This window comes from Pagrus pagrus, assembly GCF_965226575.1.
Source record: "Pagrus pagrus genome assembly, chromosome: 5".
In the NCBI taxonomy this organism is placed as follows: Eukaryota; Metazoa; Chordata; class Actinopteri; order Spariformes; family Sparidae; genus Pagrus; species Pagrus pagrus.
This window is the reverse complement of record NC_140189.1, coordinates 27,986,994-28,262,813: the sequence shown is the minus strand read 5'-3', so window position 1 is coordinate 28,262,813 and position 275,820 is coordinate 27,986,994. Positions and strand designations below refer to the sequence as shown.

The 275,820-nt window shown below is 42.3% G+C and overlaps 4 protein-coding genes across 15 annotated transcripts; 1 reads left to right on the top strand and 3 right to left on the bottom strand.

The window, feature by feature from the left end:
- Positions 1-56,767: 56,767 nt before the first annotated feature.
- Positions 56,768-161,641, bottom strand: fgf13a (fibroblast growth factor 13a). Of its 4 annotated transcripts, none has more exons than XM_084353557.1 (7): positions 161,406-161,641; positions 159,094-159,256; positions 112,408-112,575; positions 81,769-81,879; positions 75,832-75,935; positions 63,012-63,210; positions 56,768-58,750 (listed from the first exon to the last, which is right to left on the bottom strand). In XM_084353557.1, the coding sequence occupies exons 2-7, from the start codon at positions 159,140-159,142 to the stop codon at positions 58,614-58,616; spliced, it is 768 nt and encodes a 255-aa protein (XP_084209683.1). In that variant the 5' UTR covers positions 159,143-159,256; positions 161,406-161,641; the 3' UTR covers positions 56,768-58,613. The 4 variants fall into 4 exon arrangements, with proteins under 4 accessions (XP_084209683.1, XP_084209682.1, XP_084209685.1 ...); XM_084353556.1 differs by lacking the exon at positions 161,406-161,641 and adding an exon at positions 159,489-159,910; XM_084353559.1 differs by lacking the exons at positions 112,408-112,575; positions 161,406-161,641 and adding an exon at positions 159,489-159,906.
- A 13,948-nt stretch (positions 161,642-175,589) lies between these two features.
- f9a (coagulation factor IXa) lies at positions 175,590-179,389 on the top strand. The gene is made up of 7 exons (XM_084352970.1): positions 175,590-175,667; positions 175,752-175,776; positions 175,958-176,071; positions 176,910-177,044; positions 177,138-177,427; positions 177,570-177,693; positions 178,539-179,389. Exons 2-7 carry the CDS (start codon positions 175,752-175,754, stop codon positions 179,132-179,134), a joined length of 1,284 nt encoding a protein of 427 aa, XP_084209096.1. The 5' UTR covers positions 175,590-175,667; the 3' UTR covers positions 179,135-179,389.
- A 1,278-nt stretch (positions 179,390-180,667) lies between these two features.
- mcf2a (MCF.2 cell line derived transforming sequence a) lies at positions 180,668-206,198 on the bottom strand. 3 transcript variants are annotated; one of them, XM_084353666.1, is made up of 30 exons: positions 205,648-206,194; positions 198,866-198,934; positions 198,579-198,693; positions 198,096-198,186; positions 196,245-196,364; positions 195,670-195,786; positions 195,373-195,522; positions 195,141-195,256; positions 194,884-194,998; positions 194,648-194,767; positions 194,338-194,529; positions 193,753-193,944; positions 193,458-193,629; positions 192,220-192,296; positions 191,971-192,056; positions 191,768-191,834; positions 191,535-191,650; positions 190,355-190,424; positions 190,155-190,247; positions 189,869-189,961; positions 188,948-189,073; positions 188,620-188,841; positions 187,970-188,062; positions 187,695-187,773; positions 186,770-186,833; positions 185,527-185,627; positions 185,019-185,131; positions 184,315-184,427; positions 183,950-184,053; positions 180,668-183,858 (listed from the first exon to the last, which is right to left on the bottom strand). In XM_084353666.1, exons 1-30 carry the CDS (start codon positions 205,763-205,765, stop codon positions 183,818-183,820), a joined length of 3,345 nt encoding a protein of 1,114 aa, XP_084209792.1. In that variant the 5' UTR covers positions 205,766-206,194; the 3' UTR covers positions 180,668-183,817. The 3 variants fall into 3 exon arrangements, with proteins under 3 accessions (XP_084209792.1, XP_084209793.1, XP_084209794.1); XM_084353667.1 differs by lacking the exons at positions 180,668-183,858; positions 183,950-184,053 and adding an exon at positions 185,259-185,367 and having other exon boundaries at positions 184,322-184,427; positions 205,648-206,197; XM_084353668.1 differs by lacking the exons at positions 180,668-183,858; positions 183,950-184,053; positions 184,315-184,427; positions 185,019-185,131 and adding an exon at positions 186,333-186,517 and having other exon boundaries at positions 185,540-185,627; positions 205,648-206,198.
- An 835-nt stretch (positions 206,199-207,033) lies between these two features.
- atp11c (ATPase phospholipid transporting 11C (ATP11C blood group)) lies at positions 207,034-254,841 on the bottom strand. Of its 7 annotated transcripts, none has more exons than XM_084353281.1 (31): positions 254,250-254,841; positions 236,989-237,108; positions 235,439-235,528; positions 229,248-229,328; positions 228,008-228,115; positions 226,853-226,981; positions 224,973-225,061; positions 224,297-224,347; positions 223,805-223,869; positions 223,619-223,700; positions 223,383-223,533; positions 222,285-222,482; positions 221,257-221,427; positions 220,613-220,824; positions 220,017-220,088; positions 219,838-219,911; positions 219,642-219,745; positions 219,315-219,496; positions 218,101-218,367; positions 217,831-218,008; positions 217,633-217,735; positions 217,376-217,521; positions 217,018-217,077; positions 216,201-216,328; positions 215,740-215,875; positions 215,577-215,642; positions 215,344-215,447; positions 215,071-215,227; positions 213,375-213,465; positions 210,284-210,315; positions 209,957-210,014 (listed from the first exon to the last, which is right to left on the bottom strand). In XM_084353281.1, exons 1-29 carry the CDS (start codon positions 254,274-254,276, stop codon positions 213,376-213,378), a joined length of 3,441 nt encoding a protein of 1,146 aa, XP_084209407.1. In that variant the 5' UTR covers positions 254,277-254,841; the 3' UTR covers positions 209,957-210,014; positions 210,284-210,315; position 213,375. The 7 variants fall into 7 exon arrangements, with proteins under 7 accessions (XP_084209405.1, XP_084209408.1, XP_084209409.1 ...); XM_084353278.1 differs by lacking the exon at positions 213,375-213,465 and adding an exon at positions 212,388-212,496 and having other exon boundaries at positions 209,959-210,014; XM_084353280.1 differs by lacking the exon at positions 213,375-213,465 and adding an exon at positions 212,388-212,493 and having other exon boundaries at positions 209,959-210,014.
- Positions 254,842-275,820: the final 20,979 nt, after the last annotated feature.

Sequence of the window (275,820 nt, the reverse complement as noted above, 5' to 3'; positions counted from 1 at the left end):
ATATTTGACTGTGTGACAATTGTTTTTCAATTAATCCAACAGGGGTTTTAAAAAGTGTATTTATCTTAAGAAGAAGTAAAATGTTCTCAACCTGTAAAGTAACACTTAATCCTTCAGTTTATCAGAAAAATGTTTTTTCACATGACAGAAAGGGTATGACAAATTGTAATCTTAAAAACAACTAGTAACCAAAGATGTGAAATAAATGTAGTCAAGTAAAATGTACAATATCTGCCTATGAGATGTAGTGGAATAGACGTATTAGGTTGCATAAAATGGATTTACTATTTGTATTTGTATTTTTACCTGAGTACTGTAGTTGAGTAAATGTACTTGAGAGTGTCCTCTTCTCTTGCATCACAGAAATTAAGAAACAGGCAGCCCCCTGTTGGTCTGGTTGATTCATCCAGGGATGGGATGGGATTCTGGAGGTGGGGGCTGGTGGTTGATGGCGATGGGGGGATGGGTTGGGGTACCAGAGTAGCTGATCGATCCCCAGCTGCAGGTGGCAAAGCTGGAGAACAGCGGCGAAACCTGTCCTGACTACCAAGCAAACTGCCTACGCAGGAACACAGACACAAACAAAACAGCACATAGGAGGGACTTTCTGCTCCAGCAATCATCGGATCAGACCGACGTGCCGACTTGAGAAAATAGTTTAGAGAATGTGAGATTGTTGGATTCAATCGTTCATTATGATTCATATACAGAATGGTTTATCATGTGATGACTTCATACATGATAATGGAGGAATAGTCAATAAAACAATGGGATTTATGACATTTCGTGGCCAGTAATTGCTCAGAAATTCCTTAAGAATTCATTAAATGATGGTCTTTGGCTTAGCCTGTGATTCATGATGTATAATAAAGCCCTATTCTATTTATTAATGTGTAATTGAATGCTCAGAAAATGCCCCTTTTCTCATGATGGATGAACACTGTGTTTGGAGATGAACTTCCCCTCTCACAAGCCACACTACAGCACTCTCACACATAAAGAACATTGTGGCTGATCATACACATGAAGAGACAGGCAACAAAATGGTTCGAGCTATTCCTCGCCACGTATCAGCAAATGAGTGAATCATCAAGTTATATGGTGAGAGCAGCCCCCATCCTTATTCATAAAGAAAATAGGTTAAGCCTTGATGTTTAAATCACAGGCAGAGTGTAAATCTCCTAAAATCCTTTCATGCTTGTTAAGACAAAAGGCTCTTGTTTGGGAACATGCCTTTAAGATCATAGTTTGCAGCGGCAGACGTCACGTTTGAATCGATATAAAGTGCAATGGTGTAAGAGACGGATGCAAAGCCGGAGACAGAACACAAGAGAAAGCGTCAGACAGGAAGAATGAGAGTATTTTACTTTAAAGTTTGTCTACCCGGACAGCTTTGGCAGCTCTGCAGGCACACAAGTTAGCTTTAAAATGAGAGAATGATTTAGTGTTTGGGTCCCTGGGGATGGAAACTGTCTGGACACAGTGTGCACTCAATAGCAGATCAATATCTCTACAATATCAACCAGACCCAACCTGGCTCCCTCCTCCCACTATCCGAAGCGCAAACAACATGGAATGAAATTTTATTTGATGTTGCTCTGTGGGCAAATGATTGAAGGTTGCCTTAGGCTAAAGAAGATTTGGTAGGAAAAGAAAACTTAAATACGTCACAGCCGCTTAATGACTGACTGTACTGTACTAACAGGTACTGCGGTGAAAAGCGCACAAGATATGGCCGTATCTTAATTCAGGTCGATTGCTGTTCGGCATCAGTATATCACATTGTTATTGTAGGCCTGTCTGCTCAGGGCCGGTAGGCAAAGGGGAATTTTACTGCCGCTCCAAATCGAACAAACAGGCTTTATTTGCCCTTTCCTACTGACACACAGGGAAATTATTATCCCTGACGTGCAGCAGTAAAGAACTGACGCTTAAGCGGTGATGAATCCAGCATGTTACAGCTGAGGCTACCAGTCTGGCTCATGACTGCTTATATAGCAGTTGTTAGAGGAGAAGGAAGAGAAAATTGGATCATGCTTGAAAGCCTGACCACTCACTGGAAACTTGATGAAAGCCATATCCTCAGAAATGTGTATAAATGCCCCCCGAAGACTGCATAAAGATTAGGAGAAGATATGTAGCGGTGGCTTGAAATGATTCACAGGCTGCGACTGCCACTTGCCAGATCAGATCTTCTATTCTACTTAAGGATAGACTCCTGTAACATACGGCGCACAAAGAGGCAGGAAAAAGAGGGAAATCATGTCGTTGATTAGAGGAAATGAGTGAAATGTCAAGCACTCCTCTTCATTACCAGAAAGCGCCTTCTCAAAACTCTTCCCGGTGAATGAGCCCTTGTGAAAAGACGGCAGCATTCACCCACTATCCTATGCAAACAAGTTGTCCAAGAACCACATTGTTTCAAAAGACCTTGTGACACACAAAAAAGCGGGCAATGTCTTGGACACACATGCTATCCCAGACTCTTTCACGCCCAGGCTAAACGTTTAGCCACCCTGGCTAATTAACTGCTGTGAAAGAGCGCGCATCAAAGGGAGGCGGAATTTGGAGTCTCTATGACCAACCCTCGGGTCCAGAGGTCAGCCCTCTCCAAGACAGAAGTTAGGACGTCCTGGCCCTGGACCTCTGGACGCTAACCCTTAACCCCTGCTGGAGCATATCAAAGCTCCGGCAGCAGAGGGTTGCACAGACGTCCCCCAACAATAACAGGAGGACATCAAAGAGCTGGTTGGAAAAAGACGAGAGGAAAAAAAAATAAAAGCGAGCCAATATCAAATTCCCTCTTATTCTGCAGATATTCCAAAAGATGAATATAATTAATCTCTCCAAGTTGTCATGGGTCTAAAGGGCCCTTGCTGTGCTGCAGCCTCCTTGGGGCACTTGAGGAGAATTATGTGATTAAACAGACCTGTGAATTCTGGACACAGGCAGAGAGAAGAAAGCTTCAGTCCTCTTCATAATGCCCCTAATGAAGTGGCTGGTGGCTCCGTCATCCCTGGCTGGGCCTTGTGCAGCCTGTTCACAATCTGTCTAATGACAGAGCGGGGGCTGCCGAGCGCACCAGTGCTTCCCAATGAGCCACAAAGGGAGATCACAGGCTCCATTGTGGCTAGGCACAGGAGCTTAGCACTCATCAGGCCCAATAAACCTGTCTCTAGTCAGGGTAGGACACACCCCTCCGCCGCCAGCCAAGAGCCCCACACAGCACACTCCTTCAGTCGCTCACTCTGTCATTATGACATCAGGGTGACATGGCCTTATCACCCACTGAAATACAACTTACACTCACGCTCACTGCTGTTTATATTTACATGCTGACACTGGAATAACAAGCCTTTTTTTCTCTCTTGGCCACTGCTGTTGTGTGTACTGCAGTGCAGATAATGTATGGGTATGTATCTGCATACACTGGGTGTCTACTTGCCCGCCCTTTCGCCTCCATTTTAAACAGGGCCGCTCCTCTCTTGGCCTGCGCTGCCTCCCGGAGCTCCTGCCAAACGTATGCAAATGAGCATGTCCACAATGGTGCCCACAGCTGCACGCAGTCGGCCAAAGACAGAGGACAAGGCGGCCGTCCCTTTCATCCGTAACCCCTGATCCCCTCTCAGTGACACGTCATGTTCACCCCAACACTGGTCCCCGCCAAAGAACCATGTCGCCTCCCAGCCCCGATACCCGCTCCCCACAGCTTTTCTCTATACACACAGATGAGACTTTGGCCCGGCTCTGAGGAGCGTTGGACAGAGCGTCCAGAATCTGCTCAGACATTCTGCATAGTGATTCACATACCTCCACCCTGTCGATGGCTCTTGAACCTTTGTCAGACCAAAGTGGAAAAGGAAATCTGTGGAAAAGTAAACAACTTGTCTTTTTTTTTTTCTCTCTCCACACTTTCTAAACAGGCTTTCCTCTGTGGTCATTATTTGGGCTAAAATTACTGTGCCGAGCGGACGAGGACAGAGGGAGGGAGGAAGGAGGGGGGTGGAGGGTTATCCAAAAAGAGTGGGGGTAAAGAACCTGATTGCTTTAATCTCAGTGCTCGCGGCGCACCCCTTTTCATAAAGCTCTTTGGCCGTGTGATTCAGACCCAGGCCCCAGTGTTCTGCGCCCCACTATTGTTCTCACATGAAAATCAATTCCCTTGAAGACCCTCCTTAATCCCGTTTTTGGCGTCAACAATGGCCACTTGTGCACGGCCTGATAGACTAAGAGCTGGGATGATGCGGCTGTCTGCTCTGATTCCAGCCCATTCAGGTAATGGCGGCCCGCGTCACTTTGTAGTGCCAAGTGCAGGACTCGACAGGAAGACGTTTGCGATCATAATTTCCTGCAGAGCAGAGGCCCGGGCACCCTACACACCCACAAGACTTTTAATTAGGACAGACAACCACAGAGATTAGAGATCAGCCTGTAACAATGACTGTCCCTTTGAACGGGCCTCAGCCTCTGTCCCCACTGAGCCCATATGGAGAGCGTAGCGCCATGATCACGCTAATAACGATCACCTCAGCAATAGCACACAGCAGCAGCCTCCACACTGGACCACATGTTCTGTAGGTCTCTCTGTATTCAAATGCCAATATTGAAAAGTATGTTGGCCGTCGGACTCAATCTTACTCAACTAAACTTTCATTTAGGTGTAGAAAAGTACATTTTATTAAAGAAAATCAATTGATTTAGTTTTTTTCTTTTACTCTAAATTTTCAAAAGAGGATCAAAGCTCCTCCTGAGGTGTCTTAAGGACAACGCAGAGTAGTCTTTCCTGCAGGAGTCTGCTCATAATTCACTTTCTAGTTCCAGGTAGATTTTCAGATGCTCAGCCGTCTGTTTGCGTCTTGAAGAGAAAAACAGTCATGTCTTGGCCTGTCAGGTGCCGGTTTTCAACAAGTTCTGATGTCCGCTGGTCTTTTTATTGGCTTCACACATCAAAACAGCGCAGTTTCCGTGATTGCTGGACTCCAGATATAAGCTTTGATGCAGCCTTCCTCTAACTCTCCAAAGACCAACAGGAAAGGCAGCGGAGAGCAGCATCACAGCAACAATCCCCCTTAATTACAGTCAGAGCTATATCTAAAAATCCTGATGAGGGATACAAAGGCCTAAGTCTACAGAGGAGATTTCATTACTCGTTCCTCTCCTTACCTTTTTCTGTGTTTGGCAAAGAAAAGGAACAAAGGGGGAACCCTACTGATTTAAAACTAGCAGAACAGTGAAACAACAGGACACAACTGATCGCTCATGCATGGCTGGGATTAGGATAAAAGTAGAAAGAGCATGGAGAAGAAAGCACACAACAAAAGAAACAGGGGACTGACAAACTTTTTTCTTTTTCTTTTGTGGTGAAAAGGATGGAATGAAAGGTCTGGTCATATGAAAAGATAGAGAGAGAACGATTACCAAACAGAGGCGGTCCTTTTTAGCCTCTGTACGCCTCCGCTCTCGTTCCTTTCAACCAGCTACATGAAAGATGGAGCTCAGGTCTCTGGTGACCAATATGAGACAAACATACAAGATAAAAATGAATTGTTTATCATGATATTAGTATGACTTCATTCATTATTTGTTTAAAAGGCAAGTCGGTTATGTGCCAGCCATCTTCAATGTGAATTTCTAAGAGCATAAGAATGGAACATTGTGATTCCCATTGACCAACTGGCTTGTGAAAGTTCTTCATTACACACTAACTAACAAGACAGCGCTCTTTTCAGCCCCTGCCTCCACTAAGTGGAGATCATCCAACAATACTTTGAGTGCCTCCCCTGCCTTTGGCCTCGGTTCAAATCGTATTCTATTCTTTATTTATCTCCCTCGACAAAACAGGAGGGGAAGGCAAGTGATTAGAATTTCTGTCTTTGACTTCTCCTCATTTAAGGGGGTATTTGTGAATGTGGGGAGGTGATGGCTACGCCTCTATTTCGGCCGGCTCGTTTTAAGTGGTGCGCCCACTCATCCTCCCTCAGTTTAAACCAAGGGTGAGTGGGGGTGTGCGTAGTTAACTTGTCTGGAGGTGAATGAGGTCACGGTGTGAGTGTGAAGAGGAGCACAGGCTTCCTAGAGAGGGGATGAAGAATTTACAGCCATTGTGTGGACAAAAGCAAAGACTTAGCTCACGGCTGAGCACCTCAGAGTGTTTGTGTTTCACTCAGTGAAATGTTTGTATCCAAAATAATTGGGTTGAAATGTACTACACCATACACAAACTGGTTCAGACTCCATTTTTTCCCCCATGCCACATAGCATTTCTACAGAAATCTGAAGCCTGGTCAAACCAGAGATATGTTCATTTGTACACTTCATACGTCTTATATGAACATCTCTACAATATATGTCATATCATGTTAAAAAAGTCACAACATAATCATGAACATAAACAAACATAAAAATGTTACATTTCAACATATCCACGGTTTGCAAAAAACGTACATTTCCAACATTTCTTCCAGTGACTGGGTTGAAAACAAATATGATTTAAATGCGCAATATGTTATTCCTGCCACTAGGGGTTTCTCTATCAAAACAAAATGAAAGACATTTTGTCGAGTTTTGTGTGGCGAGGGCCGAGCGGAGTGACAAGTCAGAATAGCTGCTCAGCTTTGGAGGATGGAGCCGGGTGCAGAGCCAGGCCTCCTGCAGGAATAAACACCCGGAGTCACAGAGTCAGCCTGACTGCAGCACCTCCATTGACCGCCATTGTCGGGTGTTTATGTAGTGTAATGTTGACTGCCGACTGGAGGTGGAAATGTCCTTTATGTACCAAATGTTACAGGGAGGACAGGGAGAAAGAGGAGAGAGAACTGGAGCCTCTGGTGAGTGCTGAGTTCAGTGATTGAGCTGAATTCAAACACACAGACCTCCTTGGTGCATTATGTTGTTTGCTAGCTTATAGCTAATGTGCAGTAAAGTAATCCAGCTGTTTGGGTCAAATAAACCAACATGTTCTCACTCCCAACTAGTCAAACGTGGCAGCTTAGTCAGTAGCCTTATGTTTCAAACTATAATGCTCTACTTACCCCTGTAGCATCATATTAACATTGTCAAATGGTCAGTTTGGTAAGGTTTAGGAACCAAAACTACCTAGCCACCCTGCCACCCTCAAACTTTTCTTGCTCTTTATACAACTGTGCTTAAGGGGAGCTTACAGAAATGATGCTAGAGGGAGAACCACAGTGTCAAACTAACTAGGCTGACCAGGCTGCTGTTGGAAGTAAGAACGGGCTGAATAAACTCAACTGATCCAGCCAACAACCACCATTGCTGATGAGGAGCCATCTGGCGAGACTCGGCCTCAAATGTTCAAGGCCAAAGTAATGTTTTAGTCTTATTTAAGTTACATTTATTCTCATTCCCCTACATCCTTCCTCACTCTGGGACTGGAAGTCATAGCGACAGGCGATCAAAGGAAATGCACCGTTACGTTGACTAAACTTGTGGATTTCTCTGGGTTTGTTGGAAACGTGAGTACACAACAAAATATATAACAAAGGTCTAGTCATTTTTAGCCATTTTAATGCAGAATTCTTACATATTATATGTTTAAGAGCATCATTTAAGTTTTTATAAAGGAAATCAAGTCAGCCTTGTGTTTTGTTTGCACAATGGCTGTACCTCCTTATTGTCTGTGGCCCCACAGACTCCACTGTTGTGTGAGTAAAAAAAAATAACAATGACTAAAACATTTTTTTCCAATTTGCTCTGCCAATTTTTTTCTCCCTCTCCTCTGACCCTGTTAAAACCCAACATGTCGAGAAGTATCGAAGTGCTAACCCCTTCCCATCGTTACAAACTGGACTTGCACATTTCATGAAGGTGACAAAATACAGAAATTACGATAAAGCATTATTAGGTACTGCAACAAATAAGGAAATATGTCATGTTTCCTTCGTTATATGGGCCATGCATGAACAGATGTACATGAATTTTGTTTGCCTGAAAGTCATTCACAAAAAAAAGAAATGTACGTTATCCTTTATAGTGATGTTATTTAATGGGACACTCCCTGTAAGGCCTGTTACAAAACTCAATTAACAGAAATCCAAATACATCTATTTGGTAATTGGGAGAGGCAGTTCTTCTGAACAGTCCTGTCAGCATCAATCACAGATATGGAGGTAATGAAAAGTCATTACATTTAGCGATGTTCTCCAGCTGAGGCCTCTCAGACCCCAAAAAGGTATTGTGCCAGTTCTTTGCATCGTCCAATTTACGAGCAATTCTCATAAAATTTGAAAATATCATTAAGTATTAAGCTGTTAAAGTCGTGTCATGTTTCTTGAGCTGTGGCAAAGGGCCCCAAACAGAACATTATGGTTAAAATAACATAGTCAAGCTCACAGTTAATCAAGACAATGTAGTCGCAGTCTGAGAAGCTCTGTGTTAAAATGGACATGTCTCAGATTAGGGTTATTGATAAGTTAAGCGTGGGTCCTGCATGTGTGTTCAATCATCAACTACAGAGTGTTGAATTGTATTCAGAGAGCGGCATACATCCAAACCGTCCTTTCTTTTGTAAGTGTATTGATTGATCAAGATAATGGCAAAAACTCGGAAAAAACAAGTCCCGGGGCTAAAAATAACCAGAACTGCCCTTTAATTTTTGTAAGTATCTCTTGTGAGCATTGATGGATGCAGCCCGGATGAGCCAACAATAGCAGAGAACTAAAACTCAGTTTGATAGATATTGTGTGCAGCAGAGGGTCTCTGGAGCGCATAGAAATCCCAGAAATACTGCTCGGCATAAATGAGAGAGATGAGTTCTTAAGTGGCTGCTGAGAGACAACGGTCTGTCTCGCTGGCCGGCTGTGCATGCACCAGTGTAAAATACACACAGCAGTATGAAGGCTGTCAAACTACAGGCCCACATTATTATTATTAAGACCTTTACAAGCGTAAAAACTTCCCAATCAAAGTCTTTTTTGTTTGCTCGTCAATGGCAATCAAATTTCTTAAAGGGGAATTCCAGTATCTTTATACCTGGGCCCTATATGTACATGTTTTGCTCTGTAAATAATTCATACTACAAGAGTTTTGCAATTGATCCAGTAGATCTCCTCAGATGGCAACCGGGACATGGCTGCTATGGCTTAGGTCCTAAAAGAGCTTGTGTTTGCCACTGACAGGCTGAGGTTGTTATTCTACAGCCCATACATGCTTGCGCTAAACAACAAGTTCACGTACACATGATGGCTGCCTCACGCATCATGCGTCAGCCAAAATTTTTGTTAAGTCTGACTCATTTACAAGCCCAAACATGTATATATAGGGCCCAGGTTGTAAAATACCGGAATTCAACACACGTTTTGAGGACTAATGAGCACCAGTTTCCTGAACATTTATTTGGATAATTGATTGGTTGGTAATAAAGAAGCAGACATTCCCACTGAAAAAACATTAATTCCTCAGACACTGTTTCTTTCTCAGATGTCTTGACAAAACCAGCTGCCGATGGTGTAGAAGAGTTATACAATATTAAGGTAGCAATCAACCAAAACGGGACCAGGACAGAACTGCACTGCACCGTGCTTCTAGCATAACTGGAGGTGAGATGTGCAATTAGATCACATTTAAATGCAAACTCACATGTCGCTGACTTCTCAGAGCAAATAAACCTAACTAGAAAAACCACACGAAGTCCCTACTCTAATCAGCAAGAACTACCTGTGCACACAACCACGCAACACACTCCAGACTCTCAGTCAACAGAACAGCCACTGTCGCATGTTATTCATATGTTTGCTTAAGTGCTCCTTTCTCTTTTGAGGAAGCTCTCGCTATTATCCTGAAATATAAACCGAGCATGTCGTCCAAGTGGCTTTTTTGGAAAACAATAGTGTCTGTCCTCGAAAGCAGGGGTCCATGTGGGGGTTTTTCTCTGCCACCCCCGATTCTCTCGCATCTTGTAGATGGCTCCTCTAATCGCCATGACTGGCTGACCTTTAGGCCGGTCCCCTTCTGGGATTTACAGCTTTCACTGGCTTGACCTTTGCCACCCAACACTCCTACAGACACTCCCTTCACGTGAATCCAAAGCCGGACAGCAGCTACCGCCGGCCGACGTGTAGGCTGCTACTGCTACCTCAGCACGTCAAAACCTCTGTAGGTGGTATTATTCAGTCGGTGCTTCATTAACCCCATCCTCCGACCACCCCCTCTACCCCCAGCCTCCATAAAGAAAGTTCCCCCTTTGGCCTGGAGCAAGGTAGGCCTGCTTAAAGCTCGTCCTAATGACGTGTGCCATGGTAGAAGAGGCTAAATGCCACCACCACATGTGGGGATGATTACAGGAAGTGGTGCGGAGTTGCAGGGGACCTCAGGACTTTGGGGGGTGGGTGTGCATGGGGGGGGACTCAGTTGGGGCACAGAGGCAGTGAATTCCCAGAGGCCATTGTATGGGACAACTCAGCAAAAGCCCCATCCTGGCCAGGTCACGCAAATTTAGGACCCAATGAAATTTAGGTCTGGCGGGGGGTCATGCTCTCTTAATCTTTAATTAAACTGCCCTCACACTTTGCCTCAGCAGATTTAAAACAAAAAAAAAAAGAAAAGCAGTGGTCTTCTTATAATGGTAGGCAAATGCATGAGGGGGGGGCGACGATGCAGTTTTGGGGTTTTTGATTAAAATCCAACGGGCTCAGTCTCAGGTCGAACGTCTTCACTCTGCAACCCTACTCAGCGTAACAGTCCCTGCCTGGAAACACTGTAGCTAAAGTAATACAGCATTTCCTCTTTGGGGGGCAGTTAATCACCTCTGAGCAAACGTGTGTGCTGAAGCGTGAAGGCACCATTTCTCGCACACTTCACAATGAACCTTGTTTTACTCCGCTGCTCCACCCTGCCACACTGGACAAAACTGCCAAACCGGAGCTTTCTCTTCTGTGATTGCCAGCAATCATCAGAGGGAAGAAAAATGACCAGGGCGAGATTAAGATAAAATGTTAAGAATAACAGGTTTGCCCTTTGTTCTGCAAACAGTTTTCAACAGGCTAGAGGAGTGTCAGCTTGTAGTCAGAGTGACCAGAGCGGACCGCTTCTCCGTCTGTAAGACTTCAAAAAGGTCACAAGTTATTATTTATTGCCTCGTTTGGCTGTGGCTAATGAAATCCCCAATGCCTTAATAGAGCAAGTTGGTAACCTCCTACCCAATGAAGTGGTCTTTTTCTCTCTTTTCTCACAGACAAACAAAAACAAAACAACAAAGAGAGGCGGTACATAAAAGAGCTTTGGTCAGATGGGTCACATGCTGTCCATTGAGTCTCGGGTCCATCAAGACCATTCAGCGGGCTCTATAAAACCGGCAGGCTGCTTAAATACCTGACAGTAAGAAAAGAAACAAAAACAAAGAGAAAGAGGGGGAACAACAGATAAAATAAATAAGACAGCCCCTGTGACTGATGTGTATAGATGGTGCCGGAGAGTCACTGACAATTCAAGAAATGTGGCTGTGGCCACAAAAGGCGGCTGGAAAATACTGAAGGAGCTTGCTGGGCACATTTTTTAGGCCTTTCCCACTTGGACCCCCTTTTGAGTCTTTGTCTGTGCTCTGGGTCCATGAGAAAAGTCAATCACAGACACTTGGCTATAGATTCTTGGTTTTTCTTCCCCTCCAGCAGTTAGTTCCCCAGTATTAAGCCAAAACCAAGATACTCTGTGTTTACGTAACTAATTAAAGATGGGGATCTCTATTCCCGTGAAACAACAATTAGAGGAAATAGTAGAAACACAGTGCATTTCCTGTCATAGCCTGATTAAGATGTTACTCATATTTTAGCCTGAAAATATGGCAACATCAAAAGATGAGTGGAGAAGAAAGATAAATACTGGGCAGTGATTAAAATCCATATTTATGCAGCCCAATTTTCCTTGCGAGGGAATTCAATGTGTTGGTTAGCTGGCTCCATTTGATCTGTGCTGAGAAAAGAGATGTCTGAACCTCGGGGGCCTCTGATCCCAGGCTAATGCATGGGCAAAAACAGTCAATTATATTGTAAATTATGGGGAGAGGGGCGTCAAAATGTTTGAGCGGCGCGTTTTTTTTCTATGGATTTAAAAAAAAAAGTCCGCGGAACACAAAAAACATGAAAATAAACAGGTCGGATCGGTGAGCATTCAGAGAATCATATTTATCAACGCTGACGTTTAATTACGGCGAGGTAATCACACAGTTTGTGCAACAGCGCGGCTCTACTCAAGCAGACAAACAAGAAGAAAAAAAAAAATGGCATGACCTTAAAATACCTCTTAAACCTCACACGGCACACAACAATGACACAAGAATTCTTTCAGAGACTATAAAGAATGAAAGTTTGCATCAATGCCGCTACAATCTATGTCTCTGTTTTCTGTCACAAAGACTAGGCTAAACAGTGAGATGTTTGTTTGTTGTTCAGATCTTTTATTTCCCAATTCCAGTCAAGTAATCCACCGTAGCACAGGCCCCCCTCCCTTCTCTAACAGAGCCCCAGAAGAATTCAAGCTCCTCCACAACTCTGAGCAAAGATTTCACAGCCTGCGAAATAACAATAGTAGCAAAGTTTACTCTTTATTTGAGTGGGAAGTGTTTTCATGTTCAAGCCAAAGAATGAGTGTATAATTTCCCCCAATGCCCCATTTTCTTCCACAGTGTTTGCTGTAAATCAGAGTGTATGTGCCCTTGGGCTGTGTGGAGAGCATTTACACTGTGTGTCGGGCTGAAATCCAGCTCAGCACATGTCTGTAACCCCCGTGCTCGTTCTGACCCCGCAGATATCCTGTAAATCACAAATATTAACTCAGTGTTGCTCCGTCTGCTGTAAAAACCAGTCTGCGGGCCGTTTGACTGTTTTGATCTGCCTGTGCTGACCTACTGCACAGCTGCAACAATTAATGCAACAATGCGAGGATTGAATCGAAGCAAAAAAGCAAGAATTCTCTGATTTCAGCTTGTTAAATGTGCATATTTTCTGGTTTGTTTCCTACAGAGGAGGATTAAGGCCACAGCATTGTTTTTGTGGGTGTTCTGACTTTTTTCTCAGAATTAAAGTCAGGGGAAAAAAAATCGTAATTCGGATTTTAAAGTCAGAATTCAAAGGGGGAAATCAGAATTCTGGGAATTTATTTCATTTACTTTTTTTTTTTTATACAGTGGCACTAATCCTCTTCCGTAGTTTCCTCCTCTGTGACAGCAAACTGAATATCTTTGGGTTGTGGACAAAACATCACATTTGATGACCTCATCTTGGGCTTTTGGGACACACTGGTTGACATTTTTCACCATTTTCCGAAATCTTATTGACCAAACTAATAAATTAATCGAGAAAAAAATATGCAGATTAATCAAAAATTAATATAATCCTTAGTTGTAGCCCTTTAAACCACGCTGCAGCATCATGATCGCTCTAAAGTGAGACGTAAACCCCAATACTTAATTAACACTGTGACGTGCATGTTGGATGAGATATTTAATCTTTCATATTGACTGATAAATGTTCATTTAAAGCAATAAAATGATGAATCAATCTCAGAGTTATTGATGGGTATTGTGGATTAAATTGTCTGCTGCAGCCTGTTAACGTCAGTGGTCAGTGTCAAAGCATCAATAGATAATCTCACAAAAACAAAAGACAGCACAAGGCACAAAATAGCACAATGCACGGCACAATGTCCGCCTAGATTAGCTGTGGTTAAGACAAATGATGATGTGTCCACACCATCACTGAGCCATTTTGATTGCCTCATCCTGGTGCTCATTCCAAAGCTGAAATCCCACTTTGTCACCATGACCAGTGGGCAAAAAACTAAACATCAGTTAATTCTCTGCTTGAAATAGCAGACACATGAGTAATCATCTGTCGTAATCTTGGCAATGTTTTCCAGTAATGGAATAGATATTATGTTATTTCTTGCATGATGAGATGTGGTCGGCTCCCTCTTTGATCCTGTGCACTCACCAGGAAGAAGTAGATTAAAAAGGTTTGTGAAATCAAAATAAATCTTCAATTGCTTTTTAGTGGGGCGCTCAAATAATAATATTAAAAAAAGAAAAAAAGAATTAGCTTTATGCAAAAACATCAGGGGCACGTGCCCACCGTCCCCACACCACCAGCTGTCATACTCATATAACCTGCTATATTTCTGATGTCCTCATTTGAAATGCAGCGCCAGCCTGTCGGGTGCAGTTTTATTAAGGGATCACGTGTAACCTGAAAATCCACACTTTTAGGTTATGCTTTTACATGTGCTCAGAGATCACAGTCTATAAAATAATAAGCATGTCTTTGGTCATATTGCTGTGTGGTCAGAGGAAAGATGAGGGCTCCTTTTAGTGCAAGGCTGAAGTCAGGGGGGTGGCTATTTGAAGTGAGCACAGAGAGCTTGGTTTGATTGGATAAATCTAGGGCTTCACAGAGGAGCTGCCCCTGGTACAGGAGGGGGAGAGTAGATATATATTTTTTTTCCTGTGGCATTTTTCCCCATACAAGAAAAAAAAAAAAAAGATGGGCACTGGAGCTAGGCTGGAACGTGATCATAGGCCAGCACCAGACCAGAGAGCTCCCCATTAAGGTTTTGGGTTATAAACAGCATCTGTTTCAAATAGGGCTAAGACTAGAGGAGCACTCGCTCCCTCTTTCCCTCTGCCTGTACCACAGATCTGGCACAAACCATCAAGTCTCTCTTCTCTCCCTCCGCTTCTCCCATCTCATCTCATTGCGTCCCTATTCTCCCTCCTCTTTAGAGTTTTATACGCCTCCTGCTCATTATGGCCCTAAAAGAAAAGGATTTATTTAGTGCAAAAAAAAAAAGAAAAAAAAAGAAAAACCTCAGCGCAGCATAGGCGTGCGGACTAGTTTGTGTCTGGTGCCATACCGCTTAAAGCTTACAGAGCTATAGAAGTGACAACATAAACCACAAAATCACCAGTTTTCTTTACTGGTTTCCATAGCCTTGTCCTTATTATCCCTGGGAGCACAAAATAAGAAGGGTATTTTGAGCTGAGATAGAAATGACATGTGGCCCACAGAGGAAAGAAAGTCCTTGCAGGTTCTCTTCAAATCGTAGGTAAATAGCCTGATATTACTGTATAAGCGGCTTTACAATTGTCTTAAACTGAAAACAGTCTGCCAGCTGAGGCTGCTTCTCTGAGAAAGACTCTCAAAGAGGCTTCATGCCGCCCTCTGCTGGACAAGATGTCAAATTGTTTGTCACTAATGCGAGACTTTAAAAAGCAGATAGTTCTGCTCATTCAGTGGAGTGACTCTAATTAAGACATCACAGTTTCCCCCCCCCCATTCTTTACATCTGATTAGTTCATTCATAATTAATTCAAATGTAAGTTTTACAAACAGGACAGTGAGCTACTCAGAGTCAAATTAAATCTTTGTCAAGTATGTTGCATCCACACTTGAGACTGGCTCAAGTAGCTCCTGCTCAGAGTAAACAGGAAGTGTGGTATATTTACACCGAAACGCCACTAATCCGTTTCTCTGTGGACTGGTATCATTAGGGACTAGCATGAGAGTGTTCTTGGCAAGTTGCTCCATCAAATAACTGCTTTCAGGGGGCTGCATCTTGTCTTTTTTTTTTTTTATCCAACACCAATGGACATTTGATGGTAAGTTTTTGCTCCAGAAAATTTTAGATATTTAAATTATTTGGACATTTAAATTCAGTGGGGAAAAAAAACACAAAAAGAAGAAGAAAAAAAATAGACACATCGTTTAAAAACCTGTGTGCCTTTGTTGGTAAGTGATAAGGTGGCTGATTTTTCAAGTTGAAAGGCTGGAGAGAGGGTGGAGGTAAGTCTTTGTTCCCAGCTTGCTGAGTGTGTGTGCAGAGCTCTAAGCTGCACCTATTTGAACACTACGTATTAAAGTTTATAGCAGCGTGAGGCCCCTGGAGTGAGACAGAGAGAGAAGAGAGAGAGGTGGAAGAAAGAGAGAAATAAAGAGTTTCCAGAAGAAAAAAAAGAAAAGTCACTGCTTTGTCTACTCAGAAATGACATGACACAAAGCTGCTGCTTTGTTCCTCGCCTTTTTACGGTGTGACAGCTGAACTGTGATAAGAAATTCGTATGGGGGAGTACATATGTACACTCAGCCACTCTCTTTCTGACACCCATGTCAAAATAAGCCCTTGCAAAACACCCTTGTACCCCTTCGGTTTCCTTTAAATCAGCCAAACGAGTGAAAAATGAAGGCATGTCAAACAGTCTACTCCATGATTTAAGGCAGACGGGCCTTCTTTAGCGTTATAGATCAGCTACGTTGCTTGGCAGGAAAGGTTTGGGTGAGGACCGGCTTAAACTATTGCCGGCCGCTGTCTTGGATGAGACCGGCCAACAGATGGTCACCTGGATTATTAGAGTCAATTAATTCATCCCATTATGTAATTAAGGATGGAGTCTGATGAGCGGAGAGGGCCCGGCTTGGCTCCTTAAGATGCTAAGCGTCTGATTTATCTCCTAAAATAAGCAAACTGGCGCCAGTTATCTATCAAACAGCACCACAGTGTGGAAAACAATTGTTCAAAACAGGAGCGGTGCACACGTTGAAGGAGGCCACATGGAAACTTTATTTCTTCTTTGGCTGAAAGATTAAATGTCCTAATGAGTCCAGATTGGTCATAAATACACAACACAAGTCACTTGAGGTGTTTAAAATCCTGTCTGCCACACACCCTGCTTTTAACCCCCGCTTCACACTAAGATGCTCCAGAAGCAGGACGAGTATTTTTTTAATTAAGAATGAGACATAAAAACTGAAAAAAAGACCCTTTGCTGTGCTTTTATTTGACGCTGCACTTCATCCGATGCTTTACTAAGTGTCTCCAAAAAAAAAAGTTCACCTGCCTCTTTGCAGTGGCCCTCGTCAATCCACCAGAGGGAGCTCCAGTGTAACAGCCGCAGCTGCTGTTCAGCCCTCTGATCTGCTCCCCTGCATGCATCGACTTGATGCGAGGTGCCAAGTGGATCTGAGGTGAAAACAGTGTTTTGAGGGCACAGCTGATGAAATGTTGGGTCACAGTGAGAAGGGGGGTGGTGGGGGGTGACATGAAAGTGTTGACGTCTCACTGTTCGCGTCCTGCCTTCCTTCCCCGAGATCTGTCAGCGCATCCAATACATCTGGATTCAGACAGAATTAAATAATCCTCATTATGAGGCTTCCTGTGTTATTGCAAACTGCTTTTTCAAGTGTGCGCAAGACTGCCAGTATTATTGTATAATAAATGCTGTATTTACTCACCTGGAAAGGATTTATGATGAGTATCGGCGTTGAAATACTGGTGTAACAGCACACTGTACTAGCTTGATTATTTCCTGTCAGGATCAATACATTTGATCTGAAGCTGTCACCACTTTGCTCATGTTTCAATTATAAACCGTACTTCTGCTCTGATGAAAGCTCCCTAACAGCGTGCGTTCTGAAATGAAGGATGAAAGCGGAGGAAGACAACAACATTCATGGAGATAATAGGAGCTTATCTGCTGCAGCTTTATGTCCTTACAGTTAATTTCAAAGGGGACAAGATGTTTTATAAGCATGAACATGCACAGCAGCGAGCGGCACGTGTTGGTTTGGAATGTAATCCTGCAGTTTACATCAGGTTATCAACAAAAGTGACATTGTGTTAATTTGGCTAAAGGTGCTAAAGATACAGAATAGCGGGAAAAACCTCTCAAGTGGAGACTTTGGCGAGACGTTTCCCAGTGGGGAGCACAGTCAGTGGGGGGTATGTCCGGCTGAAGCCCTCCTGTGAGCTTGGGGGTCACACACACACACACACACACACACACACACACAGACACACACACACACACTTTGTAATCTCAGCTACTCCTATTAATTACCACTGTGTAATCTCCCAGGGTTTTCACACATATCACGAGCTGGCCCCTGTGCTCATTTAATTTAATGTAGGTTAGTAAGAGAGGATAAGAGGCAGGACAGTTAAGCTGATCTCTCTTGCCCCCTCTTTCCTCAACATCCCATTGAAAACCCAGCCCAGCCAGAAAAGAGGATGCTGTCTAAGACATGACTAATCTCAGTGCAAACTCTCAGTCTAGCCTGCTTGCAAACTGTTAAATGTCTAAGAACAATGTTTTGTCTGAATCTCCACCGACCTGCCTTTGTTTTTCCTCTGAAACGCGTCCATTTGGGATCTGATGGATTACACTGCCTGTTTATGCGTCCGTCTGTGGAGCCTCCAGGTCTGAGTGATGGAAGGAAATATCTCAAACCCCACAGTGTGGCCAGTAGGGTGTGTCTCACTGCCCTGTGCTGGACTGCATTTGCTCACATCAAAGAGCCTTACTTTTCTTTGTGCTTATCCCAGAGCAAAGCTGTCCAGTATGGAGTTCAGTTCTCACTGGGGAGCATGGGAAAATGAGGTTAGCGAAGTACACTTTAGAGGTTGTAAGGGGCAGAGGAGAGGAGGGGAGAGGAGGGGAGAGGATGGGAGGGGAGAGGAGAGGAGAGGATGGGAGGGGAGAGGAGAGGAGAGGATGGGAGGGGAGAGGAGAGTAGAAGATGGGAGGGGAGAGGAGAGGAGAGGATGGGAGGGGAGAGGAGAGGAGAGGAGACAAGGTGCCATGGGGTGACACCAAATTTACACATCATATTTTTAGCTCACACTGTTCAAAGCCAGTCTGCGAGGTGCTGTAATTAAACATTTCAAACTTCACTTGGCTCTTAACATTCCTCAAATAGAAACCTAACTGCGACATGAAAGCTTTTAACCAACCAGAGTGGAACAGCTGAAAGACAAACCTGTCCTCCTGTTTGTTTTTGATCCTGGTGAGATGTGACAGCCGTGCGGTGTGAGTGGAGACGTGTCTTTCGGATGCCGATGCTGCGATGATCCCGAGTCCCACATGTCATCTTATGTTCAGCAACTTATATTTAGTCCAAGTTGTCTTCACACATTCTATACCTTAAGAATTGAACGCATAGTATTGCACTTTTTCTTTAAATCCACTCAGCTCTCTTGTTTTAGTTGTAACTATTTTCCAGCAGGTGGCAGCATTGCACATAAAATCAATCCACAGAAAGAGGGCCAAAAATCAGTATCATGTCACAGGGGCCATTATTAATTCCTTCTATCTCCTTGATGTATTTATAACCACAGTATTTTCGCTGTCATCCGACGACAAATGGCACAAGTTCTTTTGTGGCAGCCGGATCATTTTTATTTTCTTGCGCAACGATGACAGAATGCAAGTGAACATGTTTTGACGTGAGTCTCGCGGGACGGTTACAGCGTGCACCTCTGTCCCCTCATCATCTAATATCTTTCCGAGCAACGACTACAAATAAGACAAGCGGAAGCATTAGTTTAAAATGCATTAAATAAACATATAAATAGAAAATATTTTTAGAGCAGAAGTGCAGCTGTGTTCGAGGTCGCCTGCTGCACAGCAAATAACAAAATTGTAGCTGGCGTGTATTAGTCAGTTGTCCTGTCTCTTATTATCTGAAGAGAGCAGAGGAGTAGTTGAGCGTGGAGCCCTTAAGCCATGAAGTCCTAAAGAGCCTTCACTTGCACTTGTGTCTTATCACGCAGGGCTGGTTATTGACTCTTCAGTGTGAAATGGATCAGCCTGATAGGCCGTAACTCTGCAGGGAGCATTCCCACTTGTGAGGGCTAACCTCTGGACCCGCAGCACTAATACAAGCTGTGGCTGGACGGCTGTGGACGCCTAATGCACCCAAAAGGAAGTAGGGGCAAAGTAAAATCAGGAAGTCGGCGCAAAAATGAGATGATGTGATGTTGCTGAACGGGAGGAGAAGAAGGAGGAGGAGGAGGAGGACTGGCGCACTGAGCCAGAGGAGGAAGTATGAAGCTGTTAGGAGAAACATGACCCCAGGGCATTTTCCCTCTGCACAGACCTGTGTAAAGTGAGATTAGCTGGACCACAGGGGGCACTAACACTGGAGTTTGGGGTGTCAGTGGCTGATTGACCCGGGGAAGCCCAGGGAATATCACAAGATAAGACAAGGTGAGTGTGGACTGTCAGCTACAGTACAACTAAACAGACACAGATCATCTCTGATGCCCTCTAAGTGGTTTTCTATTTCCTCTGGGTTCATGCTTAATATGAATACAATGAGTCAGCAAGCGAATGGCTTGTTTCTCTTATCTGTGGTGTCTGGCTCTCACAAAGGTTACAGCAACTAATCATAACTTGGCAGACTTAAATAAATACATAAACACTGCATGAAATGACTCTGAAGAAAGAGACAGGTAACTATTGTCTTCTGATGAATGTTTTGAGTTTGAGATCTTACAGATCATTACATTTTCTTTTCCAGCCCAGTCACCCAAATAAAATGTTGGCAGTGTACGACTCTGCATTTGTAGATTTTATACATAATTTGTCAACATTTCATGTGTCATATCAAGTTCAGATGACATGTACATGAGCCGACTGTCACGTCAAGAGGAAGAGGGGACGGCGGAGGCGGCAAGACGACAAAGTGAGAGACCACTTCTCGAGACGCCATTTCGCGAGTGCGAAATCACTAGGTATTTTTAGAGATGTCGAGACATTTTGGAGATGTGTTTGTGGGAAGAAAACCAGATATTTTTGACAAGACGCCAGAACAACTTGCAGCCCAAAACCTGGACGTTGACATATTTTCCAGCTGTAACAAAGTGGTGCCTAAACCTAACCAGACCATAAGGTAAGCACTGTCGCAAAATCAAATTGAGAATTGAACAAAAGTAATCATTAAGTTTCTACATAAAGAAACAATAAGTTTCAACATATCCATGATTTGCCAAAAAATGCACAATGCCAACATTTATTCTGGCGACTGGCCTGTTTTTTTTTTTTTCAGTTTGACACCACATCAGAGAAATGTGTCCATGCATGTGTGAATCCACACTGGTGTGCATGCCCAGAAACCTGCACACACGGCTTGTTCTTGCCTATATGAACAGTATGGATTTAGTCTCTCTATCATGCAAGTATAACTGCAGAAGGCAGGGGCTTCAGCATCTCCTGCATATACACTAGCTTCATTTCTCCTGTGTCACTATTCACTTTGCCCTGAGGGAAGATGAAAAGTACTGTAGCATCAAACACTTTGCCCCTCTCCAGCCGCCCACCCACCCACTGTGGTTGGTCAGAGGATTGCACTCCACTTCTCTTAAAAGACATTTACCCACACAATCCTTACAAGACTCATGCGCATCGTTCAATAAAGGAGGAAGCTGGTTTGACCCTTTGGCCTGGCCTTGGCTCACTTCCTTTTCTTCCTGATGTGTTATGCATCCACATCCGCCGCTCATCTCTGATTGTTGCGAGTGTTTGATCAGGACGTGGCGTGATATATAACCCCGCCCTCCTCACACCTGCGCTGTCGGAGGTATTCCTGATGGATCCAAATGACCAACCTCATTTAGGAGGTGTAGACTGCTCTTGAGAGCTCACAGAAGCTTTGAGGTTTATAAAAGAGATCTATATCGGCAGCCTGACATCCAACGCTGTCAGCCTCCACAAGCCTGGCAAGCTGTGATTACATAACCAGAATCTGAATATGGGAGAGAAGACAGGAAGGAACAGACATATTGTAGTGATGATAATTATCTAGCACTCCATCCGAGCACGCTAACAGCCTCTGATCACACTGGCTGTACAGATCAGAGACACACTTCAAATTCAGGTTTCTTCAGATTCTATGAAAGGTGAATAGATTTCTCTTATGAGGATGGCACCGATACTAAAATAGACTGTAAGGTAGCACATCAGCAGCATTTGTAATGACTTTTTTAATATCCGCTAATATAATGATGATCATTCTGCAGCCCGACTGCACTATCAGTTCTTAATTATCATGTAGTTAATAAAACAATGGGTACAGAGATAAGTCTTCGCTTGCGCGGGGCTCACCTAAGACCTCGGTGTCAATTAAATTTCACAAAGTCGTCGGCAAAGTTGATGTGACCTTGACGTGTATTGATGAATCACACAAGTCTTATCAAGCCTGGCAATTTGTATTTTAAAAAAACTCAATGAGCGGCTCTATTGATTTCCAGGCCTGTGTTTTCTCATTTCTTTGAGGAGCAGTGGTGCATTTTTGTTTACCCCCTATTGATTGATGACAATAACTTTCCCATCTAGCTTAGCCACCTGCCATCTGGCTGAAGTGAAAAAATGAGCTTGTGATGCTGTTGTGGGAGAGAATTTCTCTCTGCTTTTTTTTTGTGAAAGTGCCAAACGTTTATACTGTGCGAACAAATGTGAATACAAGCTACTTAAACTAAGTTCTTTCCATGCTCCAGAGCAGAAAAGAGATAAACTTCATGCCTTTAGACTTTTACACAGGGTTTATGGCACATTTGCTCCTCCAGGAGTCGTGTTTGTGGGCCTAACTGCGTCTGATTATGATGTTGTGTCCTCCTGGGAGCAGTGAGGTTTGGGTTAAGTGCTGTCAGAGGTTAGGTTAGGGTGAAGGCCATGGGTGACATGACTGGGCTTGTAAATCACATGAAGGAAGCAATGAGACAGAAAGAAAGTGAATACCAGTCTGTGCGGAAGGAAGTCAAGCATTTTATGCCCCCTCTGCTAAAAGTAAAACTTTGCGACCAAAGGCTTATCGGTGCCACGGCGGCTCAGCAGGCCAGATGGAGGGAGAGAAGAGAACGACTGGCCTCTGATGTGTCACCGAGGAGCGGACAAAACTGACACGGACCCCTGTGGAACTAAAGGAAGGCCTTTAAATCAGCTACAGCACCATTAATCTCCATCCATAAAGCTGAAGCTGTGGTAGGAAAGTTGTTTAAAGTCATCAACTGGGACATGTTCATAGTGTACAATAGTCTTTTGCACGCACAATACAGACAAAATCAAATGACTACATGCCAAAAACATGAACAATTTATAATGCAGTTCTATTGATATCTACGCTATCCTGCCTCTTATCCGGTGAACTGAAAAGTGGTTGCCTTCCATATTAAGCTGTTCAATTTTGCATGTGTCTTGAGCATGCACTTGCACGTTTGCGGTTGCAGAACATTCGTGTGGTTGCTTCTCTGCTGACACGGTCAACTGTAACCATTAGCAACCTCGTTCTAAATAAAAACGCTACTCTGTACGAGAGAAAAATAGGTGAAAACATAAAGAAAACAGGACTGCACTGCGCCACTGCACTGTCACTGTTAGGAGAAGAACAAAGTCACTATTTGTTGCCCTTAAAATGCAGGCAACCCCGTCTCCAAAAAGCAGTCACACTGCGCAGTTAAAAAAGACAGTTTGTCACAGAAAATCAGACCTGTTATGAGAGATTTAGCACACTGCAGCAGGGAAGAACAAAAGGTTTCAGGTCACTCATATGATGTCATGTTATTCTGTCGCCTGGGCTGGTTTGAACCGTGTGACTAATCCATTAAGGGGTCGAGGTAAAACTTTCAAAAATGACACTTTCTCGGAACAATCCTGTAAAGAGTGTCTTTGTGTCCGTCTGGCTCTTTGGCTGTCGGAACAGCTCCCGTCTGACCACGCCCAAGCCTCAGTCTCCCCCACTCTCCTCTCCATCCCTCCATCCTCTGCCTCATCCTCCCACAGGATCAGCCTCCTTCTCAGTGTCTCCCACGATGGCTCCTCAGCTCCTGTGCATGTTGTCCTGGGTGACATGAATTAATGATAACAGCAGAGGCTTCACAGACCGGGCTCATCCATTACATAACCCAGGCAGGTCTGCTGCAGATCCGCACAGTTTTTGACGCTTAATGCACAGTATACTGTACCGCACCTTTTACAGCTGACCCTTTTTACCCTCCTTTCGCATCCTCTCTGTCTTTTGCTGCTGCTCACAACATATGGTGCAGTGAGTGTGCAGCCATATGGCAAGTGTCACAAGTATTTACCCATAACCTGTGCAGTGGAAGTTATATTTTTGAACACAAAACTTGGCTAGTAGAGCACTGCAGTATAGAAAGATATCACCTGATTTGATGGTGGATGTTAAAGCCAACTTTACCTGAAAGTAATAAGCAAAACTTGCACAATTAGTCACAAAGACAGGGATATACTGTTCTGCAGTTACAGAGAGGAAGGCTCAATTTTGCAACCAATTAGAGGGATGGCAATCTGCAGCTCATCTCTCCAGTGCCATTAGGCAGCAGAAGGCTGTTGTGCATGATCATTAATAGAAATTCATCTGCCTCAACACCCCGGGGAGGCCTGAATGCCATGGGTCCCCTCTGCACCTGGATGCACCTCATTATGCATTTTCAAAGCCACACAGGAGATGGTAACTAGACAGTCAGCTCTTCTCAAAAGCCTTTAACACACCACGTGATCCGGCAAATTCTTAATAATATGTCCCCTTAGGTGTGTTTTCAGAGGTGTTCACCGAAGCAGTTTTGGACATGAAATGGGTCTCTTCAGTTTGTTGCCCACCCTCAATAATAAAATCTGATTCAAACTTGGGGTAGTTAATAAGATGCCTGACATGATGAACTAAGAATCCGCCCTGAAAAAACACTGATTCTGAATTGCTGGCTGACTTTTGGCAGCCTTCGCTGAAGTGTTTGGTCTAACAATTACAATTAAGTTTTGTGTCAAGGCTGTTAGTTAAGCACCATCAGGACCTTTTTGTATTCATCCCACTTGGACATCCTGCAAAACAACCTCGTAAAATATTGAGTAACTCCTTGCAGGAAAACAAACCTGTATATGTGCATGCTGCCTGTCTTTGCTTCCTTGTTCCTCACATGTCAGACACAGTTCATGCGCTGACATGGAACAAAATCGGTGCACTCTTGCATTGGGGATTACAAAAAGTAGCTGGATGTAGCGATACAATCCCCAATGCAGATGCTCAAAACAAAATTGTGATTGATCCTTCAGGAAACTGTGCTGTCTGCCAATAGAAGAAGCCACTTGAATTTAATGTTTTCCTATCAATGTTCTCATCTGTATGATGTCTATGTGCTATTACATGAGACTGACTCAAACACCTTAAATTGTAGGGAGCAGATTTTTACAAATAAAGCTTCAAGCAGTGTTGTATTGTTTCAAAAATGTCTCTTACTGGAGTCTTGAAAGTCTTCCTGACTTCCTTCTCTCTCTCTGTCTTGCTTCCTGACATGGTCTTAAGTTTTTTTCCCTCTGGGTTCATCTCTCCCTCTCTCTCTCCCTCCCGTCCCTCTCCTCCTTCTGCCTTTTATCCAGCTTCACGGTTAAAGAGTGCCATTAAAGCTGTGGAAGACCTGTGATAGGCCATTAACAATGGATTAGCCGTAACAATTCCATTTCCTCTCTGCCTGCGTGTAGTTATCACACAGTCAAATGCTCCAAACCTCTAATTATAGGCTGTTTGAATCATTGTCTCGGGACAAAGAGCTGGCTTGAATCAACTGAATTCAATTTACAAGACTCAAAAAGGTGTGTGCCAATTACAATTGTATTCTTAGGTTAATGTTCTCACAGCACCTGAATTGTGTAAAATGCCAAGAAGAATGCAATAGACAATATTTGATTTGTTTTTCAGTCTCTCTCAGGACTCTAGGTTCACAGTATATAGGTCTACATCCAGAATGCATAGCTTTTTTAAGTATATACACACACACAAACACACACACATGCGCACAGAGATGCCAAAAAAATGATCTTAATCACTTCTGACCCCTGCCACGGGAGTTTGTGCACAGCTGTTAAAAAAGAGTAGGGAAAGCATGAAGGAACACTGTGGCTGTAATGGAAGTGTCATAAATAGTTCATAGCAGTTTTCCTGCAGGCAGCAGCACACCTTGCAGCCTCTGAATTGCTGCTCGGCTTTACAGTGGGAACTCCTCCAGAGTTACATAATGCACCAGAAGTGTGTTTTGTTTGCCAATATGCTGGCACACATTGTGAGCGCTGCTCGCATTGCATGGAATAGGTACTCTCCCTCTCTCTCTCTCTCTCTCTCTTTCTATGCTCTTAATTGCACACGTCACCACAGACAACTGATGCACAATTTACATACATATATATGTAGAGAGAGGCTATTTTAAACATGGTCTCATCCCTTGTCTTTTTGCCCTGTAAAGCTCAAATGATTTTTTCCTGCAGAAATATGACCTGCTTTCTGCTGTACAAGGTAGAAAATCCCATGTGTCTGTGTCTGTGAGTAAGACAAGAAAAAAAAGTTATCTGGGTGTATCCATCCAATAAATCCTGATTTGTGAATTAGACAGGTGATCCCAGCTGAAGCGCCCACTTCACTGTAAATTTCATCTCCCTGCATGCTGGGAAGAAATTATAGACTCTAAGCTGATTACGCTGTAGACAACAAACCTCGCCTGTCGCAGGGCGCTCAAATGGAGGCTGAGCAGGAACACAACTAGTGAGCATGTAACCCTGAGTCCCCTTGTCTAAATATTTCCATTAAGCACGTACTTATTTAGAAATCGCTTGGGGAGGTGCCTTTGAATGTTTGCCTGAATGCTTATTGTAGAGTTGAATCACAGTTGAGTGTGAAAGAAGTTAATTGAAAAGGCGAGGGTTGTTGGGAAATAGACTACATAGCCTCTGTCACAACTCACTGCTTCCCCCTCTTGTTGTTGCTGCCAAGGCTGAATGGCCATAAACAGCCATTGAGAAGCTGCTGAGATGCTGGGAGAGAGGAGGAGAGTAATGTGAAACCAGTTGAGTCGAGGCAAATCAGATTTGATTTCAAGTGAGCATTAACAAGATGTAATTTTGCAGTCTTCTTCAAACTGTGACTAGTGTGGTAGTTGTGATGAGAGGCAGAACCTCATGCGATACGAATTTACCTTTGTGTCTCCGAGCTAATTGGTGAATAAAGGAGTTTTAGTATCTCTGGGACTTGTGTGTTGTGATGAAGGAGCTGTGTCACAGTCACAATTGTCCTTAGGTGTCTCCTGCTACGGGACAGGGGAAGGAGCTCAGACATCCAGAAGGAACTTTATGATTGGATCGACTGGGAAAAAAGAAATATGGGCTACTTGGCTTCATCTGCTGCCCAGACACAGGCTGGCGTCATAAAATTGATCCATCGATAGACAGGTAGACGATAATCTATCATAAAATAATAAAGGTCAGAACATTCAAATGAAAGACAATCTAGTTATACAGTTAGATACATACAACAAGATGTATACCTCAAGAGCAAATCTTATGAATGTGAACACTTTTACTTTCAGCTCTGCATCAAATGCCCACTAACTCCACTCAACTACACGCATGGTGCGAGAACAAGCATGAACAAAACAAAGTGCACTGTGCAGTAGTTTCAACCGAAACAAAAGTCAATTTGTTCTCAGGTTTTTGGAGAACAAATTGACTCGACGATGCTGGTCACATGCACAGTCGCTGAGGCCAGAAAGCGAATGAAAGAAAAAAAAAAAAGAGATTAAAAAAGAAATTGCCTGATTCCATGTCAGCATTTTTTTTCCCAGAAACTCTCCGGTCATTGATTTCCACATTAAGCGGACCTTTACACTAACAGTGTTCCCAGACGCTGCTCAGAGAGCTTATCGATTGCGGTGGACAGCCAGACACCACAGATGCATCCTCAATCACCAATAGCAAAATTAAACATGTCCTTATGATAGCCGGGTATCTAATTCTAGTTCGCGTTTGAAGGGGAGGAATGAGCATCGCTGAGCAGAGGAACAGAAAAAAAGAGGCAGATCGACCCTCTGGTTAATTACACCTGTATGCTGATAGGGTAAGGCAGTGATTCTGTGTAAAGCAATGAATGGTTGAAGCATCACATGTTAGTGACTGAATAATTATGATGCTTGGGAAATTTAGTCATTTTGAGTGCTCCCACACAACCCCTGATATTTTCCTCCGGGAGACACTTAAATGAAGACGAGCATATTCCTCAGGGGCCACAGCTCGTTTAATACTGTTTGTCATCTGCTCAGTCTTTAATCCTCTCCGTGTAGGGTTATTGGATTTAATTCAAAGGTGTCCATGTTTACTGTATCCCGTAATATTAATGCATCTCATAGGCTATGTACTTTAGAGGAGCAGGATGTCTGACGGACTTTGTGTAATTTGAGGTGAGTGTCATAATCTGGGAGAGCCACTTCAAACAGGTAGATTAATAAAACAGATACATCAGAGTCACCTGCTAGTGCAAAATGCATCTTTGTTGTATTATCAATATAGACATCCATCAGACACACATTTTTCTCAAGATACAGTATCTTAAGACTGTAAAAAAGAAGTGTGAGGAGTCAACCGCAGTCTCCATGACAGCAAGATCCGAAGGTGGGTGTTGAACTGTTCACCAGGGACCGGCCCCCGCAGTGTGACCCTGATCAGTGGAGTCAGAGGAACCAAGCTACTCGCCTCCGTTGCCTTGGACCTGAAGCCAGGCTCTGGGATGCCCGCTCCTCTGCTCCAGGCTACAGCCTTCTCAAAGGCATATTAAGCCTTAGGTTGCTTTATTAAGGAACATAGTCAATACACAATTATAGCCACATGCATGGTGTTTGGTGTGGAACACAGAAGCCAGTGGGCAGAGTGTGTGGGATTGGATCTGCATACTGTACTTGGCTTTCTGTGTGTGTGTGAGCATGGTGTGGTTGAAATTGCTCGACATATAAAATATGCATTTGTTTATAAGTAGGTCACGAAATGAGAGAGGATTTGACGCGGTTGCGGATGTATTGACTGTACGCATGTCCTTTGTGGGTGTGTGTATGAATTTATGCATGTAGTCAGCCACTGCTCTATCTTTTTAATTTTGGTTAAAAACAAAATGGTTAAAAAAAATAAAAACTATTATGAGTGTTGAACATATGACATATCACTGTTGAGGGATCACTCCTGATTGGGAAAAGTGACGGAGTAGGCTGGATGGACTGCGTGGCGGGCGGGCTGTCCAACCGAAGTGCGGTGATCGACAGGGGTGAGTTTCAGCCCCCTGTTGAGGCGCAGCAGGGGGGTATGTAAAGGTGAAGTTCTGGGTCTCAGGGCCCACAATGCAGACCCCCTGGGGAGGGTAATCACCATGAGGCCAGCAACAGTCAGCACAGCAGTGGCCCCTCGTCACAAAGACACTCCTCTCCAGAGACATGGCTGCGCCTTTGTGCTCCCCCACACTCTGAGTGTGTCCCACTCCAGGGGGCTTGAGAGGCACCACAGGGTGCCCATTAAACCATTAGGAGTGGAGGACAGCCCTGACAGCCTGATACACAAATACGCGAACACACACTCACATACAAATGCACACAAGCATTCGAAACCTACACGTGTACTGTAAGTACACAAATGCCCCGAGATGACAAAAGCGAAGTATTGTTCACTTAACATTGCTGTCAGCCATTTAGAGCTTGAATGGCGGAACAATCTGTCATTTTTGTTTGCTCACTCACTTGCTGGCTAATCACTCATTGACTCGCTCGCTCAGTTACTGACTGACTCACTCATGCACTGTTCAAGTTCAATAGTTAATTGCCATGTCATCCAAGTTGATTGAGATTTGCCTTTGTGCACCTCAGATATCAAACCAGCACAAGCCTCCAGTCTGTGCCGACGTGCAACAAAATACACGTCGGCACAGATAAATAAACAAGATCATAAAATGTTAAACAGACTATACAAGAATATTTATTGTTAATACTATTGAATTTAAGTTCCTTCCTGTAGGTGCTGTTTCTGAAGCGAGAAGCTCCTGCCTGAAGGGAAGTTTGGAGTAGAGATGTCTCTGGTTGTTCTTTTCAAAATTCCTCGTTATTTTTTTTTAAATGTGAAGTGATAAATAATAGATACAGTAGCAAGCTGTAATGTTGGTTATTATAGTTACAAGTATTCTGGTCCGGTGGCTGCGTGTATCAAAGCATGGAAGCAGTGAGCACACTCCTAGCTGAGAAAACAAAGTTCTGGGTAGTGAGAGATGAATATCAATTTTGACAACTTGTTTCCTGTTAGATCAGAAGTTCAGAATGCAATGACTCAGTGATACATTAACATCGTGACTGCAGTGTGTGGACAATAGAGTGCCGCAGAAATAAATCCTACAACATGAAATATGCCAGCAAAGCCGAAAAAGCAACACACTAGTTCGTATTTAAAGGCGGACTTTGGTTGCAAACTATTCTAACTCTAACTTAACGACTTGTTTCATTTCTATTAAAGTGTTTGGTATAGTGTAGTAGTAAGCTTAGTGGTGGTGACGTTGAAGTCATGCAACCAGAATGTAGTTTGTTCATGGCCTAACATTAGCGTTTTACTCCTTTACTTTACCTTACTGAGCAAAACGTGTAAGCGTCATGACTTTTTGCAGAGGGAACCAGGGTGATGTTAACTTCCAAGCACTGGTAGACTCTGGCAGAGTGCAGGGGGGGCAATCGTCCCTCTTAGTGCTCCCATGTTCAAAAAAATGGTGGATACACTAATTTTCGCCCCTCATCAGGCATAATGCTATGTTGCAGTAAGCATATGTGGTCCCTTCATTGTGTAGAACGTAATGTATCATGAATCCTGTGCTAACCAACACTTCTTAAGTCATTAGGGCGGGTAATGTTATTTTACCCTCAGGCTCTCAAATAACAATGTATGTTGAAAGCAAGCATGGACCGTGGAGGATTGTAGTGACCAATTAAAACTGGTAGTGAGTGCTAGGGTGAGAGTTCATCTGCACAAATCTGCACTAGAATCCATTAAAACTGTCAAGGAAAGAAGTACTGCAGAAGTGAGGTGCCTTGTACTGTGCTCTGTGATGTCTGCAAGCGTTGACACCCTTGACATCCTTGCCCTGTAGCTTAGTCTCTAATTTGTCTTTGAAGCAAGCTTTAGGTTTTCTTCACAGCCTTTGAAAAATTCATAGTTCAGACGTTTGTACTGCACACTGACGCAGTTCCTAACAGCCTCATATTTCTTTTCTACAAGACAAACTGACTTCATTGTCGTCGTCTTCAACCGGGGTTTTTTGCTGCTACAAACACTATTAGTTAGAATGCATACACTTTCTGAGAACATGAAGTGATGTATTACTCTATCATTGTCGATATTGTTAATGACCTCCACTTCATCACTATTAAAACCCTCCAGCCATGCTGTTGTTCACTCACTCGCTCACTTCCTAAGTTTAGTATATAAATGGAAATATGTGTGTGTCAACATGAAATTCTTGTCTTAATAAGCAAGTGTTATGGTTACAGCATCTAAACAAACCCCACAATCCCCTCATGACTGACTCATATGCTGTGGTTTAGTGTGAGAGCATAAACAATCTATCATTGTGTACTCTGCTTCACCCTCATCATCATCAGTTTTACCAAATATAACATTCTTTGTGTAAATTACACTAAATGTTACCTCTCACTGAATACCATTGTTACTCGTATTAATAAACAGTGGTCATTGAGATATAATATTTGTTCACGGCTGTTGAAAACACAGATGGAAGGTTGTTTTGCTTTAATAAGATTAATATTTAGTCTTATGTAAGAATATTATAGGATTAAAGGCATTGGCAGTGTGAATCAGGATAAACACTGTATTAAAAAAAAAAGTATAAAAATGCTGGATCTCAATCCATGAATGGAAAATCCAGAATGAATTATGCATGTCTATTATTTTGATGATGAAACCATTGGTTTCACCAAAGGTTAAATTTTACTATAGGCCTATTTGAATGAAAATATGGTGCAAATTATGTTGTGGGTGGCCGTTGGCTCACTTCTGACTCACTTCTCCGCTATTATATTGTCAGCTTAATGGGCAGGTAGGTACAGGACAGGAGACGCCCGTTGAGCTGTATAGATTCATGTACAAGAAGGTTTCAAGCTGCGACAGGTATTGCCTGTAGAAATAACAGCAACATTTTCAATGAACACATTTCAGAAGATACTGATATATCAATCATAGACACTAATTGTTAAATCTCAAATACCAAATATGAGCCCATTTTGTGCAATTTTAGCATGGGTTTTGTTTTAAAAACAGCATTCTTGCTACTTTAAAGGATAAGTTCACCCAAAATGAAAATTCAGACATCATTGACTCACCCATGTTGATGGAAAGTCAGATGCACAAAAAAGAAGAAAAATATGGCTCCATACAGCTCCTCCAGCTTAATGCAAATCTCTAAATGCTCTAAGATCCTAAATTGATTTGAAAGGACATTATTTACATCCTCTACGCCTGTTCAAGCTCACCCACAGAGCTACAGTGAAGTTTTCTGCTTAAAAAAAGTAAAATAATGTCTTTTCAAATCAAATTGTGATCTTCAGGCTTCAGGATACTTGGATTTCTCCGGACGAGCTGTATGGAGCCTTTTTATGTTTTTTATTCAAGTCCACATCTACTTCAGTTGTGAAGCTCCAGAAATGTTTTGTGGACTACAAAAAGTCACTAGATTTTCCATAGGCACGGGGGTGAGTGCTAGGGGCAGACAGATTATTGGCCCTTGGCCGATATTCAGCTTTTTCCAATTATCTGTGATTTTTCTGTCAGTTTGCTGATAAAATAAATTAATTAAAAATGTGCTCCTTTAGATCTGTGACAGCATCCTCTCACACAATGTCCCACCCACATCAATATCTACTTGATTGGCAACACATCACGATTATAAACACTGAATAATCTGAATCTGCACAGTAAATTCTAACTAAATGTATGAAAATAAATGTAGTGGCACTGTAGTAGCAGAAAAAGCAAATACTTAAGTAAAGTACCTCAAGATTGTACTTAAGAATAGCACTTGAGTAAATTGTACTGTTTTTATTTCATCGCTGGTTGTACCTAGTAAGTACCCTTTATAATGACTAAATGTTTTAGGTGAACTTATCCTTTAACATGTCCTGAGTATTGGCATTCAATATTTAGCCATGTTTGTGTCAGCCAAGGACAGAGGCATAGTACTGCATTATTCAGCCAGTAGGTTGCAGTATTTGTGACATTTTGGCATTGAATATGACTGAGTTGTGTTTTTTTTTTTTCACTGATGTGACTCTTGCTGTTGTGAATTAATATTGTAACACACACTTGGCCAGTGTATTTCTGCTGCAGATTACATAAACCTTTGACTGAGGGATGTGCTGGTCATCAGCGCTCTGCTAAACGAGAGTGTAAGATATATGGGGTGGTAAATATTCCATTCCACAATAATGCCTCTCTTTCAGTCTCGTTAATGAGGCCCATCAAGAATAGAAATGCACAAAACTTTAGAATGGCATGGTGAGAGGCTGCGTCTGAAATTAAACTTTTATGACTGTACGTTTCAGAAGCCTTTCACTGCAGTTTTCAACGCCGCTCAGCTCCCAGTCTTCATGAGTCTTCATGCAGTTTCTTTTCAGTATGTTATGGTAACTTTTCTGTCAACCATACGTACCGATCTTCATCTTAGAGCAGCATTGAACAACATGAAGAGTAAGGAAAGATGAGAGCAGGGTCATGTAACTGTCAGTTGTAGAATAAACCACAGAAGGGGTAACAAAAGTGCTAAAGTGGCTGCGCTGAAGTCATGAATTATGAAAAGGTGCTGTGGGGTTCAAACACTGAGGTGAAGTGGAATGGCCACTTACATCAGCATGCAATTAGTCTTTAAGGACCACCGCTAGAGACTTCAAAACTATCACTCATCACCCAGTCACTGTTAAGATACTCTTACTTTTTCACTGTCCCAATGTGCGCATGTGCACACACATCCAGTAAATGCTAAGTACTCTTCTTTAGTCTTGGGTTTCTCATCAAGATCCCTGCTGTGGTTTCAGGCAGACAGCTCTATGGCAGCTGTCTGAAAGAACTGCATTATGAATCAACTGACATACTCTGCCGGCTGTAGGGATGCTTTGTACTTGTGGTTATATAGAGCCTTAATTCTTTCTTTAAGCTGGTCAGTAACGGGCTGAAATTCATTCATCATGTTCTAGGGGCGCTGAACGACATGCACTTAAAGCACGCTCTGTATGAAGGTGATGAAGTATGCATATGACACATGGCAGATTTGTGGATATGATGACATATACTGTCAGATGATATAAATTCCTCCCTCGGTAGACAGAGATTTTGTCATCATGTTCATCAGGGTTGGGTCCAATGAATTGGCATATGATGGATTTTGTCTCCACACCGCATGTCTGTAACTTAGCTGTGTTCAGCCTCAGAACCTTGAGGCTTTGCTGAGAAAGCTAAGCTAAGAAATTGCAAAGAACAATAGCACGATTGGGAGAAACACACCAACAGCAGCCTCCAGAAAAGAAACACCACTGCAGTGCACTGCACTACTTTTCTGCACCTTTTAAATCATGATGTTACGATGGTACAGGGCTCAGCAGTCGATGACTGTCAGCCATCAGCGAAGGAAGATAGCATCATGATATATCAGTCTGATAAGGCAAATTGATGTAAGGTATTTAATGATTATTAAAGGCTGGATTTGCCATGGAGGTAGATTTCTGTGAGCGAGACGGTTTCATCTCCTGTGGGAAACGATACCTCTTAGGCTTTATCTATTTAACAACGTGTGATAAGCTCCACAAACATTTAAGGAACATATTACTAATTAAATTTCAAGATTGACTCAGCACTTTAGTGTTGTGACAATACCATATCTTGGAAAACATGACACACACATGTTGTTTGTCATGACAGGGTATACGTATGGGCCTGAATATCTTTCATGTGATGATTTACACAATGCACATGCAGATAAACACAACTATGTAGCAGTCCAATTGTTTGAGACTTGCTATTTTTCCTCATGACTAATTGCAGGGGATTCAGATCACCTGTGCACAGGTGGGGAGACCGACTCCTGATTGAGGAGTGGAAGCAGCTTGGGGCATTTCCTAGTTCCATAGTTGTACAATTAAAGTATGTGTGAAAATATGAAGAAATTCATATGCTGGTGCATGAGTGATTTTCATTAAAAGGATCATGCCAAAGCAACTGAGAAAAACTGTAAAAGCTGGCCAAGCTGGATAAACCATTTAAATACACAACAAGTCTTTACTTGTCACTGGTTGACTGATGTTTATTTGCCTGAGTTGAGTGTTTTTATATCAGTGAGAGGATTAATCTGTGTTCTGTCAGTCCTCTGAGAAACATCAGGAACTAATCGCTCAAAACATTCTGCCATACGCATTATTGTTACATCCATGTCCTCTTATTTTGGCCTTTAAATGGCAGCTAAACAGAGTAATTGTAGAATTCCCGCACTAAAAATGTGCCATTTATGAAATTGATGTGAGCAGTTAGAGTAAGAGTGGCTGCGACCTTTTCAAATGGCAGATTGTTTGTTTTGTAACAAATCTGTGCAGATGCTAACAACCACGAATAATGACATCATATGTTGGCCTGTCTTGTGTTGTTGTGGATTTACTGCAGGCAGGAACATCTGTTGGCCAATAAGTGTGCATCTGTGACGATGTCTGTGTCCAGATATGTGATGGGTGTGTTGTCAGTCATATAGTGGCTCCTAACAGTGGGTTACATTCAGCTGCCCACGGTAAAGCTCGGCTGATATTCAACTTCTTGGGCCGAGGCCAACACTTATATTACCGAGTAAAAAATTTGGATATCTACATATCGGCCGATAAACACACATTTTTAAATGTGGTTATCATACAGAAATAAGTCACAGAGACAAGATATTTTACAGTTACACTTAATTGCCTAAAATTAAATCAGTGCCCTGAAACTGTAAACTTCACAGGGAATTTAATAATTAGAAATTACCTAGGCATCTTTTTCTGCATTATGATCTCTAAAAAAGTTTTCATATCTGCACACAATGGACAACGTACATGCACCAATGCAGTATATCTCTGATTGGAAAATATCGGTCAGTGACTTTGGCCGACATATCAGTCGGCCTCTAGTCCAAAGTATACGAGTCATTGCCTCATTCTGCATTATCTTGTGTCACACAGGCTTTGGTCGGGTGTTAAGTTTTACACCCGTAACTGATGTGTCTATGTAATTATTTCCTTTTTATTCCTTGTATGTGCTTAATATACGGTGATGAAAACTAAACTGTAGATCACCTAATACTGCTAGATAACTGCACATTAAGTCCTGGCGGAACACTGAACATAAGATGCATTATCCATACAGACGTGCCATTTATGAATCAATATAAAACAATAAGTGCTGAAATGTTGAGTGGTAATTACAAACCTGTGATAAAAAAGAAATCTCATCTATCACACAAACAGGAAAACGCGTGTATTAATCAATTCATGAACACATTCTGTCAACTGTAGTATTCCAGGTGATGTAAAAAAAAAAAAATCCTGCTGTGGGCAATTACAGACCATGATTTATAGCTATGTGCAAAATGCGTAGCACTCTATCGAAATGATGAATTGCATGCTGTATCCTTGGGAGTGAATCAATACATCCAGTTCATATGTCGGTGTCATAGTGCACTACACATATCCAGTGCAAGTGAATAAGTTTTGCATATACCAATTCTTCTCACATTCTCTGTATACAATATCTGTGGGACTGTTGATTGGTAAAGTGCAGTTCAGCGTAGCCCAGCAGCAGCCCGAGGCCTGCGGTGAGTTTTTCACCTTAATTTGACTGGCCTCCTCCATCTCTGTCATCGGAGGGCTGTTTTTGGACCTGGCTAGCACATTATTAATAACGCTGATACATTCTCATTTGGCTCGCCAGGGGAAATGAATTATTCTAATGGGCGTAATTCCACTGTCGCTCCAATTCCCCCTGCTTAGCATGTGTGGCAAGATGGATGAGATGTGTGATTGAGTGGAACAGTGACATGGATGCAGCGATTAAATGTTCTTAAGCTGAGCTGTGAGCAAGACTGGAGGGTCTGTATGTGCTGAGCAGGAAATACTTTTTTTTTTTTTTTTATCGGAGATTCATTCAAGCGAGCACAATATGAGAGACATTGTTTGGGGGGTGGGGGGGTAATTCTGAGTAATCACGTCATAATTTAATGCATATTAATTAGCTGATACAGACAGGGTCCCCTCTGGCCAAACAATCATTCAACTGTTCACGCATCTATGGGAGGTCAGCCAAGCGAGGTCCAAGCTGTTAGTTTATCGTGATGACTGCCTCATTTCCACTTTCACACTCTCCGTTCGGTTCAATGGTTTGTCCATCTCTCTCTCTCTCACTCTCTCTTTCTCTATATTGCTCTTTCTCTCTCTCGCTCTCTGTCCCACTCTCTCTCCACTCTGTCCAGTGTTTTGATCCAGGATAACTCTGCTCTTCTACACCTAACTTTGACGAATGTGCTGTCCGTGATGTAATAAAAATCCAGCAACCAGTTGGCATGGCTCGATTTTGGTACAGAGCCATGCTCTAATTGGAAACAGTGCCATCGCGCTGGACTCTAATTATGGTTACCATAGCAACTGCACAAAAAAAAAGGTTTCTTTTGTAGAGTTGTGGTAGATATGAGGAAAAAATATCAAGAGTAAGGTATGGTATGCTTTCATCTGTTTTTCTCCTGCTCTCATACCTGCACTATCTAGTGAGTTATATTAAGGATTTGATGCCATCCCGCTTTGGTGCATGGTAAAGAATTACAGATAGATATAGGCTGATAGAAAATCTTGTGTATTTCATATTTCATCCTGCCTAGTTATTATTAGACTTATCTTACCCAGGGTGAGAGCACAGGTATGTAAAGTTATTAAAAGTTCACAGTCGTGGGTTCAGTGATCCTCTGGTTATTGTTTTCAGCTGCCTCCTCTGCTTACTTCCCTTTCCTAACTTTAAAATAACACCATGCACATAGTTTTTTAACATGGACATGCGCAGACAAATGCACTTAGCCTTAATCGTGCATGTGTGCACGTTCAAATATATTTCAGGGGTAACAGCAGAATTGTACTACTGCGAGCCAACCTTAAAGCACAGCAGAAGCGTCTCTTGGTATTGTACGTGTGTGGGTGTGCACATGCCTGTGTTTTTTTTTGTTTGTTTTTTTGGACAAAAATCTGCTAAGTTAAATATAGTTTCAGAATACTTTGAGGGTTGTTAAGTTCATGTGCTTTTTGTGAAACATTAATTAGCTCAAAGACTAACGATTTATGAGCCCGTAAAATGATCTGATAAAGATATTTTATTTTATATATTTTGTTATTTTATTAGTACCCAGAGGTAGATTTTTCCTCATACACACAGCCATTTCTAAGCAGCATCCAAACAAAATAATACATCAGATTAGATCCTTTGTAATTAATAGTTCAAGCAAATGGTGTTTCTACTTTTTTAATCTGTCCATGTAAAAGTCTGTTATGTTTGCCTGTTGTTCATTTAAATTAGGTTGCTTGAGATCAAACACTGCGTTTTTTGAACATGTTGTAAATCCAGTAGCAGAGTTCTAAGACTTTTCTTAAAGACCGCTGACATCATGGTGCTTTGTTCTGTGTCTTCTGGTGGTGAAGATGCTGCCACATAAAAGGCTAAAAGCCCTGCTAAAGCCCAGTCATGACTCCCCATGGAGTAGTCTGGTGTGTGTGTGTGTGTGTGTGTGTGTGTGTGTGTGTGTGTGTGTGTGTGTGTGTGTGTGTGTGTGTGTGTGTGTGCTATGTGTGGACAGGAAAATGATGACGGGAATGATATGACACATGTAGGCGAGGGACAGTGCCTGTGTGTTCTTGGAAACCTGCGTTGCTCCATCTGCTGCTGTTAGGCAACCAGCTGCCTGCCTCCCATCGGCCCAGCAACACCAGCCACAACTACTCTGAAACCATGGCAACCGGCTCCGTCTGTGGGGTGCCGAGAATGACTGACCCCCCCCTTCTCCCTCCCCTCTTTTCATCTTCTTTTTGTAAATAATGTAAATAGTCTTTTATTTCTAAGATGAAACGTGAACTCCTCTTACGCCTCTTGTTTCAGATCTGCAAATGGTGCAACGGCAATCGTAGTCGAGTGCTGGTCTGTGCAGTATACTGTACTCACATGAAACGTATGCACTGTGTCAATACAGTGTGGCACTGGGAATGAACATGCGCTAACTAAGCGCACCCACATTTCACGCCCACACATCACAGTGCCCTGCTTGCTCACCGGCTCGCTCATTTGCAGACGCATAAATTCCAGCCATGCACACGCAGACAAATTAACTTTGACCGAAACTGTCATTCTGTCTCCCTCAGCCTGAAGTAAACACAGCCAAAGAGGATCCCTCCATTCAGTGAGGGCCTCTCTCCTTTGCTCCTCTCCTGTTGAGAGATTGATTATCAGCAGCACTCAGAGCTTCAGGGAACCCCACCCCCCACTATCACCTCAATCCTTATCACCAACAGAGCCTTCACATTCCCAACCGTATCCACACCAAACAAGCTCACTCAAAATGTCAGAAAATGCTCAGAGCCACACAAAATTAATACAATTCATAGCAATTTGCATCCAGAAAATGTAAATATCTTATTATTTTTCTTTATCCATTTATGAGCCCATGGTTTTGGGCATATAGTGCTACACTAATGACAATATATTCAACAATGTTATTAAAAGGACTGACAATAGGCTGTCTACACAGACAGCTGAGGCTCAAGAGGTAGAGTGGGACTTCCACTAACCGGAAGGTCGGAGGTTCGATAACCAGATCCCCAGGCTGTTACATACACGTGAGTATCTATTAATGATATCCATTTTATTAGAAATTAATTGAATGACTTTTTTGTTCATGTTGGACCTGTGTTTGCTGAGGAGATTTATTACGGCAAGCAGTATAGCTGGAGTGGTAGGTTATGTTATTAATGTAAACACACATTCAGTGTTTATAAGAGAAACTGATCAATAATAAATAATTGACAATGTTGAAAAAATTACGACAAAGAGGTCTACAGACTGTAACGGAGTTGACATGTCCCTGATTAAAAATATTGAGTGTGTTGAAAGTTTGTACAAGTTGGCAAAATGAAGACAGCATGAACTAGAAAGTCCTTCCGATATGTAAAGCTGGAGAAAAGTCATGTATTCTATAATTACAGACCTATTTCTTTGCTCCCACAGTTATCTATGACTTTGGAAAGATATGATCCCATCACAAAATAAAAAGCACTGTGGGAACACCAATATGAAGATAGATCTATAATAATATGTATCAAAAATGGTGAATACAAATAATTTTAATTAGTTAGTTGTGGATGTAAGCTGTAGCTTCCGCCTGCACCTCTTTTGGACAGAAGAAATCTTTTTGTTGCGATTTTGCGTTGTAGTATTTTCAATCATGGTATTTGAGTAATCGTCCTTTTGTTTTCTTGATTATAATTTTTTTTCAAAATAAATTTGAAATGAAAAAAACAATCAAAGTTTCAAACACCTTTTAAGTAATCACATTTATATACAACAAGAACTCTGAGACACGTTTAGAGACTAAACTATTCATATGAATATGACCAAAACGTCAATAACTATTTCTTCTGTTACAACTTTGCAGAAAATAAACATTATATCATGATGATATGTCAAAGACAATATTGCTTTATTACCCTGCCCTATTTCCAGCATATTTTGTAAACTGAATGCGAATATTACAAATGAATACTGCAGCACCTGATGTAGAGAGTGAGGAAAGGCTCCTGCAAATTATCTCTCTAGCTGCAGTTGTAAGTATTGTACAGTCAACAATTTCTGAGATGAAACCTAACAGTGATTAAGAAACACAGCTGATGCTGTTTTTGCAGCATGTTATGAATGCTTTTCATAAGCTGTAAATAATGAGCCTCTGGTCTCATTACGTACAAATGAACTATTTAGGTTACAGATATTGTTTGTGAATATGTTTTTATTATTATCAAAGCGAATGAACAGGGGAGTGTTTAGACTGGTTTATTAAGTCAGCATTGCTGACATGGACATGATTAAGGTCCATTTAATAAGATGTATTTCAAAATGAGCAAAGCGATTCTGGCGACCGCTATGACAGGTTAATCATCATTAATTTTAAGTGACTGCAGAGCCTTGTGGCAATGTATTCATTCTACATAAGCCCCCTTAGCATGCAATAAGTTGTCAAACGTAATGAAAAATGCAACAACACAGCGCTCACACATGCACTCCTCGTTTCCCATCACAGAATCTCGAGCCCTTACAGAGAGCAGAGACATGTGGAAGTAGATGCACACATGCAACCACCAACGCCCCCTTTTAGCATATTGCTGATCCATCACCTCCGTCAGCACATTTGTATGTGTTGTTGTGTGATGCTGTTTTTTAATTTTGCTGAGAAATAAGAAGAAATAACAAACAAAAAATGCCTGGATACAGTCTGAGCACTTATAAACACCTAGTAATTTGACTTATGTGATGATTAGTAGGAAATGAACTTGGTTAACCAAGATGCCTCTTTTCAAATAAACCTTATGAAAAGAGCACAACTACAGACCATTAAATAGTGGCACCAAGTGGGATTTTATTGCCAGCATGATTTGTCTTTCTAAGCATCGTAGAAAATGCCATTTGGCCATTTCACCAGGGGCCAGATGCATAAAATGTGTATATTTGAAGACTAAATGGTCTTTTCATTAGATTTATAAAGCAATGGCATATGCCTGATTCTGTTTTATATATCTCAATAATTGGACATGTGCACAAGCATGATTTCCACCCCCACAGTTCACTATAAATGTATGTAGAAACGCCCCTAATCACCTGCTTACATATCAATAAATCTGTCTACTCCACTGCTAGAGAGAGGAAGTGCAATTTACCAACTGTGTTTAGTATCGACAGAGTTCTCTGACATTGCCAGAGCAGCTGCCATGACAAACCATTACGTGCAGTTGTGGCTATTTATAGTGTCTGTACTACTAATTCATCACATGTACCTGTAAACCATCATCGATATCACAATCATCATTATTAAACCTCAGGAAGATGATCAATGACTAATCATATTGAAAAAGATTTAGCAAAATGCTTTACAAGTGAGAAAAAAACAAATAGGTCATTAACATAGAGATGGCTCAAATGTAAAAAAAAAAAAAAAAATAGTAAACTAAGCCTATAAAAGTGCCATTGATAATTAATAACAAGCAATACAATCTTTTGTTATTTAGACTCTATCACATTTCATCTCTACCTCATCATTTTACCTGCATCTGACTCAAGAAAACTTCATTTATAAAGACCAGTTCATGTGTGGCTGTGGTTGGCCCTGTTAAGCAGAACCACATCAGTGGGCTGTCCCCTGCTGAGAAGCAGTAGTGGAAGCCCATATCATGGCTTGGCATGGCACAGCTAAAGCAGACCCATGGGCCGATGGAAAAATCCATTCACACAGGGCAGAAACTATCTTATGACACTTAAAGTCAGTGATGTCAGAGCAGGTTTTTTGCAACAGCTGTCAAAGGCAAAACATGCTGCTAATTCAATGATTGGGGTGTAGCCAGAATTGCAATATGCTTAAAATTTTAAACCCACAGCACGCACTGCAGCAGAATTTTTCTGCCATGTCTGACTCAAAGTTTAATTGCTTACTTTAACACATCAAGAGGAAAAAAAATAAACTTTGTCAACTTGGCAGAGCAGAATAACTTAATAAGAGGGGCCATTTTTATGTCACGACTCAGAAACAAGCAGGATCTGCTACTGTATTAAAACATGTCATGGGTTATAGCTTTAGACATACCTGTATGTTTTTACTGTATATGTTAAATGCATTGGTTTCTCTGTGTGTTTGTGCATTTGTCCCTTAGACTCGTTTCTTGAAAGGGTTTTGCTAAATGTCACGTTACTGGCGATGCTAGGCAGTCTGATTTCTGTGTGGGCCTGTATTTGCAAATCTTTGTGCACAAACGTACATATGTGTTGCTGATTAACAGTGGGCGGCGGAGATGCCTTCTTGTTGCCAGCTCACCCAGTGAAACTGGCAGACAGCACCGCTTCTTGCTGAAACAAGCTAAACTCTTAGTTTCCCAACGTAAACACTTGATGGCATTATGCTAACACCAGAGCAGATACTTCACCAAACACTTATTCTGTCCATATCTTGCATAAAAAATTTAACTGAAATGACTACTCTGTATCTATACTATTTAAATAAATGTGTTTGAATTATTAGAGTTAGCTTTTAGTGCTAAGAATAAAGCCATTTAAGGTGAGCTCATGACCTCTAGAAGCCCGTTTATGGGACTCAGGTGACACAGGGACAGTTCTCACCCAGGTTTTTCGGTGAGTTTCATTGAATACCGATACCTTGTGTCTAGCAGGTTTATAGGTCTCTGTAGGCTGCTGGCTCCAGCTCCACTTAGAAGGCTGATAGACAGTTGGCCAAGATATTGACATCCTGGTTCATTTGAGCTCAGAGGCTGAGCTGTTAATGGGGGGGTTTAAGCCACAGATCTCCAGGCATGTGCATTATTCACCCCAACCACAAGTCCAGATATTGACAAGTGGAATCAACGCCAAATTATCAGAAAGAGGAAGACGAAGGTATTCTGGATAAAAGCAAATTCCACAAAATTACACTACTTGTGTGAAGCACAGAGTCAACAATCACTCAGAGATGGAGACTAAAGATATAACACACAAGCATAAAGCACAAGAAAGCTTCAGCAGCCGGAGGGAGAGAGAAAGTGGTTGTGCACAGGAGATAAGACCAAGAGATAGCAGAACAGAGAGCCATTAGAGAAACTGAGAAAGGGAGATGTAATGGTGTGGAAGAGGAAAGGAGACTGTGATGGAGGGGGAGAGATAGAGATGAGAGAGGGTGAGAGATCTTAAAATGAAGCTCGCAGCTTGGTGTGTAAAGACAGACACATTATAATGTCTGGCTGATTATACTGATAATCAAGGCGTCACAACTGGTCAGACCTAGTTGGATTAAGTCTTTTCTGGTCTGGGATATTGCTAGTCGAGGGATGAAGTAGTACACTGTGTGAAGCGTAATTCTTTGCATCCTGATTAATTCCCTTAATTACAATTAATATAATTTACCAGCAGGACTTTTTTTACAACTACAATTCGTAGTTTTCAGTCACGTGACCCGCACGCTGACCTGGAGGGCAAAACAGTAAACCAGGATGGTGGCGGCTCATACGGGACTTCCCGTAGCAAAAGCCGGTAAATTTTCCTTCGCACAGTTATTTAGTTCACCTTTCAACCATAGAAAAGTAACGATATGGAGATTAAAAGGTCCCATATTATACTGTTTTTCATCAATTTCACACAGCTGTCCAACAACGCTGTACTCGAAATGTATTGCCCCAAACCCACCCTGGTCCTGAACTTCAGCTGTCTGAAAGTCGCTCTGCTGACAGCAGCTGTTTCTGTGCCTGCACCTTTAATGCCTTGCCTGCCACGCGCCCCTCTCAGGGAGAGGATGCCGCTGACGTTAGCGGTAGCACGCGCTAATGTTTACGGTGGATGTATCGCTATGGCTCGCCGAGATGCTGTCGTTCAACCACACCAGTTTGAGCCAGAATCGGACCCAGAAGGAGAGGCTTCTGAAGAAATACAGACTCTGCGGCTGCAGCAGGACTCCCCGACACAACCACCCGGCTCCCCTCCCCCACTGACCCGCAACAGGTAACGTCTAAAAACAGTTAGCGAAAGCTGTTTGTCTCCAACACAGTCTCCAAACTCTTGGACACTGTCCGCATAGTCTCTGTCACCAGTCTTCACGTGTCTCCAGACTTTTTACGGTGACAACCAAGCTCCCTCGTAATATTATTAACATTAAACTCGCTTCAAACGCCGTTGCATAGCGACCGAAGCGGAGCTAACTAGTTAGCTCATTTCAAGTTGACGTCACCATACTCGTAGGCAACTGTAAATACTATCAAAACATGGCGACACTTACCTGTGGCTCAGGTGCAGCTGCTGGGTCCCGTATGGTTGGGCCTGATCCTTTAACGAAGGTCAGTGTCGAGGCAAAGCCAGCTTTGTACTGACCCTCGTTACTGAAGCAGTCCGGTGTGAAGTGGTTAGCACACACAAACAGACTTACACGATCCGTAGCCGGCACGTTGTCGTTAAAAATGAAACGCAACCACGGTCTCGTCTGTTCTTCTGTAGCTGGGACAGAATATCGGCACTTATGTTGATGTTTACAACCGACAACAGAGCAATTTGCGTGTCTAGCTCTGAGCGACGACATTGCGAAACACTGCTAGCTTACCGCTGGACACACCGACCTTCACCTCGGGGATGAACGCCCCCCTCTCGGGTATCTCCGGGGAGAGGGGGAGTGTTTTCGGCCTATGAAAATCTGAACAGCCTGTAGGAGCCTCGTTTTACCAGTGGGTGGGCTGCAGAGACCATGCAGGACTCGTTTGCTTTCCTCATCCTGGGAGTTGGTAGGCTCATGGATGACCAGTTTATATATATGTAGAGACCAGAGAAAACGTGTTTTTCATAATATGGGACCTTTAACTGCAAGTGTTGGGCACTTGCAGTCCATATAGTTATACATTAATATAGTTACACCGTTTTTAGCGCCCATCGTAGGGGAGGGTTAGACGAGGAGGGTTCAGCTGGTTGCAGCTTCCAACCTCACTGCTCGATGCCACTGAATCCTACACACTGGACCTTTTTTTAAATGCTGCACAAAAACAACACACGGTGCAAAGATACTTAACAAATGTATTCATGAAAATAGCTGGAGCGTTTTTACACCCTTCTCAGAAACATAATAAAAACCTTAATGAGAGCAGCTTTCTTACTCAAATGAGAAAACAACCATTGTGTATTGTCCTTCCCTATACTATCTGTAGATGTAATGAGATGCTGATTTGCATTTCCTCCCACTGATATTTATGTGAAATGGTGTGAAAATTCACATTTGCTCAACATTCGCATGGAAACGTCCTGTACCAGTGCAGTGAACAGGGTGGCACATACACAGATGATTGAGCTTTGGCGGACTACATAGTAACCTGCTTCATCCACGCTCCATTTTCAAAGCATTCAGTTATTGCAGTCAACCTATGATCAAATAGAGGGCTTCCCTGTAGGGAGCTTGATATTTTGCCCTATTTTTCTGTTCTGTTCATTTCATAATCTGTCTTCTCCCTTCACCCTCTTTCCTCTGGCACACACATCTTGAATCCTCCTCTTTATCTTCTGTTCACTCGCTCCATTCTCCCGTCACATGTTTATTGTCAAGGCCGTTCATTTGTGTGTGAGGGTGTTGCTGGGATGCATGTGTGGAAGAGGAAATAGTCTTGTTTTCTCAGCAAGCAAATTTCTCCCCTCATTATCAGATCAGTAAATCACGCCATCCCACCAATATGATAAGGGCGGGAATATTGATTCATTCCCGGACCTCGGCTTGTGGCAGTCAATCCAGCAGGATATTAAAGCCGCTCTTGTTGTTATGACAGGCACAGACATCATAGACTACATCTTTTCCACATTCTGTTTTAGTCTTGCTGTTTACCAGTGATACATATTCAACGTAATATCAAAACATTATGACAGACATTTCACTGATTTTATCAAACATTTTGAAGATATCCACTCTCACATCTGTCAGCCCGCTTCTACAGATATTTTCTGGCTAGACGGGCAGTGATCTGAGTTCTTATTAATGTTCCCTCAGGCGCTCTTGTTTCTCGAATCCCTGCAAGTATACTGTACTTCATGTTCCACCTCCTTATTTAGGGGAGGGGGCCGTGGTGCAGGAGTGAACGATGCAGGATTCGAGGACTGGAGGCAAAATGTTTTCCACACAACCGTTTACCAAGTGCTGTCTACTGTAGTGAAGCAGGGCAGGGGTAGAATTTATGCTGCAGAGGATTCATAAATATTGGATGTGGCCTTTGCCTGCCTGCTTGCCTCTCACTGCCGTCTTTATTGCTTGACTGCATGCTAACAGAGGTGAGTGCTGGTTGTCTGGCTGTCGTTCGCTCCCAGTTGCGTAATGCCTGACCTCATCCACTGCAGTGAGGCAAGAGTTGGGATTCCCTCCTGCACATGGAAATGAGCAAGTGGGGAGAAGGGAGGAGAGAGATGGAGAGAAGGGAGGGAGACAGAGCACCACGAAGCACAAAGAGAAAAATGAGTGGTTGTTAACAATAAGACTGGGGAAGAAAAATGCTAAAAGAAATGCATTTAGACTTCAGATGACAAAGATGCAATGCGAACCGAAACGAGTGGGATCAGATTCCTCACTTTGTGCTGGAAACGTGATATCTGTTGTTCACTGTTTGAGTGGCTGATTGCGGTAAATAGGAACGGGTGATTCACAGTGCTCGAGATGGGGGGAAATGAGTAGTAAGTGTTTCCTGTAGTCCTGAGGGAATGACTTGGCTATGCAGGACTGATATTCAAATAAGTTGAGGTTAAAAGTATTGAAGCAAATCCAGCTGGAACAGGTGAAAAAAATAGTCAAACAAATAAATGGAAGCAGCATTGAAATGTACTGTAGTTGCATAACACACCATGCTGTTTGTTTGGACATCTCTTGAATGAATCTAATTTCAAACAGTTTTTTCAGGAAGCACAATTAATTGGTTATGTCCCTGTCTGTGAGAACTGATGACATTCATTTATTTATATAGGGAATGTGGTTTAAAGGTGTTGGAACCTGCAGAGAATGTACAAATTGATAACTGAGAATGTGGATGTGACAGGAGATCTGTTAATAAACATTTTTTTCATTAGATACTATTATCGGGCTGACACAGACATGACTCAAAGGGTGCCATAATAAATTAAATGGTCCCACATTTTGAGAGAAAAAAAAGACAATTATGTAACATCCTTCTTCTTTTGATTGGTGTGGAGGAGAGTGACTGAAAATACAGAAGAGAGTGAGGGTACGACCTCAGACAGTGGTTGCTTTTTGAACCCGCAATATCAAAGTAGATGAAATGTTTCTGATCCTGTTCTCTTACGTAAGACTCGCAGCCACACAGTGCCAGTCTCTGTGCCAATAAAAGTTTTTTTTTTTTCTTTCTCCAAGTACAGTGACAGTTATTACTGAATTTTCAGCACAAAATCTCATAAGAAAAAGCAGAAATGAAAGGGTAAAAGGCTGACTTAAGCTCTTCTGCACCAAGTTACAGGTTTTATTTTACAGAAAAATGTCACAGAAATACCAAATAAAAGCTCGACACCTTACATTTCTAGGCCAGTTTTATTTCACAGGGGTATTCGCTGTATATTTCTCATTCCCCTGAAAAGTTAGCCTATCACAGATAACATAATATCACACCAAGACATTTCAGAAGAGCAACAGTGTTAATCTAACAATCCGACAGTAAACATCAGGCTTTGGTGTCAGTCACTGAAATTCAAAGAGTAAGAGCTTCTTGCAGGATAACATTTTCCACTGACATTTAATAGCCGAATCCTTCAGGGAGAAATGCATCATTAATGAAGCAGAGATACAAACTCTCTCCAGACTTTAAACTCAGTAGACCAGAATACAATACAGCCACAAGGAAATGCTGTAATTACCAGCTGCGACAGCGTTGGCTGATAACGTTTTTGCCTTTTGAGTATGTGTTTGTTATTATGGCAAAATGCGGTCCTGGGAACATCTTTTGTAGCTCTCTAGTTTATTCTAATTTAGTTTGTTTTGTGCAAATTAACTCTTGGCATTTACATATCACATATATCTGACTGATTAATTATCAGACTGATATTGGGAAATTAATATTATCGGCTTTTAACCGGTTTCAATTAATTCTAGCCAATAAATAGAGCTGATAAGATGAAGCCAAACTGCTTTCATTGACTTGAGAAGCTCGGCATTTACATTGTAGGAACAGTAGTTGGATGAATGAATCTTTAAAGTTGATTTGCGATCTGCACAATGTAATGACGGCAACTGTCATGCACAACAACGACAACTATTCTTCTTTACATTCTCTCTCATTCACATCCAAAGCCGCTTCTGCGTTATTAACTGGGATTATTCATTAAATTAATGGCCCGCTCTCTTTGTCTGGATTATAATAATGTTAATCTGTCTCTCCTGGCTGAAACTGGAGTATGTGATCACTCATTGGTGGTTTAATACCCTTTCAGGCTTTCATGTTGCTGCATCAACCAATTATTTTTCTCCATTCAGTCTAATTACTCCCCATGTATTTATGTAATCTCTGACACGATGGCTCTTGTGCAAAACTGTCACTGCATATCTAATTTCTGATGAAAACAACCAGAAGGTCCAGATGTACAGCGGACCTATGACATATGACAGGTGTGCGAATTAATATGTCATTACTGGAATTTGCAGAAGTTGGTCAAACCAGACAAAGGGTTTTTAATAAAGGATTTTACGTCATGCTTTTGTGTACTTCGCTTTGCCGTGTGGTCTAAATCTGTTATCTAATACACAGACAATAAAGTGGTATGCTGTAACTGAAAGCTTACGTGATGATGCAATTTCTCCGTCTAGCCAGAGGTCCTTGCATGTCCAAATGGTTTCAAGTTAAAAAAAACCAGCAACTTGCTTTGCTCTCTTGAGAAATGATACCTGACTGAAATGAGAGTGCTCCTATACGTCTTGAGTAGAGTAAAATCCGCCCACAGCATTGTGTACAAGCATTCATTTGCATTCAGTTTGAACTATTCCCACTCTACACTGATCTGTCTACAACTACTGTATGTGCCATCAATGAGAGATGAGATAGATGGATAGACAGACACGTACAATGTCGTCAGAAAGAATCGGAAGAGTGATGTGATTTTCATTGTTTTCACTCTGCATTTGATTTAAACGAAGCAATGTTTTTTTAGCCGTGCTAGCAACATCGCTCCAGAGGTATCAACGCTGGTCTGTCAGATGGTTGGTACACTACTTTGGTCCAGACTCAAACATCTCATTAACTGTTGTTATACAGACATTCATGGTCCCCAGAGGGTAATGTTTGAGAGCATGTCAAAATATTAACTTTTTCCACTTTCTGCAGAAATACATATCCCCTAAGGATGAGTTGTAATCCCATTTGTGATTCCCTGACTTTTCATGTGCCATCATCAGGTCAAAATTGTATTTAGTTCAATACTTTTATTTCTGAATATCTGGAAAACTTTGATATACCCTGTAGCATCAGCCGTGCTTTGTTGTTTGTTACAAATATTAACATGCAAACAAGCTAGATTAAAAAACATCATCACGTTCCCATGCTGCCGTTAGCTTTTAGCTCAAAACATCTCTGTGCTGTGTACAGCCTCAGAGAACCATAAACAAGGCTGCTAGAATTTAATTTGTGTTTTTTGGGGGGCAATTTTTTTTCTTTTTTTCGAGAATCGAGACTAGAGAGCTGACAGGAAATGAGGCGAGGGACAGATGGGGAATGACATGCAACAAAGGTTACCAGCTGTACCTGAGCCAGCGGGGCTGCAATCACACAGCAAGTGCCTTACACCCTCGGACCATCTGAAGTGCTGACTTCAAGGAAGTTCGAGAGCATTCACATCTATATTGAACTAGTGAATTGTGATGAACTTTCGATTGACTCAGCGTAGTGTGCCAGTTGTCCTAAATGTAGAAAGGCATCCAAAGACTTTAGGTTAATCACTTGACTTCTTGACAGTCTAACTAAGCAATTTTAGACATGCTGAAGACCAATCTTTGGTCAAAAAGTCCCAGAAACAAGCTAGAAGTGTAAGTAAGTAAGTTGCATGAAACATGTTTGCTTTCTTTGGTAAAGTTAGGGAATTCTGTTTGAATTTCTTTGCTGTTGTGAAAAGAAGTACTGTCAAATTAAGGCTTAAAGTCAGAGTTTTAACCAGCCATTGTTTCATTTCAAAGTTAGTGTGCCGTGTTAGAGCCAAAAAACTGTGTCCAAAAATTCTGTGAGCCAATGTATTCTTTCGAGTTTCTTTCTCAGTAATTACAACTTAGTCAGCTGAGCTCTCAGCTCTTACAAACAATCCACATGAACTCCCAAAAATACTCTGAAGAATAAGCAGGAAGCAACACCCCAGCTGTACTGTACCTCTAATGGGGTAAGCAGTTATGTCTTGTGCTATTTGTGGTGGATGTTATCAGTGTGCATTCTCTGGGCAGTGTGTCTTTCCCATCTTTCCTGCCTGTCCCTGCTGTGATGTGCTGGTAGTGCTGATAAGCAGAGGTGCGAGACACTCTTCTGCTCAGGCTAATCTGTTGAGAATGAAGCTACTGCCTCTCCTGTGCCAACCAGGGGCATATGGGCAGGATGATGGAAGAGAGGTTGTTAGAGGGACAAATAGCAGTAGACTCTGTTTGGATTCTCAGCTCTCAGAGGGCACCAGGGTGTTGAGGGACTGAGAGGCCAGGCACTTTCAAGGTTAGCAGTGGTGCATTTCATTCAATTTCATCAGTATCTCGACCTGACAATTTTTCTTGTCAGAGCTGAAGGCCTGCAGGATGTTTTTGGCTTGTGTTTTTAGCTGCTGTCACCTGATAGGCTTATTTTCTAGCTCTGTTTTTTTTCTCTGTGAAAATCTGTGAAAACCCAGGCATGCCAGATCTGCGCACTGTTTTTACACAATAACTAAACTGAAGTGTCACTCATTTCTGCTGTTTTCTCCCCAGGAGGGATATGCACAACTTTGTTTCCAAATGCTAGCTGGCTGGGTGACAATGGTTTATCTCGCTGTTAAGCCTATTTCTTTCTGCTCTATCACAATTTCTTTGTCAACACTGCTGCCTGTTTACTCTTGGTGCGTCTCCAGGGTTCAGAGCCATATAGCTCGACATTATTTATAATCTCAATTTCTTCCCTCCGTTTGGTCTGGTATAGTCAATTTTCAGGGATCGGGACCTGTGAAAAATGACAATAAAGCCTCATGATTAAATAGATAAATTCTTGAAAACACATCGTTTTCATTTACCCCGTTTGTTTTCCAAAAAACATATCAATGTATGAAGTAAATAATTTGTAAATTGTCCACATCAAACAGATTGAAAAGGAGCAGAGGAGGAGAAGTAAATGAGAGCTGCAGCTGCCCCTCGTGGGAGGTTTCTGCGTCAGCCAGTCAATTAAATTCAGTTGTCTTTGTCTTCTTCCGAAGGTTGTAAAAGCATCAATATTTCTGGGAAGCTGCGCTTAACTCAGTTTGCTGTAGGCTTGTATTAAATTGTGTGCAAAATGCAAGGAGCAAATCATTCCAGCTTGTTTCATAATTAGAGTATTAGAGTAATTTCATGCATTGACTTCTTGACTGGCAGGTGGAAAATTGTTTTCTGTACAACACATCTCTTGTGACAACCCTGTCAGAAAAGGATAATGAAAGACAACAACAGCAACATTGTAAGCAAAGGAGAACCCCTAATCCTGATGGAATACGAAAAAATAAAACAATATAGGAAATTGAAAAGGATTTGGTTTACAGCTTTGACTTGTGAGACTGAATCTGATTATTGATACATATTCTCTACATTATGTATTATACTCAGGGCAATATATATATATATATAGATATATATATATATATAGATATATATATAGATATAATATCATCTATATCTATGTACATCTCTATCTAACTATATATCTATATATGGTGATGGTGTAAAATGAGACTATATATTGTCTTACTTTGTGGAAGTATCGATATTAAGGTAGTTGGTCAAAAGTATCATGATATTTGATTTTAAGGGGAATTCAAATAATCGAGATACACGTATATCTAGAGATGCACTGATTGCAATGTTCCTCATTGATTCTTATTTCAAAATTTTTTTTTTTTTTTCCAAGTTTGACCTGACGATTCCCATTTTGGCCAATTCCAATTTTACTTTCTTTCAAAGAACTATAATTACCAGCATACACAAACATTTGTGTAACCTTTTTTAATAGAAAATTCAATTGTATGTTCGTAATAAAACATTGACATTAACTTAATAAAAAATAACATGTTGTAAGCTATTCAAATGGCTTGTTTCTGAAATATCTAGGTTAATTTTAGCTCCCTCTTATAAGCATTTACACACTGTATACTGGTATTTTCAAGACTCTTATTGTGAAAGGTGAAAACGAAGGGAGACTGTCTGCAAAGTGCTGCTATTGACATTCGAGCAGAATAAAAAGTTTTCTGCTCTGGTTCAGAAAACTGATCCTTATCCTCATAGTAAACACACAATTCATAACCCTTGGCTACAATGTTTTATTTTCCCAAAAGAAAACAGGTGCAAACAAATCACAACACATCCTGTCGGCAACTCGAGTAACGTCGATCACTCTGCTCCACCTTATAAAATATATACAGTACATATATCTGACACTGACTGGCTGGTCTCCAGTCATGGCTGGTCATTCTGAATACTGGCCGTTTCCTGTCCCTGGCCGGTCGATCGGTGCATCTCTCTATATACCGTGTATCGGTTTATTGCCTTACAATATTGCAATATTATTTTAAAGCCATTTCACAGAGCCCTGAATAAAACATAGCATTACAAAGGGGTTGTGCATTATTTGTAACTTATTTGTGACTTCATCAATGTTAATACATAATTTAATGCTTTGTTTACTGTAACTAAATATTTCATTGCTTATTTGTAAGGCATTAATGAATGATTTAGTAACAATTAATACAGCCAATAACAACGTTTGCAAAGTTGCATCGCTGTGAGCCTTATTGCTGAATGTTCCATAAAAGCAGCTTATAGAAAACCTTCATGTCATTTCTGCACATGAAAATAATTTCCCACTGAACATTATAAAAAGGCATCAGTGGAGGAGATGACAAAGACGGAGAGACAGAGAGGGAGACTGGGTGAGAGAGAGAGAAATATGAAGCCACTCAGCCTGTGCTGGCAGTGATAAAGGGTAATGAGTTATAACATTCACAGGTACACAGTGCTCACATATATCACAGCTCCCTCTGCACTGTTTGATTCGTGACAGATTATTGCAGAATGATCTCACTCAAGATCTCAAATCCCTGCACACTGCAGAGTGGCTATAGCTTTGTTGGATGCGTATATGTGTGCATGCATTAGAGACATATCCTCAGGATTTGCATATGCTCTTTTTGGGGGCGCTCCATGAGGACTAATTAGTCTGGCCAAGTGAAGGGCAGAATAACCAATTCTGATGACCAGTGAGCGAAAGAAAGAGAGAGACAAAGTGAAAGAGAAAAGGAGATAGGGCAGAGTAAAAGTGGCTGCTCCTCACATCACCATCTCAGAACAAGGCAGGCAGCCTTCGTTAATGAATTGAACTGCCCCATGCTAATGAATGGAGTCCAGAGATAGGCAGAAGGAAATGAAGGGAGTAGGGGGATGTCAAACTACATGAACGATGAAGTAGCTCATATCAGGGTCTATATTACAGAGGCCTATTAGTTCTCCTGTCTCTGCCGGCAATGGGCGTAATGAGGCAGTCTCCAAAGACCAAATTGATGCCTACTCTATATCACACTCTAAGGACCAAGGACGAGCTGATTGCAGAGTTATACAATAGGCTGTAGTAACCAGCAAAAGTGTCTTTTGCTCTTATGCTTTTGTACAATGACACAACTCAGACTTGCATCTTTTGACAAGTGTAAGAATCTTTAAGTTAATTTTTCTCAGGTCAGAGTTTGTAGGGCTATGTGTCAAATTCAGACTCGGGAAAACTGTCCATCCATTGTCCATCACAGTGCAGAGGTCACGTTGACTGAATATATTCTGTCGTTAACTGAATTTGTTAACAACATTAGGATGTCCATCATTTTGTCAGATTAGAAGAGGGCAATCTACTCTGGCTGAAGTGGCACTGCTAATTCCAGTCTTCAGTGTGGCAGCAGATTGCAGCTCCAGATTGAAATTAAAACGGCCGTGATTACGTCCAAGCGAGGACCCAGTCCATGTGGACCAGGAGAGGTGTTTGAGTTTAGAAGAGGCTAAAGCAGGTCTTTTTAGGCTGTTTAAATTCTTGTGAATGTGTTTTGCATATTTGAATTGTTATTGTCTAATTCTGTAAAACTGTGTAGTTCATTTTGGCTGCGATGCTTTATTACCCTCCGCTGTTAGGATGGAAACTTCACAACCCTGTCCGTCCAGATGACGGATAACAAGACAGTCTAACACAACCTCTGATACAGTGTAAATTTGTCTTTGACATGTCTCTTTGATTACATTTTATAGTTCTTCTTGGTGACTGCTCATTAGCGGCACTCCGGACAAAAGATCAGAACTTTGATTGGATTTTTGATGACATTAGATAAACAAGTGTAAGTTGCACGGCGCTTGCAGAATACTTAAATCTTTGGTTTGTTTAATGAAAGAAATAAAACTCATTGCTCATTATTTTTGTTAATTGTAAACGGTCATCAAATGTACAGCAGTATAACTGTGTGTCTGCAGTATCTAGTACGCCATTGATCAGAAAAAGAGACCTAAATTAATTGTTACAACATGTAGTAGTCAACTACAACACTGGTAAAAATTAAAAGTTAGTATTTATAATGTAATAATCATAAGTATATCTGCTGTATGTCTCTTTAAAAAATGTGTGCTATGTCTAAATAACATGCATGGATAAGATTGCAAATATGGAGATGATGCGTATTGGATGGAGGTGATGGAGGCAGTCACTGCAATTGTTCTTTCAGTTTTGGAGCTTTACTGTTTAGAAAGAAAACTGGAACAGAGAACAGTTGGTCAATTGTTCAGGCATCTTTAAAGATTTATACAGCATACAGGAGCTAGGTTGCATTTCACTGCTTTGTTGTTAGTTCATATTGATGGTCCCCACAAAGGTTGACGTGGATGTCTGTCAGCAAGACTTTCTATTCAAACTAACAGGAATTAATTGAAAAATTGAAGTAATGTGCCCTTGATTGACGTATCCTATTAAATACCTTTTGATTCAGAAAACCTTCAAATATTCTTGTTGCATTTTCAATTCCAATTCAGTCAATGTGACTTTTTTTTCTGCCATTGCTTTTCCTTTGCATCACATTTTGACACCTTTTAGCCTTATCATTCCTGACATGCACTGCGGGCAACAATCAGAGCACAGTGATCGTGGACAAAACCCCTCATTAACGAAAGTGCTTCTTCCCGAGATGACAGGGACAGTGAGGGAAAGGCTGACCTTATTAACAAAGCCTGGCAGGTTAACACGGTGTCATGCCATCATTCAGATCATTCTTTCCCACCTTGCCTTAGCAGCTACTGCCTCGGCAGGTAATTACTACCTCGTGTCACATACTCTGTACGTATGAACACCCTTTAGCACTGCAGTGTTCTGATTTTACTCATCAAATGGGATTGTTTTTTGTCTTTGTACTGGCCTTTTTATGTTAAGACTAATTTGATCATGCACAGCCCGCAGTTCTCTTCATTACAAAGGAATCTTACAGAAAGGTCTAGATATGTGATCTCATACAACGGCCCAAACTTGATTTATCTTGTGGGAGAATATGTTAGATAACTTTTACCGTAAAACAATCTTAAGATCAACCTTAGGGGGGGGAGTTCAGGGCTACAACTTATGATTATTTTCATTGTCAGTTAATCTGTTGATTATTTTCTTGATTATTGATTACTTGTTTGGTCCATGTCAGTCTAGATGTCTCGTTTTATCCACAACCCAAAGATATTTAGTGCCTGTCAAACTGTCAAAGAGGGGCAGAGAAGCCTGAAAATATTCACATTTAAGAAGCCGCAATCAAGAATTTTGACTATTTCTTTCATACAAAATTACTCAAACCGAATTAATCAGTTATCAAAATATTTGGTGATTAATGTATTGGTTGACAATCGATTAATTTTTGCAGCTCTACAGGAGTTTTGTCAACGGAGACGTCGTTTCATGCCAGAATGCCACATAGAAGCCTCCCAATTCTGCACCACCATTCATTGCAGATCCTGCCAAATAAAACCCTAATTCCCACGACCCGATCTCCTGTTGAATTGCAGTGGCTGGAAGATGGGATAAATGGAATGTATTGTGTACATAAACAAGGATATTGATAGGACAAAGAAGAAAGTCTGACACATTTTAAAAGTAAATCTTAATATAAACATTTTATTCAGTGCATTTTTGTGTATACAACAAATAATAAACAACTGGAAGTTACCAGGCAGCCACAATGTCTGCCTGTAAATGTTGTTTTATCAGATTTAGCCTGGTAGTTTGGAACACATGATCCAACATGGGTTAATACACATAGCCTACATCATGCAGCTCTAGACCAGAATTTCCCTGCTTTCTCCCATGCAACAGATAGGTTCACCTAATACAGCCTCCGGAGGAAACCAAGAAAAGAAAGCCTCCCAGAAGCCTGTACCAGAAAGAAGTTATGTAGCTGAAGGGAAGAGTACCTAGCCCACAAAAAGGGTCCTTTTTGTACATAATTGTGTTTGTACATGCCCTGTGCAAGAAAGGGAAGATGTTCATTTTTGTATATTTTTCTCTTTTTTTTCCTTTTTTTTTTTCACTTTTACAAATATGACGTGTCCTATAAAATGTTAAGCCACCTAAAAGTCCACAGTATTCTTTTTTTAAATATAGAAAATATTGTCACCACAATAAGTTACTCAAACACATAACAAGCATCCTGGGAAGGGGCTTGCACCATATTCCTATGGTGAACTGTATCAGTCAATATAAGTCGACAGAAAAGGATGGCGGGGGGATCGAAGTATGACACGAGCACAGAGAAGAGGAAACATATCACGTGGACAAGAGACGGAGACATTGTGACACAGTGGTAACAAAAGGGAATGGGGACACTGACTAGTCGTTTCATACCTCGGCCGTCGAGCATATCAGCAAAAAGCACAACATCAAGCACGCTGCCAACTTCAAAGTGTTTAAAATCACTTCCTTTGTCCATTGTTCCTTTTTTTTCCACCGAATCTTTGCTTTTCTCTCATCAAAAATGTACAATGAAAAAAAAAATCCAGCTTTGCCTTTTATACTGACTTGGTTTTTCAGCGGCTTAAAGGGACACTCTTTCGTTCTGTCTTTGGTTTGCTGGAACCCCTTTCAATGATGAAACAGCAACGAAAATACGAATACTGAACAATGGAAAGTGAAGAGAACGAGAGGGGACAAAAACATGAAACCGGTTATCAAATAAACAGCTCTCAGCTAATTCAGAAAATTAGCAAAAAACCAAGGTGCAGCTGTGGCATTTCTGAAAGGAAACAAAAACTGCAAGAGAGCCACACTGTCCCTTTTATATTTCAGGTCAGCTGAACATAGGCTTCATTTTCCCATGCTAGAGAGCTCAGTCTCTGAGCGTGTGCACTAGGACGCAGGAGAGCTACCGTCTGGCTGGCCACAGTCCCAGCAGCACTGGGCTGTGCCACGCCAGGGAGTTTATAGGCTTTGTATTCACAGAAGCATGGATGAGACAGAGATCAGGGCTTTTACTGTACCACTGCAGCCTCGTAGACCAGCACCATTTCTGGCTGCCCTGAATGCCTACACGCCTAACTTCCTGTCCCTGTCTGACAGATGCACGAGTGCTTGGTGTGTACATGACCAAAGAAAAGTTATTGTCCACAGAAAATTAAGAAAATAAGATAAAGATGAGCTAACTGGTATGTGATTAAGATAATAGATAATCTCAAGCCCAAAACAAAATATTCATTTGTTTTTTAAGTCCAGAATGGTTTATGTGCTGTTAAGTCTCTTACTATTGATGCTGTTTTGATGATGACTGACCAGGATGGTACCTAACTGTTGATAACTGATGGTATCTGGGTGTTTTTGTGTGGTTTGTTGTCGTAGCTAGTCCTGAACCGCTGATCAGTGAGAGAAGTCTGCTTGGATTCACGCTCTGCTGGAGGTAAGGTTTCGTGGTTCGGCCCCAGGCCTGGGTTTCGGCTGCCGGGCTACGTCGACTCATTCTGGCTCACGGCTTTGCCTCCGTTGAGCACAGCCGAGGCACTCCGACTCTTGGTGGGTGTGCCGCTGCCGGAGCGGGAGAACTCTGTCAAGTCGTGGAGGGATGGCTCTCTGTACATTGCCACTATGGAAAAAACAGAAAAGTGAGAATCAGACAACTTGAAAATACATCAAACAAGTAACAACAGGAAACAAGAACTGTGGTTTATCGAGTAGAATGGTCGATCTGGCCATGTAAAATAATTCAGATATCAATACAATGGCCAATATATGCACTTTTTTTGCAATGATCCCTCAAATGTGGTTATCAAACAGTTTAACAAAAAAAAAATATTTAAAAAAATCTAAATCTGGACACTAAAATAGATCTTTAATTTGGATTTAAATCAACTCAAGCATCTTTTTCTGCATTATAATCTCTTGAAAAAGATTTCAATTCGGCGCATATTGGACAGCATTGATACCGATGCTGATATGTGTGATAGGCCAATATCAGTTCATAATATCAGTCAACCGATTGTGCTTTACTGTAAACTAAAGCTAGAATTAGAATAGCCCATGAATTTCTCCATTTGCACCACCACCATCCATTTTTTGTGGATGTGGGCCCAAAATTACCACCTGCAATGGCCTGATGTGAGTAGATTTGTACCAAAGACAGTAATTAAAAACTACGGTAGCAGTCTCTCCGTAGGTGTCACCCACAGACTCCCTTCTGTCCTCCCTGCTGTTTGTTTTGGAGTTTCTCACACAGAGAACAGGGGCAGGGACTTCATGGTGCATTCAGATGCATCTTGTAAACTCCTAAATCTATATTCCAATGACCACGAAGGTTGTTTAAAGTGGTAGATTTGAATTTTTCTCGTATTTTCCTTCGTTGAAATCAGTAGGCCTACATCTGTCATTACTTTCTCGTTCTTTGACTACATCCTTTTTAATAATCAGATGTATAAAATCATAACACTATCCCATTCATTTCTCCATATTCAGATTTTAACCACATCTCCAAAACCATTAAATTAAATTCTTAATGTAAACATTAACATTTTTAACAAGGCATCAAGATAGAGGATACCTTATACCTTGTGCAGTTTAAAGCATTAGTTCATATCCAAGCAAAATTTGTACTGTAACTCAGTTGAATCAAATCAAATCCGGAATTAAATCAGCATTGCTTCAGGAAGTCAGTGTCAATAACCAGCTCTACCTAAAACACAATATCGCAGTGAGGACGTTTTTTTTTTCATCACCATGTCACAAGCCATAACTCACGTTGCATTATTAACAATAATTCAACCAAGGAAGAGTCATGTGAAGTGACTGATCCAGTCAGCATTTCTGTCCAGTTAGCCCAACCACTCTCATGTTGCGTGTATCTGAGGTGAAGTAATGTCCGAGGACACTAAATACACTAATCTCTACGGTTCGCCTTAAAAGTAGATCGTAGCACCGCCTGGATCAATCATAATCTAAAATCAAATCGCCATGAGTATGAGGATTGCTATAGAAAACAGTTAATTGGGACTGCGGTCTGTTGTGGTGATTACAATGTCCTGTGATGGTATAACATGAGATCTTACTTATAGTTCCCTGTAAACTGCTGAATCAACAATCACAGCAGACCAGTTTTGGTGCTGTAGTGAAAAAAAATCCTGTTTTCACAGCATGGCATTATAAATTCAGGAGTTGCTAGTGCTTTAGCTTTGCTGTGTATGCAGCATTGACCCAATCTGCATCTCAGCAGGCGCTTTTCAGAAGAAATATCAGTAATCTGAGGTTCACAGTCTTCGGTTTCAGGATGTTGTCAACATCCTTCTGCCTAGGATGCTATTTGATGTTCATTCCACAGGGAGCATGTGGCTGAAACAGCAAACCCAGTCCTTCAGACACTTCACTTAGCCCAGCATTTTTTGTTACAGCAGCAATCCAGAGACCATCCTTAGACACATCAATCAATTGCAGGGTTTCACAGGGGAACTGCTGATGATTGGTTCCAGTCTTGTTAGTGACAGTGTTGTATGATTTTAATGGTGGGTCGACTGACCTTCGGGATTACGGCATCACCTCAACACCACTGCTGCTAGTTGTTTTTAATCATTAATCCCCAACAAAAGCCATCCATCTTGTCATTTTTCTCATTCCTCCACACACATCTCCTTGTATTTCTGTGACAGACGCCACTTGACAGACTACACACTTTTCCCGATAAAGGCAGCACTTTGTGTCTTGCTTCAAGACTTTCAGGAGGAATTGTAAGAGGATTTTCCTGTTTGGGTTTGAATGACATGAGCTGAACTCGCTCCATCCAGAGGAAGACAGAACGAGAGGCTGTAGGCTGAGACTCACAGACTGGAACCAGCAGAGTAGTGAGTAATGACTGGAAGAGATGCCATTGCCAATGCACAGACAGCTTCTTAATTGGTGCCCTATAACACCACTGCCTCTGAATCTTTATGAGCTGCTGGAACAAATTCTCCTTTATTTTGTTTTCTTTCTCTCCCCTTCCTTTGCAAAGCTCTTTCCAAACCACTTGCTACATCTGGAATTTATATAATATAAAAGATATGCTAAATATTGTGCATTACTGGATAATTTCAAGTTTGTGCATGAGAAGGGGGAAACGTCTTACATCTTTGGGAATTACATCAAATGTATTTATTCAATTTATTTTTCTCATTTTGGATTTGCTGTCGGACCTCAAAAGTACTTAATTTCTTCTCGTAGATAACACATGCACAAGGGAGCTGAGGGCAATGGTTTTTGGAATCTGTTGGAATTAGTGTCTCACCCAGCCTATATCTATCCTCTTTTTCTCTTTTTCAGTATTTTTCTCACCGCATAAAGCAAGGCAATCATTCTCTTGCCATTGCTCTTAAGTGTGTTTGAGACCCCCCTAGATGGCCCAGTAAATGAAAGTGAAAAGCTATTATAGAGACCTCCGAGGGCAGACACAGATTCTTAATAAGATGCTGGCTGGAGGAGCTCCACCAAAGATGCATCGCGTTGGCAAAATAGAAAAAAATTAAGAATTTAACTCCCAACGGGGCATATCCAGCATGGAAATCGCTACTGGATATCTGCATTAAAATCCCATATTACTAAGATAGTCCACAAATGTATAATATCTACAACTTTTACTGTCTTTGGTGTGACGAGGATGTACAATACTGTCACAGAAGCTCTTTCCAATACAGTCAGATGACAGGACAACTCTTTATTTCTCAATGGTCTTTCATTCTTTCAGGTTTTAGAAAGACAAACGGATGCTATGCCAGTAGGCATGTTAATGTGCACACACAAGAATGTAGTGAAAATATCAAAAGAGCCACATGTGACATACAAACTACTCTTCAATCGACAATCTAAGGAAAGTGCCCTCTTGTTGTCATTGTTTGAGTTTTTTGTGTGGCGAGCCTTTTATTTCTTAGTGAGAGGGAGGGAAAAAAAGTGCACTTCTTTTATCCTACTGAGGTGAAAGCAGACTCTCTGTTGACAGGTAAATCTGTGTCTTGTTGAAGATGAAAGGACTGTGGCCTTTTCAACAGAGAGAACAGAACCATGTCTCCTTCTTCCTGTTTCCTCTGCTCTCTAAAGCCACACCACCACACACATAGCCTGTATGGGTGGGGTTCTCTGTGACTTTACAACAATGAAAATAAAGTCCTGGTTGCTACTATTCAGTGTTTAAATGTGTTGTTCCTGCTGTTTCTGTTACAGCCAATGACGTGTGACCAGCTAGAGGAAGCTACTGAAAAGGTCCATGCCAGTGTTTAAGGAGAACGTTAAATGGCAGAGGGTCATCAATCAATCAACCAATTTTTATTTGTATAGCCCCAGTCGACAACAGAAGTTATCTCATGGCACTTTCTAATTGGTCTAAAACATTACTTGATAATTGATTTATTTACAGAGACCCAACATTTCCACCCTTGAGCAAGCACTCGGCGACAATGGTGAGAAAAAACTGTCGTGTAGAAAGGCACTCTTTTAGTCTCCACCAGTACAAAAGAAAAGGGGGCATTTAATCAGAGAAAAGCTAGTGGTTCTCCAGAAAGCTTACTTATTGTGACAAACAAACCCTCTGCCAAAAGTGACATTGCTGAATAACCGAGAAACCTTCTCAGTAAATTATGTAGTTACAGCAACTTTATCTCCGATGCCAAACATTGCGCTAAAGCTGCCTGTAAACTTTGGAAAGTCCCTCCCTCCACACCATTTCGACGTTAGGTTAGATGGGCTCTGACCATTTCATGCCCTTCGAGTGTAGCCATTTGGGACAACTGTAAACACTTGATTCCCAACATGGTGGACTACACATTGCTTGAAATTGTTCTTACCTTCAACGTTGAATAGTATAAGGTGAAAAGGGATCGGGGCAGACTTACCTTTTAGAGGTTTGGGAAGGAAGTGGGCCGCTGGCTTGTTCTTCTTGACATGGTTCCCCTTCATGATTTCTCCTTCCTTGTTCAGACCGAGGTACCAGCCCCTGCCCGACTGCTGCTGCCGGTATATCATGGAGGAGTATGTCACATAATAGTTCTCAAACACCGACTCCTTGAATTTGCACTCTGGCGTAAAGTGTTCCTGCGGGGGGGAGAAAAGAGAAGCAGATACAGTGTATAGTAGCTGTTACACACTAATTCACATGGTCTCAAGAGTCTTTGACGTACTGGTATGAACAGAAGCATCTGAAATGCTATAGTTCATTACTTGAGAGTGCAACTTAGTAACGGTACATCGCGCTGCACGTCCAGCACACACTTGGGCATGATAAGATGGAAGAAACTATCTCAAGGTTCATGCCCCTGCTTTAACATTTTTGTCTCTTGAGAATCTTCTAAATCTATTCATTCCATTTACTGTGGTAAATAATGTAGCACTTTATAGCATAGATAACAGTGATATGACAGATACAGAGGAGCATTAATAAAACATACGGGCTAGATGAAGCCTTTTTTTCTCAATTTGCTCCGAGCTGTTAATTATGTATGGGCAGCTCATTATCTTTCAGAGTATTGTCTGCTGTATTTAAGGTTTTGTTGGGAAGCTTCATTTATGACTGCCATCTGACTGTGTATCTAAACTTCACTTTAACATGCTCATATACAATCTGTCAGCACTTGGGTAATGCATGAAAGTTATGTCTGTTCTCCACCTATTGTTTTATTTTATCATGGTTCTTCCTCGTCTCCTTCACTAATGAACTCGCAGTGGGGACCCTCCTTAGAGACATGTGATTTCGCTGTTCATCTTCCAGACTCCATACTGTGCAAGACTTCACTCCCCCTTCTGCTTGCTTCTACTGCATCTATAGGATCTGCCCACTAATGCTACAACAGTGTGGCTGAGGTTTATGTTCTTGGAGGCGAGATTTTGTTTATGCAGGCACAAGCGTATATGTGTTTGTGCTTCATTGTGCTTAGGTACATGAGAGTTTGCGTTGGTCCAATTTGTGGAGCTGCTTGAGCAGTGAGTCGACAAAACGGAGTCTAATCAGTTAGACGACAATTTCCCCTGAGAGAGATCGAGGGACGGTGCATGAGGGAAAGGCAAATAAAGATAAGTGAAGCTAGTCAGCAGTGCATTGTTCTTACCATGCCTTTAAATTTTCTTCTTAGGACACGTTTTCTGTATGTGAAAACACAAACAGTATGCGCAAATCCATTTTCACGCACAATTGGAGTTTCACACAACTGGAATAGCCGACGGGTCAAACTCAGCCTGGATATTACAAAGTGAGCTCTCTTAGAAAGAGAACAGTGGATGCCTCTTAGAGATCGAAGCAGGTCCACCCAGGATCAAACCTGTTATAAAAACATCACTTCAGTGGGTGTCAATGGTGAGAGTGATGACGTGTCCCCAGGGCCAGAGACCCACGGTGAGATTATGACAAACAACATGTCACTACCAGACACTGAATCATCTATAACAGCCTCTCTGTTTTAGCAGCGCTTACAGGACTTCAAACGACTGAATGATGTCTGGTGATGTGCTGTGAAGCTTTTGTATACAATGCAGCTTAAACATACAAAAGCTATGTGGCCTAAAAGCATTGAACTGTAATGGGTTTGAAAATGTTCACTCGTTGAACTTGTGAAAACAGCAATCTAGTATACTTCCATATCGTGTTGTGTCTTTTATTACATGCAACCACTGAGCCAATTTGAGACACAAAAGCCAGACCCACCTACAGTAATTGACAAGCACACACATTCATCATCCCTCTGATCTGGCCTTCACAGATCACACTAGACAGAAATCTCTAACAAAGTTGAAGTCACAGGAAGCTTGTGACGTATCACCTCAATGGGATACATCCTGTTAGCTCAGCTCTGGTTCTCAGTTAAGCTGCAACATCACAGGGGTACCAAACACTCCATTTGAATAAATGCTAAGCTCACCAGGGGGGCTGTGGAGCCAGCTGGGAGCTTACAGTGTTATGGTTCAGTAAGAAATTAGTCTCCAGTTCTTACTTCGGAATAAGAGAGAGTTTAAAGCGCATAAATAAAAAAAAAAACACACAACAACTGAGGGATTTGTCAAGTAAATTAACAACATGCAATCTTAACCTATGCTTCTGAAGAGAGACAAAGGTTCATGTTCAGGGTAAAGATAATTATTGTTCTTTGTCTTTCTGAACTTCCATACATATTTCATACATTTTCTATTCCATGAGGATTCATGTTGTGTGAACAATCACGATCAGAACCCATGAACCCATGAGCTGGGCTTTCCACGATCGCTCTAGATGAAAGTCAAAACAGGATTGTGTGATTGAAACAACACTTCAACCAATGCACCTCGAAAGTTAAAAAGATACTGAAAGTTAAACATCGAGTGGCCGAACCCAGGTCGCTGCCGCCACCGAGGAGATTACACATGGGGTGCACGCTTCACCAGGTGAGCTACAAGGGTGCCTCATAGCTTTATATATTTGATTCACCTAACAGATTATTAGGTTAAAACCTACACAGAACAGTGAACTATACTAATTTGTTAGAAAAATTTAGTCTACCTCAACAATAATATTTGAAGAAATAACAGAAAAATAACAACAGCTCCAGACTGACTCAGACGGCACATCTGCAGGCACTAACAGTGTACTTGGTTTTCAGCAGTTGACGTTCTGAGCTGATAGAAATCAATATCTGTTCGAGGCCATGTCTGCACTTAGGTTTGCCTTTGATCTCAGCCTTAATCTAAGACAAGATGGGGATCTACAGTAGATTGCTTGTGTGTCTTGGCTCTGTCTTGTATTCACTGCTTTGTGCCTTGAAGGATAGGTAAACATTTTCTATATTTAAACAATACTTGCAATATGTTCAATAAATGAGTTCATGTATTCGTTGCTGTAATTGTTCCTTCCTGTCCATACAGGCTACAAAGAAACCTCATCCTAAACTGCTTCTAGAGTAAGTCATGGATGACAAAATCTACTTGGTCTGCACAAAAAGTTCTGCTAAAGCTGTTTGGAAGCAGCAACAAACCAATACAGGTGGCTACTGTCCACTGTTATAATATTTTCAGTACAAAATTCACATTACAGTATCGCTTTTTCACCAAATACTTTTTCAATGTACATATGGTCGTGTTAGTATTACTTTAAGTTAGACTTAGATAAAGTGAGTCTATTCTTATTAGTGCATACGCAACGTGTATATTCTGGCATGAATCAGTGTATTCTCATTTATTTATGGCTGCAATGTGATTTTGTTTTGTTTGTCCCTATGCTTGGGTCTGATTTCAATTTTCAAGATCTCGTTCATGCAGAGAAAAATGCATTTTTAATACATTGTTATTATCAATGAGTGCTTAACATCTGTAGTCTTTTATGTAGGTGCAGATATACAGCCTGTAGTTGAATAAATTCTGTACTGAAATACTTCTGCAGTTCTACTAATAGATCTTAAAGGGGATATAAGACATTTTCCATGACAGCAGTTTGCGCAGCTTCCTTCTCTCCAAACTGTTAACAGCTCCAGAGTAGTTTCAGCACCGACCCGGTGTCTTTGATCAGTGTATTCAGTTTGTTTGTATCACCAGCTCTGTTGCTTCTGTCCCAGCAGATTGTAGCAATATTGCACTCACAACAACAGAGTGGAAAAAGATTTGCTACGTCTTGCTGCACATATTAAAGAAACTAGTCCTCTGTGAAAAGTGAAAACTCAGCATTATCCTTCCAGTCCAGTCCAGTGTGATGTCAGGGAAGATATTTGTACCCCTCAGATCGTGTTCACTGAACACAAAGTCTACAAAATAAGGTATTTAGTGATACTTTAGATACTTTTTGATACCCTGTTTTTTAAAACAATAATTAAACATGGGATAATATGGAAAGATTTACAGCTGTGCAGGAGGATTTACAATAACATTTTCAGACCTAAGACTACACAGAACATTTTTACAAATATGTTGGTATGCGGTGACTTTATCTGTGCCAGCACTCTGTTGTTTGATTGTTAATTTAAAAAAGAAAGAGATTACCCTATTTTGTGTGTGTAGGACTTTTTCCCTTTCTGCAGTGGTATCAAAAGAGCTAGTGTATCGTTTTTTATACTCGTATTGTAACAAAGTTTAACATTCTGGTATTGTGACAAGGTCACTACGAAATGTGAGGAACAAGGAGTGTAAATGGTGTTCGGTGTTATGTCGAGACTTTTGACTGTGAAAGGTATCTTAGATGTTCTACCTCCTATCCTCTCTATTTAATTATAAGCAGTACATCAGATATTTTGTCTTGTATTGCTTTCTTAATCCTCCTTATTAATATATTGACTATTCACCACCCTCAGTGCTACACTGTATTCTGTCTTTCTTCCTGCCCGACTCTGATTAGCAGCCGCAGCAGTCTCCAGAAAGGCTTGGCAGCGTCCATCTCAGTTATGCACGAGCAGCAATTGAAAGCTAAACAACGGGCTGCTCAGCTCTCGAGCCAGGAGTTCTGTTCTACCTCTAATAATGAGCTTATGTGGACTTGGCTGGTTACACCCGCCCTGGAGAAGAATAAGAGTCTATTGATAAACAGACACATACAGAGAGATACAGCGCATTGAGGGCCAAGATGGAGGACAGGCTGCTGGCGGGTGCTGCTGTATTGGAGAGGGTCTGTGGACAGCAGCCTTCGCTCAGACTGACACAAGGAGGGGCCAAAATGGCAGGGGAACCCCATTTCTATTCTAGCAGGACTGTGATAGACAGAAACATTCAGTTTCTTTTGAATGGGCTCCAGTAGCATCTCCATCAGTCAATAGCATATCTATTGTTCACTGAAACCAATCTCTCAGTGAAAAAAGTCTCACATCACTTTAATCACTGACTCCAGTGCCAGATGGAGCGAGGGGGGAAATCACTTTAGAAATAAAGAGCAGGACACTATCTGCACTGAAATAATATCAGTCACATCATCTCCCTCCCCCCCAATGTCTCTATGGTGGTCTGGCTAAATGGACTTTTAATGATCCTATTAGACTACATGGGCTTTTCCTTGAAATATGCAACTATGGCAAGTCCTTGTCCAAATGATGCACAGCTGCCAGCCTCACTTACACAATGTCCAGGCAATTTTTTTGTTAAAAAAAAGGAAAGTATTACAGCGCTGTCTTGGTGTATTCAGTACACTTTATATAAGCTGTATATGTGCCCCTGGTGTATCAGTCTGTCAGCTGTTTTGCCCTCTCACAGTTATGAGAAAATGAATTTAATAGTTGTGTTGTTGGGAGCTCTGTGAGATGTTTTCTCCACATTTTACAGACGTGAAATACACACAGTTATTACACACATTACCTTTTTCTGTTTTCTACAGCATCTTTGTAGGGGAAAAGCAGTGTTTTCATTTAAGTTTATAGACCGATGCTATCACTTAATCTTAGATTACGCTCTATAGTTTCTATCAAAATGACGATTACCTTTGAATTAATAGCAAATTGCTCCAATATACGAATATGCAATTAACAGGTCATTAGGATTTATCTTTTTATAAATCACAGCTTTAGATTTAACGTTGTTATTCCATTTTGACCCCAAAATTAACTAATTATGCAGATTTTTTAAATGTGGGTAAGTCGACTAAAATGTAATCCCTTTTTTTGAGGTGGGGGTTTGTGACAGTAGATGTCACGAATGCACTGGACAACAGGGAACAGTAGAAAGCAGCATGGAGGCCAGTGAAAATGCTGTTGTCACCATTTTTTTCTTTCTTTCCACCTCAACACCGACTGAGCAAAGACAGATGGAAAACACCAACGCCTGGTACCTTTAACACACTTCAATGCATCATAGCAAAACATTTTTAAAAAACTACCGTGTCCACCCAGGAAGCCGATAACTGCCCATTACTACTGCAGTCATTTGACCTGGGGATAAGTGCTAATTATACCCTTTCACACTAAAGACAAAAGCCAGATGTTAGTAGGTGTTGGTGGGTTATTCCTCCAGAATGATGGGGGTCATAGAAGCACAAAAGGTTTGCCTCAGAAATCTTTCCCTCCCTCCCTCCCACCCTCCCATCTTCTTCTCTCTTTTGGAAAGCTCGGTAGTTACTGGCATGCAAATCTCACTTCAGTGCTGTGTAGTTCATTTTAACAACTTGACATGTTAACATGGCTGAACTGTCTCATGAAAAACATCTTCGATCTCACAATAATATCCGTTCTTGCACACAGAAATGCTTTAAACCCACATACATTTACGCTCGTCCGTCTATATGAAGCCAATTTTATCTCACGGGCAGCGGGCAGGCAGAGGCAGAGAACACTCATATTTTACAGCGAGGGGGAATCCCAGCTTCATGGCAGTATTCCTCGAGGTTTTTACGATCCAATAACTGCCTATACGAAGGAGACATTTAAAAGCTGATGCAAGTGTTGCGCAACATACTAAAGGATGCCAATTTTTCATATCCACGATCGTAAAGCACACGGAGCAGGCACACACTGACCAATCCGGAAAACCTCTCGTACTCTATCATACAATTACACAATTTAGCAGTGGTAAGGGTAACTGTGAAATGAATAATCCATTAGCAAGGCGTTCATGTCAAGAAAACACGATCAATTATGATGCACTCTCAAACAGCATTCTGTCGGCTTGAGGGGAGTAATTACAGCCGAATGGTGTTTTCCTGATCCAGTCTGCGGGAGGAGAAATACTGGCATAATGAATCTGATCTCCTCTGTAAAGATAATGGCCAGATTTTGCACAAGACAAGCCAAATCAATGCCGCGCACTGCCCCATGTGTGTTCAGCTGCCATATCGAAACTAAGATGACACCAATTACGCCAATGAAATCATGGCTGAGTGCTGTCGTGGTGTCTTTGCAGCCACATCAGTGCTCGTGAGGCACACAAAAGCTAATAGAATGACTGGGCAGTGAAGACAAATCGTCCTAAATCCGGCTTTTCAATGTCCCAGTCTTTTCAGCGGAGTGGAAGTGGATTAAAAGGCACCTTTTTCTTTAGCTAAAGATAAAGTACACTCACCGTGTTCATTTGTTTGGGAATAAATTGGAGAGCTTTAAGCTAGTGGAAAAGACCCTCGCAAATACGAAACACAAACAGACACACCCACACAGGGTACACGCTCAAGCCAAATCGCACACACACAACACAAACTAGTTAATGACACAGCTCAATGGAGTGAAACCTTATAGCAGTGGTTATTTACCAAAGGCATTGTGCAGGCTGAATGGTTGAAAAGGCATGGGTGTGAGCCAAATACATATCTAACAGGAGTGTACTAAAAATACAAGTCCATAATGTACATGTACAGTCATATACAGCTGTTTTCTGTCTCTATTTCCATTTATAGTTATACATACATTTATAGTTATACATGTTATAGTCTAAAGAATGAAATATGCTTTTTCACAACTTCTGCATCCCTTATTCAAGGGTTCAGGGACTCTCTTAAAGCATTCTTTTGTCTGAATTTATACTTGAAGCTGCCACAAGGAACTTTGAGGGGGTCATGAAACGGTCTCAATTTAATACTGATCCTTCTCTATGATATACAAAAGCAAAAGAGACCATCAGCAAGAAGATTGGCTTGTTATGTATAACTAAAATAGGTATTCTTAATGCCTGTCACGAGTTGGATAAGTAATAAAAAAGGAAAAGGAAAGAAGCCCCTCTTAGGCTGGTGGTACGGTACAACACTAATCCCCAAAGAGGCCGCAAGAATCAAGAACAAATGAAAGTTCCTTGTAGTAGTTTTAAATCTAGACTAAAGATGGGAGGAAAATACTTAAAGTGACTTGAGTGAGAGTGTAATGCAGGTGTCACACTCATCTAGCAGCCTTTTTTTGTTTTTCCCTCATCATCATCGTCATCATTCTTTTGCCTTCTTCTGCGCATTATTCACACAGACGTTCAGCTCCCACTTAGTATGCGTATCCAGACCAGAGTGCTTTAAACGAGTGAGAATGTGATGGGTTTCATGTCATATGCAGGAACTCTCTCTTTCACATGATGTATGACCGCCGCAGGGATTTAGCCGGCCCAGCGATTTCGGTAAAAAAGGAGGCTGTAAACCTCAATGCTAACCTGATAAATATCTCCACCCCTGGAGCCCTGAACTCTCCCTTTTACACACACTCACACAGAGCAGTCTAGACGAGACTCAACTGGAGCCTCAGTGACTCACACTTATTCAAATATGACCCACCAGGAAATTAATAACACCACTTCAAAGGCACCTCGTGAGTTATGTGGACGCCACGTAGCCCAGGATCTAAATTTATACCCACACATCTGTAAACATATCAAGAAAGCTTAAATGTGTTTTCATTGAAAATATTCACTGCATTGCTACAGATGCATAAGAGGGTATTTTTCTGGTAACTATGTTTTTGCAGCTTACTTTAGATTATGTTGACAACACTTTTTTTTTTTTCTTTTCTCGCTCACATTACTTTTGCAAAAGGAGCGGGGCAGGCAGCTCAAGAGAGAATAGTAAAGTAAAATACATATTAATTGGTTCTTCCTCTCCCACACATTGACGCTGACAGATGAATATATTTTCACTGGTGCATTCTGTTTCACCCACACATGTGAACTCCCTTTCTCACTACTCATTTCTCTCTCTCTTTTTCTTGGTGTATGCTCTTATACGTACAGAACGCAGTTATGTACAAACGGCTGCACGTACACCAGATGCATATGTGAGTCTATGCTTTAAAAGCCACTCAAAGGAATGCTACCGAAGGAAACACTGTATGTAACATCAGATTAAATCTAAACATACGTGCAAATCTATAATTTAGTACACATTAGAATTTGTGTCAAAAATGTAAATTCCATATACATGTAAATCACTTGAATCCTATTTTTTATATTCACAAACATTCACTCATAATTCACTCACATTTCCATTCATGCATGCGTGTATGCAGCCACATGTATGTAGGATAACGGGAGCGGCAGCAGCAGCACTTCACATCCCCCCCCCCACCCAGAACTGCGTCATCTGTTGTCCCTCCACCGTTCATTGGGAATCTCCCTCCAATGCTGACCTGCTATTGGCTGGTTCAATGTGTGGCTTCAAGGCAGCACTTTACCATAGCAGCAATCCCAGCGAGACAGGCACTATTAGGCACCCAGCTACACATTCAATTCAATTCCCACTCTAATTTAGCTGAAACGGAGAGCTCTACATCCCATCCCCCAACTGCATTCTTCCAATTTAACACACCTACAAGATGTACTGTATTTCACACGAGGGCTGCTATTTTAAACAGCATATACTGGGTGCAGCCAGCAGTATTCTCTTTAGACTGCGGCTTTTATGCTCTGCACCATATGACTAAAATTTTACATATTTTTACACAAAAGAGATAGAACATGCAAAATCAGTGTGTGCCAGAAGAATTTAGCATTGTTTAGGTTGTTATATTGCTTATATTATTCACAAAAATAGGAACCAGGATTAAAAAAGAACTAGAATCAGTAAGCAGAAAAGAGCATTTGAACCACAATCAATAGACTGTGGTTCAAATGCTCTTTCTGCTTAAATGCTCAACCCTAATTACAATGCCTTTATTCTCTGCAGGGCAATGATATTAAGTGTTTCTCCCTTGTACTACACAGTGTGTAGTATCTTTCTAGGACAGATGTAGATCAGTGCAAAAACATTGAATATGAAAGATACCATATAAAAATATAAAACTAAACAAATGCAATCAAAATTGGTCTACCTTGAGCTAATTTTTAAGTTTAGAAGGCACACCTGCTTAAAAGCAAAGACTCCTTTAGTTTTAATCCTGGAGCAAGGTAAAACAAACTTCAGTCAGAACCTCAGAGACCATCTAGTAATACAGTGCTGTAATAGGTCAGTAATGTAGCTAGGTGTCTGATCAATAATAAGCTCAATGTGGAATCACATTGACCTTGAACTGGGGGACAAGTTTAAAGAAATCAGGTCTGGTGTCAGTAGTAGCTCTAATCTGGATCAATAAAATGTTGATATAGTCCATCTCATCTTGACATACAATGGGGAAAAATGTATGTACAATATAACCCTAACCCTACCTTTTAAACTAGGGCTGCACAATTAATGGAAATGTTATCAAAATCATGCCAAGTGCAATATAAGGCATAGAAAAGGCAAACAAAATAGGATCCAGGTCAGAGCCTTGGGGCACACCACAGGACAGAGTTGCACATAAGAATGATTTAACAACACCTTGAAAAAACTGTCACAAGAAGCACTTGGTTTGACCAGAGATACCCAAATACTGCCGAATGCGGAGTTCAAACTACAGGATTGTAACCCTGATTTTCCACTTGCCAACAGTTTTTGAGTTCACCCCCCAAAAAAGCCCAAGATCAGAGCCAAATTAACACTCGCTGCTGTGAGCAACAATCCCTATTTGTGAACCATTCAAAGAGCAATCAGAGAGGTCACTGATGCCTCGCGGACAGCCAAAAGATCAAGCAGGCGAATAATCTGGTTGTGTCGGGGAGCCATGCGATGAGCTACAGCCAATGAGAGCAGACGTGACTCTGCTGTCGTTAGCTGCAACCCTAATTACGATGTCATTGAAGACTTTGAGAAGAGCTGTTTCAGTGAAGAACAACGGACAGAAGAAAAACCGAAACGTATCAAGAATATTATGCTAATCTGAAGGAACTATAAGCTGCTTAAAATGAAATTGTTTCTAGAAACTATAGCAACAAAAGGCAGTTTAGCAGTAGGCCAATACTTCTGCTGCCTCTCTTTGCTCGTAGAGCCTTTGCCAGCAGGATCCATCTTTATTAAATTAATCCTACAGCTTGCTGCATATGCTTAATTACTGACAGCCAAGCTCATATCATTAAAATCACTCACTGGGAGCTGTGGACTGCCGGGGAGCCGTGTTAAATACAGTGCGTGAGTGAGTGTGAGTGTGTGTGTGTGTGCTGTGGGAAGGGGTTGAAGGAGTATGTTTTATTTCAATTATTCCTGCATATTCCCCTCAGGAATGCTTAGCTGGGGCAACCCCCACGGATATGTTGTCAAACAAATGCTAGTGCTCATTAAAAATGTAATTATAGGCAGACCAAACAATCGCTCGCCACGGTCGCTACAGTGATTATGCTGTCATTCTTTTGGTCTTACAAATACAACGGATACGATCTATGTTTCTAAACATGACTGCTGACTGCAAAATACATTTGAGTTGGTAAATACATTTCTATTGACAGCAGGTTCATTATGCCTCCCTGTCAGTTGCACATACCTCAGTGAATACCAGCTTTCTGTCATGATACATTCATATTTATACAGGTGTACAGGTCGGTAGTGACATCCTGACAGGTCCCACTATTTTTCCGCTGATAATGATATATCGCTGCCTGCTGTTGTAGCCATCACCAGCATCTCAATCTAATATTTAGCATGTGTTGAACCTTTTTCGTTGTCTATACTAAATTGAATGTACATCTATGTGTGTTTAAGTGGATTAGTCCTCAGACCAGTGTCCTTGTTGCTTCTTGGATTGTCTAAGAGCTCCCCTCAAATAGCCGAGCCTGATCTAACTGAATAACCATTTGCAATTCTTTGACGTAAGTGTCTCTGACTGAACTAATGCTTGGTGAGAACTCTCACATTAACCCTGTTTATGAATGCATTCGTGTGTTTGTGTGTAAGAGAGAGTGAAATCGGGGAGAGGCGAGTTTTTCTTCTTCCTTCATCACATTACCGCCCGACTATGCGCTAAATAATTTGTCACTGGCAGCTGCAGAATAAAAAGCTACAAGATCATTAGGTTTTCTTCGCTCTTTCTGACCTTGTTTCTATCAATCACCATTGTGTCTGTCTACCGAGACCTTTACCATACTGAACAATCTTTACTAATTTGACTATGAGGGTCGTCTGTTAACAGTGAATGTGTGTGTCTGCTGCACGCCCTCTGGGTGCACATCCAACCAGCCTGTCAGTCTCCTCACTGACGCCTGCCACACAATGAGATGGTGGCATTTGGGAGGAAGACTAACAGGGACATTATTCGGCCCGCAACTGAATTATTCATAACATTGCACATTTAATCAAAGATGAAGAGCCAGCTGCCACGTTTGGATATGTCACTGCTCCGCCTGCTTACACAATCCTTGAACTTTTTATTGACACTATTATATCAGAAGATGATGCTGCTCTTCCATCAGGGTAAGGGTAATGTTGTGCCTTGGTGAGCACAGTGAGAGTGAGTTACCCATTTCCACAAATATAAAGAAATAAAAGAGAAATCTCTGCTAAAACACACTTAAATAAGTGCCATTACATTTTTAGCGTCTATGATCTCTCTCGTGTTTTTTGTTGAGTTTCTTGCAATCACAAATATCACCACATCATCGTTGGGATCAGCCGATAAAAGCTTTAAAATGAAATATCGCATCGCCCTGAAATGAAAAGCTCCGCCGACGGGCTGATGAGATGATGCTTTAATCATACATGTGTGTGAACTGTTGACTCAGTAGTTCTCTTATTTTGTCCAGTGAATGTTTTGAAAAGCATTGTATGTCTGCATCTGCTAGTGAGCCGTTACAATACAAATATGTAAAACAATGTGTGAATCCCTCTGCAGGAGAGACCTAATGTTGGCTGCAATTAGCTGGGCAAATGCATGTCTGCAAAATCCAATATCGTGCATCCCTAAGCTTGACTAGAAAGTCTGCCACTAGGAGACACACATGCACACAAACACTCACACATATATTAAGGAAGACACTTACTGATGTGTACAAAAAGCCCTCACAGTTCATAGCCAGATAGAGTTTGGTCTGCACCCCCTGGATGGCCACCACTCGCAGCCCCACTGGAATAAGGTTGAACATGGCTGGAAAGAGATGAACAACAGACACAAAGAATGAACACAGCGTGCACTTTCATCTCCATTTTATACACTTATTATATAAATAAATAAGAACATTTGATAATATAAACGTTATATGTTTACATTCTTATGGCTTTGACACTTGAATTGAAATGTTTGAGTGTTCAGGACAGGGCAGCTAAATAAATGAGTATGTTCAGGTCTTTGGTGAGCCAGGAACTGTCATAGGACGAGCCAGAAAGTGGACAAATGCCAGTGAGAGAAATCCAAATTTTAAAGCAAGCTCAAAGTGTCAGGTTTGCTGTGTATAATTCACCATTAAGGGGTTAAAATAGTTATTAGTGTCCCCTATCTCTGTCTGGATGGAAGAGTGAGTTATCAAAACCAAGCCACAAAAAAAAAAAGGTACAACATAAGCTCAGGGACTCAGCCGCTCTCTCCCGAGAGTGTTTCATAAAGCAAGTGAACAAAATCAGAAACAAGAGACAGAAACAGAGGAAGGAGCTCACAATATTGTGTATTCACACACAAAGTGAAATCACAGGCTGTGTATCGTTAAGGCTTAGTATCGCAAACACACTGTGTAAAATTTGTTGAGGTGGAAGGAAACCGAGATGAAAAAATAATTGCGTAGCCAAATGTTGTTATCTCACAATGCTGCTCTCTCTATCCCGTCATCTCCGGCATTATATATAGTGAGTGCGGGGAGAGAGAGCACTCCGCACCTCTGTGCATGGACTTGCTCGTGCTCACATACACACACATACTGTATATGAACCTGTGTGTGATCAGGGGACTGAGTCGTGAGGCTGAGAGAGCCAGCGGCAGTCCAGCTGGTCAGTGGGGTACACCTCTACCTAATTAATGTCATCCTGCACTATATACGAGTGTGTGTGTGTGTGTGTGTGTGTGTGTGTGTGTTTCATAAGGTGCTGGCAGGGAACCCACGGGCTGAAGAGAGGGAAGCACATGAACATCCACCTGAAAATCTGTAGTCGTGCTTCTATCCCAGATAAAGATACTTCTCGCCTTTTGTTCTGACTATTGCTGGACGTACTCCCAAACAGTGATGCCACCATCACTGCTGTGGATTTTATTTATTTTTTTTACCCTTTTGATTGGACCAATAATGTCCACAGGAGAATCATAACATTCATCACACGTTCCACTCTCGATTATTCAGACTGCACAATATCATATTAGGATACAGACACATGTGAGAGGAGAAATTAAACTTAATTCTCACCTCAGTTGAGCTGTGAGTCAGAGTACGCCCTTACTACAGTTCCTCTCGTCAACCACTTAGTAGATCCCTATCTGCAGATTCCTTTAAGTGCACTATAGATGCTTTCTGATGGGCTATTTCATCTGCCCTCATCGCTTTAACACCGCAGACCTCCTTCTCACTGGGCTTTTACTGTACACGACAGCCATATGAATGCATAATGTATTTACTTGGTAGAGTAAACGGGTGGTGCCAGCACATTCTTGGTTCAGTGGAAAAAACATTGAAGTCCTGGGATCACTCGCTCTGTGGTTCTCCGCCTTCCTAACTCTCTGCCTCTGCTTCTCTATCCTCTCTCTTTCTCAGTCTGTCTTTGCTTCTGTTTCTTTTGTTTCTTCAAAAGCCACATAGAAGGTTGCCCTCAACATACTCTTCATGTCCCCAGTGACACGTTTGAAATATTCAGAGTCAGAGTATATCAACTATACCGACTAACAGATGTCAGGATCGTGGACACATCCCATGAGTCTAATTGCCAGCGTTTTCAGAATCGCCGTCACGGATGATGAACTGGTTGATCCGGAGCAACGTTTTCATAACAGGCATCGCGAACCTATACTGCATTAGTCGAGTGTGTTGTATAATGTATATTCTTTTTTTAAACTGACTTCTTCGTACTGATACTGATGCTGTTTTTGCACGGTGGAGGGTCCTCTGTGCATCTTAAATGCTCACTTATATTCTCAGGTACAGCATGTTTGAGCAACTTTGTTAACTAACTTCGAAATTGCAGCACTTTTGAAACACATATAGTGACAGTCCTATAACGGTACAGCAATCACAAGATGGCTCCCCGGGGAAAGACGCACCACTCGCTGTTTTGAAGCTTGACAAAATGACAAATTGGTGTATCTTTAGTGATGCCTGCTTTGGCAGCTATTTCCTGTATAGCAGATGCTTCCAGTAAAATAAATATTTCAAGCAGATAAGACCTGCTGTATACAACTTCAATATCTGCATTGTTTTTATGCTTACTGTTTAGTAATGCAGCACATTTATGAAAACAAACCAGCGATAGATCTGCTTGCTAGTATCGACTCTCAACCAAAGACAGAAGAACAATGATGATCTTACATTTGCTTGGTTATGGGTAGCACCTGAGCTGCACTAAGAACAACATCCTCTCTCAACCCCAAACATAAACTACACTCGGTCAATTCATTTTAACACAACTTCTCCCAGAGAGGAGGAACGAGGAAAGAACATGCAATTCTTCTGTTTAGGTAGTTTGTATTCATTTGAACAAATGTCTGTTTGGAGCATTCTTCAATACTGCAGTGCGGAGGCGCTTAAAAAAAACTTGCTAAAAAATCATTTTTACAGGTTACAGATGGCACTATCAGCAAACTTTCTCAAGCACCATTGTTCAGATTGATCCGTCTTGGCTCTGTTGCGTTTAGAGAGCGAGAGAGGCAGTGTTCTCATAACAAAATCTCTCCTCCAAACTCAGTCAAACTGATAAGATTCTGCAGACTGCTTCAGGTATGAATTCAACAAATTTTGGATCTGTGTAAATCAAATTTGTGTCCTGTTTTTTCTTGCGTGCACCACATTTTTAGATATGATGATTTGGTTTCTTCCTCCCCTGAAACATCTTGCTCCGTGAGCGGTTCTTGTCTTTATAATTGCCCCCTTCTCGCTCTCTGCCGCTCACAGAGTTTTCTCCCTTCATACTCCCACCACTGACGCACACGCACACATCTGCAGTCCACTTCATTTCAGGAGGATTACCAGGCGGTGCACTGATGGAGACTTTCAAGAGGGGAAACTCAATTACTTCCTGGCTCCTAGAAACACCTGAGCACAGTGAAGAGGCTGACAGGGCCACCACCCACTCGCAGACCTTTCCTAGCGCAGAGAGCCAGGTGGACTATGAAGGGCGAGGAGGCCTGATGGACATTTTTCACGATTGCTTGCAGGCCGACTCAGAGTCATGACCGATTCAATGCGACAATAAACCTGAAGGTGCTGAGCTACGTCATATCTTAAACATTTATCCTATCTGTTACTGATCCTGGGAGCAGCATGACTGTAATTAGAGCAGCCTATGTATGACGGCACGACATAGCATTGGAGCTATAAAGTAAGCCGTTGTGACAACATTACACAGCACTTCTGTGCACTGATTACTGCTAAGTGCTGTGGCTCTTTGTCTGAGATAACTGGGCTTAAATTAGGTGAATAATGTAAAACTCTTTTGATACTACTTGATTATCTGTCAGAGAAAGGAAATTTAACATTTTTTTGTTTAAGTTTTTAAGGTTGACTCATTAAACCTACATTTTTAAACAGTCTCATGTGAATTACACATCAGACACTTGCATATTTCTTTGCCTATTTCTGGGATCAACAGTACCTCCAGTCTTGCTGACAATAAATTGGACATTTTAACAAATCTACAGATTCTGAACTTTCACGTCCATTTACAAAAACAAATTTAAAAAGAAAGAACACAGAGGACAAGACCGAGAATAGACTGTGTTTTGAACACTGTAACTGTACGTTCCTTCTGCCAAAGAAAGGATATATAGTTGCCTTATAGTGCTGTCCTCTAGAGACCCAGTGGGTTTGCTCAGTCGTGATGCAACACAAGACACTATTGTATAAAATGGGAAATAAATCATTGGGATTTATGAAACTTGTGATTTGTTATTTCTGACTTTGTTCGCTTTCCTAATGAAAATGTCACAGAAATATCAAAACGTCTCTGTTACCACAGGCAAAGAGCCAAGTCTGTCTTCTCAGCAACAGTACAGTACAAAGATCACATTCTTGTTTTGTGTGTGTGTGAGTGTGTGCGTGTGCATTTGAGTAGGTCCTCTCCCACCATCACAAGACACCAGTAGCTCCAAGAGGACTGCGCTCTCCGTCACCATGGAGACAAGCGCACCCAGCGCCTAACAACGCTATTTTTGGAGCAGTGCAAAGAGCTTCACTCTTTCTCCTTTTCCTATTCAGCTGCACTCTTTAATTTTCTCTTCAAAAACTATTCTGGTGCCAATGCGGGCCAGTTGTTATGCAAGTCGTAAGAAAAGTGAGTCCATGCAGCCATGACGGGCGGTCTGGTCTGTGTGTGAAGTATAATATCGTGTGTGTGTGTGTGTGTGTAAAAGACGTTATGTCATTATTTTCGTTTCTACTCCTGCACGTACGCTAGTTTGCTCTGTGTAGTAGTTAAGTTGTTTTGCTTTGACAACATCCCACTTGCACAGAGCTGCTATTTATACGCAAGATACACACACCATCTCCACCGAGGGAGTAATTGAATGCAGGGGTACTAATTCAGACTCTCCAGAAGTGTTTACATCCGCTTAGTGTCGGGATTACGCAGCAAGTTTTACATCGAAGCTGTTTCAATGTGCCATGCGGATCTTGTCCTTAACTGAGTTCACAAAGGTCATTAAGCACTATTTTTCTATTCTTTAACAGCACTGTCTTATTATAAGGTGATCTATTTCTGCTCTATTGTGGCTGTGCTGTTACTCTTCCATTGATCTCCTCTTTATTCTGTCTATTGGAAAACAAAGAGTAGGTGGGTGTAATGGCAGTGACAGGGATACATCGATACATAGTATACGTCAAAACCGGCTCCCCCCACAGAGGCAAGCGTGTCGGAGAGTAGAAAGCCAATCATCATTGTGTTCAGGCTGCCATAGGACGACTATGATTAGATTACATAAATAGATACTCTGTGCTGCAGCAATTAAAATACACTGGCAAAGAAAAAATGTTGTATTTCCTCTGTACAATGAACCAATACTGTTTATCCACAGGAGTGGAATTTAAAAACAATTTTGAATCCTGTTCTCAACTAAAATTCAGCATTTGTAATCTCATCTCAGTGAGAGTGTCTCTCTTAAAGAAACTGTTCACCGCCAAAAAAATAAAATGAATCAAAATCGGCCCTCTTACCTGTAGTGCTATTTATGCATCTAGATTGTTGTGATGTGAGTTGCTGAGTTTTGGAGATAGCGGCCTGAGAGGTGTCCGCCTTCTCTCCAGTTTAATTACACTAGATGGCACTTGGCTTGCGGTGCTCAACGCTCTGAAAAATACATGGGGGGAAAGCTCAACAGCAATGGCTCTTTCCAGGAATCATGACCCATGTTGATCCATCTACTCATGGATGAGAGGCTTGCTAACTAAGCTAGCTAATGCTACAGCACAGCCGAGGAGAATAACATTAATGATTACATCCCGTGCTGTGATACGACTGAACTGTACTTCAGTGTCTGTGGATTATCTCGAGTAAATGTATTTGAATGTATTTTGCTGCTTTGCACCACAAGCCGATCTAGTTCCATTCTTCTCGTGAGAAGGCAGACATCTCCAAAACTCACACCACAACAATCTGAATGGATAAATAGCACGGCAGGTAAGAGGAAAAATACGTTTTTTTTTTATTTTGGGGTGAACTGTCCCTTTCAACTCATTAAAGGAGCATTCATAACGTTGATACTCTACAACACTTTAAGGTTCCCCCTGACCAACAGTACAGCAGGGGGATTGTATGAAAAATGAGGAGAACAAAATATTGGAAGCGAAACTTACTGTAACCATTGTCTTCCTCCTTCGTTCCATCAATGGTTCCATCTGCCTGCAGCTGCAGGTGGAAACCTTGTCGACTGTACAGCTTCGTCACGATCCCCTTCAGCTGGGGCTCTGTGGAGGCAGAGGGGGCACAGAGACAGGAAGGCGGAAAGAATGAAACCACAGACTGGAGAAAATCACGAATACAGCAGCGTGATGTCACTCATAGGGACATTTCGAGGCTTTAGTTTCACTTTATCGCTCGCAGCCATTTTGGAAGTCACTGGAGCCACAAAATCCAATTTAGTCGAAGGGTAGTTAGGCTGAGTGGAGCCGAGGTGGGCTGAGACACCTGTCAGTCGAGCTAACAAGACCCAAACTCAACACCATTAACATGTCAGAGGAAGCTAATTCATCCTTGAGAGCTGTTCCTTCTCGTGGAAAAGAGATCAGAGACGTTTGAAAAGGGAATCTTGTTAAGATAGTTTTGTTGCCATGATGTAGCGGCCATTAGCCGAGGTGCAGTCTGAGGTATTTTAACAATAGCTTGACCACTCAATCATGGTGTTTGCCACTTTATGAGAACTGAATAAGGCTGTTGGCTTGGGGGGTGTATAATAAACAAATCAAGTAAGACGTCTGATGAACTGAAAAAAATGAAAAAGTCTTTTATGATTTAAAGAAATTGATGATAATTGTGTGGCGATGTATGAAAACTAACCAACTCTTTCTCCCTTTCTTCTACAGTGGAACAGGGGTGACTAAAGAAGCAGCCCCTGTGGCTTAACAACAGAGAAATAAGACCACAGATGGACAAGAGCAAAAAATATCAGATTTAAAAAATGGCTTTAGGCGGCGTGTGGTGGCTCAGTGGACTAAGACGGCTGAGGAAATTTCTTGTATGTCAACCTCGGTTTCTCTCTCCATGCCTCCCGTCATTCTCTGCTGCGTGCGAAATGTCCAATAGAGGCAGAATATCAGGAAAGTATCTTGCAGAAACCTGCATTGTTTCCCAGAAAATCATGATGACATGTTTAGGAGATGTGCAAAAAATTGGTAGCACTTATGATTCAGTGCGCGCCATTTTGAAGATTTAAAACCAAGACAAAATGTAAGATAGACTTTTGAGAATATGAATAGTTTTACCTAAAAAAGGGGGCAAATTTACACTAAATAGTGTAAATTTGCCCCCTTTTTTTTAGGTAAAACTACTGATTGAGGCTGATAATATTATTAGCCTCAATCAGTCCAAAAGACGATCGTTTGAACAGGCAGATGATTTACTTTGGAAGTGTGTGAGTAGTCTGTCTGTGTTCCATCAGTGTTATGTCTGATAAGAGCTAAGTGCTCTCCATTCCCTGGTTACTGTCCCTGGTGGAGTGTCCTTTACTGTGGTTAACCACACCTTTCATCTATCCTTTCATCTCACTTACCTTTCAGCGCTGCCGTGTCTAGCCTTACGAAGGTTACTTTTGCTGCAGAGAAGGGTAACTGAGTTCGTACACCCGTGTTATTGTAATGATTTTGTTGTAAAAACTTGTTACGTTTCATTATCGAGTTACGACATCGGATGATTTTCACATCATGGACATCCACTGAGAAATGTACGCATGTCAGCAAGTATTGTGAACACACAGGAACGTGACTCTGTGTGCGTTATTGTCATTATCAATAATTCTGCAGATTAAATTCATAATTAATGTCGAGAAAGGTTTCAAAATGCTCACTACAATTTTGCAGGGCCCAAAGCTACGTCTTCAAAATGCCTTTTCTGTCCAACCTGGACAGACTCTTTATTTACTATTATAAATGACGGTAAATAACTATTATTTTCATTACTGTTTAATCTTCTGACTGTCATGATTCATCATTTTTTCTTTAAAATGTCAAAAACTATCAGACTTATAGTGACGTCTTTAAATGACTTCTTTTGTCCAATTAACAGTCCGAAACCCAAAGACTTTTCATTTACTGTCATGAATCACAAAGAAAAGCATCAAAGCCCAACATTTAAGAAGCTGGAACCGGCAGATGTTTGACGTTTTTGCTTGAAAAATGACTGAAACGATTAACTGACGATTAAAATAGTTGGTGATTTCCTGTCAATCTACTAATCGCTGCTGCTCTGTGACCATGTGCACACTTCATTACCAGACCAAACTACATACACGGTCCACGCTGTATTTCAAAAAGATGCCAGTTTGGTTGTGTTTGGTGAAGCACCATGTGTAAGTCACACACAGACAACGCCTTCTTCTTGGCACTCGATGCTTCCTCCACAGGATAGAAATGGAAATTGGAAGTGAGAGGGGTGCAAAAAAAAAAAAAACTGGAGGATAGTTATTGCATAAACATGCACCCTAACCTGAGTAAAGCTCGGGAGAAATCACAGAGCTGAGTCTTTGTAAGATTTCTGTCCACACGCATCTAGAAACTGGACAGGACTGACAAAAAGTTGAGCTTTGGGCCTGAGTGAGATGTGATCAGATCAGATATGCAGCCGTGGCCACTTCAGCTCTGGATTTGTAGGAGAGCGGGTGCTTTAGGCCACAGAGACACACTTCTGTCACTGCAATTATAAGAGAGCTTTAGGAGCCACCCTGGACCTGGACTCACAGAAATACTTATACACTTCTAATGTATTATAAGAGAATACTTCTAACACTTTGAGTTGTGACAGGTACCACTTATTTATTTTTACGTGACAAGTATTTTTTTCTTTAAGTTGAATACATTTCAGCTACAACAAACTTGGTGGACTGTGTGTGAGGGAATATTATTCTAAATCCAGATTCTGAATAAGAGTTAGGAGGACATGATTATTTAAACCTGTGTCGTATCTCTCTTATTTTACACTGAGGATGAAACTACAGTATATTCTGGCTGCGGTCTTTTCAAGTGCACCGTGTATCCATAGTTTTAACACATTTTAGCGACTGATAATACAGAAATGAAACTGATGCTGCAGTTTCACTTGGACGGTGAATAATGACTCCTAAGTGACAGTGAAGTCTTTCCAAAATAGACTTAATGTGTGTATCTTGTCTCTGCTCTTGTTATCTCTGTGTGGACTGAATAAGAAGACGGTGAAGGATGAGGTATGGGTTTAATATCTCCTTCAGAGCGGCCTGACATGTCAAAGGTGAGCTCTCTGTGGACCAGCCTCATAAGGGAGCCCCCCTCATCCTCACACCAACTCTGGCACACTCATTAATCGGTTCAGTCTTAACATAAAAATAGAGCAGTGCTCAGTTTATACATCCTATTTGATACACAATGGCAGCCTGCAATAGATGAAGACTTGGTGGTGATGAGGACAATAGCCCGATGAAATTTGCACAACAGACCTGGTCGTCTCCTTCGCCTCTTCTTGGAGCCAAAGAGTTTGACCCGGGAGAAAACATTTAGTCGGCTGGGTTTTTCACAGCCTCCCTTGGCTTTACTGGGGCTGCTAACGCAGCGGCAGGCATTAGTCTTCTCCCGCTCCCTCGCCTGCCTTTTCTGCCTTATGAGGGAGCTGGCAATCGCTGCAGCCATGGCCAGTTTGGCTGCGCTTTGGAAAAAAACTTCCGGAGAAGCGTGAAAATAATCTCACCCCCTTACTTTGAATCCACAAATCTGCACACCGAAGGAAAAACGTCCAGGTGTGGAGGGAAACAATCTACAAAGACTCGTTCAATAAACGGAATTTTGCCAAGTGGGAAATGAAGAGTGGACAATAAAATAGTCCCAGTGGTGCCGTAAAGCCAGTTAGATAATGTCCAAATGAATCATGTTCTCATCGATTTAGGCGTTATTCAGGACCGGTCCGTTGTAGCTCCAAGAACAAAAAGTGAAACTTAACAAAAAACAAAAAACACACGTCCCACCGTGAAGCTGCATGTTCCTCCTCTATCATTTCCTCGGCATCAGCGCCAGCACGCACAACCCCAGCCTCTGTAAGCGCTTTCGCATCATCCCACTAAACTACATGGCCGCGCACATGGTGACAGTCGTGAATGAGCCTCACTGCGCAGCTAAAAGGATGGAGACACCTGTTTGCAGACGCCGGGAGAGTGTTTGCGCTGCTCTTTATGCGCTCCCCCCTGATCCCTCTCTGGAGCGGCTGCTGTGAGGGGGGAGAAAAAAAACGACTTTACGCCGCGCTTCTCCAAAGGCAACGCACGGGACGTGAACGCATCACCGAGAAGATCCCATTTGTTTTTCTCTCGTTTGACGAAGCGAGGCAGCGCAAGGTGCGAGCAGGAGGCGCCTCATTGTGGATGCAGCATCCGAGCTGAGCGCAACGCACAGACTCAGCTGAGGCGCTGAGAGCATCCCAGAGCTGGAGGACGAGCGGTGGGGAGGAGGGACAGGACAGGACAGGACGGGTGGGGGGGGGAGTCTAACTATAGTGAGGCGCACGATCTGCACACATGAGACAATTCATGTTACATATCAAGTGGGGGTGGGGGCGGGGAGGAGGAGGAGGAGGGGGGTGCCACAGATTTTGGATACAGGACTGGACAGAAAGTTTCCAACATTTTGAAAGAAAACACAATCCCATTTTTCAAACTTCAATTTCATATAAATTAAATAAGAAATAAGCCATTTCTCACTGTGAGGAGTAAAACAGCAACTGTGATGTTGACGCAGGCTGAATATTGTGGAATAAGTGATGATTTAGTGGGATGAAATGAGATCAGACGGCATCATACATTCCCAAATAATTCACATTAACTTCCATTTCACTAAAAAACATGAATATATATGCCGCCCCACCTTTAAAGACGTCGATCTTCATGTAGCTTTTACACATTGCGTGTCATCAAAATACAGACTTTAAACCCCAGACTAAAAGTTTGTGACGTCTCGGTCATTTCCAGCCCTCACTGTGGACCTCCTCACTCCTCAGTCCTGGAGGGAGCGCATTAAAACAGCCTTAACCAATGGTGCCATCTACAGTCCTCAAACTAAAACTGTCCCCGACGTTTTTATTTATTTCCTCTGATTAATAATAGACGCCTGTAAACACACCTCAAGATGTATTTGGCGTTGTGTAGATACGAAGCGTCGCGTAATTAAGTCTGAAATCTCGCGAGATGGAAGTAACTAAAATAAATTACTCTGTGAAACTAAGAGATTATAACGATAATGTAAATCTCCTGCATGAGTTCTGAAGAAACAGAAGCTTTTCATTAAAGAGGAGTTTAAACTCCAGCGCAAAACATCTGTACGGCAAAGACTTCAGCACCACGGACAGCTCCGGGACGGTGCTGAGCGCAGAGAAAATCACTTAATCAACTACATAAATCTCTTTTAAACACATCCAGCATTACACATCTAAATACGTAGACACACTCAAGATAAGTTGGGGATTCTTGTCTCAATAACATGTTGAAAAAAACAAATAAAAATTGGGGGAAAAGAAGGAGAAAACAAGCAGATCCGAATCCAGAAACAGGAACATCAGCCTACCTGAAACTGATTTTCTCAAAGGAAAAGTCATGGTGGTCTACAGCGGAGCGGACAGCAGACAGTGTGGATACTCGCAGTCCTGTGCTGCAGTGGAGTGGAGTGGAGTGGAGTGGAGAAGTGTACAATCAGCAAAGTTCAAACCATTGTCAGACAAGCTGTCAGAGGCGTAGTGGAAAGAGAAAGCATCGAGGCGTGGTCACCGGCAGGAAGATCATTACAGGACATTAGCGACATGCCATTATGACTTCTCAAACGCTCATTAAACTTTCATTTAGAGGTCTTGTTGGACGCGCTGTTCGCCGGTACTGCTGCGCTCTGCGCGGCCGGGTTGGAGGAAAAGGGATCGAAAAATGAAGGCTGAGATTGGACTGCCTTCTTGGGGCAGAGAAGACTTTGCTCTCATGTTACAAAAAATGATGTAAAATGATCCGATAATGCGTTGACTAAACCGGTTATACGGGCCTGTCTGCTTTCGGCTGAAAAAAAAATATCGATGTGCAATCAACAGAGACAACATGCATTAAGCAAAGTGTTTTTTTCTTCTTTTTTTTCCTTTTTTCACAGAAACATTTCTCTGTTTTGTGGAAATGTACAGACTGTTTTATATAAGAGATTGAGCAAATATTACATTGTTTATCAGCATCACTGCACAAATGAGTGTCAGCACAATGGATGAAGTGTGCTTACAGATCTACCTCATACAACTCCAATGATTTAAAACATTTAAGTAAATGTTGAGTGTAAATGGCTCTTTATAGGTATGATTTATGAAGGTAAAAGCAAATTAATTGATGCACTTGATGCAGTGATGGTCTAAACAATAAACTCAGTGAGCCTGGGAGTACACGCTGTACATCTGAGGGTCAGTACTGCTCCCCACTGACTATACACAGCTCTTAACACTAGATGGAGCAAGTGGACTGGCTATCAAGAGCAGCATGTTTAACCCTCAAGGGAAAGCGCACTCAAGAACATGAGCTGACATGATTGCACATGCACCTTTTCTAAACAGAGGTTGAATTTATGATTCAATCACAAGTTTTGGAGTCGGTCTTTTCACATAATATAGCAGCTGACCGCTAATGTGCAAAGTGGTTTAAATCAATGTGAAGCTGTTTTTAATTAGAATCCGTAGTATTTAAAGATTTGTCTCTATGTGACACATTAATCATATTTAAAGCTGGGATTTAAAAGTAGTGTTTTTGTTTGTTCATGGTGTATGATCTTTGTTAAATGTTTGTTTTGTATAATGGTAAAAATATTAAATAAAAGCTGCAAACACTGCAAAGAAATATTGATGAATAATGGTAATTCTATACCACCTTACTATACACGTTCTTATATCCGTCTGCATCAGACGGAAGCAGCAAATCAATTAAACCACAACTGCATAAAAATGAATATTTTATTCCGAGCGATAATGTAAGATGCTGACTGGTCAGCCGTGCAAGAAGCTGGCTACCGATATATTGATTTACAAGGGATGTGGCTTCAGTGACATAAGACCCGAGGCGCTACTGGAGCGATAATAGCATTTGTTTTCCTTTTTACTGTCAGAGAGGGATGGAGGGAGTCTAACCTTTAACCTCCGCACAGTCTAAGATTAGATGGTCGGCAAAGTTGTTTCAAGGTTGAACGGGGCTTTATAGAATCATCGTAACTCGAGAACAGCCGGGACTTATTTATAAAGTAGTGATTGTATCCATAGCAGCAATCTTTACTATCACAAGGTTTTTTCTAAAACCAGGAGAAAAACAAAGATCCTAACGCACAACAGAGCAGTTTGATTTATGAGAGCGCAGTCGAATAATATTGAAAACATTCTCAACAGTCCTCTTGTGAAGCTTATTTTCCTTTTCGCCGGTCATAATCTAAACTTACTTACTGTAACATTATTCATTTGTTCAGCCAAGAATGTTGTAAAGCTTTAGTAATCAATACTGCACAATTACCTCTTCTTCTTCCCTCTCCTCCTCCTCCGGCTCACAGTCATTTTTACACACCAAAATCATTTCTGATTGAGTTATTAAGTATTTTATGTTGAACTCTTTCTACAAGATTCCTTAACAGAAAAACAAAACAAACTTGAAATGAAAATGTTTTATTAATACTGGCATCAAGCTCACATGCTACAAAAAGTTACAATAGCTATGAAATAGCTGTTAAATTAATGCCTTTATTAATGCAATTAGATTAATACCTTCATCAGATAAAGAATACAAAGTGAAATAGAGAAGGTGCCCACTCTTATTGTATATCATATGAGCCATACACTGTAAGAAATCAGTCCAGTACACTGTACACTAGACATCTGGTGGTCCAACCCTCTGATACACATGTATGCTTCTACTGCACTCTGGAAAAGCTGCATAGTAAACCTCTATACAGCCCGGTTTACTCTGAAGCATACAGTATCCCTGCCTGGCACTATCCGATACCTCTAATCCCGTCACGAGCAAGCACAGACAGACAGATCTCAACACAAGCAGAAGCAGATCGCAGGTTTTGCTCCAGTCATCCCACTGCTGATAAACCTCAGCCATCACTCAAGCAGACAGTGGGGCCCTTTAGTAGGATGGCTGGTTTTTTATCACTGACAGTTAGGAGGACAGAGAGAGGTGATGAGAGTGGGGCCGCATTGTACGACAGCAACACTAATCAAACACCCAGGATGATATTAAAGAGAGTCCAAATGTGTAAAGGCCTGATAATGTCCATCCCGCTGTGAGTGCCTTTTCTTAGCAACAGCAGCCAAGCAATGATGGGGACGGAAAAATACAAAATAGCACTCAGTGGTAAAAGTGGAACTACTTTAAATAGACGAGATGTTAAGAAATCAGGATGAAACAAATGCTTCTGATTTTCAGTGCATTTATATCAGAAGTCTCTGAAGAAAATATAGCTCCAGTCCCATTTTGTCTCTTTTGTCTGTTTGCGAGACAAAAGTGGACTATATTTATATTTGACTCGTTTGAAGTCTACCAAAGACTTTAAAGGTGCTCATTTGCAAATGAAAGTCAGCCGCTGATCAGCTGTTCACTCGTGAACTGTGATGTAAGAAAATCAAACCTGTCAGACGAGAGGTGACGAATCAGCCTCTGAGTTTATCCAGATGTTTCTACCTCGACAACTACAGACACAGGTGACTCTGTGTGACCTACAACTACAGACTCTGTAAATAAGACACAAGGACATTCATACACACACACACACACACACACACACACAGAGGAGCTGCCTCTGTGCTTCTGTGATGTGTGTGTGTGTGTTTTAGTTGCTTGTGTAGCAGTGTGCCATGGGTACATTAATTACTGTAGTGCCCCAGAATGCCAGTCTACTGTGGCCTCCCGGGGGCACCTTCACTGCGCTGCACTCACACACAGGCACACACATGCATACACACACAAACAGTGAGAGAGTGAGAATATAACTGGGAAAAGCTACAAGCATTCAGTTGGGTCAGCTTCCATCAAGATGAAATCATAGTGCATAGGGGAGGGATTGGAGAACCAGTTCCAGCTGAGAAACGGTCCACAGAGTTCAGTCCGTCTGAGTTATACGTCTCTGAGCTTGTCGATTCTTTTCTGACGGTTGCACATTTCAAAGCAGTGACCTTAAGACTCGGTTTATCTGATGTCGTCGTGTTGGTGTTGTTTCTAGAATATCATAATTAATGTTGCTCCAGGACCTTCATTGCAACTGACCAAAAGGCAAAAAATAAAAACAAAAATCCACATTTCAAGCAAGATGTTGTATCTGAATGGGTTGGGTACAGGACTCTCAACCAGACGCTAGGCTTTGTGTCTATCGTTATACTGTTGACTTATTATTTTAACACTAAATCTACTTATTACTTTCTGTTTTTCTTCAGTTTTCCCGCAGTTCTGTGAGGTTTAGGCAACAAGAATACTTGGTTACATTTAGGAAAAGATGGTTCGGGGTAAAGCAGACCCTTTTTCTACTCCGTTTCTACATTGTGTTAGGACTCAATAAAGGAATCGATAAAGAACCTGAGCAATAAGCAGAATCGATAGTGGCATTGGTATCACTAAAATCACATCAATTCCCATCACTAATGTGCATAATGTGTGCAATAATCTCTACCAGTAGAGTAAGAGTAGTGTGCGAAGTTACAGCACACATGCTTAAATATGCTGCGTGTATTATGCATCTATTAACAGCCCAAGATACACTACAGATGTGTTTACAAGCCAGAACTGGGAAAGCGCTGTCATAGAGAAGACTCAGAGGTAGCATTTACTCTTCTTCACCTGATAACTGTTCAAACATAGTCCTCAGAAAAAGCACCTGACAGTGTGAGAACGTCTTCACACAGACCCAAAAGGTCCCAGCACCCTGCTGCTCTTGCCACCTCTGGCCACTAGAGAGCAGAACTCCAGAGTGAATGTGGGAGATGATGAGCCTTGTGTGCTGCTGAGGTTGAGTGCCGTGTTGACCTTTTGTATTATTAAATATAACCAAACAATTAAGCTATCTTTTCTCATTAATAACCCGAGGCTATCATGATAGCACCCAGAGTTTAATGAATTTTAAAATTCATGGAGAAAAGCGGCCTCCAAGGGCAAACACTGAATAAATGGGGAGGTTAACCTTGCTCGCGGTGTGTAATGGAGGGCAAAGTTGCACACTAGGATTCTGCCCCTGATTATATCAAGATATTTAATGTTTAACTAAATTAATATCTTCACAGAGCACTGGAAACTGGAATAGCAGGATTTTTACTTTAACCTCTTGGTGCAGAGTGAAGGGATAAAGTGAAATATTATCAGGGGGAAAGAGGAATGATCTCGGATAAGCATTCAGCCCTTTGGCAGCGCTCTGCTGGCTGTCTGCTCTTTGTGCGTGTGCTGGTACAGTAAATCCACTACAACAGCAGCTTGCAGCATGCTAGGCCACCAGTTCCATAGTGATACCACGCGTTACTATGGAGACTGCACATACGTAAGAGGGTGTGTGCGAAAGATGGAGAGAGAGAGGGAGAGAGAGAGAGAGAGAGCGCTGAGAATGGGGGTTGGATATTACAGAGCAAGAAACCATCAGTCACTCAGGGGTCCAGCAGAGGAGGGGGGGGCTGGGATACAGTCACGGCTGGCTGGCAGACTCATGGCAATGATTGTGTGATCTATCCCAGCCTGGTGGAACCAGAGGGCTGTGTTCAGGACATGAAAGCCAGGATTCAGTAGACTGAAACTGGAGGACACGAGTCCCATTATTTCTCCCAGCAGGTAAACCAGGATGATCTTCACCTTGGGGACAAACAGGCGCACAGGCTGAGGGTAGAGACACAACACTATCACGGGAGAATCACTGAGGAACAGTTATGACAAAATGATTAAGATGCCGGAGCTCTTTAAACTACCGTGCTTTATTATTTAGTGTTTTAATCTGTGCCGAAAGTGTAGAAATAAAGAAAGTATCATTTACTAACAGGGTGGGTTGCCTTGTTTTTCAGTCATAGTGAAAACAACATAAAAGACTTATATTCTAACACATCAATACTGTGTCAATGAAAGGAAATCTGAGCTGTGTGCCAGTCGGCTCCTCATTAAATCAGCACCAGCTCCATCTCATTTTAAAACTCTACAACTAATTAGGAGTAGACAGAATGCCTGGCATTTGTCGTCCGACCTCTCACCTTTGTCTAACTACTGGCTTTAAAGTCTTAGTCTACAGATCAGCGCTGCCATATTTCCTCTCACGCAGAGGGAATTGCAGCAGATATTTCCGTTGTCGAAGCGAAAGGAACACAATTCTATTTTGTACATCAATAAAAGCTAAATATGGCACTGAAACACAGAAGTGAAACGATATCGGGAGTTGAGCACCCGCCAGTTTCTTTGTACCTGTTTGGCTGATAACGACACAAATGGATGATGAGGGTGCACTGCTGAATACTTCTCATCCGTTAGATTTTCATTTGAAAACTGCACCTTCACAGCTAAATACGAGAGTGATGGCGTGGAAAAAGGTCATGATGATCTCAGAAAGTGATATTACGCTTAATCTTCATTCATGTGTTCTTCAAGCTAGCGCATAATATATATAAGGTAAATATTTATGCAGTTATTTAATTATGTAAATATGTCATTTTAACTGCTAACGAAGAGGCTTGCGGCTATTGTGATTCTAAAAGGTCAGTGAGATTGAGGACAATACAAACACAAGGACATAATGAGAGTATATTAGGGCTCTAGGGTGCGACTATTTTGGTCGCACGTGCACCCGAAATCTGTCAAGTGCAACTAAACAGTGTCATTTGTCGCGATTGAGGTTATCGCTGTTTCTTGTTGAGCTGTGATTTAAATGAAGAAAAACACTTATTTGCATCTTTATTCATGTTTACAATAATTTACATAATGTGTAATAAAGAAATTTAAAATTAATTAAATAAACTTATTATTGGGTGCACTCAAATGATAAAGTTAGGCGCACCAGTGCAACCAGTGTAAAGAGTTGCCCTGTATATTGGTTGGTTTGTCTGCTGTTCACTTAGTTTCTGTTTATTTATGAAAAAAAAATCAGCTCTTTGTTTAATAAGCAGTGTATAGCTGCAATAATTAGTTGATTTATCAATTAGTCTATTTTAATAACTGATTAATCATTTCAGTCATTTTTCAAGCAAAAATATCAAACATTTGCTTGTTACAGCTTCTTAAATTTGAGGATTTGCTGCTTTATTTGTAATTTATGACAATAAATAAAGATTCTTTGTTTTTTAGACTGTTGGTTGGACAAAAAAAGGAACTTAAAGATGTCACTTCAGGCTCTGGAAAAGTCTGACGAGCATTTATTTAAAACATTTTGGACATTTTATAGACAAAATGATTAATCTATTAATCATGACAATAGGCAGATTAATCGAAAACCCTAAGTGGGCTTTATACTGTAAGTAAAATGAAACAATACAATTTGAGCTACATACATACTGATTAAATTAATCAAAGCAACATTCTGTAGAAATTGGCATTTTCTGTGATTTGGCGCCCCCCACAGTTTCTGAGTGCAACACCACTGCTGTAAATACAGAACCCAGGTCTGTAACAATCTGTCAGACGTAATGTAGGTGCTAACTACAAACAAAACTCATTTCGTCATTAACAATGTTATGTGTTGGAAACCTGTACCATCAACATGACTTTGAAGCTGTTACTTTAATGTTAAAAAGTTACATGTTGCTTTTAAAAACAGATCATGAAAGATATTTTTGATACGTTCCTGTTGAACTGTACTTGCTAAAATAATCCACATGTAGCTGTTTGGGAGTAGATCACATCAGCTCTTCCTCACACATGCTCGGCATAACTGAAACAAAAATCGTTGTTCGAAACACAGAAAATACACCAGTTAAAACATTTACACAAGCTTAACTATACAAGCTGTCACCTCCTTAGTTTAACTGCACATGAAGGAGATGGTTACAGTGTGGGCTTTCACATGCTATGCTATGTGTTCTTTGTGTCCGTAAATGCTTGTGTGTGTGTGTGTGTGTGTGTCTGTGTGAGTATATGTGTGTGTGAGGCAGTAATGACGTGGAGAAATCTCAATCAGAGGCACCAAACGGTGTGTGAAATGGGCAGAGTTCAGACAGCAGCCTGCTCAGAATGACTAATGGTGTACCAGCGATGTGCTCTCGTTACTCCGACACATACACAAGTGTAAAATGCTGGCCACAGAGGCTCCCTGTTTCCACCGCCCTCTAATCAGCTGACCCTTATGTCTCCTCAGACTTCAAACAAAGATGGGGATGGTTGGCGAAATTTACTAAAGAGCACCTTGAAGACCCTGAAGCTGATTGTCTCTGATAAGCACAAAGTTTGGCATGTCCTCTGTGTCCCTCCCTCAGCAGGAATATGAAAAAGAGGCAGGTTTATTTAACACCCGGGATCGGTTATGAAACATCAGTGAGATGATGTCAGCAGGCTTTGGTTTTATTTGGCACACTAATGGAAATTGAAATCTATTATCTCTGTGTGTATTTGTGCAATGTGTGTGGATGCAGCTCCCAATTGCATGACCCCGCACTTCTCAGGTCCCCCCGGGGGATTGTGGGTGACTCATAACCAATGTTGTTGTAAGCTGGGGGAAGGTGCGTAAAAGCCCCTGTGACTGATTGCTGTGTAGAGAATCCTAGACAGTGTAAATACTTTAAACAGGAGCAGGTCATACAGAACTAAAGCCACGTTATAAGGTTGATTCAATAAACAGGTCTCACTTCAGATTATATGGAAAGCAGTTTAAGCTGCATGAAAGGCAGCAGCTCAAAGCAACTTCCAGGCTTACAATAACGCAACAATATACTGTACACAATCAGCTCGGAGCACATGACGCCTGTTTCTAGGTTAGCGACAGTCTCCCATGCCACATTGCCTTCCCATCATCCAGCTGAGGCAGAGCAAGTAGAGATAAGATCATACAGCATGATGTATGCACACATGCGCTTGTACATACATGCACATGCAGGAAGCCAGCCCGCCAAATCTAATCGGAGACTAAAAGCCTGTTATCAGAACAAGATCCAGCATCACAACAGGAGGCAGCCGGAGGAGGAAATCAAGTGCAGGAGATGCTCCCTCGCCAAAATGGATGACTGAACAGTCACATGTGTGAATCATGGATGGTGAGTCAATGGTAGCCCTTTGGCAATATCCATCACGGTGGGAAAGCTGCGGAGAGGCAGCATTTACGAGCTGAATAACAAAAATCACTTTTATTCTCTTTCAAGTTATCCCTCCTCCATTAAGCAGAATACACCGAGGAAATGGGCTCTCGTCACAGTGAAGAGGGACATCTGGTATCAAAGAGAAATCAAGGAAGAGTGCTGCAGCCAAAATAAAGGAGCTCAGACTTTCAGAAAGTTTGTATTAATAACTCTGTGCTAATTATACCCCCGTCTAGCAAGAGCAGTCTTAGTCCCAGAATACAGTAAGTGAAGTGATGTTGTCCTACATATCCCTTCCAGTATGACACATCAAGGAAGGGAATGGAGTGAGATTAAAGGCATCATCTCAGACACCAGCCGGCTTAAACTGCCTACTTAAGGGTGGAGACACAAAGGAGAGCTCTGAGACTGACACGAGAGCACAAGGTCACGCTTACTTCTTTTCTAAGAGTTGCTAACTTCGGACGCGTTCACGTCTTAAGTGATGGACGCTTCATAACAAGGGATGATGAAAGCACAAACCATGCTCTTCTTGAAGCTAAATTATAGCTTGCATGCTGTCCTGATTTAGAAATGAAAAGTAAAAGAGGTTCTAATGGAGATGAATTAAAAACGCTCATCCTCTCTTGTGCTGACTTGGTAAGAATAAACGGTGAGTCCTGTCTGGGTGTTTGGCAGCTTTCATCCACGTTTTGTAATAGACTCAGATTTTGGGCCATTAACCAGATGTCTGTCCTCAGAATAACCCCATCACATCCCTTGTCTGGCCTCAAGAATAACTATGAACATTATGTAACGAGGTCAAATGTGCAGTGCAGCAAAACGGGTGTGAACATTAATGAAGCTCATTTTAGTCCGGCTGCACACACTCTGGATTTCCCCTGCCACTGATCCCACTCCCTGCATGGAGGAGAAAAGTTCTTCACACAGTTAGTGATGAATGGGCCGTGTATGTTTTCCAACATCTGTGGGCAGACACTACACTCGAAGTTAAAATGATTATATTTAGAAAATGATCAGAATGTGTGTAAACATGCCAGGATGGTTGCACGGTTCAGATTGGCACGGATTATCTCAGTATACTTAAAAGCCCGACGTGTCAGGTGGAACAGATCGACTAAGCTTGAAATGACACGACAGGAGACATGACTCTTATGGGAGTGGGTGGGTAAATAGGTCATGTTCCCTACCCAGCAAAGCGTTATCCCACTTTTCACTTTCAGTCCCTGGGCTTGTTAGTGAAGTCGGCACACAGACAAATCGATGGAAACATAATGACAATGGATGGTTGTGGCCCAGTGTTTGGACTATAACAGGTGGGAGGAGCTGTGCAGAGCTGATAGAGAACCCTGCAGAGGGGTGAGGGAAAAAGTAGGCCAAAACACAGAAGTGAAGCAGTAATGGCTCTCTGTGGTCTGTCGTGGGCACATGATATGACATGCAACACTATCACATAGTACATCGGACACCATCGGTCAATCATATTGAAGCCTGGCAGGATGTTATATAATCCCTTTGCCTGCATTACATCATGGTGTGAAATTAATACCAGCCTCAAGCCAAGTGCTTGTCACGATACTGGTATCGACAGTGCTGTGTCACAAAACAGTTCTTAAAGTTTTATTAACTGAAATAAAAGTACTCAAAATAAAACTTCTAAATCCGGCCGAAGATTGACGGCTGCGGGCCACGTCTGGCCCAGAAGCAACCTCAGAGAGTGGCCCAGCATACGTAAATCTGATTATTTGAGTATGTGCACACTGCACATGTAGCTGGTATGTACATATGTCACCATATACATGCTATTTTCTACAACATTAATTTGTTAAAAATGTTAAATGACCAAAAGCTAAAAAATGTTTAAGGAGGCTGCTGAATATGTCTGACCCATCTAAATCTCCTTATTTTAAATCTTGTCCAAGTCAATTTATAATTGAGTAGCCCTGTTCTAAATAATAAAATCAAACTGAAGTCTTAATTTTTTATTTTCTCTCATTTTAAAAGACTTCACAGTAAAGCTGCAGAATATATGGGAAAAAAACTGACATTGCATCATTTGGACAAAAATATGAAAGAATACAGGATAAATACAAGAAATACAGGATTTACCAGATAACTTGAGTAGCTCAAAGGAAGGAGTCACCATGGTTACAACCACTGAGTGGCAATATTAATATTTATCAAGTGGTGCAATCTTAATATTCAGCTTGAATGCAGCGATAAATACACATCTAAAATGTGAAAGAGTTGAATTTGCCTTACTGGACATCACATGTCTTGCGATTGCACCTAAATGACATATTGTGCAGCCCAACTTACAGATATTAAAGGAGACCTTTTATGCTTTTCTGTTTTTGTTTTCCTTTCCTTCAGTTTATACAGATTCTTGTGCATTTAAAAGATCTTGAAAATTAAAAAGGTCAAAATCCGCACCAACAGAAAACACTGCTCCTGAAACACGATTTCATGTCTGCACCATCGCTCATGTTCAGTTGGAAGTCTGTTTTTCAGCAAAATACTGCTGTGGAGTCAGTTAAGTGAACATCATCCCTTTTGTTACTGTAGGTCATAACTGTGTGAATTGGAAGTGATTATTTGAAATGCTTGCTCATGTGGTGCATTCAAGGGCATAGATGCTCAGACAATAGATAGTTGAGTCAGCTGCTGGTAAGTTATTCATTCATGATTCGTAGAGTATATGACAAAAATGACTTTTGCAGTTGTGCAGCCTCGCACATGGTTTGTATTTTCATGCAATTTGCAATTGTGGGCTGACAGAAACAGATTGACTTATGTTTAAGGTATCCACGCCCCACTGTGGCCAGTCAATTCCTCAAATCAGAAATCGGGGCTATTCTCAAAAGCAGTGCAGCACGGGGCGGCGAACAGTTAAATAGGAATGAACAGTGTGCAATATTCATGCATTCTTCAATCCTGCTGTCTTTATGAACCCATCAAAAAGGATGAAGAGGGATCCAAAAAATCCAAAGCCAACACAGCAGACGCCACACTGCAGTGTGTGTGTGTGTGTGTGTGTGTGTGTGTGTGTGTGTGTGTTGTGCAACCCTGGTGAGAGAAGGGATCTAGGGGATTCTGGGGGGGATTCTGAGGTAGTTCTGCCTTCATCTCTGCAACAATTTATTGCCCGACTCACAAGTCCCACCTGTATTGTGTGTATCTGTGTGTGGGGACTTGTATTGCTATCTTTGTGAGGAACAATTTCAGTTTTGAACCTTTGTAGTAAAGATATTTCTGCTTTGTGAGGACATTTTATCCATTCCTCGCTACTTCAAAGGACCATTTGAAGGTTAACGCTTAAGCTCTAACCCAACGTTGAACTGAGCATTTAGTTGTAATGGTTTAGGTAAGGTCAAAGGGCTAGAGAATGCATTATGTTAATGAGGATCCGCACAATTTGTTTGTGTGTACGCATGTGTGTGGCTGTGTGGCTGCGTTTGTAGGGATAAAACCTCATGTGTCTCTACTCAGTCTGGCTTTTAATGCAACCACTACATCTCTTAGACCTACTCCTGCAGCATCCACCTCTCCCATGTCGATCCTTATACTCAGTGTCTCTAAGTTTCTGCCTAAATCTTCTGTCAGACTCTTCATTAAGAAGCACAGCAGGTGTACAGCGTTATTTCTGCCCAAGCGATAAGAGTTTACATGATCTTCGTTCCAATCCCTGCCCGTCTGCAGTCCAGACCAAATTGTTAGTTTTACGTTCAGCAGCAGTTTTAATGATCATTATTATTATTATTATTAGGGTTGTTCCAATCCCGAAACTAGAATCGGAAGACGCTCTGATTCAGTTGCAAAATGGTGGATCGGTTATCAGTTATCAACTATATTTGTTGATATTTGTGTTCTTTGTTAGTTGTGTGACTGTCAAAATAGATATACGGCTTTAATTCTCTGTATGTTTTCATTCATGTTTTACAAAGACTTTAACCTGTGGCAAGTCGTTCCTTACAACGTCGTGTTACAAGGATCTCATTGGCTATCAGCAGCACAAAAACAGACAAATTTGACAGTGATTGTAAAGATGACAGTGAAAAGAGGTTTTTGAGAATTGGACATCGTGTTATCTCAGGTTTAGTGTTTTCTCGAAATGACCAATAGGGGTAAAAAACACAATGTCCCTCTTTCTGTCCGGGCTCCTCCTTCTATCAGGCTCGACAGTCGCAACGACCGGCGTGGCATGCAGTAAGTCAGAGGTCATGCTTTAACATGATTGAGTGATTGCACTGAGCCCTCTGCTACCGATTGAAGGATCAGTGCAAATGACTGGAGCCCATATCATATTACTGAGGCTCAGTTCCCCAAGCTGCACAGCTGCTGTGGTATTTTGTGTCCCAAGACTCTGTAGGTTTACAAAAGTAGCCGCCGCAAACATGCAACTCATATTCGACAAGCCAAGTTTGTCTCAGATCTTTAGCACCCACTGTAGGAAGATAACCACTCCCGAATGTCTACGCATGACCTCTGATACGCACCAGCATCCAGGGGTCAACTTGAGTGCTTGCATTTGATGAGATAACGTGACATATTAACCAATGCTTTGGCACTCAGAAAGCACAGATTAGAGATGGGAGGCTGCGTGACACTGGCCTGTAGTGATGATGGTTTACATGTGATCATCAGTACAGCTGAAGGACTGCCTCCCTGTTTGCCTGATTGCTTACCCATTACATCATACTGAACATGCATCTGAGGCCTGTGACATGTACTCACACACACCAACAGAAAAGGGCCAGGAGTGTTTTCACACGTTACATCGAAGGGACACTCATTTTATGACGACATGTAAGTAACATGTTTAACAATTTAGCACTCTGAAATATCATTACCTGATGAAAATATAAATTTTTTTAACCTTTAGTCCGTCATTTTTGTCTTTCTTTATTTCAGATTGTGTGTGTGTGTGTGTGTGTGTGTGAGAGAGAGAGAGAGGGCGGGAGAGAGAGAGAGAGAGAGAGAGAGGGGGGAAAGAGCGACAGCTGTCAATATGCTGGCAGGGCCTGATGAGATGTGCGATGTCTAATTATCTCTCCAGCCAGTGGATTAGTGAGCTAACACTAATGGCTGCCATAAGGCGCACACACACATGCACACACACACGCACACACACACAAAGCTAAACAATTCAGATGAGACAAACAAGTGCAACACCAGATAATTCTCCTAATGCAAACAGGATAGAAGTGATGTGTGAGTTAAAAAAAAAAGGACTCAAAGGTCAGTTAGACGACAGCAGAAGGCGCTGAGGCCAGGAGGAAACCGGTAAACTTCTGCTTATTCTGCCTTCGTTGCTGCAGTTGTGTGTGTGTTTACATGTTGGCGTGCATCCTGCTGTGCCTCACAGGCACCTGACAGCTGGGGCTCAGCACTGCCACACACATGCAACACCTCTCTGTTGTTTATTCAGCCCAACGCACCGGCCTGCCCCGCTCGGTCGCTTGTATGCATGCTGTAAAATTAGATTTGGGCCTATGATAATCACTCACAGGCCTCGTGTTCACAGCATACTGATGCAAGACACCCGACCGAGGGTGTGTGTTTGAACAAGGATGTACGACACGGGAGCGCGACACTCTGCTGGAGCTTGTTGGAGGTAAAAGGCACGTCAAACAGGCCAATTGAGTTACCGACATCAGGGCTCATTTGACAAACACCTGCAGAGGGTAATGGAGGAGCGCTGTACACCTTGGTGAACAGTAGGGCATGCTGGAGGGAGCTGATGAAGGTGAGAGGACTGCCAACCGGGGAGGCAAGAGAGAGCACTCTTCGGGAGTTGAAGAATTACCATTTCATCAACAGTATGCATTATTTATGTCTAACCCATCCGTGCTCCTGGCACACACATTTTCAATGACCTTGAGCGATCGCACTGGGCCACTAATTATGCAGAGAATATGATATAATGCTTGGGAAGACTGCTCTGCATTAAAGTATTATCACGCTCAACCGTTTTTCATTAAATATTAGCTTTTCCTGGTTGATACAAATCTTTTCTGGCAGATTATATTGCATTAGGAAAAGAACTCTGGGATGGATTCATGTGAGGATACTAATGCAAAGCCTAATTTGAGTGAGAGTGAGAGGTCTGAATTTTTGAACTATGACATGCACGTGGCCGCCCACATTACAAAATAATCCACTTGCATTGTCGCTCAGACGTGCTAAGATGTGCAGGGGTAAGCAAACAGATCAGGGATTTAAACATAAGACTTCGTAAGCATAAGTGCTGAATACTGCATAATCATTTTTATTACAGTAGCTGCTGCTCCAAAGTTGGGGAGGAGATCGCGCGGCACACAGTTCACAGAGTAGGCATTAAATTGGCTGAGGCAACTGTTGATTACCCTGGACACTTTCCAGTCATTTAGCCACCACTGAGAGGGGAGTAAACAAACAATCTCTCCCCAGTGCAGCGCACAAAAAATACAACCAAGAAAGGGAGACGCTGAAGACTGAATCTTTTTCTGGCTGGCACAGCATTTCAAAAGACTGCTGTTATAACTCTGATCCCAATCTCGACTAAAATGTTCTAAAAACACAAGCTTACAAACTTTTCTCCGACGTCTGCCAGAGTCGCTATGCAGTACATCCTCTGTATGTGGGGGACAGCACAACTTTTCTGGTCCTTAATCTGGGTTTCGTCAGGCTCCCTCCCCCGGAAGAGTCTTCTCTGGGGCTGGCAGGCGACATGATGGGGGAAATTGGGTGTCTGTATGAATTGTAGCCAACACTAGCCCTGGCCTGCAGGCTGGCGCATTACTTGGTGCCCCCTAAGATGAAACATGCAAGCACCCAAGATGATCCTCCAAATGTCTGTATGTGTCATAGCCAAACTGGCCATTTGTTCTCTGGGTCTCTGCTAATTTGGTTCTCCGGCGGTTCTGGTGTTTGCTTCACATAATTAGGAGGTCTATGGGACTTTGAAGGTCTTTAAATAGTCAAAGAGTGCAATCTTTAGTGTCAGTTCTTTCTTAATCAATTTAAATGGTTCAATCAGTATTTTATGGTATGAATTACTTTTGTAGGCTTTACCGACCACCATGCTTTTTGGAACAAATTGTCCAACCTGACAACGTCTCAACAGGAGATGTGCTCCCACTGACGGTAGTAGACAGTAGATAAATAGCTGGACCGTTGTCCTGACTGAGGAGTAGAGCCTGACCAATACTGGCCTATTGAGGCAGATGGAGATCACAACATGTGAGTGCTCACCTGAAATCTACGTTCTTCTGCTTCTGGCTGTTAGCACCCTAAAGGATTGCAGGAGACTAGATATAAAGACAACAAGTAGTTACCTTGCAAGGCAGCTGGATATTGAGAATCTAGAGCTGTTTCTTTTGAGAGCTTATGTCATTGAAAGAAGAGCAAAGATTGGCACTGAAGGCCTTTTTTTGACGGAAAAAGACGTTTTTGCTTCTCGACTGGCTTTCGCAAGAGTTAGATATACCGACTAGATACACTCATAGTGCTCCTCTACTACTTTATACTGTTCTTTGACCTGAATCCAATCATATGCCAAGTCATTTTTGAAAGCGCCTCGATACACCAAACCGACATCAAAGAACTAGCAGCAACAAAGGCTGACTGTTGCATCACCTCGCCTCGCCTGTTTCTCGCCCAAAAACCTGCACTTGAACCCACCGCAAACACTACAGCCAACGGCCAACTAGCTTGTACGTTCTGCGCCTGCGTGAGAGGAAATATCTCTCCATACCAACAGCAAGTGGAAGTCTGTATCCGTCATTCAAAAAGAGGAACTGGCAGACCGTTGTAATGATAAAGCAGCGTTTGCCTAATATTTGTAACACCACTCTAGCTAATATAGCCACTTCTAAGAAAACATGTCTGATAAAAAGTTGCAAATGGCACCGGCAAAAAGGTAGAGGTGAAAAATAGAGAGAAACTGCGCAAAATGTGGGGCAGCTGTGGTTTCCAACTGGTTAAGGTTCTGGTTTCACAGTCATTAAAGCTCTACTGTACGTAGGATTGAAAGATGAAGATCTTGGCATTACTGAGAATCAGTGGGAGAGGGCAACACACGGTTATATAATTTATCTTTCAACAAAAATTTGAGCCATCAGAATAATTTTACAGATGCCACAGAGACATAAAAAGACCTACACATAGGTGCTGTACAAGATGGTCCTCAGATAACTTTTATTATTCACCACACTTTTTTGTGGGGCAAGGTTGACCATACTCACAAATAACTTGCAAACACTTTTGGATCACGTCCCCTGGTTATTTTTATTTTCAGACAAATGCTTGGAGAGAGAGCACGAGGGTTTGTGTCGCAGCCGCCAAGCTCAGGGAGGATGTCGTGCTTACAGTGAAAATGACAACAAGGTCACACTAAAGCAACAGAGAAGAGAAGACAGGAAAAGAGTACATCCGAGGATTGAAACTTTCTCTCACAGGAGCAGGGATATAACATGTATTCTACATAAAAAAACAAGATTTAGTATTAGTTCACTGTTAATATATTACATCCATTTAACATTTAACAAGTTACACTAATTTGCGTGTATCTGTAATCTGTATCCTGGCAGCTGTCAGGAACCACTTTGGCCTCCCATTAACGTGGTGCCGACTCAGCAGTCCGCCTCATTGCCCCAATTAAAAAGCTTATCGCTTGTTTACTCTGAGGGAAGAGTACACGGTGCTGTGTGTCACAGTTACTGTAACCTGACTACTCTACTCATTGTTCCAGTTTAGCCCTGAGATTTAGAGCCAGTATGTAGTTAAACAGGAATTGTCCTGAATAAAACAATAATACGGCATATCCATTAGGGACTTAAACTGGGATTTGAGCGTCAAGCTGTGTCGGGGTTTGTCTTATCTGAGCCAGGCAGTGGGAGTGATGGGGGCTGTCTGTGTCCAGAGTAAAGCTGATAAAAGCACATGGAGGATAAATACACATGTTGCATTCGGCTGCGTGGAGAATAATATTAGTTCTGTTCTGTACCTGCATCTTTTTTATTCCTCGGTATGCAGTAAAAAAAAAGCTTTCAAGGACAATCAGTCGAGCAAAAGCAGAAAAGTTTTTTAAAAAAAACTTAAAATGAAAGCAGTGGCTGGCATAGTGAAGAATGAACATCCACAACATTCATTCACAACAAACGGTCCTGCTCGTTTGCACCTTTTATTTCATTCTGTGTGGCTGTTGCGGAGTCTGCCATGATGGGGGGACCCCGGGTGTGGAGGCAAATAAGAAAGAAGTGCTAATTAAATAGACAATGATGGAATGTAATAGGCCTGGCAACTTTACTCTGCTTCACTACCCTGCCGGTCCCCAGAGTAGTTTCTCATTAATGTTGTCATACACACCCACTCCTGCTGTTTGTTTATGCCTTCAGTTTAAGCCCCTGAGAAGCCAGAAATGAACACAGTGTCAGCATTTCTGCCTAAATCTGAAGAAAGGAGTATTTAAAAAAAACTGTGCGTTTGCGTTTGTGCGGTGGGTATGATGTTAAAAGAGCATTTGTTCAGGTAGATGCCGACTATTACGATGAAAATGCATGCGAGGGTCGTGATTCTGGCACATTATCTTTCTCTTTCGTGCATGTGGGATTATCTGATATAGATATTGTCTCACTGTGGCTTTGATTCTCGCTCTTCTTTTTATCAAAAGGAATTCATGCTTATTCTTCAGGTGCACTCACTGTCCACCTGGTTAAGAGTCGGGGCTAAACTGAGGTCACGACAGGTAAGAACGGCAGAATTTACAGAGCTGATGTGACATTGACACTCTCCTGCCAGCCTGCTCTCTCCAGGCACCAAATCACATTATCATACACATTATTTATTCATGCATAGTCTATTTATGTATTGACTTAGACAAACAGAGTTGTTGCTTTTCTGCAGAAAGAAAGACTGCAGAGGAAAAGAAAGAAAACTAAACAAGCTGTTATTGAAGCAGGAGTGCATCCTGAGGCTGCATGTTTGTCTCTTGTCAACATTGCAGCAGTGTGCAGGACTCGGTGAGACACTGCAATGGGATACTCTGTTATAAGGAGCAACGCCGGCCCCCTGCAATGTAATTGCGATGCGTTTGTGGTGAATCACCAACATGCATTTTACATCGGGTGTGGGAAACAGATGGGACTACTGCTCATTCCTGTCGCACCTCTACTTACATTTCTTGGCTGAGTGGACAGCAGATGAGTTATTTTGTCAATAAGGCTGAAACAGATTAGATAGTGGCCTGAATGTTCTCCAGCGCAGGGGCTGGACTTCATTCTGTCTGCAAGAGATATATCGTATTTCATTACATTGCTTTAGATAGTGCATCATGGAGCTCACAGTTGGTTAATAGTGTAATAGGTTCATTGGTGGCTGTGATTACATCGAGTGGTGTAGCTTTTTAAACAAAGCTTTATATTGGCCCCCTTAGACTTTTGAACCACTGTTTCTCACAGTTAAGACGCCCTGCTCGCAACTGTTTAACCGTACAGAAACATATGCTTCATGAAGAATCGGTGGCGAATTGTTCAGAATGATGCAAGTTACAAATATCTGAAAGCTTTAGTGAAATGAATAGAAACGAAAGGCTGCCTGGAGGGTTGGAAATCAAACTGCAGGGGGTCTGTCTGATAATAGCTTTTGGGTTTGTTTGTTTGTTTTTTATTTAAATGTCTGAAAATACACATTAACATGGATTCAACATATTCATAAAGATAAGTAAATCAAAAAAACATTGAATTTACACAACATTGATGATACTCTACCCATAATTCCTCCTCATCTCAGCAAGCTAACCTAACCGTATGCCTAATCGCTGTGCAGCATCCATCCATAACGGTAAACTAGTCAGCTGTCTATGCATAATTAAAGCTAATTGGCCACTTATCTGTGTTATTATCAAGTGTACGGACATAGTGTCTGGGCCACAGTGGATCGTTTTGTAACTTATCAAGTAAGAGGCTCTGACATACCCTCCACCTCAGGAACCAATGGAGAAACTGCAAAGGGGGAGGCTAATGCTGCTTACATTAGCAATGCTACAACTACTGCTATTTGTTTATACATGGCACTATAGGCCGCCCTACATGTTAATGTAGGCCCAGTCTATAATGCAAAATAATTTTATATGGCAGTAGGGGGCCCAGCTCTGTCTCTCTATCAGCTTAAGAGTGAAAAACATTGAAGACCCCTGCTTTAATGGATAGGTTCACAATTTTTCAAATGCCCATATGAATATTTAAACAGGTTTAGCTTATTGTAATCATTCCTGTTAATCTCGACTACAACATCAATGATATCTGATATAGCTGATATCAGATAATATCAGCCAGCTGATTGGCTCTAAAATGAACCCCTTCGTCCTACTATCCTTGCATTACAGGGAAACAGTAACAGATAATGTTGTACTGAAATGATGATGATGATGTTGTTTCTTCCAAAGTTACAGACTGTTGAGTTTGATTACAGCGAGCAAAACCTGTTTCAGTGTTCAATTAGCACCTGACTATTGCTTTAAGGCAGACTTTTAAAATGATGAACCTATTCTTTGAAGCTGCACTTGCCAAGATTGCTATTTATTGTAAAAATACTGTGACCTTTCATGCTTTTCAGAATAAACAGCATTTGGGCTTTGAGTTTTAGTCTTGACCTTTATAACATTCACCTGTACAGCCCCAGTCCTTCCCAACCTTTTTAACATGTGTATGTATCTTGACGGTGTGGTGACTGTAAACATTAAAAAAGTAAGAGTGAAAATATGAATGTGTGCGAGACCAAGAGACAGAGTGTGTCTTTTTTCTGAGAGAGAAAGAGCTTGAAAATGAGATGAGGATACTTGCTGAAGAGAAAAAAGCTGGAGGTGGTGAGTAATTTCTGATCATTTTGTAGTTGTGCAATTCAAGAGCAGACAGTCTGTGACATTTTATTTCTGTGATGTGGTCAAAGTCGTTTAGCATTTCAAGTTCCTGTAATTTAAGCCTTGCCAGTGTGAGGCAAAAAAAGCCTCTTGTACCAGTCATGGCCAGTGCATACAGAGCAGAGGAAATGAAAATATTTCTAATTAACAGCGAGTATTCCAGTTCAAATTTAGGGCTATAAATGCACACCACTGCCTTATTAAATGATTAATTCCTTAGTTTATCTCACACAGTTGAAAACATACCACTCATGGCTTAACCTTCTGTGTTTACATCTCTATATGGATATCCATCTGTGTGTGTGTATATTGCATAGCCTGTAACTATAAACACAAAGTCTTGCAGCCGTCTGAATTATGGATGGGATATTGACACAGATCGGTCCCCTCGGGCACCATCTTTTATTTTTGCTGTGGAGAAACAGAACAGAGCCAAACAGAAACAGAAGCTGAGGAGACACGAGAGAGAGGAGGAGGAGGAGGATTTGAGAATGAAGAGGAATCGAGAGGTGGTGATACAGATCGAGCCAAAGAGATGGAGAACTAACTGCCTGACTGACAGCAGGCGGCACACACACACACACATCTGAGGATAAAGGAAGAAGTCCGGTGCTCTCTGCCTGTGTTCTTTTGCTCCCTGCAGCTCTAAAGAGATGAACTCATAGGAGGAGGAAGTGGATTCTTTCAATTCCCTGTGGATGCCTCATTCGGTTGTAATTCAAGTATAAAAAATATGATAAATTAGAGGGACAACTATATATACAGTATATATGATTTCCTAAATATCCTGACACGGCTGATTGCCTTCACCTCAGCTAAAAGGTTTAGAGGAGCTGCTAAACGTAACTGGCCGTAGCAAATTAATTGTGCAGAAAATAACATAAAATAGCATATTTCACCACCAACAAAAAATGGGCTCTATGGAATAAAGTAGTGAGAGTGAGGCTGCATCTTATCCCCAGGCACATTTATGCAGAATTTACACTATTTTTTTTTAAACTGCCTGGCCTGTAAATCTAGTGTTATCGTATATGTTGAAATTGAATCTCTGTATCTGCTGTGCACACAGAGCAGCAGCTAACCTTCTATGGACTTGTGGAGGTAAATAGATATAATAACAAACGCTCACTGTGCAGAGAAAGTACATGCAGCATCTAAACCATCTGAAACATGACGCATCATTAAAGGTCCCATATTGTAGAAAGTGAGATTTCCTGTCTTTGTTTGATTATATAGCAGGTTTAGGTGCTATATAAATATTGTGAAAGTGTCAAAATGCTCAGCCTTTATTGAGAAACTATAACTTCAAAAATGCCGTCAGGACTTCCTGAAGGTTGTGATGTCTAAACTATACAGTCACTGCCCATAGCTATTCCCCCAGAAGCATAATACAGGACCTGTAACAACATGTTTAATAAAACACCTACTGTCAGTGGCAATCAGTCGTTACAGGCTAATCCTGTATGTTTTCGATTATATGAATAATATATGTCATTGTGCTGTAATTTGGCTCACAGCAGTAGTCAGTGTTACTGGTATTACACAATGTTACACCGATTGTATTACTTGCCCACCACTCACAACATCGTTTTGCTTTTTTATCAATACTCAGTCAGTATGCTACAGTTATACACTAATGGTGTCTGCTCCACACAGCACCAGCAGCAGAGTCACAGTTCACTTATCATGTGACAAGAGGAAGGAGAGTTGACTGACAAGAGAATGGTGCAAGATTTGTTGTCAAGGCTAAAAGCATGCCTGTTTGGCAATATTTTTGAAAACAAGATAAAAAACCTGATGCAAATAGAGAACCGGATAATGTTAACAAAGGAAAAGGAGTTGGTTACCTCACTGAGAAGTTGGAGGTGTGCAGCCTGTCTAACTGAGACTGCTCCATGTTTTATTACTCCCAGAGACCGCATAAAACTACTCCCTGACATATTGCATTTCTGCATTTCATTTCTTGCATTTCATGTGACTATAGCCTACTTTAAAATAAAAAAGTCAACTCATGTTTCGCCAGTGAAATGCTTTTAATGTGAAGCTCGACAGTAGGAAATGTTTGCATTAGCAGTTAATACAGCATTCTACACAGTTTGTTTTCTTGTAATAAGCCAGGTGTAATTGGTAATCCCGTTTTTGTCACAGGTTAATTAGCCAGTGGAAAAACTTAATCACCACGGCAACCCTAGCTGTAATATTATTTTCCCAAAAGTGTCTGATTTAATTGTAGAAAGTGTCCTTACTGCATCTGTCTATGATTCATTCTAGATGTAAATATGCACATGCACGTATCCAGGACAGCCCCCCCACTGATGTTCCTGCGTGCATGGATGAACTGATATGAAGTGGACTCACAAGGGGATCATCTGGGCTGCTACAGTCCAAGCCCCTGTGCTACTGATGTGTTGTTGTCAAGCATTTCTCCACTGACTTGTGAAACCAATATCTTGGTCTTTGTATCAGTCACCTCCGTGTAGTGCTGCTGGGATATGCATCAGAAGAACTAGCCTCAGAGGAAATGATACTGCAGATAACTGACTCTGTCAAAGCCTCGTTAGATCTTACCTTAATGTTTGTACCTTTTCAGAGCACTTGTCACTGTCAGCGCCTCACCCACAGCAGACACACTCCGGCATCTCGACTGAACAAACATCTTAGCAACGAGGCCTCATTGATTTTCTTTTGCTGCATGCAGTATAATAGCTGTCATTAACGGTCATTAATATAATCGAGCCACGTAGGGAAAACAGACCAGAGTTCCTGACTGAACAGTCTGTGCTGCAACACACAGAGACATACAAACTCTATTTAACATGTGGCGTTCAAGAATCTAGAATGCATAAAAATCCATGAAATTCATTAATAAGTGCAACACAAAGCAGCTTGAAGGTTGTTGCTATGGTAACAATGTGACGAGGATGACTTTCCTGCTCAGATCCTCGCAAATACATCCAAACATTCATGTTTCTCTTTTCAATTCGAATAGCATTTCTTCTCAACAAAGTAAAAATAAATACGTCACAACATATCAAGTTGTGTTGAGGGTGTGTGTGTGTTATTCATACCTTTAGGCAGGAATATTAGCTTGTTGTGCGTTTCAAGGAGTCCGCACAGCCTGATTCACACACGGATCAACGCGGCCTCCATCCGCATCATGCATCAACATTAATGACGTCCTCATGAACAGCTTACGTAACAGCTGTAGTCTCCCCTCCTTCCTTTGTAAATTCAGTCACGTCCAACTGGAGCTGCAGCCAAACTGAATAATACATCTGTACTTTTCTAGCCAGACCTCTGCTACTATTCCACCTCTTCATCTCTCTCTCTCCCTCGCTCGCTTTCTCTCAAGGATAAGTGCATGTGCTTGAGCCCATCGGCACTTACACAGACACCCATCAACAGGTTCACTGATATCTGAGTGTGGAAATACTACACCAAACATGGCGCTCTTTTAGATACAACAGAAGGCAGAGCAACACATTGCAGAAAAACATGAGTGAGATCATTCATATCTTACCTATGAGGAAGTCTGCAAAGGAAAAGCAATTTCTACAATCTTAGCACTCTATTGCGGGAGGGGATGATAAATGAGGCAGTCAGAGAGCCTGAGTGCCAGACAGGGGCTGGGTAAGCATGCTTGGAACAGAAAGGGATTTTTTAAAATTTTTACTTTAATGCGTATCCTAACTGTACAAAGGCTGGTAACATATACAGTACGCAGGCATGCTGCTGCAAGCTCTAAAGAAGGAAAGGGGAAACAGAGGTAGAGGAAAAGGTGAACAAGGTTGCAGAAGGAGAAGGAGTGATCTTAGGGAGGGAAGTAAGTAGGTAAGGCTGCAGCCAGAAAGTCCATAGAGCCACAGGCAGAAGCATAGGACGCACAGGGAACATGAGGGGGAGAGGGGGGAGGGTTGCTGACTTGCAGTCTCTAGCGGAGAAGATTACTATTTAGTCATGAATATGAAACATTTCAATCTCACATAGTCTTCAGGACAGGATGATAAAGGAGTTTCACCTTATTTGCCCCTTTGAGGCCAGTTGAAGTAGAAGTGAAATTGCCTAGTCATTGAACTCATTAAGGCAGCAGCTGCCTCCATCTATAACCCCTTTTTCTTTTTGCACTTTGTTTTGGTCTGTGCATGAGCCTCGGGGTGGCAATGACCGAGTTAATGGTTTGGGGAAGGGAGGGGTGGGCAGGAGCTACAGATGCTATGCTCCTCAGTCCGACATAAGGGGTTGTGCAGGCAGACACACACACACGCACTCGTACAAACAGTCCGCACTGGACGGGAGCAGAGGGGAGCCCAGGGAGAGCTGCCCTCCTACAGGTTCTCTGCAAGCAAACATGCCCTAAGCATTCAGTTTTATACTATGCTCAGGCACTCACACCGGCTCCCACGCACACACACATTCATGCACAGACACACACATGCTAGAAAGGGGCAGAAACACACCAGATGCTCTCTAAAAAATGGGACAGGAATGAAAGAGAACTTAGTTTGGAGGGGAGGAGAACTATCAGTTCACACAGAATATGAGAGAGAGGGGAAAACAAGACGTGAGTGGGCGGGGGATACGAGGAGCATCGGCAAATCAAAACAAGGAGGGGGTGCGAACAAACCTTCGGGCTCTGCGCTCTCTTTGTGGACGGCTTGCTTCAGGGGGCAGCAGAAGATTTCGTGACACTTAGCACGAAAGGGGGACCCTTTACTCCTTATATCCGCAGAGTGGATGGAGTCCTGCCGTAACATAATGTACTCCTGGGTACCTGGGGCAGCGTCATCCTGGACTGCGGTGGTGCCATAACAGAATGAACTGGGGTTAGAAAGCTCACCACAAACGTAAAGTAAAATAAAACAATAACCACAGCAAAAACACAAGGCACAATCACAGGCAAATAAAAACACATCACAACATTGGCAACAGTTATATAGCTTTAAATAACATCACTCAAGTTCATAGTGACAGAGAGAGAGGAGAGAGGGACAGAAGAGGATAAGAAAGAAAGATTAAGAACATCAAGCTCACAAAACAACTCAAATTAAAGACGACCAACAACAGTGGGGGCTCTGTTAAATACATCCATGGGCACTGAAAAGGAGAAGTGATAAAATAACACAAAAAAGGGGTAAAGGGAAACAGTTAAGTGTTCAAAATCACTGTTATGGCAGGCTTTTAGCGGGCACAGAACCACGAGCTGCTGCTCTCGAATGAGGTGATTGTAGGGGCTGCGAGAGGACTAAGAGGTTGTGGGATTGCAAGCCAAGCGTGCAGTCTGCTACCGCAAATACCAAGTGAGCATCACTGAGGCTGAGGTCAGGTTGTGGGTGATAATGGCAATTTTGCTGTATGAGTAGGCAAGCAGATGCAAAGGCATGCACAGGCCGCCAGGTCACACTGGAGTAGCCACATTTTCTTGTCATGCTTTGCTGTTGAGAGCTTCGATAACGTCATTCAGCATGTGTGTCTATAGGAATTCTGTACTTGGGATCCTGTGAAAAGCCCTGTGTTTCTGTCTGGATCTACTGCATCTGTCCTCTTCTGGGCACAGTCCCTGCTTGGCTTCGATCATTGACCTATTTTCTCTGTGTTGATGGATTAGCTACAAGCGAATCAGCCCAAATAAATTGTATCTTCTTTCCCTAATGGATTTGAGTGCTATGCTTCTCTCTGACACATTTACTACTTAATGAAAATGACTAAAGAGAAGGCTATTAATCACTCGCCACTGTACACCGCCATGACGCTTAATCCCCTCCTCCATTTATGACATGCGTGACCAACATAATTATCGTACAGTTTAGCTAAACTTACCAGGGAATTTGCGTCATGAAGAGTGTTAAAACTGTACACATGTAACTCGTGACCCATTTAACTAATATCTACACATCTCATACTGTGATGATATCACAATCTTGTGCTGTATGTAAACATGAATGGCTTACAGTGCCGCCTCAGTTTCAACTCCCAGTAAGAGTACACTAAACTACTAAATATAAAACTAAAACATTATGTCGACCGACTCCCACACACTGACTTCAATGTACTGTATTTTCACAGAGTGCACAGACTCTTCTTCACAAAAATAAGATCAAGAAGCACGCTTTGGATAGTGGCAGAATTAGAAGATACCGAACACGGTGTGTGTAGGAAAAAACTGCGATGAAAAGTAGTTAGAATATATAATGGTATAGTTATATACTACACTATAATATAGTCCTGTGTGATCATAGTATTTTCAATGAATCCTGAAACTATTTGACTATACTGCTGCATTCATCATTGAGTAATAATCAGACCTGTGTGGGTGCAGTGTTACCAGCAGCAGCAAACTACAGTACATCACTGCTCTGTATTCATAAACCCGACATACTCACTCTTATTGGAGCCAACTAGGAATTCAGAGCCAAAACCATTTACTGCTGATAATTGGCTGTAGGTTTACTTTCATTCATAAAACCCGTTTACTCATAAACATTAAGTGTGTTCCTTTTCAGTGAACTGCTCTTTATTTGAGTATGCGTTGCCAAATCAGTTATAATGGGAGTAAAGCGGCGCGATCAACAGGCGAGTGCAGGATGCCAAAATTATTATATCAGGAATACGTTGGTGAAAGAGGGGGATGACCCCCACTTGCCCAACCTAAGATAACAGAACTAAAGGATTTCAGCACTTAAACATACAGTATGCATACCCAACATGTCTCCTTCATTAACAAAACAGGGGAATGCCAGAATTGGTGACTACCACCCACCCCTCCATTTCGCGCATTGGGGTCGGTTGTCCCGATTCTTGTTGGGATGGAGGGTGAAGTGTTTGGGCTACACTTTTTTTTTATAAATCCATAAAACATTGTGACTTATTTGCTGAAGTCTCAGTAACCAACTAGCTAGCTGGGGTAGGGGTAAAACTTGGAAATGGGATTGGGCCTTGAACTTACAATAGACGCAGCCTCTCAAAGCATCCTGAGCGTGACTTTATTCTGGTTTGACGGAGCTGTGGATAAATCAACTTGATAAAGATGTCAAGTAGGTAGCACAACAGATGATTGACAGTTCTCTCCTACACAAGAACAAAATAAACTCCCTACACAGCTTGGACTCTCTGAACTGTTCTTGATCTTTGCATGACTGTGTCTTTGCTGACTAATTTTCAAGCTAAATGGAACAAACTGGAAAACTTGTCAAATTACTTTCCAGCAAAAAACTTTCCAGCAATTTGTTTTCTGTTATATAGCCATGTTTCCATGGCAGAAACCTTCCCAAGAGACGATTAACCTTTGGAGCAACTGTGTTTCCACCTCGGGGACCAGAGACTGAATTAAGTGCCAGGTTGTTTCAGTCAGTTTATTTTATCCCATCCTCAGGGGCCTGTGCTTTAAAAGAGAATAAGAATTTTATGGGTGGGTTTTGTAGTAGTGTTTTAGTACTCTAGATTGGTCTTTGTCTTGAGACCGGTCTCAAGTCCACTGTTTGAAGGTCTCAGTCTCGTCTAAGAATCAACCTCATTTTTACTTGGCCTTGTCTTGGTCCCAGGCAAAGAGGACTCCAAGACCATTAAATACCACCACTTCAGTCATATCACTGTATTGAAAAATGTGGCTATTAAAGCGGCTTAAATTTGATTATGGTTTGCATGTCCCACATTTTAGCTCAATTGTGTCATGCAGTGTGTGACTGGTCTGGGTCTTGACGTGGTCTCAACACCTCAAAGTCTCGATACACTCTCTGGTCATGGCTTTGTCTCGATTTAGGTGGTCTTGACCACAACATTTGTTTGCAGTGAGAAACATGTCTGATTGGTCAGGTACTTACAGCATTTTAATTAGCTACCATTTTTGATAATCTGCAGTCTGAAACCATCATCATTATTTCACGGTCACGTGCAAAAATGACATGTTAAAACAGCTGTAGCTTTTTCATATGTCAGCAAATTCATTTTCCTTAACTTCACGGTCTTCAGACTGCGGTGGAAACGCAGACAGCTGAAAACCACTAAACTCACTATGGAGAACAGCAGATGAGATGGATCAGGATAACACTGTTTTTAAGTTATGATACTGATGTGACCCTGAATAGGAGACCTACATACAGTATTTGAGCTGCACACGTCTTTCAAAAACACCCCCTTAGCAGGGCCGATAAACTGGGCCACAAGTCCTGAAGACAGATCCAAAATTGAATTCTGCTCACATGCCAACAAGAGCAGGTCCATTATCCACTAGGCCAGCCATTGGCTGACAAGGGCCTCTCTTGTGTTTACCCTAGAAAACACACACACACACACACACACACACGCACATACAAACAGGCAGCAGCAGATAATCAGGGTTCCACACCCAGTGCAATTACTCACCACATGCCTTTTCTCCTACGGGACTTATCAGTATCTCAGTGCCTCCTTCAGGCTCCTGGATAACCTGCTACACTAACAATTCTGGCCCAGTAGAAGGTCCTGAAAACCCCACAGATACGATCCAGTATCGAAGCCCCTAACCAAGAAAACCACAGTACCACTGAAACTTTAATGGCACTTTGGAACGACGGGGAGAAGGTCTAAGTTTCTTTCCAGGAATATGACCCCATTCTCTGCTCCTGAGGCACAGAGGTGCTGCGACTGTACTCGATCCATTAGAAACTGAGCTAATCAGCCCTTTTGCATTACCTTTAAACTGAGCACAGAGATTGAAAACAACACTGATGAGCAGAAGAAAGTTACATTTAAAAACCGTCCCTTCTAAACCGGTTGTATCCTGACTATTTCAGTCGCTTTTCTCCCCAAACTAACTAAACAAAGAAGGAAGAGCTTGTTTCATCTGCACAGACGGGTGTTAAGGTGCACTGAGACACTTCCACAGGTTAGTTGGCAAAGGGTCAAACTTCAGACTGCTTAAAGGCGCAAACATTAAAGCGCTCTGCAGTTGTTTTCCCTCTGTCATCCTCACTATCCTTTCTACTCATGTTTAAGTATTCCTCATTCTCTCATAGCTGAGGTTGAAAATGTGCGAGTGTGAAAGACGGGAAGAAAAGACTCTCGAGAACTTCAACAAATGCCTAATTCCAGCCGGCGTTTATTAATGAGCCAGCTAACTGCCGGCTCATCCGAGGTAATAAAACTGAGTGACGGTGGGGCTAAGAGGACGAACAGAGGCGGGGGTGGGCACCATCTTTTACAGCCTGTCTCCTTCATCCTTGCCCCAGCCTTGATGAAGAGCGCATATTGGGATTGAAGGATGCATGATGAATGACACAGCGGGGCCTAGGACCTCGCTCTCTATCAGACCAGCCACTCAGAGTGAGCTGTCAGCCAGGTTCATGATAGTCAGTGATCTACAGGCACCAGTGTTACCGAACTGGACCTTCAGCTGGCTGCGATAGATGTCCTTGCCCCTTTGACAGGAATAAATCTCATAGTAAGCAGAAATGGGCACAAATAGAAGGAGGAGGGGGTGAGGTGTATCTTGCTTCGGTTAGTTGCTCATCTATTTAAGGCCCCTTATGAATGACACGTTCGGGTTTTATGGCAACACTATGTCAGATGTGTGGGCCGTGTTTACCGTATGAGGAATAGAACAAGCAACATGCAACGACCGTGCTGTGCTTAAGTTCTAGCGTGGCCGCGTCTATAGGCCTAATGTGGCAGAGCATCATCAGTGACGCCCAGGCTCACAAACGCCGCCTGCCTCATGTTCAGATGGGGTTCAAGGACGTGTGTAATCAACTGAAGCACTGTCAGGTCCAGAGAAATGAACCACACTCCCATATATGAGGTGCAATCTGCACAATTTACTCGATTCATGGCTTTGATCCATCAACGAGGTGGAGCACAATTCATCATGACTTGACGAATAGTACACTCACTAAATTAGAATCAGAATTAAGCACAGAAACGGGTCTGCAGCCTGAGGTTTGTGTTTCGAAAATAGCCACATGGCCTCAATGCGGGTTTTACAAGGAGCAGAATCTAGCACATTGTCTTCTGGGATGCCTTCGGTTCAGCGTGGCTCCATCTCAAGAAAGAATCGTTTTATTTTGGTTGTAAGTCACCTTGCAGGCAGCGGAGAAAGTGAGTCGAGTTGAACTTGAGGTTTCCTTTGAAACGCGGAATGAGCTTGCGTTTTTTTTATTCATGCTCTTTCATCCCTTTGAGCTTATCGTTTGTCATTCTCTCTCTCTTTCCCTCGCTTGCTTTCTCTGTATCTTTCTCCCTCTTGTTCTTTGTTCTTTTCCCCTTTTTGTTATAAACAGAGGCTCTATAGTGTGACTTGATAAGCTTGGGACAAATATTGTAGCCTTTTGTAATCAACGCATTAATCGCTAGATAACTAGACTCATGACAAATTAACATTAATAGGAAACTGCAAAAAAAAAAAGCAGCTTCAATCCCAGCCTGTATCCATAAACACTCTTCATGATTCAGGATGCCTAGATTGTTGTTTTTCCGATCTGACTTCCTGACAACACCTCAGGCGAGGAGAATCGCCCCTCATCTGAATTCCTGACACGTTTTAATCCATACATTGATTTCAGAATAAAAAAAATGTTTAATTCCCACACTACTGTATAACACAGTGCCATTATAATGAAGCAAAGTGCAAAATAGCATGTACGTTTTCAAATCAATGTGTGCATGCACCACTGGTAATATAGTCAGTCTTATGTGTTATTCCATTAGTATAAAGAAGGCATGATGCATAAACGAGCACGAGGAAACAATTTCCACTAATACTGGCAATTACTCAAATGCACTACAGTACGGCCGTGGCTCTGGCCGCGCTCTCTGCGTAAAAGGACTTCATCCACGTCGATACATAGTGTGTAAAGAAGCTATGAATCTGCCTCGGAGGACAGACTGCCATTTTATTCTGTTTATTCATCTGGAAAAAAGCCGTGTGGAGTGGTTTCATCTTCCTCTCATCTTCCACCCAGTAGCATCATGACACTGTGAACCACACACACAAGAGGAGCGCCACAGAGCTAATACATGATTGCAAAGGTATTGCAAGTAACTTGAATCTTGGCTCAACTAAAGCCCGTGGCTGACCCTTGAGCCACCTGCAGGCTGTGTTATTAGGGGAGATTGTGGGCACGAAGCACAGAGCCATATTGAGTAGAGCGACTACTACTCTGACAGACTGTCACATACAGTACAGTATATTCGCCATCATCAGAGGTTTGGTGAGTAAGTGTCTGCGTGGTGTGCTAAGAGAAGAGGGGGATGAGCAGGTGGGGGAGGGCGAGTGTAATGCTACCGGCTGCCAATACGGCATGTCTGCAGAGATGAAACTGTTGGTGAGGGCCCGATGATAGACACATATAGCGCTCATATGAAAAAGTATTGATCCAGCATCAAAGCGTGGCCTTGCAGAGAGCCCATTTTACCTCATTCTGACAGCTTCCTTAGCCTCAGGGTTAGTAGTCCGTGCACACACTCATGTGACTCCCACACGATGAGTGAGAGATACGTATGTCGTATGCCATCTGTTTATAGGAATGTTTGTGCGTGGTGGTGGTGGTGGGTTCGGGGGCGGGGTAGAAATGTGGTAAGTCACACTGATGAAGAAGGTTCACTCCGAAAACACTTAAAACAGCAAAGGAAAGTATTTCTAAATGCAATTTTTCAAACAGAATAACTGAATTACCCTGCAGGTAGTAAGGGCCACTCTGAGTTGTGAGAGGGGGTCAAACACACTGCATGGACATACGTAGTGCATTAAGCACTCGAAAGGTTTTATACTTTAATATCCAGTAGAACATCCAATGGTACAATGGTCAGTTAACATCTTCAAAAGGCTAAGTCCTCTCACACTGAACAAGAACAGAACAAAACCATTTAGGCCTGTGAGCTGTTAAAATGCAGTATATCAAAACCTCTCATGAAGCCTTTCCACTACCATTCAGATCAGTGTGACACAGAAAGTACCGCTCTATTAATATTATAGACGAGAGACCGTGAGTAAATCCACCGTGACATTAACCGTTGGTTTGTGGAGTATCATCTTGAAGCCGAAAGTTTTGTATCACGGGAGTCGCCATCCTGGTGTTTTGGAGCCGGAAGAGACCATATTTGGACGAGCTCAGAGCCGGGGAGGATATCCTGATTGGCTCTGACTGAAAACCTGGCGTACCAGAGGGAAGGTTACCTCCTGGATATTAATTTGGTTGGCTGAGTTACCCCTCAGATGGAAATATTATGCCGATTAGAGAGTGTGCAGGAGAGCTAAGCACTGGTAGTGAGTGGGGAAAAACTCAGATCAAGGTGTCTGATCCAGGTTACATCCTTTACAGATGCTGGAATCTGCAGCGTTAGCAGTGGTCGATGGTAAACAGAAATTACATACAAAGAAAGAAATAATGTGGATAACTGTTATCCACGTAGGATAATAGCAGCTTCAACATTATTCTATGCTGGCTGAAACTGAACTGAAACAGCAGCCTAAAGTCGCTAACAACAGTAGCTAATCAAAAGGTAGCCGTGTCCCAAAGCATGCCCTGCTTTAATGTCTATTTTACACTAAACAAGGACCATAATTTACAACATGAACATGGTGCTACATTGAAGAAGACCTAAACTAGTGAAGAAGTTGAAGTGGAGTCACCTCTTGTTGGCCATTAGAATGAATGGAGGTTTAAGGCACTTCAACTATTCAAGCCCAGAAGCTCCATTCAGACTTCATACAATTGATGATGCACGTAACCCTACAGCACATCTCCCCATTGGGATTTACAATTAAATATAAAAAATTGAACTTTTGACCTGGGTTTTGTCTTGCAGACTGCAAGTTTGTGGAACTGACATTTTGAACATTTAACGCAGAATGCCAATTTAATCTCCACCAGAATAGGCAGCGTTTGTGTTGTTTCTCAATTGTTCTGTCATTTTCTCAAAATGATGCAACTACATTAAAAGCGACACCTCCTTTTGCTCTTCAAGTCCCCGCCTGAGAGTCTGACTCCCGAACACACATTTATAAACAACTTTCCTTGTTTCACCTTTTCACCCTGAGAACTATTTTCTTCGCACCCGATAGTTTTATAATGGAAGTTTAAATCCCTGGGATGCATCAGTTGGCTTGAAAATATGCCAAGTTGAGAAAAATCAATATGGAGAGACTATTTGGGTCCAGACTCACTCGCTCTTTCTGTCAGACACACACATACACACATGCATTCCCACTGCTTTTCTTACTTTTTTAGCATTATTTCTAGGTCTGCACGATGTGATAAAAATATACATACATTGAAAAACTATTAAAATCATGATGATGTGACATTTATTGCGTTCTTTATCAAATAAACTTGTTTTCTTATGCTGTTTTGTCTCTTTGCAGCTCCTGTGAGTTGGATATTTAAACATAATCGTGCAATTTCAGCAATAGCTTGATTAAATGCTCAGCCCTAATTACTTTTATGTGCTGCTTTGGTTTGCAGAAGTACAACAGATCCAGTACGACTCAAACAATTAAAAAACGGTTAAAAAAAAAAAAAAAACGAGAGCAAATGAGCATGCAAATACAAATGACCTAATAATATATTCTAACGCACACAACCTCCATCCCTATCATGGCTTCAAATGTTTCATGGATATCGTGTCAACGGACAGGGATCAAACACACACACCCCTGCTAAAGCGGATTAATGCTAAGGATCCCTTTCACGGCAATTAACAGCTGACAAGAGCAAATGGGATTGTAAAAAAAACGTATTCTTCTGCCTTTGAGATCGGGAAGAAGCCAACCCCCTCCCAACGCTGTGGGAGGGGGTTCCACGAGTGTAATAGGATCAACAAAGCCTGAGCAGTTAGTGACACCAAGTAGCTTATGATATATCACATGTCAAATCCGCTCCAAAGTCACATACGATTCATATGTGTCCTATTCATGTTGACTCTGTGCTCGCCGCCAAACGTCACAAAACAAGTGTGGTTTGCCGGCAGGTTTCATGAGGTGCGTTTCATCTCCCGACACAGATTTCAATCGAAAAACATCCGTCTTCTTTTATGGATAAGACGATTAGCACAGTGTCGACTACCTCCTCCACAAAAAGATCATGAACTAGTGCTTAGTTCAGCCATGTGTTTCACAGCGGGTGCTCGGTTAACAGTGTATAATAAGTAGCCCACCCACACCTGTATGCATACTGTGTACAATCATACACCGTAGATGCGCATTAAATAAAGTATTACCTGCTACATTTATATTATGACATCTGATCTGAAAACTGGGGGTTGGTATGGAAGCCCTGAATGGCCATAGGTTTAATTATTCTGTTATTGCAGTTATCTTGAGGTCATGAGTTAATTATCAATTATCTCCAGATTCTCAGGAAGTTATCTTGTTATGTAGGGAAAATGACATTTGTTTTTCCATGGTAATAAATAACTTGTGATCTAGAGAAAACAGATTTATAAATATAGAAATAATATGTTTGACTTTTGACCATTTAGAGCTTCCATAGATGGGCGATCTGGACAAAAAATATCGCAACCTATTGATCCACAATCTGAATGATCTTATCTTTTTTCACAATTTTGAAATGCCCTGTAGACTAGCCAGATTTGAAATAGCATTTGAATCTCTGTACTTCCACCATTAAAACAAAAATTTTGCATTAAAGATACTTCTTTATTGGCACAAGCTTCTCAGCTTCTCAGCTGCCACGCTGCGTCACTCAAGGAAGAGCCTTGTGAAGTTTTCATCCAACCAGCATAGCCGTTTGATTGGCTTCATCACGGCATTAGAACGTTCACGTGGCGAAGACTTACTACTTAACGAGGTTATGTGAAGTTAGGAAACAGTACAAGAGTACGTAAAATATTGCAATAGTGCTATATCGTATAGGCAGCTGGACTTGTTTCAGTTTCTTGAAGACGTCTCACCTCTCATCCGAGAGGCCTCTTCAGTTCTGTCTTAAGTACTCTTCTAAATATTGCAATCTCTACAACTGGCCTGAAAAACAGATTGTGAATGCCTTCCAGATCGCTCACGACTTTAAATAGTCACTTACAGTAGTGCTTACCCCTTTCAGCAATTATTAAAAGGGTCATTTTAAAAAAAAAATAATAATACTAATAATGTTTTGAGGGTTTTAAAGTATTTAAAAACAGAATCTTTTTTTAATTAGCAGCCTGTGGGCAATTCATTTAAGATTAAACTTTTATGAATGGTTTACTTGTGAAGTGAAAGAATCTGAAATAAAGGTTCTCCTTTTACCTCCAAATAACATCCCCCAAAGAATAATTAAAAAGAAATTACAACAAGCCCTTAAGAAAGGAAGCCAAACATTTGCTTTTTAAATGACACGATCGGTCTGAACTGCTACTGACTGTAATTTGTAATTTGAATGCGTCCTGGGCCGAGCAGCACATTTGTTGCCTCATGCTGAAAAATGAATATGCCACATAAACTGCTATATAGACTCGTATTCTCGGCCAAGCTGTAAAGAGCAAAACACACACTATGAATCACTTTGGAATACAGTATCCAACCATGAAGATGTTGATCTATGTATTGAATCAAACGGGCTTTATGGAAGCAAACATGAGCGCACAAATAAATAGGCTCATGGTGTACGACCTCAGTCGACAAAGAGAGAGCAAACAAATTCATTTGTCTTCGCAGTTTCCATAAAAACTGCACTGCAGTAAAGTATATAACCTCTTTAAAGTTTGCAAAAGTCATAAAAGTGTCCTTCATTGGCTCAGTGGTACGAGTGGCCGTAAATGCTCAGCAAAAAAAAAAAAAAAAAAAGCTGAAAATGTCTGCCAACAGAACGCTGTCGTCTAGTGAGTTGCATAACGGGAGGCAATCTCAGTACGAGACCTGCAGCTCAGAGCAAGAGACAGACTTAGAGCCCGAGCTGCTGGATCATGAAGCTCAGCATAAGTGCAGATATAAATCTTCAAACACTAAGATCTGATCAGAAACCAGTCTGTTGACCGCTTCCAAGCAGTGTACTAGCAGTAATATTTGACATCAAATACAGTCAAATAGTTGATCACCTCGCTGAATGCTACGCTAAAAGTACACTTTGTGCTTGTTTGAGTAAATAGCATTATATTTGGGAACAGTATACTTGATTTATGTTTTCTATTAAGCATTGGCAGCAGTCACTGTCCCAAACCTTCTGTTCTGTCACAACCCTCAGTGCACTTAGCGCTGCTTCAGTGCACAGCTGACTAAGTGCACGGACCCATCTCACCGCCATCCATCGCTATCAGTTAATGAGGGGTCGATAGGTCGTGGCTCAGTGCTCGATCACTCTGTAGCTAGGACACGAGAACTCGAATGATCCACCTTTACTTTTTTTTTTAAAACATATGATATCATCCTTCCCTCTCGACGTCTTCTCCTTCCCGATCTGTCTCCTTTGACAAAACACCGTCAGACTTATATTTAATTGGGGCAAGGAACAATGGAGGGAGGACAATACCAGACATTAAATCACTAAATTCCATCAAAGTATTGAGTGGTTATGCAATGGTTTGCGAGCACCGTATGATCATATCACCAGTAAGCCTTCACAAGTTGCGACAAGCGTCTTTATTAATTACTTCACCAAAAAAAAGAAAAAAAACAACCTCCTTGATCCAAGCGTCTGTGCCAAGAACACAGTCCTTGGCAGAGCAGATATGGAGGGCAGCATCTTCCTCTGCCCTCAGCCAACCAGATCAGATCCCAGATGGGCATGGAAACCACACATACTTGCAGTTTAGTAATGCACATTTACAGCCTCTCCTGTCGGTTCGAGGAGAAAAGCTAGCAGAGGGAGAGGGGGTGGAGATGGAAAGAGGAGGAGTGAAGGCATGTGTACAGTTTTAAAGAACAGGAGTAAGAGGTGGAGCAGAGAAAAAAAGGGTGACCTTAAAACGCCACTAATGTGAGTCTGAGCGCTGCAGTGATTTTACTGAACGGTTGAAGGAAAGTTTTAAAATCCCTCATTAATTACAGATCACTAATTCACAGAGAAACAGCAGAAAGGAGGAAAATGAGTGATATATGTTCTTGTGCATGTAAAAGGTCTTGAAAGTTAGAAAACAGGACAAAGTCAGCACCGACAGAAGCTCATCTCTCGCTAAGATAACAATGCTCCTGAAACGCCACGACTTTGTGACGTCACCCTACGTCACTCATTTGCATAATTCATGCCTTGCAGCTAGTTTGTCAAGTAAGAATTGATTTAGCACAGCTGCTCTGATGTTGTTAGCACTGCTGGTTCAGACATGTGTGAGCTGACTCTTCTAATAGTAAGCCAAAATATAAGTATGAACCTGAAAATTAGGAAAATATGTCTCCCTTAAATTTGTTTTTTCAGCAGTTTGATCAAATTTATTTACTTTGGATTTATTTAAGTTCCAATACGTGATTTATTTTTAAATTGAAGGTGATTAGGATGTTAAAACAGAGGGTGCGTTACTCAGGATCATCATCCTTTTGATTTAATTTATTTTTTCATATGCATTCATCACTAAAAATACAAGCTTCTACAAATACCCATCTTGCTATTGTGTCTAAGCCTTGTGGAAACTTACTGTATTATAATACAATAAGTCTATGTATGTAAATATGAAAGTGTTTGTGTCAACTGGTTTCTGTTTTTATAGTATAGTATTATACTGTACTTGTAAACTTTATGATTGCATGGCTTATTGATGGGAAGATTGTGATGTATCTGTGCTGCCAGATGAGAAGAGAAGATAAATTCAAATGAACAATAAAACCCTTAATGAAACCACCAATAAAACTCTTGATAAACTCGTAAGTATTTAATGTATGCTGTCCATGAAGCTTGGCAAGCAGTAGCACTAATCATAATGTTGAAATAGTAATGAAGCTAACTTGTTTTACATCGTTTCTACTGCTCATTCAGCCCTTAAGTATAAATGTTTGGACGGCAGAAAATGTGTTTCGAATCGTTTATTTCACTCGTCGTGTCGTTACTGTGTTTTTCTACGTGTTGCACTTAAAATGCGCCATATGTCCTCTCAGATTATCATATCGTGTTTGTATGTGAGCAAATCTGCTCACAGGAAATAGAAAGCAGCGAGTTGACATGCAACCTATGACTTTTCACCGAACGTTTTACAGGATGCTTTGTGGATGTTTTAATCACAAGTAATCGGGGTCAAAATCAGGTGAAAATTGCCTGAGGAGAGGATGGGAACAAAGAGGATTGGCCCAAATAAAAACGAGAACAAGAGTGACAGGATCTAACAATATGTCCTTGCATTACTACATAAGGGGAAACAATAAAAACATACACTATCAGAGAAAAGGATTATGCTGGTATTATGGCTAACCCCTCTGCTATATTAACAAGTGATGAACGCACTGTCAATTCCAATTGACCGAAGAGTCCCAACTAGCTTGGCCTTGATGCAGGATTACATAAAGGATTCAAAGCCAGGCATTCAGGGAGAGGAGATTTAGGAACAGCTAACGCCAACGCTATCTGAATCATCAAAAATATGGGATTAGTGTTTGATGGCTCAGTTTCCTGATGATGCATTTTAAGAGGGACAAAATCCGCGCGCGCACACACACACACACACATTCACACACATCTCCTAGTTGTTTTGCTTTTGTCAAGCTGGGAGAACATCCAGGCATTTGTTACGCTTTGTGATAGAACCACAGCACAAGAGACCATTAAAAAAATGAAGAGGACCGAGTTCTTGTCTTCCAGTCTCGGCTCTCAGACGAGCTGAACCGGAACAAATAAGGTTATTCCAGAACAATAGTCGGTGTCCGAGACAGTGGTCCTTCTGAAGTGACAGGAGAGCTAACAAGTCACACACATTTGTCTCGGCCCGTTCTCCTGTACTTCTTGTGTGTGCAGCAACTTCTGTTTGCATTTTTCGAAGCCTTTTTCTAAAAATCTATTTTACAAATGAAGATTCTGATCCGTCGTTTAATGTAAGATGTAAAACTGGCTGATTTCAAGCCAAACAACCCAGAAATGCAATTCATATGACCCAGAAAGCTGCATAAATAGATCCATGTTGTAGTTTGGAAAGTTTGGCGAAACAAGAAATAGAGATTATGCAGCATTCTTTGTTTTTGCAGCTTCACAGAAAGACCCTTCTGCACAAAGGTTAGAAAGCTTTTCAGTGTTTGGAAGAATTTCCTTCCTGTCTCAAAGAGCGAAACCCAAGTACAATGGGCGTATCATTGTCTTTGTAGATCACTATTCAGAATATGAATTGAGAAGCATTTTCCAAGTCTTGTGGTCTGACACCGGACGGATCCTGTTCACTCGCAGCTGTTCTCCAGCCTGAACGTTTCCTACTACATCAGCCAAGTCATCCCAGCTGTTAACCTATCATGTGCTCTACACACTCTCCTCAACACACACGCACGCATTCAGCTGGGAAACCAGAAGAAAGCGGGTTCGCAGGGTTAATGAATGGCGGTGCTGGTGGCAGTCATCAGTGGTAGTAATGCCAGAATAGTTGTCCTCATGCTACAGTCGCCCACTAGGAGATTTAGTGCTTAGCACCATCCCAGGAGGGAGTGCATCGAGAGACGCAGAGATACTGAGTACAGGCCATGTCCGCCACCATGGCTAAGCACAGCTACAGAGAGAAAAAATATTTTCTGTTAATTTGCTAGCATAATCCTAGGAGACAAACAGACAGACGTCTTTTTATAGTTTGTGTGTGTGGTTTGGAGTCTGTAAATAGATCGATAGAGTTAGAGAGAGACATCTTTGCTCAACTCTAACTTATAGTATGAATGTATGAATCTTTCAGTCCCCAGTAGAAGACGTCCACAGCAAAGGTCTCTTTTTGTCATCCTGTCCAATTGCTACACAACCTCCGATGACAGTCAACAACAGCGACATCCTGTTCTGAGCTCTGTCACTATGAAGGAATCAGAGCTGTAGCACATAACACCGACGTCACAGCATGACAGCAATGACTACAATATCTGCCCTGCTGAGGTCATGGTCTCCGGTCATCGTGCTTTTATGGTTCTCAGAACAGACTGGAACGCACTTGTGTGTGTGTGTTTGCAGTGTGTCTAATATGCTTGTATAACAAATATCTTGTGTACTCCAATGTGTGTAGGCGGGTTTGTCTGGGGAGTCCATCTGCCCAAGGAACCTTGGGGCATCTGAAGAATGTGCATGCACGTGTGTGCGCACACGTATATTCACATACGCCGTGTAAACACAGGGACAATCCAGATTTTTACAAAGCCCTGGCCTGTAGCTTGAGCTCATCATAACTGAACAATCAGCCAGGACATTTTAATGGATAACGTGTTACAGGAACTGATGTCATTTATGATACTGGAGGACGAGAGATTAAGTAAAACACACCCAAAAAACTTTACCACTGATTTGATCTTTTAAACATAACAAAAAAATAATTTAGTTTGAGAGAGTGAGTTAACCTTTGAACATCTGGTTACAAACAAGTAACTATCCTGTTTTGCTTAAAGCTAAAGACACAAGCGTCCTGCTGACCGAGCGCTTAAAATGCAAATCACAATGCTGTAGGGGTAACGGTACGCCGGTTTTGTCACCAGTGTCACGTTCAGCCACGACAAGGATTTTCCAACACCGTCATTACTGTCATAAACGGCTTCACTGTGGCTGTGATAATATGCAGCTAGAGGGCTAAACGCTACTCATGGCACTAGAGTTACACCTAGTAACTATTGTTTTCCACGCTAACAACAACATCTGTAACGCAGACATGTGGAGAGTGGTAAGCTAGATGTCAGAAACTTAACACTGCGACACAAGCTCGGCTATCTATGTTGTTGACGTTACCCTAAAGCTCCTTCTGCTCTGTGATCCTCACCAGTTTCTTAGTGCCATATGTAAATATACTTGATAGTCCTATGGTACACTGACTACTGTTATACTTTGACTTTTCTACACAGTAATAATAATAATTAGCCTACATTATCTGTCAGGCAACTCCTCCAAAACCCACATGGGCCTGTACCTCATTTTTGCTAATACGTTAGTATAATACCATCGAAGCAACAAACAAAAAAATACTGTGATATCAATTTTGGGTCAGACCCCCCAGCACTCGTATCTTGCCAGTTTGATTTCAGACGGAAAAAAGGACAGACTGAGTTTCTTGTGAGCTATTTTTCATTTGTGTGCTGAAATGATGACATTTTGTCTGTTTGTATATAACAATCTCTGTGTAGTGTGTGTGTGTGTGTGTGTGTGTGCGTGTGTGTGTGTGTGTGTGTGTGTGTGTGTGTGTGTGTGTGTGTGTGTGTGTGTGTGTGTGTGTGTTTAACCTTCCCTTCGCCGTGAGCCCCCCCGTGAGACATGTAGGCTGCACTGGTCTTATCTCAAGTGGCACTCTCTCCAACTTAACACTAATTCACCACAGCAAACGCTGTCCAAACACATGCAGATGCAAGCCTTTACACCACCAACTCCGGGGCACGAATCTCACTTCTTTACTTATTTCTGGCTTCGGCTAATGGCTCTAGATGTTAATTGATTATGTGTCCCCGTAGAGCTAATGCGGAACAGCAGGCGAATAAATTAAAGCGTCCTCCTGAAGCGCGGAGCGAATAGCACCTGATCAATCCTGCTGCTTTATATGTGCATTTCTGAGGATGTACCTGAAGATTGTGTCACCACGCGGACATGACTGTAAACCAACTACTATATATAGTAATATCTCCAGGGAAATGATGTGTAACTTGAAAAAATTTGAATAAAAAAATTGGATAAGAGCATGCTCCAAGTATAAAATGCAAAAACCTTGTAAGTGATCAAATAGAGTGTGTTACAGGCAGAATGTTTGACTAAAACCTTAAAAGCAAACAAGTGTTGGGACTGAAGGACAGTGTGATAAATAAAGTATGGCTACAAAGAGCTGCAGTTCTGAGCTGAGTGCCGTTCTGGTTCTGACTCCGTACCGGGTTGCTTGGCGTGTGTGGCTGTATGTGTGGAGGGGCTGGGGGTGGGGGCATTAGATGATGCTACCAGCATTTTATGACTACACAGAACCCATTACACAGTTGAGGAGTACAGCCGCGAGAGGGAGAGAAAGGGGGAGTGGAGGATTTAGCTCTACACCAAGACATGAATAATGCAGCCGAGCCATCCAGACATGTAGCTGTGTATCTTTTATAAATGCCTTACACGGGCAAAGCAAGTTTAGCTAACATTTTTCCTCCCGCCACTCAGCGCTACACGTCGAGCGAGAGTGAGCGAGCGAGAGAGAGAAAGAGGGAGACGGGGAGGGAGGGTATCTCGGCAGAAGCTTCTGGCACCACGCGTGTTAAAAAAAATAAAAAACTGACACCCGAGAGCGATGCAGCGAGAAGAGTTCATTCCATCCATCTTACTCGGGCGCTGCACTTGAAGGATGTTTTAGAGATGATACACGGAGTAGAGTTCGCCCTCCCTCTCGCTTTGATCCCCAGTGAGGGTTTTACAAGAATCGAGCTCGGTCATAAGCATAAATAGGGCAAGGGGCACCATCTGTGCGAATTTGGGATGGATGAGGGGGTCATCATGTTAAGCCCTGCAGATGGTGACCAATCCAAAAAACACAAGTGCTCTACTGTAAGTGGCCACTCGTTTTATTCGAGCATTATACCATGTGATTATAAGGACGACTCCATGGGCATTCGAAGAGCTCCACAAAGCACCGGGAGGCTTCTGTTTGTGTGTGTGCACGCATCCATACATCCAGGTGTCTTTGTACTGGTATGCAAGTAAATGTGTGTGAGAGGAAAGAAGAGAAACACGCCTGTGTGTGTGTGTGTGTGTGTCTAACTCTGAGTCGAGCTCCAGGCTAGGTTTACTATCTGGTGTTTACAGAGAGCCTGATCAGAGGGATTACAATTACACAGGAACTGCTTAAGACAGCTGCTTTACTCAGCATTATCAAACCACCCACGCTCGCCATACGCTGACACCCGACAACACGCGCACAAGTGGTAAACGGGAATCCACACCCTTCCCAGTATTTACGAGCACTTGTGCCAGCAACAGGTGACAATCCTTTACTGGTAATTTTATTGACATCATTTCTCGAGGGATTGCTGTCATCCGGACATTGCTAACAGGTGAGTTCAATCAATCAATGAATTGTTAAGTGGCTAAGATGTCAAAAAAAAATGCCCATCACAATTTCTTAGTTTCCTCTTTTGTCCCACCAACAGTCTCAAACCTAGACTCTTCATTCAACTATCAAATATGTCAAGCAAAAGCAGCAAATCCTTATAATTAAGAAGCTGGAACCGCCAAATGTTTGAAGTTTTTGCTTGAGTAGTGGTTGCAAAAACTACAGTTCAGAAACTTCTTTTTAAAATGCAAAAATGAAGATTTTTTTGGTCATATTATTAGTGTCGACGATTATCGCTCACCAGCTGATAAAAATCCATCTTGTGGATCCCAAAAAAGAAAACTTTAGACAATTTCTTGCAGCTGACCAAACTTAGGGCACCAATAGTATAGTTGATTACAAAGCCTATCAGAACGATATATAAATCTTGATTTATAATTGCGCAAGAGGTTAACAGGACTTTGTAAGCGATAATAAGTGTGATTGCATTCATGCATTTAATTTGCGATGCCACTAAAACTCATAAAACTGGAGGTAAATTCAGGTAGCTCTGCTTTGTTCCACCTCATTATGAGAGAGGAAACAAATACAGTGCAATCGCTGCGTTTATGTTCTTTCCTTTACTGTGATAGAGAGCAGCGATCAAGGCGAGCCGAAGGCTTGCAGTGGAAATGGCTTTGCTAGATTTGTGTGACTGAAAAGCTGCAGAAGTTCCCTGATGGTGACTTCACTATGAACAAACTGTACTGGCATCGCAACACAGGAGCTCAAGCTTCCACGTAGAATCACTGTACCCACCGTAGCCCCAATGGATAGATGCGTTTTTTGAGGAGGCACATGCCATCTTCTGTCCTGCGCAGCTGTGGCAGCTATGTGCAGCAATCATTTTCTCATCACCCTCAACTTATACTTAAAATGCTGTGTTAAAGAAAGTGAGAAAAGAATTCCTGGATCAGTCCTTTTATCCAGATCCAAACCCAAAGTTAATGGAGTCTAATCTGAGCCAAGACTCATCCTCCTCCTCCTGTTCAGTCATTTTGTGTTTTTCCTACTGACAAACCAACCAACCAACCAACAAACAAAGCAAACTGACATAAAAAAGACATTAGCATGACTAGATTTATGTTTAAAAGAAAGAATTTAGCATTTATTCATGTTAAAACTGCACATTTGTGTGTATAAAAACTGACATGACCTATTGTTATCATTATCGCCCTCCCTCCTGCTTCTCTTGACTTTTTTCCTGTCTTGTCCCCATTACGCGATCCATAGTAAAAAAAAAAACTGACTCCCATCCCAGGACCCCTCAAAAACATGTCAGCCTCTAGCTGATACTGTATGAGGCGCAGCAGACTGGAACTACATTAGTTGGGTTTAGTTATCCCAGCTACTATCTTTAACACAGCATTAAGTTAATCCTCATCACCTGGAATGAGACAAGAGCTGCTGACACATTTACTGACATCATGTGAGAGGGGGTGGCAAGAGGTGCGAGAAAGGGCCGGTTGTTGGTGATCCCCGTGTGAAAATGGTTCTGTAACCGAAAACCGCTTGTTACCCTGCTGTTCCAGAACAGTCTTCACCGCGAGGCCGGGGGAGCAGCTGGCCAAACAGGCCAAAACGCTCTCACTCAGATTCAGCCCCAGTTTTCATTTTGTTTATCTGACTCCACCGCTTTCATTCGTTTATTCGCTCATTGATTGATTGCCGATGGATGGATGAATGAATAAGCCGGCACTTTTCGTTCTCTTCCACCTGCACGGAGAGATTATTGTGTTCTCCCTCTCATTAATGGTCCCGCAGCTGTTTTGGTGTTTGTGTTTGTGTGTGTTTGAACAGCCAACACTGATGAGCAGGAGCCAAGGCCACAAAACACTAAACTGCTTCACAATGTTGCAGATAATTACCATGACAACATCCACGGCTTGAAAGGAGAAAAAAATAAAAAAGAGAGACAGAATGGGCTGGAGTAGAAAAACACTGCAATGTCACAGAAATCTATCAAATGAGCCAGTTTTTCCCACGGGATGCGGGCTGTTAGTGCGGTCGATACTTGTTTAATGAGGAGCAATTGTAACCATTAAGAATTAATTGCTACATCATAGTTACCCGCCCTTGTGTCTACATCGTCGAGTAAGCCGTGAGTGGGCATCACCTGCCAATTCGTGTCGGAGCTGATTCTCTTCAAAAACAAGCGTCGGTGCATCAGTATGCGTGTCAGGATCCGTGCGCTGTCAACATGAGAACAGTGTGTATGTTGCCGTCTGTACTGCTAACTTGAATTTCGCACTGTTGTTCTAAGCAAAACAAATCGTAGACACTTCGGCAAACACTCCTGAAATGAAAGACATTTTTTTTCTGTCTGCCGCTCCTCTGCCGCAGACAAACTACACTATGGTTTGTTAAATATTTAATGGCCGTACAGTATGTGCGCAGCAAACGGCTATTTGCAGCAACAAGGCTGGCTTTGATTCAATCACTGCAAAGTACATCGGAGCTGCGTGTTATTTGCGATAGATTTCGAGCAACGACAGCCTCTCAAAGTGCTGAAAAAGTTCTACTCCCTCCTCACTTTTTAGTAGCTCCCCAGTCTAAAAGCAACACTCTTTTTCATAAACTGATGGCACTGATCTCATGTATCTGGGCAGCCATTTGGTGGAGATAATGAGCTCGCTCGTCAGTTTCATAGGTCAGTTTGTACTAACAGCCCTGCCCTTTTGTTTTAACACAGAACCGAGCAGCACACACTTTGGAAACAAATGCCACACGGCTGCACTAGATCAGTGAAAATGGCACAGAGAGAGAGAGAGAGAGATTGTTAATACAGCATCCATTTCCTCATGTTATTATGGTTGTATTGCTACAGGGCCAGATGTCCTATTCAACAGAGATGAAGAGATACCAAGAATAAACCCAATATCCTCGGTGCTTCATAGTATTACAGCGTGCAGACACATAAAGGGTGCAGCACTTGAAATCACGCCGAATCTCTCGCATCACGTGTGATGATCAGTATCAGCAGCTCTCGTCTTGATTCTCAGCCTGAATTTGACCTCATCCTCGACACGTTATGCACATCAGTGGAAGTCGGTATCACCTCCAGGTTCGTCGTGTTCGACTACTTCTTTTTTGTAAAGGCTTCACTGTCTCACACATCGGCCCCATAAATGAAATATATGTTTTTAATGCAGTGTGACTGTAGCTGGGAAGGTTTATCTTAATTAACCTCAGTACACAAAATGAATGACATACAACCAAATGGTTTCCTGTATTATGAGAATATCAAGTGCATTTGTGACTCTGTGGATAAACAGTATGTTTTTGAAAACTGAACAAATTGCCAGGTGCAGTGCATTTAACTGAAATAACCTTAAGAGGGACTCCAGATTTTTAGAATGGCATTTCCATTTGAGTTCAAATGCTACGTAGCAAATCTTATGAGTCAATCAAAGAATATAAATTGGAAAATGTTTTGATAATCTTGTAATTCAATTAATTTTTTAAGCAAAATCATTTGATGCCTCCAGGTTTTCAAATGTGAGACTTTACTTACATTATAGCAAATGTATTATATTTTAGGGGTTTGAACAAAAAAGGATGTTATGATGAACATTCTTCAACATCCATGATGTTTTATAGACAAAACGATTAATTGATCAATCAAGGAAAATAATCAATAATGTAAATATTTTCCAATAAGAAGGGGGACTCACTAGAGAAGAAAATAATCAAAATTGAAATAGCAGAGACTGAGACAGCCTGACTTTTAATCCCTAATCATGGGTGAAGCTCCAAAAATGTTGCAAAAATGCTAAAATTCCCATCATGCAACAGGACAAACAGCAGCAACAAGATGGTGGTGATGATGTTGTCAGCATCTTTATTTCAAAAGTTCGACATCTGGGAAACACTGTCCATCAACCCTGACCTCCACCTCTCCTCGTCCCGCTGTAGTCCGGCACTCTGTCAGCTCGGAGCACGGTCACCGTCAAGTGCAACGGCTTGATCCGAGACGTTGTGGTGGAGACAATTCTGCGTGGGCACAACAGTCTCTGATTTAACGTTGTTAAGTTCAATTTTTTCAATTTCCTTCAGGTCGGATGGTCGAAAGATGCCGTCGGGCCGCGATGGTCTCAATGTTCACTGCTCTTAATCCAGAACACCTGTGTTCTTCTTCAGTGATGACGACAGTATTTCTGCCATAAGCGGCACGTGTTTCAACGACAAAGCCAAAAAGAAAACGACGGTTAAAAAAACGTTATAAGCATTATTATGAGGAGCTACCAGCCACTGCTCCTTCATGCGCCGCCGTTGCCATAGCAATTCATTAAAACACCATGAGGGTAATTGATTTTTTTGTTTGTTTATTTTGAAATCTTCATCCCGAGACACAGACAGACGCATGAAGACATTAAACAACTCCTCCTTAATTACTTTCTGGGACCTTAAAGCTGGAAACATACTCCATCATCCATGTATCCTAATGGTTTTGCTACAGACATTTCTGGTCCCAGCCCGCCAGTGCTCCAAACGACATTTCAATTACTTTTCTCATTGTAGAACTAAATATATGTCATTTAAAAAGGTGAGAGAAAAGGCCACATGTCCCACTTTCACATCACAAGTGTGCGCCTGCAATCTGGACTCATGGAGCCATTAAATTGTTTTGGTTGGAGGTTGTTGTTTTTCTGCTCTACCCTTTGTAGAGGCTTCACGTCACGGCTCTTATTAACGTCAAGGCAGTGCACCTTAGCCAGCAAACATGAACACGCTACCTCTGGCGACATTACAGTATATGTAGGAGCTTACGACTGTACACATCATGCTCACAGCCTCACGCCTGGCGCTTTCTACACAGTCTATCGGGTTTTTAAATCTAAAGCAGACCGGATTAGCCTTTTGTCCTTCATATGACCTAACCACAAACACTCCATTATGGCTTGAGGCCATAAAACCCTGTGGGACCGTAGTTCAGTACATAAAGCACCTCTGGTCCAGCGCAATTCCCTTAACTGAACTTTTCCAGTGTAACTCTGATAACCAGGTACGTCAAAAAGCCATTAGGGTCAAGTAGCCATTCTGCGCAGTGAGCCTCTCATTCTGTCTAGTTTGCAATGTCAGTCACTAGGCTTTCACTAGAAAAACCTAGAAGGTTTAATGGTATAACTCTATTACTCTATGATATAACATGAACTGTACCACGAAGCACGGTAAGCCTTACGGCAAGGTTTAATAATGTAGGTTAGGAAAACTAATCAACAAAGGGAGCAGCAGTGGTTTTCCGTGACCTTTGCTGCTGCTGGCCTGTTGTTTCACTATCCACAGGGGATTGTGGGTAAAGCAGCGAGACATGTTGGCAGGTGTCTCTCAGGATAGCAACCATTCTGAGAAGCGAGAGACAGACAGACAGACGGATATGGACAGAGACAAAGACAAAGACGCCTGTAGAAGTTGCTGCACTGGAGGAGACTGAAAAGACAGATGGACCCAGATTACGCTCTTAACAAGAAAAGCAGACTTTCGGTTAATTCAAATTACACAAAATAATAGAGGTGGGGGAAAATCGATTCTCAGAAGCACACGCTCTTGAAAGATTATGCCTTGATGCAGAAAAGTCAATGATTGGAAATTTAAAACCCGATTCTCGACATAACAGTGTGATCCCTAGAGGTGTGAATCTACACTGGCCTCATTATTGGATTAGATTACGACTCACCCAACAACAATTCATATGGCATCTCGAATTATCTATATTACTGCACACGACTACTTTTTTATCATTTAATACGATGAGTGAGATTAATCTAAATTTCCTTTTTATGTAGAGAGTCCTTTAAAAATCAGACAACTGTCTACACTCTAAAAAGCTGCTACCTGTAAACTATCTGTTCAACCAATCTCAGTACATGAACATTACAAAAACTAGAATGGCAGCAAGCAAGGCCATGCATTATTACCTGAGAAATAAACAAAAACTAAAAAAAAAAAAAAAAACAACAACAAAAAACCACCCTATCCTGGAATGTTAAAGGAAGTGAGAAAAAAATCCTGGAGCCATCTCTTTATCTGGACCCGCACCAAAGGCTGAGATTCATCCTCCATCCAAGTTTTGTGGAAATCCATTCCACCAACCAACCATCAAGCAAATGGATAATGGGTGAAACCATAACCTCCTTATAAATCCATCTGCAGTGCATCACAAGTGTGCGTGTACTTCTTTATCCCTCCACCTGTCCGACCCTGGACCCCTCAAGGGTCATCCCAGAAAAAGCATCACAACCATGTAAGATAAGGCAAATAGCAAAGGAGCAATCAACACCACATCACTCCGCCCATCATCATTCCTCCCAGCCTGCTCCTTGCCCTGCCCCCTGACCTGTGCCATGAACAGGGGCAATGACACGCTGTAGGATCCAAACTGTGAACATGGATCCTCAAGGCTGAGGGCATTATGACAGCTTGGCGACCAATCAATGCCTTAAATATATCTGGTTGCAACAAAACGACCACAACCTTGGGTTTGACAACTGAAATGGATGGTGGACTTTGACAGCTGGCACCAAGAGAGCCGAGTTTTACAACAGGCCAGAGGGACTGAGCTGATGAGAGCGCTGCAATTAGGCTGCTGACCTTGGGAATGTGTTAATGTATAGAGACTAGAAAAGACATTCTGTACAAGCTGCTGATGTTAAAAATAGAAAAAAACACTAATAACGCTTTTACTATGTATTTTCCTTGTTCCCTTTTTTTAAAATCCAAATTTAAAGTCGCAATTTGATGCTTGTCCACGATTTTAAAATACTTTTTTTAAGACTATTTTCTAAAAATGGAAGGGAAAATGTTCCCTAAGCCTGTCAGGAAGACAGCAATCATAGCCAATGACGTTCAACAGCCAGATGGAGCTGGAAGTGTGCATCAGTTGTTTTGTCTTCTTCCTCCAGTGAAGAGACACAGAAATAGGGAGAAGATGGATATGATCAGTCCTCATCTGAATCCATGATGACACACCTGGTATGTAATTTTCACAGCAGAGATGTCCAGGTTTACTCTGAACACCAAGGCCTGGATTCACGTGTAGAGGCAACAAGGATCGCAACAAAATATAAAATAAATCACGTTTTCATCAAACCCTTGGCTTTTCTTTTTTTTTTCCCCTGCCTACATGCTAAATGTTTTAAATGTATCAAATAAAGAACAAAAAACATGGCGATATATTTGAGAGGCATTTCTTTTTCCTCTGTAATATTCAAATGCGACGTTCAAAAATAGCTCATTGTCAGCTCCATGCAGTTTAGCCCTCGCTCATGAATAATTCAACGCAAAAAATTACAGGTGAGAATGAGCTCATCCTCATACTCCTACAGTGCTGCATCAGAGCCGATAGAGACGCTTCGAAACAACACACCATACATTAATCATAAACATCCACAGCCGCACGTTATGAGCACTAAATGTGCCACATCACGTACGTATGCTGAAGAGAGAGTGGGCCGCTTCACGCCGATCCCCCAATTACAGACACGCGTGCTGTGCGATACCATACTTAGAATAAACATAGGCTGGCCTATAGCCTACATTATGACCTAGATGGGAGAAAGGGGGGCAGCGAGGAGACTTAAACACTTCTCTCTGTCTGCTGTCTCAGTGGATGTGTAAGGCCCTCCTTCTTCGACACACTTAGCCACTTAATGGGGCCTAGTCGGTGTGTTTGTGTGTGAGAGTGGGACGCGCTAATCCTACCTCCCCTGCCACCAGCGCCACGACCACCTCACCAGCCACACTGGGCTCAGAGAGCATGCTCATTAGAGTCAATTGCCTAACACGTGAGCCGGCGATATGACAAAAGGCAGGGCTTCATGGGAAATTGTCTGCTGAATTCAGGCTTTTATAAAAAAAAAAAAGATAAGAAAAAAACAGGCTGAGTGGAGAGTTTTCACAAAATGTAAAGGCGCAGTCCTCTGGAATAACTTCTACTTTGCAAGGTTAAATTGACCAGTTTGAGCTTAAGTGGACTGAGTAAGTGGGCTAGTCTGATCTGGTCTAATCTGGGCCGGGTTGTTCTGGGTCTTTCTGTTAACCGTCCCCAGCTCAGCTCTGCCAGTCTGTACCCAGAGGGCCTGTTATTTTGGGAGCTCAGCTGAGAAGAGATGACAACATCATGGACTGCTTAAGCTGCTTACATTTCCTCAAGCACTCCCAGTGCACCCTGGGATCTACACCCCTCGTGTTGCTGCCGTCACTGTTGCTCCACATGCACCGATTGCATGTTAACAGGCGTCGTGCTGCACGTGCACGCGCAAAGACATAATTTGAAAAACATTTCCGGTCTGGGCAACAGTCGCACGGAGTGATGTCACAGGGAAGCGTGTGACTACCTGATGAATGCGCGAGTGCAAAACATCAGGACAAGTCAGCGAAGCTTGAAGATGAAAGAGGACGATAGAGATAGACACAAAAGTGGGGTGATGGAGGGAGTTGCAGGTAATAGACAGAGGTCTCTGTTGAATAAGAGCTGAAGAGCTTCTTTTTTATATTATTGGAAAGAAACTATAAAATCACTCTGCTTTTTGTGCTTCTCTTCATGCATTATCTTTTGCTGCAGTTTCAATTTCACTGCAGTTTTTTACTGCTCGCCCTGCACTCATACGATCAGCCCTACATGCAAACAGCACATGCAGCCACTGTACAAACTCCTGGCCCGGGATAGTGCAGGCTCGTTGGCCAGCAGAGCGACATAAAATTTGACAACACGAAATCTAAGTGTCGCTGAGGGAGGGAGAGGAGGAGTTGAGCGGCGTGTTATTCCAAGTCCAACGTTAAGAGAGTAGGTTGGAGTGGAAGTGATAAAAGGGAGAGTGGACAGGCAGAAAGATTTAAACCCTTTCTAAAAAAAGGGAGTACTAATGTGCTGCTAGAAGTAGTTTGGAGTGATGAAAAAGAAACGGTGTGAGGAGAGAGGAGATGTGATAGCAAAAAGTCTCGAGGAGTTCTCTGAGGGTTACAGAAGCGGGTGTGTTTCTAAAGTAAGACTAAAGTGTGTTTCTCTGTCAAAACACTATTGTTGGAAGACACTTGAATAGAGCAAATAAGGATGTTTTTTTTTTTTACACATTCCTGGCGCCATAGGGGTTAAATTTGAGGGGTAGACAGACAGTGAGATCAGACGCAGGTTATCTGTGCAGACATTCATCAGCATTCAGACTGCTGCTGGCTCAGACAGCATCCCACAGCACAGCACGCTTCAAAGTGGGAGAGACAGAGTGAAGCGAGAGGAGAGCGAGGGAGAGGCAGAGAGAAACCCTCCAGCCAGAAGAGTCACATGAAGTAACCTTGCAAGACCGCATGCATGGGCCTCTGCACTGACATACATTAGCAGTCGCACGGCGCACAAAGAAAGATAATCACACTCTGTGCACGGTGAGAGGGTGCTAATCACATGTGAACATTTCTTCACGTTATCTTTCAGCATATCTTTTGCACTAGCCGTATATTATAAACATAGAATCTCAGAAATAAGTGAAATGATTGTGTAAAATCACGCTGTCCTGTTTTGATGGTAGTTATCTTTTTTTTTTGTCGTAGTAATCTGCCAGGTGATGCTGTGCCTTGAATGAGAATGAGCGTGTATGGACTATTCCGCGTGTAACCACACGCTGTGACCTCATTCACGCTACAATATTCATGCTACAGCACATAAATGAATCTGCATGCAAATGTGCATTTATATGCACGAACACATGTGCATACATTACAGACTCACACGCATAGAGATTTGACATACTGTGATCATGGAGTCAATCAGACGTGCACACACACACACCCACACTTTGTTTCCAGAAATGTCTTCCAGAAAATAGGCTAAAATTACCTGACTGCTCTCCCTCGCCCTCCATGTTGTGTATTAGATGACCTAACGGAGCACGGGGGGGCCCTCAACAGCCTAACACTGCCCAGACACAGCAGATGGGAAAGACATCAGGTTTACACTAACTCACACAACCCCCTGTCTCTAAGGGTTTGGTTTTACTCAGTCTGAGGTAAGGGGTCAAACACTGATCCTTCAAAATAAAAGCCAGGACTTCACTTCCCACTGCTATTAAAGGCAGACTGACTGACCTCAGCGTATTTCCTTCGACTCTCCCTTCCACTCCTGGTCATTTTTAAAGACCTCCTTCAGAAATGTTTGTCACTTTGACAAATAATTTGTTTCTAATACAGCTGTTTCACAAATAAAGTTCTATTATTAATTTAAAATCCTTAAAATGCCATCCTTTCTCCTTTTTTTTAGATGATAAAAAATGTGCAAATATGTGTCATTTCAACAATTTAACTTCTTCACTGAAAAATCCATTCTCAGTGTTGGAGGCTTTAAGTTTATCACTTCAGATTTTAATGCGTACACTGAATAAGCATCCAAACTATTTGTAATGTCACAAATCGTGCAGGTAGGCCCGCGGCCAACTCGTCAAACACTGAAGCTTTGTGATTGTAGGTCAGGTTGGTTGCCGTCTCAGAGAGTTGGGAATTCTAGTTGCGCCTTTAATGAGCGCAGAGAAACTTTCCACTTCCCCTTTTGCAAACAGCCTCCTCGTGTCGAACTCTGCACATGCATCATTCCACACAGTGAAGCTCAAACATTCAACTGCAGGGGCAAGAAGAAAAACACATAATTCAGTAGAGGGGTGCTTTAACATCCCTCTTTATGGGAAACAGCAATGGCAAGTTATACGCAACAAAACCTGACAGAAGTGCCAGGAAATGTGTGAATCACAACTACCACATTCTGACGACCGTTTGGTTCTGTTGCTGGTGCTTGTTATTGGATCCATAACGGCTCCGACTTAAAAAGCAGCATTAAATGTGGCTTTATGTAGTTTAAAGACCTGCAGCTGTGGTTACTGTGAATTCAGTTGATTAGATTCCTAAGTTCTCCAACCGGTCCTGCAACATAACTCACTTTTCCATTGTCCATCTGTGCGTGCAGTATGTTCCAGTCATTGTTTTCCCAAAATAAGAGTAAATACACCGCCTTAGTGTCGCTTCACTGGCCTCCATGAGCCCCACCAGTATTTAGCCATTTTTTGGCAAAACTATGAGTCTTTGCAACATATTGAGCATACAGATGGACAGTGAAGAAGTGTATTCTGCTGCAGGAGTGTTACGAGAGGTTTTTAGCATTTTTTATTATGTTTTGGTAATTTTTCCACCGTGAAAACTTGCTGCCATGGGAGTGCATTCTAACAGACATGAATTCAAGCTGTTGCTGTTCTTAAAGAAGTAAACAATTCACTCTTTGAGGCACTTTTCAAGTTTAAAAGGCATGGGCGTTAGGTGGTAAAAAGAGATTTCGAGTGTCACTCATACCAGCCATACTTTTTTTCTTACTTCTGATCGTATAATTCTAATGAATAGGACTCGAGTGTGCATCGGCGCCGCTCAATTTTCTCCTCAAATCTCTGCAGCTCTCGATTGAAAGAAACCTGTGTTGTCTATAACCTCCACGGGAACCTTCAGAGCACCCACACAACTGCCTGTTAACAAGCCCAAACTGGCAAGATTCAGCGACGTGCGCGACAGCCGCCGCGCTGCCTGTTAGGAAATCTGCCACCGCCGGGTCATTTTTCTTCCGTTTTCACGCTTTCATCTCCCCTTCACTCAGCAGGCAGGGTGCCGTGACACAACTACTCATTAGTAAGCAGCAGTGGGCAGGCGGAGATCGCTTTGCAAAGACAAACAACTTAATTAGTGGCAGCACAGCTTTAATAAGTTCAGCTCAAAATAGTTTGGAAAAGCGGGCGAGAAACATAACATCACCAGCACGGTAATTATGTCTGGGCCAGATTTGGATTTCACATTTAAAGGGGAGGGCACAATGTTTGTGGCTGAGGTTTACTATATTGTGTGTATTCTCCCGAATGTGGTGTCAACAAGCCACCGAGTGATGCAACTGTTTATATTGTAATAAGGTGTTGTTAATGAACTTTAAATAATATGCGTGCATGTGTACACAAAGACAACCCTTATATTGTTAAGGTTCTGCGAGCAATGATTTGCTTTAAAATCGTAAATCTGAGACTCAGAAGATGTGTGCACCTGCAATGACAACCCAAATCCTCCACTGAGTTGTGTGTGTGTGCTTATCGCAGCCCGTGTGTGTATTTGTGTTTGTACTAGCTCATGCTCAGACTGTTAGGAGCATAAAGAGAAGAGCGCTGCGCTTCCTGTACACTTCCAGCTTTTTTATCCGTCTCAAAATCCGCTACAAAAGGAAAGCAAACACAGAAATGATCGAATAAAGACATTCATGTACCCTTACACACCTGCACACATATTCAGATATATATACCCAGTCTGCCAGGCTTTTATTTAGAGCAGGATGAGCAGAGCCGGAGCAGCAGTCATCAAATCCACCAAAATCTGCATCTTTCATTCAATTTGCGCTCGCAAGCTGCTGGTAATTAGTGCCTCATTATAAAGGTAGTGGCTAATTACGCAATCAGGGACTGGGACTGCTTTCTAACACACAGTTCACAGCGGTGACTCAGAGGAGAAATTATAAAATAGTGATGCTGCATAAAGACATTAATTTATATTACAAAACACAAAGGTCACAGTTTCACTGCCTGTCAGAGAAGAATACTTTTGTTTTTTTTTATACTGAGACAGAGGTTTTTTTAAACTGTGAGGATTTTTTTTGCCCGCTCATCACTACGGTCAGCAGTGGCAGCAATAGTGGCTGTGAGACACAACTCATGGGGGTGATTATGGTAAATGAAAACCTGATCTCCTTCCTGGAGTCGTAGCTCAGTCAAGTCTGAACAAGCAGGCACGACCCACTTATTTTTAGTTCGGTTTGACTTACACTTTCTCAGGATATCATTATTTCTGATGCAATGCAAACAAAAGATTTACAAACTCAATGAAATGAAATCTAAAATGAGAGAATTATCACATTCACTTCAGTCTTGCAATAATCCAGTGATAGCCGTCTGTACATTTATGGACACATCGCAAACAGGAACTACTAAAAGTCAATTCGACATCCTTTTAATGGTGCCAATTCGCCAACATGTAAAGAAACACATGCTTAAAAAAAGTGGACGTGTAGTTGTATCGATTTTGTCTGACTGGGGGCCACAACAAACATTTTCCATACACTGCGCTCATAATCTGGACGTTTTTAAGTTAAATTCACATTGAACTATGTTCCATAGGCTTTCATATGCTCGTAAAGAATCTGCTGCCATTAAGTTTGATTAAAAAAAAACCTGCTGAGCCAGTAGCCTGTCGCAGCGATTAGCGTGCTGGTCCGGATTCCAGCATGGGTCAGGTCACTTGCAGCAGCGGGGTTAGCGGTTATCGCAGAGTAGGCAGCTTGGTTAGCCTGCAGGGTAAAAGCAACTCAGATACTTCCAAATGTGTGTGTGTGTGTGTGTGTGTGTGTGTGTGTGTGTGTGTATGTGTGTACTGTATGGGAGGGTGGGTATTACTGTGATACCACGGCCAAGACAGGATAGAGACCCAGAGCCAAAGACAAGAGAACCGGTAGAACAACTCAGATGAGACTGAGCAGCCATCTGTCTCTCGGAGCTTTGCAGCGTGGAGCGCCGAACACCCACCAACCCACACAAACGCATACAAACCCTACACACACACATATGCTAAACACAATCCCCTAACACATTTAGCTGACGGATGAGCATTTGTGGAGTAGCATGTTGTAAGCGTTCATCACTTCCTGCATCTCCAGAATTGGTCGTTGTTCTGGATCTGAATAAAATCTCTCTGAATCCATGAATGAATGAAAGAATGAATGGTTCAATTTAACAGTGTGAAATCATGGTTCATGTTTTGTTTGGATGATAGGAACCTTTGACAATCTACTAGCAAGGTAAAGCATCTGCTTTGTTGATGCATTAAAGCCATTTCCATCTGCACCAAAAAAAAAAGGATTGATGGGGGGATGGGCACAGGATGGAGCTGTGCACCATAAGCTTGTTATGGAAAGGTCTCACACCGCCACTGGTTCGAAGAAAACACACAATGAATAAAACTCAACGAGCCGGCAGACAAAAATATTTTTATTTTTTTTAAATTCTTTTTCACTTCCCTTTGTCTCACAGCTAAGCTGCCATGCAAGCGCTTTTTTTAATGGGTGTGATGACTGATTTTAGAGCAAGTGTGAGGACTGCCTCCACACAGTGTTAACAACACATTCTGCTCATCCTAACAAAAATGCCCACAGGGTCCAAATACAGTTTCTTAGCAGACACATACACTTAAAATCATCACATAACACTGTGGCAGCAGCATGGATGTATAGAAGTAATGATGTTAACTGGGTTGATATTTGGGTTGGGGCTGTATATCGATATTATATCTGTACGTCAGCTTACATTTTGGGTGTCGTTATATGGCATAAGTCTTGTCTTTCGAGGTAAAAAATATTGTGACATTGGATTTGAAGTGCTTTTGAGGAGATTTCAAATATCAAGCTACATATCTTGTATCAGGATATAGCACAACAATATTTTAGCCCAGCCCTAGTTGATATTCTTGGAGGGCTGCTCAACCGACGTGATCATTAAGACGTGCACTATAACTATGCGGAAATGTGTCAGCCAATGTAAGTGTGCACAGATGTTCTCATTTCCTTAATTATTAATGCTCCAGCTGGAATTTCGTTACATTTCAAGCGCATGACACAGGATGTGGCTACGATTACACCATGTTATTTTTGTAGATATACAAAGACTCTTCTGCAGCAGAGCAGCCAGTGCAGCTCCCCTCAACCTTTGGTTGGTCACTTAACTCTGAAGACAGGACAGGAGAGTAAGAAGGAGCAGGAAAGAGGTGTTTTAAGAGAGAGATGCTTACAGGCAGCTATTATAGCAAACACTCCCATATGTGTGCACCTGCTGAGAAGCATCTCTTGGGAAAACTAGCTGTTAATTGATTAATCTGCCTTAAAAAATGATAATAATAAAAAAAAGAGTTCAAGGTGGCTTCTTTAGACTGCTTATCTTTATAACCAAAAGGCCCAGATATCCAATGTGCAATGATATAAACAGAGAAAAAGAGCAATGTCTCACATTTGTAATCTTGCAATCAGGCAAAGTTGACCATTTTTGCCTGGTTTAAGCGGCTGGTTTACAATCATGCATGCGAGCTGTATGCATAGATCCATATATGCACAGTGCAGCACACTGAAGACTATCGCAATACAAACATGAAGAAAAAAATCTTGCCTGTAAACAAACACCAGATGCCTCCCATTCTGATCTACAGAACACAGCCAAAGACAAAGCGAGCGTTCGCTGGCAGAGAAGCTGGAAGACATGCGAACGCACACATACAGTATAGACACCATGTGAAAACAAGATCCTGCTCAGACGTCGCTGGTTGGGGGTTGCAGTGTATTCCTTCATCGTCAGACATGTTGTAAAGGTTGCTGTGATACCAAGGTCTTTGTGCTATGAATAGTACGACAGTGATTGTTTGAAAAGACGACTGTGTTGATTTTATAAGGCGAAGGAGAACAACTGATTGCATTGCCGAGCACGCCGGGGCACGGCGTAAAGGTCAGAAATACAAGGATTGGCTGTTCGCAACTTTTTAAGCGATGCTTTATTCAGACCTGGTGTGCTGGAGCTCATCTGCTCTTTTGAACGGCTCCTTTTGAGGAGTGGAATAGAGTCAAACTGGCATCCGAAATGAAACTGATTGTTACAGAAGGTTTTAGTCAAGGACCGGAGTAAGTCGAGGAACTGAAGCATTTTAACATTGTCCCTGCCAAAATTTTCCGCTGTAACCTTTAAGCAAAGCTGAAGCGTTTTGTCGTTATTGCGTGTAACCTTTTCATCTCGCCTACAGCTCCGTTCATCTCCTTTATGGTAGCCAGTTCTGGATTACTGTGAGATCACTGACTGCTCTCTCTCTCTCTCTCACACACACACACACACACTCCCTCACTTTACCCGTTCGCCTCTCTCTCCATCTCGTTATCTCCCTCTCTCTCTCCGTACTGCAGTGTAGGCAGAGACTTGTCTCCTCTAATTACACTGGAAATGATGTGATCATTCACCACAGAGAATCTCTGGTGACATGTGACAAAACAAAAAGGAAAGTTTGTCAGGTAGGGATCGCGCCGTGGTCCAGCTAAAGGTCTACTGACTGCGAGGTCAGGTCGAGGTTGGTGAAACTTTGGCACCGGCGAGTGTTTTCAGCCATTTTGCACAAACAGTATCAGGTATAAAATGCAAATAAAGCTCGAGATTCTGTGAGGCTGATACGATGAATTCTATTATCTACGAATGCTTATGCTAATAGACGGTGGAGTAAATACAAGCTTGACAGTGCTTCTCCGTGCAGTTTGTCTGTAGAAGTTAGCATCGCTGCGGCTTCTATATTTCTACATATTCTTGTCCAATGTGTACATGTTTTTCTCCTCCGTTTGAACCCGCCTCATGAGAGTTAGCTCAACAAATCAGCTTGTGAGATGCTTCATCTCGGCATAAATCCTCAGAGAAGTTCAAGTTTGTCTTTGTGGATACATAATGCCTGTCTTAGCCCGGTCAAATCAGGGTCATAGCGGTCTTTTGTGCCCACATGAGCTACAGTACGTCAGCTTACCACGCTGAAGAGTTAAAGACATTTCAGAGCTCTTTTTTGGTTTTGTACGATTGTGTTAAAGTCTCAGCCCTCGGAGGTGATGGGCCGACTAAGATAAGAAAATACAGTCCGTAGGTAAACAGGAGCTCTGCTGGATACACAGTGGCTGCAGTGGGGGGGCTGCAGTCTTTGTGTAGATGCTATATTTAGTTGCAAATGCTGTTTATGAACATGTTAACTGCTTTGTGTCAGCCTTCAACATAAAAGATGAATATTTGGTCTTGGTTGGCAGAAATACTAATTTCATGCTGCAGCAGCATCAATAGATCAGAACGCAGAGCTACGACAAGACATTAACTGTTTGACAAAATGTGTGCTCTTTCTCCTCCTTTTGTTTTTACAATGCCATCGCTGTTGTTGCTGGTGTCAACAGACGCATATTGTCTGTATTGTCGCCTAACGCTTGTTGCATACCAATCTGCAAAGAGTGTGAAATAAAAGTAAATGGACTGTATTTATAGAGCGCTTCTCTAGTCTTACCAACCACTCAGAAATGCTTTACGACACAAGTCAGCATTCACCCATTCACACCCACAGTCATACACTGGTGGCGGAGGCTACCAGGCAAGATGCCACCTGCTCATCTGGAGCTGTAACCGTTAATGCACACTCACAAAGAAACCACCAACTATCCCAAAGGTAGACAACCGCACTACTTCAGACCAACATTCTCATGAAGAAAAACTCAGTATAATGATGATACCACATTTTGACAGGGCCCACACACACCTCCAACTCTTCCACCAACACCACCCTCGAGGGCTGTCCACTGACTGAACCCACCCTTTATTTTCTAATCAAGCGTGCGTCTCCACACGGACTCTCTCTCTCGGGCTCAGACTGATATTTGCGTGTGTGCACGTGCGGCGGCGTACTCAATGCGCATGTTAGGAAGGCACCTTGGTATCCAGCCCCACATGACTGACGACTCCCGTGCTTATTGGGGCTTTGTTGCCGTGGCAGCATCTCATTATGTAAATGACGTCTCCCTGATGAGAAGGAGGCAGGCGCAGCCATGATGTTCACTGCTCCAGACTGTGTAAAATTGGCTTCAGGGACCAGTGAAGGATCATTGCTATATTTAGCAGTCGTCTTAACAATGTCTTTCTTCTCCATTCTTTCTTTCGCATCCTCGAAACAGAAGGGCCCACTCACATTTAACACTTGCTCCGTCATTTTCACACAGCGAGTACTAAAATATTACCGAAGTCAACACGCACCTAAAGGCGCTCACCCACATTTCATCTGAGAGGTTTCTCCATCAGGCTTTCATATAGCGTGATTTTAGCCGTCCACCATTTTATCAGAATTTCTTTTATCTTCTTTTCCCTGTTGAATATTTCGCTCCGAATGTATTACCCTTCCATCCTCTTGTCCTCATCAATGCTGGATGAATGAGCTTTCTCTGAGGAATGGAACTAATGGCTTTCTGCTATATATCATCTTTCATATTCCAGCTCAAGAGAAGCCAACACTAAGTGCCTCGGTCACATTAAACTTGGCCCAGAGACGTGAATCTATACAGCACGTATATGACTTTAAATTAGCTGCATTTATTTCTTTCAACACCTCCTCTGTCCCTATGTAATATTAAAAAAAGTCTTGCGGCTGCCTCTAGAGATGATTATGTCCATCTTCATTAGGAGAGCTATTCCACGCCGATATATCGTTGGTGTTGACCCGTCCTACCTGTCAGTCAAGACACCTGGAAGCTTGAACAAACACACTGCATGCTAAGCCTTCACTCGAGAGACTGTGTCCATATCTTCATCCTAATGAAACGGCTTTTTTGAGTGAGTGACCCGGAGATCAATGCAGTCAATAGTATTAACCTCCAGAGTGCAGGCAGCTTGCTGAAGATAGGGGGATCTGTCGAGACCTTAATTAATGAGCAACGACTGAAATTGCTTACTCGCGCTCGCACTTCCAGCTCCAAAAGCACACAAGCTACGTCCTCTCGTCCACCCGGGTCACCAGCTGGTTACATGGCAACAATAAACCTTATCTCCTACACAAATGACTTCAATTTTATTTATTTTTTTTAAGTTGGTCATTTGTGTTTCGATAGCACTCATTAACTGACTGCACGTTCGTTCAATGTACAATTTCACGTCTGACATTTTCATTCCCACAAAGCCAGAGCAGTTGCATGTGAGTGTTATTCACAGGTTGGGAAGGAACGACAAATTAAAACAATTACCCAAACGCAGGGCCGATGATGACTCCGAGCCATTCTAGTTTATATAAAATGTGTCTGACAGCTGAATAGCTCTGCTTTAAGAAGATATAGCTTCCATCACAGCTTTGATTTTATGCTTTCCTATAATATTTTCTACAGCGTCCCTTTGTGTTTTGTATAATATCCATGGAGACAGGATTTGGACTGCCTTTTTATCTGCAACACAAACAAAATACAGAAATTCAAATGCATTTTTCAGCCAACAGCAGCACTTCAGAGACACAATGCGCCAGCAGAGCAGAGTGTTGTTAAAATAAATGTAAAACACTTATATCTTTAAACTCGAACCTGATCTGCTCCCTCCTCACTGCCGGTGTGGATATCTTTAACTGGAACTGCTGCCACACACTTCACTCACACAGGAGCATTTTCCAGGGTTTTTTTATAAAAAGCACAACTGTTCATCTTTGACATTTGGCATACTGCGAGCACCGTATGTTACAACAAGCAGCAGATCAGGCCTCATCATGCCATTGCCATCTCCCCCAATCTACAAGTCCAGGTCAGCTCAGGACTTCTTCTGCTTTCCACACTGATGCATCTTCTCACAGGCAGTGAGACCTGCTGAGGTGGAACGCTGATGCAAGCTGATGTGAAGCCCAGTTTGTAACTCGCTTGCGAAATGAGCTGCAGGATTGGGGAAGAGCAAGAAGCGGCTAATCCTGTTAACTATTCTCTGCATGTGTGCGGAGGAGATGGTGGTTTGCTGCTCTGATGTCTTCCTGGTGAATCATCGCCACAGAGACTACAGCCGTGCTCAAAGTTAAGAAACTGCCAATCACTAATCTGCACTCTGCACAAACCACAGGCAATCATTTGCCCTTACCGTCAGCACTAGAGAGGCCCGCTGGCCAGTTAGACGCCGTCTCCCCGGCCTGCTCTGTTCCAGCCTGTGGCTCCTGTTTATTACCACTGGTCCAGCCTTATCGCCTCCCTTTCTTACCTCGCCTTAATCCCCTTTATAATTTTCACCAACTTTAATTAGTTCATGTCCAGAGCAACTATTAATCCTGAGCATGATTTAAAATATAGAATCCAGCGGGCCATAAAACCTCTGTACACTACATGATTTTGAGACCTTGACTTCTGCTCAGAAGTATTTCACTGGTGACACACTCTTCAATCTTTAACTCACAATAACTCTACACCAGTGTGCTCCTCTCCCGCCAGGCTCTGTGCAGGTTTTCCTGGGTGACGGCGTCATCTCGTCGGTTTTACATTGACCTTGGAATACTGTAATTGCTTCTGTGACCTCTTTGTGCCCTCAAAACCTCCAGTAGCTTTCCACAGTGCTGTTGTAGTGGCATGTATGCCGTTGTTGTGAGTGAAATACTTAAGTAAGGGTTTGACTTCTGTGTTTTGTTTTCTTTTGTTAAATCTGATGCGAGGAGGTGGATTCCAAACTAAAGAATGACCGGGAGGTGAGGTGCCCACCTGCAATTTCACACATTGTAACGGGGGGATCAGTGTGAGGTCAGAGCAGATGATTACGGCCTGGGAAGATTGCATAATGGGGATTTAAAAGGGCATAGCCTCGCCCACTATAGAGTCGACAAGACGAAAATACACAATATCGTTGTCTGACCAAGTTACAATCATCATCAATCATCATCACATCCACAAATTCAACACCATGTCAGTAGACAATGCTAATATTACATCTACTGTTGAAGAGTAACAGTGCAGTCAGTCAGCCATTTTCATTTGTTGTGATTTCTTGGTGTAAACAATCTTTGTTTCCAAGGCTCCTTTATTTCAATCAAGCCTAATCTAATATCAAACTCGATAGCCCTGTATCATTCTACAGGTTAAAGCACCCACAACTGCTTCACCATAATTTAACCAGATCTGTAACAGTTTCAGGGCAAGAAAACAATGAAGAAGGAATCGTGATCTCCATTGTGTGTGGAAGAATAATAGATTTTTATTAGGATCTGCATACAACTGCACTCGCTCATCGGTACAGACACCTAGATACGCCTGATTTTTTCTTCATCAAGATCCACGTATTATTCTCTGAGAGATTAATGAAAATGTAAAGAAAAAAAACGACCAATTTCACATTTTTACAGAAAGTGAGAAAAAATTCCTGGACCCACACTGAAAGGTAATGAGGTCTATTCTGGGCTGAGACCCCTCCTCCATGCAAGTTAGGTGGAAATCTGTCCTGTCGTTTCTGTGTAATCCTGCTGACAAACCGACCGACCAACCAACCAACCGACGAAGGGACACAGGTGAAAACATAACCTCTCCGGCGAGCTTTTTATTTTTTCTAACCTTCAGTGGTGCCTTATTGTGTTTTGAGATAAATGAAGAAGACATCTGTGGTATGAGGCTCCTGTCGAAGTGCATGTGGCACATGCTGTACCCAGGCTAAAAGCGAGCTCAGGGTGGTGTGAAGGCTTACAGACAAATGAGTCAGTGCTGCAACGTGCTCAGTTGGACAGATGAGCCCTTTCCTTCATCTCAGATGGGCTAACAGCATTTGATCTGCCATGAGCCCATTAGCACTCAGACTTGGATTGTCACACGCCTGGCAAAGGTATTACATGCGGACGAACTGATTCTGCCGTTTGTCACATCCTCTATACAATGAGCGTAAAAATAAACTACGTAATGTCGTAACAGTGTGCTTCCTCTTCTTGCCCTCCTCTTGGAACAGAGACCAGATGAAGTTATACTTGTGGACTATTTTCTGCTGATGTCATCCTTGTCTAATTCAGCAGATTATAAACCATTCGCAAAACTGTCATGTCCTCCGCTTTCCTCGTCCCTGCGCCAGAAGACGAGTGCCAACCTCAACTCTGCTCTTAAGCATCAGAATTTATAGGGTGAGTGCGTCCCATATATCGTCCCGCTAAAGCCTTATGTGACATAGTTTTGAAAATGCAGTGAAAAGCACAGTCATCCCACTCTGCGGAGGGACGTCATTTATTGTCATCAGGGCAGTTTGACACACATAACCACAATTACGGAGGGTTATCTTTTAGATGGGATTAACTACTGCAGCATGGAGTGCATTTCTGTAAAGTAAAATTGCAGTAATCCGACGTCCACAGGTAGTAGATAATCCCACACCTATTCGTGTGATCTTCTGATCTGCGCTCCTCTATTCTGATGAAAGGATTCAGGTGCGGACATTAGATTATTATCACGAGCAATGTTCAACATCAGCTGGCTACAGATAAATCTGAAGCAGAGAAAATTATTTTGCCGCTATGAATGTCAGAACAAAATAATCTCTCTTGTCCCGCAAAGCGACAGCGTCTCTAAAACACACTCGGAAAACCCATTTCTAGCCCGGTTGGTGAGATTACACTTGCTGCTGTGTCCGTGTAGTCCGATGTTTGCGGAACAGCAGTGAGATTCAGCAGAGAGCCAGATGTTTTAACATTCATGGCCATTTTGTTAACGAGGATTAAAACCCTTCAGTCCCTCTGAGTGACAATATTTAGAGAGGAAGCCAAATGACGTGACCAACTTAGTGTCTAAGAGGAGTATTAACACATCACTGAGGAAGAGCAACAGCCGTGCGGGAAAACAGTGACACCGGTGATCATGTTTTCACTGGTTGTATGTCGTGGCAGATCCCAACCAGAGGCAGCCATGTTCCAGTAGCCACTGAGGTCACAGCTCATAAAGCCATTCACCTCAGAAGAAATGCGGCTCTGTGGATTACCAGCAGCAAGCTGACTAATGCACCAGAACAGTCAGGTATTTAGAGATTTTTAGGGGCAGAACACTTCTGGCAGTGATGACGTAAGACAGAGCATTTTAAAGTCGAGAGAAATTAAGAGGATGAAAAATGGCTGTTTCCTGGGCACGTCGGATGATACATTTCACCACTAATTGATCAACTCACCACTTTAAACTTTGGCACAACCAGCTCTGACGACGTGGCCGGCATACTTATGAGAGCACGATTGTAAAGAAGCCAATGCACCAGACGCAGGACACACAGTGTCACTCAGAAACCCTAAGCTGACAGAGGAGTTGAAGAGATGGGCTCTGAACATTCCCAAACAGCGATCAGCGTGCAAGTCAGCGATGGAGAGTGGCAGATCTCTGATGCGAGGCGAGACCAGTTTCCTCCAGGCAGTGTGGCCGGATCTGCGTCAGTATCAGGAAAGAATCTGACAGGGAACAACTCCGCCACCCTGGCACCACAAATACTTCCAGAAGAACGTGTCCTCACAAAGCCCGGTGTTTTGCATGTGGCAAGGCTTTTAATGTTTATTGAGTGCTGCAACTTTTAATTTACTTGAACTTATAATTCCACGTCCACAAATGTTTCCCCACACTTTAGCTGACAAAGTTTTTTGACCCAGGAGGCAAAACTTACGCAAGGAGGTCAAATGTGTATTTTCAGGACAACACACCTTCAAAGCACTGGGTTTAGTTTTTGGGATCCTGGGCTCATGGGTCCAATAAACCATTTTTTGGGATAATGGGCTATCGGAACAATGGGCAGCCCCCTTACAGTACAACAACCCACGCATTTACAAAAACACTCTGGCGACCACAGTTCTTGCCCTAGTAGAAATTTGGCATGGAGGTCAAGTGTGTGTGGAGGCACTGCAGGAGGAGGTGCACATCAAATAAAAATGCATAACTCCCAAATGGATTGAAAGACTTACTTAACAATTTTGTCGAAAGTCTGCTTGAGAACCAAAGGACAGTTAAGTAACTGTTCATGCCAACTGGCTAAAAGGGGGATGTGGCAGTGGGAGTGGCTTATAACAAAATAGCGCATAACCTCTCAATGGACTCACTGAGCAAACCTTGCAGAGAGACGCACAAACACACCGTTTTTCCACGTCCCCTTTCATAACTCATGAACTGTTTCGCATCATTGAACTTGGCAGGCTTCCTTTTTATTACTTATCTCTTTCTTTTAGTCTATCAGTCCATTTGCGCAATGAAATTCTACGTTTTAAGAGAAAGAGAAAATACAACATTTACATTTTTGCTCACTTACACTACTTTTTGCATCCGTGAATCATTACAGACTGTAGTCCAGAGCGTTTTCTGTTTAGATTATACAGTCGCTAAGACGGATATAAACTAACAAAAAAAAGCCAGAAGTGAATTTTGTAATAGTATCTTAAATCATTTTAAGCTGACCCTGTCAAAATAGCAGAAAATCCTGTGAGCTCGCTGGCTTCAAGATTTATTTGGAGTCATTTTGCAAACGCTGGGATTAAAATTTGAGGACCCCCGCATGAAAATCTGCCGCACTACCAGTTGAGCCTCGCACACACCAATGAGACTGCACAAGGAAACTGAAGTGTGTCTCGTTGTAACCTGTCGTCATGTGCACTGCGGGGTGCATACACTGACTGCTGGTCACAGCTAAAAAAAAAGTGAGATGTACTTACTTTTACTCTGCAAACTGTTTCAATATACTTTAATATGATACAGCAACTTTACTTCTGCTTAACTGAAATTCCAGCAAAGCATAAGAACTTGTGCACTGCATATATCTGTCAAACATCCAGCGAGAGATGACGATTAAAGCCGACACCACAGATATCGACCTCTTATGAAATGATGTCATGACAATTAAACAATCCTCACTCAACCACATGCCATCCAAAGAGGCTTCTCTAAAAATCCTCTAAAAAAGATTTTAACGACACTGTACACAGTGTGTGGCTCTGTCGATGAGACCGGAGCAGGTGTCAGTGATGCGGAGGACAGAGCTGCCTGCACTGTGATTAATGAAGCCGCTACCGAACTCATCTCTGGGCATCTATTGATTCAGTTCTGTGGCTGGCCCTCGCGCTGAATTAATCGGCCTGCAAATATGCAAGACTTATGCCTTCTGCCGCGCTCGGGCCTGCAATCTGAGGCGGACATGAATCCACCGGCTGACACTCACACCCGAGAGGGGAGTCTATCAATGCGCTGCGCCGAGATGAAGTGCGAGGAGAGTGACAGAAGTGCAGTCAGAAGTTCTTAGCTTACAGGAAAGGGATCATAAACTATTCATGTTGTCTTTCTTAAACTGAAAATGTAAGAGCATTAGATTGGATTGTATTAATGTCACGAGGCCAAACTGTTAAGGTGGAAATCTGCATAATTGATGCACTCGGCATCAATACGGCACTGTTAATGGGTCCAAACAGGAGGTCGACTAGCTGAGCTCTCAGGCTCTGGAAAGTTGTAAAGCTGGGAGAATGTGTACGTCACTCTTTGACACATCACTCTGTCTGCACAACTTAGCTTCACAAGGACAGGGGGAAACTAACACAACGTGATTCACCGGTGTTGATATTGGAGCTGCGTTACACACCGCCTCCTTCCACCCCAACATGTCTCTCTCTGTGTGTGCGTGTGTCTCTGCATACCCTCTGTTTTCACATGTCCTGGTACAGGGTGAACTGTGGCCTTTCTGACTGAGCCACAGAGGAGAGAACAGATTACTGTCACAAAACTCACACTCGTCAAGCCAAAGAAAAATACCCCTGTCACTGAGGTGACGAGAAGTGATTTTGTCCTGAGCTGCAGAGTTTTAATGGCATGTCAGTGTTTTGATGTGATTACTTCTGGGACCAGCGCAGCGAAAATGTATTAATTCAATATAATTTTGGACGGTAGTAACTCCTGAGAGAGTTATTTTTCCAATTCTGCTTGTCCCTGTCGACTTTTTCTATAACTCAAAAATAAATTCTTGTTACAAAGAACTTTTTGGGGTTTCTGACCGAAACCGGAAGCCTAATTAACAAGCAGACACAAAACACGGTTAAATACACTTGTACGTAAATTTAGCAACCCGGTAAATTAGCAGAGGACGCTGAGAGACTCTGGAGCAAGACTCCATGAAAAGTCTTTTCAAAATGATGAGGGTAGATTAGAGGAAATGGGGGGTATCACTTCTGTTCTGAAAAAGCAGGCCAACTGCAGGCCAACAGCTTGCAGAAAAAAGCTGTGAAGATGGCAGGTGGTTCCGGCTTTAATGGACTGCTTCCCTGACAATTGCCAGCGTTGGCAGGGTCATCGCTGATTTTTCCCCTGTGCTATTCTCCGCTCTTGTGCCATTCAACCCTCTGATGGAGGGCAGCTGGCACCAAGTGACCCTCTCAGCGATGCAGATAGTGAACTACCTTTTTTTTTTTTTTCTTTTGTTTTGTTTTTCTTCGCTTTGCCTTAAATTGAAAAGGCAGATGGGCCACGCCAGCTTTTGGCTTTCAGGCTGTGCATCTATAAAACTAGACCACGCTTTCTGTCGAGCATTCTTGGTGAAGGTGAAGATGTTTTTTTTTTTTCTAATCCGAGAGTTTTGAAGATGGCGCTGCCCTCGGGCTCAGATGAGTCAGCCATTCACACACATGCCATTGATTTCCAGGAGGAGATGAGAGGGAAAGTTGCTGCAGAGGTTAATCTTGAAATCAATTCTGTTGAGCATATTTTTTGCTCACTGTACTGAGAACATGTGCTGTAACTGCTGTTTTGGTTTGGTTTATAAGTAAGATTTGGTCCATGTATTTGTCAGTCATCTTTTCATTCATTATCCGTAGCTGCTTATCCTTTGCAGGGTCACGGGAGGCTGAAGCCGATCCCAGCTGAGATCGGGCGAGCAGTTGGGTACACCCTGGACGAGTCGCCAGTTCATTACAGGGCTTTTATTTGTCATGTATAACATATATTAACTACATCAACAAGATGCTTGAAATTAAAAAAAAAGAAATTTCAGTGTTTCCCACACATAGACTTGGGCGAGCCGGGGCGGGGTATATATGACAAGCTTTCTCCACACACGGCTTACCTGCTGTTGAGATCAGGGGTAAAATACGTTTTTTAAAAACTACTGCTAACGAAGAAAGTCAAAGGAGCAGATGCATGCTGGGAGAGAGAAACGGGAAGGCGAAGCGGTCCAGTGGGGTGCACATTAAGGGGAAGGATTAAAGCAACGCTATGGGGGCAAACTTTTAAAGCAAGTCTGAAAAAGATGGTGGATATTTGAGTCTCAGTCTCAGACGTTGTGCCTCCCCTGGAACAGGGAAGCGGTCTTTCTGTTGGAAACACTGTATAGTATAGTAGCCTATGATATAAATCGATGATATTCTCACCACAGTAGCTCATTATACCTTCATAATTGTCCTGTAAGCTGATACTAATTCTGCAGGATAATACCTTGCTTGGCCGAAGAACCAAAGCAACAACTTCCTGCACGCAGGCTTTGTTCAGCGCCGGTCTCTCCGTTGTGCCATCATGTACCACTTATAGTAACATCAGCAAGGCGCATCAGCACTTGTAGCAGGGCTGCCAAAATAAGCCAATTAGGCTTATTGATTTGTTGTGAGCACCTTAAACTCAGCCGGACAACAAGGAGACCCAAATGAATTGCTCTACTGTAAATAAACAGGAAGGCCGGGCAGGATGGGCACGCTGCCACAGTGTGAATGCAGCTCCTATTACACTGAGGGGGGGAAACCTGCTTATTCACTGAGCATTAAAAAAACATCTTCAGGCCAAAATAAATGATTCCAATCAAAGCGTTGCATACACATGACGCAATCAAACTGCGTCACTGTCAAACCGCGTCTGATTTATTTATTAATATGTCTAATTGGTGTGAGAGCAACCATGACAGAGGTGCAGTAACGCGTGCGCCGGTTGCGTAAAGTGTCGTGGAGATGGAGCAGGTTGCAACCCCCCCCCGTCTGCGCTCTCAGTAGATAACACACTTCACTTTCCTTTATCCTCTTTTTTGTCTTCACGCCCAGAGGTCATAAACTCAGGCCGGGAGAAGCGACGAGGCTCCGCGCGTCGTGGCCGCTGTTACAGATGTGGCGAGGGATGTGCGCGAGCCAGAATGCGGATGAGGTGCGAGCGAGAAAACACAAAGGGACATTTCAACAGGATGCCAGAGACACAACGAGACATCGCCGTCATCATTTCAACGACATCTCCTCCGCTTACAACGTGAAGATCGGTTGTGCGTCTGTTTTTTTAAAATCACAATCTGTGCAACAGAGCCCGCTAATTCTCCGCCTTTTGTCTGGATTGTCTCGGTTGCTCACGATCACTAAGTCAAGTGCAAGTCAAGCATGTGATCTCAAACCGACACATCGTGCAGAATGTAGGCCCACAGTAGCAAATCTTACATCTCCAAGCAGCAGTATCCACATGCACCACATGCTGGGGGGGGGGGACGGCTCCCCATCCGGCGGCTGCTATTGTCTCCAGCCATAACCTCAAAGCACCATGTACTGGATGAATGGGCGCATGGTCGCGTTTAAATAAATAAATAAATAAATAAAAACCCTGTGATTTAGAGAGAGAGAGGGGAGGGGAGGTGAAGAAGCAGTCAGTGCAAAGGCAAGGCTCGCCTCTTACCCTTGGAAGCATCCTTGTCTTCTTTAGGCTTCGCCACTTTTCCGCTCATAGATCCCAGTTTGGATGTGTAATTCCCGATTTAGACAAGAATCGAAATCCTTTTAATTGCTGACTGTCCTCAATCAAATCCTTACCAAGGGTTCCAGGTGCTGAGATAAGGGCTCTGTGGAGAGAGAGAGAGAGACAGAGAGGGACAGAGAGAGGAGGAAATATTCATCAAAACGTCTCCTTTCATAGCGCAACAGCAGCAGGGCCATGTCATGAGACAATGGACCGTGGGAAGCTGGGCTGTTTATCAATCACATATCAATGAGAACATCCAAGTGTTGGTGCACGCTGCACGACAAAAGAGCCCCGCGTCTCCAGTAAACACCGAGGAGCGAGCTGTAACCTACCTTATCTCCTCCACGTTTTCTGCTACATCAATGCACATTGATGAAAGGAAACGCTCCCACCATGAATCCCGTTATGTTGCATCCAAAAAAAAAAAAAAATCACGACCTGCTTCTACAGTGACAAAGAAGAGGAGCAGAAGAAAAAAAAACAAAAAAGAGAAAGAAAAGCTGCGAAACGGAGAGCAGGGTTCTGCCAGAGGTCTTCAATCAGCGATGGAGAAGAAAGAGAGAGAGAGGGGGGGGGAAATTAGAGGTCAAAACACTGAAGCGTCCACTGAAGACTCAAACCCCCGAGAGAAATATCATCCAGTGCAGCTGATGCGACCAGGTTTCCTTTTTCCTACTGACGAGCTGAGCTCCTCTGAACGCTCGTCAGGCTGAATCAACAGGATACACACCGTGAGAGAGAGAGAGGGAGAGAGAGAGAGAGGAGCGCTCCCCCTCCTCGCCACAGCGCCGATTCACACCGTGGACATTTGTTGTTGTTGTGTTTTCTTTTGTTTTTGTTTTTGTTTTTGTTTTTGTTTTTGTTTTGTTTTCACTTCAGCATCACCGCCAGGACGAACGCGAGCTCTCGTCCGCCAAACCTGCAGTCAGTGCTCGAGCTGCGCCGTCGACGTGCTGGAGGTTTTAAAGCAGGAGCCGGAGCTGCATGGTGCACACCATCTTTGCTGTTGCTCTCATTTAGTTGCCTTTGCAGAGCTATGCGTCATCCCATTCACATACAGCCTGCGCATTTTCTGCTTACATGATCTGAGGTGTCTGCTTTGCTTTTTTTTTTTTTTTACTTTGGGGGGAGAAAACGCCTAAAGGTGGTGCGTCTGCAACAGCTGGGGAACATCTGTCTGGGGGGCTGATTTTCTGGTTCTTTGTTAGATAGTTTTTTTTTTGTTTTTAAATTCAGCAGAACGAAGCTCTAACCTGCAAAGATCCAGCCTGTTACAATCATGTGCTGCCCTGTGAGTTTGCAGGATATCTGTTGCATGTGATCCAGAGTGAAAGAAGAGCACTTAAACCACTGCAACTAGAAAAAAACTCCTCTTTATGAACAGCTCGGTTCACTCTGGTGATGCATCATGTGCCCCAAGTCTCACAGCACATGTAACAGTCGCTGAAAAGTTTCCTCATGACAGTGTAGGGACAGCAAAATCCACCTCGCCACCTCTAAATCTCCATCTTTTAAACATATTATTGAGCCTCTTTTCTCTAAAAAACTATAGAATTAAAGAATATGACATCATTTAGTTTAATTTCAACATAAATACTCTTATTCCTATGAAACCACAATGTCTATTTCCAAAGATCTCTCCCAGTAAAACATGAAACAGTACTTACTGCAGTGAGACATGCACGTCCTTCCTCTCGTTTAAGAAAGAAAGAAAGAAAGAAATCAGGACGAGATGTATTCCACAACACCGAGAGAGGATCGAGACAGCGTGCACAGGGAAGCAGCAACAATCCCTTATCCTGTCAGCAGCCCACTCTTTAAAGGGAACACTCGGCCAACTTACGAGAGTCTTTTCTCTTCTAACTCACCCTTTGTGCCGTCTATTGGCACGGCTTCTGCTATATCTGTCCCCTGTGATCAATGTTGTCACCCCACTGCGGTTGATGCGAATTAAATTTAATCTGTGAGCTTTTGAAAGTCAACAGAAATACGTATCTCCAGAAATAGTCTCCTCTTTTGAAGTCTTGTGACAGCACTTTCTGCAGATTATCAAGAGGAACTTTTTTTTTGTCTAAAGCAAAGTTTTGCTAATAACAAAACAAACAGGATGCGTCGCCTCACGACGCCTCGCTGTCCATCATCTCTCCAGTGTTGCGGCTGACAGCGACATCTCTATTGACTGATGATAAAAAGCTATTCTGTAAAAGCCTGTTGGTGTTTGTAAAGCTTTAAGTACGTGGGGTCCTTACCTTTAAAGACCTGAAGCCTAAAAGTGACACCTCATCCTTCACTCGGACTCTCATGAAACCGTCCAGTTCCACAGTGGTGAGTCAGCACCGCTCACAGCCAGAAGTCCAAGTTGTTCTCGGGCCTCTTAATCCACCTTTGAGGTCACTGTGATAATTCTTACTCTGGATATTAATTTTCTAATCAGCTGTCATTCAGAAGTCCCAGCTCAGTCCCAGTCTGACTTTTGCAGGCGTTATGTCACATCTCTCAGCTCCGCAGGTCTGTTCACTCTCGGTGGCAGCAGAGGAAAGAGACCTGAGGGTTGCGGGTTACAAGATCTATATAGTTGCTATTTTTAGAAGAAACAGGATCCCTTTTAAACTTTCTTCACATGCTCAAATCTTCTGAGACGTCTCAGGCACACTGTGTCGTGTTTGGCCTCTTCCAGTGAGTGGCTGTGCCTCCAAAGGCCTAATTATTAATTATTCTGGTTAATAAATCAAATGTACTTGTTGTACTTGTTTCTTTCTCCACTGTTATTAAGTCAAATTAAACTCAGATTAAGAAAATTATGCTACCAGGCTTTTATGAGTCTAACATATTAGACTGAGGAGGAGAACTTAAACATTTTTAGGTTGTAATCGAATATATTTTTACCCTTTTTCCTGTTGCATTTTGATTGTTTCTGTCTGTAAACAGGAGGCCACATTATTAACACCATTGACTGAATGCATAACACTGATTAATCTTATCTATGTTTTCTTTTTAACACATTTTAAGCACATATGGACTGGATCAACAGCCATTAACCCTTCATTCATTTTACAAATTCAAGTTAAAGGTACATTGGGCCTACTTAAAGGTCCAGTTCTTAAGAAAGTTGATTTTTGAGTCTCATTAAACACTGACATTTTGAAATAGCAATCAACCCGACCGACAAACCCAACCCGTCAGTATCTGATGAGTTGGGAATGAGAACACTTTCTTACAAACTGAACCTTTAATGTCTCTTATACCGCTTTTCCACCAAAATTAGCGGGTCTACAGAGGTTATTTAAATCACCTATTGATCCCATTCCCACTTCCCGCAGGAAAGGCAGCTCATCTGTGAAGATACATTTCATGTCATGAATGTGCCGGAAACAGTTGTAACAGAAGAAGAACAATAGACCCGTTGTGACAGAAGTGTCTATAAAAGGGTGGATCAATTCTTTTGAGCATCACAACCCACAGGAAATGACTCGTTTCACTATCATAATTTGAGCCATTCGGTCTGGACGATTAAATGATTTTATCCCCGTTCAATTTAGCCAGGCCCTAAACCGGAAGTTAGCCGGCTCGGTCGGCGATCCAGGTATTCTCATACCCGGGAAGTCGAGCTTTTTTTGGCTTCAAAACACCACTGAGCAGCTGTCATAGGAATGAACGGGACTCCACCTCCAACACTGTGTCCAGTAATAAAACGTCCTTGAATAGACCGCATCCCAAATTCCTTCTTTATTTACGCACAACCACCAGATGTTGATAATGCGTCATCTCTTCCCGGGGCAGAATTTAGCATGTTCACCGGGTCTTACATTTAGATTAAAGCCGAGCCGAGGTGATAAAAACCCAGGTCTACTGCAGAGTCTGCTGACCCAGGTGTAAAAGCCGAGTTCACACATTCCCATCGCACCAATATCGGGTGTAAAATCCTCCTCCAGAATAACCAGGACTGTTTGAAAATAAAGATTTTTCTGATGTGACCATCTGCAGTCAATATACAGATGTGGAATTTGGGTTCACCCGGACGAAAATGGTACAAAATGTTATTACACAAAACATTTTGTTATTACTATTTCAGTATGTCAGCTCATTATATAAACCTAAACCAAGTAATTAGTGCAATCTGTGAAGTTATAGGTGATACTGACTGGAATTATGTGTTTACAACGGCATCATAACCAATAAAAAGGACTACTGGATCTCCTTAAAAACACACAGAAAGACGTACTGGAGCAGCCACTTGTGATGACACATTTTGCTAATAAGGACCAGGCATATTTATATGCTGATTGACAAAGAGATAAACCGTTCACTCCACTCAAACAGTATGTCCACATGCACCTTCTTTTATATCCCCTGTTAGCCCGGCTTCATTTATATAGTGTTAATGGATCCAGCCGAGGCGCATGTCATACGTACCATACTGACATTTGTACAATACTTGTCATATCAAGTTCACGTTACGTGTTTATGACCTGACTTTCATGTCGGGATGTAGAAAGGATGGTGGTGGAATAACAGCTAGAAGGCTGCCAAGCCAGTGACGGCGGTTCAAGACTGCTTATCCAAAAGTGTCCACCTAAGTGTGAAACCACTGCATGTTTTTGAGAACTGCTTTCAACATTTGTAAGCCACTAAGGAGACCCTCTGGAACAATTTCCAGCCGTGTTTGTGGTGACTGACAAAGAAACTCCAACCATGTTCCTGTCAACCAAAGCAGGTATGTTATATTGAGCCGAAACACAATCTTTTCCTGACGCTAACCACTTGGTTAAATAACAGAATGTAAAGAAATGCAGAGTTTCAGCATGTCTGTAGTTTGCAGAAACGTACAGTACCAACATATTCTGGTCATTGGGTTGAAACGGATCACAGGCTTCAATCTTCGGTTGTCCACTCAGTGAGTAGGTCACCTGTCCTTTGACTTTTTATCCCTACTTGTATACCTGACTGTTAAGTGTTAGAGCTGTTCTAATTACATTTTCTACCCAGTGTTTATTTCCATAATTCCTTTTAGGGAGACAGCTGAGTCCTTGACGTGCCTTTTTACTGCTATTAAATCATAATTTGAAGTCCAGCAAAAAGCCTATCTACTCCTTCCCTCCCTCCTTTTTAGACTTATTTTTGGGAGAAAATTGATTCATTGTTTTTTCTTGAATCATGAGATCTGGCTGCTCATTAGCATTCACTGACAGAGACAGCGTGCACGGTTAGGACTAAAGTTAAAGCGGCTTTCATAGCAGCAGACCAGAATCGAGAAGTCTGTGAATCGATAGGAGCTGACCGCTCAGCTGCGGGGTCAGGGAGGTTACACCTCGGGTGGGGGTGAGTGGCCGGATGTCTTAATCACTTACACAACGAGCATCATCGCTTGACACGAACAAACACCACGCTTGCAAATCATGAACACATTACATGTAATGAATGAGCAAGGAGCCTCATTTCAAGGAAAATTTGTGACTGGGAGCATGTTGACTTGCAACTTTAACAGTGTAGATCTAAATTTGGACAATACGCTGCCTCCATAAAAGGCTGTCAACTCCACTGAAATCAAAGAAAATCCAAATTTAAAATGGTTTAAAGCTAGAGGTTATGTGCTGGCTAAAAGTAAACCATTTTTAGCTAATTGTACTCTTGATGCGAGGTGCATGTAACAGTGGTATGCATGTTGTTGTATGTGTATTTTATTGTGTTTTCCATATGTTGTGTTTTATGGTTTTATGATACTGAACACTGAAAGCTGTATATTTTAATTACTCTGGACATCTAAAAGCCCAACAAAGGACACAAGTTAAGAGAATAAATAGTATTAATAATCTTCATTTATATAGCACCTTTCTTCCGTTTTTTTGGTGCAAATATATTAAAATGCTACAGAGATTGGTTGAGACAGTGGTTCCCAAATGTTGCGTCATGACAGATGGCGTGCTGTGATGCTCGTCCAGGTGGGCCGTGGGATTTTCTGAGTTAGGACTGTGGAAATGAAGCAGAGCTCTGACTCACCCGCAAGACACGTGCATGTATGTTTTGAATGAGGCAGAAAGAGCGAGCGTTGGAGAGAGTGTAAATGTCAGTGGGTGTGTTCCCACTGTGTCCGTGGCCTGTGCCCCCCTTTTGACCTTTACAACAGGGCATCGCAGCGCAGCGCTACATTCACCCCCAGCCCGTTTAAAGTAAAAAGCCCCGCAGCCCCGTTGGTACAAGCACAAACAAACTCCTGACTCACACTCTGTCACCTCTGATGTCACATCACAGGCCGTGTCCACCGATGCCACAGAATAACCCTGAATCACCTCTGTGTGTCTGCTGATTCCAGGATTTCTGCTAGAAAATGCTTCATCTCCTCAAGCTCACATGCAGACGCACTCAGCAAACCGATCTGTTTTAGTTGTTGTTTCCAGTGACAACGTCAGGCTGATACACAAACCTAACGAGCTCAGCAGTTGTGGCTCCGAGATTTGTGACCCAGGAACTGAAAAGTGGCTCTTGATCAGAACAGATTATTGTATTGTGTTAAATATCAATGTACCGATCTACAGAAGGCAGAAAAATGTCTTATTGATAATTAGGTAGTTGTTTATGAGACAGTGAAATGTTCCTGAGAGCCATGTCGCCCTAAATAGTGTTTATATGCTACCTACTGTCTTACGTATTCATGATTGTAACCTGTTCCTAGCAACTAAAACAAAACCGTTAAGATCCAAGCATTCATAAAACATAAAGAAAAAGCATCATTTATACCTGCCACACAGGCCTGCAGTGTGCTGTAGTATGCACATGTAGATGATCTTGTCCAGTAGAGGAAGTTGGAGTGTGGGAGGCATGCAATTAATTTTGTTCTTGGATGGGTTGCATTTGGTGAAGAGATTGCGTCTTCTGTCTCTACATGGGTTTTATCCAGGCGCTCTGGTTTCTTCCAAAATGTCTAAAGCATGAAACTGCCCAGATATTGATGAAAAACCAAACACGGCTCATTTTAAAATGATATATAACGTCCAAAAACCGTACTTGTCTTAGATTTGGGAAAAGTAGGAGTAATGTGTTGTGGGCAAAGAGAGTGGATGGAGTTATGGTAAATGATTAAAAGAATGAATTCACATATTAACTATCAAATAACTTAATCATCGTTTCTCTGATCCGTGCACAAACATGAAACATTTGAAGATTTATGCTCGCAAGAAGCTTTTGTTTTGAATCATGTGATTTTTCTGATTGTTCAAGTTAGTTGAGTTAGAAGTTCAAGTTATTTTGTCCACCCCCTGATATTGCATGAAGTATAATATACACCCTATCCAATTTGGCTGTGAATCAACAGATATGGTCTGAGCTCCTAATTTAGATATCTATAAATGGGGAGCTACAGACTAATTCTCTTGCTCAAAGTGTTCATGAATCAGGGCAGTGAGCTCAAATCAATTTCCAATCACATGAACAACAGCCACTCACCCCATCTGCACTCTGAGCTGACTTATAAATCAGAGGCACAGGAAGACAGACTAACGCTGCACCAACAGCAACGGAGCCGTTTGATTTGTAACAGGGCTGGACTGAAAATCACCTGAGGTGATATAAGTGGAGGAGCCGTGGGTGCTGGGTGGGATCAGTCCTAAAAATGATTCTGCGGGACAGGCGCTGAGGTGTTGGAGGGTGATTAAAGGGGACATATTATGAAAGTTCTTGTGCACATACATCTGAATATCCGGAGTGGCTACTTACCCACGAACAAGGACCTGTTTTTGTGGGCTACAGGTCAGAAAACATTCAGATTCAGATTTGGACCTTCCTCTCATGGACGACCTTTGTTTTTCTTGTTAGCATCGGCATTATATATAACACAGCTGCTCTGTTGTTGTCACCACATAAGGCCCAGTCTCAGAGGACATTAGAGCTGAGTGGATTAAGTTTATTTTTAATAGAAATGTGACAGACGTGTCTTCACGAGAGCGCGGATACCTGACCCAAACCTATTTGGACCTCTCGGGATCCCATGTGCTGGATGGGTTTGGGAAAAAAAGAACAATGAAACTATGTCAGCATTTCGGTTAGCTAAGTTGACCTTGTGTTTATTATGACATGGCAGCGCTTTGAACACAACACAGAGGCTTTATTACTTTCCAGATGGCAAATGTTGGGCTTAACTCAGGTTTGGACGTAAAAAATAGAACGCCTGTAAAGTTCTGCTCGGGCTCAGTTCCTGCTCTCTCAGACCCAGTCAGTTTTGGACAGAAAAATGCGTCCCGAGCCAAACTCAGGTCACCACCACAACCAGAAAACTGTAACTATAAACTGTACAAGCTTAGAAATGGATCGATACCAGCTGTCAGTGACCTGGAAACTATGGGTTCAGCCATGATTTATGTTGCTTTACTGTTTATTTTGTAAATTTTGCCCTGAAGATAACAATACAGCCAGATTTGCCTGGTAGCATTGTTTGATTAGCAGCCATCAGACACCATACAAAGACCGTTACAGAGCTCTAACATTAGTGGCCTGCTGGGCAGTGAGGCCGAGGCTAATACGTCTCCTTTAATGCCTCATTATTGTGCGGCAGGGTTAGTTGTCTGCCTCTGATTATAGCTGTTAGCCTGATTCAAGCTCTGAGTGTGGCTGATAAGGTAATCTGGCTGGTTCTGTTACAGGGGTGCTGATGACAGTCGATACAAGCTGGAGGTCGAGGAGTGTTTGTCAAATCTGTGTCTGTTTTGTGTAAAATGGGTGGGAATTATCATAAACAATCTTCCGTCACAGGCTCAACTTGTGCCAAAAGTTACATGAATCAGAGCACTTTGTGTCGTTCACTCTTATCGGAGAATTGCAGATTTACTAATTGTAGATTTACTGACTACACTGCAGATTTACTCTGTTAATATATAACATTGAAGCTATAAAAAAAAAAGTTACTTGTGCGTACTATGCAGGAGAGGTCAGTGTCGAATGTGAGGCAACGCAAAGCAAATTAAATATTAATGATATATTTATAATGATTTTAATGAATAATAGCAGAGTAGAACATGCAGGATAGTAAGACAGATGACTGAAATGGAAATAAAGGCCATGCATGTGTTTGCACATTTGTAGGCTCGCACATGAAAATGATGGATTTCATCACACAGTTCTGGTAAGACTGTTGCACCTGCTCATTAACCTCTGACCTCTGCTCCAAAGGTCAGAATTGGGTCAGCAAGTTATTTCAAAACTTACGAGGGGCGGGGTCAAAAGGTGTAATATGATGCCATATTTCTGTCATTTCTACCTATAACACACCACATAATTGACTTGGCTGCTCCCCAGATTGCATTTTTATATCTCTCATGTCACAGGGACAGGGTATATTTCAGCCGTGGGACAGATGATCTACATGTATTCGGCGCAGCTGACACTCTGACCATTTACCTCCAGTGATGAAGGCTTCATCAACCCTCTGGCGGATGAGTTAACAGCACCTGAAGCTTGTCTTACTTTGTAACAAATGAAAAGTTGAAATTGATTTATTATCATGAAAAAGAAATTGGTGTCACCCATTTCCACCTCATTGGCTCTGTCCCATGTCGCCTTTTAGCGAACTCATTTTTTGACATTCAGCAGGAAAACAGTGAGTTTCGCCGGCGCTTTTCTGACCAGGAGGGATCGGAGCTCCACTTTTCATTAACGGTGGCTGAACATCCCTGAGCCGGCAGCATCTGTCAGCTCGGCTGCATCACGGCTCACAGGACCAGGAGTGCAATTCGGCTCTCATTTCTTAGCAATTCACGATGGTGCTTCATTTCTGGGTCACTATTGGCAAGAACGAGAGCGAATAAGTACATATATCCATGCAAATTGAGAAACTAGATTATTTTTTTTTCTTCATTTATCTGACGCCTACGCATTGATTTTACTTTGGGACTAATAAACATGCACCCATAGATGATGCATTTACAAATTTAGCTAAACTGAACTAATTATAGTAGATCAAGCATTACTGGGTCACTGACCCACTTGTGTTTCATATGGTATCTATACCAGCGCAGAAATACAATGTTAGAGCATTTAGAGACTGTAAGAGGCTTAATTAATCGAGTTACTCCTCCTCATACTCAAGTAAAGGATTTATGGAAATCTTAACGTCATACACAAAGTGCTCAAAATCAAGTCATTGATTATGGCAAATCAACAAAATATGACATTTTAAATGTCATGCTGTAATGTTGACATCTACTCATATTTCCAGTACAGCTACAACTGCATCAGTGGTTTAAATCCCCTGTCTTTTTAATGTTTTATGGTTTTTATCTGAAAGGCTTCCAACACTCGACCAGACTGTGACTGATGTTGTGAGCCTGTAAACCCAAACACTACCTCTCTGTCTTCAGCAAAATATCAAGCCAGTTGTTAAAATGTCAGAGTGTTTGGCTCAGTGGGGGGATGCATGTGGGCAAGCGGGGCGGAACGGGTGTGAAACATCGGGCTTTCAAATCACAGAAACGACTGTACTAATTAACAGAGCGAGACTCTCTCAAATATCACATTAATGTCAATGACTTTATCTGGAGGAGGGAGCGATGGAGGGGGAAGAGCGCTTTGAGACCCGCAGTGCTTCTTTTTGCAGCTCACATCATAGGAGCTCCCTGTAGATATTACTGTACAAGACTGAAGTGTGGTGAGAAACGCCCAGTAACACAAGATTATCAGACAGATACCCCATTTATCTTTATTTACCAGTAAAGTGTAGCTCCCTGCCCAAAGTTGACGGGGTCAATGATATGTACATCACCAAAATGTTCTGCTGCCTTCTGAAAATGGCTGTTACATTTACTGTTTTCATAAAAAACTGAGACCTGAGAAACTGAAAATCCAGGTGTCAGTGTCGCTTTAAAAGTACAATATGTAATGTCCGTCACTAGGGGGCTCCCTATCAAGACAAAATGTAAGAAATCTGACTGACAAAGACAAAGACTAAAAACAGGAGAAAAGCTAGCCCAGCTAGTCTTGTCATCGCTGTGCTGAGCCAAGAAATAGTCCAACACTTCATACAACCATTTTTTTTCGCCCTCTGCTTCTGTACAAATTAAACAAACAACACATATGTTGGCAAACTTGTTTATTTCTGCTGTTATTTTCAGCCATAACTGTGATGTTATGTTGCTAATTTCACTGAAGTAACTATAAAAAATAAACTGAGGAAGCAAGAAGAAGCAAAGAATCAAACAGAAAGAATTTATTTATAAACGAGATCAAACATAAATTACATACAAAGAAACTACCACTAACTGAAAACATTAAATCAAACAATATAGGAACTAAACAACAACTTAAGCTTACAGTAAAATATGAGAAATGAACACTGAATGCAGCACGAGTAAGCAACACACGGATAACAACAAACTCCCCCCAGTAATGGAAGAAATCTCCATAAAAGCAACAAAGGAGGGATCAGGACAGACAGACATGCAGTAGATGTGATGTGTAGAAAACAGACCAACATGGTACATTTACAGTATGAACAATCCAATATGGATCCAGGAGGACAGCTCCCAGGTGTTGCCACGAGACCTTCTATCTAATAGCAGAGACCTGACAAGGGGCACAAACTCACAAGAGGCAAAGCTTCTGCTCCTCATTACCAGGTAGGAGAAAAGAAACAAATACAGAGCGGGAGAGAGAGACGAGGACAACATGGCACACAAGGGAGAGGGAGTCAGGGAAGAGGAGGGGGTGAGTCTCCAGATCCAAACATCGGAAATAGGGTACCGACAGCCAGGGGAGAGGAAGCGAGGTCTCGGGAAGGCCAGTGGTGAAAAGAGAGGACAAGGAGAAGAAAGATTGAGAGAGTGGGGCACACAGTTTGGATGTGAAGCTGTCTCGTAACTAACTAACTCTCGGCAAGAAAGCGAATGAGCGTATTTCCCGAAATGTTGAACTACTCCTTTAAGCACCCTTTCTTCTGTTTGACATTCCTTTATTACTTTTTCCTGAAGAATTTCTTTATTTCACACCACGTGAATATAAATACACCATCTCCCTTTAATCTCTGCTGTATTGCAGCGGGTGACTTTCCTCTCCGCGTCTCATGAGAATTTCACATAAAACAAAACGCTTCATTTGCCTGCGCCCGACACAACGCTGTACTCGGTTGAGAAGCGCACACAATCCGCGATGAATCCAAAGTCTAACTCTGCTCGTTCAGTCTTCAGTCTTCCTGTAATGTTCTCGACAGCAGCTCGTCTTCCTCACACTGCCAGAGGGCTGATCATCCAAAACTGGCTCAGAGGCAAACAAAGGTGCTCAGAAACTAACCTAGATAGGCAGAGCTCTCGCATGTCACCAGGCACACACAGAGATAGCTTTCTTCCTTTGCTTGCATCTGTGTATAAATAAACCCACACATGAGAGTGTTAACATTTACACGCTATGGCCTGAGGAGGTTTGTCTCGGCCCACCATAAATCCCGGAAGGAATGGCTGATCTAATTAAACAGAACTTGCCCCAAGATCTTTTCAGATCATTACACCGAGTCATTCAAATGTCACCCTGCAAAAACTGAACAATAATTTTGTAGATGTTTCACACGGTCAAGTCAGTCGATCAGAAAACAAAGTTGAATCCAGTCTGAGATTACTCAGACCACAGACGACTACATTAGTGTGATTAGGGTGAGACAACAGTGTCTGTCATTGTAGCGAGTGCCTGAGAGCTGCTGCCAAAGCACACAGAGTCAGTAATGATTAGCGAGTCAATCTTGGAGAAAGAGTTTCTCCGAAAAAGTTACAGACAAGTCCAGACACAGTAAGACAGAAATCGTACTTTCTGTGAGTTTTTAGAAGAATACAGGCCTGACTGACAGCATTTATAATCAGCAAGAGTCTTGTTAGAGTGTTTTTCTGGCGTTCATCAAGTTGAAAGTGTGTGCCTGCTTATGTATGCTGCTATTGTCTGTCCTTGCTCTGTTGCACTTTGTTCTGCTCTGCTTATTGTTGCTAATGTAATTGTCCTGCTTTTATTGTTGTTTATGTCTTTGTCCTACTTTTATCTTATGTTTTATACTGAGACTGTTGTTTTAAACCCGCGTCTTGATTTTAGGGTGCCACTTTACATCTGGCCAGGGACAACAGATGAAAACTAGCCTCAAAAGACAAAAGTCAATGAAAATAAGAATTTAAAAACATTTGCGGGTTCCAGCTTCCTAAATGTAAGGATTTGCTGCTTTTCTTTGTCATTTACGACAGCAAATGAAGAGACTTGTCTAGTTTGTACTCGGTGAACAGGAGGAGGCCGAGCACACAGCCCTGAGGGGCTCCAGTGTTGGGCTCTAACGCAGACGAGGCGGGGCCGCCAATCAGAACTGTCTGGGGTATGCTTGTGAGGAAGTCCAATATCCAATCGCAGAGTGAGGTACTCAAGTCCAGAGTGTGAAGTTTTCAAGGTGAGATTGTATGAATGCTGATCTGAAGCCAACAAACAGCATTTTGATGTAGCTGCTGTGAAGACCGAGTGGAGGGCAGTGGAAATGACATCCTCTGTGGATGTGTTGGTCTGAAAGGGTTCTGGTGAGGGTCCAGACTGGCAGAGATGTTTTCTTTAATGCGCTGTAGAACCAGTTCTTCAAAACACTTCATCAGGATGAGGTCGAGTCCCTAAAGGTGGTATTTGTTAAGACTGGACACAGCAGATTGTGGTGGCTGTCTTGAGGCAGGTGGGACAGATATTAAAACCTGTGTGTTACTGATAATAATCAATAGTTGAAGCTTTAACTCAGGTCACTGACAGTGAGTTGAAACCACAAGACTGACTAGAAACAATTCAATTATAACTGTATTTGTCAATGCGCAGATTTTTCCAAATCCTGCTGCTCTTGTTTGAGCTCTACAAACACTCTGATTCACAACTACAGACGAAGGTTTTACTCGCGCAGCCCTCTGCAAATGACACCGTGTCCCTGGTGAAAGGCCAAGGTCTGGGCTGCCTACAGTCAAGGAGATACTGTAGAGTAACAATCAATAGCACTGAGCAAGCATCAGAGTTTTTATTATGTGCGGCAGGCCCTGACTCGATCCCCCACTGTGGTGACTAATCTAATTGGAGCCGACACAGACTCCCCAGCTGTGTAGTGCTGCCAAAGAAAGAGAGAAGACGGAGAAGTCAGGGAGATCTTCATAAATCAATAGTCAAGTCACAGACAATTTTACTTCCACCCATCCATCCATGCATCCACACAGTCCGTCTAACGCCAGTCTTATTAGTGTGCTCAACTCACAAGTCATCGCCTCAGTGCTAACAGCATAACCATTGTTGCTATTTTCTCCTGTACATACTACAGTAGGGCCCGTCAAAGGTCTGCATCCGCTCTGCTATGAAACCAGCCCGAGAGACTATGTGGAAAGTATGCCACGGAAACCCACAGCCTCTCCACCAGGCTCAGCAACAGACTTACATTTAGAAATATGACTCAACGAGGGCAGTGCAGAGTGTACACGCAGTTATGTTTTGGACTAAAGTTGGAATACCTGTGAAAACGTTCAGACCAGAAAACCGTTCCAGGCATCAGAGATCTATAACTACTTTACTGAGGGCTGGAGATGATTGAGAAGCTCTTGTATGGAGCAGGCAGTGTTAATTACTCAAGTATGAATTATTCAGCCTCTGAACGATTCGATGAAATATAAATGCCTCGGGTCAATAGTTGCCAACACACGAGAAGACTTTGGACTCCCTCTGGAGCCGGTGATGGGTGAGGCTAGACCACAAAATGCCATCGGAGTTAAATCTTCAGCTGGCACGCTGAATCAGCACCAGCTTCATTTCCCCATATCATCATCGTCTTGGGTATTGATTGACCATTGACCAGAAACATCTAAAAGTATCTGTCATTTTGTTTTTAATGTACTAACACATCACAGTGTACACGCACAGTTTGTGGCTTCTTTCAGATGAGTCCTTTATTTAAACATGAGTTTGGATCAACTTCTTCCTCAGCACAGTTGCTGATGTGTGACTGTCTGACAGCTGTTTCTAAGTTGCAATGATAAATAATGTGGCACATGATCCTCTCACCAATTTCTATCACTGTCTCATGTACGCCATCTTGTGGTGAAAAGCCCAAAGTGCATTTTATCAAATCATGTTTCTTTTTATGGGCAAGAAGAGGACAAGACGAGCTGGATCAAACCCTGAGGATCAACGTTGAAGAGAATATTGAGAGAATAATTAACACATAGAATGAAGAATACATTAGTGTGAAGAAAAACATCCAAACCAAATAGTTACTTGTATATTATCAAGTGTAAATATTGAGAAATGTGACATTTTTTCTCATTTAAAGTCGTTTAAATACAATATGAAAAATACAAATAAGGGTTTTTGTAGGTTTTCACAGTAAAATCACATTTGTTGGTTATAATACTTTGAGATGCTTCACATTGAAACAAGCCTGAGCTCTGTGTGATACAGTCAGGCAATCCAGTTTTGATAACTGAACACTTATTTTGACAGATACTGTGGTTGTGAACCATGTTTTTTAGTGGGAATGATCATTTTCCCATTTTGTTTTCAGTGAAAAAAATATAAAAATGATGATGATTTTTTTTTTTGCAAAAAATGTGGATTTTGCACATGGATATATAGCTATTTCTATGATATTTCAATTATTTTTCAGCCCTAGTATGTTTTGTTTGCACAGCAGCTTCCTTTGTAATGAAATAAAGAATATTAGACATTTGATTTTTGTCTTTTTCACAAGATGGTAACATTGGAAACCTTAGCTGAACAACAGGCCTGAGACCAGAGCTGACAATCAGGGAACTACGTTGTTAAACTTGTAGGAGCTGCTCTGTGAAAGAAACTCCAGGATTTCACAACTCTTTGTTAATTTACAAATAAACACGAACACACAGAGTCTCTCTGTACATGCAGATGTTGACACACATGTTTTAGTCAGACAGAGTGTTTTTCTTTAAACAAACAAGCAGCTCGTTGTGGGAGTACATGTGCAAACACAGCTCTGTACTTTGGAGTGATGGTCCAGTTTGTGTATGTGTGTCAGGATATCAGAGCTGTTTGGAATGGCACCATTTTTTAATTTATCTTTCTTATGTTTGCTGCTTTTGGACCTTCAGCTGGGCTATGGAGGTATTATATGTTTCATCTTTTTGATGCTCATGATTAATTTCTCTCTGGCTTGAGGTTCATTTCAGTTGTGCAGTCTTACTGAAACGGTGTTGACAAGTGGAGGATCGTCCTTTTTATTTACTAATTAAGAACAGAGACTTAATTTGTTTTTTGTGACCTATGAGACCATCACAGTTATTCAAACATATTTTGTGTGACTGTATTTTCCATTTTTGTTCACTCCAGCTCCGGCTCCAGCCTCAGGTCCAGTGTTCCTGTCCGGTGAGGCAGCCGACAACCTTCTGAGGAGACAAAAACGCTACAACACTGGGATATTTGAGGAGGTGCTGGAAGGCGACTTAGAGAGAGAGTGTATTGAGGAAGCATGTGACCTGGAAGAGGCGAGGGAGATCTTTGAGAACGATGACAAAACGGTGGGTATTTGTTTAGTTTGGTTTTATTGTATACTGATTATTTTTTTATCAGAGACTCATCAGATGCTTTACTCTTAATTTCAGATGGCGTTCTGGGCGGGGTACGTAGGTAAGAATGGTTTAATAACAGACTTCTTCTTACATAAACAGAAATGGTAGTAATGTTGCAGTGGTGGCTCTACGGTGTAATGAAAGTTCATCCCCTGAGTAAACATTGTTTGACAAAGGACTATATAAAATGATTATATCAGCTGACTGTGTATTGAGCTAATGTGTCTCGTTTTCTTCAGATGGCAATCAGTGTGAATCAAGCCCCTGTCAGAACCAGGGGTCATGCAAGGACCAGCTTGGCTACTACACCTGCTCGTGTACGACCGGCTTCACTGGCAGGAACTGTGAGATCGGTAAGTGAAAGTCCTGTTGTTCGATACGAGCGAAAAGAAATTAGATTTTTATGCTACATGATCCAAATTGTCTGAGAATATGAGCTGTGATCAGATCAGATCGCAGTCTCAAAGGATAAACAGCCAGATGCCTTTTTTGTTCCCGTTCTTCTGCCTAAAATAAATCAGTGGCTTGCATCCAGAGACGGTCTGGTTTAAGATCCCAAAATTAGATTGTTTGTCTTTTTGGATATTCTAAAAACAGCAGCTAAAGTGCCCTCTGTTGGAGTAATGACTGCATTTACCTGAATCACACATCTTTCTGTTTGACAGTGAAGTAGGTGACTTTTGAGGACAAGTCTGAAATTAAAACAGTAGTTATGGGCTTACATGACCATTAAGAGAAGTTTTGCTGGTTGTATCAGAGCTCCCTTCTTAATGTGCTTTCGGTGTAAGTGATGAAGTCAAAAAAAATAGTCGAATAGAGTTTTCTTGAAGTTAAGAAGAGGGCTCAGAGTCAGTCAGATTAAGTGGACGTCTTACAAAGTTCCCAAATTCCCTTTTTGTGTTACTAACCCTACTCTGCAGCTTAATACCATCCAGGGAGACGTCATCTTCCACCATGTTGCACCGCCATGTTTCTACAGTAGCCTGGCTATAGAGGGCCTGTTCATGTTTTTCTTCCATAGGGGGACAGTTGGTTGCAGCCTACAACCTCACCTTTAAATGGGACTTAATCCTGCACACTGGACCTTAGAGACAGACTTGTGTAATGTGATGTGATCCTGTAACAACATATCATTTTGTATGTTAAATAAGAGGATGGGTTTGAGATAATATTATGTTTTTATCTCCTCAGTTGTAGCAAAAAGGTGTGATGTGAACAACGGAGCCTGTATGCACTTCTGTGAGTCGATGGGAACCTTCGGAGCCAAATGCTCCTGTGCGAGAGGATACAGGCTGATGAAGGACGGGCTGAACTGTGAACCAGAAAGTATTAACATCTTTCTTTTATAAATTCTCTGCTAAATATCATTAAAGTGACCCTTAATGCCAAGATGGGACTCCTTTTTTCCCACCTCACCAGCTGAATTCCCATGTGGCAGAACCGCCATGACACCGTGGGCTTCAGTATTCACGAGATCTCTGTTCGGGCACGAGAACGCAAGCTTGGAGAACGCCACCTCTACTACATCCCCTCCCTCGACACCAGCCAGTACCACGGCGTCTTTACCAGCCACAAGTGACCCTACAGAAGACCCGTCCCTGCAGGAGTTGCCCTGGTGGATGAACATTGACCCCTCTGATGAGCCGCCAAGGGCTGTTAGACGCATTGTTGGTGGCGAGGTGGTAATTCCAGGAGAGATCCCATGGCAGGTATTGTATGGAAGTAGAGGTGTGAAGAATGAAGCATGTAAGGCTTTGGTACAGGGAATACACGAGGGAATAAGAAACAGCAGGCGCAGTATGTTCTCGTTCTTGTAGCGGCTCACAGCTCTTGTCTCCCTCCTTTGTTCAGGTAGCCTTGATAGCGCGTCCCAGCGGTCAGTTATTCTGCGGGGGCTCTATCCTCAGCGAGCGCTGGGTTATCACTGCTGCTCACTGCCTGGTGGAGGGAAAAGGCTCCTTCTTCATCAGAGTGGGTAAGATTCACAAACTAGTTTGGATTAATAGATTTTTTTTTATTCATTAATCCACACCGATCAGCCACAAGATTAAAAACACTGACTTGTTGGAATGCAGTGTTGTGCTGGGGAAACCCCAGGTCCTGGCGTTCATGAAAGTAATGTAACTTGATTACTTTCCCTTGCTTTTGGATTACCTCAATACCAAACATATGCAAATAAAGACAAGAGAAAATAAATATCAATAAGATGGCTTTTATTTCATCTTAACAAGTGTGTCTGTAAGAATAATTCTGTGTGAGACCAGACTGATGTTGTGTGAGACACGTACTTAATGTATCTGTAATCTAATTACATCTTTATTTCTGTAACTTTACCAGAAGAAAGTTACCTGTTTTTATACTCTAATTACGTTATTCCCTTACATGTATTCTGTTACTCCCCAAGCCTGGTAACCTGGAGATGCTCACCTGTCAGTCCTTTTCATCAGTGGCTTGATAATTGATTAATTTGAGCCTAGCAGATAAGACATAAATGACCTTGTTCTAGCTTCTCAGTTGTGAAGTGTTGCCACTTTTCCTTGATTTATGCGATTATAATCTGAATTTCTTTGGGTGTTGGACAGTTGATCTTTATCGTTTTTGAATCGGGCCTTTTTTTTCAACTATTTTCTGCCACTTTATTCACCAAATGATCAGTCAGTTCATCAAGAAAACAACCGATAATATAAAAATAAGTAATCAGTGCAGCTCTAGTGTAAAGTTGTGTGTATCCTTGAAATAATTCTTGATTTCATTTTAATATTGTAGAGTATATTTATACTGGGAGTCAGTGATATGTGTATCTAATATCTCCACCTGCAGGGGAGCATAGCGTCTACATCCATGAAGACACAGAGCAGGATCTTGAGGTGGCGGAGCAGCACATACACCCACGCTACAACGCCAGCATAAGCTTGTACAACCACGACATCGCCCTGATTTACCTCAAAAGCCCTATCACCTACTCCCCAACTGTCCGGCCCATCTGCATAGGGCCCAAGGCTTTCACAGAGGCCCTGGTGAAGGAGGCTTCCCCAGCTACGGTCAGCGGCTGGGGCCGAACACGCTTCCTCGGATCTACTGCTGACACTTTACAGAAGGTCGAGGTTCCCTTCACAGATCGGACAGAGTGTAAGCGCAGCAGCAGTGCCAGGATCACTCCCGTCATGTTCTGTGCAGGATATTATGATGAGGCCAAAGATGCCTGTCAGGGCGACAGTGGAGGTCCTCACGCAAACAGTTTTCATGACACGTGGTTCTTGACGGGCATTGTGAGCTGGGGGGAAGAGTGTGCAAAGGACGGGAAATACGGCGTATACACCCGTCTGTCTCTTTATTACCGCTGGATAAAACATGTCATGGCATTAACTAACCATAGGCTGGCATCGGATGTGGAGGACCCTGACCCTGAGCCTTAAATATAACGATTATAGATTTTACAAAAATCAAATGGTTTACACAAGTCTTACATGTCAAATAAATGATACATTTCTGCTCTCACAAATAATATTTAAACATTGTTCTTTAAAGGAATTTGGCATGAAATCCTTGAATCAGACGGTGAAACACAACACAAACCACAGGAAGGTCAGAGGTTTAAACTCTGCAGCAATCCATGTGTCCATACCTGTTGTACTGAAACTGTGTGTGTGTGTCTGTGTGTGTTTAAGAAAACCAGCAACAACATAATGTGTATTTTACACTGACTGAATGAATAAATTCCATTTCAACAATAAACTACAAAAGCAGATTTTCTAATATAAAGAATTAACAGTTAAAAATGATACACTGTGTAGGCATGTTTGAACAATTTTGATGATAATTTCATTTTTTTGTATGTAATGTTACGCGTGCTCTGTATTAAACAATTAACATGAAATAGATGACATCAAATTCACCTTCCTACAACGCACTGACTGTACAGCTGCATCAAAACACTTCACTCCCACCTGCTGGTAAACAAATGTTTTGCAAGTGGTGGAGGAAGTATTCAGATCCTTTGTTCCTGTGTGGTATTAGTACTTTTCACTGTGGAAAAAATATAAGTTACTTAAGTAAAAGTGTAAGTAAAATCAGGAAAATGTAGTTAAAGTAGTTTAAAGTATAAGGAGACAAATGTCCCCTGTGAGTGTCATGCTACTTTATATTATTTCATTACATTGTTATTACTCATGCATTCATGTAAAAACAGGATTTTACTGCTGTAGTTGGGTAAAAAAAAAAGCCATTTTATTTACATTGGGACTACAACTAATGATTATTTTCATTATGGATTAACCTGCTGATTGAATCGATTGATTATTTGGTTTGTAAACATTTTGAAAAATAGTGAGAAATGCTGTCGACACAATGTTTTATCTTACCAACAGAACAAAATTCTGAAATATTAAAGGGAATAAAATTAATTCAAAGTAAAAGCTGCAAATCCTCACGTTTGAGAAGCTGGAACTGAGATGTTTCTGCATGAAAAATTACTCATTATTAATTTATTAAAAAAGCTGCCAATTAATTTTCTGTGATTAGACTCATTTTGTTAATCAACTCATTGTTTCAGATGTTCTTTGTGAACTGTTGGATAGTTTAAAGTAGAACAAAACACCATGTAAATGAGCTCTTGGGACGTCTTTCATCAAAAGATCTTAATTTGTACACTAGTAATTAAAGCTGTAGAGAAGTAAAGTTATAGTGAAGTATAAATAATTTGTTGATGATGATTGTTGACACAATTAAAGGACAAGTATGTCAGATTTACTTTGTTTCATTCCACCGCTGAGGTTCAAGTTAAAAACTGAGAAAAGTCTGCACAATTGTATTATATCAGGTGACTTCCATTAAAACAAGAATATAGAAATAATGGATTAAATGATGGTTTATGGAAAAACGGAAACCGTAGTCCTCGGTCACATGTGTTGAAAGACATATTCAATTATTTGAACTACTAAAACAAAACAAGTATTGCAATAAATAGTTTATTTGATTTGATTATTTTTTTTTACAGAACTGAAGCTGTACAAAACGAAGCCAGTTTTGAACTGTCTAACAATACAAACCTGTTCATTGTTCGGTTGCCATGCATTTTCATGTTAAAGAAACACTCAGCAACAAGCTCAGGCTACTTGGCTCATCAGTATACAGAATATGGTCAAGCAGGTATTTCTTTTTTTTGTTTTCCGACCTGGAAAAACTGTGCAAAATCTGCAGCATTTTGGATCAAAATTACAGAGAAAACATGTGATTTTGTCATTTACGCTGAAAACATTTTTTTTAAAAATGGGGTTTGGTTGTAAAATTCAAGCATCGCTCCTGTAAATATATGGAGATGTAATTTCATTCGTGGGCTGCACAGACACCTCACAATGTGCAGAAACAACATGACAGCAAAATAAATAAATTAACAACATAGGAAATGTGTAGTGCGCAGCAGCCCCTGCTGCTTTCTCGACTCATTTCCATATCAAACACAGCGTATCAAAGGCAGCCCTCCGACTGAGGCCTCGATTTGATGTGGTAAATTCATATAAGTCTGCAATCAATATTTAATTAAGCGTTCGACACAGAGGGTATATTTCATGTTGGCTGTATGATCCCTTTTAATGGGGAGCCCAAGATTACCGGAGCTGTAATGGTGAGGAGGAAACAATCTGCCTCCGTGATGGAGGCGTACACAGAACATAATCTCTCTCTCTCTCTCCGTTTCCTTTACCCCTCGCTCTCTCTTCTCTACACCATGACTGACAGTGGGCTCCCAAAAGATCCCGAGGAGAATGACAGTGTTTGGTGCTCTGTGGCACAAGCCTCCCATCCATCTACGGCACACACCTAGGAATACGCTGCCATCAATCTTCATCATGTCTGCCTGTGTCTTACATTACCATCACCGACATGTCGACTGCTGCCTGCGTGCAGGGGGTATGTCTCCCCTGCCTCCCGAACGCATCACACATTCAAGAATAAACAAAGGGGAATAACAGCACGAATAAGGGGGAACGCACAGTGAGATAGGTAAATCGGCAAGCAAGAAGCACACATTCAGTCGACAACTGATTACGGTGGATTATCTTTTTCGGTCTCTTTTGTCAGTCCACCTTATTAAAGTGCCTGTTGAATATTTGTGAGGTCAAGGTTGAAGCAATAACAGAGTATTGGATTTTGCGAACAGTACAAACAACAGACTCCAAAAGAGCAGGAATAAAAAAGGCATTATGGCATGGCACATTTTGGCATTTTAACTCTAACTTACACAAGAGTGGTGCCTTACAGGGACAGTTCAGCCGCCAAATCAAAAATACACATTTTTCCTCTTACCTGTGGTTCTATTGTCCGATAGATTGTTTTAGCGTGAGTTGCTGAGTTTTGGCGATACACTTCCTGCCTTCTCTCGATATAATGAAACTAGATGGCCCCTGGATTGTGGTGCCAAAAAAGGTGCATTTGTAAAACTCAACAGCAATGTCTCTTTCCAGAAATCCCGACCCAGTCACTCAAGATAATCAGCCGGCCTTGTTGTGAGCAGTTTCATGTAGGAACTATTTTCTTTGCACCAAACTGGCGCCCTCCTGGACTGAGCTGTGACGGCAGCTAGATGGGATAGCTTAGTTCACACATGTAGACTTTACTCGGGCAGGCCATCCAGGTGTATTAACGTCTGCCCAAGTGTATTTGGTGACCCTTTTTAATTTTTGTATCCGGCCAAGAGAACAATGCCATCTGCAATGGATTAGCTAGTGAACACTCTGGCCTTGCTCCAGTCTACTGACATTCGCACTAGCTCTGCAGAGAAACACAGAGGTGGTCTCTGCTGTCACATCCCTCCTGTAAACACTGATTGTGATGCACCCTCTCCAGTTTCGTACAAGCTTGTAAGTGCACCCGGTCTTCTGTTACAAGGTTGGTTTTCAATAGGCAACATAGTTAACGACAGACAGACTGTCTCCACACGCGGCTCACCTGCTGTTGTGAAAACAGAACCAGAACACCAAGCTGTGTTTTTTGGCCGGATTTATAAAACATACTGCCGACAAGAAAAGTCAACAGAGCAGATGCACACTGGGAGAGAGGAACAGAGAGTGGAGGAAAGCCAGTGTGTGCACATTAAAGTGGACCTTTAAAGCGACGCTATGAAGGCAAACTTTACAAGCAATTCTGGAAAAGATAACGGATTTTTGAGGTTCATTTTCAGGTCATCAAAAACCTACGGCAACGCTTTGCTTCTGTGGGAAACACAGAGTTCCTGCATGAAACTGCTCACAACAGGATCTGTGTTTTATCTTAAGTATTCGATTCATGATTTCTAGAAAGAAGCTGTGCTGTTGTATCTTTAAGAGCGAAACGCAGACGACTCTCTGGCCGATGACTCGAAAACGCTGCAACTCATGCTGAAACAATCTAGATGGATATACAGCACCACAGCTCGAAGGAAGAATATGTATTTTTGACTTTTTTGGTGAACTGTCCCTTTTAAGGAATGAAATGTAAGAAAAATACAATGTAGTAGTTCAATGGAAAACGTCGACCAACGGCACAAAGATGAAACACTGAGGTACAATAAATGTTAAAAATGATACTGTATATATGTACAAAAGTCTCTGCTTTAAGAAATACTTCAGGCAAATCCTGGGTCACCATCCATCCGGCACACACTGAGACAATCGGGAACACACACTCGGAGAAAGTACAGTCTCAAACACGATGTGGAATGAGGAAGGCTTGAAATGTTTCACAGATGTCCACGCGATTGTGAAATGCTGCAGCAGCGACCTCACTTCCCGACTAATTGCGCGTGTGTTGCAGATGAGAGCGCCAGAAGGACAAGATACTGAAAAGAGGAAGACCAATCAGGATCCAGGGATCAGCTGTTGACTGTCCGAAGAGGGCTAAACAGTTCCTGAGCCTTTTTTTGCGCTGGCGCATCAGCAGCACACCTTCACAATCAGAAAATACTGGCCTCGAAAAAAAAAGTCAGGTCTTCTCTTTAATGATTGAACTGTGCTGGAGGAAGCAGACCACGGAGTGAGGAGTACGACAGCTATGGCTCGATCTGTTCCTTCTGTCTGTTCGCCGTCCACAGGTAAATATTGGATTCACGCTCTGTGCTTTCTTCTCTACGGGGAGCTGAGCTTTCTCACCTTCAGGTTCCCTGGGTCTACAGGAAAAAGGTACAGGTTCTTAAAAAGAAAATCAAAGTCAAGAAATACATTATTTCATCATCTTGAAAGCCCACGTGTTTCCTTTACCCCCTAGTCTGGAGGAGTGTCCTCGACCGCTGTCTCCTATAATCTGCTGCAGGCTGGCAGCGGCTATGAAGCCTTCCTGTCGCCGACTTAGATTTTTCACCAGCCTGAAGGACGAAGAAGTGTCAGGAAGAGTGATGAGAGAAGGAAAAGATGATGAATAATCTTTGTTACCAGCCTTAACTTCACATTTTCTTTTACCTTAGCTAGAGGGGATACAGTCTCTTATTAAAAAACACCCCTCATATAGCTACTTCTGCCGTACACTGCGTCCTTTCACAGGGTTTGGATGGTTTGTCTGATCACTAAGCCACCGTGACAGACTGGTTTACCCCACATCATGTGTGGCTGACGGGCTGAAAACTCACCAGCGTCCCCTGCTGTCTTCACACTGCAGCTGGATGACGTCTCCACATTTGATGGGGATGCTGTCTGGTCCATTTTGAAGACAGTCAACCAAAGCCATGTATCTGCCCGAAGACTAACACGGGAGGAAATCGTCAATAACAAAGTTACATTTATTTAGAGAGTTAAGATTTGACAGATTCGTTTACCATTTGTTTGTTTACTAATTACTATGTACAAAACTGACTTTTTGTGCTTCCTGCTCTTAATCTTCATTAGAGGAATCGGCTACAGCATGTGGAAACACCTAAAGGTGAGCTACTTGGATACTTTTCTCAGGCGGGAGTAAGATATAATACAGTAATCCAGGTGTCAAGACACAAAAGCATCAACGACTAGTGTCTGATATTTAGGAAATGTAGAGGATCACACACTCAATCTTCTGCATTCTAGTGATTTTTTAACGCAGATTTGTGTCTTTTCTGCCTTCAAATTCAAAAATATAATGGAATATTATGCAATAATGCTGTCGGGCAAGTGGTTCGTCAAAATAAAAGCTAATTTCATGCTTTTATTTGGGGGAACAAACGCACATGTATTAAATGTTGAGAGGGAACACACCCAAATCTACCCCGTTATGCATGAAAAAAAGGTGGACAGGGATAAAATGTGATCCAAGCTTAAATTACTGTGTAGTTAGATGTCTAAATTCTGCATTCAGTCTCACCAGCTGCACCAAAACCTCGTCCTCCGTGTCAGATGGGTGGAAGGGGTCCCGACCTCCAGGCCACTCCTCCAGACCCTCGCAGATGTCTACCGAGTGATGAGCTCCGGGCCAACCTGGGACACGAAACATTACTCAGGCTGTCACAGGTACTGATGAACACTTTCATCTACCACACCTTAAAGGCACCATGTAGATACTTAGTAACTACATCGACATTATAAAGACCCCCTTGTCACTTACTGGTTAATTAACAAGTAGGTAGAATCAAAAGCTAATCTCAGTAGTTGGACCTTTTTCCCCAAAATTCCTCGATGTAACTGGCTCTTCAGGTCAAAGTACACCTGAACTGCTGAGGAGGGAGAAGTCAAATATCTACGTCAGTCAGATATTAGGAAGACAGTCAGCAACATCAGTGTAATCAAATCAATTCCTAAAAACATTTCTGTGATTTAGTTACTAAGTATCTACTTGATTATGGCATAACTGTGCGTGGATCAGATTTACTCACTCCTGCGGTTGTGCTGGTGTTTAGGGGAGTGAGGCTGGGGGTCTGGACTGCTCCTCCCCGACTCGGTGTCCTCTGAGCTCACCGACGCCCTCTGCTGCTTGCTGGGGGGAACAACACGAAACGACACGCGTCACCGAATGCTGAACACTTGATCAGCAGACATGCTCAGGATAGACGTCATCCTCAGCCACACAATCTAGGGTCGGCTGATTCTGATCCCGGCCCCAGATCAGTGTCGAGGGACGACTCTGTCCTGGTGTTTCTCACACAGCCACGACCATTCAGGCACCAGCAAGACAGAGCACAGAGCAGCCATGTGCAAGCTCCTCTGTAAAAGTGGGACTTCACAGCGGGACACAGTGTTCAAACGCATGTGTCAGCACAAGGGGAAGATCTGGTCTCGATTTATCAAGATCCAAATTTTGAGCTAAAGAGAGTCAAATTTGAAAAATGTTTCTGGAAAGCAAATTCTACATTTGCTTAATTAGATCTCAAAAAACGAGCCCCAGCTTAAAACCAGCTGTCATGAGGAAATTAAGGAAACTCATGGGATGAAAAACCAAAACTCTTCTTTTCGTTTGCCCTTTGCATTACATGCAAAATAGCAAATCGGAGATGCAGAGGTAAGAGGAACAGTTTGTAGACACCGTGTTAGAAATGCCATGGAGGAGACACAGGCCTGTCAACGCAGCGAGGGAGTGTGGGGGTCAGTTATGAACCAGGATGGAGGCTTTAAAAAGGAAGTGACGATCAGTATGCAAACACAGCAGCCCTGGGTCAGGCAGGTCATGCCAGGCTGAGTTTACCACTGAGCGTTAGGGCAGGTCAGTGTCGCTGGGGGCGGTGGCGGGGCCGCGGCCGGGGCCGTTGCCGGGGGCTTCGGGGGCGGGGGCTTCGGGAACGTAGGCACAGAAACACGTCGGCCGACAGCGAGACAAAGTCCAGCCCCGGCAGACAGCCCCTGGGAACCCCTCTGGACGGCCGCATGCCCCTGCAGGTGGGGGATGGGAGGAGTGGGGATAGGCAACCAGACAGAGTGGGGGGCCTGCGCCCGTTCTCACACGCCGCCACACACAAACGTGAAATGACACTTTCACTCAAGCTATATGAAAACTCAGCAAATGCAGATAGTGCTGTGGCTGCATGTGTGTGTTTCGCATAATGCCTGTGTGTTGGTACGTTTTCGCAACTGTAGCCTACAATCATGCGCTAAAAACACTCAACGCTGCTCATATGCACTGACCTCTCAGAGTGTGGCGGAGAGAGCGGCATGTGTCCAACCATTTGACCATGTTGATATGCTTCATCTGTGAGAAGAAAAAAAAGAGGTAACGTTGCACTTGATTTTAACTTGACTTTAGTTCACAGCATGTATGTTCATTCTTCACTACTGACACAGATCACACTCAGTGTCTTCCTGCAGATGCAAGACTTTAAAATGACGCAGATTCTGGATCTTTGATGAAGTTGCTTTGATGAACTGCTCCAGTTTCTGTAAACCATTTTATAGTTAAAATGCGCTCCCACTTTAGAAACCTGGATAGCCACGGTTTGATGCTGAGAAAGCTACAGAAGCCCTGAGGGGCAACTGAGGGATTTGTTTTCTGGTGAGCCATTTTTAAGTCTGATCTGAATTTTGTTCTTTCCTGCGTTTATGACTTGAGAACTGGTGAAAAAAAACAAAAACGTTTTGCCAGAGGAGAGAAACTAGTTTAGATCAGACTTAGGAAATGCATCACCAGAAAAAAACTTTCCTCGCATGCCCCTCAGGGCTTCCGTAGAAAGCCCCTCTTTGCTTAGAATGATAATTGACTCCCGACACTTTCATTTACTTTCTGAATCCTCAAACTTTCTGATTGTTTCCAGATTCACATGACTAGTTTCGAGCTTTTCAATGTGGCCTCAGACTTGGCACCCACTATATACGAAAATATAACAGCTGTAAACTAATTTCCCTCCTGGGACGTTAAAGACGGTCTTACTATCAACCTTCTGGAACATTTGTAAATGGTAAAGGAAATCAAAGCACAAACCTCCACTTACAAGTTTCAGAGATTCAACCAACTCGCCCTCTGGAGCCCTGAGAAGCATTTCAAATCTCTGAAGCTTGTAAGTGGACCTTTGCACTTTGATTCTCCGTCCCGTATTAACTTGAGTTGCTCTCAGACCTCTGAGCAGCTTCTGCTGGTTAGTCAGGATTCTGCGAAGCTCGTTGAGCCAGGCCATCTTCACTTCCACCGTGGGAGCCTGAGAGAGAACCGAAAGAAGACAACACACTATAAGTGGATTATAACAACCTGCATATATTTTTATCTACCCTACGTTTGCCGTTCATTTTCTGTCTTATCATTGTAGCTCTAGCAAAAAGAGTTAAAAAAAAAAACAGAGTACGAACGAGATACAGTATTTAACCTGCCAGCGTTAAACTTCTTCAGACACCTACCTGAACCACGTACACTTCCTCCCTGCCACTGTACCAGATCTCAAACTTCTTCACATCTCCCTTGACGTTCTCTGTGATCCCCACAGCAGTCATCTGCCAAGAGACATACACTGTTTACACCGACACACACACACGCCTAGCGTTAGGACGAGCAGCGCAAACAGCACATCATACATCAGACTTACATCATGTAACACATCTGTCCTGTCAGAACACAAACATTCACACACCTCCGCTGTGTGACTGCTTCCTCCCCACATCCTCAATAATAAATCAAGAGCAGCAGCTGCTGGTGAGACACTAACACACTCTGCACGGCAACACATGCAACCAAAAGAAGTCTTGCAGGAATACGGCAGGTTCTGAGGCCAGCTGGGCAACTTAGACGTGTTAAAAGATATCAACCCAGACACCAATATCACTGTGTCTCCTGTATATCACTCACTTCATTAATTAGTGCTAAAACCTGCGTGATAATGATAAAGACGGAGATTATTAGTGAGTATGTGTGATGAACTTTAGCCAATAATTTGTTGTATTAAATTGTGAGTGACAGGGAATGATATAACAGAGAAGGACACCTGATGGTGCAAGTAACTAGCCAGAATAACTGGTGTATTCCTGTAAGACGCACACAAACACAGACCAACCTTCAGATAGTGCTTGAAGCTGTACGACGCGGTCTTGTCGCAGCCGTCTCCGTGCTCCTCCCTCCTCTTACAGAAGAGCAGGGCCCTCTCGTACAGGAAGAGGTGTCTCTGCATCGGCTTGAAGCGAGCCAGCTCCTTCATGCGCGTGGGGCCTCTCTTATGGCTGATCCACACGCTGAACGACCCCTGCATCAACACGCGGCCCAGCTCGCAAATCTCACCCTGCGTACGATAGAGGGAGAGATTTGTCTCAGAGCAGAGTTCGTGACTCATTCACAACTTTCAGCTTTTTAACAGGCAAACGCAGATCAGAGCAGATGTGGTTCACCTCATATCCTGTGATGGCTATCTGATGCATGGAGTCGTTGACTGATTTGAGCAGTTCCAGCATCGCTGTGAGCGCCCCCTGCAGTTCAGAAGCCCCCTCGCAGTCTGTACTGTATTTCAGCAGTTCCTGAGCACACAAGTAAAAAGAACGAGCATGTAAACACAAAACAACACATATGTACAGCAACTTAAACAGTGTGTTTGGTAAAGATAATACAGCAAAAGTAAAGAGGGAAGTCTGCTACATTATCCAGAACTATCAAACATATATAGTGTATGCAGTTTTTAGGGGTTCAGAAACCTGTGGTGCTGATTTGTTTTGGCTTAATATGGTTTTCATAACTGGCGCCAGTCGGTGATTTGACTGGGGATGCTAAGAGGAGGCATTTTGTTAGCATAATGCAGTGAGAGTGCCGGAGCAGAGGGCTTGTTTAGTTGAATATGTTAGACTAGTCTGCCTGTATCAAATATCCTTTTTCTGACTGAGGTCTGTGCAAGTTAGAATCTATGACCTGGACCGTGGTTCTGAAATAGTTAATAGGCTATCTGCGCTGTGGGTTAACAAAGACACGGGCACTGTCTGCGGTGCTGAAATAGCAGCCTTTTTATCTCATTCATCTCATCCTGTAGGTCTCGTCTTAGATTATGATATTCTCTAAACTATAAATACTTGAGTCTACACAATATTGTAGCCTCTATACTCTTGAGCAGGCCTATTCAACTTCTTTATAAGAAGAGCCAGATTTACATTTTTAACCCTTGATTTGGACATAAATACCTCACCACCCGAGATGCCGTCCCACTGGATTGTCTCTGTGTGCATTAAAGTCTAATCTCATGGAAAATCCAGCACACAATAGCCTGTCCGACTTGCATAATGCAGAGTAGGTGTTTGTCCTATTTGTGATACTGTCAGTCTAACCTTAAGCAGCAGCTGGTATTTGGTGAGGCGTTGGACCGGCTTCAACAGGTAGGAATCCAGGCCCAGTTTGTGCTCCAGCTTTTTTTGACACTCCTTCACAAGGAAGACAAATAAAACCAAATATGAATGTAATATTTGTCACTGACCACAGCTTTTTAATTGGAGCTGAAAAACTGAAAGGACAACGGTTCAAACATTCATTGTAAACCTATCCTGCATCAGACTGAAACAGTAAATGAATCAGACAAAACTGCTAAATGAAAGTGAGATCACGGCTAAAACCAACCTGAAAGAAGGTACAGTCTGAGAACTGTCTCCACAGCGCCTCAGAGCGTGGCTTATTCTGACAGTAACACTCGTACATTTGGAAACTCTCTTTCTGTGGACACATGAAAGAGAAATCTGTTTGAAAAACACGGAAACAAATATGTACAAATGAACTACATATAAAGCACCTACACAAGATAAACATTAATAGCGTCTCACCCGCTGTAGAAAGCAAGCTCCCACACCTTCAGGAGCCTCCAGGCATCCTTCTAGGTCCTGAAGGAAGACCCTGGATTACCACCAAGGTCAAAGGTCAATAATTAAATCTCAAAAGCAAAACAAAGGGATTAAAACAAACACCATCTTAACCCTCCTACAAGTGAGGCTTAATAGCATAACTGGCTGTTGGTTTCTCAGCAGGCGCCCACCTCATGTGACTGACCTTCTCAAGTGTTTTTCATGCATGTAAAGTTGAATGTGTGGTCTCTGAGCCACACAGGTTAGTTTTTCAGTGAAAGTGCTTCTGAATCAGACATGCTCTGCTCTTTATTTTATTTTATCTACTTCATTTCTTTTATTTAGAGACGGGCAGACTTTTTAAAGCTCTGAGTCACGAGTCCTCTTTGGGTTGTGTGTGTCTATCTATTTATTTCATTCGAGCAGCAACCTCGGGCTCTCTTTCCTTTGCAGTTCACTTCCTTTCTTTGTTATTTGTAAAATAAAGTAATCTACGACCAATCCATGCTATAAATGACTTATTTTAGCGAATCCATCTGGTATTTAGTTCAGTCCCTTTCCCCCTCGAGACATGGGTCACAACACTGGCATGTACGCGAGATCAAGCTACAGAAACCACTTAAGCTATCAGTTAATCTCTCTCAGTCCCACACATGTAACCCCAGCTGGATGTTGTATTTGGCTTTAAACATGAGCAACAAAATGAGGAGTACTACTGCATATGTGAAAAAAAAGTAGTAAAAAAGACTTTTGTGGCTCCAGAGGAAGCTGCATGTTGTCACTCAGTGGCTAAATTGAATTGTGGGTAATGTAGGTGGCTGGTTTTTAAAAGATGTGTGGAATAAAAAAGGTGAAAAATCAGGTTCTGCTGTAATTATTTTGATCATTTGTTTTTAAACTGTCCATACTGAGTCCATCAGTGTTGTAAGAGTGCAATGTTAGACCAGTGGACTGCTTCTGAAAACCTTGCACCTACATTACCCACAATGCAACTTGTGGTTACCCTTTAAGTTACCCTATAGTTACCCTTTAATATCGGCATTATACCCTCGAACTATATCTGTCCTCTTACGTCGATGTGTTTGGGAACTTTTGCATAGTTAACATACATGCTTTGTGTTTTAAACAGGTCTGTGTGTGATGAGAGTCATTAATCACTTGCCTGCTGTGAAAATTGTAGATCTCAGGCATGTTTCCAAAGAGGATGTCTCTCTTGCTGCGCAGGATCGGGGGCAGAAGCCCTGAAAGAGCTGGGTTGTCCATCTCAGCCCTGTAACCCTGCCACACAATTAAGAAAATATATATGATTAATGCATATGCAATACTACCAGGGGACCTTTAACCATTAGTAGATCAACTGTAAAGTGCGAAGGGAGGCGAAGTGTGTTTTCTCACCAGCAGAACTGCCAGCAGCTCTTCCACATAGATTCTTTCTGTCTCTATGAGTTCCCTCATCACATGACTGTCACACACAGAGAATCAGACAAAGAGAGAGCCAGAGGGCGTCATTACCACTGAACAAAGAGAATCGCAAAGTATACAGCATCAAGAGCAGTACTGAGGACAGGCAGATGTGTGGACAGCTGCCTCCTCCTCACCGCTTCAACATATCTGGGCTGTCCTCTCCCTCCAGACTGTATGACACACAGCTCCGGCTCTCCTGGTAGTCGTGGATCACCTCGATCTGTATGCGACGCAAACGGACAACAGCAGAATCGGGGGGGGGGAAAACAGGAAGAGCTTGATAAGAAAAACACGAGATAATAATTTTCTTTTTTTTGGATTGAATGCAGCTGTGATAATGGAAGAAAATAAATACAACAAAACAAAATGTCTTCTTTCCTTACTTTTCTGGGGTTGGGGCTCTTCCGGGATGTTCTCTTCCCAGGCAGAGAAAGGTCGAATGTGAACTTCAAACCATCCCCTGTAAAAAGCCAAACCATCAGTCACTGCAGCAGCAGTTTATCAAAGTATGAGAGTGCCCTCAAAGGGATCTTCTTGCCCTGCCTGTTACCTTTCCTATTCCTCCTTCACTTGCAAAAACATTAATCAGCCATAATCGACACGTGTGGTAATCAATGATAATGGGTTGTGTCCTCTAAAGGTGCAGCCTGGAAATGGTGTGTGCAGATCTGAAGCAGTGTTTGGCACGACCGTCAGTGTCCTTTTGATCCTGGCAGCTGAATCCTTACATGATAGTCCAAGCTCAAGCGAGTCGTTTGCCCCTCGCGTGTGCCATGTTTCATTCATCAGAGGTACGCATGCATGCATATACGTGCACGTATGCATGTACCGGATCAAATCAATCAAAGCTAACCACTTTTCCCTTCATCTTCTCTCTTAAATGGCTGGTTTCCCGGGTCTCAACGGGGCCTCAGAGGGGCTCATAATCACTTTCATTCTCTGTCTTGTCATTACTCTCATTAGTATGGCCTCATATCATAAGGAACAAAGCCCTAAAAGCCATGAATGGACATAGAAATAAGTCTATTTATCTTTTACTTTCACACACTCTGATGGAGACGTTCAGCAGCACAGTAGATACATTCAGATAAAGATCAAAAGTAAATACATCAGATAACACATACAGTATTAATTGGGAACCACTGTATATAGCTCTGTGCAACCTCCCTTGAGACACAAAGGGAGATGAAACGGTTCTTTAATGTATACGTACCACATATGGTTCTATAGCGGCAATACTGACTAATAGAGCAGTCAGGTAACTCCCGGTGGACTGATTATACCTTCTACCCTCGTTACAGCCTGTTTGTGAGGGAGGCCTTCTAACCCCAAAGCCAAATCAGGAACACCTTAGGCCTACTCAGTGGGACCCTGTGATGTGTTAATGTAACCACAGTGCCTACAGGAAAAATGCAAGGGAGAGAGGGATTGGTGCCAGGCCATAAGGCTGGGACGAGACCCCATACTGGGCCTGGGAAACAGGGGATGCTGGATAGGGAGGTAGTCGATTGGTAGAAAACCTCTAATCAAATTCTTTTTACGAGTGTGTTCGACTAAACTAACAGAAGCTCTAATTCAATTCTTTCTTTAGATGTGTGTTTGTGTGTCTGCGTGTGTGTACCGTGCTTGGGGGAGAAGAGCGGGGACTTGGAGCGTGGTGGGTTTTCAGGCCTCGGGGCCACCAGTTGGACCGGTCGCACATGTTTGTCGGCCAGCTTCCTGAGAGAAGCCTGTCGGTTCTGGATCATCTGCTGCACTGCTGCGTGCTTCTCAAACGTTTCCCCTATCTTGGCCTGACAGAGGGAGCGAGAGAGAAGGACGCAGAGGTCAAACAAATTGGAGTTTTATCGTCTGAAAAGTGCTCGTAATGTTGGATGTGTTGACTTATTTTTCATATACATGTTGTGGTCACCGACCTGCAGCTGAGATGTGATGACAGCCTCGTACTCGATGGCCAGGACGTCGGCTCCTGAGCTCAACATAGACGGCGCCCCCTCCAGGAACCCCTCGATGTCCCTCAAAGCAGCCTGGGCCCCGTCTTTAGACTGGAACTTATCCACCAGCTGATTGGCCAGCAGATATGCTCCGTCATCACACCAAGTTTGGGCCTAAAGGTGGAGAATACATGCGTATCACCCACTGTGATGTCACTGATTGGTTTGTTTTTGTTTCCGAGGTCGCCACGCCCTAAACCATACCCTGCATTATTGTCTATTTTAATCTGGATCAGAGCTTAATACACAAAATCAACATCGTGTTGCATTGAGGAAGACCTGAAACTAGCGATTGAGACCAAAAACTAAACTAGGGGAAGCAGGGTAATTTTCTCATAAGCTTACATACAATCGGTCTTCTCTTTGGAACCAGTGGAGTGCAGGTTAACAGCATTTCTCCATTAGCTTTATTGTTCAGACCCAGAATCTCTACCCATATCTTACCCATATCTATATCTTATTCTGTCAATGGTGACACCATAAAGAAGTTCTGACGTGTGTGTGTACCTGTCCAAGACAAAGCAGCAGCTGGTGTGTCTGCAGAAGACGAGTGTGTTTGGTCTTGAGTGCAGCATTCAGTGTATCACAGTAGTGGCGAAGTTCGTTGCAGCGCTGCATAATCAGAGCCATGGCGTAGTGGTGACCGGCCGACAGCTGGTGTCCGTGAAGGATGATGATCTGAGCTCGGGTCATCACCTCCTGATAGAGCCAACAAAGACCCACGCACACTTGACTACAGTGTGTGTGTGTTTGTGACGAACTCATCTGGCATGCAAAGCCAGTCAATGAGTGCTGCTATCTGCAGATGCTGGCTCACCTGTGCATTCGATTCCACACTGTCCAACCTTTTGAGAGCCTGTTCTGTTTGAGCCACAGTGTCGACAGATGTTGTCAGCTCCCTCTCCTGAGCCATCAGATGGTCCAGACACAGCTCCATCTGAACAGAGAACACAAACCTTTAGACATACACAGACTAAAAATAAAAAGCAGTCTAGAGCAAACCTGGTGGCTCACACACAAAATATATATATGACAAATTGATCGACTCCTTACCTCCTGAAAGCTTTGCTCATATCTGAGTAACTGCAGATACTGATGGAGTTTCAGATGATGCTTCTCAAAGAAGCCATCGAAGGCTGACTCCATGTCTCTGAGCTGTGCAAGAAGCCTTAAAAAAACAGAGGGACTTTGTATCCATTTCCACTGTGAAGTGCTCACCAAAGTTTGAGGTTTCAAACACACATTTTGGCAACTAATCTAATAAATGATAAAGTCAAAGAAAAAAAAAAGGATGCTTGAAGAGGTCTCACCTCTGGACTGTATCCCAGTCCAGCTTCACATCCCACTGGGAGTCATCTTCCTTCCCAGAGGTCTCCAGGCTTAGGAGAAGATGACGACCCTCCTTCGACACCGACCTGATTGCATCCTGTCGAACAGAAGACATTCAAAATATCACTCTATAAAATACTAGCAGAAAAAACAGAAAACTAATATAAGTGTGGTAATGTTAATACATGCATCTTTATACATTTATAACCTTACTTTGAGCTTCCTGTACTTGTCAGTGTGAGACTCAAGGAGACTCTCGATGACTTTGCCCTCATCAGGCAGCTCCGTCTCTGCCAGCTCAGTGCCAAAGCCCTGCAGCATCTGTGCGATGTCTTTCACTGTCACAGCAAAGCTCTCAATAGCCTGAAGTGGAAGGAAAAAGTCACACGGAAACACTGTAATACATGTGCTTAGATAATGTATAGACCTGGAGAAACTATCATTTATCAAACTGGTAAACAACTATAGGGGGGAAACCTCAGAAACTGTGTGAACTGATTTGTTCCTTACCGTTCGTAAAACGATCCAGTCAGTGTGACAATAGTCCAAAGTGCCTCCGAACTCTGAAGTCAGCTGGTTCTCATCGATGTAGCGCAGCAGGTCTGTCACAGAGCTCAGCATCACCACCTAAAGGTGCAGACAAAATCTGAGACCTCACAAAGAACACTTTGTACTTTCAGCAAATTTATGAGAGCGGCAGGTTTCATTCTCCCTCAGTTTCGTATAAAATATCACCTAGTGTTGCTAAAATACATAACTGGTTTTCTGCAGTCAGAAAAGTTTGGTTAAGTCTTGAGGCCGCTATCGATTTATCTTTCCTGTTGATACTTTAAATTAAATTAAAATACTTTAATTAAAATTATTAAAATACGTAGATCACCATATATACTTTAAGAAACATCCTGCTGTAGGATAACTGCTTTATCATGATATTTGTTTCAACGGTTAAAGCGGAAATCAACGCGAGTTCTGGGCCGCGTCCAGAACATTTGACTCATGGAGATCAGGGCTGCAAACAGGACATGGGGGGGTGTACCTTGTTGTGATGTGGGACATGTTTGGTAACTGAGGAGGAGCTGCCTTACTGGCATCTTGAGCATGAAGTCCTCTTGGCTGAAGCGAAAGCCAATATCGGTAACAGTGCGGTGGAAGAAGCTGGTGGGTCGGAGCACCAGGACCAGGTGGAGGTTCCCAGGAAAGGAGGCCTGGAGAGAAAAAGAGGCTCACTGTCATGCTGATGACGCTGCATACGGAGGAGGATTCAGGGGCAAACACAAATGTACAGTGCGATGCACACAATAAACATATTAACTGATCAGTTATTTGGTCTATAAAATGTCAGAAATGTTGATCAGTGTTTCCCAAAGCCCAAGTTGACGTCCCACAACCCATATTCAGTTTACTGTCACAGAGGAATAAAGAAACCTGAAAATATTCACATTTAAGAAGCTGGAATCAAAGAATTTTGACTTTTTTCATTAAAAATGACTCAATTATCAACACAGTCGGTCCATTAATTGAATATTTGACAACTAATCGGTTAATCGCTGCAGCTCTGCACAACAAATACATCAGTTTTTCACGCTGTGCAACGCAGTCCTAACTCCTGACACAGGGATGGATGAGAAAAAACATGAATAGGCTCTCATTCTTCACATCTGACAGAGGAGACTTCAGATTTCATCCATTCTGACAGGCGGGCGATCGCTGTCAAGGTTCAATCCCCAGCTGCATCATTCACACATGTCATATACTGCATTTCATCATCAGGTCATCTGAGGTCGTCCCCTGACTGTGTGAGAATGTCATCTTCTGCAGGAGCCACATAGGCGAGATAGTATATCTCCAGCCAAGCCTACTGAGGACTGCACATATCTAATGTGACATGCTGCGTTGTAAAAAATAAAGAATTAGGTATTTTCTTTATATAGTAGAGGACCTGCACATGCACATAATGCAGATGGAAGTCATGCAGGAGAGCTGCAGCAGGATGTACAGACATTGTGTTTTGCCATCTCATTACGTCTCACATGTGTTTGCATGTGACGCAACTTCTGACATTCACCTGCCCTGACTCCATCACGGCAGCTCGATCACTCTCGCTCGTCATTTCAGTCTCAACATGCATCATTACAGCCACACATCAGCCTGATTACAGCCTGATCAGCCAATGGCATGACGAAGCAGGAGCGCGCGCTTGCACCGCAGTGCTACACCCCCCCCTCCCCTCCCCACCCCCCGGCAGCAGCCACCACAGCCGGTGCCACTGCGCCATTCACTCCACCCGCCCCAGAAAACTTCACCCAAACTCTCCACACGCTCATTTTTCAACCAAGCAGCGGCTCGTTACCGGGCTCCGGCGCATCTTCGGTATCCCCCGCCGGTAAAAGCAGTCACCCATGATGCGAGAAGCCATCTCGGTGGAGGGGAAAGTTCCCGCCCGTCCGGTTGGAAAACCGGTGCCAAGCCGGAGTGTGCAGCTCCCTCAGCCGCCGGACCAACAGCCGCAGCGCTGCTGCTGCTGCTGCCTCTCAGACGGAGGGTGGCAGCGCTGACTGCAATGTTTCCCTCCCGCCTTCCTGCCTCCCTCCTCATCCTCTCCTCTCCCTCAGCACCCCGCGTCATCACACACTTTTTGCTTACTCATACATTTGCAGCAGTAATGCAATGGGACATTCATTGCAGATTCATTGTTTGGACTACTTCTTTCAAACCAAGCTCTGATTTAACGCAGACATACTTGTAGTGGATCGATGTCCAGGTGTGCTCAGGGTTTTCAGCACCGTGGACAGCAGCTCGTAAATAACAAAAAAACAGCAGCCCGCAGGCGTGCACACAGCCATGTGTCATACACAGGATGTCTGAACTGTCCAGTAGGGATATTGATTGGATCCAAATGGCCCTGATGAGAAGGAAACATGAAATATGAAACTCACTGCTATCCTGGCAAGTGCAGTTTTGATAGAGGCCCATGTGTCCAGTCTTCGGTCCAAGATGATGATGAATTTGACTCCGGGTTGCCTCGTTCTGCAAGAAAAATCAGGCATATTGAATGTAGCTGTAATGTCATTGGGAGAATCTGGTGATTTAATGTAGGAAACAGAGAGATGAGCATGTGGATCAGTCAAATCATGCCTAGCTGTAAGTTCATGTCATGTGTAGGTGCTTTACTACACACACTAGTTAGTTATCATTTAAAAATGTCTTGCGAATGCCCCTGAACTTCATCAAATTCGAGCTAATCAGTTGGCAAGAGTGAGGGTTTGGGACATAGAGGACATCAGGAGGACATTTGACACAGCGAGCGGAGGGGCACTTGAGGCCAGCTGTGCTCAGAATACAAGCGGCGGGCTTTTGGTGCACTGCAGAAAAGGGAGAGGGAGAGAGTGTCGGACAGGAATAGACAGAGCAGGACGCACCGAGGGATGAGAGTGAGGTATGTAAAGACTTTGGCTAAAGCTTCCTCTGGGATGTCGCTGAAAGCCGAGCATTCTGGGAGCGTGATGATGACACTGGAGTCTTCCCCACGGCCCCCTGGGAGGGAAAACATTTGAAAGGTTACAAACATGTCTAGATGGGTTTCAGAGTGTGACTTTGGCCACTAAAAACTTAAAGAATAGTTAAAAAAAAAAAAGAAAGAAAAAGGTCAGAGAGTCAACTCAAACCAAACCAGCTGATAAAGGATCTTCTGTAAACAAGCGCTCACCTGACAGGTACGCCACTTGTTTCTCTATGTAGCCTCCAACCTCCTTCAAGCTCACAGGGACAGTCACCTCTGGAAGAAGACAGAGGAAAATAAAACCAAATATTACTTTTTAAGTGACTTTAAATTAAAATTCAGTCATTAGCTACTCACCACCGTGTTGATGAAAAGTTGGGCGAAGTTTCGTAGTAGATGTTGTCTATTGTTTAAAGATATATTCTTCTACATGATTGTTCTCAACGGCATTGGTTTAGTTTCAACATCTGAGGGGACACATAATATATAGCCGGGGTCCTTTCCCTTTTTATTTATATATATTTAAAGGTGATTTTTGTAAGAAAAGTGATTTTTGAGTCTCATTCCCAACTCCTCAAAAACTGACCCGTCGGGAATGAGACTCAAAAATCAACTTTTCTTACAAATGGCACCTTTAACTGTCGAACACTTCACTTTGTGCCTTTTCTGCATCAATTTATAGTGGAAATGTCTGTATTTATGTAAAGGAAAACTCAGGCGCCTCCGCCTTTTGGTGGCCACCCCGAGATTTTCAGTATCTCCTTTTGGCCCCCCATATAAAAAATTCTGTGGGCGCCCCTGGAGAGATGACAACTCAACATTAAACAGAATATAAAGCAGCAACACTCAGGAAAACACACACGTTATATACACGTCTCTACTCCATCCCCCTTGAAATCTTACGCTTAAGACAGTGGAGAAAGAGACCAACACAGATGAAAACGTTGTCGGTCACGTCCACATAAAATCAAAGAAGAGTTGTGACTCTGACAGCAGTGGTGTGCAAGCCAACTTTCATAGTCTCTAAAAACCTGCAAAATAACAGGCTAAGAGTTTATTTGGCATGCCCTTTAATGATGTCACGCGATGCCCTAAATAACGTCTCAAAGCCTTTTCTCCCGTGACAACCACACCGAAGCCTCTGTCACTGAAGCTCTGACATGAAAGCTCTCACATTTAAAGATAGCAACTCGCAAACTATCAGCTTTGATCCGAAAATAGAGATTTGTGGAGGCGCGCCGTGATAATACTCAGCGGATGTTGTAGCTGTATATGCTGCTTTACTGTGGCTGCCGTAAATCCTGCTCCATGTGCAAGTGAGACGGTGACATCATTAAAACACATTAGCTCGTTTACTGTACAGCATCGGATCTGATGCTGATGGAGGGTTGGAGTGAAGTTTACTGGCAGATGGCCTAGTCTAAGTGGCTAATGAGTGCATACAGACTCTTATAGAGGAGGCAGTACAGATCATACAGTACTTTTCTGTTTTTTAATGTATATAAAATTACAGTGTTTCGCTGTAAAACTTTAAATGGAAATTTCAATAAATGTAATGTTTTTGCACTTGAATTAGAATATTTTATTTTAATTTCACGGTTATTTTTTGGCACCCATTGACTACCACTGGACGATCTAATTCAGATTAATGATCATGTTACGGTGTGATGGTTATATTTCTTGATGTGGAGACTGGAGCTACAAAAACATTTCTTAAGACAATCACAATGGCAATAACTTTCCTGCTTTTGCAACAGGAAGGACACAGGAAGGACAACTGGAAACAGTTCACTAACTCATCCAAAGCACACTGAACTACGCTACATGTCTCTGCTCCTGTTCAGCAGTTTATGCAACAGATCACCGGGGCAGTAAATTTGCTCACAATCCATCCTTTCCTCATCCATAATGGATAGAGACATTAAAAATGAATTTGTGCAGAGAAATAAAAATGAACAGATTCAGAAAAAGATGAGCGAGGTTAAAAGAAGCAGAGAAGAGAGGAGGGGGGGATGTGTTATTTTCCGTGCGTCGGCCACAGTAATAGTGTCCGTCAGGCTGTCAGGGACCAAGTAATGAGCTCTGCTGCTACCTGCTGAATATTTGATGTGTGTCTGTAACAGAGAGAGGGGCCAGCACAGGACCAGTGGCTGCACTGTGCACACACAGACGCAGGGTAAAGTTACCGTCACGCTGGAATTGTTACATAACAATTTGTACCCTGTGCTATAAGACCTTCAGGAAGCAGAGACAGGTCATAAATTAGTAGATGTAATGTCATTTTCCATCGGGATAACTGCCATACAGGCAGATTATGCAGTGAATTATTCATATAAAACAATGTGTGAGATGTAGGACAGTGTATAATTCTTGGCGTGTATGTACTGTAAATGTATACGCTTCAAATCTTATTTTACTCTCCCTCCACCCTGTCTGACTGCCAGCTCACCCTATAACTGAATATTTTTAAAGGGCATCTCCGCCAATTTTGCACATTAAAGTCCTTGGAAAATACCTTCTACTACATATGTGAAAAAAGTAGTATCAAGCCTTAATCTCGCACGTAATCTGATAAATTGCCTCCAGTGATGTCACTCAGTAGCATTGTGGGTAATGTAGGCGCCATGTTTTGAAAAAGGAAGAAGAATGTGTGGAATGAAAAAAGGTGACTTCTCTGGTTCTGCTGCATCGATTCGGATTATTTGTTTTCAAACTGTCCTCAATGAGAAAACCTGGCGCCTACATGACCCACAATGCAACCTAGCCACCGAGTGACATCACTGGAGGCAATTTATCCGATTACGTACGGCTTCCTCTTTGGCCTCTTTCACATATGTAGTAGTAATCTCCAAGACCTTTAAATACACTTTAATGTGAAAGACTTCATCTTTCGTGACTGACGGTGCACAACTAAATGAAAATTAGAAAGAACTAACAGTTTTTCAGCAGTTAAAGGAAATCAAAGTTCATATAATACTCTTCTATACTATACTTCTTTTCAGATGCCGTTTCTTTTAGGACATGCTGTGATCCTCTTCGAGCTCGCGTCATGACCGTTCCAGGTGACATGCAGGACAACGTGTGCAGGAGAAAGTCAAATAACCTCTGTTTGCTGTTCTCCTCTTACACAGAAAGAAAGAGGAATGTTTGCCAGTGTGGATGGAAACAGAGATTTGCTGCCGGTCAAACAGATTCAGTCTCTGACCAATCCGTTGAGTCTGCATACAAAGCTGAAGGCAGGGAGCTTATCTGTGTTGTCCAAACAGTGATAACCAACGCCCGCTGGTTTCATGGCTGTACAGCTCCTATAAAATCACTCGCCGTCGCTGTCACTTTTCATGTTTTATTCTTTTACAACACTGAATAACAAGGAGCTTTCAGGAAATAAGGAGTTTGTTGAATTGAAAGCATGTCTCTACAAATCGACGCCTGTCTAAAGAGTTAAGTGTGTGTGCGTGTGTGTGTACGTTTTCTAGGCACAGATGGACGTAGAAATTAATAGGTCAGCAAAATATTAAACCACAACGTGTTGAGGCAGTTTGAACACGACTTCCGTGCAGTGCTTCAACAGGGAGTGACTCAGCTAAAACACAGCATGATTTTCTATACTGGCTGACCAACTGATGGCACAGCGCCACTCCTTACTCACATAGTACAGCAGATCTTTGTGAATCATACAGAATGACAGCGAACAGAGGGCTGCTTTATGCGTAGAGTTCACTTACCCAGCGTGGATTCAGTCTGATTCTTTTTTTTCTTTTTTTTTTAAATACCCAAAAAGCCGACACATGTAATCCCTCGCTGAGCAAGAAATTCCCTCTTACACATACAAACGTTTTCATAGTACACAGAGGCCCAGCGTCACTCTGCTTTTAGGTCATGAGATATTTTGCCAAACAAAGCTTCCAGTGCTAAGGGGATTAGACTGGTGGGCGGCTGAATTCTGATAGAAAAAGGATGGAAGAAAAATGAGTTTCCGACCCGCTGTGATACATGGAAACTAGATTGGTTTGAGACTAGAAAGGCAGAGATGTTAAATCCTTGACAATAGCTTCACATATCTTTAATCTGACATTCACACTTTTTAAGGCACCTGTGACCTGTGCTCTTTACGCTGGGAGTGATGAGGGGATTTGGTTTCGAAATTAATTTTGACGTTTCTGTAGTGGTATTTCACACGAATGGAACACATTTTAGATTTTTACTTTGGGTTGCAGCAGCAGTTGCGGTGTGAGGCGCTTAATTGTGATTAACGTGACTTTCTGTGGCTTAACCGGACTGTTTGGTGTCTATCGCACTGCTGTAGAGAAGACAAGAAAAGGAGAACATTTCCAAAGATAATTGTCTGTGCTCATTTATACTAAAAATTGCAGGTGCCATCACAGTGAGCATGTTAAAATGTTACTTGTTTGCTGTGGGAGTGTGGGAGTTGTAGTCTAAGGTGGGGCACTAAGAGCAGTTGAAGTGTCAGCTGAAGTTTTAAGTCCTCCCCTATGGTCAAAAACGTGTTTTTCTTCTTATTCCTACAGTTGAATGTTTGAGCTACGCTGTGTAGAATGATGCTTTTATTCATTGCTGAAAGTGTAAATTTGCTCCGTGCTTGCTTATTTAAAATCTGCTTATAGCGGAGTGCGAGCGTGATTTAGGACATCACAATCCTGATCCAATATTCAGCAAACACAAGCGCGACGTGCAAACTTATTACGTATCCTCCAGTGCACAAACACTGAGAATGGACTTCACAGTGAAGTAGGAGACATCTTATGTCCAGCAACTAAACTTGTGAAACTAAAGATATTTGCATATTCAGATATTTTTGGATTTTTTAATGAGGGAGAAGGAGCAGGTTCCATTTTAAGGATTTTAATGTTGTGATTATACTTTTTCCTGCGAAAAACACTGTCAGACACACGTTAGAGATTTTCTTTGTATGCCTTAATACATGTGTGGTGGGTATCTTTTAAAGGTGCAATATGTAAGAATTGGCCACCTGTCAAATGTTATACTCAAAAACAAATAGGAGGCAGGATATCATCAGAGTAACCGCTAACTGCTGCTAACTGTAGCCACCCTAGCTCAGTTAGCCATGCAGCTAGCAGTTCAGACAGGGGAGGGTTAGAGTTTACACCACCAGCACAGGAGATTGGGACCAGGACGGGCACCGGCTAGCTGGTTAGCATGCTAACTTGAGTAGTTATCTCTGCAACACGATGCATCATACTTTCAAAACTGCTATTTATTCACATTCTGTTGAATGTTTCCAACTAGAATTCTTACCCATCGCCCCTTTAGGCATTAAATGTTTCCCAGTTAAGCAATGTATGCAATAGAATTATCAGCTTGTATTTCGGTGCAGAAAGTAGTTGAGTGGGTAAAGAGTGAGTGCTGAAAGCAATCGAACTGTCAGCTTAAAAGTTAGGCACGAAAGCAGATAAAATGTCAGTCCATGTCTGAGCCATGACAGCAACTGTAAATTCAATCGAGGCGTGAGCACTGAAAGCTTAACTGTCATTTGAAAAGCTGGCAGTGAAAGAAGCTAAAAGTTCAGTTAAAAGCGAAGGGTGTGCACTGTGAAGAGTTAGTGTTAGTTCAGTGTGTAAAGCACTGACAGCATTCAGTGTAAGTAGTTAAAGCGTGGAAATTTTGCTTTATGGCTCGTTTTCCTTTGTAGTGTTTAGGGTTTCATAATGATTCACACAGTTTTTGCTGTACTGCTGCCAGCACAGAGAACACTATATTTGCTCTCAGCATACTGTCTCAGCTGGAATAATTTAGATTGTGTTCCCAGGGGAGTCCAGTCCTCTAATGGACCGTGTATGTGTGTATACTTTGAAGAACTTAAGACTCTTTAGATGAGTCAAAGAAGGTTCACACACAAAGCAGGAGTGATTTCATCCAGTACCGAGAATGACCCGCATGTGTAGAAGGGAGAGGGCAATAGGTGAGGTATGTAAAGGATAATATATCTTTACCCTTCAAGTAAATGATGAATCTACAGTTACTGTTTAATACAGCAGCGTGTTCGTTACGCTCACTACTGCATCCCCCGTGAGCAGATTAGAGTGTGAGGTTCACATTTCACAGAGAGGAAAAAGTCACCTGGTTTAAATAGAAACTAAGCGTGGCCTTTGCCGTGCCGGCTCTGTTACGTACACGCCCAGGCCCAGGTACAATGAACCCACAGGAGACATAAAAAGGCAAAGGCCCATCAATTAAACAATAACTCAAGGCTGCCAAGATCCCAAAGTAATCACATTAGTCTCTGGAGGCGGCTTCTCCTGAGGGCTCTATTTCTGTCCATCAGCTTCATTCCCTGCTTTATTTGAGATTAGCAAAATACACGTTCAGACTTATGACTGATAAATGATGAAGGTTGTGTTGTTTTTGATGCTTTTGAAAATTGCACCATTCTTTTGGAGGAAAAAAATCCAAAACCTTTTCTTTTATGTGCTAAATTCAGTTGCTGCATTAAATGTTTGACAGTTTATGGCCTTGTGATTCAAAACACGACACAAAAACATTCTCTGAATAGTGAAAGCTGCCTTATGTACTTTCTTAACTTCCTATTTTTCTCTTTTGAATGGGTTCATTGACATCAACAGCTTTCATTTTTCATCCGTCGCTGTCAGACACTGATCTACAACCCACATTCTGCAGATATTCAGGCTACGAATCATTACTATGGATACATATTTATCCATCTGTGGTGGCTTAAAATAGCTGACATAATCCCTGCAGTGGCCCACTGTTGGAGCAGAGCTGCAGAGGTAAACTGGCACATCGATATCTAACCAGGGTACAGTTCTTCTGCCGGTTCTCAGAAGTTACAAATGAACACTTCAAATCCAACTTTTGCTTCGGTGCATTTCAGTTTCAGTCTGCTGAACTGTGCTAAGAAGTAGTACTAGTGGAGAACAGTTTGAGAGCAGATGCAGGATTATATTCCCAGAAGTCAAATGAGGACCGTCAGCAGCATCATGTGTACTCACGCTGCAGAGTGCTCTCTAGCTGGGAGCCAGCCTGCAGAAGGTAGCGGTAACTCTCCATCTCCTCCTTGGGCTCTTTCTCCTCCGGCTCTCTGTCGTCCTGCAGTGAGGCCGGGCCCATTCCCCCTCGTCTCCTCCGGCACAGGATCAGGCTGGCAGGACTGTCAGTGCTGTGGGAGGTGCTGACAGCAGTCCAGGCCTCACATCCTCCTCAGAGTCCTATAGCCCTGCATAGTGTGCCTATATTGAGGCTGGCAGCAGGGAAACTCGTGCCCACCTGCCTCTGCAGGTCCCAGGATCCAGATGGGACAGTTCCCTGAGGCCGCTGCTGCTGCTGCTGCTGCTGCTGCTGCTGCTGGATCTTCCTGACCTTGAGCTGCATAGAGTGCCTCCACACTGAGCAGCAACAGAATATCTGTCCACATAAGCAGAAAACAGTGGTTTGCTGTCCTGGATGTGATGTGCTTCCCCCCCTCATACACACACACACACACACACACACATACACACTAGTCCTGCTCTCAGCAGCAGTCAGCTACTTCAAAACAAACAGGGCTCCATCTGGCCACTGCTGTCTGTCTCTCTATTGCCCCTCCCTCCCTCTCTCTCTCTCCCTCTCTCTCTGAGCTGTAGTGCGTCAGCTCTGCACCGTGCAGAGCTCAAGAGTGTGCTCCTGACACACTGCCAGCTCCCTCCCAACTCTTCCCCTCACTTCACACTCTTTCATGCTCTCCTTTAGCCCTTTCTCTGACTGTACTACAGTAGACTGGATTGTTAGGCCGTCTGGCTGCAACGTTCACGGCCCCACTTTCTCCAGCTTTACCATAACATAGAAGCACACAGAGCGGAGAATAGCTCTATTGTAAAAAGGAAAAATGAAAATCTTCCGCACCCTCAGCCAACAAGTTTGGCCCATGCGAAGCACAGCCTTTAATACACAACAATCACATTCAAACAGAAGAACAAATATGAAAGGGTGTCATTGTGTACATACTGATACACAGAGCCTTTCTCAACTCAAACTCCCTGCTGCTCAACCCACAGCTACTCTGAATGGATCAGGGCTCGTTAACAGCACAGACTGGAGTGGAGGGAACCTATATGTGCGTATGTAAGCCTCCCTCTACACACCGACTCCCAGTGCTTGATGTTTTCTTGATGCGGGGCCACACATGGAGCAGTGGAGAGCGCAGCAGTACACACTCCTGATACGCAGCCACTCAGCTGATCCAGCTTAGCCTCCCCGCCATCTCATTACAGCACAGCATCTGCTTAGTGTGGTCAAATGCACACAAAAACACCCGCACGCACAGTCCCAGCCGCCCACACACTCACATCCTCACATCAGACAAGAGCCGCTGGTGTAAATAAAGCTCTTCAAGACATTGGTTTATCTTCAAAACATTCTGATTTATTACAGAAAATCTTCAGGTTTTGAATATACTAGTTTCAAAGAGGTACATTCAGCTTAGAGGTTTGGAGTGTTGAGGCTGGAGACCCAAAAGGGCTGGAGGTGGAGAGGTGTCCCTGCTGTATGACGCAGGGCTGCCGAGGTGCCTGAAGACCTCCACCCCACCCTCACAGACAGGGACAGCGTCCACAACCACAGAGCCTCTCGTGCTTTTTTTTTTTTTTTTTTTTTTGGTACATTTTGATTTTCTTAGAAAAAGTGGCTGGAAAAAGGTTGCATTAAAAATACAATCCATTCTTTTATTCTTTTCATTTTAGACAGGCAAAACATTAGATTCCAAGATAATTCTTTTTTTAAGCTCTGAAAATAGCATCTCTGATGTCAGTTAAAGGTTTTTCATTTGTTAACAAAGCAGGCAGCCCCTCTCAGTGTGTCCGCTTACACCCAGCATAGCTCAGGCACAGTGCAGTCTTGAGTAAAGAACAGCCTCCTCCTCTATCCTAACATCAGAAAAACAGACCGTCTCAGTAGAAAATGATGCTGAAAGGCATGAAATTAACATTAACTTAGTTTTTTTAAAATCTCAATTTGACATTATGACTTCTGGAGCCGTTCTGTAGATACACTGTACGATATATATCATGTTAAAGTCAGTGAGGTTAAATATAAGGCCAGTAGAAAGTACTGCACTGGAGTTACTGTTTGAGCAGTACAGAAGAGAATTAAGGGCCCTGAAAATTCAGAATTCTGACTTTTTTTCCTCAGAATTATATTAAATTCAAAATTCTGATTCTGATTTAAATCTCTTAGAAAAAAGGAGTCAGACTTCTTCAGAATTTATTTTTTTTAGTTTTACAATGGCCCTGATCCTCCTCCGTAGAGCAGGGGTCAATAAAGTAGCGAACTCTTAAATCACCACACAGAATACTGATTCTGTAACAAAAATAAATATTTAGTGAGTTAAGACTCATCAGTTTGTACTAGGTGTTAAAATAACCTGGCAATAGGAGTGGTATTGGTTCAGAAGTTGACTTTGGGATGTTGGGAGTGTATTGGGGGGCTGCCTGTCTTTGTATATGTGACAAAGACTATTAAATGAGACTGGCACAGGCTCACACCAGAGCTGGAGTAACACAGACAAACTCAACTGGCACAAAGATGACCACTCTCCACAATTACAAAAAAAAAGATTTATGAAATAAAAGTATAATATTTGTGAATAAAAGTACACTTATAATAAATATGTCAAAAAGACAATACATGTTTGTGGGAAAAAAGAAGAACAATAAATTCAAAAACAGTATCTAAAAGTGTCTGAAATCATGGCATGTTTACATGGAATGTATGAAGCACTACACACTGGAGAAAAGAAAAAGGCGCAATCATCCTGTCGATCAGCAAATATGACCAGAAACAGAAGGGAGGCGACGGAGCGTCGTGCCTCACAGTGGCGTTAACTATGTTGACTCTGCAGGTCTGGAGTTGATTTTCTTTACACTCCAACATCAGCCTGCCTGAGACAAGTTACACAAACTAGATAATGGGTAATGAACATAAATGCCTCATTTAGGCTTTAGTGCATGTGCGCGTTTATGTGTGTGGTTATTGTGCGTGTATTGTTCTCGTCTATCTGATATGTGTGTGTGTGCTCAGGCATATATTCATGTGCCTTAGTGACCATCGATAAAGAAACCAGTTTCCTTAATAGTGCAGGAAATGTCAAATGCGAAACACATCGACAATGTTCAAGTAATCCTGGTTTTCATGACACGCAGGCTTTTCTGGCTTTTCTCATCCAGTACAGCTGTTATACACTTTTGTAACACACGGGCACACACATACACACACACACACACACACACTGAATTGTCACTTTCAGGTCACACTAAGTGTGGACAGAATCTGATCGCGCTATGTTCGTCTTTTTTGGCTTTGAGCAGATCATACATCTCTAAGCTATATACAGTACAGCACATATATTAATTTTCTCATCTTAAATGGACTCTTAAATTATCTCTGAGGTTGGAAGATTTAGGTCACGCTTCAAAAATATGCTTAACATCTCTAATCTATGTCTCGATCTTACACACACATACACACTTTTTGGATTGAGAGGTAAAATGACCTCCACTAACCGCTCTTATACCTTGTATACGACAGAGAATCATCAGTGGAAACAATCAATAAATCAGAAACCCGTTGTATCTGCTCTGAGCAGAACTGAAATCACCTTCAGTAACTTTTCATTAAATAACCTGAACCTGTGGATGACTGTATTTCCTGAAGCATATGAGAACCATTTAAGGAATAACCGTTAAAAAAAAAGCGCAGTAACCGTCGAGTAAAATAACCTCTCACTGCTGATAATGGGATTGTTATGTCTGAATAAAATCGTTGCAGAACACAGTGACTGAACATCAGTGGAGTGAAGCGTTGCTTTGAGCCTTCATTCATGCAGGTGAACCATTCTTGGAGTGGATATTACAACTGCTTGTTAAAACACAGCAGTTGGGTAGAGCTACTGACAAGGCAGCCGTGTATGCATTCATTTGTAAGCTAGTATTCTAAAAAATAAAAAATAAAAAAAACAAAGAAAGAAAAAGAGACGTAAGAGAAAGAAAAGTCATGCCCGTCATCTGAGTAGATATTTTAAAAAAGAATGCAGGGCACAGCTCTGCAGGCATGCGTGGGGGGTTAGGGGCTGTCGGGATTGGGCAGAGAAGGACGGAGCAGAGACACGCGAGTCAAAAAGACTGCTAAACCCCTTTTTATCCCTTCCCCCCCGTCGCACATCTCTGTTTTTCTTCTTCTTTTTTCTCTCCTCTTCTTCTCCTCCTTTTTTCATCAGACAGCTCTGACTGGACTGGCACAGGACCCTGAAAGTGGCCGATGCCACCGCTGCTGCCCTTCACACGCGCTCACTCAGGTGCCTATAGGATAGTGGTGTGACAGGTACGATCTGGAAAAGCACAAGCAGACAGGTTTTACTTCAGTACGTTTTCATTGTGGGCTTTTGCCAACAAGAGGAAGAGGACGAGACACTTAATAATCAAATATCATCAGAGAACAGGCGGTGATTGAAACACTCAAATGACACGTCCCCGCCACCAAGAGACAAGCAGAGATTAGTAAAGGAAATGCACCCAATTTCATCCAAGTTTACTGATCTGTTGAAGCTCAGCAGGGACATTGAACAGATGCAGTTAGGATTGTCTTGCTGGAGTTTACCTGGATGTTTGTAGCAGGTCGTCCTCTGACAGCTAGTGAGAATAAAAAAGCAGGTTAAATAGTGAAGGCTAGGGTTAAAAAAAGCCTGGTGCTATTGTTAAGCAACAGATATCAGTGATCCTGGTCAACAGTGATGGGAGGGTGTGACATTCAGACCTACCTACAGGGGGTGGACAAAAAAATGAAAACACCTAAACGTTTAATACAATATCAATTGGCCAATGAGGTGTAGAGATGCACTTTCACCTCAGAATACCTCCGGTGGGAAGGTCATCTTGGGTGATTATTGAATGCAGGCTTAAACACTTTTGTTATTTGTCTATTATAAGTGTGTTTATTGTTTATATTTCCGTGTCTGCACAGGGTGTATTATTTTGAAAATTGATTGGATGCACTGTGCTATTCCACTGTCTGACTTCTTCACCCGGCTCGATCTGCTCTGTGCAGCTTGACGCTGCTGTTGTCAGCTTCTGTCAAAAATAGACTCAGCACATATTCTCCCAGAGTGTAGAGTCGCTTTTGGGATGCTGATGAAACGCACTGTTGGCGGTGGAAACATGAGCATTGTCTAGAATGGCTGCTACGTATCAGCTCAGGCGACCTTCATATGGTCCAGAGGCGCCCAGTGGAATCTGGGGGTTTGACACTTTTAAATAATCCAAGTTTGACACAATCCAATTTACCCAAGTTTTTCATATTGCTTCAATAAAGAAGGCATTATGAAAAACACTGAATGGATAAATACAGACAAAATATATAATAAACCATGAAATTGAATGAATACATTTTAAAACTTATCATAAAATATTATTTAATCCTGCTTCTTTTCATGATTACTAATTTTATTCCAGCTGTTCATTTTTTTAGTTTGTTTTTCTTTTTTTTGTAACCACAGTGCCATTTTTTCCATTTCATAATGGCACTTTTAACAGGACAGGTCCAGTTATGTAATTGGCCGTTTGCTCATTCAGACAAAAAAAAACATCTAATCACATAACTGACTTTGAATAATTTGTTTTGATTGATAATCAACAAATTGGTGATGAAACATAGAATTCTAAAATAAAACATGAAGAAATAAAAGCACTCTTTGGGACTGAGGAAAAAAAAAAGAAAAACACCCCCAAGGCCACAGAACAATACTTTAAATAAACTTTGAGACTTTTTAAATAAACTTTGGACATTTTCACTAAAATAAAAATGACCAAACTCTTTTATTGTGAAAAGAAGAAGGAAGATGAAATTTCCTAATAATCTTTAAAAATGTATTGACAATTTCATTGTATATGTTGAATTTTTTGTCTGTATTTCTTCAAATGATCATTTATTCCATAATGTCTCAGTTATTAATGTAATATTGAACAACTTTAACAACTACAACTATTAGAATATATTCTAATGTGATGTTTCCATTCATTTGATCGTCACCCCCTGTACGTAATGCAGCAGCATTCACCTTCACATCATGCAGTGAGGTAAGCTCAGTGCTCACAAATAGGTCCATTGTTTGCCAAGAAAGTAAGCAGACGGCAACCACCAACACAGGTTTGAACATGCACACAGAACGAAACGACCACGACCAAGACACCACGTTTCAAACAACACATGGATGTCAGACATTTATAATCAAAGACCACCTCTGTTGTTTTACACCGTCGGACAGGAAAACCAAAACCACCTGAACACGCTCAGACATACCAGGTCCAAAAATAAGATGACCATTTAATATTGGGTTTTTCAAAGCACATGCATAAGGTGATATAAGCTGGGCTTCCAAAGGGAGGCTGAAAGGAGCATGTGTCTAAAAAAATTAAGGTTTGCATCATTTGGTCTAGGGATGCATTCATGTGTTTGATACACGCACCATATGACCATTTTGAATGAAAACAGACTTGAGTCTGAAAATTGCATCTCTTCAGCCAGCCAATATCAGCTCACGCAACACATAGGAACACACTGGGTCTTGTTGAATGTGGCCTGTATGCCTGTTAAGCCTTTGATTCTCTTGTTAAAACTCAGAGTTAGGGACCAAGAACTGCTGGAGAGGTTGGCTGGGGGAGCGAGTCTTTGATTGGCTTAAATGGCCTCAAGGTGGGGCTGGTACCTGTTTAAATGACCATATTGGACTCATCTGAAAAGGTTCTCATGAGCAGAGGCCTGGCTGAAGACCGGGGAGACTGGTTGCCCCCCACGCTCGACTGAGCCGGCTTCTTCTAGAAGGGTGAGGCAAGAGACACCAATGACATCACTACGCTGACAAAACACATAAACACTTCGCCCCTCTCTCTCTCTCTCCATCTTATTCTCTTCCTCGCATACAGACATACACATATACACAGGGAACAAACATATACATACACAGAGACTTTAAAACTGGACAGGTGGACAATGAAAGTCAATCCAGGTGCCTTTTCGGACACCTATTCGAAGCCTCGACTCTATACTAAATTGTCCAGATTGATACAGGGATACTATCCTTGCACATTTCTCAAAAGCATGTACGATATAACGCACGCACACAAACGCACAGACAAAATGCAGTGGCCTGCAGGGTTTGTGGTGAGGATCCAGGAAGAGGTTGTTGACTTGAGCCTCATGCAGGTAAGTTTGGGTGCTTTGACGTGCTGCATTCACCTGACTTGACATGCGAAGGCTGCAGGCATTGGAACAGCACAGGCAGCTGGGAGGAAGACACTAATACAACTGGACAGACAAGTATGGAGGACTGACTTCATGTTTTCAGCACAGATACCTGGTTCTACTCCACACTGCTGGCACACACCAGCCCACTGAACAACATTTCTCCCACTTTAATAAACATAAATCTAAAGGAAAGCACTCAAGTCAGGGTTTAAAGATGAAGCCCTCCCAAGGATAGCAATCCGGATGCAACAGATCATCTGAAATTTTCTGACTTATCTGTCCACCCGAGTGGGGACTGTAAAACACCACCCCAGGCTATTTTTAGAGGGTAAGGAAGGAATCTAACAGTGGGAGAGGAAGGACACCACAGGTAGGAAACAAGCAAGACTGGCAGACACAGAAACTCTGCAGGAAGGAGACTAAAGAGCTGACAGAAAGAAAAAGAGACCTCAGTCACTCCATGAGAAGCTGTGAGTGCTAGCGGTCTGCGACAACATGAAGATAGTAGAAGTCCCCGAGGAAGGAAGGCGATGTTTCATCTATCGGGCGGTAGGTCGAGAGAGGAAGAGAAGAAGAAATAAGAGGGTGAGACAGAGCAAGAGGAATGCTTGAAAGTGCAGAAGCGAGAGACACTAGTTAGGAAAACAAAGTTGGTTAAAGGGGGTGTTCTGAAATAAAACGCCAGTGTATTAGACAGTTATACTTTATAACCTGTAGCAACAACTGACATTTTAATGTTTAAAAAAAAATCCAATCTTTGTCAACCAATACAAAATCTTTAAAAACAAACACTGTCATAAGTCCATATTGTACAAGTGCTATACAACTCCCTTCAAATATGTGTAAAGCATTTGGTTTGGTTCATTGATTCTCCCAAATAAAACAAGTCTAGACACAATTAGGAAAAAAAAAAAAAAAACATGGGTGGAACGCACCCAAAAGCACAGCTTGTTCCACAATCATTTCCAGCTGCTTATAAAACACATTAGCCTCATGAGGAGCTAATGACAAAGTATGTCTGGGAAAGTTGTCTTCTGGAGAAAATGGGAAATCGTCCCGCTCAAATCCAACCATACAAACAACTCGCAAAAAGAAAAAAAAAACCTGATAAGGATTTCAAAGATGCAGTGGAGGAAAAATAAAATACATTTATAATCCTGTTAACAGTTTCATTATCTTTTGCTATATGACAAATACTGTACACTGCAATACAAATGCAATGTTTCTGTGTCATGACTTTCTTCAATCAAATGGGATTTAGAGCAATTAGTTAACCCTGCCAATCACATAAAACAACACTTGACGGTAGGCTCATGTGTCATAGGAGCTATCGTGGACTAGAGGACTGTGTTTGGACGCCAGCTGGGAAAAAAAGTTATTATGTTTTCAGAAAAAATGTAGTTGAGGTCTGATTAAGCCATTTCTCCTTCAATCTCCACCTCCTGAAACATACGTTTTATACAAAATTGTTGGTGGATGCCAACAATCCTCTACAGCATACTGTAACAATGCTCTGTAATAGAGCCCGACCAGTACTGGATTTTTGGGGGCTATGCCAACACCAATATTAGGGACTAAAGACTTTGGATACTGATAATATCAGCCAATATACACATGATCCCTCATATGTGGTTATCAAACACTTGTGACAAAGATCTGTACTGACGGCAGAATATTTGACATTTTAACAAAAAACTTTATTATCTGAAAAGAGGTCAGTGCACAGACACAGTAAACTTCACTAGGAACTTAGTAATTATAAATTATCCCAAGCATCTTTTTCTGCACTTTTCATTTCTATAAAATAAGCCAAAGCCACTTTAGAGTAATCCAATCATATTTAAAGGATTTGATTTAAATCCCTCTTGTAACTATAACCTACCCACATATTTCATTTCACCCAAAAATACAGGGTGGGCCCCACCAACAACAACCGAACCCTTGAGGAAATAAATGGTTAAATTGTCAAAACAAATGTAAAAATAAAATATCTGAGCATTGTAAATCTGACGCTTTTTAATGTACTTTACAGGATATAAAACTATATACTTTTATATACTATAATATATATAAAGTCTGAGCAGAGGAAGCGACAAAGGGAGTGTGTGTGTGTGTGTGTGTGTGTGTGCGTGTTTCAGCTGTACCTGTCTAGGGTTGGGCCTGCGGGGGTTGCGGAACACCACAAGCAGGATCTCTGGCAGTAGGCTGAGCACGATGAGCAAGATGATGACCAGCCAGGCCGACACCGAGCTCAGCATGTTGGCAAACACAAAGTACAAACGCTGCTGCCTCAGGAAGGGCCTGCAAGAGAGGGAACACTGTTTCACACCGACTGGGAGAGCAACAAGGGTTGAACAGAAATGAAAATAACAGGTCAGACACTCTATGGGTTATTTCATCTTGAGTTGCTTTCTAACCAGATAATTCCTCCCCAGAAGAAGCTGAAAAACACGTAGAAAGCCAGGGAGCCCCAGATTACAAAGTGGTTGATCCATGTCCAGTGTCGTGTGTCCAGAGCAAGCTAGAGTGACAGAGAGAAGTAACTAAATGCACATGTCAAATATCCAACACACTTTGCCAAAATCAATGTTCTGCGAGCTGCAAACTTGAGTAACGTATGTCTAACGGCTGCTCTAACAATAAACTTTACCTTGAGTGTGACAGTGAAGACAAGGACAGTGAAGACAATGGTTCCGAATGACCAGTTCCCGAAAACCTGCATTAAATAAGACAAATGAAAAAGCTTACTAAGGAGACAGTGCTTAATTAACTAATTTAATGTTGCACCGATTTTGAAGGTGAATGAATCAAACCTGGCCGTTATCCTGCAGTGCTGAGTTACAGAACAAAAGTTCAACACCGAAGAAGAAGAGCAGGCCATGGAAGACTCCGAGCAAAGTCCAGTAGAGGAATGGTCCCCACTGTAACATGGCATTCTTAGCAATCTCTCTAAAGAAAGTCATGAAAGAGAAAAATGTACAAAGTCAATGAGACTTGATTTTATTTTGTGACTGTGCTTTGGTGCATTTCTGGGGTTCTTTTGTTTTTTCTTTATTTATTTTATTATTTCTTTTACCTTTAAGATCAAAATAAAGATTGGGCGCTCAATTAGTTAATCAACTAACTGCCCCAAACATCTATATCTACATCTTAAACATAAAGAGGGAAGTCTCAGATGAACGTTGGTCCTATTTACTTAAAGGAAGCGACTTTACCAAGCATGCCTACATCTACCTGAAGTGTGCTGCAGATAAGTGAAGATTCCCAGGTTTACCTGTAGAGGGTGGCATTGTCCAGCAGAACCTCTATGCAGATGTGCTGCTCCAAAAGGCTGTAAGCCAGGATGGGCATAGAGGTGAAGCAGATGTTGTACATCGTGAGATAGGCCGCGTCATACAGGGGCTGGGTAGGATGGGAGCAGGAGGGGGAGTGACGGGGGAAGGGTTGGTAAGGGTGGAGGAGGAGGAGGGAGGACGGGGGCAACCAGGGGTTAATATCATGGAAGGGACAAAACTCATACACACCAACATACTTGCACATACATACTGTATAAGCAAGCTTATATACATCTTCCATGTACTTATGGAAGATTTGTGTCAGGGACCATGTGGCATGAGGGAGAATAAAATATTTTCCCGCACCTCGAAAAAAACACAAATACCAAACATAATTTACAATGTTAAAATTGACAATATCTATATCAGTGCATTAACAAATATGTCTATGTCAGGACCAGTTTTTATATGAACACAGCAACATAAAACATTCCAAATCTACACATACTGCATAATATAAACAAAGTGAATTCATCATGTGCTCTAAACTGCAATCGGGCCATCTAATCCATACCTGAACTTCTACTGTGTACTGTTAAGACATTGTTGGTAACAGTCTGTTACCCATGTCTGTAATATCTTAACAGTGAGATGTAGTCCAAGTCAAATATAAACATAGCAAGGGGCAGTAAGGGAGGGACAATCTGAGGGACAGTCAGGAATACAGGAGGACGGGGACTTGTGGATACAAGAGACACTGCCTCCTTTCATGTTGAGAACATCTTTGAACCTCAAAAGGCCTCAGGACATACTCACTTGCTGTGAATAGCCACAGAAGAACTGGTACAAAAACTGAGGTAAGATGAAGCAAAGGTTCTGCAGGCAAAGAGAGAAAGAGAACAGGCTCACAGTGAAGCATAAAAACATCAAAGAACATCACATGCATTCATACGCTCTTGTGTGTTTATATTGTAGGCACAAATACATTAACCTGAGTTCAACCTAAAAATCTGTTTAACTTAAGAGGATTGATTCTGTCAAATCTGTCTCTTTACCTCATAATCCTCATATCAAGTTAGTGTGTGGGTTTGTTTGGGAAATACAGGCTTTGCTAAAACCCACAACAACTTCTCAGCCTGAAGAATGATACGAAGGCAGTGTGACAGCAGCATACCTTGTAAAAGAAGTATTGCACCAGGTGTGCAATGCGGACGTAGTAGAGATGCCCATGAGCCAAAAGAAGTTTCTTTAGGTGCTTGAGTTTGGGGATGGCATAATCACTGTTCCTCACTGCCTGTCGACCCTCTTTACCCTTGATACCTGAAACACCAAGAACAAATGTCACAAACGCATCAAAAGGTTACCATTCGCTCCATTTGGAACAACAATTAGAGATCTGGGTTGGGTCAGCTTTGGAGTGAGATTTCTTACCAATGCCAACATGGGCTTCCAAAATCATGCTGACGTCATTGGCACCATCTCCAATGGAAAGGGTGATGGGGCTGCCTTTAGAGTTCTTCACCAGCTTGACTATCTGAAGATGGAGCAAGACAAAGGGGCAACAATTAAAAAAAAATCTGAAAATAAGTTATTATTTAATTTTATTTATTTTCAACTGATTGTTCTGACCTGCGCCTTCTGTAAAGGAGCCATGCGGCAGCAGAGCACGGTTGTGCAGTTTTGACAAATCTGCAGGAACAGGTTCTTGTAGCTACACGAGTTGGATTCAGAGGAGGAGTTGAGCACCATCGACAGAGTGGCTCCATCTATGATAAAACCGTAGTCCTGGCCTACAGAAGACCAGCTCCTACGTAAACAGAACAGGGAAATGGGTTTAATCATTGATACGATTCAAAGTTGCACATAAAAACCTCAGATCATGTAAGTCAAGGTACCGACCTGCTGACGCCTGCTTTAACTGGTGGTGCATCCTGTACAACTTTCTTGTGGTAATCTACCAAGAGGTCATGTAGTCGTTGTTCACGGCTCGGCTGCCCATCCTCCAGAGTCCGCACCGTCAGCTCCAGAAGCTCCGTATTTCTCTGGAACAATCTACAAGCATAGCAGGTGGACTTTGCCGTCTCCATCTTGTCCCCTGTTAGTACCCAAACTTTAATGCCTGCCCCCTGCAGCGCCTCCATGGTCTCTGCTGCCTCCTCTTGGAGCCTGGGGGAAAGAAATGACACAAGCAAAATATTATTACACTTACTCCAGGATATCAGAAAAAGAATGTCAAACAGTTCAACAAGATCATAGACATCAGGTCAGGTACGGTTAAATTTCACAGGATATCTAGTGAATTAAATTTACAGAAAAGGGAGAGGTTTTATGAAACAAAAACTTGACATAGGTGGTTGTTTTTTGAGTGCAAATGAGGCTTGAAAGACAATGAGTCTTCGCGTCATAAGGATCGCCAGTAGTGAATCTGAGTCTAGTGGGTTGAAGCAGCAGCATGTCTGAAGATTATATCCACATACCCTAGGACTGATAGAAAGACTGCCTCCACTATACTTTTCCTACAGTTCCTTGTTGAAGTGTCCTGAACTCCAAAACACTGAACTCCATAACTGCTTCTTTTCAGAACGTGGACTGTGGAGTACCCAATGTCAACCACAAGATGGCGGTGTGAGCTTAGAATAAAAAAAAGACCATTGGCTGTCAAGTTGAATTGAATAAGTCATACTGGACAAAACAATACTAGGAATCTGGTGACATGTGGCAAAAGGAATGAAGCAAGAAAAGTATAAATAAAAGACCTCTGATATGAAACAGCTCTAGGAAATGTTATGGTTGCATAAACAGTAGATAGTCAGTACAAAGGAAGAATGAATAATTCATTACAGCAACAGAACAAAGTGGCAACCAGAAAACAGTGAAGCTGTATTTCAAGAACAGTAAGTCAGAGCAGGACATTTATGGCACACTGTCTATTTCTGGCAACCTTTTGGCCTCTCTAGTCAATTTCAGGTGTATTCAGAGATTTCTTTACTTAAGCAGGTTACCTATACAATGCTTGACACTGATCTTTAATGAGAGGCAGGGGAGCAATAGGACAACAGCAAGATAGCGAAATGCAAGATAGAGCTCTGTGATTATGTTGTGTGAGCACCCACCGATCTTCTACAGCAGTGGCTCCTATTAGACTCATGCCAGTCTCCACTTGGTTGTAAACGGCCATGAGCTTCTCCTCTCTGTCCTGCAGAGCCAGTCTAGCTTCACTCAATCCCGCATCTGCCTGAGCGTACTCCTCCGCACTGAGGACTTTGTAAGCTACACACAACGTCCGGTAGCCCTCCTGAACAATGAAACACACAGCATATAGTGTTACAACAAGAAAGCACAACAGTCTTGACCCAATTCTAATCGTACATTAATCAGATAATTCATAGCTGAAACAGAAACCAGTAGATTTGGAGAGGCAATTTGCTTATGTCACTCACTGTTGCATTACGCTCCACATGCATGCGTATCCTTTCAACCTCCTCTTTTCTGACGCGGGGAAAGATGGAAGAGTCAGCTCCCTTACAGAAGAGCAGTGTGTCACCTGGACACAAACAAAAAGAGCTCGGTGAGGGCTGAAGACCAACACTAAATCACACTCACTGTCAGGTTTATTGCACGAACAGTCAAGCTCACCTGATTCGGATCTGACTATTACACTCATTCGCCTTCTCACGGGGTCAAAGTTCAGCACGTGAAGCAGTTCATACCTTTGGGAAGAACACAATGGAAATAAAATAAAAGCTGTAGCGCAGATGTACACAGAATAATATGAATAAAAACATAAAACTTTGTCTCCGTAATTAGCGACTCACAATTCAACGTCATTGTTCCTGTTGCGAATTTTCATGGTTTTACTTTCGAGACCCAGAAATGTGAAGCCATACCTGCGGATGTAGAGAAATCGTCATAAATGAGCCCTTTATTCCCCCAAGGGCTATATGAATAAATATTGTAATGATATTAATAACCTAAAATACAGTCTTTAATACAAGCGATTCTAAAAAAAAGTTGTGAATTTGCTAATCCACACACATTTAAAAACAGTACAAAGACAACATGTTTAATGTTTTACCATATCAACTTAATTGATTTTCGACTTTTGTATCAATATCATGCATTATGATCGGGTATGAAATGGGCATCATCAAAAGGCTCAGGCTCTCACAAGCAAGGATGGGGAGAGGTTCATCACTTTATGAAACAATTATTGTAAAATGATTTACTACATGGACTCAGGAACACTTTGTAATACTGTGCAAAAGAGTGCATTGTGTTTTTATTTACATTTACAGAGCGTTGCAGTGTTTTTGGAATCGGGGTTCTATTCATATTCAAACAACGTGCTTGCTCTTTGAACAATCAATACAATGTCGGTCCAACTTACTGAGTCATGACAGTTATCTCTCACCTCATGGAACCCTTGACCAGAGCAACCTCATCAGGTGAGGAGGATATAAAGCCTATCTGCTCCAGTGTAGAATGGATCACCTCTCCGTCCACCCCTAAGCCATCCACCTGGTCCACCAGCCTTTCCACTTGGCCTCGACCCTGCTCTGTAGACTCCTTCAACTTGACTGTGTGGCACAGACACAGGGCACGCAGAAACAGCTCCTCCCTCTCCTAATAGCACAACATGAAGACAGCTTAATACAGTAAATTAAGATAAAATAAGATAAGATAGTTCATTGTTGAATATTTAAAACAATATTTATAAACAACCACTAGATAAAAGTAAATTACTTTACAGCCACACAGAGCCATATACAGCAGCTAAAGATAAATAAAGCCCTGATTTACTGCCATCTGTCTAAATTGACTGCTTATCAACACGCATGTTACAGCACTACAGTCCTTCAAGTGTTATCAGGTGTTCATGTCAACAGCACACATCCACTTTGCTCCCCCTCCATGTTGAGTGCTTATGCTAACATGTCAAGGAGAGTGGATATGGGTGACCTATGAAGGGTCTTTCTGAGCAGCGAGCTATGTAATGGCCATATGTTGCCGCTCGTGTGACTTTTACAACAGATGGAGGGACATCACAACACCCACCCTGCCAGCTTTCTGCTGTAGTTTGCTCACAGGTCCATCTGTGACACAGAATCCGTCCAGCTCCGAGCTCGCATCCCGGTACTTGTACTGGAAGCCGTCGATGCAGCACTCGATGAACTCCATGTTATTCTGAGTGAGGGTGCCCGTCTTGTCGGTGAAAACATACTCCACCTGCAGGCAATGTGATAAAAATACATGACAGACTCTTCCAAAGCCATAAAAATAAAAAAAAAATCAGCTGCCCATTTAACAGGTTCCAACAATAAGATGAGGCAATTACGTGCAGAAAGAATTACACCGCATTAATCAGTTTAACGAAGCATCACCGTTAATTGAAGTAATCATCTGGCAAACCAAGTGTGACTGATCTATGGCAGCGCTGTTTGAGTCTGAAGTGTGATTAAAAAAAAAACCTGGGAAAGTCAGGACAGCACAGCCAAAGTGCTGTAATTATAAGCAGCTCATATTTTAAAGAACCACCGTAGAGATCAGTCGGGACTAGGGGTGTCACAAAATACCAGTATTGACAATAACCATGATATTAAAGAAATGAAATATCAATATCGTGTTGATAATACACATGATAATAATGTGGTCTTGTGGATCTTTTCTTCATCAGTTCATCGGGTCGCCTTTACACTATTCATTTAGTGTAATTGTATGCTTTTGTACAGTTATGGTTACAGACTCTCTCCATCTCCCTACAATTGTATGAGTGTAATTTAGTGACCAAAAAGGAGACAAAATACTAAAAAAATGTCTCATCTCATCTCATCTCATCTCTCATCTCAAATACATTTGGTCATGATAATCTGTTATCGTGACAACCTGACAAGACTTCATTTTGACTTGGTCTTGGCTTCCCATTGATCTGTACTTATTTCTGTCGTTGTGCTATTTTAACACACACATGTTCCCTCTGGCAGATCAATAAAAGGTTATCTAATCTTTACAGACAACTACCCAACTTACACATACATTTCTGCCATTAAAATGTTGGTTCATTTAATTTTGTCCAAAATCCTGACCTGTCCCAGCTCCTCGTTGAGGTCTGAGGTGTTGACCAGTGCCCCCTCATTGATTTCAGGGTCAAAGAAGTCCTTGTCCCATGTGATGAAATAGGATCCCAAAAACTTCTGCATCTCAACCGTCACATACATGGACACCGGAATGATGAAGTTGAAGAGCACCATGAAGGACAGGAAGTCGGTGAACATCTTTATGTACTGTTGGGGGGGAAAATGAGAACACAGGCAGATATTTAAATGTTTGTCTTAGCTGGTCATCAGATATTGCACCATTTGTCTTACATACATTGCACTCTGTATGCATAACATACAGTACATGACATGCTTAGATTGAAACCAGTGGTGCTAGATTATCAAAACAACTAATATGAAGACATGATGGAAATCATAAGGTTGTATCTCAATGTTCACAGCTTATTGAGTCTAGAAGGTTAACAGCCAATGAAATGGAGCATGTCATGATGTAGGTCCACAGTGGCCATTTTGCTGAGAAGAGTTTTTATTAGTGTGGATCAGAGGAGGCCAGGGCTTGTAAAACACTTTAACACAATGGAACTGTGAACCACAAAGTTACAACCACAAGCCTCCACAGGGTATTAACAGAGGCCTTCTTGGTAGAGTAACACTTGCAATACTCAAATTGTAGTGTACTGATGCATTGCTATAAAGACCTATTGGCTATTCTTTTAGATGTGCATTTCTGACGTTATTTCCCTTAAGCAGAACATTAAGCTTCCATTTTTGTTCTCTGTTTTCACCATTTTTCATGCAAACACAGTTGGACTGAATTGATGCCTATCCGAGTCCAGTTAAAGGCACAGTATGTAAATTATGCTGCCACAGGTTTTGCAATAAAAAAAATTGTAAACAAAAGGCATAGTTTGATGACATTGTGAAGTAGCGTTTGGCGACCAAGTGAAACACACCCTCACATTTTTGGAAACATTTAGGATAATGTAAGTACACACCTCAGAATATATACCAAATATACACTTTTTGGCATTTCAATGCAGGAATGTTAAACATAACATCTTTAACTCACAGTTCATTCTTTTGACAACACCGACAGGCAGATTGTACTAATTAATGTGTACTCACCAGGTTGGTGTCCTTCTCTTTCTCGGTTTTCTGATTGTACCAAGGCTCATCCTGTCCGGGCTTGTTCTGCCACACATACTTAAGAGTAGTGCACACTAGGGCCTTGCTCACCAGTATGCAAAGGTAAACCAGAAGGAAGGCATTGATCGACCTGCAAATAGAAGAAATCAAGTCAGTGTGTACCAAAGGAATGTTGCATGTGTTCAACATGAGTACAGTATCTCCTCTAAACTTACTTCTCCACAGCAGAACGTTTCTGAGACTTGCCCTGGTAGTTGAGAGCCATCTTTGTCTCCATGCCAGTGTAAACTGCAACACCTTGAGAAAAAGAGGAATGAGAAGAAGACAGATTCGCTTTTAAGATACTGAGCTAACCATCAATAATGTAAGTTATGCAATAAAGGCAATACCATTTGACTTACCACAGATTTTCTGAGTGTTCTTTAAAGTTGCCCCTTTCAGCAGAAGGTTTTCTGGGCCCAAAGACCTGCACAATCCCATCAGTAGATCAAACAATTTAGTCAGAAGCTGTGCAGTACACACACTCGCACTACATTCTTTAAATGGAAACCTGGCAGGCAAGCTGGCATCCACTCTAAAATACGCAGTGACAATACACAGTATGACTGCAGTCTGGGCTTACACCGGTCCCAGTGTTCTTGAGAAGGACACTGGCATTTGTTTATATGGCCATTACAAAGCAGTCAATGATAAATGCCTGTGGGAGTGCTTTGGAAGCAGCGGCTGAAGCAATGCCAACCTGTTTTAATTTTAATGCTTGTCTGCAATGAAGGATCAATGGAATAATGATTTGTTGGTGATGCAAAGGGAAACAAATGAGTGCTTAAGCAACTATGCTTTGATTTAGCTCTCACTCTAAGTGGGCTGAGAGAGTTGTGCATGAGCGCTCTCACCTCACTGCAGGCACCTGATCGTTTTTGTCGATGTGCATACGGCCGACAAACCTGGAAAAAAAAATCACATACACGCTCAGGGAAAAAAGTACATGTGACAGTCGTTTTGCACAGTCTTCAACCTCCTAATACTAGAGTGGATTTGAACTTGAGGAGTCCAAATCCATGCCGAGTCCATTTACTTTACAGAACTGTAAGTACTCATTGACCTAAAATCAGTTGCAGAGGTTTGGGAGCCAGCTAATTACTGGTGATTAGCCAGCAGCACGCTGTCAGTTTTATTGACAATGAATAGCAAGTATTTGGCACCATAGCTTACTTAGCACGTCTCAAACACCATTCTGATGCCTGGCTAAATGACACTATTCCAACTCCATGCCCCAAGGGGGAGCCACAGGCTGTGTGTTGACTGAACTGAGATTCCTTCATGTGAATACTAATCAACTAAGAATAACTACTTTGAGCATACCAGGCCTACTTTCACTATTCCTAAAATAAAACCAACCAATAAGTACAGAATGGCTTGCCAAAACATCTCCACTTAACAATTTACATGTTAATATTACAGTCACTTAGGACATTTTCAACTGGCATTGAGTTAATCCATCTCCCAACAAACCACAGGCAATGCATGCTGGTGGTGTAAACTTGTTGGGGCACCATCATGAGGGCCTACTTGTAAAGGTCAGGCTGTGGCTGTTCACACTCGATGGTGGCGTTGAGAGATTCCAGGTCCTTCTCTGTGTCTGGTACTGTGTAGTGTGTCTGTACAAGTGGAAGGGGCAGAGAGAGACAGAGAGTTAGCATTCACTAGCTCAGGTCAACTGATAATTTTAGCCTTCCCCTTCCTCTCACACACAGGCACTCCAGGAAACTAAAAAGACAAAAGATTCCCAGAATCCTTGACTCACACTTGAGCATAAATAACATATTTCTGAGGAACAAGAAGAACTTTCTTAAAAGCCAGGCTGATACAACTTCACTCAGTTTTAAAAACAACTGTTAGATACAGATGGTTGACAAATTAAGGAAAAACCTGAGTTAACGAGTGGAGAAACAGGCAGTAAAAAATGTACATGCATGATGGGTAACTTGAGTGGGTTGTTGATATGGAAATGATGTGTCTAATGGGCTACAACCTGCATATTCCAGATATTAACCCAGTTAAACACCTGTGGGAGATCTTTGACCGACTTGATAAACAGGGCTTTTGGAGCCTTGAACAGTTATTAAAAATGAAACTGAGAAGTTTAAAGGGGAAATCACTCACTATTAATAACTCACTGACATATTAATTGCGAGAAAGGGCACCAACAAAACACTGCTTCTTGTAAGGGCTTATAAGCCTAGAAGGGAACTATTGGTTTAATCTTTATCAACTGTATCTGTCAAATAAATGTAGTGGAATAAAAGTACAAAGCAGCATCAAATGGAAATATTCGGGTAGAGTAATTCAAAATTGTACTTAAGTAAATTAACTTTACTTTCCAGCATCGTGGGGACGTCATGTTCTAGCTACAAACTGTAGCTTTGTTCAGCAGCAAAAATGTCCACAAAAATGATAATAAGCATGTATAAGATTAACAAGTCGACTTACAGTAATAACAACTCTTAAATCGGCATGTCTTTGATCATTGCGAAAAACATTAAAAGGCCATGCTGATATAATTTTTATGCAGAGAAATTATGTGTTTTTTCTTCAGCATCAAGAGTCTTGGTAGTTGCCAATTTGTTGATTTTTTTTTTTAAATGGCCGAGTACAGCATGCGCCTAGCATATTGTACTGCCCTAATGTTAGCTAGCTAGCGTTGGCATCACTATTGTTAGCTAGGGTTAGCAACGTTAGTTCAACAACCTGGCAACCACTTGAGGAGGCAGATGATTCAAACAACATTGGTGTTGGGACATAAATGCAACGGCAAGGGGGAGATGGAATGTCACACTGAGTGGCTGAATGTTATCAATAACACCTCCAAGTTAACTTCTCCAAGCAGCCTTTACAATAGCTTTTGTGTCACCCGATAATGACGCTGGTAGGACAGATTCATCACTACTGGTTGGGAAAAATTAATGAAGCTAATGTGAACACAATGTCGGGCTAAATAAATTAAATTAAATAAAACAAAATGTCAATTGAGTCTGATTATCAGGGTGTCATGATGGCCCAATATTTTACGAAGTAACTTAAAGTTAGGTTTTCCTTTAATTTGTCACCCATATATGTATATGTATATATATACAGTATATATATAGATTCAAATTGTATTAATTATAAGAACTAATCATTAAATATTTAAGAAGATAAGATATATTCAGATTGGTGCATGTTTAAAATGGCAGTAACTGTGGAATAACAACTATTAAATCAATCTACATCCACTTCCCTTTTCCCGATAAGCACATCACTTGTAAAAACATAATGTATAACAATAACTTAAAAGGCTGAATGGAAATAAGATTTGTTTATGCTTTCTTTGATGAAAATCCTTACAAAATATACAAACTAACCATTCTGTTATGACAAAAGAGATACAACAGCAGAGCGGTCCTTCTTACTTTATGGTTGGACTCTCCATCCAGACTTGCTGTGGTAACAAAACATGTCCCATCGTCTCGACTAGACTGCAGCAGTATTAAATCACAGGGAAAGGTCTCATCTTCCTCCACCTCCACAACATCTCCAACCTGATCAAAGATACAAACAGCACTTATCTCAGTTTCATTCCTCCCACTTCTTGAGCAGCAGATCAGTATCAGCAGAGGATGAGTGACAGACCTTTAAAAGATCATAGCATTAAGCAATTTTACCACTAGGGAGCAGGATGACTCAAAAGTAAACTTACATAAGGGCCAATTTCCTGTCAAGTTGTTGCGGCTAATTTGTTACGAAACAATTGTCTTTTTAAAGATATGGCTTAAAAGAATGTTATTTTTGTTATATCTCCTTTCAAAACAGTTACAAAGTCATTTACAACGGAAAAATACAGTAAATGTAAATAAGATCCAAACTTTAAGATATGAACAAGGTAAAAGCTTAAATAGAAACAATAAATACTATCAATTAAGAAAAAGCCATAGGATAAAACTAAGTTTTAAGAAGGGGGTGAGTTCCACAGCTGAGAGCCCCGATAGCTTAAACAGAGCAACATGTGTCACACATTTTCACTCACCTTTTAACTCCAATTTGGTTCTGCCAAGTACCGACACAAACTCTGACTCTCTTTGGGCTTGCTAAATGTTTACTTTAGCCCAAGTCCATTTAGCACCAGGAGGTAGCTTGCAGCTAACTTGTGTGAGCTCCTGTGCTGGGAGCAGCTGTCCACAGTGTTAAACAAAGGAACGATGTTTTGGTTTTGACAGCTGGAAGTGGATTCTCAGTGGTGTCAGCAGCACAAGAGACACTTTAACACAACCAGGAGTCATCTGGTTCACTTTGAATATTGAAAAAGTTTTTCTTTATTACATGTTTAAGCTTTTGAAAACCCATAAATCTTTGAAAATACGACTATGTACAGCAAATGGATAAGAATGCATTGGAAAAATTACCTGCACACAACACCCTGGATACATTAATTACGATCCCACCCATGTTTGAACAGCTAATCAGTTCAGCGGAGCAATGTTTTCTCCTCTGCATATATTGCAAACACAGTCACACCGAGGTGCAGGCAGTTTCTCTATGAACATGTCTCAAAGGAAATACAAATGTACCTTAATCTTCTCACTCTCCTTACGTATCCTCTGGCCGTTCTCTAGCACTGTCACAGGGTACTTATTCACCTCGTTGTCAGCCTTGTGCCGAAGCCAGTCTTCATAGCCCTGCAGCAACATATCACAATCAGATACAAAAAGTACAAAAGTTTGGACTTTTGTAAAGTTCAGTGCCCACAGGACATTGACAACGAACAGCATATCATCAGTAAATGCTGTCACACAGTAGAGTTTTGGTAAAGGAGTGTAAGACACAAAGAAATGTCTGCGTATACGATATTATCCTTACATTTATTATTCAGTCATTATGTGAGAAAGAGTGCCTACAGCAGCAGAATGGGACAGTGAATGTCCAGCAGTGCATTGGAACAATGTACCATGAAGTAATACTGATTCGGGTGGAAAAAATATTATTCCTTGGGCTGCAGCAGCGTAAGGCACAAAAGCCTAGTGTAGACTTCATAAGTACTTTAAGATAGTGATGGAGATAGAAGAGATGGTGTAGGGATGCAGAGGGTAGAGAGGGAAAACCAGAACGTGTGCCAAGGTGGAGCCCCGAGACAGAAAGCGGGATTACCGGGAAAGGTGATGGGAGGAGAGAGAAAGTCTGGTTGAGTGATGCAGAGAAATGATGCCAGGTGGATGAAAGGGGGAGAGAGGGGAGGGGAGGGGGAGGCATTCCACGGATGGTCAGTTGAACTATACAGTTCACCACAGCCTGACTAATGGGAGTCGGGCAGACCGCCTTGGTGTCCGGCTTCAAAGCCTGGCTGAAGGCGCTCCAGCGCTATCAGTGCGTCCCATATATTTTCAGAAGGAAGTCCACCCACTATTGTGCATTTCAAAGGCCCAGCAGTAGGCTAACTAAAAAGCCAATCCTAAAACAACACATCTAAAAGCTAGGGACACGGCAGCAACAGAGCCAAAGAAACCGACATTACACCCTTGATAATTTGTATCTCTGTAATAGACTTGCTCCCTCTCTCACTACCGCACACATTCCCCAGGAGCCCATTTCGTCTTCTCCCCAATCAGAATTCACCAGCAGAGCACATTAATACAAAACCCAAGAGAGCATTAGTCAAGTTTTATACAAAAATCACAGCGAGGGAGTTGTGAAGGCAGGGGGGCTTATTATGTTACATGGACAAGGAGGAAAGATCTAATGCAATGAGAAATGAGGGCATGAAAATCACAATAACATTTCTAAACTCTTCGGCCTCATTAGGCAGCATCTTACCTGCTTGATCGCGGTTACTGTGATCACAAAGAATAAGGGTAGGCCACTGGTGACTGGGCTGGTGGGGGTGTCCACTATCACCTGATGGGGGAAAAAGAAATTAATCTTTAATAAACAACAATAAACTTGTGACCTTCAAACTGGAATGCTATGCATTGAATACTTAAAGTCTTACTGCAGCACATGTGTGTTTGTGGTCACACAGGGAGGAGTTTGTGGTACAGTAAGCAAGCCCTCTAAATGCAGGGTGTAGTCCGATTCTGTGAGGCATTTCTACTGTTCCCCAAATTCGTTCATGAGGAGGAAACACAGGGGAGACATTTACATTTTGCTAGAGACAGGGAGGTTCTGGACCATAGAACTTTTAATCAAGTGGGCCAGGGACAGAGTGCTTAATCTGCAGGCATGCCAACACTACTGTGTCTCTGCCAAGGCATGGGAGAGGGCCAACACAAAGCTTTGCTGGACTCACCTTACCTGCCTCAGCCGTGTGTGCGGGAATCCAGCCGTACAGTATGTGTTTTATGCATGTGTGTAATAAGAGTAAGTGTATGACCTGTGATCGGGTAATCCCAAACAAGCAAACAAGGAGAAGCACCTGACCAAGGCCCCATGCTTAAACCCCAGCAAACAAACGGCTGTGTGTTTGTGTGTTCCCTAAAACCATCATAAGATGGATTTACCCTGGCATTTCTGATCCTGCAGACTGCAGGCTGGCCTCCCCCTGAGCCGGAGAGCGTATCCCAGCACGCACAAACACGACACATCCAGCTAGTTGGTATTCTGACCGGGAGCTTTACAAGCTGTCAGATAGACATCAGCTCAAGTAAGAGCAGGAGATGCGTTTTGAAGCAGTCTCCGGTGTTTTACTCACCTGTGCTTGGACTCACTATGAAAAGAACAGCTGCTTGTTCAGTAATCAAGGACAGACATAAACACACAGCCACATTATGTACCCATACACACACCAAGACACAGTCACAGAAAGTACAAGGGCAACTGAGCTACTAGCCTACCCAAGCTTTACTGTGATTACAATTAACTGCAGGATAAATCAATTACGAGGCAGAGATGGACTAGTGCACATCGACCCTTTGGAGGAGTGCAGATTCAGAGGAGACTCTGCATTATATTTGTAGTGGTCGGCGATTCCAGTGAGACAGAAGCAAAAGTAATAATTCTACCGCAGTTGCCTCAGGTGTAGAGAGGCTGAGGTGAGAGTGTTTCAAACGGGAAGTGTGTGTACATGAGGATGGTATACAGGGCTCTGTGTTAAAGACTCATTACACCTGACATATTGCTATAGGCTCCCTAGCTAGTGAATTATTCAATGCCTCTTGAGAAAAGCTCGGCTTCCCCGGGTCATGTTAGACCTCCACTGTTTGCCATGACCAGATCCTCAAAGGAGAACACTAAGCACAGGTGTGATGACTACTGCAGAAAGGTGATGGTAGAGCTGGGTGATATGGCCTTCAAATAACATCACTGTATTTTAGGCTCTATCACGATATACAAAATATATCTCGATATTTTGAAATCTACCTAAAAACGTTTCATGAATGCTCAGGTCTATTCTGGGCCGAGAACCAGCCTCCATCTAACAAACCAACAACCAACGGACAAGGGCGGAAGCATAACCTCATTGACGGCGGTAATACAGACAAAGTGGGTAAAGTCAAGTATTACAGAATAATTAGGAAGTAGAATAGTCTGATCACATGTAAATTGCATCACGTTACTGTACTGCAGCCTTTAAAACCAGGAAAAGACCTCATTTATGCCATATCAGCATTTAACGATCTCCAAAATCTAAGACGATTTCAAATCTCACATCACAATAGCAAGATAATATCAATATATTGCTTAGTCAATGGTGATGCAGCACCTTATTTGTGCCTATAACAAGTCACATCTCTTTTTTTGGGTGACTGTATTGAAGGTTAGCTGATCACAGAAAGCAAAAAAAGGAACTGCAGGAGGGACTGAGGACAGCATGTCCCTGTGATGCAGCTGCCAGATGGCCAAACTTGACAAAGGGCGACCACAGCAGAGAGAGAATGCTTTACAAATGTTCTAGTCTAAACGTTGTTTGATGTCGATTCATCTTTGGCACTTTTATGACAATTCTGGAAACTGTTCAGTAGAGAACTATAAAAAGAGACAAATGATGGTGGCGTCTTTTTTTAGTGTTCATCTACAGTGATTCTAAAAAAATGCTCTCTTTTAATCAAACACTACAGCACCATGTAAAATCAGACTTGACAAGTCTCACAGACATAACTGTAGCAAGGACAGCCATCATTTTTGGAACAGGCTGAGGGTTAAAATGCCCTTTAATGCCATCATTACTGAAAATACTGAAACAGCAATTTCCTAAAAACTAAAACCTACACAAAACCTTCATCTACTGTACTTCGTCCAAACCACACACAGTTCTCCTAGAGCTCGTCTTTCACAGCTTATCTGCTCTGATTCACAACAAACCCCACCAAACGTCCAGATGGCCAAATACCTTTTCCTCCTCTGCACCAAATGCAAAGCCCCAAAAAAATCTCAGCATAAGAGTGAACTGTGTGCTGCTGCTGCTGATGTGCGGCTGTGATATCAGAGCTGCAGAGTGGAGCAGCACAAAGCCCTTCATCTGAGCCGGGAAGTGTGTCAGAGTGAGCGACAGACAGCAGGTTCCCGGGGTCCCAGGGCAGCACTGTGGGCCCTCACGTCCTCCCACCCCTTCACCCTCTCTTGCTTCCCCTCTATCCCTCACTCTCCCTCCCTTTCTCTCTTGCTCTCTTCACAGCGCTCTATTCCCATTCGATCACATTCGAGCAAAGACATGCAGGGCTATTTATAGGAGAGTGGTGCTTTTTTATCAGCCCTGTGTCTATTTGTGGCACTCAGAAGTACAGAGGGCTTCCTGGCTGCTGACGTCAGCAGTGCAGCGCTGCAGAGAGATGGGTGGAATGCGAAAGAGAAAAGGGGGGAAAGAAAGGCAGAAAAGAAAGATACCGAATGACAAAGGGGGAGACAAAAGGAGGGGAGGACCGAGTTGGAGGATGCATGACATTTGGGTGTCAGTAAAGCATTTGCATGAAGCCTCTCAGGGGAAGTGAGAAGGTTTATTTCTGTCTGTAAGATGTGAGTGCAAAATGAGTGCACGCAGAGTCGTCTGTGTACCTGTTTCTCCCTCATCCTCTCCCCCTCTCTCTCTGATATAATAGCAGGCTGCATGGGAAAAACTGAGTGGTTAGGATAAGGAGCCCCCTCTAGAGAGGCTGGATTAGTGGAGAAACGCCAACCACGCTGCAGCTTGGGTAAACACCGTCAGCAAACCCAGGACACCCACTGAGTCATACATCACACGCGCAGGCACATACACATACATACGACGTATTCTACACTACACACATCACACACTGATTATCCCTGCGTGTTTGTGTGAGTGATGCAAACATGTTTAGTGGTGCACTCCCACATAAGTGTGCTGCATTAGCTCAACATGATTTCACACATTAGCTCACAACTGTTCAAAATCTGGCACCTTTAGCCATTAGCTGAGGATAGTATAGAGTAGGGCTGTACTGAATACTTCAAAGCTGCGACGCTTCATTCATAACGTTGACATTCGAATTTTAAAAATCAACATTTGAATGCTGCACAGCTTTTTTTGTGCATTTCTATTCACTCTGTTTAAACTTGGTGTTTCTGCAGAGTTGCAGATAAAAACTAGGCTATACTAATATTATTATTATACTTTTGGCAGGATGTGATTCCAGTAGTGGCTGCATAGTTTCCAACGCTTGTGATTCAAACATTTCCCATATATCCAGAGCGTTGTAAAGTCCAAAAGCCACATTTTTTGAAAAAGACTGATGTAATAATTTCCAAAATTCACAACATGTTTCTATCTAAAGAAACATTCTGCTTCAATCCACAGGATTGCTCGGGTTAAGCCTTTCAAAAACAGTATTTTCACTCAGGTCAAAAATCTGTTTACCCTCCTGCTCGCTGCACATGATGACAGGGACATACCTATATTGACAGGGCAGTCTAGCCGCAGTCAAACAGAACAATGAAATAAACTTACGTAACAATAATAACAAAAATATGTTTCTGCTCTAACACTACTATATAAAAAAATAGTCAAGTTGTTATAAAAAAAAAGATTATATCATGTATCTGCAAACACTAAGTTTTTGTTTGAGGGCTGTTCTCAGGGTGATAATGTCATAAAATATGATGACAAACCTTCAAAGTTTCATTTGAAAACACGAAAACAAACTCAGAAGCAAACTGGAATATAAGGGCTGGAGGGTCAACTGTAAATACGGGCATAAACGGAAGCCAGGAGACAACCTTAAACCTGCAAATGATCAGCTATTGACATGAGAATGATTGAACTACTTTGTGAGTGCAGCACAGAGGTATTTCTCAGTTTAGTACAGTGCTGGGCCTCTGGGAGCAGTCACTCTGTGAGCTCATTTAGTCAGTATGCGACTAGAGAAAGCACATCCCTCCAGAGCAGGCCCGACACCAGCACCTGTTTACACTGGCGGGCTGTTTGCGGCCATAGTTTAGGTTACTGCTAAAAGGCGAGAGGTTAGTTTCCAACTCCATTTATAAGCAAGATATGAAAGAAGAGCAAGAGCAGATGTAAGCAACTTTATCTTCTTTTTATTTTTTGTTCCCTACACCAATCATCCACTGTCACATTGCAGACAGGAGAGAGGAGAAAGGAAAGAGGCGAGGTCACTTAAGAGCACAGAGCAAGGGAATAAGGATGCCAGTCAATGCATTTCAGTCAGCGCTCTTTGCCAGCTCACAGTTTCCACTTATGAAGATGGAGCAGCGCACAACACAAAAATAGTGTTTTTTAAAGATTAACAGAAGCAATGACAATTTTAAAAAATTACACACAAGAGAGCGAATGTTAAAATAACCCAATCAAGTACAGATTTATCCTTTGAACCTTGTAACCCAATTCTAGGGATATTACGAATCGACATTTTGGATAAAAATAGAATCTACACGCTCCTGAGCCCTGGTACTAATAGCCCATAAAAAATCCATTAATTGGCTTACACATGATCTAACAACTATGGAGGAAATGGAGGAAAAGGTTAGCAGAGGTGAACTGCATACAGCCAGCTAGCAATTTAAATGCACAGTATGTAATTTTTGCTGCTAGGGTCTCTCAATCAAAACAATGAAAACACAAGACGTAGTTCGATGACATCCTGATGTGGTGTGGGATCACGGGAGTTCATGTCTTCATTTTTACATAACCACTATTGCCAATGAAAATCTGTCTAACGTGACCCATGCAAAAATATTCATAAAGGTAATGCATTAAAGTTTTATTCACGTTAAGTTTAGCAACATTCACAGACCTCGTTCCTAACTCCCTAACGTATCATGCGATGTTCCCCAGGAACATGTGCCTCCAACAAACAACCAAATAAAAGCAACGTTAAAGAAAAAACAGATTTTTCTGGGTTTGACCATTGTTGGAAACATTAGGATAATGTAAGTACATAACTCAACAAAAGGTTTAGTTGTTGGTTTTTTTTACATTTTAATGAGGAAATATTATGGGTACTTATTCAGAAAGATGGCCCTGTCAGAGTACTGCTTGTATTCGTCTTGGTGTATATATATTAACTTGTATACATTTCTTTTTAGACTTAAACCTTAGTTTCTACCAGGACGTTATTGCATTATTTAATCAATAATTTTCTAGAAAAGTTATGTAAGAAGCGATCTGTGGGACGTGATCCAAGCAAGAAAACTCTCAAGAGAACTAAAAAAAAACACACGTGCACACTGCTCAAGCCTCAAGGGAGGCAATTCTGACAACTGCTATGATTGCACATGTTCCAAACATCCTGCACAGTTCACACATCAGTCACTGTTTCACACCTGCCTTGGCCACATGCAAATGGACACACTGTCTCACGCTTCACGTAGGCGTACAGAACACCAGTTGTGAAGCGGAGTTGGATGAAACACATTCAGATCATCAACAGAATTCAACCCACTTCATAGTGTTGTCTGAAAAGGTAGACGACATGTACACAAAGGCGTCACACATCACAGTCACAGATACAACAGGCATTAATAAAGTCAGTATTTAACAATGATAAACAAACTCTTATATTTGTTTGACTTGGAGAGCTCACAAAGCTTGTCCTTACCTGCACCAGGAAGATGATAAGGAAGTAGAAATTGGCAATTCTTCTAAACTGTTCAAACAGGTTCTTTGGTAGAAAGTTCCAAACTGTATACTGTGTGGGGGTGGGGGAGAGACAGAGAAACAAGCATGTAAGTCAAAGAGAAATAAATGAGGTATTAAGAGTTTGTGTTTGCTTCTTACTCCTCTTTTTTGTGAAATCCTCCCTGTACAGGCATGGTGTTTTTCAAGCAAACTTAGGGAGGTTAAAGAAAGGCTTTCCAAGGGGAGAGAGATTAGAGGCATTCAATATTCACAGAGTCTTGCATGTGTGTATTCTGTTTGAGCTGCGGAGGGGGGAAGAGGAAAGGCAACTTCAATAGCTTGGAGTCTCTGTTCTTTGTACTGCCTAGGGAGACAGCCCGTGGGGGACCACAGGTAGTCCATTGATTCAGATTAGTGATTTATCTCCTTAATTTTGGTTACCCTTGAATGCAGAGCCAATGAACTTATCAGGTTGATGACTGTTTCTGTGTGTTTTGTTCTTTTTTAAGTGGCCATGACTGCTGATACCATCGGGGATGAAGCGACACTTTTATCTGCATAAATCCCTGAGAGACGGTTCAACAATACCCTGCTGGTAACTGTGTACCACACAACAAAGTACCAAGGTGAAAAACACAAATGAGTGCACATGCATGCCCGCACAGAAACAGCAATAAGGCACTGTTTATGATGGGGAATGTCTGCATGGGGATGGTGTTGAAATGCAGCGGCAGCAGAATGGCCCATCTCATTTTGCCAGAGAGAAAAGAGAGTGAAAGTAATGAGAAAAGGGGGGTGGCAGCAGTGAGGGTGGCTGAGCGGGGTGGTGCAGTAGCAGCAAGAGCAAGAGAGGAGAGGCGGAGATTGGTCATTGCAGAGTGCAAAAGCAACAGGATGATTGAGAGCGGAGGCATGCAGGAACATAAACACTACAGCCGGGGTAATTAAAGGCTGTTTACCCTGACATACTGGCAAGAGCCAATTGATTGGCCCATCCTCACTGGGACCCTCTGCACCACTATAAATCCCACTGCCTACTTACTCCCACAACCGCTTCCTTCTCCTCATCACTTTCACCGTTCATATCCATAAGCCAACCTGCATGAACCTGCAGCTGACACAGTACTGAGGGGTGAGTTTTAGGTGAAGGGAGGTGGGGAGGAGTGCGGTCTATCTGAGCCCTGGGGGAAACGTCGGAATTGCCCACCCTGCCAGTACATTAATAGCCAGCCATGTATTTCACTGCCACAGCCGGTGCTCCCCTGACAGACAAATAATCGCCTTCCGTTGGGAGCGAAGACGAGGATGTGGAGAGGCAGTGGGAGGAGGAATACAGAAAGGAAGACATAGGAATGGCTCAGGAGTGTTAAAGGGTTCATTTTGCATTCCGAGTGTTAGATAAGAGAAGAAAAATGCCTGAAGGCAGGTGAAACATAATACGCAGAGGAGCGGAGAAACAAACTGAGGTGTATGAATTTCATCGTGGTATATGGCCAGGCTGGGGCCCTGGCATGTGAGTTCATTTCTTACCTTGGAGGATACAACCCTATTATCGCAGAACTTGGGTGGGATGAAAGCCTCGGCAGCAGAACACGACCCATGACCAACACAGATAGTCCTACTGTCCACTCTTCTCTCATCACCGCCAAGCTAGAGGAGGACACGGGGGGGGGGGGGGGGGGGGGGGGTGAGAGAAGGGGAGAGATAAAGATAAAAAGAGCAAGAAAAAAGGGGACATGTTAGTGATTCAAGGTACTTAAACCAGGATTATACACTGAACCAATTAATTAAAAAAATGTGTATGATAAAAGAAAGCAAAATTACTTGAAGATAGGGGTGTCACCATTCTCCAAATCCACAATTTGATTTGAATAAAGGTTACTATTCAATCTGAATTTTAAACATATTTTTCAATGGCAGCTATGCCACTGTAATACAATAGCAACTGCATTTGTAAAGTTCAACAGCTTTATTTTATCTGCTGGCTTTGCATCTCAGGGTCAGGCAAGCTCAAATAATATTCAGCACAAATAAAGATTCCAGAGTTCACCAAAAAACACCACCCTGCAGAGATTAAATACATAAAATGAAAGAGAAATAAATAAAAGATAGAAATTTGTTACAAAGTTTGGTTCCTCAAATCTGTTTTGAGTGAACACTCTTCCCAAACAAATCAATAAAGGATCTTAAATTAATAAATAATAAACCCAGCTTCTCTGAAAGTTGCAGGCTGCAGCTGCAGGCTATTGGTACACTTGTTGTGTCATCTTTGAAGTGTTTCATTTTTCCTTTGGATGCGCACAAGTAGACGGGGGTGGAGAGAAAAGAAAATACTGGGAGAATCATCAATCCTGCTTTTGATTGTGATGATCAAAATTGAAAGCTCAATTTAATCAATTTTCAATTTAGAATCAAAATTGTACACCCCTACTTGAAGGGAGGCCAAGATTTTTTGCATGGGGATGTACTGTAAAATAAATCAATGAAAACAAAAGAATTGTTTCATGGTGCATTGTTATTTCAGGTGCAGCAAGTCCACCATCATCACAAAGGCTCTGTTGTGGCCATAAAATATTTTACAGTCTGACGAGGCCTAACTTCCACCTACAGGTCAAGCACTACTGTGGTGCAGAAGATTAAAAAGACTTGAAAAGCACTCTACTGGAAAACTGTTGAGCACGAGCCAATAACTCAGGGAGGGGACAAAGAAAAGTATGACCAGGGTCAACGGGTCTAAATGGTGATCGCGCAAGCTCTATAACTTAATTTCTCCTTGCCCAGGTGGTCACTCATCGATGACAAACGAGTAATAAATGTGGGCAGCCGAGAGAAAAATGCTGTGCTCAGATTTATGCGTTGAGCAACCTTGTCGTGGTGCAGATGGCGGGGTGATATGTGCACGCACACACTTGCAAAACATCTGAGAGACGAAAGACTTCAGGAAAAGGGTCAGGAGCCACAGACACGATGTACTCCCTTCAACTTGAAGTGGCCGGGACATTCCTCTTCCATAAAAGGCAGGTAGGGTAAATCACGAAGCGAAGCAAAGCAGGGAAGCCAGGTCGTTGTCTTAACTTCACTTTACAGGAGCGCTCCTTACATAAATCTCCCAAACAATAGCATAAACGACTACCTAAAAAGGAACTAAAAAAAACTGTCAGGTTGGCCATTTCCATTTTTGAGTTTAAAATTCAGTTTTTCCCGCACTGTGTGGAGATCATTGTTCTCTGTGTGAAGTAACCTCAGGCTGTAACTACATGTCACTTTTTTTATCTGTAAGTGGAGACATTAATGAACATTTTTTTAAGGCTTGTGGAATATTTAATTATATTGTTCCATTAAAAGGTCATCAAGCTGCTTTATAACAGTTTTATAATGGCAGTGGGAGGGAAACTGGATTTCATCTGCAGCAGTCATGTCCAAAGAATGCCGAGTCTGTTTAATAAAGGGCAGTCAGTCTCACTTCCCAACAGAGCCAGTATGTTGAGTGCATCACTTCCAGTAAAATTCATTGGAATTACATTGGAGCTTAAATGAGTCCCAGCTGAGCACACACCCAATGTAAGATATCACAGTGATTCGCTGTATGACCATCTTGAATGAATCTAGCAATTTCTACAACATTACTCATCAATTTAACAACAAAAAAATGTTGTTTCTGTTCAGAACTTCACAATATTTGTCATACATTGTCCCAAGAATCTATTGTCTTTGTGCTTTGTATGGATAATGAAAGTCAGCTGTTCAGCCCATCTGTCCTGCTGACACACCCTAACTTTGGTCCACTGCAAGATGTAGGACCTTGACAGGTCTGATCATCACCCTGAGAGGGGAAAAGTGTGGCCCTCCATCTGTTCCCAAGCTGTGCAACAACATCATTAGCACGTGCCATCCATATCAAACAAGCATGAAATTTGCGAAACCGTACTGGTTTTACCTCAGTGTTCCATGACATTTCAACAATATTTATATCTTTTGTGTCTTTAAAAAGACCAACCTGGGTCTGAGTTTTTGTTTAGGCTTTTTGCTCACCCTCTCTCTCCCTCTTTTCCTCTCACCGTTCTACACATCTCTGCTTTCAACCAGAGAGAAAATGGACAAGTACTCATTTGTATGTGGAGTGGTGGAGAAAGCACACCTTAGCAAATGTTTTTAAACAAGCTTGTCCACCTGCAAACAAGCTGCATCTTGTAATGGGCTTTTGTGTGGCACTAACTCGAATTCCAGTTTCCCCTCTTGTTCTAGCATCAAGGCTTATATTACGCTGGGAAAATGGGACCTGGATTTCAGTGAAGCATCCAATCACTGTGAAGCATTTAAGCCAATGTTATTTTAAGATTTTTTTTTTTTCCCCCATCAGGGTTCATGCACACTTCGTCAATGTGTCCACATTATTGGACGTCAGGGAACATTGTACTAAATTATTACATTAGTTCATGCGTACCAAAATTGCATTGAAAATGCAATGAAAATATAATGGAGGCAAAACTTTTTAAGCAATTCAGAAAAAGATAGTTGATGAGTCTCATTGTCAGGTCGACAAACACTGATGCTTCCAACCTCCCCCGTGCTGTTGAACAAGTTGCTTGCCGTTTATGGATGTTGGCTACTTGTGCAGAAAAAAATCTGTTAAGTATACAGGACACTGCTGGGAAGTAGCAGTGTCCTGATTCCCGATTCCAACATTTTAAGCATTTTCAGAGGCATTACCCTAGACAAATATACCTGATATTTGCTATTTATTTATATTCTGCACTTTCACATGATGTGTCATTTTTAAATGGACAATCTAAGCTGAATGTATTATCTAGAATGGTAAAAGGAATACGTTGATCACACTTGAAAAAAGTGACAAACCGACAGTCAGAAGGAGCTTCAAAAAGGAACTTCTGGATGTTCCTAACTATCCACTCTTTTTTCCTCTGACAGGACCCTACCCACCAGATCTTAAAAGCAGTTGTGCTCTCAGCTCAAGTACAAGTTGTGCTGCTATTACTGTGTTTGTAAATTATTGAGGTTATGCAGGCACAGGATCTGCTTTATATAATACAAAGGCCATCAACATGTGGGTTGAAAGGGGACATATTACCATGAACATCTGATTCTGGACAAGTGCCAGGCAAGGTGTGAATTATGGCCACCTGGACGATGAACTGCGCAAAGTCTGTTGCTGACAAGAAGTTAGATCAAAGTATAGCCTCAAACACAAGGAAGCCTAATTTATGCATGCAGGGACAAAAACAGACTACATAACTCCTGTTTATTCAATAATCTGCCTCTCGTTAATGGTCACATAACATGAAGGCCAAATCTTTGTCTTAATTCTGAAATATTTCCCATTGTGTCTCCAGTCCAGACTAGAGAAGGGAGCCAGCAGGCTTACATAGTGCTCCCTTATGCATGAGCAGCCATGTTCACACCTCAGTATGGCTGTCAAATCTACCATCCCCTACCCGCACGGCACACACTGACACCCCTTCAGCAGGACCGGACGGACCTGGCTGCCAGAGGATGAAGGGAGAGTGTGGGAGGAAGAAAGAGTGTGAGAGAAAGGAAGTACAGCAGGATCCAAGGACACAAGCACATCCAGGTTTTCTATATCAAACAACAACCAGTCCCCAGGAGGAGCAGCAAGCCAAGAACACCCCCATGGACTACCTTGTTCATTTATTTGAATCAGATGCAGTGTTTCTGGCAGTTATCCTTCCTCTGTGTGCTCTGCAAAAAATGCCATCTACAAGTGTAATAGCGGCTTTCCAGATATGCAATCCTGCAAACACCTAATATAACATGAGATGCAATGTAGGACCGGAAAAAGCAATCATGTGTAAAGGGCTGCGCAGACAAAACATAAAATGCAAGCAAGGAACAATTTACAAACCAAATTAGCCTTGAGTCAAAGGACGTGCAGAGGGCTCTGGCTTGTGATTCAGGGTAACGGGTCAGACAGACGACAGTATTAGTTGGCTGACTTCCATTAGTGCCAATCTTTCACCTGTGTCTATTGCTATGTGATTGATTATGTACAAAGTCACAGGGCTATCGGATAAATAAAGACATCTTCACGTAGACTAACAGGGCTTTTCCATACACATGTGCTGGCTCGCCTTGACTCAACACGTCAGCCCAGCACGGCAGGGATTTGCATTTCCACAGCAACAATAACTAATGACGCGATTGTCTTGAATAATGGTCAACAAAGCGTCTGTAAATACTCTTCCTGACTACAGCATCATCAAAGAATAGCCGCTAACAAAGCTCCGCTAATTTGGTGTTACACAATTCATTTTCTATAAATTCTTAAAACCAAAAGCCCCCCATTATTTAGTTATTTAAAAGCTTTTGATATGAAGCAGCAAAATCAGGAAATGCTTGGTCTTGAAACAGATGAAAACTAACATAATGAAATAATTTAAGAAAGCAGATATCGTCGTCAGGCTGGCCAGTGGTTGAGACGCCACCTCAGCCCGCTTGGAGGCAGGGCAGGCATGCTTTGACCCCACTCCGGAGAAGGTCCATCCCGGCATGACTCGCCTCAACTTGGCATAGTTAAACTGGTAATAGAACAGCAAATCAGCCCGGCATGGTTTGAGTTGACGAGGCCAAAAGTGCCAGTGGACAAGCCCCACAAGCAAGCTCTGGGTCTCAGAGATGAACCCAAAAAGACATGTTGGCACCCACACACATAATTCATACTGAATAAAATGAGATTCTATATAAAATGAGGAAGTAGTCAATGCCCTGGGGTCCTGAAGATAAGAAAAGAACTATTGAGTGGCCATTGATTTAGTGGAGGATTCACTGTAAAATATAATGAGGGTCAGAGCGTGGCGCCCACTTCATTTTTGAGCAGTTACGTGATCGCAATGCTCATCCTAAAAATAGTGAGTGAGAGGCCACATAAGAAATGCTAATGTAAGGAAAAATAGAAGTGATTGCATTATCTGTGCCTCATTGTCAAAGGTCAAAAGAAGCCGTTCAATGCCAATGATGTTAGCAAGTAAAGCAAAAGTGGCCAAGAGTCAAGTGCCAGCATGTCAATACCCAACAGTAGGTTCATCCTTGATGAAAAAGCATCAGCTACAAAATGTGAATGGAGATCAATAAAGCAAACATCCAACGCTCAATTGAGCTGAATCTCATTGCTCAAACAGAAATAATTGGTGCATTAGAGAATTGAGCGAGCCTGAAACTTTACATTAAATTATGCTCCAAATTAAATTATGCACACATTGTGAAATGAGCACAGGGTGGGACAAGGGGGGGAAAGGTGCGTCACTGAGAGCAGGGGGAATGTAAGACTGCATTCATCTACTGCCAAACTCCCAATGATGACTCTGGTCTGATGACACTGCGTCCTGTCACACCATCTCACTATTCAGTGACTGTCCCCGCTTTGTCACAGTCTGCATGCTGTTAGCTGAACAGACACACTGGGTAACAAGAAAATTACAAGGCCGTGCACATTGTAATCCATCAACAACAGTAACTTTCTGACAGCAATGCTTCTGAAACTTTGTAAAACTAACTCTGTATCAGAGAGGTGTTAATTCAACTCTGGTCATTTCTGGAGCTGTAGTCTGTGGTGCAGACTGCATTATAATTCTTCTACATAAGATAACGAGGGTGGACAAACAACTAGTACAAGTTTACAATTGTAATGTAATATTCATTGACTATTGCATTCAATTATATTAAATTTATACAGCTGTTGGTAGTTTTCCATTCACTCATTGTAAACAGCCTGATACTGAAACACTTAGTGAGTACGTGACTTCAACCACAGTGCAATCTACCCTGTCAAATATAATATTAGCTAACTTGACAACTGTCAATATGATATGATGGACGTTAAGTCACAGTAAAATAAAACAGAGCTGCACAATTATTTCATAATTTTGTGTAATATATATTGAACAAGGCCCAACACAATTTTCAGAGCCCAAGTTGAAAACTTATTTGTTTTGTTTGACCAAAAGTCTGAAAACCCAGCACGTGAAATGATATAAAACAATGAATAGCAGCAATTTCCACATAAAGTTGTATGGGGTTTGGTTGGTCATCGATTCTTAGAAGATCGAAGCAGAAAAGGCACTGTTTGTAAATTCACACGAGAACTAAACATTTTGCCATTTATGGTCTGAGAGTCTATAAGAGAGCATACAGTAAATAGTTCTGGCTCTCGGGACCACTCTGGACTGCAATGTGTATTCGAACGCTCCCATCTTTATTTGCTGTTGAGGTTTGAGGTTTGAAGCATGGCTCCCACAGCGGACATGTATCTCCAGATTGTGATGTGATGCACGATTAGTGGGCATGATCATTTTTGCACCACAATTTTCATTTTCACTGAAAAAACCTTAAAATGATTGTGATGATGTGACATCTGTTGGGGGGTCTGTACCAAGCAAACATGTTTTCTTACATCTGAAAAACAAGAATGGTAAACAAGGGCATCTCTGCTGCACTACAGTACTCCATTACAATGCTCTCTCGTCACATTTTTTCTTTATTAAAAGATTGCAGCTTCTGGGATTTGGCACTTGAGGATATTCCGATTTCAGTAATTTTTCGATTGACTGTGCAGACCTGATGTCAAACAAGTTATTTTGACAAGCATCTCTGATCAAACAGCAAATAAAGATGAAACCATGATGCGCAGTGGAAAAAGGGCTTGTGACAGGAGTTGTGACAACAGCACGGCGGGAATTATTCACCCCGACACAAATAGATATTGTGGTCAAACTAAATCGATGCTGTATTTTTTTCTTACAAAAGGTGCTGAAGCAAATTGGAAAACAGTAAGCCAAAAAAAAAAAAAAAACAGTAGATTGAGCTTTGTTCGGATCAGCCTGCTCTTGCAGTTTTGTAACTTGGGTACACTGGGAGAAAAAAGCTAATTCAGTAAGGAATGCAGAGCTGTGCCATTAAGCTTCAAAAAAATCCACTTAGAAAATCTACTTAAACACATTTAATGAGGTGTGAGGGGGCTGTGTGAAGAAGAGAGAGCACTGGGGACCTATGCTTGTACTTCTTTATGTCCTACACATGTACTAATAATACTGCACTACACTGAGAAAGACAGATTCCTTGTTAAGTCCATGTTCCCATTTGACCTTTGTATCCATTTCATGTAATTCTCTGGGTAAAGAAAAAGGAACCAGGCTGCAAACCGTTTAATTTCTGTATTACATGAGAAGCGTGGGCTGTATGTGTGTGAGAGAGAGTGGCTCAGTCCGTTATCATATTCAACAACTTAACAACATCTGCCCCAGCTGCATCTTATCTCTCCTATCAGGTTTTATGATGCCGCTCTCAGCTTAAGTGGATTCATCACAGGTCAACCTTATCTGCTGCTTCACACAGAACCTATTAGCAGTTTTTCCCTCTCACAACATACAGTACAGGAGAAACTGTAACAGTGAAAGTCCCGAGAGAAGATCTATGACAGAATAAATGTCGGCTTAAACATCGAATGATATCCTGAGAGTAATGGAATGAATGAATGCCTAACCTCCAGTACACTGTTTCGAGAAATGTTGATGACAACAGTAAAAACAGCCTAACTGCAACATAAAGTTGCTATTATGACGGGCTGAATAGAGGTGAGTGATAAATGTTTGAATGCACGGGGAGCGATGCATGCGTTGAGTCAATGCTGTTAGTCACTGCAGTACTCTATCTGGCACTCGCCTCTCTTTCATTCTCTCCATCTTTCTTGTCAGCCCACTTGCCTGTCCTCTTCCAGCATGCTCACTCTGTCTCACTAATTGTAACTCTCTCAGTTTTGATTACACATCCAAGTGCTCATTGCCGAGGCTGCAGAGAATAATCAGAGGCTACCATTATCTTTTGAGGAAAATATAGCACAGAGACACATTAACGTCAAACCAAAACTAAACGTTTGTCACTACAATGACTGTTAGAAGTTCTCACCTCTTTGTTGCATTTCCTGTGACACAAACGATTTCTTAATAAAGCCATTTCACATGTGCTAATTTGTCTAATTTCAGCATAAAAGATGCTTTGTTTTAATTTTGTGTAATGGATATTAAATACATATTTTAATAATAAATAATAATATTTAATATTTTTAATCACAGCCAGCTTACTCCATACATTAACTCCATAATGTGTCACTGGAAATAATGTTCAGCATTTCATACCATTAATTACACTGCACCTTTAGCCTAGAATTAAACAGCTCTAATCTATGGTAAGACATACGCAAACGCAGGAGAATGATTATAATGGCGCTTAATAACATTGAATGTGGGAAGTGCAGGAAGTGAGGCACACAGGACTCCGTTTGGTTTGTAGTCCGTTTGAGGCGTCAACCACGACGACGTCTTTGCTATTGGTTGTGGCTGAAACTTGGTTGGTCAAAGTTCACCAAAGCTGAACTCCAGATGCAAATGTTTTATTCTCTCCTTTGCACGCATAGAATAGAAGTGAACAGGAGCTAAATAATCACCACTGTTGATTTTGTGTATGTGTTACTATAGCCTTAATATTTTTAGTCTTCCAGTAACTATTGCTAGGTTGCCATTGGTAACCATTTTGAGTAGTTGTCAACCAATTCTTCATGGCCTTTGGTTGCCATGAGTGTTAAACCACTTTTTACAAAAAACAAGACAGCAAACAGGAAAGTATGTACCCCAAAATTAATATTTTTAGCATTGATATTTAAATATTGTTGTTAAATATACAGTTGGAATGCCACATTATCTGTTTTAGAGACAATAACAAAAGTAAAAAAAAAATGTAAATGTGCAAAATGATTCAACTTACACAGAACCATGAACCTGAACAAAAACAAGAAATTTGTGAATTCTTGGGAGGTGAAGTATCGTAGCATCTTTGAGACGGATGGAAAATTATACTGCAAAGCATGTACAGCATACACCTCATAACTGACACATCAAGTTCACTAGTTCAAGGTAGCACATCCCGCAGAACCACATGGCTTGACAAACACTGGAGCCTAAACCAATATAGCTGGCAGCTAAACTACATACCGAGGTGGAGGCTGCAAATCATTCAACTTCTATGACATTTCAAAATATTAGGCAACCATGTTTTCAGTTTCACAACCAGAATGTGATGCCTGGTTACTGCCTGGCAACCACTTTTAAAAGTTAGTGTGGATCCCTGCTCTATTCATCTAAATATCTAAGAAATACAATTAACAGGTCAGAGTACATTATCACCAGTACATCCGTAGTTAAATATTTTCTGGGGGCGACCCAGCAGCTCACCTGATAGACCGCATACCATGTATCATGGCTGAGTCCTTACCGCAGTGGCCCAGGTTCAATTCCAGCATGGAACCCCCTCTCTCTCCCCTCCCTTTCCTGTCTCTCTTCAGTTATCACCATCATAATAAAGCAGCCATAAAAAATTTAGTTTTTGTGTTGGGTGGCTACATGGTTTATCAATACTTTGAGGCTACCAAATCAAGGAATTGAATCTATAACAGAAGTTACCTCCATCATGGATTCACCAACACTTGACATAGTCTACAGACAACATATCAGAGGCCACTCTCTCCACTGTCCGCTGCCACAGTGATGAATAGCCCCACAGGGTAATAATAGTCCAACTTGAACTGAGGGCTGATCCTAAGGAGCTGCTGTGGATAGGCAAAGGCTCATTGTTCCACTAGCATCCCTGCAGCTGTTCGAGACACAGAGTGTACTGTACCACAGGCTGGTACTGGCCTACATTACACTGTGTCCCTCGACAATGGGGAGGAGGGGAAACTCATCTAGACCTCGCACTGGGAGCTGCTTCCTCAATCATTTGGTCGCCTCAAAAAGCCACAGACAGATATTGTAACACCCATCGCCTACTGACAAACGATTAAAATGCCAAAAAAACAGGAACATCTTATGACTAGATAACAGGTGGCCATGAGATAAAAGGCCTTCACTCAAGCTACAGTACAGTACAAGCTATGCAAATCATTGGTAGGAAGACCTGTGGGCAGTCTATTTCAACTATTGTTTCACATGGCAGAAGGTTAAAAAAAAAGGGTACACAAATGTGGCCGTAGACATCTCAACAGGAAATGCATCAAGTCACACCATGCTGACAAAGGTCTGTGGTCATTTGTGGTTTTGGGGCATGCTGTTCCTCAAAACAGAAACAGACTATACAGAAGACAAGAACAAAGTCTAAAATTTCCACAACAACCCTGGGAGCAAGTTTTACATTCACTTGCCAAGTTATCTTTTAACATGGTTTACAGTCTCAAAGCATTCATTTACTGAGGCTTTCTTTTGGTTTTTAGATTACATGTTACTCCACCTTCTCCTTAGGGTTAGGGTTGAACTTTGTCCTTATAACTACCATCCTCTCGACAATTTAGCTCAGTAAGTCTTGGAGGGACAAAAAAGAATAGGGTTCTTATGGAGACAACCTCCACACTTTTAAGACCAGGAAAACGGAGCACGTTTTCCAGCAGCAGCCTAGTCACACTTTAATCTATAATTAAAGAGAATTTAAAGTAGTGTAGCCATAAATGGAGTATGGTTTTTCCAGCCAAGTGCACACACTCTCTGTACTCTGTTTCTGTGTCCGTGTGTGCGACAAATCACCAGATTCAGCTACTTAGATGAAGGCGCTTGATCCAGCTGCTTTTTCTATGTAGCCTATGACTTAACTTAACTGCACTACAACGGCTTTCATTCCCACCAGCATGTTTGGCAGAGAGCCATGCAATGCCAACAAAAAGGTATTACAGTCCTCCTAATGCTGACAAGCTTTAAAAATCTCCATCTCAGCTACAGCCTTACTGATGACATTATCTTTAATAATGTACCCGGCCACAAAGGCTGTAATTGCTATTCAATTAATTATCCTTAGACATTGTATAGGAGGGCAATGAGACTAATGACAAAAATCAATGTGGCTCTTTCCTTCCCCCGCTCAGAGGGCATGGTTGATTTGGGGTTGGATTTTCTCACCAAGCGTTTCCTCCCACTGAACTGTGACCACTTTTAAAAGACTCATTTCTCTCCCTGTGACTGAGAAATACCACCTGCCTCCCTTGGAGTTTTCCGTGGAGATAATAATTGTAGGCTGTTGCTTAACCTAGGTATTCGCACGAGCGAATATGTTGGTGGGGGCATGTTCACACGTCTTCCAGCGCTCGCTAAATCCTCACATGGACCTCATTCCTCTTCTCCGTGACAGAGACAACGCTATCGTTTCAGGTGACAATGAAAAACTGGTATGATGAAAACATCACAGATGCTGCCTTTCTACTTCTCTCTCCGTGCTCAGACAGAGAGTGAGACAAAAAAAAATCATCCCCACACACATCTCAGCATTCTCTTCACATCTCACTGCGAATGCTCTCTGGGTAATGCTAGAGCTGGAGCATGGCACAGAAAATCTCTGGATGAGCCTTTATACATATATGGATGATGAGGATGCATTTTGAGTGCCGCTAGCCTGGCGAGGATACGTGGGTCAGGCAAGGGAGGAGCGATGTGAGGAGAATTCAAAATAAATGAAGCATCCTGAATTATTTAGCGGTACAAACTGAGAATTCAACCTAGCTTTTAAAAGGAAAAGTGGAAAATTGCCACAAAAAGCCATCCACAGTCCCCTTGTATCCAACGTGACCCGCCCACTCCTATGTTAACCACTACAGGAAGCCTGAAAGAGTCTGTCCATTAGGGGGAGAAAGAGATGGAGAGGTGCAAAGAGGCTACAGGTCCACCCCCCTGATTTCACTCCAGCTTCTTGGGTTTGAGTCACGCAGGGCTTTCCGTACTCCCCCACTATATTTCATCAGCCCGCTATCCCACAGCCCGCTGTTTATTCCCTCACACTGCCTCCCTCCCTCCCTCCGCACACTAAATATATTTATTATCCTGCTGTGTGTTGCAGATGAGCTCCTTTGGCTGGGTTTCCATTACTGGGCAGAATGCAGGAGACCAGACGGAAAGAGAGAGGAAGAGAGGAAGAGAAAGAAATCAGAGTAAGCAATTCTGTTCGCCAGCCAGTTCGCAGTGCAAGACTAATGGCGGCAACACTGAGCACGGCTCTAATCAATACGCATCTCTCCTAATCAAACAGACCTGATAAATCAACTGGCCCTACATGCCTTGTATGGACTGTGGCCTTCAGATGTACTCTTACCCTAATCCCAAAAGTGACAACTCTGTCCGAGGACTCTTGCGTCTCATCAGTGAATAAAAGCCACCAATATGTTCCCAACAGGTGCTACTAGCGGCTCACAGACGTGGATATATAAAAGCATCATGACCTGAATGCAAAATAGCAAAAACATTTGGAGAATTCTGAAGCACAGTAGATAATGCAGCAACATCAAAATACAGAAATGGAAAAAAAGCATGAGCTACATTTGGCGTAACTGAAAGCTTATAATGCTGGAAATTAGAATCATTATCCTAACACTTGCAGGTCAGGTGGAAGAACTGTATTGTACTGCAGCAGGTAAAAAAAAACAACATCCTCTTTTATAGCTGAGCAGAACATTAGCCTCCCCTGGGAAGACTGATGGCAGATAAAGTCTCTAAAAAATATATTTAACCTTGTGTGTTTAAGTTGGCAAAAGATGTTCGCACAAAATCACCTTAATGTGCAGGTGTGCGTAGTCTGTTGTGAGAGCTTGTGTATACATCTCAGACCTGCCGGTGCTCTTAGCTGACCCGAGAAACAGGTTTACAGAGCCCTGGGGCTTCCAAATGCATTTGATGTGCAATCCTTCACACACACAACAACACCTCCTGCCAGGTGAGGGTCTGCTGACTATTGCCTGGGTCACAGACAAGTAGAGACTGATCTGAGACTGGCAGGCCGAGGTGCATCAGCTTGCAGCAGGAAGAGTAAGGAGATAGGTAGAGGACGGCAGAAGGGTGAGGGGGGAAGCCCTACTGAGAAAGAGGGGGACCACAGCGGTGCTGCACCCTGAGCACACTTGCACTTCAAAGCTATATCAGGCCACAAGAAAAACACTCATGACATCAAAGCAGACGTTCTACATTATGGAAATGAAATGTGCAAATGCCATGACATCACTGGAGTGTTTATGAATCAAAATGAAAATCTGTAGGCTGGAATCTCCTCACAGTGCTTTGATTAGAGTACACTGTGACATATTTTAACATGCTACTGAGACTAAAGACATAACATTATTCAAGCATCTACAGCTTATGCCTAAAGAACCCCAAGAGGCTTCCATTAACATGCAATCCTTGTTTAATGTGTCTGACACTAGATACAAATTTACCTCAATGTAACACAGTAAACATTAATTACAGCCATAAGACAGTCGAGTTAACGTGACGTTTTCAAATTTTTTTAAAGTCATATTACCATGGGCATATAATAAGAACTTGATACATCTTGAGAAGCAAGGGCCAATTCATTCCCGTAGAAATTGCTCAGCTGCACATGGAGACAGAAAAGTTTGACGCCCGGTATAATATTAGAAGGAGTTCTGCATAGCTTTCGCACTGTGGGCACCATAGAGTGTGCACACCAGTAGTGTTGCATAGCCTATGTGCAAAACCCTGTGTCAGCGCTGAAGAAAGGTCTGGCTGCACAAATTCTCATTCTGCCATAGGGGGAAAAAAAAACACTCTAGTTTGTTTGCATGTCTTTAAACCAATCTCAATAATCTTTTATTTAAAAAATCATCTCATTTAAATGAAGATGCAGTGACGGTGTTCCTGCAAAACAGTGTCAAGGGAAACTTGTTTTGCATGTGGGGGGAGGTGGGCAAAAGTAAAAGGAAACAACTGCTAGAATGTTTCTGTCTGTGCTGTTAGCAAACAGGTTTGTGTCTACAGTAACTTGCCAGTTTCAGGATTCGGGTTGCTAGCTTGGAGGTTGTTGTTGTTTCACGTAGCGATAAGGGTCAGACTAGCACACTTGAGACTGAGCCGGCCAACTTTGAGTTTAGCCATCCGCTAACTTGAAAGGATGATTTAAGTCTGTTCAGGCCAGTGTGCATCACATGATGTTATAATTGCACAGTTTGATCACTATGTCAAATTGGTTTCAAAGCCTGGCGTTCATCCTAAGGGCTGACAGATTATGCTTGAAGTAATTATTATTTCTTTAGGTTGCCAGCAGCTAACGATTATTTTCATCATCATCAATCATCAATGAATCTGCCGATTATTTTCTCAATAAATCTTTATGTATGCAAAATGTCGTAAAATTAAGTCCATGGATTTCCGTTTACTGTTACATAAAAAGCAGCAAATCCTCACAACTAAGATGATAGAAGTAGAGAGTGCTTGGCATTTTTGCCTAAAAAGGGAATTAATCGAGTAAATGGCTGATTGTTCTATTATTGCATAATCCAAACACAAAGCGATTCCGTTTGTGTCAGCATGACCATTTCCTGCCTTTGTGCACAGGGTATGAGCACCTGTCGAGCTTCCAACCTTGTATGGACTTAACTCCACCATTGAGCAGGAAGAGTATTTGCTTGTGCATTACAACAGAGTCAAAATAGAAATCAGAGACTTCACACGTATGATTTCACCCAAGCTAGTGAGTAGGAGGAGGCCTACTAGTTACCATGGTGCAAAAAAAAAGATAGTAAGGTGCTGCCAGGGTGATGGTGTTGTCATGTGTTGGTGCTGTTCTCCTTGCAGTCAAGGCAGGGGCTCCCACAATGAATACTATCACATTTCCGCCAGGCTCCACCTCTCACTGATCATACTGCTGCCTTCAAGAGCTTGAACGAACATCAAAGGCAGCTGTGTGATTTTGCATTCCTGTCAGAGCATTACAACCTCTGGAGCGTCCCCCCTCTGATGAAAAGCCGAGCCCCACTCGTTCCCACAGCCATCTTTAATGATTTTCCAAAGACACACTCCGGGTTTAGTGGCACAGTGCACCATAGTGGAAGAGTCAAGTGAGACCCCCTCCTCCTCTATCTTTCTCGCTCTTCATGATGCACGTGTACCTCCCGTGGGCAAGTGGAGGGTGGTGTGAATCAGGAGGCAAAGAGCCAGAGCCTGAGATAACGGCAATGTGTGCATCAATGACAGTGTGGCTGGCTGCTCTGCACAAAATATTATTTACAGCTCACACTGAAGAGAAATTACAGGAGCAATCTTCTCCAGAAGCAGGAAAATCAGCTGACCTGGCAACACTTTGAGAGGGGCCAGGAGGAGGGTCAGGCACTATAATTATTATATTGCTTCCCCTTATTCACTGTCGGTATCTATACTGCTCACATAGCCTGTGGGGGATTCAACCCACTGGTGACAACAGGTTACTGGTGCATAAGAAGATGATAAAGAGGCAGTAAAGGCGGGTTAGCATTTATAAACCCGGCCTTGCGGACGGTTACTCCACTTTCAACTAGCCCACTCATGACTGATTAATGTATTAGAAGGGCAGTGAAACCAATGGATGGACTTTAAAAGGGTAAGCATTAAATTGACCAATCGTGAAATATGATGTCAAAGCAGTTCATGCTGGCAAAACACCAACTTTTTAAATTGAACCAAATCCAGAAGCTGAATACAAAGAAACATTAGAGCAAAGAGATATGGATTAGCTGAGCGAAAGGAAATAGTTTAACCGACTATTTTGATAATCAAGACATTGTTTAAGTAATTTTTCAAGCCAGAATTGTAAAAACATGTAATGGTTCAAGCTGATTAAATATAAGGATTTACTGCCGATAGTAAATGAAGAGTTGAGTTTTGGACAGAAGCGATTTGAAGATTTCACTTTGAGCTCCGTGAACTTGTGATGGGCATTTTTCACAATTGTCGACGTTTTATACGCTCATTGATTAATGAATTAATCGTAAAAATGATTGTTAGTGGCAGCCCTATGAGAGCATAGAGGGGCGAGCGTAATCAGAAACAACTATTATGCATCCACAGGAAGGCTGCGTAAGGACTATAATCATAAATCTATCCGTTTAATATTTTTCCATGCAGTCAAAATATAGTAGACAGTTTTCAGATGTCTTATTTTGTCCAAGAAAAAGTCCAAAATCGAAATATAGTCCATTTAAAATTAAATAAAAACACAAGAAAAAGCAAATCCTCAAATCTGATCAACTATACCTAGTGATATATGTTGCATTTTAGCGTGTTCGGCTGTATATTTGTTGTTGATTGATTTTCTGCCAATGAATCGATTGGTGCTGAAGGTTACACAGGGAGAGACATATATTTTGGTGCAGGTCTTTGTGCCTTTAAATAGGGTGCCCATTTTTAGCATCTGGGACCCCAGAGAACAGTAGCCCCATTCCTCCAGAGACAGGTAGATGCTGTTTTCCACACATAGGTGAGACACAGTTTTCCCTCCATGTTTGATGAAACGCTTGGTAAGGAGGTGACCGTACATGGTGGAAAGCAACAATTCCCGTATGCGAGCGGGAAAAGTGTAATTTAATGACTCTGACTTTCGCTAACACACCATCAACTCACATCTGTCGTGACTTCCTGGTTGGGGAGAACTTGGCTAACTAGCAGTTGGAAAGAACTTGGCTAACTAGTAGTTAGCAAAAAACCGGTCTGACTTACAGGAGAAATGGAGTGAGACCACAGCTGCGTGGTGTTGTCAGGCAGTTTGAAGTAACAGTTTGTTGTAAGCTAGGGGCACTTTCTCACGCGTTTACGGAGAAAAATGGCAACGGGAAATTTACTGCATTTAATGCCCGCTTACATTGTTTTAACGGCAGAATCACGGCCGTTAAGAACGTTAGCAGGAGCAGCGGGGTGTCATGAGCTAACGAATCTGTATGTGCTGGTGGTGTTGATGCCAGGCGTACATACCAAACGGTTCAGTCTTCTCCGTAGCATCTTCGTCTTTATCTTCTTGGGTTTTAGCAACACTGATGAACTCTTCTGATTCAACAGACGCCTCCGGGCTCTGCTTCAGCTTCTCCGGGGGGGGGGGATAACTTCACATGTATGTTAGTTTACCTGCTAGCTCCTTTAGCTATCTATTCTCTACTCTACCGTTAGTTCTAGCTATATGAAATGCCGCAGCGACGCTACATCGTTTCCATTTTGTTTGATTTCGGTATCTTCGCACCATTCGCATTCTCACCCCCCTGAATATTTTCCGCGTTGCGGTGTACTAGTCGCGCTTCCCTCTGCTCAAGGCTGAAACGGTCCCTGACATTTCTCTCCGTGCCCTGTTGCTTAGACTCGTACAAATCATTTGTCGCTCTCGAGTCTTCCTCCGCGTTGACTCGGAAACTGCCGCTGACACACTGAAAAAACTTCACTTCCCTCTTCAGTCCCTCTGCACAGGTCGCCTCACCTCCCTGTCAAACAATTTTTTTTTTTTTTTTTACTCCAGCAAGCCCCGCAGCAACCCACAAACGTTCCCACGTTCACAAGCTCCACCCGGCGAAGGTGCGGCGACTTGCGCTCAAACTGAATTCTGGGTAATGTGGTCTTAATGGGTTTTTTTTTTAGAATTGGAGGCTTTGCTGTTTTTCCTGCATGTTCTGTGGAGGAGATTAGCGTGAGAGAGGTGACAGTGTGTGATTACACTCCGGGGATCATTGAGCAGTGAGGAGAAGCCTCGTATGAGTTTCTTCTGTGGATTTTCCACACTGACAGCCAGTCTCTTATAATACAATGATGGATAATAAGCTTAAGGTGGATATTATACACATATCTCAGCACAACTCTAATGCAGCTGTTATATATAGGCCACAACAGCTAACCTCATATGTCCTCAGCATATATTTTCCATAAAATGAGCAGGTCTGTTTTGATGATGTTTGTACATAGGACTGTACCCTAGCCTTTAGAAATCTTCTTTGTTGTGTATATATTGATAATCTAACAATAATAATGATAACAATAATTGCAAACAGTTCCATATCTGTAATATTTCAACTTCATGACCTGCCAAGGGACGACAGATGTTATGTATAATATTGTACATGGTCCCTCTACAAATACAATCAGTTAAATAAACGTACCTTCTCAGAGCCGAATAATTCGACCCACCCATATTTTTCAATTTTTCTGTGCAACATTACTCAATATCTGCCGATATCTGCCTCGTATGTGTGTGTATGTGTGTGTGTATATATATATACCGTATATAGCGAGATATAGATAAAGATATCAATATATATATAGATATACTGATATCGATATAGATATATATGCACATATACTGACGTCAGAATCAGCTTTGGCCAAGTATGTATGTGTACACATATATGCTACACTATATTGTGCATACCATACTTTTAATGCAAATATTATATTATATTTTACATATTTTATACTTACTTTTATTCCTTTTAAGCTTTTCTCTATTTATATTTTCTTATAATTTCTTTATAGTATGGTATTTCTATTCCAGAAGGAGTAATTGTAATTTGCCCAATTTACACCAATGGGATCAACAAAGTATTTCTGATTCCGATAATAAGCTCAGGAGGTAGAGTGGGTCGTCCAGTAATCAGTCGGTCGCTGGATCGATCCCCCGGCTGCACATCAAAGTATCCTTGAGCAAGATGCTGAACCCCAAATTGCTCTTGATGAGCAGGTCGGCACCTTGCATGGCAGCCTCTGCCATCAGTGTATTAAAGTGTGTGTGAATGGGTGAATATGACCCAGTATGACCCGATATGAAGTGTTGTAAAGCACTTTGAGCGGTCAGTAGACTATAAAAAGTGCATTTACCGCTTTAAGCGCCTGCACATACACTAACACCAGAATCAGCTTTATTGGCCAAGTGCGTGTACATTTACAAGGAATCTTACAGTTGCACTCAATGTTACACATAGTTCATATGGAAATAGAGATAGAAACAGATATTCAGGTTAAATGAGGACAACAATACTGAACAAATATAGGTAAAATAAACTTATAATAAACTATTATAAACATAAGAGTAGGTCAAAAATAGGTGTTTATATAACACTTGTATACAAAATGTAAACAAGATAATAAGCTCTCAGGTTGAACAGCTGAAGTTTGCATCTTTATAGAGATGTTTTGAAGGCAAAGTTGCAGAAAAAGGTAAATAACAATACGGGTTAAACAATAAACCCAATATGCAAACACTGCATAAAAGTAAACTCTTACAAGTCGGTTTAAAGACATCATTGCCTAAATCTAAGGTTATGGAAATGAGTTTTGGGACTTTGAAAAGATTATGTTGATTTATGAGCTCTAACATCAAATGTCGCATCAGCTTTTGTTTTGTTGGCATTTGCCCAGGGACCTTAAACTGCTCTCTGGCTCAAAAATGTAAGGTCTAACACAGCTCGGTGCCAACCTATGTGTGTGCGCCTTTAAATTATGCGAGAGGATTCTTTTGTTTTGGAAATAATAGGGGCCACTGCATAATGCACAAGTTGAAGTAGAGCCATGCTTACCTTTGCCTCAAGGGTCTCACTTCTTGCTACTAGCTTTATATTGGCAGAGAAAATACCATGTGAAGTTTGGGAGAGTGAAAAGTTTTAATTCTGAGTTTGGATTAGTTTGGTTTAGAGACAAGAAAAAAAACATCTGTTTTAGCTTTTTGGCTACTGATGTCACGCCTGCTGGTTATGTGCAGATGTAGTGAAAATTTGTGCTTTTGTGGCACAAATTGAAGCAAAGAAATGCAGAATAAGCTTAAACCAGTGGTACAAGGGACAGGAAATAACTACGTCCTCACGTTATAGTTCTCGGTAAGTGCCGCCATAGGTCAAATTGGGAAACCACTAAAATCTTGCATGGAAGGAATGGCCTATGTCCTTAACTTTTAACCTTAAATGTAATGCATGCAATGTGACATTGAAACAGTGCTGGATTACATGCTTTAGAGCATGTGGGTCACAAATAGACATCCGACACTGTTGTGGTTCTCAGAAGCTAATTTGCATTTGTACATGTCAAAGCACGAGGGACCTAGAAGCTATTTGCATGTGGCGCCAGGTTTTCATGAAATGTGGTCGTTCTGAAAAAACAAGTTAAGCAAGAGAGGATGTTTGTGCACAACTTTCAGATGTTATTCATGCTATCAAGGACACTGATAGTGATTCACTGAGCAGGTCAGACAGTTTGTGTGGTTTGACAGTTTACTCACTTGTGACGACACAAGCACATATTTCTTAAATTAGTAAGAGTCCACCTTGAATTCTCTTCAGCAGATGACTTATTAAGTTAATGTTAGTTAGTTGTATACAAGTCCAGTTTGTACTTGAGTATTTACAGTTCATGTTTCTTTATACTTCCCCTCATCTAGACTTTGGAGTTTGTACTTTTTACTCCATTACAATTATTTGACAACTTTAGTTGGTTGTTATTTTGCAGATTACATACTTTGTCAGAGGCAAAAGTAGCACATTTTTAAATGAATTTATTTGATCCAGAATCAAATAAAAGAAACACTGACTCCGACAATCAGAAAAGTGCAGAATATCAGATCCGATAATTGATAATGTGTAAATATATGTATAATTGACTTTTACTTGTACTTTTGATACTTATGTACAAATAAATATAATATACTTTGAGCCTTTAAGTCAAGTACTAAACGTAATAATTTAACATGGTATTGCTGCATTTACTCAAGTATGGCTTTTGGGATCTTTTCACAGCTCAACAGTATGATATCAACGGATGAATGGCTCGGTACCTGTTTTTAAGGCAAATATTTGGACCTGTTGAGCTTAAATCTATAATATCCTGTTCATCCTGTAGAAGTTAAGCTCTCAAAGTCAAAACTTCTGAGGAAGTATCCTCTTTAACAAGAAAATGTTGAAATGGTTTTAGTATGTGTCATGCAATGTGCGTCACAGTGACATCTTATCAGGAAGTAACCCGCTTGATTGATAAATTGTTTCCCAACAGAAAAAGAAACACACACACATTCATACACCATCAAACCAGTTAGTTAAATTTATCCCGCAGCTGAAGTTTCTGTTATCTTTGACAACAATACTGTACCTGTGTCAATGTTTACATTTACACACTCAGCTAGCTCAAATAACCAAGTCGCAGCTCTGTCAACACATAATGTTGATGTTGTACTGTTGTGCTGTGGTTACTTAACTCTTCATGGAAATGAATGATTTTAAAGTGCGTGTAAAATTGGAGGAAGCAATCTGCAGGTTTATTATGTGTGCTGTGTATCAATGTTAAAACGCAAAGGATTTCCTGAGAGGATATGTGCAATATGAGAATATGTGCAATCAGTCAGTGTTTTTGCTTTGTCGACAATACATTAGACCACCGAATGCAATTAAAAAGTGATTGAAAAAGAGAAGAGCTGAATAAAGAGGAAGTATCTGTCACTCACACCATTGCCAAAGTTGGACTCTATCTCCACCGTGTGGCCGAAAGAAGAAGTGTTTCATTTTATTTGACTATTTGTTGCCTTTTGAGAATAACTGTCTCTTTTCTCTGATCCGTTACAGGAAGGTCAAAGCACTGAGTCAGCTGCAGTGTAGCTGAGAGGACTGGGTTTCACACAAGGTAAGGACGTTTACAGAAAGCTGTAGCAATAAGAAACATAACCATTTAAACCATATTCCAATTTTATAGAGCTTTCAGAGTGACTGAACACCGTGGTAGAGCCAACCGCCACAGACTTAAACTTCATTTCATGTAGTAGAATTCAAGTTGAGAGAATAATTTCATCAATCGGGGGAGGGTGGAGCTCTTTTCACATGAACTTCCTCAGTATCTTCATCTGCCACATAGCAAGGGAAGATCATGTGATTCGATCAACAGCTCCACAACACCTGCTGGATGGACCTCGTGGGGAATGTTTTTGTCAACTTGATTTCTAAAGAAAAACTTGATTTTTTTTTAAAATACTGAGATATCAGAGACTGGCTGAGGTGACTGGAGTGTTTTTTGAGCTACTGATCACTGTGCTGCCTCGCCTCTCTAATTCAAGTATCAATGTTTGGCATTAATGTCATTGATAATGTAATCATGCTGGGATAACATGAGTCAGCAGGTTTGGCACAAACTTGAGGAGTCCCGCCAGCTCAAGTGCATATTGTCATTAAAGCAAAAGGGAGCAACATAGACCAAATACTAAGATATTCTGAAATTCATGCACATTTTTCAAAGATTAAACTTTTCACTTAAATTGTAAAGCTGATATTGTCATGTATAATGAAAAAATAAGTATTACACACACACACACACACACACACACACATATATATATATATATAAGGTAAACTTGCATTAAATATGACCCTTTACATTGAACTTATGTAATAAACAGAGATGAAAAAGCTGCGTGTAATTAAAACACTTAAAATAATTGTTTTAGACAAATTACTTTTTGAAGTGCTTGGTCACTTGCAGCACTTCGATTCAGTGATACCTGCATATTATCAAAGGTGCAGACGTTCACTGAGCAACTGGTTGCTGTAATGCAGTGCATGTCCACATGGGGGCAGCACAGTAACATCGATGAGATGTAACAAACTTGTTGCACGGGGACAGAAAAGTGGAGTAAAGCTGCAGAGCTGATTTACAGTTTGTCAGTAGTTAGATTTTTGTAAAGTTCATGGCAGTAGAAAATCTATTTATTAGATTTTTTTTGAGGAATAACTTATTATAGCCAAGAAGATTGATATCGACTTTTGTTACAAATCATCAAAGCATCCATGCAGGCTGGTCTTTGAATGGTTGCGTTTAGTAAGATGGTAGAATTCAAATCCAGAAGTGAGAGCAGAGTGCAAGAACAGATGAAGAGGACACATAAAATATACACCAAAACATTTCATGCACGTTAAAAAAATAATCAATAAATCAAACTACATATATGCAGTAGATGTGCTGTATGTCCTGATGTATTTCGGTACGGCCAGCTGTGTGCTGACCTCGAGGCAACTGCATTTTGAAAAGTGAAAGTAAGGCTCAGGGGATAATGAGAATAACAGTTTATTAAATAGTTTGTGAACATCTTCTGTACTGACATGTTTAATACAACCAAAAATATTTCAGACACACTTAGCATCTAATTGAGGATAAAATACAAGGCATTTATTTCAATTATGTTACTGACTGTTAACAGTTCCACTTGAAATAATTTCTTTCTCAATATATAAATTATATCAGACGGCTTTATTTAATATCCAGAGGTGCTGCTGGTTCTGTGTTCTGGTCCTTAGTGAAGTTTACAGTAGCTGCTGAATTTAGAGGGCATTCCTTTACTGGTTCTTCCCCCGTGTGTCTCATTCGTAGTTCTGAATTTAAACTGACAGCCCCTGCGGAGGAGTTGGGAGACTTCCCCAGCCATCTGTCTTAGAGCACCCCACCCCCCCCCTCAACACCCCTCTTCCCTCCCTCCACGCATCCCTCATTCCCACACTGGGCCTTTGTCAGCAGTTCCTGTCCCTGGACTAGGCGTGGCGTGCGCAGAGGCTGGGGCGACCGTGGGTGCTTTCAGAGGCACCTGCAGATGGGACAAAGGGCCAAGGGTGCTGGGGCTGAAGACAGATTGATGCTTTGTGCGCTGGGGGCTGGAGAGAGCGAGAGAGGGAGAGAGAGCAAGAGGGAGAGAGGGTGGTGGGGGATAGTTAGCTGAGAAGTTTTCAGGGAGAGGATTTTTTGGGGGGACACGGGCGGGTTGGGGGTGAAGGGGGAGGTCTGTCACTCCAGTCTGTGTGAGTCCAAGCTTTGGAGGACCCGGAGAGATTGACAGCTTTTGTGGGCTGCATCTCTGCACAATGGTCGTGCTTTAATGGGCGGTAAAGCTAGAGTAGAGCTTTGGGGAAGGTTTGGAGGGGAGGTGGTTCTTGGTGATGGTTGCGATGGTGGTGGTGCGGGGAGGCTGAGGGATGGGGGGTGGCGGGGGTGAGGGGGGCAAAGGCTTTACTGCTTTGCTTGGTGGGGACCAATTCATGGGTATTCAGTCCAAGGCTCGTTATTCACTGAATGCATCCAGTGGAGGAATGCAGCAGCATCAATTAGAATGCGTTAGCAGATAGCAACGCAGGGAAGAAAAACCTTTCTCTCCCTTTTGCTCACAGGACAACACAGTCCCACTATAGGAGGTGTCAGAGCCACAAAGCCTTTTTTGTGGGTCTCTCTCCATTACATTACCAGTGCAATATGTAAGGTGGGGACTCTTTTGATTTAAATTAAGTGGAAAAAACACTAAATCCTATTTTTATTCAGCAGGGATAATGGTGTTATACTCTATAAAGGTCTTTAACTACTTATGTGTGGCTTAAAATCTTCCCCAGCTCCCTTTTCACTCCACCTCAGTGTCTTACTCTCATTGGGGGCATTATATTTATTCAATGGTGGAGGGTCAAAGACAGACTGTTAAACAGAGTTGCTTGTAGCCTTAACTGCCGCATCACTTCTAATTGTGTATCAGTGGGTCAGCGGTTTGTTGTGTTGTCCCCCCGTAAGAAAGGAAGAGCGGATATGAATTTAAACAGTATCTTGTAAGGCATTGTTTGGAGTGGGCTCAGGCCACCACTTCAGACTCAGAGGGCCTTTTAGAAAAAGACTTTTTTTCTATAACTTCCACGACAGTGATATAAAAGAAGAGGAAGGAGTGGAAAACACTTTGATGGTGATCACATGTCGGGGTTGACACACCATTCTGTTTTTTGAATGCGGAGAGGCCAGCCGCACATGCCCTTCGAACTAATTAGGCTGCACTTAATTGAATGCTTTTTCAGGTTACATGCAGCAAACACACGCAAACAATGAAAACAGCTTTCATTTCAATCAGCCATGTCATGTAGTGGTTTTTTTTTTTTAACGGATTTTCAATTTATGCTTCGTGTGAGAAATTTAGAAAACAGACTTCACTGAGGGGGAAAAAAAGGTCATTCTGCGCTGACTAACTTGAACAAACTGATTTTTAAGTTTTCCGTCCATGCACTCAGCTTCCATTTTGTCTCCAATTTCCTTGCTTTTAACACAAGATGATACAGATGGCATGTGTGCTGAAATGGAATTGGGAATTTTTGTTCTCCTTAGGTTTAATGAGAACTAACTGGCAGGAACCTCTTGTAGAAAGGTGTAGATTTCAATATGAGCAATTATGCTTCATTTGAAGCCAAATGAGCCAAATTTGCATCCTCTGAAAAGGGAACCAGAGTTAAACTGTATGAAAAGTGCAGTAAATTGGGGCAAACATCGCAACGTGCAGAAATGCATCTCCGCTGTAATTGTGTAATTGTAGAAGAGCTCTAAATGCACAGCCCAATTAAACTTGCTTCTTCTGCAAGGCAAAGAATTGGCAGGTTATTATGCAGGAAAGTATCAGCACATTTAAATAGCTGCCTCCCTCATGGGTGGGGATGGAGGGTGGGATCATTTGCAGCAAAATGGAATATCTGATCAAATATGGACAGATGTCTTCATACATGTGGAGCGGCTGTGAATTGGATTGGAAGAGGCAAGATGGATGGATGGCCTCCTCTAAGAGATAGAGCTTCCTGCCCTGAGTACTGAGGGGGCACAAGAGGAAGAGGGTGAGAGAGGGGGAAGGTTAGGCTCTCAGTGGGGGGAGACATTTCCCTGAAACACCAGTTGATGGGTTTCTCCCACAAAGGGTGGAGTGACGCAGTCTGCACTGCTGCAGAACAGCCTGGTCTCTGTCTGGATTAGGCCCTGCAGCACACAAAGGCGAGCTCAAGTAAACGGTTCATGAATGTTGATTAATTGATGCCATTTTTTTGCAGTGTGCCATGGAGATTTAGAGGGTAGGGGTGCACGAGGGAGGTTGTGTGTGAGCAGGGAGAACTGTGATCGGAGGCTGGAAATGTGTTTTTTGTGAGTGTATTTGTCAGATATGCAAATCTGAAATGGTTGCTATAGATCACAAACTGACACAAGTTTGATTCATAACTTCTGCGGAGATTCCTCCATCTCTCCGACTTTGACGGGCATGCCAGTAAAAAGTTGTAAGAGCTCAATCAAGCTGGCACGCTGTGACTATCTTTGGTCTCTGTGTGCTTTGACTCCCGATGGGGCTGTCAGATGTGCCCAGCTGGCACAGTGAGCAACTCAGGTGGCGGAGGCAGTGAGGAGGTTCCCACGATGGGGTTTAGGGGTACAGGTGTGCCGGGAGAATGAGGGTGGCCCAGGGCAAGGAGGGGCGAAGCACTGGCCCATAGCCCACCTCAATGGAGGGATCCCAGGGGCCAACTCAATAGCCTGGGTTCCACTTGATGGAGAGAGAAAGGAGCGTTTCAGCCGCTGCCCAGCAGGAAAGATCTGGTTGTGGGAGACCTCTTTCAGGACTCACTGTTTGTCTGAAGGCTGTCACAGCAGATGAGTACTCAGCAAACAGCGTGAACAAGGATTTGAACCAGAAAACCAACAGAGCCTTGACAATATTGTGATTGGGCCTTGTCTCTTTAGAGGGGGCTGAAAGCCGAATTGAGAGCAGTAACAAGTGCACATTCAGAGCAGGACGGGGATGCCTTTGGGTTGTGTTTTATGGTTTTGAGGCTTGTATGTGGTGGATAAAGCAAAATCATGTTAATCTCCCTTTTCTCTCATCCAAAGGCAGAAAGGGAGTGAACCTGTGGCACTTTAATGGTCGAACCAAAGTCTTACAAAGTCATTGTTCAGTCTTGTTAAGTCAAATGTGAATGAGACCTCCGCAGCGCCTCGGCCCAAAACAGAAGACAAATTGAAGCATTCTTTAAAGTTCGAGTTTATTCATGTTATTTTCACCTTTTCTCAGCTGCTTTGTTATCAGGAGACCTTATTAATGAGCCTGCTGTGGACGCCATATAGACGATTGTTCCCACTGCACCTGATGGTTAAATGTCAGATTCACAGAGCCTCTGTCAGAGACCACAAAGTAACTACAAACTTGCTTGGGTGGCAGTGATACATCTGTGTTTGCTTATATCTTTTCCACCTTACCACAAACAGGCAGACGTATGCATGCGTGCACATATTTATACAAGACATTCATCCAGTCAAGCCTGCACGCTTACTCACTTAATGTGACTCACACTGACAGACACGCACCTTTGCTTTGCCACCTGGTTCCTGCCCAGAAAAGGGATTAAAAGGAAAGCCACAGCATTCCAGTGAAGAGCAAAAGAGGAGAAGGAAAACGTATTGCTAATATCACACTATCATCATCATCATCAACTTTTGCTGAGCTGCTGTTTCTACTGTTTCTAAGGATGAATAACATTTGAAATTATATATAAAAAAATAAATAAAGCGAGTGGTTGTAATATCTATCCGTTTGCTGCTGACAACAAACAGAATGAGGAGCGGGAATCAGTGAAATCAGATTACACATAAAACAAACCGATTATATGCTTCAGTTTTGTTTCCCCTCTGACTTTGTATACATTTATTGACCTATTTATCCATTCGATGGTGAGTGAGAGGGCCATACAAAGAGCGATGTTGTCTTTTGGAGGAGTTGGGCTAACTTTGAAGGTTTCTGAAGAGAGAGGCTTGTGATGGAATGGGCCGGGAAGGACTGTGACTTCTCCATTGAGACTGGAGGGGCACGCTGGATTAGCTTGATTTGCCTGTGAATGGGCGCATTCCATTATTCTTGTTAGGGAGCTGTCACATCAAATTGAGAAAGTGAAAACCTCCTTTTATCAACCTTTTCCAAGTGAAACTGAACGGGCAATCAATAACTGAATTCAGGCCCAGGGGAAAGTCAAGCAGAATGATATGGGGCTGTTATAAAAGGGGTATTTGTCAAATTGCTAATGGGAGAAAGCGGATAACTGATGTAATTTTGGCTCCAGATGCTGTTGAGTATAACAGAAAACTGAAAATAAAGAAAATGAAGTCATAGCGGCGCAAATAAAATTAGGTCCTAAGGATAAAATGGTCATTATATTTGTATTCCAACAATACAACTAATACTACAACTAGTATTATTGCTGCTACTGCTAATAACAATCAACATATGTAAAAATATTGATAATAATAAAGATTAATATTAGTATTTGTGGGAACAAGATAAGTGCTATAGAATATTAGCTTCACACAGATAATTTTCCCAAAAGTATTTAAATTTTTCTATAAAAACAACTGAAACAAAACACCTAAAAACATTTAAACCCTCAAAAAACACAGCAAATGACAAATAAACATCATTTTAAGCTGAAATTCAAACGACTCAGTAGAGAACAGTTTGTTTTTGTGTACATAGATGTAATTATTGGTAAGATGCTACCACAAAAAAAATCATTTTTATTTGACAATACATTTATCACATTACAATTATGATAATTTTGTATTGAGTTCAATATAACCCAACCACTGTTACAACAAGCCCAAACAAACCGGGAGTGGCTCACTTTTTTATTATACGGAATGACACCATATTGTTTTGGAGTTTCATTATATTGACCTTATTGTGCCATTGTGCTTGTTCTGACACCATGATAATGCCTGAATACAGAGGGAATTATGCTCTGTATAAATAGATCCCATAGTCAAGGATCGCTTCAATTATCCCTCTACACATTGACAACACGAACAGAATAAAAACTAAAGCCGCAGTCCAAGCTGGTCTCAAGGCGCTCTTCAAACATTGTTTTGCCCATTGTTAGAGGGGCAGGGGAACATCATCAGCATCAATAGAGAGAAGAAATACATTCATCTGATACATTAACCTCTTTTATACTAGCAGCATTAATTGAACAAAAAAGATTTTAAAAAGTAAATAAAAACGACCTTTTTCTAAACTACATTTGGGCTATTTTTGGTGACTTTTTAACTCCTAACTACGCATCTGTTTGTTCTGTGTCTTTAATAAACAATTCTTAGATTTTAATCCTGTGGCAACATTTTGTTCTAAGTACCTTTTAAAAAAGTGTTTTCTATCATATTAAATTGCACATATTACCACGGCGACGGGCTTCCTGCACATTCGAAAACCATTAATCAACAAATTTCCCCATATTGCTGCTTCCAATTTTTTACGCTGGGTGGACAGAATGAATCGGATCATTTGGCCTCATCAATCAATTTGGTAATTGATGTCTTAATCGTTACACAGTTAATTGAGCACCTTGATTGTTGCCTGTCATTGTTCAAAGTGTTCAGATACATTGCCCAGCAACCAGCCTGCGGCAGTTTTGGGGGGAATTAGAACAAAAGACGGGAATTTTGTTGCCTTGCCATTTTGTTATATTAATACCACATTTCCAGATATTTAGTGACCACTATGAAAGCAAGAGATTTTTCTTTTATAAATTTGTTTGCCTTTACACATCTTGGAAAATTGCAGCTGCTTTGAAAAAGCACCTAAAAAAATAATGGTATAATAATTTTGTGGAGTGCTCTATTCCTGCCAATAAGGGTATGTGAGGTTTTCATCAGCGTAATTGTCATCCATCCATCTTCTGTGCACAGTGACTTGATAACAGCCTATGAAAAATGACTCATGGCCGTAATGAGTGTCTCACCTCTGAGTGCTAACCACGTTAGCAGCCCTCTGTGGAACAGCAATTCCCCATTTATTCCACTTCACTGGCTTTTCTCCACCTCATATACCCTTTTACCTGCAAATGTTCACGTAACAAAACCCCCTTTCTCAACGCAACCAGTCCTGACATTAGTTAAACAGTAAAGGCCCGGGGCTCAGGCTGCAGAGGCCGGGCTGCGGATCTCCTGTAGCAGGGAATAGGTGTAGGATGGCAGTGCGGTGGGGGCTGAGGGGGAAGAGTCCTTAATTGAGTTACAGAATACTTTAATTACGACTGTTTCCCACATTCCTGCTCTTAACGCTTCACACACACAATATGAGCCGCCGAGGGAAAAAAACACCCAGTTCCAGCCCCGGAGTGCAGCTGCAGAGGCAATTATCATCAAGCACCCCTGCATCTGTGTACAAACAATCCCACAGCTGCTGGCATTGATACTGTATATGCAGAGAGGAGCAGAGAAAGCCCAGGTTGACCCGAGGGCTCCAGTATCGCCTCCAAGACCATGACCTATTCATCTGGGAGGAGGTATTTGTGACACCTACGAACACTCAACCTGTTTACAATTTCAAATGAGCTGTCACATTATGTTTACCAGAGTGCGTGCTCTTTGTTGATGTAGAACATTGTGTAAATGTTTGTATCATTATGCGAACTGAAAGACACAGAAATCACTCGGTACCCGCAGAGCATGTCACAAGTATAAATTCCCATTTGCTCCAAATAATCTGCTCTCACATGTGTAATATGGCACCTCTTTAAGAAACACGCTACAAGAGAGGGACGTATAGCCTACATATAGTCACAAAAGCTTTAAGCCCTCCATGTCCTTCTTCTCCTTTTCACCCTTAACAACCAGATTTCCTCTTTTTTTCTCTCGAGTAGCTTCAAGGTTGGCAACACAATCTGCTTCCACACCATTTGACAGTAACACATATCAGTTTGCTCTTCATTGAGTATGTTGTTTATACATTGTGAAATACAGACTCCATGTTTTTTTTAAGGCAGCACCTTTCTATCAAAGATAAATATCTTGATACTTTCTCCGTCGTTTGCACGTTTCTAAGCGATTCAGCTTGACACTTTTGGTATCTTTGAAAACTCTGAGAACTCCACTTTGTCTTTTAAATTATATAATGTGGGTTTGAACAATGTTTTCCTGCACAGAACACGTTTGTAAAGACTTAACCACCCGCAGGTCTGCGAGGTTTAAGGGATCTTGAATAATTACTGCATGTCATACTGTACAGTCATTCACATGCATGGACACGTTTCAGGATCATTTTGTTCTTCACCTGGAGCTCTGCAAACATATTAAAACACATTTAATAATTGCAATAAGAAGCCGTGTGTGTGTGTGTGCGTGTGTGCGCGTGTGTGTGTTGCAGTCAGTGTGTGGAAGTGGGTTTAATGTGTGTGACCAAAAATGTGAGTGGGCTAGCGAGAGCGGGCCTATTTGTGAGAGCAGCGTGACTGTGGGATCGAGGGGAGATGGAGGATGACTTTATGACACTGAGGGGACAGGATCAGGGGCAGAAACAGAGAGCGCCCGGCGGAGGTGGAGGTGGCGTGGGGGGAGGGGGCAGCCCTAGCTGTCAGCTCTGAGGGGCTGCTGGAAGGCTCAGCGGGAGCCCGGCTTGGCCCCCAGGATGCCTTGTCACCACGGCGAGGCCCTGGAATGCACCGGCACACAATGAGCTCCTGGGGCTCAGAGGGCACTCCGATTTGATAACCACATTAAAGTCCTAGCAACATCTGTTGGGGTGCGAGAGAAAGGCCTACTGGCAGGCTTTAACCCCCCGAAACTGGGATCATTAACCCTCAGCCCTGTGAGAGAAGGGGGACAACAGCCCTCTATTTGTCAGCCGCCCTGCACAGGGCTGCGGGGGCTAATATTTTACCAAAAACAGCGTGAGAAGAGAAGCGGCCCTGGGCACCATGGAGAGTGCTCCTTCACACTTTACACACACATTAGTGGGGCAGTACAGTCTGTTTTACCTCATGGTACCCACAAAATAACATTTGCATAGCCTCCAAAGTAGAGGCCTTCTGAATGTGTCGTGGATTTACATGATATTGATTAAACAGCTGCACTTGTCTCAGTTACTTTAGTTTGCACTAAGCGCATAATTCAAAAGTAAACATTCAATCTAAACTTGCAAATAAAGCAAGTATCAAACAAACAGAACGGACGGATGGACGTCATCTTAATGTCATATGTGATACATGAACGTACACAAAGATGTGTGGGTATTATTTCCCCCTCTGATTTGTAAATGTGCGGTTAGAGGCGAGGGGGCGAAGTTGATCGAGGATGGAGAAATAACAGGTGTCCTGTCACAAAGACACGTCTCAGGCTCCAGGATGCTCCGGTGCTTCGTGGGTCAGCGCCAAGCCCCATCCACCTCCACAGGTTTCAAAGCGAAGGCCACCTCTCTGTAATGAATAATTAAGGAAACAAAAGGCCCCGAGGGGGTGAGAGGGTGGGGGGAGGAGGGGAGGGAGGGGAGAGCTGTGGAGGGCCTAATGCAACTAGGCCAGATGCAGCGAGGAGAGCTGAGGTTTTTGCCCCTGCGCTTCATAGAAAACATCATCCTAAATGTATTCCCTGGAGATGAGGGCCTGCAGGAGGTGCCCCCAATGCACAGGGTCCTCAAGTGCCTCCACACAAGTAATCCCATTCACTGCAGCTCATTACATGGGCAATTAAGTGCTGGGGTGGAGGAGCGGGGTGGGGTGGGGAGGGCGATGGCGAAGGAGTGTGTGTGTGTGTGTGTATGAGTGTATGGAGGGGTAACGGAGGCCCATCATTTGGTTTTAAGGATCGAAACCCCCCACCAATCCAATCTCCCCTTCACCCAGCTTCTCCCTCGCTCGCCCAGCCGAGCCCCTCCCAACTCCTTCACCTGGGCTGGGTCTCTGTGGACACCTGCCTCTCCTAATGAAGATCCATGGCTTCATTTCCATTTCTGGAGTCATATCAGAGACTGCCAAGCACAAAACAGGCCTGTTTCCTCTGAGGCCTGGAGAGCCGGATAGAATGACACGGCTAAGTGCTCTGGCAGAGCAGGGCAGCTGCGGAGCCTGAAAATGGGATTTGGTCGGGGGTTCTGAAGTGGGGGGCTCGGATGGAGAGGACCTGATGTTTGTATTGGCCACAATGGCAGCCGTGTGCTACCTCAGAAGCTCCTTGGCACTAATGAGGCTTTCTGCGGAGACGGAGGAGGAGAGGAAAGAGCACGAGGAGGTGGAGAGGAGGAGAACAGAGGAGGAGTGCAGCACTACACACCTACCTCACACACTCTCACGTTCTCTGATGATAACAGCCACGCTAACTCTTGAAGATACACACTGGAGATCTTGTGCGACACACTGAGTACACATTCATGTTCTCTCTCACACACATACAAGCACAGGTGTCGAGGTATAACCATCTTTGGACGACTTGAGACGTTCACAAAACGTTTAACAAACCATTATTTACAGCATAATGCGCCTACTTTGGTCGTCTTGTGCAGCTGCCACGTGCTTTAAATGCTTTTTAGGCATGCTTTTTCAAGAAACTAACCATTTGGAGTATCCTGTCCAATCCTAAATCCTACCATGAACAGGTAAGTTACATCAGAAACTTGTTGATTTGTATCTTTCAGTCTCAAAATGAGGTGTGTATACTGTGGTCAACACTGACCCCGAGCTCTCCCCAACCCCGCCCTGTTACCCCCTGTGCAGCGAGCGTGTGTGTGTCTTTCAATACAGTGGTCGAGGCTGTGCTTGTTAACATGTTTCAGCTCACTGACTCCTCTCAGCACCCGGGGGGTGGGTAGGGCCTCAGAGCTGAGCCAGGTGAGGAAGAGGCAGAGGAAGAGGACGAGAGAGGGAAAACAAACAATCTGACACCTCAGCCATATCACAGCTGCCTGCTCCAGTGACCTGGAGGACGCCCCGCCCGCCCAGTAACTTCAGCTCATTTCAGTCAGTCAACAAACTATTTTCATAAGTCATTACGTGGTGACGTGACAGTACTGGCCATATGTTACTGGTCGGATTAATATTTCGCTTAGTTTTTCAAGTTTAAGAAGCAGCACGAACAGATTAAATGTGACCAAACTTCCTCTAGAAGCAGGTGACAGCAGCAAACTACTGTATGCCAGTTTCTTTATATAGTTTCTGACAAGGCAAAGGACAAAACCAACAAAGTCAAAGGTAGATACAGTCTGAGAAGAAAAAAACCTATATATATCTGACACAATACCTCAAATGAAAAGCATGTGTGCTGTAGCAACCATGTAAATAAATAGGTCAGGGCATTAGGCATAAAGGTGGCTTGTTTGTGTGTGCGTCTGGGGGGTGGAGCCTGAAGGTTAGGCAGGGGGGAGTTAGGTGAGGATTGTGTATGGTGTCATTTTGCGGGCCCCTCTGCACTCACCTGGAACAGAGCACTTCCCCTCCCTGAGTCTTATCAGTTCCCAGAGGAAATACCTGCCGCAGGTAAACACGACCCTTCGACCCCTCGGCCATCCACTCTGCCCCGCTCTCAGCGGTCCCTGTCCTGGAGCCTGTCTCAGCCTAAATCCACGGATTAGCTCGAGCACAGGCCCTAACACCCGCCTACCGAGTTTCACCTCTGCACACAGCTCTAAGTCTGCGTTCAGACCAGGTCTTCTGACAGCCCCTTGGCCCCAACCACCTTAGATGTTGTTCTTCATGCACCACTGAGGAAACCTTTATCCCTCTCCACCCCCTCCTCCTCCACCACCCCCTCATCCCTCTGTCTCAAATTTAATCTTATCTACATATCACCAGGTGTAACCAAATATCCCCCTTATCAACCGAGGTGTCTTCGCTCTGTTTTGCAATGTCACAGGAGTGATTTATCCGGACGGAAACTGAATATAAATAATATGTCATATGTCACAGGAGTCGTGTGGTATTTGCGACGGGAGTTGGCGTCATTAGAGTATGAGAAATATGATGAATTTTCAAAGTGATCGCGTTAAAGAATGATTGTAATTAAAATGGAGACGTAGTCTACTTTTAATGACTTCGGAGTGTAATTAATTCTTCTACAGTATCTGCAACAGAGTTCCTAATAAATGTGGGGGTGGTGATTTATTTTTAATTACTTCCTTAAGAATTTTGAAAAAAGAGTTTTTCTGTGAAATATGACATAGCTAGCGATCATAGTGGAGTAAGTGCCACACCCTACTCATTTTACAAATGACATATGAACATGCTCATTGAGTTGGGCACCCATGTGAATGCACACAAGTAAATATGCATGCATAGTTGTGGTAATTTAAGTCATACATAGCTGCAGATTTATAAAAAAGTAAGAGTTCTTGTATATTTTCCCTTTTCGTACACACATAAAGTAGAAATGCGGCACATAAAACGTGCAGATTGATGTCTTGGTGGTGTGTGTTTGAACTTGTTCTCCCAGTCCTGCTGCTGGGAAGATGAGGAGGAGGGCAGGAGTGGCTCTGCTGATACTCCCGGAAAAGGGGACTGTCTCCCAGGGGACAGGTGGTCCTGTTAGAAGGAGGCAAGATTCCCACAATCCCCTGTCTGGCTCCAGGACAGAGGCCACAGGCCGCTGCCGGTCTGGCCCAGCATGGTCACCCCTCCCACTCCAACACCCCTCCACCCCTCCACCCCTACCTCCTCACCACTACCTCCACAGGGTCAGGGTTACTCTCTCACCCCTGGGCCACCTCCCTCACAATCCCCCCTGCCCCCTCCTCCACTGTCACCTGAGCCACACAGGTAAATGCTTGACTTTATTTGATGGATGCGGTTTCCCACGGTGACAGTGATGTACGCAGGGCCAGAAGCCCCCCCCCACACACACACACCATCCACCCTCCTCCTCCTGCTGGAGTCTGGAGCTGGAGTGGTGATTTTTGTGCTGATAACCTCCTCGGCGCACCCCTTCTCGGCCGGGGCGAGTGAAACTGGAGAGGACAAGACATCCTGTGTGACGCACCTGAGTGTACGCCTCATCAGACTAAAACAAAGAGGGCTCCATTAAGAAACTGCACACATCAAAATAACATGCTTGAATGTGAGTGTGAAAAGACTGTGCCACAAACAAGTATGTATTTTGAGTGCACATTTATATGTGTGCAGATATATGTTGTGTGTTGACATTTCTTGCCAATTTGCTAACTCATTTCACCCTTTAAGAAGTCACAGCATGCATTTATAAACCGATTAAGCATAAGTAAAGTGAGTTTACTGCTGCCACACAATCCTATTACACATTAAGGTCTGCTCTAACAAAGTCAAGTGTCCCCAAACCACACCTTAATTAACAAAAAATTGATGTTTTTGTCCTTTATCAATGACAGCCCCTCCCTCCATCTCCTCCTCTCTCCTCCCCATTATTAGCAGATAGCGCTACATTAGAGATAAGCAGGACAATGGCCGGGTCGAAGGCCTGGATCACAGTTGTTTCTTATCTCTCACCTCATCTGCAGCCTGTGGTGTCTCTGTCAGAGGATGTTGTTAAACCAAGTCAAACACTCAAACATCCTGTGGCATCACCCGGCCTATATAGCCCACAGCCACCCCCCCTACACACACACACACACACACACACACACACCTCTCCTTTATGGCAGTTCACACTTGGCTGGGGTCTCTCCACCGTGGACGGTTCACGGCTCCCAGAGATGCTGTTTGCTGATGTGAGGACATCCTGGATTTCTTTTGGAAGACATGAAATATGGGAGATTTATTCTGACTATATGATTCTGACACTGATTATATAGAAGGCAGAGGATAGTTGTCATAATGAAATGAGATGAGTGAGTGAAAGTGTAAAAAAAAATAAAAAAAATCATATTAGCGTGTTGAAATTTGTGTTAATTTCATGAACAAAAACTATGACAATGTTGTCGATGATGTTTCTTCCATGACTAATAGTGCGTTCATGTGGGAAAAACATATTTCTGAGTGGAAAAACTCTGAAGTGATTGCAACAACTCAGAAAGTCAGAGAAATAGTTTGTACATGAGTTGACGTCACATGGCGCTGAAACATGGCGGATGAAAGTAAACATTGGGTTGATGGTAACATGCATATTTGTGAAATATATTTCATGGCTTACATCTTGTCACTCAGATACCAGAAACAGCTGTCAATGTGTTTTTGTTTTAAATTCAGAAGAATGATTTCCGAACTTTGGAAGTGAGCCCATCCGAGGGGCACGTGAATGCAGCATTCGACGAGACGATGACAAGATGGTGACAATGTCATTAAACACTAACTGTGACTTTATCGACATGCAATATCGTCGATGAAAAAGACACAAATGTGGATTAAAAGATAACACCTTGACCAAAATGTCTTTATTTTTTCAGACAAAAAGGAGGAAACAAAATAGACACTTTCTGCAAAGCTGCACTCTTAGACACTCAACCTTTGTTTTAAATGTTCAATATAATCTGATGACATTGATTGTTTTCATTGATTAAAACAAGACGAAAAGTGTTGTCATTTTCTTTGACTAAGATAAGAGTAAAATGCTCAGACATTTAGTTGATTAAAATCTGGATAACAGGTTGACTAAATATGAAAAAAAAAAAAACTAGCAGGGACATCTGAAACCGAGACTAAATATAAAAAAGCTCACAAAATTAAATCTAGTATAATCTGTCGACTAAATTCAGAGTGAACTTCAGACGGTGGCTCTTTTTTGACCAACTTTCATCAGCAGTAGCCCTCAAAATGCTTACAGGATTGCACTCACACACACACACACACACTCACATACACACATCTCTTCTGTGAAGGGAGGTAGCCCCGGTGCAGGCAGGTTAATATCAGGAGCACTTGACAACAATGGTGTGTTATGAGGTGCTGCAGCGGTAATAAGGTCTTTGTTGGGACTTTAGAGCGCAGCCACATCACATCATTACTCATCCTGGGAGACCAGTTGCCAGTCGGCATGGCAACCGGGACTTGGCTGAAGCCCGAAGCAAGACCAGAATCTCAATGCCCGGAGGCAGAACGCGCACACAAAGAATGTTCTAGTGGAAGGAAAAAGTTTACAAGTGGCCACGGTGACCCAAGACCACTGCCTCCGAGATGGGATAGAGTTGATCTAAAAACCCAACAAATTACAGATTATAATATCTTCACAGCAAAGTCTACTGTAATACGAAAAGAGTGAACTAGTGTGACTAAATTTCACAGTATGATTCAATTTTTATCTCATGTTTATATTAATGTCCATGTCATGTTTTATCTTTCAAATAATTTCCCGATAGTTCAGATAAACTAGGCTGAATGGATTCAGTCAAACAGGAAATGGATTCAATTCAGCCCTCTTCCTCTTCCATCTGCACCCATGTCGAGTGCGTGAATGGACAGATTAGGAGTGGACAGTGCCGTCAGTGGAGGTATGCAGCGGTGTGAGAGTTTTATCCTGCAGGTTGTTGGGTGTGTTGGGTCAGTGTGGAGCGGTCAGCAGCTGCTGCCTGGCCTAGGTCCCACAGTTCCCAGGCTGGGGGGATTGACAGGCCAGTAATAAAATCAGGCGCCCTGGTTGGGCTGTGTGCGGCCCATTGTTCCCCCAGCAAGGCCCGCGGCTGCTGTTTACTTTCTCCCATATGCATTATTCAACGGCACAGGAGCTCCCGGAGAAAGGGGCCCCATTCAGGGATCCTCTTGCCCTTGTTTTGTTTTGCTAATTTTCAATTAAAATAAACCATCTCTTGCCAGTGCCATGGCTGAGTGGGGAAAGAGAGAGGGACAGTGTCCCTGCCATTTGGGCCGTCTGAGGAGATTAGACCAAATGTATAAATGAGAATAAAGTGGGATGTATCATTTATACTGTCAGTGATATGTTTTTCTGTGGTAGGATTTGAACGGAGACAATGAGAGGGGTTGCCGTTTCAGTTGAGAGCATACGCTGGCCTCTTATTTATGTTATTGTTGTTGAACGTGTCCCCCAGCATGACCTCATT

Bases quoted from the DNA above. Each gene is read 5' to 3' on its own strand.
- f9a (XM_084352970.1), top strand. From the start codon at position 175,752: ATGGCGTTCTGGGCGGGGTACGTAG. The intron at 177,045-177,137 runs GTATTAACATCT...CCACCTCACCAG, and splicing joins GCTGAACTGTGAACCAGAAA to CTGAATTCCCATGTGGCAGA. The intron at 177,428-177,569 runs GTATTGTATGGA...TCCTTTGTTCAG, and splicing joins CAGGAGAGATCCCATGGCAG to GTAGCCTTGATAGCGCGTCC.
- fgf13a (XM_084353557.1), bottom strand. From the start codon at position 159,142: ATGAGCGGAAAAGTGGCGAAGCCTAAAGAAGACAAGGATGCTTCCAAG. The intron at 81,880-112,407 runs GTTTGTTCGCAC...CTGCCTCCACAG, and splicing joins AGAGAGCGCAGAGCCCGAAG to AGCCCCAGCTGAAGGGGATC. The intron at 58,751-63,011 runs GTAAGTCTGCCC...TTTTTTCCATAG, and splicing joins CCTTCCCAAACCTCTAAAAG to TGGCAATGTACAGAGAGCCA.
- atp11c (XM_084353279.1), bottom strand. From the start codon at position 254,276: ATGCTACGGAGAAGACTGAACCGTTTG. The intron at 225,062-226,852 runs GTAAGAAGGACC...CCACTTGTACAG, and splicing joins ATGGAGAGTCCAACCATAAA to ACACACTACACAGTACCAGA. The intron at 217,078-217,375 runs GTATGCTGCTGT...CTTTGCCTGCAG, and splicing joins TGCAATACTTCTTTTACAAG to AACCTTTGCTTCATCTTACC.
- mcf2a (XM_084353666.1), bottom strand. From the start codon at position 205,765: ATGGGCCCGGCCTCACTGCAGGACGACAGAGAGCCGGAGGAGAAAGAG. The intron at 191,651-191,767 runs GTGAGAAAACAC...ATTGTGTGGCAG, and splicing joins AGCTGCTGGCAGTTCTGCTG to GGTTACAGGGCTGAGATGGA. The intron at 190,248-190,354 runs GTGAGACGCTAT...ATGTGTCCACAG, and splicing joins GAGCTTGCTTTCTACAGCGG to AAAGAGAGTTTCCAAATGTA.